General features: G+C 43.2%; 5 protein-coding genes and 3 non-coding genes across 9 annotated transcripts; 3 read left to right on the top strand and 5 right to left on the bottom strand.

Annotated features, from left to right (window-relative positions):
- Positions 1-40,885: 40,885 nt before the first annotated feature.
- On the bottom strand, positions 40,886-86,490 carry CNBD2 (cyclic nucleotide binding domain containing 2). Of its 2 annotated transcripts, none has more exons than XM_045981744.1 (12): positions 86,440-86,490; positions 83,553-83,690; positions 80,591-80,644; positions 76,575-76,738; positions 72,689-72,845; positions 72,032-72,183; positions 69,517-69,655; positions 60,463-60,577; positions 56,412-56,589; positions 53,706-53,826; positions 46,413-46,576; positions 40,886-41,204 (listed from the first exon to the last, which is right to left on the bottom strand). In XM_045981744.1, the coding sequence occupies exons 1-12, from the start codon at positions 86,488-86,490 to the stop codon at positions 40,886-40,888; spliced, it is 1,752 nt and encodes a 583-aa protein (XP_045837700.1). The 2 variants fall into 2 exon arrangements, with proteins under 2 accessions (XP_045837700.1, XP_045837701.1); XM_045981745.1 differs by having other exon boundaries at positions 46,413-46,564.
- Positions 86,491-96,232: 9,742 nt separating this feature from the next.
- Positions 96,233-97,291, bottom strand: LOC123927221 (alpha-2B adrenergic receptor-like). The gene has a single exon (XM_045981747.1). It carries the CDS (start codon positions 97,157-97,159, stop codon positions 96,782-96,784), a length of 378 nt encoding a protein of 125 aa, XP_045837703.1. The 5' UTR covers positions 97,160-97,291; the 3' UTR covers positions 96,233-96,781.
- A 17-nt stretch (positions 97,292-97,308) lies between these two features.
- On the top strand, positions 97,309-98,153 carry SCAND1 (SCAN domain containing 1). Its single transcript, XM_045981746.1, has one exon. It carries the CDS (start codon positions 97,365-97,367, stop codon positions 97,896-97,898), a length of 534 nt encoding a protein of 177 aa, XP_045837702.1. The 5' UTR covers positions 97,309-97,364; the 3' UTR covers positions 97,899-98,153.
- Positions 98,154-99,200: 1,047 nt separating this feature from the next.
- On the bottom strand, positions 99,201-245,128 carry PHF20 (PHD finger protein 20). Its single transcript, XM_045981224.1, has 18 exons — positions 245,026-245,128; positions 221,234-221,348; positions 186,279-186,450; positions 184,535-184,619; positions 176,322-176,401; positions 171,612-171,999; positions 166,681-166,794; positions 165,796-165,984; positions 165,092-165,271; positions 139,708-139,986; positions 129,789-129,887; positions 128,108-128,272; positions 126,949-127,127; positions 119,703-119,802; positions 115,469-115,664; positions 108,968-109,373; positions 107,072-107,255; positions 99,201-101,749 (listed from the first exon to the last, which is right to left on the bottom strand). Exons 2-18 carry the CDS (start codon positions 221,314-221,316, stop codon positions 101,607-101,609), a joined length of 3,042 nt encoding a protein of 1,013 aa, XP_045837180.1. The 5' UTR covers positions 221,317-221,348; positions 245,026-245,128; the 3' UTR covers positions 99,201-101,606.
- Positions 110,521-110,627, bottom strand: LOC123927328. Its single transcript, XR_006815414.1, has one exon. It is a non-coding gene; the product is annotated as a U6 spliceosomal RNA (small nuclear RNA).
- LOC123927369 lies at positions 115,116-115,308 on the bottom strand. The gene has a single exon (XR_006815448.1). It is a non-coding gene; the product is annotated as a U2 spliceosomal RNA (small nuclear RNA).
- On the top strand, positions 115,732-116,899 carry LOC123926900 (MICOS complex subunit MIC26-like). Its single transcript, XM_045981226.1, has one exon. It carries the CDS (start codon positions 116,006-116,008, stop codon positions 116,654-116,656), a length of 651 nt encoding a protein of 216 aa, XP_045837182.1. The 5' UTR covers positions 115,732-116,005; the 3' UTR covers positions 116,657-116,899.
- Positions 245,129-247,015: 1,887 nt separating the features above from the next.
- LOC123927330 lies at positions 247,016-247,119 on the top strand. Its single transcript, XR_006815416.1, has one exon. It is a non-coding gene; the product is annotated as a U6 spliceosomal RNA (small nuclear RNA).
- Positions 247,120-275,232: the final 28,113 nt, after the last annotated feature.

The following is a 275,232-nucleotide window of genomic DNA, read 5'->3' as shown; positions in this document are numbered from 1 at the left end:
GGCATGAAACGCTAATCAGATCTACTGCTGTCATGAAGCTGGAAGGGACAGCAAACACTCTGTAAACCGAAATTAGTTTCCAAAAGATCTCAGTGGCCTTGGGGCTGAGCTGGAACCAACAAGATCAGGTGCCACCCAGAATAAATGTAAATTCCTGCCCTTTGGTTCAAACCAGAGAAGCCCCATAGAGCTTTCTGTGATGACAGAAATGTCCTAAACCTGCGTTGTCCTTTTTCTTTTTTTAAGTGGGTTCCAGGCCCAGCGTGGAACCCAACACAGGGCTTGAACTCACCACCTTGAGATCAAGACCTGAGCTGAGAGCAAGAGTCAGATGCTTAACTGATTGAGCCACCCAGGCACCTGTGCATTGTCTGGTATGATAGCAACTTAGCCACCTGTGGCTGCAGGGCACAGGAAATATGGCCAGTACAACTGACATTTTAATTTCATTTTAAGTGCTTAAAATGTATTAGCCACATGCAGCTAGTGACAGCCATATTGGCAGTACAGTTCCAAATGATCAAGTACTCCGGATCCAAGATAGAATCTAGATTACAAAGAGTTCCAGTGAAAATGACTTAAAGGTTTGAGTTGACCTCACGTTCAACAGAGCAATGTGGCTGTAAAAAAAGAAAGGAAGGAAGGGAGGGAAGGAAGGAAGAAAGGAAGGAAGAGCGGGGAAAGTGAACATGATTACTGTATCAACAGAAAGCAGAGGTCAGACCAGCTTGGTGCTGCCCTGGGCAGATCACAGCTGGGCCACAGGGCTCAGCTCTGGGGCCCACATTCTGAGATCAACACTGTCACATGAGAGTTTGTCTAGAGGAGGAGACCAGAATAAGGGGGACCTAAACGCCATTGTGTGATGAATGATTTAAACAGCCCGGAGAAGGGAAAGGATGGGGTAGGTGTAGTGGCTATCTCCAAACCTCACCTCTGATAAACAAAACGAAAAAAATCCTTCAAACCCTTAGGCCACACTATCCATATCTAATTTATCTTCCTGTTCCCCTGGGCGCCCAGCTCACCCAGGACCTGGCCCATATGAAACAGTGACTACAAACTTGTTACTGAATGGATGTGGAGGGATTCCACTCAGCTCCAGCGGATGGGCATCAGGGAGGACAATTTCTGCTCATTATAAAGAACTCACTAACAGGGGCACTTGGGTGGCTCAGTCGGTTAAGTGGCTACCTTCGGCTCAGGTCATGATTCCAGGGTCCTGGGATGGAGCCCCGCATCCAACTCCTTGCTCAGTGGGGAGCCTGCTTATCCCCTCTATGTCACTCCCCCTGCTTGTGTTTGCTCTCTCTCTGTCAAATAAATAAATAAAAATCTTAAAAAAAAAAAAAAAAAACAACCCCACTAACAGTCACAGCTATCCAAGAATGGAATGGGCTACCTTGAGAGTGATGTGCTCCCTGGCAATAAACGTATTCAGAGATTGGGTCTTCACATCCAGATGGCCAACAGACACATGGGAAGACGCTCCACATTACTCATCATCAGGGAAATGCAAATCAAGACTACAATGAGTTACCACCTCACACCTGTCAGAATGGCTGAAATTAACAATACAGGAAACAACAGGTGTTGGCGAGGATGCGGAGAAAGGGGAGCCCTCCTACACTGTTAGTGGGAATGGAGACTGGTGCAGCCACTCTGGGAAACAGTATGGAGGGTCCTCAAAAAGTTAAAAAGAGAACTACCCTACAACCCAGCAATCACACTACCAGGTATTTACCCAAAGAATACAAAAATACGAATTCACAGGGATGCATGCACCACGATGTTCCTAACAGCACCATCAACACTAGCCAGATTATGGCAAGAGCCCAAATGTCCATCGACTGATGAATGCATAAAGAAGATATGGTGTGTATATAGACAGTGGAGTATTACTCAGCCATAAAAATGAATGAGATCTTGCCATTTGCAATGACGTGGCTGGAGCTAGAGGGTATTATGCTAAATAAGTTAGTCAGAGAAAGACAACATGATTTCAGTCATAGGTGGAATTTAGTAACAAAATAAACGAGCAAAGGAGAGAGATAAAAAGAGAGAGATGGCGGGAGGGAGAGAGGGAGAGAGAAAAGCAAAACAAGAAACAGACTCTTAGGGGCGCCTGGGTGGCTCAGTGGGTTAAAACCCTCTGCCTTCGGCTCGGGTCATGATCCCAGGGTCCTGGGATCGAGCCCTACATCGGGCTCTCTGCTCAGCGGGGAGCCTGCTTCCACCTCTCTCTGCCTGCCTCTCTGCCTACTTGTGATCTCTCTGTCAAATAAATAAATAAAATCTTAAAAATTTTCAAAAGAAAGAAAAGAAAAGAAACAGACTCTTAACTACAGAGAACTGATGGTTACCAGAGGGGTGGAGGGTGGGGGTGTGGGGGAAATGAGTAAAGGGGATGAAGGAGCACACCTGCTGATGAGCGCTGGGTGCTGTATGGAAGCGCTGACTTACTATACGGTACACCTGAAACTAATATTACATTGTAGGTTCACCAACCGAAATTTAAATAAAAACTGTTTTTAAAAAGAGAAGGGGGACGCCTGGGTGGCTCAGTTGGTTGAGCGGCTGCCTTCAGCTCAGGTCATGATCCCAGCGACCTGGGACTGAGTCCCATATCGGGCTCCTTGCTCAGCAGGGAGCCTGCTTCTCCCTCTGCCTTGCCTGCCACTCTGTCTGCCTGTGCTCACTCTCTCTGACAAATAAATAAATAAAATCTTTAAAGAAAGAGAGAAGGGAATGCCCAGCACATAAATATAAGTAAGAAAGCCAGTCCTCATTATCTATCTAATCAGGCACATTTGATTTACTTTTTGTCAGAAAAGAGACTGGGTCTTCATTTGGAGGCTGAACTAGGAACCAGTTGAGAATTGGACAAGTTCTATTAGGAGGGAAAAGACAAGATCAAGGTCGTGCTTCTAAATAACTTTCGTTCTGTATGTACAGAACAAACGGACAAGGAAGGACCAGTTAGGAGCCACAGTCATGGGTCAGGAGCTGAGAGAAGAGAAAAGAGGGCAGTGAGAATGGAAAACCGTGGACGGGGGCCACCTGGGTGGCTCAGTGGGTTGAAGCCTCTCTGCCTTTGGCTCAGGTCATGATCCCAGGGTCCTGGGATCAAGCCCCACATCAAGCTTTCTGCTCAGTGGGGAGCCTGCTTCCCCCTCTCTCCCTCTGCCTGTCTCTCTGCCTACTTGTGATCTCCATCTGTCAAATAAATAAATAAAATCTTAAAAAAAACCAAAAAACACCAAGGACAGGGGAGTCACCAAAGGAGCACAGCCCGTGTGCTGGGGGTCAGGCCCTGCACTTCTCATCCTGCCTCTGCCTTTAACTGATGGTGCGCTCCAGGGTGAATCCCTTCCCTTCTTCAGATATCAGCTTTCCCATGTCTGAAGCGCAGAATAATCCCCAAGTTCCTTCTAATTCTGGATTCTTTTTATGGGAGCGAGAGTATGAAGGACGGCTACGATAATGATTTCGACAGCCTTTGCAAGCTTCAAAGCAACAGTATCCTTGCTCTCATTACTATTATTACTATTATTATTATTATTATTATTATTATTATTATTATTATTACAGAGACAGCCTCCCCAGGACAGGGTGAAGGGACTAGCAGGAGAGGACAAGCTGTCCACAGACTGCATCTGTGGAGGGGCGGGAGTAGGGGGCAGAGGACAGGGACTCTCATCTCTGCAGCTGGCCACTGTACCCCTCCCCCAAGCTCTGTGAGGACAAACAGCGTTCTGTGTGTTGTCACCTCAGGAACCATTTCCTCATTCCTTCGAGCCACACCCCATGCCTGGCTCAGGGAAGCAACCAGTTCTAGGAAAAGTTAGACTGTCTGCCTCGTTTTAACGTTCGCCACTGAGACCTGATGTGGTCTTTTCCTCAAATAGCAAGTATCATCATCTCATATGAAAACAACCACTGTGACTGGGCACTGTATGCTAAGCACCTTACATAATTTTCTCACCCTGGGAGGAAGCTAGAATTATTAGGTCCATTTTATAGACGGGGATACCGCGGCTCATGGAGATGCACAATCTTCCCACAGTTGCACAGGCTATGAGGGGGTTTCTAATACACGTCTTTGTGCACAAGAGGCCGCCATCCTAAAGCCTTCTAGCATTTTACTATGTAATTTGGGGACAACTTAGGGAGGAGGGCAAGGTCAGTACGGTCTACCACTTACACCAGGGGCCACAGAGAGGTCAAGTTAAATCGCTCTACCAAGTTGGTAAAGTCTTTCCAAGCGCAGTTCAGCGTTCCTTCCGGTTCTCTGTTCCTCTCCTCTGACCCAGCATTTCTTTCCTCCTTCTTCGGTAACTTCCAGGGCCTCCCCTGTCCTCCTAGGTCTCCTGGGTAGGGATTTGCCCAGCTCACTTAAGAGAAGGACTTTTACTGTTCCTTTACCTGGGGCAGAGAAAGGGAAGTCTTTCTGAAAGAAAAAAGTGAATTTCCACCTCCCCCGTCCCCCCTCCACACCACCAGCACACACACCCCAGCCCAGGGCCTTGGGGTGACAGCGGAGGTGAAGGCTTGCAGGGTGAGTCACGCGGAGCTGAACCTCCAGTCACAGGAGTGCCAGGTGCTAAGCTTAGTTTAGAGGGCTGGAAAAGTAGGCCAAGTGCTCTCATCCCCAGGAGCACTACCAGGTTGCCGCAGGTACCCCCCAACTCATCTCATCCCCAAATGTCGCCAACACGTAGGAGCCACTGTGTAAGGCCTGGTGGGCAGAAGGGGGACACATAACAAATAGGACTGCATGCCCACCCTTCAGAGGGGAGGGGATAAAAACGTGAGTACAAAGTAATATATACTTAAAAGAGTGATGGAGGCACACGGTGATTAATTTGGAGGAGAGAAACTCATGGAGTTGAGATTAGAGTGGATTTTTTTTTAAGATTTTATTTATTTACCTGAAAGAGAATGAGAGAGAGAGCATGAGAAGGGGGAGGGTCAGAGGAAGAAGCAGACTCCCCACTGAGCAGGGAGCCCAATGCCTGCGGGACTCAATCCTGGAACTCCAGGATCATGACCTGAGCTGAAGGCAGTCACTTAACCAACTGAGCCCCCCAGGTGCCCCTGGAATGGAGCTTTAAAGAGTGAGTTGAACAGAGGTGTCTGGGGGGCTCAAAAGGTTAAGCGTCTGCCTACAGCTCAGGTCTTGATCCCAGGGTTCTGGGATCGGAGCCCTGCATTGGGCTCCCTGCTCAGCAGGAAGCCTGCTTCTCCCTCTCCATCTGCCTGCTGCTCCCCCTGCTTGTGTTCTTTCTCTCTCTGTCAAATAAATAAATAAAATATTTTTTTAATAAAAAGAGTGAATTGGACACGCAGAAGTGGCAGAGGGGTACTCCAGGCTGCAGGAATGCACACGCAGAAACACTAAAACTTAAATACATTTGGACTCCATCAAGCAGGCAGTAGGGAGCCATGGAGTGCACTATAGCTTAGGAGATAGGCAGTGTGAGTTAGAAACCTGCCTCTGCCCCTTCTCAGCTTTACCTTGGACCCTTCAGTAGAGATGTTATCATTCCCATTATTTGCTTTCTCCCTCCCAGGAAGATTACACACTCTAGCCAGTTGCCACGTGACTTGAGTACCCTCCAGAGGAAGGAGTACACTTCCACATGGGGCTTGACCACACAACCTGCTTTGGCCAATGAAATGTGGGCAGGTGAGATTATACACCAGTTCTAAGCAGAAACTTGAAAAGCCTCTGTGCGGCTCAGTCTAAAAGCATACTGTTTTATCTCTGCCATTGGAATGGCATGTCCTGGATAGGGTCTGTGCCCTCAGCCTGAATCCCGAGGTGAAAAAAACAGAGACCAGAGCTCCAACATCACAGCCGCACCACAGCTACTGATGTTTAGCGTGAGGGAGGAAACCCTGTGGTTGTCAGATAGTGAGATCCGGGGGCTATTTGCCATCACGGCATAATGCTGCCTAGTACGCTCCTTACGACGTGGGTGATTTTAGTAGTACGTACCTCGTGGACTGTCGTGAGGACTAGGTAAGACTGTCTCATGAAAAATGTATGACCGTTTCATCCACGATGTAAATGGCACTACAGAATGATTACTCTGCCTACGTGTATAGAGAAATTTGGTACAGGACAGAAATGACATTTACAAAAGAATAGCAAAGGATGTTGTGATGGGTTGAAAAGGTTCTCCCCCACCCCCGCCACTAACATACACACAAAATTCACACCCACCCAGAAGCTCAGAATATGAGCTTTTTTGGATATAGGGTTTTTGCAGATGTGGTTAGTTAGGGATCTCAAGATGAACTTATCCTGAATTTAAAATGGGCCCCATGGGGCACCTGGGTGGCTCAGTGGGTTAAAGCCTCTGCCCTTGGCTCAGGTCATGATCCCAGGGTTCTAGGATCGAGCCCTCCATCTGGCTCTCTGCTCAGCAGGGAGCCTGCTTCCTCCTCTCTCTCTGCCTGCTTCACTGCCTACTTGTGATCTCTGTCTGTCATATAAATAAATAAAAATCTTTAAAAAAAAATGGGCCCCAAATCCAATGACTGGTGTCCTAAAAAGAAGAGCAGATACACAGACACCCAGAGAAGGTGGCAATGTGCGGATAGAGACAAGGACTAGAGTGATATGTCTATGAGCCAAAAAACCTCCAAGGATGGCAGGCAACCACCAGAAGCTAGGAGAAAGTCATGGGGAGTTTTCTCCTTCAGAGCCTCCAACAGAAACCGACCCTGCTGACATCTTGATTTTGGACTCCAGCCTCCTGAACAGGGGGAGAATAAATTTCTGTTGTTTTAAGCCGCCAGGGTGTGGTAATTTGTTATGACAGCCCTAGGAAACTAATACTTTTGGATTACTTTTAAAATGGTACTGAACAATTGGTTTATTCATTTGGAAAAAAATAAAATTGGATTCCTACTTCATTGTACACACAAAAAGAACCTTCAGTTGGATTAAAGACCTAAATTTGAAAAGCAGAACTTTAAAATCTTTGGAAGAGGCGCGCCTGGGTGGCTCAGTGGATTAAAGCCTCTGCCTTCGGCTCAGGTCATGATCCCAGGGTCCTGGGATTGAGCCCTGCATCAGGCTCTCTGCTCAGCAGGGAGCCTGCTTCCTCCTCTCTCTCTGCCTGCCTCTGTGCCTACTTGTGGTCTCTGTCTGTCAAATAAATAAATAAAAATCTTAAAAAAAAAAATCTTTGGAAGAAACCGAGGATCAGTCTTTGGACCTCGGGGTAGGGAAGCAGTTCTTAAACAAGACACAAAAATCACAAATTGCATTAGTCTGTTTACTCCACAGAAACGGAACCAACAGGAGAGAGATAGAGGAGGCGGGAATTAACTTTTACCTTTCAGAAAGCCTTCCCTTTCTCTGCCCCAGGAGATAGATAGATAGATAGATAGATAGATAATAAGAAATTGGCTCACGTGGGTATAGAGGCGGACAAGTCCCAAGATCTGAAGCTGGAAACCCGGGAGAACCGAGGGTGTAAGTTCCAGTCTGAGTCTGAGTGTGAGTCCAAAGGCAGGAGAAGGACAATGTCCCAGCTGGAAGGCATCCAGGCAGAGAGAGAGCAAATTCTCCCTTACTCTGCCTTTCTGTTCCATTCAGGCCGTCAGTGAACTGGATGAGGCCTGCTTGCCCTGGGGAAAGCGATATGCTTCACTCAGACATGAATCGCATCCAGACACGCTCTCACAGACATACCTAGAATCATAGCTAACCAAATATCTGGGCACTGTGTGGCCCCGTCAAAGTGACACATAAAATTAACTTGAATAATTCCCAAAAATATAATGTTGGTACGAAAAAAGTATATTGCAGGTGATACAACCTCTATCATTTATACAGAACTTTATTTTTTTTAATATTTTATTTATTTGACAAGAGAGAAATCACAACTAGGCAGAGAGGCAGGCAGAGAGAGAGGAGGAAGCAGGCTCCCCGCGGAGCAGAGAGCCAGATGTGGGGCTCGATCCCAGGACCCTGAGATCATGATCTGAGCCGAAGGCAGAGGCTTTAACCCACTGAGCCACCCAGGCGCCCCTATACAGAACTTTAAATTAGACAAAGCAACAGTGACGATTGTTCAGGGATACGCATACACGTAGTCAAAGTTGCAAAGACATTTCCTGCCGTGATAAACACCAGGATAAACTTCAGGAGAGTGGATCCCTCTGGGTAGAGAGGGAGGGGAACGGGATCAAGCAGGGGTACACAGGAAGCTGCGGTTTTATCTGTAACAGTTTATTTCTCAAGCTGGGTAGTGTGTTGGTGACTGGGCACTACTGTGCACTATAATTTTTCTCAAGATATAATTAACATACCATAAAATTCATCATTTTTAAGTGTGTAATTTAGTGGGGTTTTTTTGTTTATTCACAAGCTTGCACAACCATCACTACGGTAATTCCAGAACATTTTCATCACTCCGAAAGAAACCTCATATCCATTAACAGTCGCTCCCCATTCCCCCATCCTACCAGCCTATCAACCACTAATCAATCCACTTTCTCTCTCCATGCAGTCATGTAAATGGATCATTCAGCATGTGGTATTTTGTGCCTGGCTTCTTTCACTTAGCAAAACGCTTTCAAGATTTATCCATGTTGCAGCATGATTCAGTCTGCTATTTTTTTTTTTTATGGCTGAATTATACTCCATTGTATGTATATACCACATTTCTGGTTATCTATTCATCAGTTGATAAATGTTTGGGTTGTTTTCACCTGGCTGTTATGAACAATGACATTCTGAACTTTTACGTGCAAGTTCTGCGCTGAATTTACGTTTTCATTTCTCTTGGGTGTACAGCTAGGAGTGGAATTGCTGGGTCATGTGGTAACTCTGTTTAATTTTGTTTTAATTATTTATTTATTTGACAGACAGAAATCACAAGTAGGTGGAGAAGCAGGCAGAGAGAGGGGGGGAAGCCTGCTGAGCAGAGAGCTGATGCGGGGCTCCATCCCAGGACCCTGGGATCATGACCTCAGCCGAAGGTGGAGGCTTTAGCCCACTGAGCCACCCCATTCACCCCTCCGTTTAATTTCTGAAGAACTTCCAAAGCAGCTTTACCATGTTACAACCTCACCAGCAATATTTGAGGGTCAATTTCTCCACATCTGAACCAACACTTGTTCTTGCCTCTCTTTTTGATTATAGCCCCCCTCATGGCTATGAAATGATATGCACTATGCTTTTTGGTGTATCTGAATTCTTTTGTAAGTATTTTTATGTTTTGTATTTAATCAAGAAAGACCACTGTGATGGCTGGTGGATGGATGGCAGAGGTCATGGAGAAGGACAGGCTGGGGCCCACTTAGAGGCCAACACAAATCTCAGAGTGGACTAAGTTTGGGGGCAGAAGTATTATTCAGCCTACTACAGTTCCATTCATTGTAGATTAGAAAAAAATACTGACAGTTACTTGTAGGCTAATGTTCTTAGCAGCATTACTCATATAGGCCAAAAGTGGAAACAACCCAAGTGTCCATAGATGAATGGACAAAGAATATATGGTATATCTGTTGAAGGGAACAGTATGCAACTATTAAAAGGAATGAAATTCTGAAACCTGCTACAACATGGATGTACCTTGAAGACATGACGCTAAGTCAAAGAAGCCAGATACAACAGAATCAATACTGTATGATTCCATTATATGAGGTATCTAGAACAGGCAAATTAACAGAGACAAAAAGTAGGATAAAGGCTACCCGGGACCTAGAGGGAAGTAGTTACTATGTAATGGGTAAAGCATTTCTGTTTGGGTTGATGAAAAAGTTCTGGAAATAGAGGTGATGTGTTATACAATGCTGAGACTGTACTTAAATGCTACCAAACTATACCCTTAAAATGGTTCAAAGAGTAAATTTCAGGTGACGTATATTTTGCCACAATAAAAATAAAAATCTGTATTCCTAAAAAAAAATAAGCGGAGTAAAAAAAATATGAATAACTATATTTATTTTTTTAGCTTATCCAAGCATAATTATGATCCGTTTCCTTCAGATATTCCAGGATTGCTGGATTTGCCTAAAATTCGCCTGCTGTGTTGCTAATACACCCCTCCTACATACTCCTAACACTTGGAGTATGGCACGCTAAGGGATCGTACCCTCAGCAGAGCAAAGAGCAAATGATGGGCAAATTTTCTTGGAAAATGGAGGAGTCAAAATGTCATTCTACGGACAGGTGTAGAACTCATAAAGGATTTATGTGGCTAAGGGCAGCAGCGGGATGTCAGTCCTCTGCTTCTGATGAAGACAGAATCAACAGATACTGCAAGAGGAGAGACCTTGCTCGGGCATCAGGAGTCCTCTCAGCACTGCAGAATAAGAGGACTGGGCCAGTAACCTCTGAGACCCCTCTAGCTCTAACAGTACCTAGCTCTGTTACTAAAAAATGAATGGGAATTCACACTGGCCCAGGGCCTGTGGTTCGTGTGGCACTGTGCCAAGTGCTTTCCAGTAGCTTATTCAACCCTCATGACTCTGTATGCTTGGTATTACTATCCCCATTTTGCAGATAAGGAAATAAGAGTCCAGATAACTTACATAATTTACTCAGAGTTCCGGAGCTAAGAGGTAGCACAGCTGAGAACCAAAGTCAAGGATGTCCAGCTCCAGAGTCCCATGCTCCACACTACGTCGTGCAATAGCATCCTCTGTGGTACAGATATTTGGGAACACAGAGAGGTGACCCTGGGCTACAAGCGGGGCCAGCCCCAGCCCAAAGGCAGGAGCCCGGAGCCACCTGTCAAGATCTGTTAGTGCTTCTCTCATATGCCAGGTCCAGAGACAGCGGCCACAGATCTGCCACAAACTGTCCACCAGTCTTCAAAGATGGAACACTTTACAAGTGTTCACCTGCCCCCGGAAATCTCTGGCGCATCCGTCTCCCAGGTGAACTGGTTGTGAACCTTGGAGGAGATAAGGGCAGTCCCTTTTGGCAGAAGTATGACCTCAGGCCTTTGCAGCTCTCTGACCTAGAACAGGCAGAAAAACAACAACAACAACAAAAAACAAGTTATAAGGGAAAGCACCCCAATATGGCTGAAGGATCTTCCACATGGGTTTTATCAGAGAATGTCCTGGAATAATTTCCCATTTGTAGTTGGCCTTCTGGCCTCCAGTCCATTCTATACCTCAGTGGCCTGGTTAAATGTCCCAAAGGACAGTGCCAATGAGGGCCCTCTAGCCCTCAAGAGAGAAATCCAAAGTCCTCAGGTCGGTATCTGAGGCCCTCAGTGATTTGCCTCTATTTCTGCTGCCAGCACCTCCATAAGCAGACCCCGACCCTCCTCACAGCTCCTCGTTCACGCCTCACCTTTTCCCATGACAGCGGGCTGTGGCAGCTGTGCCCAGTTCTAAATGCTCTTCACCGGGTAAAAATCCGCCCCCCTCCCTTCCTTTGGAGAACTCTGCTCTCTCCTCATACAAAGACCTCTGTATCCTCCAAGGGAAACCATCTTCCTGGCCCCACGGATTAATTCCAGGTTGGGTATGTGACCGAAGCTGGACCCCCTACAATCTTCTCTGGGCCCCTCCCGCTGTAGGTAGCAGGGAGGGCTGTCCTGCTCTCCCCGGTCATACTCTTATCCGGACTCTTGTACGCCGCCTAGCACTTTCTAACTTGTACTACGGGTATTCTCATGTTCTCTGTGAGACTGCCTCAGCCCCGCTTCCTTCAAGGGCTCCACTTCTTCTCAAGTGCTCAATTTTAACAGGCATTTCCTGACTACCTCTTCTGTGCAGACATTGTGCTATGCCCTGGGGATGCAGAGCCGGATGAGACAATGTCCCTTACTGAATGGATGGATGAATGAAAACGGCACTTGGGCCTCATCCAGTTTATCACAGGGGATTTGGGCAGCAGAAAATAGTAAATCTAAAGACCCAAGTCATTAGCCTGGCGTTCGAGACCCTCTCGATCCAGTTCTAATGTCGTGTCCCCGCTACACGCATTCTGAGCTCCAGCCAGACTGGCCTGGTGGTCATCCTGGAATAATCTGAGATGTCCCCACATGGGTGTGTTGGCCCAGGCCATGGTCGTCTCTCACGGTCTCTTTCTGTTTTTCTCTTCCATTCATAACTTCCCTTTTGCCATCACATGGGGGCCTCCTCTCTCTCACTTTTAGCTCCTCACCCTTCTACTCCCCCTCTGTCACCGTGTCTCCTTTGCCTTTTCCTTGCTCTCAGTTGTCGCTGAGCTCTCTTCTGACACTTCCCTGCATCCCACTCTTACCTCTTAATTCTCTCTCTTTTGTCTCCTAAACCCCTTCCTGCTCTGTGCACAGCCTCCTCCTCTGAGGGAGCAAAAGATGGGATAAGACAAATCTAAAGCCAACCGCTTCTAGATCCCATCCCAAGAAGCCCTCAAATTCGGGTGGAAAGGAGAGGGGGAGAAACGGAGGGCAGAGAGGATCCTGGAGGCAGAGAAGAGGCTGCCTAGCGACGACCGCCTGTGAATCAACAGGGAGCGAGGTGTCTGTTACCCACCTCCAACCCACTCCCAGCCCTTCCCTCTCCTCCCTGCGATCACAGAATCATGAAAAGTCAGAACTACATAAACTCTTGACATCCATCTAGCCTGCCTCCCTAATTTTGCAGCTAAGAAGGTGAGGTACAGCTAGGGAAACAGAGGCCCGGAAAAGGGAAGCATGAGCTCATGTCAGTGGCTCAGCAAGTCAGTGGCTCAGCAGAAACTGAAGTCCTAGGCCACCCAACCCTCCAGAACAGTGGGCTCCCTTTCACCCAGATCACACTACCTTGCTCCCTGCCGTCCCTCCCCCTGGTCCCAACCCCATCAGGTTTGGGATTACATCTAAGGATTTCTCATCCCCCCCCCCCCGTTCCGGAGTGAGGGTAGGATCCAGTGAAATAGCGGCAGAAGGGACACACCACATCAGAAGGTCCAGCCCTAAGCACCAGGAACATATTCAGTGGGGACGGGATTGGGAAAGTGTCAAGCTGGCCTGTAGGGGGACCAGTCTCCTCTTCCGAGAGCGCCATTATAAGCAGCCTCTAGTGAGTTCCGAGTTGCTGCGTTAGGATCCTTTCTCACCCTCCCAGCTTAGCTGGCCACCTAGAGGCCCTACCTCCCTCTGCCAGCCGCCAGTCATGGACTTCAGACAGAGGCCACCCAGGCGCAGGATGGTCCACGGCTGCCAGCAGAGGTGGCTGGGGCGGGGGGGTGGTGGTGGTGGTGTTCCAGAAGCTCCACTTTCAGTCCTACTCCTCTGCTCCACAAAGGGCCACTGTCTGAGCACAGAGGGATTCTGGAGGGAGGCCTCCCAAGGTGCTCAGAAACAGGGCTAGGTTTCATCATGCTGGGCCTTCAGGCCAAGTAAACATCGAGATGGAAACAGGCCCAGCGACTCATTCCTGCAGACGGGACCCTGGCTTCAGGAGGGCTTGGTGGCATCCTGACCCAGAACTTCCCTGAGAAAATGAGGACCAAGCTTATTTGCCCAATTTTCTCCAGACATGGAGAGTCACGACGGGGAAATGGCTCTCTCCAATCCTCTTCCCATGGCTCAAGGAGCACCCCATTTCCCCCTTAAGAAGCACACATTTTACAAGACATTTTCTAATTAGTTCAGGAGGAGAGAGCTTTGTGAGCTTGCATAATCAGGGAAGACTTCCTAGAGGAAGTGCCATTTAGCTGCGATTCTGCCTCCATGTGTAGGTAGAATCTCCCCAAACGGACAGGAAGGAGAAATGCATTTCAGGCAGAGAGCACAGCACTGACAAGTCGTGGTGTCTGGAAAGCAGGAGCATTTTGGGGTCCATGAAGAGACCTATCCAGGAAGGGCAGAGAAAGAATTCACGTGGGAGAAGGTGGGAAATAAAGTCAGAAAGTTTGATTGAAGGTTAAACCACGACCAGTGTGAACAGCCAGGCTGAGGAGTCATGACATCTCCTGAGCAGAGAAAATGTCCCTACATTGAGCCCCAATCTTCTGGAATCTTCTGGATAACCTTGGGCTGGTTCTGGCCTCTCTCTGGGGCTTGGTTTCCTCATCTTGAAGATAAAAGCGTTATGCCAGAGAATCTGGAAGCTGCTTTACATCTCAAAATGCAAGAATTCTCTGATGGGGCGACAGGGGCTGCAGAGAATGAAAGGAGGAGAGGAGAGGCTGTGGCCCCATGCCAGGTATCCCTGGGCTGCCTTTCCACAGTGAATCATCCACACAGAGCTGTGGAATGGCCCTCATCACTACCTCCGCCGCCAGGCACTATGCTGAGTACTCCCCACTCTTTAAAACTTCAGTTTTTTGTGAATAGGAAATGCATGTACATATTGCAAATCTTAAGTCATAAAAATATGCATGTATGATAAAAATAAGTTTCCCTCCTTCCCCTATTTTCAGCCATCCATTTCTTTTCCCACTGCTACCAGTTTCCTGCATATCCTTCTAGAGATAACCTATACATAGATAAAGATGCTATGAAGTCTCTTTTTCTTTACACAGATGGGAGCATACTGGACACGCTCCTACATCTTTTTTTTTTTTTTTAACTTGGAAATTCTGGAGATCTGTTCACATGAGTATATAGAGAGCTGCCTCTTTCTTTGTATGGCAGACCACGACTTACTCAAGTAGTCCCCCGTGGACAGATAACTAGGGCATTTCTTTTCTATTCTAAACAATGCATCAATAAATATCCTGAACATACATCGTTCAGCTTATCCTGGAATAGATCTACAGGACATATTCTTAGAATGGAAATTATATGCTAAGCTCTTCGTATGACTTAATATTCACGATAGTAATTTCAAGCAATTACAATTATACTGATCTTACAAATGGAAGAATCGAGGCACGGAAAGAATCACACAGATCTTACGTACTAGAGTTGAGATTCCAATATGGTCGGTCTGACCCCAGGGCCAGGCTCAATCATTCCACCCGCGCCTCACACCCACGTCCCCTGGAGGGCTTGTTAAAACATAGGTCATGGCGCCCTACAGCACAAGAGTTTCTAATCCAGTTCAGCTAGGCAAGGCCCAAGAATTTGCATTGCTAACAAGTTCCCGGGTGATCACTCTTTGAGAAGCACCACAGTATAATAGCTCTCACACCTTCAGCGGAGCAGGGTGTCCAAAAAGAAACTCAGCACTTGGCCTTGACAAGATTGGAGTGGAGGAGCATAAATCTGAGCTCCAGAGGGAAGGGTGAGTGCCCAGCACAGTGCCTGGTACTCAGTAGTCCTCGGTAAATGCTTGTTGAATGAATGAATGAATGAATACCTACATGAGGTACAAGCGCTCCATGTAGCACTTGTTGCTGCCTCTTTTCCCATCCCCTCCCCACCCCCAGAACCCCCCTGGCCTGGGGGAAGCCCCACTGCCCACATTGGCAGAGAGCCAACTTCATGTTGTGAGAGCCTGTTGTGAGTGGTATGCTGATGTCTTCCCAAAATTCTTATATTAAAATCCTCCCCTCCCTTCAAGGTGATGGTATTTGGGGGTGAAGGCTTTGGGATGTAATTAGGGTTAGAGGGGGTTAGGAAGGTAGGGCCTCCCCATGATGGCATCAGTGTCCCTATAAGAAGAGGAAGAGGCCAGAGCTCTTCCTTTTTCTGCTGTGTGAGGTCGGAGTGGCAGGCCGGGAAAAGGGACTCACCAGGAGCCAAGTCACTGTGCACCTTGACCTTGAACTTTCTAACCTCCGAAACTTTGAGAAATAAATGTCTGTTTTTTAACCCCCCAGTCTATGGTATTCACTATAGCACCCCAAGCTGAGTAAAATAGAGTACTTGGGAATGCCGCTGTTTGTTTCCTCCCATTCCTCACTTTGCTTAAACTCAAATCAATGAGGCAGCCAGGCCTTTGTTATTAATGGAAAGGCAGCATCCCAGAATGCTAGAGCTCAATCGAGATAAACTAACCCAATGCTCTCATTCATTATCATTAATAACAATAACTATAAATCATAGCCCACTCATGCAATTGACATACTTACTTTTCAAAGAATTATTATTATTCCCTCTAATTGAATTGCCTGTGTTTCTTTCACCCTTATTCTGGTACACAGCCTCTCTTTCCATTCCATGTGGTTGATATGGCCAGTCCACATACACACACACAAACTAGGAAAAAGACTTAAAGACAGGAGGAGGTCTCAGGTCGGTGGGGTGCTCCTTCTGCAGACTGAGGCACTAACAACCGAGACAAAGTGTTCAGGGTCATGCATTGTCACCCGGAGGCACCCAAATACCAGCCCAACTCCTCAAGGTGCTGATTCTGTTACAGAATTCCACCCCTGACCTCAGGGGCCTTGAGGACCCCTGCAGCTTCTTCCAGCGGCTCCCCACCTGGCCTTAAGTCCTGCTTCCGCTGCCTGGCTCCCCTATAGGCCTCTGTCCTGGGCTCCTTCCCCTGTCCGTGCCCTTGCTTTGAACCCCACACCCCAAAACCCAGACTTGTATCTGAACACGTCTACGCCCCAGACCCCTGGAAAAAGAACACGGGAGAAGCCATTGGTTGCGCAGCTGGAGCCAAGGTGGCCAGCAGTCAGGGCGAGAATTTCAGGGGCCAAGGCAGTCAGAGCCGGCTGGTCAGGTGCACCGCAGGCCCGCAGCGAGATTCAACCGCATCTGTTGAGTGCGAAGCAGGTCCGTCATCACCACAGGCGGGCAGGTGGAGTCGGACACCCCGCTCTCGGTCTGGCTGAGTCACACAGGGGCCAGGGAGGGACAGTCAGGCGGACTCAGTCATGCAGAACCCCAGTCCCTGGGCTGCAGCTAGACTCAGATGGTCGGCCAGAATCAGCCAGCCATGCAAAGCCAGCGGCGCAGTCTGGCAGATGCGGTCAGCCCACACATCAGGCGGGCTGATGCAGCCTTCCAGATGCCCAGTCAGGCCGGCTCCCGCAGACACAAGGCTGGGCCGAGGCCCGCTGGGTCAGGGCGGTCAGTAAGTCTGCCGAGGCCAGCCGGACACTAGCCAGCCAGGGCGTGGGACTCCCGTGGCGGCAGCGCTCAGGCCCAGGTGCAGTCACAACTGGCCGGCCGGTCTCGGGAGGCTTAGCCCACTGGGCAGAGATGTGGTCAAACCACAGCACAGAGGGACCAGTCACAAGGCTGGTCAGTCAGACACAGGGGGCCTCAGTCAGTCGGATACAGCTTGTCGAGCAGAGATGCGGTCTGGGCAGTCAGACGCAGGCAGATCGGCTCAGTCAGACACGCCCCGTCGGGCCCGGATGCCATCAGCCAGGTACCGGCAGTCAGCCAGCCAGCTGTGGTCAAGCAGATAGATCACACGCTGTTGGGCCCTCAGGCACCCATGAAATCTCGGTTCCGTCACACCCAGCCAGGCACACGGATTATCAGGCAGTGATGGCGTCTGTAGTCAGTCAGACACAGTCGGCCAGTCAGATACAGCTCCTCAGGCACTGATGGAACCAGCCAGAACTCCACGATTGCCCTGGGATCACAGGACTGAGGCCCCCGGGGGGGCGGGGCCTCGGCCGGGCTCGTTCCGGGGGCGGGGTCTCGTTCTGGGCCGAGCGGCCCCGCCCCTCCTCTGCCTCGCCGCAACCTCGCGCCGTTGCCACGGCAACCGCCGCCCAGCTGGATCCCTCTGCCCGGGTCCCCGGCGCCTCAGTGCCCGCGAAGTCGAGCTCCCAGCCGGGGCGTGGGGCGGCGAGTGCGAGAGTCCCCGCTGCGGGTTCGACCCTTCTGTCAACCCCTCATGCCGACTGGGGATGACTGGGAGACTGGGGAAGACTCAGGTCACAGTGATAGAGCCCCAGAACCTCCCTACCCCTGGCTCCTCGACTCCGCAATGACCTGCAGGCTCCTCGGGAGGAATCACGTTTTTCTAGCAGAGGAGGGAGGCAGGAAGAGGGAACCGGCCCGCGCAGTGATGTGCTTACGGTTCCCCGCGCTCAACAGGGACTAGGGCGAACACTCACCTGTCCCAAGCACTGATAACAGCTTCACGTATACTACTAATTCACGTGAGCCTCACGCTTTTTCTTTGATGTCCTATAATGATTTCCTTTTTCACAGGAGGAAGCTGAAGCACAGAAGGGTTCATGGTTCAGAGGGCTGTGGTGGAACCAGCTAGGGGAATGAGGATTGGAACCCAAGCAGCCCAGCTGCTAGCCTTCTCTTTGTGACCTCTGAGGACAAAGCATGAGTCCCTTCGGCAGGCCTCCCTGGTCTGCTTCAGGACGCCCATCCCTATCTATCCTGGGCCCTACCGCATGAAGGTCCTGCTTGAGTCTCTTCAAGGACTCACAATAAGGAGCTATCAAAACCAGGAACCTAGACAAACCAGGGGACAAACATTGGGTTTGTCTCATCCAGTCCAGAGAAGAGGAGGCCTGTGAGATCTGAGAAGACTGCACCAAGGGAATCCTATGAGCATGGCTTCAGAGCTTCAAGTCCAAAGATTTTTGATCAAATTCCAGCAATGTGAGCCAGGAGTTAGAAGCACATCATGGGTCATAAATTCAAATGCCTACAAGGGCTAGAAAGGTAATGAAAGTCATGAAAACAAGTCAAGTGATCAAGCCGACCCCATCTAAAGGGGGCACTGCCTCTTGGCTCTGGCCCATTGTGTTCTCAGACACCTGCTATATCTTCTGGTTGGGTGCCACTGGCTAACTCAGTTAACATCAAGTTTCAGTTTCTCCATCTGCATAACAGGAAGGAAAATCTGGCTTTATTTCACAGGGTGAAATTTTGTGGAGATCAAACACGTTTTTGTATGTAAAAAATATTTTGTGAGCTGTAACATTAGAAAGTGGAAGGAGAACAGGAGGTTGACTGAGCATGGATTGTACATCTGTTCCACGGTCTACGAGTTCTGACAGCATTCCTCTGAGGCAGGGCTTAGCATCCCTCTTGTACAGAAGACAAGACTGTGGGGTACCAGGGTGGCCCAGTCGGTTAAGTGTCTGCCTTCAGCTCAGGTCAAAACCTCCAGGTCCTGGGATCCGTCTTCCTGCTCAGTGGGGAGTCTCTTCTCCCTCTCCCTCTGCCTCTCCTCCTGCTCATACTCATTCTCTCTCTCTCAAATAAATAAATAATAATCTAAAAAATGGGGGGTACCTGGGTGGCTCAGTTGTTAAGCTTCTGCCTTTGGCTCAGGTCATGATTCCAGGGTCCTGGGATCAAGCCCCACATCCGGCTCCCTGCTCAGCGGGAAGCCTGCTTCTCCCTCTCCCACTCCCTCTGCTTGTGTTCCATTTCTCGCTGTGTCTCTCTGTCAAATAAATAAAATCTTTTTTGAAAGTGTTAAAAAAAATGAGAATGCCCTTCGAGGAGTGTGCTGACTTACCCGAGGCCACAAGTTTGTGCACAATGGAGCCAGATTTAGAATTCAGGTCTGCCTGACTTCTCAGACCAGCTCTTGCACTAGTCATTTTGCAAAGTGTGGCTTGTTTCTCCCTAGTCATACCAAGATGAATTCAGGTGGGCCTCAGATGAACACTTTTTAAATAGTTACATAGTTTCTGTTATTTTCCACTTCAGAGGAGGCTTTCTGATACAACAGAGCTCCTAAATGTCACACAGCCAGGCTGTAGGAGGCTGAATAATGCCCCTCCACCCCCAAGATATGGAAACCTAATCCCTGGAACCTAGAGAAGTTACCTTATTTGGAAAAGGATCTTTGCAGGTATGATTAAGGATGTTGAGAGAAGGAGGTCAGCCAGGATTATTCTGGCGGGCACTAAATGCCATCACAAATCACCTTATAAGAGAGAGGCAGAGGGAGATTAGGACAGCATGAGAACAGGACAAGCCAGTGCTACTGTGGAGGCCGACTGGAGAGATGGCAGCCACCAGAAGGTGGAAGAGCCTCTAGAGGGAGCACGCCCCCCCCCCCCCCCCGACACCTTGGTGTAGCCCAGTAAGGCTAATGTTGAGTTTCTGGCTTCTAGAACCATTATAGAAGCTACCAGCACAGTGATAATTTGTTATAGCAGCCATAGGAAACAAATACACAGTTCCATATGGCTTAAAATTCATGCTCCAGGGGCACCTGGGTGGCTCAACCAGTTAAGCATCCAACTCTTGATTTAGGCTCAGGTCATGATCTCAGGGTCCTGAGATCAAGCCCCACACCAGGCTCTCTGCTGGGCATGGAACCTGCTTAAGATTCTCTGTCGTCGGGGCACCTGGGTGGCTGAGTGGATTAAGCCTCCGCTTTTAGCTCCGGTCGTGATCTCAGGGTCCTGGGATCGAGTCCCACATCGGGCTCTCTCTTCAGCAGGGAGCCTGCTTTCTCCTCTCTCTCTCTTTCTGCTTGCCTCTCTGCCTACTTGTGATCTCAATCTGTCAAATAACTAAAAAAAAAAAAAAAGATTCTCTGTCGTCTTCTCCCTCTGCCCCACTGCTCCTCTCTTTTTCCCTCTCCAAAAAAAAAAAAAAATCATGCTCCAATCTAGAACACACAACCCCCATCTCTTGATAAATAAACTTATTTTAAAATAACTATACAGAAAATAAATGTAAATCTTTGATTTACAGAGTTCAGAGATTTCCTGGGGCACAGAGTTCCCATATACCCCTCCCTCGGTCTCCCATATTGCTGACATCTTCCATTACTATGGCACATTTGTCACAACTAAGAAACCAACCTTGTACCTTCCTATTAACTAAACTCCATACTTCACTTGGTTTTCACTAGCTTTCCCACTAATGTCCATTTTTTTTTGTTCCAAGGTCCCATCCAAAGCATTCCATTACACTTGGTCAACATGTCTTCTTAGTCTTCTCTGGCTTAGGACGGCTTCTCCGACTTCCCCTCTCTTTCAAGACCTTGTAGTGTTGAGGCATACTGATCAGATCGTTTATAGAGCGCCCCTCAATTTGGGCTCCTCTGGTTCAACTGAGGTTATGGCTTTTGGTGAAGGATGCCACAGAGGTAAGGTACTTCTCATGACATCATGTCAGGGGTCCCTGCTCTCGACATGACTTGGTCACCTTCAGTACCTGGCCGAACTAGTGTTTGCCAAGTTTCTCCCCTGAGAAGTTACTTGATTTTCCTCTCTTTCTGCTGTTTGGAAGAAAGTCATTAAGTGCAGCCCATACTCAAGGAGGGGAATCAAGCTCGGTAGCCTGGAAGGGATAAATCATTTGGAATTCTTCTATAAGGAAGATGTGTCTAATCTCCTCCATCCATTTATTTATTCCGTCATTTCCTCACATCGGTATGGACCCATGGATATTTCGTTTATAGTCGGGGCTATAATCCGGGACTGTTATTTCTTTTGTTGCTCAAACTGTTCCAGCTTTGGCCATCAGGGGCTCTTCCAGACTGTCTCTTAAGCCTCTTTGAAACTAATTGTTTTGTGTCTTGGTTGGACCAAGATGATTTCGAGTGGAACCCAGATGAATACTCTTTTAAGAGTTGTATATTTATATTATCAAGCTTTGGAAAACATATAAGCAGCATCTCGAGTTGATGATTTCACAAATACCTCTGAGGACAAGGCTAATGTAGTGATGATCACTTGACTTGGGCTAAGTGAGTCAATGCACAGAGAGGTATTAAGTCAAAACTGCTCTTGATGGTTACATGGGTACAGAGGCAGTTGTTAGGCTGATTAGGGAATGACTCAAGCTTGAGAAACTATGTACTAGGGCAGAAGCAAGCCCCAAATGCAGGCAGATGATAATGACTCCGAGGATTATGAGCCGCCTCTCTGGGACACACCCACACACCATCCACTTCCTGGGCCCCGCTGCGGATGGACCCTTCTCAGCACAGATGTGTGCTGCTGCTGATGATGGCGGAGCTGCGCGTCCCCAGGCCGGGAGGGAGAGATCCTGCACTGTGTTTGTTTCCCGAGCAAGCTGCGTGGGTGGCTTTGCAGCGCGGCACCGTTCCCGCTAATGAGCTTGGAGCCCTTGGCCTAACTAACACGTTCTGTGTCACAGGCCCGACATGTGATGTTTCCCAAGGAGAGTGCCCGGAAGCCTTGTTATTTTTACTTTTTTTGGCCTTGTCTTGTCCTTGATTTGAGACAGGCAGGAAGCCACAGTGGAGTCAGTAATCAGCCTGGGGTCTGGCTCAGAGTCTCGTCTGGGGTCTCCGGGCCAGTCCTCCAGCCCCACTGAGGACACTCGGAATGGAATTAGAGCATTTAGCTTGCCCCACTCCGAACAATCCTGAGTCCTGATCCAGGCCCTGAATCTGCCACCTGGCTGAGCAGCGAAAACCCAGAGACTTTGGCCTGCTCTGAAATAGGAAGCCCTTCGAAAAAGGAATCTTTTCATTTCCCAGGTTCCAATCTAACCCTGGGTGGCTGCGGGCTGGTGTGTGGCAGGCCTCTAGACCCTCTAGAGGGCCTTCCCAGGGAGCTCTAGAGTCAGATGAACTGGCTTGGAATCCTAGTTCTCCCTAGAACAGACAAGCTCCATAGCCTCTCATCTATAAAAGGAAGGTAATAATAGTACCTGCTTCACAGAACTGCTGTGCAAATTAAATGAGATAGCCTATGCAAATGCGTTAGCACAGTGCCTGGCCCAAGCCAGTGCTCAATTAACTCATTTGTTTAATAATCATGAATGTCTACTATATGCCAGGCACTGTACTGGGTGCCAGGGACATCAGGGAAAGCAAGAAAAAAAGAAACTAGAAAATCAATAAATAAGGTGAAGTATATAAAGTGAAGGTTTTTGTACAGCAGAAATACAGAAATATTATTATTATTATTATTTTATAATTTTATTTATTTGTCAGAGAGAGCACAAGCGGGGGGAGCAGGAGAGGCAGAGGAAGAAGCAGGCTTCCTGCCGAGCAGGAAGCCCGACAAGGGGCTCAATCCCAAGATCCTGGGATCATGACCTGAGCCAAAGGCAGATGCTTAACCGACTGCGCCCCCCAGGCACCCCAGAAATATTCATTATTATTAATAAAATGATGATATATTGTGAACAATGAATAAAGGAAATAAGTAGGGTATTGCAATGTTAACTGGAAGAAAGCCCTTGACACAGGGAGATCAGGAAAGGCCCTCTAAAGAAATAATATTGGAACAGAGATCTATGGGATGAGAAGATACTTAGCCTCTCCAAGAGCCAGGTGAAGACCGTTTCAGGTATCAGGTACAGCTTGTGTAAAGACCCTGAGCTTGAGAAGAGCTTGGAGTGTATGAGGAATAGCAAGGAGGCCAGTGTGGCTGCAGGGTAATGATAGGGCAGCAGATGATGGTAAGAAGTTTGGATTTTATTCAAAGTGTGATGAAAAGCCACTGAAACCTTAAACAAGAGAGTAACAAGATCTAATTTCTTTTTTTTTTTAAGATTTTATTTATTTATTTGACAGAGAGAGATCACAAGTGGGCAGACAGACAGGCAAAGAGAGAAGGAAGCAGGCTCCCTGCTGAGGAGAGAGCCCAATGCGGGACTTGATCCCAGGACCCTGAAATCATGACCTGAGCCGAAGGCAGAGGCTTAACCCACTGAGCCAACCAGGCACCCCAACATCTGATTTCTGATTAAGAGTTAACTCTGGCTTCTGTAGAGAGATGAAAAGGGAAGAGTAGGAGAAACAGCCAGAACAACATGAAGAGGCTGTTAAGTCATCCAGACCAGAGATGCTGCTCTAGTTTGAACTAGGTTACAGATCAGCAGTGTCCTGTGACTCTCTGGGATGGTGGAAATATTCTACATCTATACTTATATGGTAGCCACCAGCACCTATGGCTCTCAAGCACTTGGAACGTGGCAGGTGCAGCTAAGGAACTGAACTATTAATTTCGTGTTATTTTAATTAAAGTTTACATAGCCTCATGTAGCTGCTGGCTACTGTATTGGATAGCGCAGGGAATGGGCTGTATGTTAAATATATTTAGGAGGAAGATGGGACTTGCAATGGTTCGGGGATGGAGAATGAGAGAAAAAGTAGAATTAAGGAAGATGCCTATGTCATTTTTTGGGAACTGGGTAGAAGAGCAGGCTCTAGGGAGATACCAAGTTTTGTTTTGCACAAGAGGAGTTTAAGCTACTGCCGGAACATTCCAGTAGAGTTAGCAAGTAGAAAGCATGATATATACATGTTGGCCACCATCATCATCTTTAGGTTCCAGGGATACTAGCTTGTGGGCTGCTTAGAAAGTAGGAAGCTAGAGCAATCCTGAAAAAGAAAAGTGGGAGGCATCATGATTCTGGACTTGGAGCTATATTACAAAGCTGTAGTCAAGACAGCATGGTACTGGCACAAAAACAGACACATAGATCAATGGAACAGATTAGAAAACTCAGAAATGGACCTATAACTAAATGATCAACTAATCTTCAACAAAGCAGGAAAGAATATGCAATGGAAAAAAGACAGTCTCTTCAATATATGGTCTTGGGAAAACTGGACAGCAACATGCAGAAGAATCAAACTAGACCACGTGTTTTTTTTTTTAGATTTTATTCGTTTATTTGAGAGAGAGAGAGAGAGAGAGAGAGAGAGTGAGAAAGAGCATGAGAGAGGAGGTCAGAAGGAAAAGCAGGCTCCCCGCAGAGCTGGGAGCCTGATGTGGGACTCGATCCCGGGACTCCGGGATCATGACCTGAGCTGAAGGCAGTGGCTTAACCAACTGAGCCACTCAGGCGCCCCGACCACGTTTTTTAAAGATTTTATTTATTTGAGAGAGAGAGAGAGAGAGAACATGGGGAGGAGCAGAGGGAGAGGGAGAAGAGCAGATTCCCCACTGAGCAGGAGCCCAGTGTGGGGCTTGATCCTGGGACTCCAGGATCTTGACCTGAGCCGAAGGCAGATGCTTAACCAACTGAGCTACCCAGGCACCACAACTGGACCACTTTCTTTTCTTCAAGAAAAATAAACTCAAAAGGTATGAAAGACCTAAACATGAGACAAGAAACCATCAAAAACCTCAAAAACACAGGCAGCGACCTCTTTGACTGGCTGTAGCAACTTCTTACTAAACACGTTCTTACTAGACACAGAGGCAAGGGAAACAAAAGCAAAAATGAACTATTGGGACTTCATCAAGATAAAAAGCTTCTGCACAGCAAAGGAAACAATCAACAAAACTAAAAAACAGCCTATGGAATGGGAGAAGACATTTGTAAATGACATATCTGATAAAGGGTTAGTATCCAGCTTATCAAACTTAACACCCCAAAAACAAATAATTCAGTTTAAGAAATGGGCAGAAGGGGGCGCCTCGGTGGTTCAGTTGGTTGAGTGTCTGATTCTTGGTTTTGGCCCAGGTCATGCATGATCTCAGGGTCATGAAATTGAAGCCCGTGTCAGGCTCCATGCTTAGGGCAGAGTCTGCTTAAGATTATATCTCTCCCTCTTTGTCGGCCTTTCCCCTGCTCACTCTCTCTCTCCAATAAATAAACAAATCTTTAAAAGAAAGAAGAAGAAAAAGAAATGGGCAGAAGAGAAGAATAGACATTTTTCCAAAGAAGACATCCAGATGGCTATCAGACACATGAAAAGATGCTCAACACCATTCATCATCAGGGAAATACAAATCAAAATCATGATGAGACACCACCTCACACCTGTCAGAATTGCTAAAATTAACAAGTCAGGAAGCAACAGGTGTTGGCAAGGATGCAGAGAAAGAGGAACCCTCATACAGCGTTGGTGGGAATGCAAACTGGGAGTTTGTTGGTGTGAACGCAGCCATTCTGGACAACAGTATGGAGGTTCCTTGAAAAATTAAAAATAGAAACACCTTATGACCCAGCAATTGCACGACTAGGTATTTACCCAAAGGATACAAAATACAAATTTGAAGGGGTGCATGTACCCTGATGTTTATAGCATCATTATCAACAATAACCAAACTATGGAAAGAGCCCAAGTGTCCACCGAATGATGAATGGATAAAGAAGATGTGGTATGGGGTGCCTGGGTGACCCAGTGGGTTAAAGCCTCTGCCTTTGGCTCAGGTCATGATCCCAGCATCCTGGGATCGATCCCCGCATCGGGCTCTCTGCTCAGTGGGGAGCCTACTCCCCCCCCCCTTCTGCCTCTCTGCCTACTTGTGATCTCTGTCAAACAAATAAATAAAATCTTAAAAAAAAAAAGATGTGGTATATGTATACAATGGGATATTACACAGTCATCAAAAAGAATGAAATCTTGCCATTTGCAATGACGTGGATGGGGCTAGAGTGTATTATGCTAAGTGAAATAAATCAGTCAGAAAAAGACAAATACCATATGATTTCACTCATATGTGGAATTTAGGAAACATAAGATGAACACGTGGGAAGGGGGGAAAAAGAGAGAGGAAGAGGCAAACCATAAGAGACTCTCAAGGATAGAGAACAAACTGAGGGTTGATGGAGGGAGGTGGGTAGAGGATGGACGACATGGGTGGTGAGTATTAAGGAGAGCACTTGTGATGATGACCACTGGTGTTATAACTAAGTAATGAATCACTGAATTCTACTCCTGGAACCAATATTATATGTTAACTAACTAGAATGCAAATAAACATTTGGAAGGAAAAATAAAAAAGGAAGTAGGGAGCTCAGAAAGAGGACCAGGAATTCCATACTGAGACTTTCCTTTACCTTGGCTTGGTCAGTATGCCAGCCACCCACCTAGCCAGCCAGCCCTAGTATTTGGAACCCTCCTATGATCTGTGGTTCCTCCTTCTCCTCCTCCCTCTTCTCTCCAGGCATAGAGCCCAGTGGCTTTTTTCTTTGCAAAAGTAGAAGCCCAGACCTCACCAATTTTCTGCTCCCTCAGCCATTCCTGTGGCTCAGGCCTTGTGGACCAGAGCCCCAGAGCCCCTGGCCTCCTCACCACTCCTCTTTTCTGCCTTCCAGCAGAGGGGTCTGATCGTCAGATTTTCCTCCTAGGAATCTTGTCTGGGTCTGCATCAAGAGTCTTAAACCTGGACCAACACTTTGATCTTTCTTTCCATTTTTAAAATGGTACCCAAAGGAAATCAGAAGCCTCCACAAAATCTGAAAATTCATAAGAATGCTCATACAGCATTCACAGAAAGCTAGAAGTATAGTTCTCAACCATAGCTTATCTGATCTATCAGTAATGTTTGATAGTGTTATTCACTCTTCCTTGAAACACTTTTTCGTTTACTTCCAGGATGTTACACTCCTGTAGTTGCTCTCCTACCACTCTAGTCACTCCTCAGACTCCTTTGCTGGTTCCTTCTCATCATCCTGACCTCCACACATTACAGTGCCCCAGGGCTCAGGGCTCAGACATCTGTACACAGATAACTCCCAAATGCCTATGTCCAGCTCAGACTCTCCCCTAAATGCCAGACTCAGAAATCCACCTGCGTACTTGACATCTCCACTTGAATGTCAAACAGGCATCTCAAGTTCGCGGTGTCTAAAAGTGAATTCCTGGGGTGCCTGGGTGGCTGAGTGGGTTAAAGCCTCTGCCTTCAGCTCAGGTCATGATCTCAGGGTCCTGGGATGGAGCCCCACATCGCATCAGGCTCTCTGCTCAGCAGGGAGCCTGCTTCCCCTCTCTCTCCTCCTGCCTCTCTCTCTGTAATCTCTGTAATCTCTCTCACTCTGTCAAATAAATAATAATTATTATAATAATATATTACTATATATTATTATAATAATAAAAGTAAATTCCTGATATTCTCCCCAAAACTTGCTCCTCCCATGATCTCTCCCATCCTTCATTTGCTCAGTCCAAAAGTTTTGGAGTCTTCCTGGATTCCTCTCTTGTACATTTCATATCTGGTCTATCAGCAAACCCCGCAGGTTCAATTTTACATTTATTTTGAATTCAACTTTTTTTTTTTTTTTTTTTTTTTTTGCCACCTTTGCTGCCATCATCCTGGGGCGAGCCCCATCCTATTTCAGCCGGGTTGACTGCAGTAGCCTTCTAGCAGGTCTCCTTGCTTCTACCTCTGGCTCCACTTCAGCTCTTCCTCCATGCTGCAGTTCAAAGCTCTTCAACAGCTCCCATCTCATTTACAAAGGAAGCACCAAATAACTTTTTCCCTCCTTCACATTGCATTTCTTGGCGTAGCCTCTACATTCCTGACTACTCACACGGCTCCAGCCTCTTCGCTGTTCCTGGGACACGTCAGGCCTTATGCTTCAGCTTTAGGGCCTGTGCACTGGCTGAGCTCCCCCACCCCCACTGCCGGGAAAGATCTTCCACCCAACATCCGCGTGTATGGCTCATTCCTTCACCTCCTTCTGATTCCTGCTCAAAAGTCACCTGACCACCATCTCAAACATTCCACACTCACACTTCATATTCCCCTTCTCGACTTCTTATTTTTCCAGAGCACTTTCACTCTCTGCTTTTTAAGGCATTTTAAGGATTATCTGTTTTCCCTACTAGAATGTAAATTCCAAAAGGGCAGAAATTTTCGTGTGGAATTTTTCCTTCACTGCTGCATTCCCAGTGTTTAGGTGGCACATAGTAGGTGCTCAGTAAATAAATGGTAAATGAATGAAAAATGTAGAGCCTCCTTACCGCAAAATGGGGAAATGAGGGCACTGAGAAAAAACGCACACGCGCCTGTTCAGAGAACTCTGAGGCGAGTGACTTACTACCATTGCAAAATGTAAGCCCGGAGGGCGGCCTGATCCCACCCCTGGAAGAAGTGACGCCCTCCCTGCCGGAACGTTTCAGTCCCGGAACCTCCGCTCGCCGGTCCCAGCGCGAGGACACTTCCGGTGCCGCCCTTCTCTCGCCAGCAAAGAGAACTGCCAAGTCAGTTCCGGCAGAGAGCGAGGTGAGAAACGCAGGGCGGCCGTCGATCCCAGGGCCCTCCAGGCCCTCCGGCCTGAGGCTGGCGGGTGACCTGGGGGGCCCGGGGACAGGTCGCGGGCTCCGACCTGCAGAGACCCAGCGCCCTCGCCGCCGCTGCCCATCGGCCAGGCCCAGACTGAAGCAGCTGCGAGCTTCTCCGCACCCCCACCCCCACCTTGGCGCCGATGGCGGCGGCCTCTCGGAGCCCAGACCTCGCCTGCTGCCCACTCCCCGGGCGCAACTTTGCGGGGCCTCCGCCAAGCCCCTGCCCAAGGCAGCGGGCGCGCGGCGCGTCTGGACGTAGGGTGTGGCGGAGCGAGAAGAATGGCGGCCACGCGAATGCCGCGGATGGCCGTTGCGGCCGCCGAGGGCCTGAGAAGGCAGGTCTGCGTGGACGCAAGCTCGGCCGCCTTTGGGCCTTGGAGCCCCACAGGCCCGGCCTTGGGATGACCGCTCCGTCCCTACTGGACGAAACCTCACTTTCTATGGAGAACGGTGGACAGAGGCCCTAACGGGCCGGGAAGGTGAGCGAAGCCCCGGTCGACGACGGGTGGAACGGTTAAAGGGCCACAGGCGGTTGGTCTTCGTTCCACCAGGCGTTGCTGTTGGAAGATCGAAATGGGAGAATTACGTACCGCATTTGGCCAATAGGAAGCCCACCCTTCGGGAAGATTTACTGGCCCTTTTTAGAAGGCCTGTGTATATAATATGAAAAAGCTGCTCTCAACTTTCCCCCCAACCTTTCAAAAGAAAACTTTTTTGTCACATCTAGGCCTTCTAGATGTAAAGAGGTTGCCGACATATGATAAAGTAGAATTAGAAAAATCACACGTCTTGTAAATGCCTGTTCGTTTTTTTAAAAGTCCATAGAAATGTCTTTTGAAAATGACTTTGAAATGGAATTGCTAGACCACCTCTCTAGAAGGGACATCAGGAGCGACACGCGTCCACGTTTGTTCAGTGGGTAAGAGGACATGAAGTAGACGACCTTGAGGAAGAAGAAAAGAAGGTTCTGTGCCAGACTGGTCATATTTAGAAGACATTTCATATTACAACCATTGTTTTGTGTGTGCATTTTATCCCTCAGCTGCTGTATATATAGTTGACAATGCTAAGTACATTTTTGAAATATTTAGTCTTTCTAGATGTTCTGAAGTGCCTGATACGTGTTAAAAATAGAGGTAGTAAAAAGACATTCTTGTAAGTATCTTTTTGTTAACATTCATATGGAATGCTGTCGGATTTAGGGGGAATGGCCGAACCACCTCTTTGAATAGTGCACATTGCGTTTGTGCACTGGTTCAGAGGAGGAGGGAGGAGAAGAAGTGCAGAGAGCTCTGCCGGTGTGTTTATAGTGAGGGAAGATGAACCATTGTCCTTTATGTTCCTGCATTTTGGTTTACTTAGCTGTGTATATAGTGTATATACTGGACAAATGAGTCCTAATTTTCAACATCTAGTCTTTCTAGATGTTAAAGAGGTTGCCAGTGTATGACAAAAATAGAGTTAGTAAACTAAAACATTGTGTACATTTTGTGTTAAAATTCCTAGAAAGATTGTCTTCTGAAAATTTGAGCATTTTAGCCCACTGGGTTGGTGGAGAAAGGAGAGACAGAATGGTTAGTCTTGGGCTAGAATGTTCATATTTTGAAGACACTTTCAGATTGTAACTGTTACATGTGTGCAGTTTATTCAAGACTGCTATGTATATAGTGGACGGATTATGTCCTTATTTAAAACATCTAGTCTGTCTAGATGTTTAGAAGTGCCCAACGTATGTTAAATGTAGAAGTAGTAAAATACCGCTTTGTAAATATCTTTTTGCTTAAAATTCATAGGAAATAACCGTCTTGGTGATGGAATTGTATAACCACCTCTGAGCAGTATATTGTCATGTATCTTTGTTCTGTGGCTTGAAGGAGGTGGAAGGGAAAGAATTGCAAAAGGTAATACATGAGCGTGTTTGTGCTTGGACATTTTCAGACAAAACCTTTTTTTGTTTTGTGCATTTTGTTTTGCTGTGTATATAGTGTACATAATGGACAAATGAGTCCTAGTTTTGCAACATCTAGTCTATAGATGTTGAAGAGGTTGCCAATGTATGACAAATTAGTAAAATTAGCACATTCTGTACACATTTGTTTTGAAATTCAAAGGAAAGCTTTTCTTCTGTAAATGATTTTTGGATATGAATTTGTTTAACCACCTTTAAACATTACACTTGCCTGTACTTGTCTACTGGATCGGTGGTGGAGAGAAAGAAGTGAGGGAGGGAATAGTTTAGTCCAAAATGATGGTCATATTTAGAAGATACCTCAGATTATACCCATTGTTAGTTGTGTGCAATTTTATTTAACAGTGCTGTTGTGTACACAGTGGACAAGTACTTAAGTGAAATATCTAGTCTTTCTAGATATTTAGAAATGCTTGATGTATTTAAAAGTAGAGTAATGCTTCTTATAAATAGCTTTTTAAAACTGATGGGAAATACTATCTTTGGAAATGGAATTGCTAAACCACCTCTCTGAACAGTATACTTGTTCCTTGGTTTGAGGGAAGTGGGAGGGAAGAAATTGCAAAAGATGCTTTGCTAGTGTGTACTAGGAAATTTCAGCTTATTCATTGCCCTATATGTTATGTGCATTTAACTTGACTGTATATATTGTATATATACTGGACAAATAGGTCCTAATTTTATAATATCTAGTCTCTAGATATTAAAGAGGTTGCCAATGTATGACAAAAGTAGAGTTAGTAAACTAACACATTTTGTACACTTTGTGTTAAAATTCATCGAAAGACTGTCTTCTGAAAAGGACTCGAAGAGATGACATTGTAGTCACATCTAAGTGACACGTGCCTGTTTGCACTTACCCGCTGGGTTGGCGGTAGAGAGGAGTTGTGAGAAATAAAGGGTTCTAGACTGGAATGTTCCCATGCAGAAGACACTTTCAGATATAACCCATTGTTACATGTGTGTAGTTTATTCAACACTACTGTGTATATAGTGGACAAACTCAAGTCCTTATTTGAAACATCTAGCCTTTCTAGATGTTTAGAAGTGCACAAAGTATGTTAAAAGTAGAGGTAGTAAAATAACACATTTTGTAGATAATCCTTTTGTTAAAATTCGTATGAAATATTATTGTCTTTTGAAAATGGAATGGTCAAAGTGATGAAACCACCTCTCAGAGCAGTACACATTATATGATCATTGTACTGGTTCAGGGAGGAGGGAGAAGAAAGAGCAAAGGGCTTTATACCAGTGTGTTTATAGTTAGGGAGGATTAACCATTGTCCTGTATGTCTGCATTTTGTTTTACTTATCTGTGTATATAGTGTATATAAAGGACAAATGAGTCCTAATTTAACAACATCTAGTCTTTCTAGATGTTAAAGAGGTTGCCAGTGTATGACAAAAGTAGTTAGTAAACAAATACATTGTGTGCACTTTGTGTTTAAATTCATAGGAAAGACTATTCTGAAAACAACTAGAGGAAGTGAAATTGTTAAAATCCCCTCTAAGCATTATAGATGCTTATACTTTCCACTATGTTGATAAAGATGAGAAGAGGAAGGGTTCTAAGCCAGAATATTCTTTCAGTGCTACTATGTATGTAGTGGGCAAATTTTAAGTAAATCCTTACTTGAAACATCTAGTCTTCTGGATGTTTGAAAGTGAACAACATGTTAGGAGTAGAGTAGCAACACCCTTTATTGTTAATTTACGGGAATGTTTGTATTTTGGGAATGGAGTTGTTAAACTTGATGTCTTGGAGAGTATGCGGACTGTTCACTGGGTTCACTAGGGGATGGGGACGGGGGCAGGGAAGGAAGTGAGAAAAGGGTTCTGTGCCCATGAGTCTTTAAGGTTCTGTATGTGCATTTTAGTTAATGTTGCTGTGTGTCAAAGGATAAACAAGTCCTAATACCCAAAGTATATTAAAAGTAGAGGTAGTAAAATACTCCCTTTATGAATGCCCTTTTGTTAGTTTTTAGGAAGGACTGTTCTGGGAGTGTCTGTCAATCACCTCTTAGAGCTAGATGTAGTCCTATGCTTGGTCATTAAAATGGTGGAGGGAGCAGAGGAGGGGTGAAGGGAAGGGCTTTTTGCTAGTTATCTCTACATATAGAAGACCATTTTAGGTTGTCACCATAAGTCTGTATGTGCATTTTGATGAAGTACCTGTGTGTGTTGTGGACCAGTGTCTTTATTTTGTAACATCTAAGCTTTTTGGATGTCCTGAGGTGACAATGTATGATAAAATGTACAGCTAGTGAATCAACCAATTTGTAAGTTTCTTTTTGTTATCATTGATAGGAAAGAAGCATCTTGGACATGGAATTGTTAACGCTGTCTCAGAAATGTGAGGACTTACTAGGTAGGCAGCAGAGGGGCTGGAGGAAGTACAGAGGGAGAGCTGAACGCAGATACGTTCATACTTACATTGTAATAACTGTTAATGTGTGTGCGTCTCTTTGGCTGTACTATAGGAATACATTAAGTGATTCAATGGAAACATGCGCCGTTGCTAATATTTGAATAGTATAGATTGGATAATGAATTCTTTTAGAAGCATTATACATTGTGTACTCTTACTTATGTCTGTTTTAATTGAACATTAAGGGAATGCAGTATTTTAATGGTAACCCTGCCAGTATCTTTATCTAGAGGCCTGTTGCCATTTTTGTCTTTTCTGAAATCTTTGTTGCCAAGAAAGGCAGGATTACACTTTTTTCTTTCAGATGGAGTTGGTGTAGTGTATTCTTGGTTATCGAAATACTCATAGTTTGGGGACTTTGAAATGGTAAATATTTGTGGTGTGTAAAAAAGCATGATATGTAACTACGATCTTAATTACATTAAAATGCTTACTTTTGTAGATACACACATGGGACCTAGAAGTCAAACTGTAAACTGCTTGTGATTATGGATGACTTTGTTCTTTGCTTCTTGTGTTTTTCAATTTCCTTTTATGCACGTTAACTTTTAAAAAATAAATTTTTTAAAACCTACATGGAGCCTGCATTGTTTGCAAAGTCCACACATTCCCTGGAAGTACAGTGTTTGCACCCTTCAGGCCTAGGCTTTGAGGTCTTCGACACCTTCCTCTGTTGCTTAGACATTAGCCCACCTTGGTCCCCTGTTCTCTTTCCAGGTAACCTCATACTTTCATAATTCCAACTTTGCTGAAGTTATTCCTTCTGCCGACAGTGCCCTTTCCACATTTTTCACTTAGCAAAATCATTCTTTGCTGCCCAACTCCACTTTTAACTTCTATACAGTCTTGCTACGAGAACCTGACACCCAAGAATCAAGATGCCAGAACCAAATGTGAGAAGTTAGGCCTTTTCCCTTGCAGCCCCCTCTTGTGCCCCTCATGTGGAACCCACTTGCACCATCATTGTTACCTGGAAGTCCGCTGAATGGAACTTACACAATGCCGGACATATGGTGAGGGCTTAGCAAATGACTTGAATACAAAGGGAATAAAAGCTCGGTTTTTCAAACTGGCATGGTGTCACCGCTAACAGGCACTGGTTGAGTTGTGGGAGCTGCCCGGGCCATAGCCGACCAAGCCAGACAGTCAGATGTAGCACCTTCCAACCCCAAATCAGGCACAGAAAACATTCTCTAACGGAATATCTGAAGGCTTCTCACTCCCAACTTCAAGGTGAGGATCAAGAGACCAGCCTCCGGGGCGCCTGAGTGGCTCAGTGGGTTAAAGCCTCTGCCTTTGGTTCAGGTCATGATCCCGGGGTCCTGGGATCGAGCCCCACATCGGGCTCTCTGCCCTGCAGGGAGCCTGCTTCCTCCTCTCTCTCTGCCTGTCTCTGCCTAGTTGTGATTTCTGTCTGTTAAATAAATAAAATATTAAAAAAAAAAAAAAGAGACCAGCCTCCAAATGTGGGAAGGAGCATTTCTAGTGTTGCCCTGGGTGCTGTTGGTCTAACCCAAGTAGGCTTGGAACCAGGGAGGGCAGGTAGAGGAGAGCCTTCCATGGCCTTCCCAACTCGGGATGAGGCCTGGATTTCCATCTTCATTTGATGTCCTATGACATCGGTGTTAGCTGACTGAGGGGGGCTTCAGGAAGACAAGTACGCACTTGGACTACTCACCCAGGTCTGCAAAGCCCCAAATCCACCAGAGCTGGAGCTAAAAGCTGAAGCTCTCCTCAGCAATTTAACATGGGTTCACCCAGAAAGCCTTCCAGAAGGCCAAGGCTCATAAAAAGCTGAGAAGAGGTTAGCTCTCAAGCAGTCGTGGACCTCTAGGGCAAAGCTATCCCTCAGTGAGCAGAAGAGGAAAGTGAAGTCCAGAGGGGACAGGCCCCACTGGGAGCACACCTCATTGCTGGCAATGTGTATTACCAGGGAAAGAGAACTGCTCTGGAGTCAAAGGCCTCTGTCCTTGTCTAAGCTGTCACTAACAGGAACACTGGCCAGTAGATCCTCTTCGGGCCTCAGTCTCCTCATCTGTAAAGGAGGGGTCTGTTCTGGCTGGCTGATGAGGTATGCCACTCCACATCGGCCTGGGCCTTTCAAAGCTGCAGACTTAATCAGCACCAGAGTCAGGGCCATTCTCTACGAAAAGGAACCAGGGTCCTTGGAGAAATGGCTAATTCCAAGATGACATCAGGGGAAGTAGAAGATCATCCGGGAATATCCTGTTGTGGCAGAAAATAAAGTGCTCAGAGAATAAGAGCATGTCAAAAGTTTTGCTTCAAAATACAGAATGATAGTAACCGATTCTGACACACTGAATAAAATAGGAAACGATGAGTCCAATATTAATATGAATGAATGAAAAGGATGATAAGGAAGGGGATATTTACATAGTTCCATATCTCCTCATAAAATCCCTATCAAAACAGACTAGGACATCATCAACAGAGAGAAACGCCAATCCGTGGAATGGAGAACATATTTACAAATCATATATCTGAAAAGGGGGTAATATCTACAGTATACCAATATATCTGACAACAACAAAAAAATGGACGAAGGACTTGAATAGACATTTTTCTAAGATGATAGACAAGTGGCCAAAAAACACATGAAAAATGTTCAACCTCATTAATCACTAGGGAGATGCAAATCAAAACCACAGTGAGATGCCACCTCACACCCATGAGGATGGCTAGGAACCAAAACCAGAATAACAAAGGTTGACAAGGATGTGCAGAAATCAGAGCCCTCGTGCACTGCTGCTGGGATCGTGAAATGGTGCTACTGCCATGCAGCCCAGGCTGCCAGTTTCTCAGAAAATCCAAACTAGAACTACCACGTGATTGCAGCAATCCCACTTCTGGATATATGTCCAAGAAATTTGAAAGCAAGTTCTCAAAGAGCTGTTGCACACCCATGTTCACAGCAGCACTATTCACAAAAGCCAAAAGGTGAAGGCAACCCAATTTCCATCAACAGGTGAATGGATATGCAAAATGTGGTGTATATGCGCATGCAATGACTAGTATTCAGCCTTAAAAGGGAAGGAAATCTTACCAGAACACGGATGAACCTTGAGGTCATGGTGCTAAGGGAAATAAGGCAGTCACAAAAAGACAAATACTGTTGGATTCCACTTAGAGGAGATTATCTAAAGTAGTCAAATTCAGAGACAGAAAATAGAATGATGGTTACCAGGAGCTGGTGGGAAGGGGAACGGGGAGTCCTTTAGTGGGTATTGAGTTTCAAATTTGCAAGATGAAATTGTTCTGAAGATCTCTTTCACAACAATGTAAATATACTTAACACTACTGAACTACTCACTTAAAAATGGATAAGGTGGTAAATCTAATTTTTTTAACCACAACATATATACACACATACACAATTTTTAAAATAAGATGGGAATAAGTATCATCAAAAGTGCCTTTACAGTGGAGACACCATTTCAATCCAGTAATCAAAGTTGTCCCCAGCAATGGAACAAACAAGTCTTGCGACACCTGATAGCATCCAATGAGAACACAGCCACCCTTCCATGATTCCTGCCAAAGATGCATCCCTTAAATCTAATCATGAGAAAACATCAAACTGGCCCACATTGAGAGACATACTATGAAGGAACTAGTCTATATAATCTTCAAAAATGTCTCCATAATCCATTTTCTTCTCGATTCTGATTTTCTCTTGTGGGTGGGGAGGCTTTCGAAGTTGAAGAATGGGTGGGGGGCAAAACAAAAGACATGGAGGGTCAGGGGCCCTGCACAGCCCTGGGGTTGGGGGGAGGCTTGAAGCACACACATCAGACCCCTCAAATTTTACAAATGATAGCAGTGAAGCTCCGGAAAGGGAAGGAGCCTGGCTGAAAGTCACACAGTGCATGTCTCAATGGACCACTTTCCCACAGCTACGTCCACAGAGCTAAAGCCCACAGCCTCCAGCAGCCATGAAAAACCCTGGTCTAGCTTTGATGCTCCTTCTCCTTCACCTGGAAACTACTCATCCCCATTGTCAGCCCTGAACCAGTCGTTACAAATTGTGCAACTTAGCACCCTTGTGGTTAAGCCCCTTAAATCTCCACAGAGCAGAAATGCCTCATGGTGAACTGGCCTGTCGTGGCACCATGGGAGTTGTCAAGTGACCTGTGTCACCCCCGACACTGTCCATAACTGAAAGTAAGATTTTTTTCCATGAGCTACATAAAGGGAATAGAGGATTTAAAGAATGCTTTTGTTTCCAACCCCAAGATGTGATCTTGAACACTTCTATAACAAAACTCTGGCAATACCTCCTGTGTTTATTTTTCAAATGGGTTTTTCCATTTTCCCCAAACAGTAGAAGCTGTTAGTGCTGGGGCTATATTTTTGGCTCCAATGTCCTGGGTGTGCCTCTCCAAGTATGACTATGCTTTATTTACATATGGAAAATCATCCCAGAGGGTGGTTCTAGTCTCTCAAACACAGTTCCAGGGTTGTGGGTACCGAATTCTGAAAACAGGTGGCTCGTTTGGGGTCAATGAGTAACGCAGTGGAATCACGCATGCGCTGCCACGCTGCCCGCCTCGGACGCCACCGGCTGCGGAGAAAGCACGTGCATTTCCTGCCACCGCCGCCCAGTAGATGAGTGAGCGGGGTCGAGGACTCTGCCACTCTAGGCCTCAGGCTCCTTGTCTGGCAAATGAGGATAATGCCGGGAAACTTTTTCAGGACCCGTGGGCTTCCTGACCCTTGGATCTGTGCCCGGGCGGGCAGTAAGGAGGACTGAAAGCAGTTCGTTGCTAACACCGTGCTACTTCTCAACGAGCGCCCTCCCTGGTTCACTCAGGATGGCCTTCAGCACTGATCAGGAAGACTTAGCCCTCCAAAGCCTCGGTTTCCTACTCCACTGACGGGAGGGAGAATCTGTGGACAGCCAAACCGATCTCAGTCGAAAAGGTGCTAATAACATCTCACCAGTACCGAGCACTCCCTGTGGACCAACAACTTCACAGGGGCAACCCGGATGTACCTGAGGCCCATTCTCTGCTTGGTTACTGACTTCAAAGAAACAGCAGTACTGCCTAAAACCGTAATTAAGAGCTATTCAAATGTTTACTTGGTTTCTTCAAGAAAATACCAAAGGAAAACATATTCTCAAGGCAGAGAAGAGCTCTTTGAAAACCTCTTTACATTTCTCATTCTCAAGTTCTTCTCTCTGCTAAATGGTGGCTTCAGAAAAACCTCTGCTCTTCCTCTGCTCCCCGCAAGACTCCCAAAACCCAGCCCCCATGGTCTCTCTCCCCACATGTGCCCTCACTCCAGGGCTGCCTTCTAGTTCACTTCCTCACCCACCAACCCCTAGAAAACTTGTCCTACCTCCTGTTCTGGAAGTTTCTTCTCTCACTTCCCAGGATGCAGGACCCAGGGGTCAGGGTGAATAAAATCCGACATCTTGCTGTACATGTAGCACCTCTTTTTTTTTTTTAAACCTTTTTTCCAGTTCATGTACCATCTCTTTTAATCCTCAACAGCCATTATGAGGCAGAGCTGGGATCTTAACCCAAAGGTCATCAGCCTCTGTAGTCAGATGATTGGCAAGATGGCGGTCATAAAATAAGCACTCAATAAAAGTTTCTCACCCCTTCTCTGGTCATGTCACGTCTGCTCAAGAACTTTCAAGGGCTCCTCACCGCCTAGAGTAGGAGTCAGCAAAGAGGGCCCAAAGGCCAAATCTGGCCGACCACCTCCTTTTGTAAATAAGGCTTTACTGGAACAGTAAAGCTGCTTTCACCCAACAGAGCTGAATAGTTACAACAGAAACGGTATGGCCTGAAAAACCTGAACTATTTATTATTTGGCACTTTACATAGAGTTTGCCGACACCTGGCCTAGAGAATAAGAGGGAACGGAAACTGCCACTTATCCTCCTTCGGATCTGCTATGAAGCAAGCATAAACAAAAGTAAATAAATTTCAAATGAACAAGATTGTCCATACCATTGTCTTGGAGCCACAGCCCTAAATCCAGAAAGATCCCTGAATATAATCAGACACCCCAATTTACCTAGTCCCTAAACAGTGCTACATCATTCCTGTAAGTCACAGACAGCCCTTTCATATCTGCCGCAGACATCCCAGACTCCTTGGCCATCTGGAGCTATCAGAGAAGTCAGAGATGATTAAGACTTCTACTTCTCTACTCTTTCATGTTCACAACATCTTCTGATAGAAAAATCCCATACCTCTCCTTTTTTTGCTGTGCAACATAAAAAGTTTTCTTTTAAATTCAACAAACAGGGGAACTGGGGTGGTGAAGTCGGATAAGTGGCTGATTCTTGGCTTAGGATCAGGTCATGATCTCAGAGTCCTGGGATAGAGGCCTGAGTCCAGCTCCCTTCTCATCAGGGAGTCTGCTTCTCCCTCTCCCTCTGTCCCTCCCCCTGCTTAGGCTTGTGCTCTCTCTCACAAATAAGTAAATCTTTAAAAAAAAAATAAATTCAATGAACAGAACTATAACGTTGAATGTGCTTTTCAAACTATACTCACCTCTCATGAAGACCATTGATCTTGCCCAGTTTGCTCACTTTGCCACTGGGGAAACGGGAACAGGTACAGGATTCAAGGGGGTCCAGTGACCTAGAAACAGAGCCAGGCCCTCCAGAGCTCCGGAGGCCCAGCTCAGCACTCAGGTGTTCCTTGTAACTCGCTCCTTGCCAAGTAGGGTAGGCGAATGTGTGGGTTGGGGAGCTATGGGTGGAGGAAGGCTTTCCTGGCAGCTCATGAACCGGGCCAAGCTCATGTACTGCTGTGGCCTCTCCCAGGCCCCCCAGTGCTCTCAAAACTAAAATGTGGAACTTTCCGAGAGAGAGAGGTGATTTGGCCCAGTGCTACCGACAGAGTCAGGTCAGGTCACTGACGGGCAACCACATATTCAGGAACCCCAGAAGGGCGTGGAGCCCTCTTAAGTCCAACCTACCTCCTCCTCATCTCTGGCCTGCCTCTTCTCTCTCGGGCAGCTGGCTCCCCGTCTTGGTACCCAGGATGCCTGCTCCTGTCACTCTGCCCGTCTGTCTCTCTGGCTCCTTATACCACCCCTCCCCACCCCCCATCAGGCCTCCTCTAGTCTCTGGCAACGCCCAGTCAGACGGGCTTAATGAACACTGGCAAACCGGCAGCCTAGACGCCCAACACAGCCCACGTCTACATTCTGTTTGCCTAACACAGTATTTAAAAAACAATTTGAATTAGTTGCTCATATTTGAAAACCAGTAGGAATCATCTAAAATATTGGGTTTCTTTGTTCTCTTAAAAAATCTGAAGACTGGCAGTACCGGGCCTGCATTATTTCCTGGCATGGCATCAAATGAAGATGCGAGGCAACTGCTCCCAGTCCCAGTGTGCGTCCAGTCCCCACCACCGCCTGCTGCCTGCCCAATCCTTCTGATGCACCTTCAGATGATCTACGTGGCCTCCGGAAGGCAGTTGAGTTGTAACCCCAGTCTTGCTCACTTGGATCTGAGGCCCTCTGTACCTCCCATCTGTCTCACCAGCTAAGACCCTTCTACCCTGAGACCACCCCCAGCCTCCTGACGGTCCACTCACTCAAGCCCAGCAAGTTTCAAGGGAGAGGGTGCCCAGCTGCCACCCCCAAACATCTCTCTAGACCCACGGCCCCCAGGAGGCCCGACTCCAAGCCCCACAACTCCCATGGTGGTCACTCAGGAAACAGGATGACCAACCCAACATCTTTTATTAGGTCTAAACAAGGACTCCTGCATTCTTATACTGAGGCAGGAGTTCTTGGATTTTATATCGGGGTGTTGTGATGGCTTGGACGATCCTCAGTGGGGGCAGATATTTCCGGGATGCCATAAAAATGGAGTGACAAGGTTTAGTCTCCTTGTTGAGGCTACACAAATCCAGAATCAGAGACTTGGGGCTGCAGCTCCCTTTCTTCTTAGGCCGGATTGGGGTGAACGGCGGACGCTGGCGAGGCTTCACCAGCAGCCGCAGTAGGTCCTTCCGAAAGATATTCCAGCTGTTCTCCTGAAGGAACTTCCGGCACAAATCTTCGTCACTAAAGGTGAGGCACAGATGCTGAGTTTTCCCACACTGGCTCCTCCTGTCCCCCTGCCCCACCAGCCGTGTCTCCTGTCACTCTTCCAATTCCTAAACACAGTGTGTTCTGTCCCACCTAGGGTCCTCTTCCCAGACTCTTCTGCCTTCTCTCCCCTTCCCCACTTTCTTCCCCTAGAACTGCACTGTTCCGTGTAGTGGCCATGAGTCACACGTGGCCACTGAGTACCTGTGGTGGGGCCAGTCAGAATTAGAGATGTGCTGTGAGTTTAAAATACATACTAGATTTCAAAGAATTAGAGCAAAAACAAATGGAGAGATTGTCATTAATAATGTTTATGGTGGGGACACCTGGGTGGCTCAATGGATGACGCCTCTGCCTTCAGCTCGGGTCATGGTCTCAGGGTCCTGGGATCGAGTCCCACATCCGGCTCTCTGCTCAGCGGGGAGCCTGCTTCCCCCTCTCCCTCTGCCTGCCTCTCTGCCTACTTGTGATCTCTGTCTGTCAAATAAATAAATTTTAAAAAAATAATAATGTTTATGATGATTATGTGTTGAAATGATAATATTTGAGAAACACTGAATTCAATAAAATATATTTTAAAAATCAATTTCACTCATTTCTTTTTACTTCTTATAACGTGGATACCAAGAAGTTAAATTATATAGGTAACCATTTATCCATCAAGGAAATGTAAAGCAAAGCCACAATGAGATGCCCACTAGGATGGCTGTAATTAAAAACACAGATAAAAATGTGTTATGGGGGTGTCTGGGTAGCTCAGTCACTTAAGTGTCTGCCTTCAGCTCAGGTCATGACCCCAGGGTCCTGGGATCAAGTCCTGCATAGGGTTCCTTGCTCAATCGGGAGCCTGCTTCTCTTTCTGCCTGCCACTCCCTGCTTGTGCGCTCTCTCTCTCTGACAAATAAATAAAATCTTTTTAAAAATGTGTTATGAGGTGGAGATATTAAAATACAGGTTTTGGTACACTGCTGATGGGAAAGCAAACTGGTAAGAGTCCACCGGTTCCTCAAAAAGTTAAACAGGGTTAACTTACAACCTAGCAATTTTACTCCTAGGTATATGCCCGAGAGAAGTGGAAACCTATGTCCATGCAAAGCCTCACACGAGAATGTTCATAGCAGCGTTATTCATCGTAGCCAAAAAGTGGAAATAACCCAAACATCCATCCACTGACAAATGGATAAAGTGTGATATATACAGTATAGGAATGAAGTTGGGGTGCCTGGGTGGCTCAGTCGGCTAAGCGTTGATGCTTGGTTTCAGCTCAGGTCATGATCTCAGGGTTGTGAGATGGAGTTCCATGTTGGGCTCTGTACTCACTATGGAGTCTGCTTCATTTTCTCTCTCTTTCTCCCTTCCTCCCTCCTTCTCTCTCAAATAAATAAAATCTTAAAAAAAAAAAAAAAGGAATGAACTACATGGATAAAACTTAAAAACACTATGCTAAGAAGCCAGTTGCAAAAGACCACACATTGTATGATTCTATTTATATGAAACATCCTGAACAGGCAAATCTATGAAGGCAGAAAGTAGATTGGTGGCTGCCTTGGACTCTTGGTGCCCTGGCTTTACTCTCCCCCTCCCACCCCAACCAGCATGAGCACGGGAGTGTCGGGGAAAGTGAGGGAGGGGGAGTGGGCTCAGCACTCTGGCTTATTTCCTTCTGAGACCACAGCAAGGGAAGGCATGTTCCATTTCCCCTGACTTGCCTACGCTCTCACCTAAGGAAGCAAGCCTATTAAGTCACTAACAAATTAGAACATTCTTCTGGCAACATTATATTGACCAGGGCAGGGTCAACTTTGACCCAGAGAGATTGACTTAATAAAAAACCCAGAGGTCAGACAGACTCCTGGCTAGTCCCGTTGGTCCCAGTGGCACACCGAAGTCAGCTCCTCTGGGCTCAGCGGTGATTATGTGCACCCTCCTCGACCCCCTTGTTCAGCGACATCAAGTTGGTAGGTCAAAACTGGCCATGGTGGGAGTGTGTATACCACGGAAATCAGGACACCCTTCAAATCAGGCTTCCCTCCCACCCCCCTCTGAGAGAGCTGGTTATTAAACATTCACCAGCACACTACTAAATATCCTGCCTCCACTTTGAAAATTCCTCTAACTCCCTATTTCTTCCATTAAAAAGAGAAAGAGAGAGAGAGAGAGAATATCTAACTCTGACTTAGCACTAAAGTGCCCAGCACTTTATTTGTTAACCCATTTAATCCTTATAACTACCCATTTCACAAACATGGACACTGAGGTTTAAAGATACTACAGGACTCACCAAAACCTAGGAGGGGGCAAGCGTGTGATTACAGATTCTTAGGGGGCTTTTGGGGTGGGGGGACTCAGAGTCCAAGCTAAGACAGACAAGATTCTATGCCACCTCCTATGCTGATGGCCACACTGATTTCTAGTTAATTTTTTCACAAAACAGGGTCACTCTTCTAATGGCCTCAGCTCAGTGCAGGGGTTTCCGTTCCAATCTCTGCCTCACGTGAGCTCAAAGTTGCATCTGTCCCCACAGGCTGTAAGAACTTCAGCCCAGGATGGCCCCCCGGCCCGGCCCACCCCCACCCAGCAATCCCACACTAGATCACACTCTGTGCGTTGGCTTTTAGGCTCTCCTCCATTCTGGCCCTCGGAGATTTCCCTTCTCACCTGGGAACTCAGCCCCTGTGCTTTGCAGGGGGAGAGACGTCAGGTTCTCCAGCCCCTGGCATTCACAGGACAGGCATCACCGCCACCAACCTTGTGATCTTCAGGACGTCATGTCCTCTTTCCTGGGCTTGGCAGTCCTCAATTAAAACACGGAGGATTTGAGCTAGATAATGGATTTGTTTTATGTCTGCTTTAGCAGTCTAGGAACCATGAGTTCAACAGTGAATGAATAAGCCAGAATTCTATCCGTCAGCGCTGTGGATCAATGCAGTGAAGCGCTGACTGTGCAGCACAGATGCCAGGGGCTCAAGTGTCTGCCACCGTCAAGGCCACAGAAACCTCTTCTGAATTTCAGTTCAACAGCCATTAACTGACACCCATCATCTAAGGCTCCTGAAATCCCTTTAAAAAAAAAAAAAGATTTTATTTATTGATTTGAGAGAGAGAGAGAGCACAAGCAGCAGGGAGGGGCAGAGGGAAAGGGAGAAGCAGACTCCACCGAGCAAGGGACCCAGGGTGGGAGGTCCTTGGGGCTCAATCCCAGGACCATGAGATTATGATCTGAGCTGAAGGCAGACACTTAACCAACTGAGCAACCCAGGTTTCATGCAGGAGTTTAACATAGCCAGATCTAGGTTTTAGCAAGAGCACAGAAATGCTGAAAGGATCTAGTGGGGAGGAGGTGGAGGCAGGGGGCCCAGCGGTCTAGGCTGGAGGTCCCAAAGTGGGGATGGCAGCCTCATGTCATCTAGGGAGGTGAACAAGATCCACTGGGGTATGTGAAAAAAAATATAGGACTTCATTTATATTCCTCTTTATCTTAATCTTCTAAAGAATGTTGGTATGTCCATAACATATATTAGTACAGCAATATATGTACTTAATACTAATAATAACATGTTATTCCTATTTACATATATTCTAAGGGGTATATATGCAAACACTTTTTAGTAATAACAGTGTGAGATCAAAATAGTTTTGCAACCACTGGTCTGGTTAACTTTTACATAAAAAAAATGAAGTTTTTTTTTCACCTTATAGACATATTCACCTTGGAAGATTTGGAAACTAGGGAAAAGTAAAAATAAATCTTTATCAAATCTTTCAAGATAGATATTTTTTTAATTATAAAAGTAATATCATCATTACCAAACATTTGGAAAATAAAGGAAAAAAGCCCACTTGGAATGCCACTATCCTGACAATAACTTTTTCTTTAGGGGGATGGGGAGGGACAGAGGGAGGAGGAGAGAGAATCTTAAGCAGGCTCCATGCCCAGCATGGAAACCAGCACAGGGCTTGATCTCACAACCCCAAGATCATGACCTGAGCCGAAATCAAGAGTCAACACTCAACCAACTGAGCCATCCAGGTGCCCCCTGACAACAACTTTTAATAACTATTTCTTTTCGCCAAACTGTAGAGAGAACCCAAATGTCCATCAACTGATGAATGGATAAGGAAGATGTGACAGATACATAATGTAATATTACTCAGCCAGCAAAGAGAATGAAATCTTGCCTTTTGCAACAACGTGGATGGAGCTAGAGAGTATGACGTGACTGAGATAAGTCAGTGAGAGAAAGACAAGTACCACATGATCTCGCTCATATGTGGAATTTAAGAAAGAAAACAGATAAACATATGGGGGGGGAAGAAGAGAGAAAGAAACCATAAGAAACTCTTAAGATAGAGAACTGAGGATTGATAGAGGGAGGTGGGTGGGGGATGGGTTACACGGGTGATGGGTATTAAGGGCACTTGTGATGAATCACTGAATTCTACTCCAGAAACCGATATTGCTCTGTATGTTAACTAAGTAAAAAATTTAAATTAAAAAAAGTATCTTTTCTTCCTTCATTATAAAAGCAATGCATACACACTACAAGAACAATTAAATATGAGAGGTATATATAATGATAACCAGGAAATATCTTTTAGTTTTACCTTCCAGACAGAATAACTTACAAATTTGGCAACATCACAGTTTGTCAACACTTTAACTTATTTCCTTCTAGGTTTTTCTCTTGTGTTTTACAAAGGCATAGTCATAGTATATATACAGTTTTGCATCCTGTCCTTTTCATGAATCATTCTATTACCTATTTTACCCTCCTCCTACAGAACCATTAAACTTACAATTTTTTTAATGTAGCAATTATGTTCTAGCAAAGAAATGCACCACAATTCTAGGCTATCCCCTTAGTGTGACACGTTTGGGTAATGGTAGTAGTGGTTTTTCTATCAAGAATATGGCTGCTATGAACATCTCAGTACATGTAGCTTTTCCCATAACTAGATAAATTCACAGGTAGACCTTTACTTCAGAGGGCATAGCCGTTGCAACATAATACTAAATTTATTATCAAAAGGATTGAGATAATTTAAGGGGTACCAACAACTACTGGTTTCATTCCCCCTTTTCAGCACTAGGTATTAGCACTTTTTTTCTTTCTTTTACTAAAACAATAGGTGAAAATCTGTTTATTTGGTCTGGTGGGATGTATGCACATTTCCAGCACTGACCTGGGGTAGTTGACCTTGAGCCTGGACAACTTTTTTATTACCTCGCTGTCCATCAGTTCACAAAATTTTTCTTTCGTCACCCGTATCACCTCAGCTCCCAGGCTCACCAGGATCAAGGGCCGAATGTCAAGCTGGTTCTCCGGGAGGAGGATCTGGTGAAGACCCTGGGGAACAGAAAGTTCCAGAAGGTTTCAGCTCAGAGACTGTACACTTCTTCTTTTTTTTTTCTTAAGATTTTATTTATTTATTTGACAGAGAGAGAGAGATCACAAGTAGACAGAGAGGCGGGGAGAGAGGGGGAAGCAGGCTTCCTGCTGAGCAGAGAGCCTGATGTGGGGCTTGATCCCAGGACCCTGAGATCATGACCTGAGCCAAAGGCAGAGGCTTAACCCATTGAGCTACCCAGGTGCCCGAGACTATACGCTTCTACCAGCAGATTATCTAGATGGGAAGATGGGGAAAATGAGGGCCCAGGCAGAAGGTGAAGCCCTCTGGGGGTCACTCTGCAGGGGATGGGGAGAAGTCCAGGGCTTCTTCATGCTACACTTTTGACATCAAAGGCCTCCAGCTGCTGGAATTAGAAGAGCCTATAAGGAAAGCACACTGTCCGTGTCCTACCTCCACACAGGCTTTCCAAGAGTCACACTTGGGAAGACCCTCAGGGGGACAGTATTTCACAAGGTTTTCCCCAGGTCCAATCTTGATTCTTGTGCCAAGTAAACCCATTTTTCTCTTCCTCAAGACAGTGACAGAATTCCAATGGCGAGTCCTCCTTTCCTAATTCCTCCTTCTGCAGCCGCCACACCCTCCTTCATCCTTTCTGCAGGTTTTTGCTCGCGTGTCCCCACTGAACCTCAGTAACCTTCTTGGTCCCTCACAGACTTTGGGGGTCACTGGACCCTTCTCTGCACCTCAGTCACTCCTCTGGCTCCCTGGCCGTGATGACGACGACAATATGACAGCAATATTTGGGCATTTGCTCACCCCAGGCCCTCTTGGCCCTGCCGTAGGTACTGAGTTATTTGACATCATCCCAAACCCCCATGAGGTGGGTCCTACTATTATCCTCATTTTACAAAGGATGTTGCTAAGGCTGAGAACTCTGCCCAACATCACACAGTATGGAAGCAATAAAGCTAGGATTTGAGCCCAAGGGTTCTGTCTTCAGAGTCCATACTTTCAACCACTATACTCTGAGGAAACTGAGGCACAAAGAGGTTAAGGAACTTGCCCAAGGACAGAAAGAGGTGGAGGCAGGATTTGAAAGCAGCAATCTGTTCAGGGCCCCGCTGAGGGCAGCACTGACGCAGGTACCCTCATCCACCTGCAACCCATCCCACACACACCAGCCAGTCACAGCCCTTTGCTGACTGTGCCCTTGAAATACCTTCGAACAGCACGGAGGACAAACGAAAACTCATCATTGCGGCCCCAAGGTCTGAGCTAGCTCACCCTTGCCTGACTCTCCAGCCTGGCCTCACACTGCCGTACCGTGTTTACTCTGTTCCAGCCATGCTGCCCGCCCTCCCAGTCCCCCTTGACATGCCAAGCACCTTCTGGCTCACGCTTTGAGCCTACTCTTCCTCAGTCTGCAACATTCTTCCCCCAGGTCGCCCTGGCTTGTTCTTTTCACCACTCAGGTCTCAACTTAAAACATCACTTCCTCAGAGCCGGCTTCCTTGATTGCTCCATTTAAGAACCCTGCCCCACAACCCACCTTTCTCTTCCATTCCCAACAGCAATTTACACTGTTATGTGTTTGCTAATTCATCTTTCTATTGTCTGTCCCCAGACTAGGTCATCAACCCCATGAGGACAAGAAGGATGTCAGTTTCCTTGCCCACATTGGCATCTTAGGCCAGGGTTGGAGCACAGTAGATGCTCAAGAGCTATCCGCTGAATGAATGCAGATGGGGTCACAGAACATTCGAGTTAGCAGCTCACCCAGGTGAATTTCCACATTTTCTTTTGAGACCACACAGCTGTCTAATTAGAAGCAAAATGAAGATGAGGACCCCTTGACCTTGACCCCAATCTGTCATATCCCTTCTGCCCTGCCCATGGCTTCGGCATGCCCCATCTGAGACCTTGGTCTGCCTGTTCCCTGGAGAAGCTGGTTCCCCTACACCTCCTGGCTCAAAACAGAGGCTGTATTCCAGGCCCCAACCTCTGCTGTTTCAAAGACTGACCCAGCTTCACACTCCTGCTGCCCATATTAGGCAAATGGGATCTCCCAAGTGAATACAAGCACAGCTGTCACCATTCACTCTCCTACAAATGAAGCTAGGGCCTTGAAAGCAGGGAGAACAGAGACATTCAAGGCATTTTCATCAAGAGTCATACTAACACATACTTGGGGTTGGGGGGTCTTCTCTGGGCTGGGCCCTGCGTGATGAATGAGGCAGCTGGGTATTGGCTCAGAGGCCCCACCCAAAGCCTTCTAGGCCTTCCTAGAGAATCAAGGCCAAGGTCCCTATTCCAGCTCAGCAGGCCCTAAAGACAGGGACCCTGCTGTTCCCACTCCATACTGCACTGCCTCTGGGGCCGTCACCATCTGTCCAACCAGGCGATGCCTTTCCACCCTCTGGGGCCCTCATTCGGCTCCGGGTGCCCGGAACCCCCAGCTGCTCTGCCTGGAGGTGGGTGAGGCTGTGCTCAGGGTGTCAGGAGCCCCGTGCTCGGGGCTGAGCATCTTACCCGGAAGCACTAGCCACCCTGGAGGAAACGTGAGCGGTGAGTGGGCTGGAAGCCACACCACCTGGGGGCTGTCAAAAGGAACGTAGGAGATTTTGACTAAAGGAGAAAATAATTCACGGGGCTTTGGCACTGTGCCTGGCTCCAGAAATGCTGGATGAAAAGCAAAATGGGCATTCTTTAAATATCTAAGGGGCCATCATGTGGCTAGGAAGCTGATTTCTTCTGTTTTGTTCCGCGGAGGCCAGGGGAGTTTAGGGGAAGAGCTAGTTAAAAGTTGCAGGAGGCAGATTTTGCTGAAAAAGGAAGAGCTTTCTGAGAGTTTGGAAAAATTCCAGCAGCCTTGAGGGAGGGTTGTGCTGGGGGGCTGGGGCTCCCACCTAGTACTGCGCTGGGAAGGCTCCCAGTCCCATGGGGCAGGAGCATGAAGAGCCCGCCGCGACAGGGGGTGACAGTCATGTACCCTGGAGATACTGTCACTGAGGAACATCGGTAAGGGCATGGCGAGGGAGCCACTATCTGGACTATGACAACCATACACAATGATGACCACACGGGGGACTTCAAAAGACAGCCCCTCCCCGGGGCAGGCGGAGACCCACCTGCTGCCCAGCTCCCACAGTGATGAACTCATGGTCCAACTTGTTTCATCCATGCATTCCCCACCCAGCTAACTAACTACTAGATTTTTTTTTTTTTTTAAGTAGGCTCCACACCCAGCATGGAGCCCAATGTGGGACTTGAACTCACAACCCTGAGATCAAGACCTGAGCTTAGATCAAGAATTGAACATCTCGGGGCGCCTGGGTGGCTCAGCGGGTTAAAGCCTCTGCCTTCAGCTCAGGTCATGATCCCAGGGTCCTGGGATCGAGCCCTGCATAGGGCTCTCTGCTTGGCTGGGAGCCTGCTTCCTCCTCTCTCTCTCTCTGCCTACTTGTAATCTCTATCTGTCAAATAAATAAATCTTTTAAAAAAAAAAAAGAATTGGACATCTAACCAACTGAACCACCAGGTTTTTAATAGACTTTGTTTTTTAGAACAATTTTAGACTTAGAAAAATTGAGAAGCTAGTACAGAGTTCCCCTATACCATATAGTTTCTGCTGTTATTGGCATTTTGCATTAGTAAGATACCTTTGTTATGATTAATGAACCAATATCAATACATTGTTATTGTTAAGTCAAGGATGCTTAGACTTCTTCTTTTTTTAATTTTTTAAAAATATTTTGTTTATTTATTTGACAGAGAGAGAGATCACAAGTAGGCAGAGAGGCAGGCAGAGGGGGAGGGAGAAACAGGCTCCCCGCTGAGCAGAGAGCCCAATGCGGGGCTCGATCCCAGGACCCTGAGATCATGACCAGAGCCAAAGGCAGAGGCTTAACCCACTGAGCCACCCAGGTGCCCCGTAGATCTCTTTTTTTTACCTAATGTCCTTTTCCTGTTCCATGATCCTATCCAGAACACATATTCCTTTATTCTCTTATCTCTTAGGCTTCACTTGGCTAGGCAATTTCTCAGACTGACCTTGTTAACGATGACCCTGATAGCTACTGAGGAGTACTGGTCAGGAATTTTGAATCATGCCCAGTGATTCGGTCCCCTGATTAGACTGGGGTTGTGGATTATTGGGAAGAGGACCGCAGAGGTAAAGTGTCATTCTCATCACGTCATTCCCCATGTATTAGGGAACATACTATCAACACGATTTAACTGTGGCTATTGGCCTTGATCACCTGGCTACAGTGGTGTTTCTCAGGTTCATCCACTGTAAAGTTACTCTCCCCGCCCCCTTTCCTTACTCTGCTCTTGAGAAGGAAGTCACTTTGCGCAGCTCACACCTAAGGAGTGGGGTTTATACATCCTCTCCTTTAGGGCCAAGTATGTACATAAATTATTTGGAATTCTTCTGCATGGGAGATTCATCTCTTCTTCCTTATTTATTAATTTGTTCATTATTTATTCATTATACCCAGTATGTTCTCAGAGATGTTTACTATATATTCTGAGGTATAATCTAATACTACTTTATCTGTTGCTCAAATTGTTCAGATTGTTCTAGCTTTGGCCACTGGGATCTCTTTCAGTTGGCACCTGTGTCCCTTTGATATGCTTGCTTCCATCAATGTAGGGTTTTTGCCCTCCACACCTCCTTGCTGTTCGACGCTACAAAATGCTCCAGGCTCATCTTGTCTATTTCCTGCCCTAGTCCTAGAATCAATCATTTTCCAGGGAGCCCTTGTTCCTCTTATAAAAGAATGATATTAGAAACCAAATTCCAGGGGCACCAGGGTGGCTCAGTCAGTTAAACGTCTGCCTTCAGCTCAGGTCATGATCCCAGGGTCCTGGGATGGAGCCCTGCATCCTGCCCCCTGCTCAGTAGAGTCTGTTTCTCCTTCTCCCTCTCCCCTTGCTTGTGCATGCACTCTCTCTCTCTGTCAAATGAATAAATCAAATAAAAAGAAACTAAGATCCGGATGCTAGGTTTGCTCATTGCTACTACAGTGTCATTTCTTTTAGGCCCTGTCAGTTGACAGAGCAAAAAATATATGTTGAGACACATATCTCTAAATATTTCTATGCATAACCATCTGTATTTATATTAAGTTAAGGAGTTCATACTGAGGTCTTCAATGAATCCATTCCCACATGGTTCATTCTAGCCTCCTTCTTGCTTACCTGCAAATCTCTACTCCAGTGCTGAGAAACCTGGCTGCCATCCTTGGCCATTCATTTACTGATCTGATCCATTTCAGGACATGTGCACTACAGTATCAGAGCTGTTAGGCATATGTCCCTGGGTCATGAGGTCATCAGCTAGAGTACAGCGCTCATGCGCAGTGCCTTCAACTTTCAGGCTCAGGGACCCCAGCTGCCTCCAGCATTACATAGATCAGCACCATTTCCTCCCAACCCTCTTCATGGAGATCATTTCAGACATTTGTAGTATCATTATATGCTCTTGTCGTAGTCTGCATTCCCTCCTGCGATCTCCTGCCTCCTAAATGACTCCTATTTTTTTTTTTTAACAAATTGCATACATTAAGGCTCACTCTTCGTGCTAGAAAGTTTTAGGAGTCTTACCAAATGCTTAAGGGTTTATATCTTCCTTTATATTATCATACAGAATAATTTTACTCTCCTAAAAGTCCTCTGTGCTTCACCTATTGATTCCTCCTCCTGAACTCCAAACCTCTGTCGATCACTGATTATGATCTTTATAGTTAGGCCTTTTCCAGAATATCATAGAATTGGAATATATAATACTTAATCTTTTTACACTGGCTTCTTTCACTTAAAATACTCATTTAAGTTTCCTCCACGTCTTTTCTTAGCTTGAAAGTTCATTTATTCTTATTGATGAAGAATATTTCATTGTTTGGATTTACCAGTTGGTTTACATTCAGTTTTCCACGTAAATTTTAGAATCACTTTGTCAATATCCACAAAATAACATTCTGGGGTTTTGGCTGAGATTGTGTTGAATCTATACATTAAGTTGGGAAGAACTGACATGTTAACCATACTTCCAATCCATGACCATAGAATATTTCTCCATTTATCTAAATCTTCTTTGAGTTCTTTTATTACAATTTTTTAAAGATTTTATTTTATTTATTTGAGAGAGAAGGGGCACATAAGCACGGGGGAGTGGCAGAGGGAGAGAGAGAAGTGGGCTCTCTCCTGAGCAGGGACCCTGGTGTGGCGCTCAGTCCCAGGACCCTGAGACCATGACCTGAGCAGAAGGCAGGTGCTTAACTGACTGAGCCACGCAGGCACCGTGAATTCTTTCGTTATTAATAGTTTTCTGCATGTGGATCCTGAACATACTTTGTTGGACTTATACCTAAGTATTTCATTTTTGGTGCTATTGTAAATGCTTTTGCATTTTATTTCAAATGTCAATGTTTACTTCACTGTCTTATACCCTGTGATCTTGCTATAATAATTTATTCACTTCAAGAGGGTTTGTTTTTATTTTTTTATTCTTTGGAGTTGTCTACATAGACAATAAAATATCCACATACAAAGACAGCTTTATTTTTTTTCTTCCCAAATGTTTTATTTCCTTTTCTTGCCTTAATGCACTAGCCAGGGTCTTCTAGCACAATGTTGAAAAAGAGTGGTGAGAGGGCATATTCTTGCTTTGCTCCTGGGTTATTTTAAAGCAAGTCCCATGGGGTACCTGGGTGGCTCAGAGGGTTAAGCCTCTTCTGCCTTCGGCTCAAAGTCCTGACATCGAGCCCTGAATCAGGCTCTCTGCTCAGCAGGGAGCTTGCTCCCTCCCCCACCCCCGCCTGCCTCTCTGCCTACTTGCGATCTCTCTCTCTCTCTGTCAAATAAATAAAATCTTTAAAAAAAAAAAGCAAGTCCCAGATGTCATATCATTTTATCTGTTTTTTTTGATATGTATCTCTTAAATATAAGGACTCTTAAAAAACATAACCATGATACAGTTATCATATCTTAAAAAATCAACAATATTCCTTAATATCTCCAAATATCAAGTGAGATGTTTTCAAAACTTTCCTGTTATTCCTTAATACTCCTAACCTGCCACATTACACACTCTCTCTTGAGGGAGGCTCTCTGCACACTCACCACAGTGTCTCCCTCCTCCACAGTGTGGATCTTGATGTAGGCGCCCACTGCAGCCTCCTCGGGGAGATCACCATACTTGGTACTGATCAGGGAACACTGAAGTGAATGAGGATCCCTGGACCTGAAATATGACAACTTGTTAAAGAGAACTCATTTGTCACACAGCTAGTTCACGAAGCCCTAGACAGTCAGCCCCCACTCTGCCACAGACAGAGACCTCTCCTCCCTGGAGAACTCACACTGCCCCCAGAAAGTGAGAAAACTCAAACCAAGCTCTGGAAGAGACCATGTCAGGAACTGGAGAAGTATAATAGGGGGGAGGCTAGCAGAGAAAGCAATAGGACCCCCTTTAAACACCTGAAGGCTATTATGTTAGCAGAAGGGACTGATGAGCGCCGACAGCTGAGTCAGACCAGATGGACGAGAAGTACAGGCTGGCTGATAGATGTTCAACAGGAGGAAGAAATTTCTAAGTCAGAGCTTAGAACAGACTGCTTTGGCCTCAAGTAAGCTCTGGGCCCCTGGGAGACACACAGAGGTTGGGGCTATCCTTCTTGGCAGAAATGCAGAGAAGAAATGGCTTTATTTGTTTAAAAGACAGATTTCTGGGGCGCCTGGGTGGCTCAGTGGATTAAGCCTCTGCCTCTGGCTCAGATCATGATCTCAGGGTCCTGGGATCGAGCCCCACATCGGGCTCTCTGCTCGGTGGGGAGCCTGCTTCCCCCTCTCTCTCTGCCTGCTGCTCTGCCTACTTGTGATCTCTCTCCCTCTGTCAAATTTAAAAAAATAAAAATAAAAGACGGGTTTCCTTGGGCAGCCTGTAGATTCTGTACTTTGTTCATGTTGGAATTAATTTTACACAGGCAACCTTGTTGTGCTTCCTTTGGTCTTGGGTGAGGTAGAAGGAAGAGACAGGTTATACAATCTGGATTGGAGGCAGGGAAAAAATTATTTATCAGCTGAGAAGATAGGTGACATATTCACCCAACTCATAAAGTCACCCAACAATAAACAAGGCAGCCTACAATTCTCACCCCCCAGGACATACATGCCCAGCATGGTCTTTGCTTTTCACTTCTGGGTCCAACCTGTCTCTTCTCCCTTACTGATGTACAGCAGAGAAACTGGGTCTGTTCCATCCCTACTTTCAGAAGGACTGGGACTGGGACTTCGAGCCCTGGATCCCTTGGAAAGAATATCCATCAGAGGGAATGACAACTCAGAAGTTACGGGATGCTCCTTATGGAGACCAGCAGGCTAGAAATGCTAACAGGCAAAGGATTTGAGTACAGTGGTACTTGGGGCAACATGGAGACTGTGACACTCATGTTATTTTTACTATTATTGTAATATAGTTTTTAAAGCTTTTATTTATTTATTTGAGAGAGAGGGGGGGAACAAGAAAGAGAGCACAAGCAGGGTGAGGGGCAGAAGGAAAGCAGACTCCCGGTGAGCAGGGAGCCCGATGTGGCACTCGATCCCAGGACTCCAGGGTCAGGACCTGAGCCAAAGGCAGACACCTAATCAACTGAGCCACCCAGGCACCCCTCATTGTGATATTTTAATTTTACATTGTATGGTGGGGGTGGGGGGAGAAGTGTTAGGTTGCTGTGGGTCTGAGCTGCCTCTGGGCAGGGACCACTGAGTGTCCTTTCCTGCTCTTCAGCCTCTCTGGGTTGAGGCAAAAGCGCAGCCCTCATTGCGCATTCTCATTCCAGCCGTGACCGCCGTACCAGACAATAGGACTGAGCACTAATAAGCTGCTCAGGTTTGAATCTTGGCTCCACTGCTTCCTATCTTGTAAGACCTCAAGCGGGAAACTTAATCTTTCTCTGTAGCTTGGTTTCCTCACCTGAAAAATGGGACTGATAACAGCACTTACCTCATAGAACTACTGCAAGGATTAAATTAGATAATTCAGGACCAGGCATGGAGTATTCCACAAGTGTTAGCTGTAACTGCCATTATCACATTTAACTGCTGTCTTACAACAACACCAAGACTTGGGGCGCCTGGGTGGCTCAGTGGGTTAAAGCCTCTGCCTTTCGCTCAGGTCATGATCCCAGGGTTCTAGGATCGAGCCCCTCATCAAGCTCTCTGCTTGGCAGGGAGCCTGCTTCCTCCTCTCTCTCTCTCTGCCTGCCTCTCTCCCTACTTGTGATCTCTATCTGTCAAATAAATAAAATCTTTAAAAAAAAAAAACACCAAGACTTAAATCCTATTATCTATAGACAAGGGAACTATGGCTTAGAGAGGTCAAGTCCACTGTACAAGGACACAGAGCTAAAATAAGTGGCCAAGCCAGCATTGGAACCTGGGCTGAACTGACTCCAAAGCCCAGGCTCTTTCCTCCTGCCTCCTTTAGATGGGTACAATTTTTCTGAAGAGGCTCAGAGTCAAAAAGATCCAGTGACACACACAGTATCAGAGTCAGAAGATCTGCCTCTCCTTCAAATGAGTTCCCTGAGAAAAGAAGTAGCTGGCTGCCTCAAGTGGCTCTGTGGGTTACAGACAGAGAATGCAGTTCCTGGGTCTCAAGTCTAGGACTTCTCTAAGCCACCTTCTGTCTATACCCCAATCTTTGGGTCAAGCCGTACCTGCTACCTCTGCCCCTTTCCCAGCATCCCTGACATTCTATCCTTTCAAGTTATATCTCCCTTTTCGACCAGAATCTGGAAGCTTCTATCTGTGAGGAGCTAAGCTTACTTGATCTTTGGGCCCAACATCTTCGGAAAAGTATTTCCCGGGGTGTTAATCTGCCTACTGAAGCTGGTCCCCTCTTGCTCCCAGGAGTTCTGGAGGTGCTTAAGTTTCAGAAAGCTGAAGTCCTGCACAGGATATGATTTGATCTGAAATTCCTTAAATCTCTCCACAGGAGAAGATTCTGTTAGAGAAAGCACAGAAAAACCTGTTAATGGGTCTTTTCATATATGAGGTCTATGCTGATGATGGTGAAAGCTTTACCCTCCTCACCTGCCTGGCCAGTCTGGCGCATGGGGAAATGAAGGAAAACAGAAAACACTGTGGTTTCCATGTGTTGTCCGTCTGGGCCAGGCCCTGAGCACAGCTTCACATACGTTCATCCAGTGTTACTGGCTCCATTTAAGAAATCAAATGAGCAGCACTCAGAGTTTAAGTCACCCAGGAAAGGGCTGAAGCTTGGGTTTAATTCAAGTCTACCTGATTTAAAGCTCATGACTTTCCACTTACAGATCATATTTATCTGGGATTGGGGATGGAGGCAGCAGTAAGAGATAAAGGAATGATGAGCTATAAAACCTTGGATGGGGCAATTTCCTGGAGCCCTCATAGGATAATTATAAGAATTACCCATTAAGGGGCACCTGGGTGGCTCACTTTGTTAAGCCTCGGATTCTTGATTTCAGCTCAGGTCATTATCTCAAGGTCCTGGGATCAAGCCCCACGTGGGGCTCCACACTCAGCCCAGAGTCTGCTTAAGACTTTCTCTCCCTCTCCTTTTGCCCCTCCCCCTGCATGGGCATGCTCGCTCTATCTCTCATAAGTAAATAAATCTTTTTTAAAAAATAGATCTCTGGGGGCACCTGGGTGGCTCAGTGGGTTGAGCCTCTGCCTTCAGCTCAGGTCATGATCTCAGGGTCCTGGGATCGAGCCCCGCATCTGGCCCCCTGCAGGGAGCCCGCTTCCTCCTCTCTCTCTGCCTACTTGTGATCTCTCTCTCTCTGTGTCAAATAAATAAAATCTTAAAAAAAAAATAGATCTCCGGTGTTAGAATCAACTATTAAAATTAATATTAATAAAAATAAATCCAAAATCTCTAAGAGTGGGCCTAAATTAACACAGCACATTAAAAAAGCCCCAAGTAAGCCTTTTTAGAAGGCTTTTTGTCAATATCTGTCAATATTTTAAGTACGCATAGCCAATATGCACTGGATTGATTACTTGATTCAGTAATTCTAAGAATTTTTATCCAATGTTTCCTTGTACACGTAGACAAAGATAAACACACCATGAAATTCAGCACAGCAGGGTAATAATGAATAATTGGAAATAACCCAAAATATCTGTAAAAGGTCATTGCTTTAACTAATTATTGTACATACATATGATAGGATAAAACTCAGCTATTCAGAAACACAGATCTAAAAAAAGAGAAAAAAGAAAGAAAAAGTAACACAGATCTATACTTCTGCTTCCAGCCAAATGGACTGGGACTAAACTTACCCTCCCACCTAAAAAAAAAAAAACTAAAAAAACTGGGATAAATGTATGAGGCATTGGGCATCAGGCCATGAAGAACAATCATCCCTGCAAGATAGAAAACAAATGGGATAAGTCCTACTATTGCCCCAGCTTACTGCCTGGAGATTTTCTGAGCCATATTGCAGGTAGAAGGAACCCAGGGGGAGCCCAGAAATTTCCTTGAATTGTTGAGACAGAACTGAGTCTGAATAGGACAAGGCAGTGAAAGTTCACAGAGCAGAGAGCTGCATAAAGAAAGAACTCTGAAGATCAAGGCATAATACATGGAAACACATCCCATGTTCATGGACTGGAAGACTCATTCTGTTAAGATGTCAATACCACTCAAAGTGAGCTATGGTTTCAAGGCAATCCCTATCAAAATCCCAGTGACTTTTGCAGAAAAACCCATCATAAAATTCATATGAAATCTCAAGGGATGCCAGATAACCAAAACGATCTTGAAAAGGAACAAAGCAGAAGATCTCATACTTCCTGACTTCAAAACTTACTACAAAACTACAATAACAAAAGCAGTGTAGTATTGGTATAAAGACAAACATATAGATCAGAAAATAAAATAAAGAGCCCAGAGATAAACCCTCAGAAATATGGTCAAATGATTTCAGACAAGGTTGCTAAGACTTCAGTGGGGGAAGAACAGTGTTTTCAACAACTGGTGCTGGGGAAACTGAATATCCACACGCACAAGAATGAAGTTAGACTCTTACACCATACCACAAATAAAAATTAACCCAAAATGGTTTAAAGACCTAAATGTTAAGGCCTAAAATTATAAAGCTCTTAAAAGAAAACACAGGGCTTGTGGTGCCTGGGTGGCTCAGTCTATTAAGTGTCCAACTCTTGATCTCAGCTCAGGCCTTGATCTAAGGGTCCTGAGTTCAAGCCTCCACGCTGGGCTCCATGCTGGGTGTGGAGCTCACTTACGAAAAAAGAAGAAAACACAGGGCAAAAGCATCACAACATTGGATCTGGCAGTGATTTCTTGTATATATACCAAAGGCACAGGCAACAAAAGAAAAAATGGACAAACTGGACTTCATTAAAATGTTAACAATTTGTGCATCAAAAGACAGTATCAACGGAGTTAAAGGCAACCCACAGAATGAGATAAAATATTTGCAAATCACATCTAGTAAGGTATTACCATCCAAAATATATAGAAAATTCCTAAAACTTAACAAAAAAACAGACAACCAGATTTTAAAACAGGCAAAGAACTTGCATAGATGTTTCTCCAAAAAAGATATGTGAATGGCCAATAAACATAGAAAAAGATGCTCAACACCACTAATCATTAGGGAAATACAAATCAAAACTATAATAAAAAATGATAAAAAGTAAATTTAAAAAAACTATAATAAGATGCCACCTCGTATCCATTAAGATGAATATAATGTTTAAAAAACATACAAACAGGACACAGCAAGCACTGGTGAGGATGTGGAAAGACTGGAACCCTTGTGCACTGTTGGTGAGAATGTAATATGGGACAGCCGCTGTGGAAAACGGTATGGCAATTCCCTAAAAAAAATTAAAAATAGAATTAGCATATGACCCAGCAAGTCCACTTCTGGGTTTATATTCAAAAGAAAAGCAGGTCTCAGAGAGAGAACTCTACACCCATGCTCATAGCAGCATTAGTCACTCTAGCTAAAAAGCAGAAGTTCTCAAGAGTCCATTGACAGATGAATGGGTATGCAAAATGGGACATATATACACAATGGAATATTCTTCAGGCTTCAGAAAGAAGGAAATCCTGGCACATGCTATAATATGATGAACCCTGAGGACATTATGCAAAGTGAAATAAGTCAATCATGGGGCGCCTGGGTGGCTCAGTGGGTTAAGGCCTCTGCCTTCGGCTCAGGTCGTGATCCCGGGGTCCTGGGATTGAGCCCTGCATCGGGCTCTCTGCTCGGCGGGGAGCCTGCTTCCCTCTCACTCTCTCTGCCTGCCTCTCTGCCTCCTTGTGATCTCTCTCTGTCAAATAAATAAAATCTAAAAAAAAAAAAAAAAACCTTTAGACATAACAAGTCTGTGAAGCAGGGACCATCTGAGGGAACTGATGGCACAGGGACACAGTCACTTGCCTGGTATCACACAGCTATTAAGAGAGCTATTAAGAGAGGGACCCTGGATTCAAACACGAGCAGTTTGGCTCCTAGGCCGTGCTCTTAGCCACTGCACCACCAGGCTTGAAGTACTTACCGGAGTCATCCAGCTAACCAGTGAGATTCAAACCCAGCTCTGTCAAGCTCTAGGCTCCTTTCCACCCCTCTCCCCAGGGGCCCCTGACATAAAGGGAAAGCCTAAAAAGGAGGAGCCGGAGGGGGGTAGGCAGGAGCCTCCCCCTATGGGGCCATGTGGGCCACGTTTCCACAGCTTGGAAAAGGGGATCAAACCAGACATCCTGCCGGGCCTTTCTAGCTCAGGAGGTCTAATAGCGCACGGGGCCGGGAAGTGGAAGCTGAAGGGCCCAGGCGCCCCCTGCTGTGTGCAGCTGCCAAGTTACCACTGAGGTGGGTCTTCAGAGGTCTGCCGTTTATCAGCTCCAGATGCTGCCAGACCCACTTGTAGTAGAAAGGCGAGGTCCCGAGGTCTATCAGTCGCAGCACTTCACAGCTGCCCTGGAAACATCAAGGGACACAAACAAAGAGGCTAACCCCTGAAGCCGGAGGCAGGCCAGGCTTTGAGGATAAGCTCTACTGCATCTTACCCCAGTTTACTTGGCTTAATGCAAGTTTTCAGGTTCTTTTTTTTTTTTTTAAACACAAATGTTATCTATTCATCTTAAGCTCAAACAGCTAAGTAGGCATGAGAACTAAATAAATGTTGGCATCGGGAGAAAAACAATCACCCTAGACAATGGTACTGTGATGACTGGTGAAATTGACTATTGACTATGGACTGTAAATTATATGTTACATCAATATTAAATGCCCTGATTTGGATAATTATTCTGCAATCAGTTTCTGACTTTAGAAAAAAATCACTTAAGTATATAGGGGTAAGTGAGTACAATGAATGATATTTAACTTTCAAATGATTCGGGCAGGGAAATATATATATAGAAGCAAATGTGGTAAAATGTCAGTAATCGGTGAATCGGGATCAAGGTTATACAGTTCTTTTTTCTGTTCTTACAACTTTTCTATAAATTTAAAAACATTCCAAGATTAAAAGTTAAAAAAAACATTCAAGCCAAACAGAAGGACATAAAGAAAATTAAAACTATTTTATCCTAGGGGCACCTGGGTGGCTCAGTGGGTTAAGCCTCTGCCTTTGGCTCAGGTCATGATCTCAGGGACCTGGGATCGAGCCCCGCATCTGGCTCTCTGTTCAGCAGGGAGCCTGCTTCTCTCTCTCAGCCTATCTCTCTGCCTACTTGTGATCTCTCTCTGTGTCAAATAAAATTAGGAAAAAAAATTAAAAAAAAACAAAACTATTTTATCCTAACACCCAGAAATAATGAGTAGCGTTTTGGTGACTATTTTTTCAAACTTTTCTCTGTAAACATATAACATAGACATAGACAATTTTTCATAAGCGAGTTCTTTTATGTAAAACATTCTTGTGACCTTTTTTTAAAAAAAACTCAATAATACAGGGGCACCTGAGTGGCTTAGTCAGTTGAGTCTGTCTTCGGCTCAGGTCATGATCCCAGGGTCCTGGGATCGAGTCCCATATTGGGCTCCATGCTCAGTGGAGAGTCTGCTTCTCCCTCCACCTTTCTCCCTGCTCATGCTCTCTCTCATAAAAATAAGTAAATAAAATCTTCTAAAAATAAAAAAATAAAACTCAATAATACACTAAGAACATCATTTTACACCAGCTAACATGGTTCTACATTATTGTTTTTAATGATTGTATATTATTCTATGTATGCCATAACTTACATATGATTTAAAATGTTGATCAAAAGAAGTCAGACACAAAGAGCACATATTGTATGATTCCATTTATATGAAGTGCAAGAACAGGCAAAAGTAATCTTCTGACAAAGTCACAAGAGGGCTCTCTTTGTTGGTGGTGGGTATTTTGTTTGGGAAAGGGTACAAGGGAGGCTTCTGGGGTGCTAGAAATGATCTCTACCTTGATTTGGATGATGCTTACACAGGTGTATACCTATGTAACAATTCACTAAACTATAAACTTTAGATGATTCTTTATTGCATACATGTTATACCTCAAGAAAACATTTTTGAAGACTAATATTCAGTTGTTTCTAATTTGTCAGTAGTATATATAACTGTGATTTTGTTCAGGACAACAAAACTTATTTATAAAACTCATCACCTTCCCAAACTCTGCTACAGTGGGGATGGCAGTGACCCAGTTCCAGCTAATGACACATACGTGGAAGACTGATGGATAAAACTCCCAGGAAACTTACGGTTGCCCTCTCCTTTACCCCTGCCTGAAACTCAGTTCTGATGGCCGGAGGTGTACAGTCATGTTGTGACCATTAGGATGAAAGCCATAAGCTGTGGATAATGAGGGGAGAAGCAAGAAGGGGACTGGCGTCTTGAAGCCTTTCTTTAAAGCTTTCTAGCCCTGGATTGCTTAATTCTAGACTCTCCACTGCAAGACAAAATTACTATTCACTAAGCCACGGCAGTTGGGTTTCTATGACAGCAACTTTAAGCGATAATCTTGCACACATGACTTAATATCTAGACTGGTCATTGAGGCAGTTCACAAATACTCAAGTTCTCCCCACGAGCATAAGGCAGGACTGTATTTTTCCTTTGAATCAGACATGGCCTTCTCATTTGCTTTGTCACTTTCCTCAGCAAAGTGACTTCTGATAATCTGAGTGGGAACTTTAAAAGCCAGTGCCTGATTCTCAACATTCCTTTCCCCTGTCCTTTTGACCATGGAAGCATAGGTGAAGATAGTTTCCAGGGGCCTGGGTCCCCGAGGGACCGTGAAAAGCCAGGCCTCCTGCTGATCTGCTGTGATCAAGTAGTGGGATGGAGGAATGCATCTTTGTCAGTTAATCCACTGAGATTTGAGGATTGCTTATAATTGCAGTATAGTCTAGTTTATCCTCGTGTAATACCCATGTTTGTCCCCTTGGGATTGTTTCCTATAGCTGTGGTGTTTTCAATATCGATACACATTGCCAAATTGCCTTCCAGAAATGTTAGTTTACACTCTCTCCGGCAGTGCATAACAGAGCCTGTCATAGTTTTGTGTTACTTTGAAAACTGAGTTTTCACAATCCTTTTAATCTTTCCTAATCTGATAGGAAAGAAAGATGCGCCATTTTTTCTTATTTTGTATCTTTATAAAATCTTACCCTTTTTTAGTTGGAACTGTAAGACACACGTTATAGTTAAGATTCAAGACAGATTACTGTTAAAGAGGAAGGAGAAGGGATCAAACATTTAATTAGCCTTAGTCTAGCCAGGTGTTGGGCTTGGAGGGTTAGTCAACACTTATGCAACATTTATCAACAAGGAACCTGGTGCCAGAGGAACACAGGTGAACATCTTCCTCTCAGAAAGTCTCTCGTGGGTCTTTAATCCCATCTGTATCTGTGTAGAAAACAATTCCACCATGTGCTCCCAAATGATTAATTGTTCAAAATGAGTTGATTGTGGGTATTAAGTATGTTTTCTACGCTGCCGGGAAACTGCCTTCCCTAACTCTCCTGGGTCCCCAAGACACCCAGGCCACTCACTGCTAATATCGCCCTCTAGTGGCCACAGCTATGAACTACAGGATCCCGGACGCCCCAGTCTCCTTAGACAAATACTCCAACAGCAGGCCTGATGGGAAATAAAAATGGGAGGAAAAAAAGCAGTGCCTTTAAAAGGGGCAGGTGCTCTTCAACTCCAGCCAGAGGGGGCTGCTTCACAATACAGCCTGGTGTTGCCTGATCTTCTGAATATTCAAAAGAAGTCAGAAATCCACAATTTTATTTATAATCTTCACAGTAACGATTAAATGAGTTTTCCATAAAACACATTAAAGGACAAATCCAATTCAGCTACTAGCCAGGATGCCCCCCCAACACACACAAACGCACCTGCTGTCACTTTGTGACATCTGTATTATCCTTCTCAGAAAGAACTTCAAGAGCTTTAGATTCACCAGCTGGGCTTATTCCAATGCAGATTGCCGGAGTTAAAGCATAAGACTCTGGGCTGAGGCAGAAATTTGCATTTTTAAAAAGCCCCCTAAAGTGTCCTTTATGCTTACTCAAATCTGAAAAACTCTTCCCTTGAATCAGAGTTCTCCAATTTTAGTGCACTTCAGAATCACCTCGAAGGCTTGTTGAAACAGTTTTGGGGGTACCTGGGTTGCTCAGTCATTAAGGGGCTGCCTTCGGCTCAGGCCATGATCCCAGAGTCCCAGGATCAAGTCTCACATTGGGCTCGCTGCTCACCGGGGAGTTTGCTTCTCCCTCTGACCCTCACCCAACTTGTGATCTCTCTGTCTCTCTCAAATAAATAAATAAAATCTTAAAAACAAAAGAAAACAAAACAAAAAACCCAGAGTTTTGGATATTGACCAGCTCTTGGGTAGGCCTGAGAATCTTGGGTAGGCCTGCATTTTAGTGAGTTCCCAGGTGATACAGATTGATGCTGCTGATCAAGCAACATCACTCAGAACCACTGAATTCAAGGATGAACGTGAACTGAGTAAGTTTGTGCTAGACTCATCCTTATAGACTTTATGAGGTAAGTGGGTCCCACTTTACAGACAAAGAAATGGAGGCTGAAACAGACTAAGAACTTCCTGCTGGTCAAGATGTACCATCATACTGATTAAAGAAAGTCTTGAACTTTGATCCCTTACCACCCCTGCCCCCAATCTTCCCTGGCTACATAGTATCAAAAGACCTCAGAGTTAAATCTGGAGACACATGGCATTCTTGGCTTTGGAGGTGATCACCCCAACATTTTAGGAAAGAGGAAGCAGATGTCAGGGAGGAGAAAGGATTGCAAAGTAGGAAGGGTGGTCTTCAGGGCTCTCTGCTACCAGTCCCTCTGCTAGGCTCTCCCCCCTCTCCTCACAAGGCCACCAGGATTCTCCAGACCTAGCACACTATTCCCCATGGCTGGCAAGGGCCTCATCCTCATCCCCACCATCTTCTGGGTCAGACCCTGTGCTTCCAGTCCTTTAGAGGGTAGAGGTTAGAAGCCAAATCCTCCCAAACATCTCCCAAGCCCCCTGGTGGCTAAGGAGGTGATTCGTGTCCCCCCCCCCCCCCCCCCCACGCACTTGGGCAAGGTTTGGTTTGGGACGGCAAGCCCTCCACTGTGCTCCTGGAGACAGTGGCTACAGATGTGGCTTCCTGAACTTGGCAGGAGCAGCAGCACCTGTGACTGTCCAGTCTGGACTGGGACCAGGAGTCATTTGGGGGTCCCCTTCAGTGTAAGGTCTGTTCCCTCAGGCCTCCCTATCATCAGTAAGTCTGTTAGCCATTCAACATCCTCCAATAACTCCCTTTCTGCTTACATTTAGCTAGTCTTGACTCTTTCCTCTGGGACTGAACCCAAAATAATAGCACAAACATCCACCTGGTGTTAAGTTTAATAATTGGCTCTCTGGAAAAAGGTACACATGTCCATAAATCTTAGTCTTATTAAGGGTGTGCTGCACACAATTTATAAATAACAATAAAACATATTATACTCTTACTGAAAGTTCCAAATAGCCGAGGGATTCTCATAGAATGCTATTGCGAACTCTGGGTGAGTTTTTTTTTTTTTAATATATTTGTTTATTTATTTGACAGAGAGAGAGATCACAAGCAAGCAGAGAGAGAGGGGGAAGCAGGCTCCCCGCCGAGCAGAGCACTCGATGTGGGGCTCAATCCCAGGACCCTGAGATCATGACCTGAGCTGAAGCAGAGGCTTATTAACCCACTGAGCCACCGAGGTGCCCCTCTGGCTAAGTTCCTATAACCATGACCAATCTATAGTCACAATTCAACCATGATTGGAGAAACAAAGTTGCATCCAATCCACTCTTTTCCCAATAAACTTAATACTATTAAGTCTGGTTTGTAATCTACTGGTAAACGACTTCTCACCCTTTTCCAAATTATATTCACTAATAAACCTCCTTTAGCTTTGGCGCTATGTATATTGGAATTTCGCTTGTTCAACAGTGATGTAACTCCCATGATGAATCTATTATGAATAGTGTTTAAATACTGGAAGAACATTTCCATAATTTTCTTCTCTTCACAATGTGATGGCTACAGACCCAGCCCACTTTTAAATTTACTCTGCATCATAAACATTCTCTCTATAGCTTTCTTAAGACAATCAGCAAAACCATAAATCAAAACCTGACTCAGGGTATCTGCTGATTTCCCCTGTCCTGCTGGGGCCAATTTTCAGCTGCCAACCTGAAGTCACTGACAGCACAGGTGGGAAGAGATGTGAATAATTGTACAGTGTTTCCACCAGATAGATAAAATAGACATAAACTCCAGAGCACAGATAATAGTAAAATGCAGTAACATCATGAGGAAATCATGAATTTTCATTATTTGCTACCCTTATTTTCCATATAATATATTTAATTATAGGTTTATATAATTTAATTTTTAGTGATTATTTTGTTTGTTGTCTTGCAAAATTACTGAAATCTTAATCAGTTCTCATAGGCCAGTAAGAACCAACTCCAGCATATAGCCAATCTTGACCTTCCTTTTGTCCAATGGTCCAACACTTCAAGGCTCAACTAACTCCTCGCCTTCTCCAGGAAGCCTTCTTTAAAGCCCCCAGCCTTTAGAGAGGTCTCCCTACTAAATCATTGTAAACTCAAAGATTTTGCACTAATCACTTGGTAGTTGGCCTGGATAACTTTGTCTCTGCTCAGACTCTAGTGGAAGAGAGATATAAGGAGAGAGAAACAGTCTTTTCCATCCTCATATCCCTCCAGAGCATGAACCAAACTTGGCAAAAAAATCAATAAATGTTTGATGGCTTAATATGAGCAACAGCTATATGGGAGATACTAAAAGTTTGGGGGAAGAATCCTTGTTCTGCCCCTTACTAGATGGGTGACCTTTCCTAAGGAATCTTAACTTCAGCTTCCTCATTTGTAAATGTGGAATAAGAATGTCTTCCTGATAGAGCTGTGGCGAAGATTTATGGTGAAATGGTACTGTGTACCAGTTCACCAAAGCACTGCTTGAAATAGCAAAAGATGCGGGCAACCAATCCCTCAGTAGGGAACTGGTTAGATAAATTCAAGTACAATCATATAGTAAAACACTGCACAAGTGGTAAAAAATATATATGTGTATATACATATATATGTATATATGTAAATATATATATATATGTACATATATATGAGTGGGTTCTTTATGGACTGGTATGGAACAATCTACAGAAATACTCTTGAAACAGCAAAATACAGAACAGCCTGTGTAGCATGACGCCATTTAAGAAAACAAGGAGAAAAACATATACATGCATTTGCCTTTATATACAAAGAACAGCCGCAGGACAGACACAGAAGAAAGCAGTGACGGTGACTGTCCCTGGGGAGGTACACTGGGTGGCTGTGGGAAAAGACGAGAGGGAAACATTACCCTTTCAAAACTTTTGGATTTCGAACCAGGTGCAAATAAACCAAAATAAACAAAAACAATTAACAATGCTAGTAGAACCCCTGGCACAGGAGCAAATGGTCTCAAAAACATGGTGGTTCTCATGACAATCATGAAAACTACACAGGGATTGAGCAGAGTCCACAACTGACAGACAGGTCGACTCAAATTGCAAATCCCAGCCCCTGAGAAGAGCTTTGGAGTCAGACAGACCTGGGTTGAACCCAGTCGCTGCCCCTCATCAACTGTGTGACCTTGGACAAGCCACTTAACCTTCCTATGCCTCAGTCTCCACCTCTGTCAAATGGGAATAACGGCAGTACTGACCTACTGCCGTGGGCTGCTGTGGGGCTGAAATGACACAAAGCACATGGAACAGACAACCTGGGACAGGATAAGCACTCAATAAATGTCAGACTCTGTTTTCATTATCTACCAACAGAGAAATTGGCACAGCATGTAAAGCAATTCACAAAAGATGAAATTTGGATAGTAGACAAACATGAGGAGTCTCACTAGTAATGAGGAAAAATGTAAATTAAATCCTCAGTGAGGTAGCAGTTGCCATCTATGAAATTAGGAAAGTTTTGAAGGAATGACAGGAGAGTCCAGCAGAGGCGTGTGGTGCTGGCAAAGGTGCACACGGCTGGAAGCTCGGTACAGTGGATCCTTCAGGACAGCGACTTGTTCCAAAATCCGTAACACGTTGATACCAAGCAATTCCACTTTTTTTTAAGATTTTTTTTTATTTATTCATTTTTGAGAGAGTGAGTGCATGAATACAACAGAAGGAGTGGCAGAGGGAGAAGCAGACTCCCCACTCAGCAAGGAGCCTGATGCAGAACTCAATCCCAGGACCCTGCGATCATGACCTAAGCCAAAAGCAAATGCCCAGCCGACTGAGCCACCCACTGCCAAGCAATTCCACCACTGAAAATCTTTTCTGAGGTGATGAGCTCATGGGTGATTTCTTCCCTCTTTCCAGAACTATGTTTTATAATGGGGTCATATCACATCTATAATTTAAAGATCATATTTTTTTAAAGATTTTATTTATTTATTTGAAAGAGGGTCAGAGCACAAGCAGGGGGATGAGCAGAGAGAGAGAGGGAGAAACAGACTCCCCACTAAGCAGGGAGCCCGACTCAGGGCTCAATCCCAGGACCCTGAGATCATGATCTGAGCTGAAGGCAGAAGCTTAACCAACTGAGCCACCCAGGAGTCCCTAAAGATTATAATTGTATTAATTTTTTTTAAATGTTTATTTATTTATTTGATAGAAAGAGAGATCACAAGTAGGCAGAAAGGCAGGCAGAGAGAGAGGAGGAAGCAGGCTCCCTGCCAAGCAGAGAGCCCGATGCGGGGCTCAATCCCAGGACCCCGGGACCATGACCTGAGCTGAAGGCAGAGGCTTTAACCCACTGAGCCACCCAGGCACCCCAAATTTTATTAATTTTTAAAAATATTTTATTTATTTGACAGAGAGAAATCACAACTAGGCAGAGAGGCTGGCAGAGAGAGACGAGGAAGCAGGCTCCCTGCGGAGCAGAGAGCCTGATGCGGGGCTCGATCCCAGGACCCTGGGATCATGACCCGAGCCGAAGGCAGAAGTTTTAACCCACTGAGCCACCCAGGCGCCCCAAGATTATAATTTTAAAAACTGATCTGGCATCATTAAGATTCAAGGGCCAAATGTGTAATTTAAATATCTGTACGTAAATAAGCCTGTACATGATGAGCTCAAGGAGGGGGTACCTCGTGTCCCTCTTTCCAATTAACAGTGTATCTCAAAGTCACAGAACCCTCAGAGGGAGGGAGGCTTAGCCCTGCAGGGGGTGGTACGTCTTTTACAGCTCGTACATGGGCTCTCAGAAAAGGGGAGTGCTGCAGAACAGGGCTCAGCCCCGTCTGTGTGGCCACAGGACATTACACTAGGCATGCCTCCCTGGCTTCCACCCCCCACCCCCATCCCAGGCCTCTCACCTTGCTGACAAACACGATGGAGGACAATTCCATGAAGTCTTTTGAGATCAGCTGCCCATAGGAGAACTTCTCCACCTTCCCCAGGGCTACAAGCTTCCAGAGCTTCTCATCAGACAATGACTCAAACAGATCCATCTTCCTGAGGGGAAAATCCTATTAGAATTCATCACCCTCAGGGCACCTGTGTGGCTCAGTGGGTTAAGCCTCTGCCTTCAGCTCAGGTCATGATCTCAGGGTCCTAGGATCGAGCCCCGCATTGGGCTCTCTGCTCAGCGGGGAGCCTGCTTCCCCCTCTCTCTCTGCCTGCCTCTCTGCCTACTTGTGATCTCTGTCAAATAAATAAATAAAATCTTAAAAAAAAAAAAAAGAATTCATCACCCTCCATCCCAGAAAGTGCCCAGCTCTCAGCAATTTCCAGAAAGGGAATGTGTCATCTTGCTCTTGAAAATGCCTGATGTGGAGGATTTTACTTGCCCTCCAGTTGCCTCACATGGCCTATGGCACCCTCTCCAGCTTTCCCCTCTACTGCTCCCCAGTCCAGTGCTGTCCCCTCTCACTTCCTCTCTGCCCTCCAGGGGCTCCTTTCTGGCCCCATCCCCCAATCTAGTGCTCACTAGGCAACTCCCAGAGTGCCTCACTTCAGCTCACCTGCTATTCTGGCCCCCAGCCCAGCAGTCCTCCCCCTCCCCTTTGGTCTGGACAACGCACTCCAGCCTCCTCCAGCCTGTTAGTTTCAAAGACCTGGGCCTGTGCCTAATGAATGGGGGACGTCTGGACTCCCCTCTCCTTGCCTTTGTTCCCTATGACTGAAGGCCCACCCTGCCCCCACCCCGAGCTCATGCACCACCACTCAGTGGCTTGCGTCCCTCACCTGCAGCCCCACAGGGTTGCTAACAACCATCCCAAATTTTCTCAGGTCCCACAGATCACAAGACCGGAACTTGGGTGGCTCAGGGCACTGAGCTCATTCAAGGAACAAGGTCAGTGCCATGTCCAAAGGAGAAGGGTCTGGAGACACGGGAAGGGAAAGCAGGATCTCCACAGAGGCAACACCACTGGGCCCCCACTTCCCATGATCATCTCATTCAATCTTTACAAAGATTTGGGAGAGAGATGAGTCATTATCCCCATTTTACAGAGCAGGAGACTCAACTCAGAGAAGGGAGGTGACCCATCTAGGGTGACATGGTTGATAAACCCAAGAGCTGAGATTGCAGCTCAGCCCCATTTTTCCACGGTGTGAAAACAGGAAGTGCTCCTCCCCCTGCAGGGCTAAGTCCTCCCTTTGCAAGCCCCAGTCCCTCTTACAGCTCCTCCTCTCTCCAGTCTCCCCCTACCCTACAGGGTGGCCCTCTGTACCCGGCACTGCTCTGGAGCTGCACAGCCCCACAGCCTGTATTTTCAGGTCCCCAGCCCTGGGGCACACACTTCATCTGATGTCCATTCTTTTCCTAAAGGCAAGTAACTAGAAGGGATACAATGAGCACCTGTGTGTGCCTGGTGAGACGACAGCGTGGGGATTAACATGGTGAAAGGGCCGCCCTGACCTCACAACGGTATATGCTTCCTGCCTGATGTCTAATAAAATGTAAAGGAGGTATTATGTAATCAAGAATCACAGTTTGGGGGTGCCCGGGCTCAGTGGGTTAAACCTCTGCCTTCAGTTTAGGTCATGATCTCAGGGTCATGGGATCGAGCCCCTCATCGGGCTCTCTGCTCGGCAGGGGGCCTGCTTCCCTCACCCACCCTTCTCTGCCTCATCTCTTCTGTCTACTTGTGATCTCTGTCAAATAAATAAAACTTAAAAAAAAATGAGTCACAGTTTGGCTGGGACTTCAAAGAAACATGGGATATGGGGTGCCTGGGTGGCTCAGTCATTAAGCATCCGTCTTCGGCTCGGGTCATGATCCCAGGGTCCTGGGATTGAGCCGACATCGGGCTCCTTGCTCTGCAGGAAGTCTGCTTCTCCCTCTCCCACTCCCGCTACTTGTGTTCCCTCTCTCACTGTTTCTCTCTCTGTCAAATAAATAAATAAAGTCTTAAAAAAGAAAGGAACACGGAGTATAATAGAAGTATTGGGGGGGCACTCTTCTCTATTCTGGCATGATGGGGTTGGTTAGTGAGGGGGGGTGGTGAAGCCCAGAGATTTCTGAATTGAACATTCTGGGTATATTACCCCCTGCCCCAACACCAAAGCTTGGTTTCCTTACCTGTAAACTAGACAGAGCAAGAGAAACAATGCCACAGAATTGAATGAGAGAAGTTAAAAGGCCTGGGACAAAGGGCTGAGTACACGTGAGCTATTCTATTAGTACCATCCCACAAGGAAGGGATGTTTGAGCTGAGACTTAAGGGTCTAGCAAGAGTTTGCCAGATGGAGAAGTTGGGTGGGAGGTGTCTCCTGTCTCAAGAGCATTCTGGGAGAGAACAGCACCTCCTGTCTCCCACTGGACCTACGACTGTCAGGCTCCTAATAAACACACAGGCGGGAGACGCTGGCTGATGATGGATGTACCTAAAAAATTCAAATCGATCCTGAGCATCCTTTTGGAATTCCTGGTCCAGCTTATTCTCAAGGAAGTCTTCCCTGTCGACAACCAGGAATTCTGTTTCTTCCATACAGACCACAGTGGCTCTCCTTAGTGAAGGAGTCAGAATGCCCAGTTCCTGTTGGGTAGACACAGGCAAAAGCAAGTGAGATGCTACCTCTTGCTTTCTCCTCGAAGCCTTGCCCACCTCTTTCCTGCTTCCATCAGCCCCCCGAAGTCTTTACTCCCCAGACTGCAGACTCCCCAGCTGGCCCTGCGCTCCTGTTCATTCCCCACTCCTGGGGGCCCATCCCCTCCCTCTTAATATGCTGCTTGTGGAAGAAAAGAGGCAACAGGCTTGACCAGACCAGAGAGAGGAAGCCAGAGGGGCCTCGCGGAGGGGTCACTGCATCTTTGTGGGGGTTATACAGGGAACATGTTCCTCAAACATCACAGACGGAGGAGCCAGCCTTGGACACCAGCTGGTTCAGTCGATTGGCCTGTGACGGGTAAGGGTGCTGGGATCCACAATAGGGCAGGGACTTACACACAGGAGACGGCAGGACTGGGCCCGGCTGTTCTGGCTGGAGTCCTGTCGCGCCCTCACACCTGCCCCACCAAGGCCGACCTTCCCCCGTGCTTACCCCAAAACAGTCGCCCTTGTGCAACAATGTGGGGTGGGTGTCCAGGAAGGCGCTGCTGCCATCGTCATCCTCGGTCACCGCGACCGTGCCCAGGTAGATGAAATAAAAGCTGTTGCCCCTCTGTCCCTTCTTGACGATCACGCGCCTGCGCCCAAACCTGAGAAGAGACCAAGGCCAGTAGGTCTGGAAGCAGCAGGGAGCCTGGCCCATGCTGTGAGGAGTGCTGCACCGTGGGGCTCTTCTCTCTGGGGCAGGAAGACACAGACTGGGACCAGAAGGACCTCACCACAGCCCAGCCCCAGGCCCATCAAGCTTGACTGCTTCACTAACAGCCACCGAGTTGCCCGCCTCCATCATACTGAAGCTTCCTGAGAGCAGAGCCTTTGTCAGTCCGCTTCAGCACACGGGGCATGCTCAGTGAGCAGCAGCTGAATAAATGAGTGACCAAATCCTGAAAGTAATGGCTGAGCAGCTACATGATGGAGACCAGGATCCCCGTCCTGATTCTGCCCTGAGCTGCATGGCACTGGACACTCATATTCTCTCTCTGACCCTCAGGGTCTCTTGTCTGTAAAATACAGACAAACATGCCTAGAAAACAATAGGTAAATGGTCTTCTAATCCTCAAGAACTCACTACACAATCGGGAACCATGAGGGTAGAGGTGCCCAGGTCCAGAGCAAACTGGGAGTTAGTTCTTAAGCTCCCAGGGGGAAGATTTCTGCATTTCTTTTTTTTTTAAAGCTTTTTTTATTATTATTTATTTGACAGACAGAGATCACAAGTAAGCAGAGAGAGAGAGGAGGAAGCAGGCTCCTTGCGGAGCAGACAGCCTGATGTGGGGCTCGATCCCAGGACCGTGGGATCATGACCTGAGCCGAAGGCAGAGGCCTTAACCCACTGAGCCACCCAGGCACCCCAGATTTCTGCATTTCAAATGTAAGTTCAGATTCCACTTCTTTCAATATTCATTCATTTCCTTCCTTCATTCAGTAAGTTAAATAAATACCAACTGTGTCTATCAGTTGTGATATCAGTGTAAAGCAAGAAAGGACACAGATTTTGTCCTCAAAATTATGGTCAAGTTCAGGGGCTCAATAAGGTTTAAAAATGCTTTAAGAGGGGTGAGCACAGGCAAATTCAGAAGCACGGAGCAATGGCAATTAACCCAGCTTAGCAAAGCCAGAGCAGGCTGCAGGATAGTGTCTGGAGTCTTCCAGGTAGACAGAGAGACGGAAGAATGTTCCAGGCAGAGGGACCACCACATCCAAAGGCACAGAGGTGGCTGAAAGCACGGTGTCTTCAAAGGAATAACAGTGAGCGCCATTAGAAAGGAAAATGGAAAACAGGAAGGTCAGGGGAGCCAGTGGGAGAGAAATTTGGCTGGGTCCAATCATAAGACACTTCAGACACTGGGCTAACTTTAGATTTTACCCAGAAGGTAATGGGGAACACAAAAGTCTAGAAAGAGGAGATGGCCCAGAAGACAATGACTAGATGGGAGAATATTCAGCTGGAAAATGAGTCTTTGAGGAGCACAACTACTGTTCATCCAAGCCCAGACTCCTGGAGCTGCAGTTGGAAAGAACCTCAGAAACCACGTAGCTGATCCACATCGCTGAGATGAGGGAAGTGGGACCTAAGGAGCCCCAGGCTTGCTGAAGGCACACAATGAGTCACACTTGAATCAGCACTAGACCCCAAATCTCCTAGAGCAGACATCTGTGGCTTTGCTGCCAGGTATCGGGTCACCTTTTCCACCAGCCGCACCCTGACATTACTTTGGGGGAAACACTTTAATTCTTGACTCTCTGACAATCCATCATCTTGCTGCCAAGAGAGAGAAGGTTTGGCGGAGAAAGTGGTTTATGAGAATGGACTGAGCCAGAAGCTGCAGAACTATTCGAGGACTTTTCAGATAGATACACCACCCCTGGCCCAGGTAGGTTTTCTGTCCCTTGTGACTGAAAGAATCCTGTCTAATCTGCTCATTTCCAGTCCCAGAAATAATCAACTAGCAGAATAGGGCTTTAAAAAATCACCACCTCTTCATCTTCACACAAACCCATAAAATCTGTATCAGTAATGAGGATTCTGAGGCTCAGCAAGTTTAAGTAGCTTGCCGGAGGTCAAACCTCAGAGTGGCAGATGCCCCATTGCATTCCAGAGCTTCTACCTCAATGATTCTTTTTCTTTGCATGACACCATTCTGCCTACTGTGGAATCTTACTTTAAGACCACGGTGACGTGCTCTTCTTTCCTGGGCTGGACACAAAGCAGATGGTTCCCTCTGCCTGGAATATTCTTGCCTACGCCTCCACTTGTCAAATATACCTACTCCAATGCCACCGCTTTGGTAAGTCTCCTTTGGCCACACCAGATGGAGGGTTCCCTCGTCTCCTGGGCTTACTGCCTATAAACAGAGCCTACGCAGGTCGTAACAGGCATTAATCTAGTGCTAGTTGTGATTATGTGACCTGGGACTTTCGTGAAGGAAGATATCAGGACACAGACCTATAGTGTCCTTACAGCCTCCATTTTCAAGACAGGCCTTACCTCAAATATTTCTGCTAGGCTGCTTCTCTTAAGCCACTGAAATGTCCAAGAAAAGCACACCACTTACACTTCTCTAGTACAATGTATTTATATGGTGCCTTTTGTGTCATGGACCCTTGGGACAATCTGGTGAAGCCTTCACAGAATAATGTTTTAAATATATAAAACAGGGGCACCTGTGTGGCTCAATCAGTTAAGCGTCTGCCTTCCACTCAGGTCATGATCTCGGGGTCCTGGGTTCGAGCCCTGCATGGGGCTCCCTGCTCAGCAGGGAGCCTGCTTCTCCTTCTCCCTCTCCCTCTGCTGCTCCCCCTACTTGTACTCTCTCTCAAATAAATAAAAATCTTTAAAAAATGTTCTTAAATAAATAAGTATATATATAAAATAAAATACAGCCGAAACAGTTAATAATTGCCTTTTAAAACCCAAATTGTGGGGCACCTGGGTGGCTCAGTCAGTTAAAGAGTCTGACTCTTGATTTTGGCTCAGGTCATACTCTCAGGTCATGCTGAATGGGCTCTGTGCTCAGCAGGGGAGCCTGCTTCAGAGTCTCTCCCTCTGCCCCTTCCCCACTCATAACCCCTCATGCTTGTGTGCTATCTCTCAAATAAATAAGTCTTAAAAAAATAATAAAACCCAATTGTTGTCTAGCAATATATGTGCATCTTTATTAAGGCACTGAATAACAAAATCTAGCAGCAGATCTAATTACCACCATAATTTCAAAGATGTGATGAATATAAATTATTTCTTGAGAAATCTGCAACAACATGAGTGTGTATTCTTGGTGATTTCTTTTGGTGAAAAAGTCATAGGAATAGTTAACACTGTCGTGGTTTGTTACCTACATCTGCGATTCAAGGAAATGATAAATTTTAGTTAGAGGTTAAAGAAAACACTTTTTCTCATCCAAGTTCACAGACCCTTGCCCTAGTTCCTATCTGTACATGGTGCAATCACCTGTGACCCACTGTGGCTTTTAGGGTGTGGATGCGAGTCTCAGCTCTACCTCTCATGACTTGGGTGACAGAGTATGAGACATTCTACCCCTCTGAGCCTCTGCTTCTTCATCTGAAAAAGGAGGGACCTGGACCAGATCCTTTCTGAGGATCCTACCCAAGCCTCATCAGATCCAATGGCTCCTTAATCCTGGGCAGACTGTCAATAAATGAAGGAGACCAAGCATGCTACAAGCTCAACAAGGAGCACTCCAGTGAACTGACAGATAGCTTTTCACGGCTGGGGTGCCACGGAGACACCAGCAGACCGGCCATGGCCTCATCAGGCAGCTCTTGCCAGCCCAGGACCCAGGGGTGTGCCCCTCACTGACCGTTCAAAGCGCATGACCTTGGCCAGAAGCAGCTGCAGGGGCTCTGAGTAGTTACGGTAGCTGTCCAAGACCTGTAGGAGGTTACAGAGGGCCTGGATCTCGGGCTCCGTCCTCCAGGAAGGCAGCTTCTGCGTGATCTGCATGGCTTTTGGAGGGAAGTGACCCTGGGAAAAGAGGACCAGAATGATACACAAGACCCAGCAGTTTCCCCCAGGGGCCAGTGGGCAATTCCCCACACTCCTGCTCTTACATTCTCCCACTCCCTGTACAAGAGTGGCTGACACGTACTGAGGGCTTACTGTGTGCCTGGCATCAGGATACGCAACTTACACACACCATCTCACTGCGTCTTTGCCCAGCCCGAGAAGTGAAGCAGCATTACGATTCCCATTTGACAGAGGAAGACACTTAGGCAGGATGATAGCCTAGATCTGCTACATGCTAAGAGCCTTATCCCCCACTCCTGACCATACTGCCTTTGCTGTTCATCGACCACCCCACGAGACAATAGAGGGCTCCCTGGGCTCCAGGGGACCCTCAGAATATGTTCACTGCAGTCAGGGGAGACCTCCCTTGCCTCAGCCGATATCTTGGCATACTACAGGAGACTAAGGAAAAAAGAGAACCTACAGAAACCAGGTCCTGGTGAACCAAGACTTATGGACCAGTGGGCAGACAGATTCATCCATTCCCTCCCCACTCCCACCTGCTGGGAAAATGGCACCTGAGTTATTAACACTCTTACTGGCTGCCCATCTCACTTAGGATAAAATCTTAACTCTATACCCCAGCCTAGGGGCCCCATATGGTCTGACTCCTTTCCTCCCTACGTCCCAATGCCTCACTTCCTGCCTCTCTCCTTCATTCTCCAGTCTCAAGCCTTCTACCCATCTCTTGCAGGTGCCAAGCTCACTTCTGTCCTGCAGTCCTTGATTGGGCTGTTTCCTCTGCCTGGAATGTTCTTCCCCTGCATTGTCACAGGGATATAGATGCTTCCTCCTCTTTATTCAGTTCTCAGCTCCTATATCACCACATCCTCAGGGAGTCCCTACTGGATCATTTGACCTAAAATAGTGGGCCCCCTTCCCAGCAGTGTGTGGTTTCTGAATCACTTTTCCCCAAGTAATTCATACTTTCTGAAATGACCTTATTCTTTTTTAAAGATTAACTAATTTATTTGAGAGACAGAGAGAGAGAGAGAGTGCACACACACACACACACACACACACACACACACACACGTGACTAGGGGGGATGCAGATGGAGAGGGAGAAGGAGATTCCCCACTAAGCAGGGAGCCCCACATGGGACTCCATCCCAGGACCTTGAGAGCATGACCTGAGCCAAAGGCAGATGCTTAACTCACTGAGCCACCCAGGCACCCCTCTTTTTTGTTAATGTGTATATTATCTATAATTTTCCCATCCTACACACACACACACACACACACACTCACTCACTCTAGAACTGCACTAGCCAATATGGTAGACATTAGCCACACGTGGCTATTGAAATTTAAATTACATTAAATTTAAAAAAATAAGTTCTGCAGCACCTGGGTAGCTCATTTGGTTAAGTGTCTGCCTTCAGCTCAGGTTGTGATCCTAGGGTCCTGGGATCAAGCCCTACATTGGGCTCCCCATTCTGCGGGGAGCCTGCTTCTCCTTCTCCCTCTGCCTGCAGCTGCCCCTGCTTGTACTCTTTCTCTCTCTCTCTTTCTGTCAAATAAATAAATAAAATCTTTAAAAAAATTAAATTCCTCAGTCACACTAGCCACAAAGCACAACATGGGTCTGTTGGCTACTATATTGGACAACACAATTGAACATTTCCATGATCTCAGAAAGTTCTATTGGACCAAGGTGTCCTAGAATATAAGCTCCAATAAAAACACAATAGTGGCTTCTATCTTATTTACCCCACTCTAGAATAACATCTCACATGTAATGGGCACTCAATAAAAGTTTATGGAAAGAATGAATGAATACTGGCTAATTTCACATAACAGTAGTTCTTACAGAAGCAAAAAAGAAGTGGGACATGAGAAATTCTGGACAACAGTTCTGAAGCCTTGCATGTCCCCTCAGAGGGGCAGTGTTGCTCAGTGATTAATAACACACAAGTTCTGGATGCTGGGTGGCCCAGTCGGTTAAGCGTCTGCCTTCAGCTTAGGTCATGATCCTTGGGTCCTGGGACTGAGCCCCAAATCAGGCTTCCTGCCCAGCAGAGAGTCTGCTGCTCCCTCTGCCCTTCCCCCCCATTCGTGCTCTCTCTCTCTCTCTCTCTGATAGATAAATAAAATCTTTAAAATTTTTAAAAATTAAAAAAACAATAATGCGTAGGCTCTAGTGCCAGGTACCTGGGTTTGAAACTTGGCCTGCCCCTTTCTAGTTGTGTGTCCTGGGACAAGTCACGTTTCCCTGAGCCTCAGTTTCCCTATCTGAGAGCAGCAGAACATGAATGTATAAATAGCAGACCTCATACATGTAAGAGGCTTATAATGGGCCTGGCTCCCAGCCTGGAACTATGGAAGCATTGATCTTTTTTTTTTTTTTTAATTAAGTAGGCCTCTATCCCCATTGTGGAGCCCAGCATGGGGCTTGAACTCATGATCCTGAGATAAAGATCTGAACTAAGATCAAGTCAGATGTTCATCCAGTTGAGCCACAGGTGTGCTATGTTGGCCATTTTTAAGATCTGAATCCAATCTTCTTCCTAACCCTCTCTTGGGATTATCAATAACCCATTGAGATGACTGAGACGATTGAGATGACAGGGTCCATTTAGGACAAAACACAGATGACTCTGGTTTCTATAAATAAAACTGATTCTCCAGGCCCACTAGGGGCCCTAATTCTTTTTTTTTTTTTTTTTTTTTTTAGATTTTATTTATTTATTTGACAGAGAGAGAGATCACAAGTAGGCAGAGAGGCAGGTAGAGAGACAGAAGGAAGTAGGCTCCCTGCTCAGCAGAGAGAGGGGCCCTAATTCTTTTAGGAAATCTCTCTCACCACCCCACAACCCTTAGAAACTCCCTTCTCTGGAATCCTACAGAACTAACTCTGTTATTTAACTTCCCAGGTAACTTTCCTCACTTTAACTCCTACTTAGCTCCTTAAGAAAAGTTACACCACCTAGAATCCCCACAACCAGACACAGATCTAAGCCTAGAGCTGGTAAGAACTTCAAATCTTTCCTGTAATAGGTAGATCCCTTTAAATTTTAAATTAAATTTTGGGGCGCCTGGGTAGCTCCGTCAGTTAAGTGTCTGCCTTCAGCTCAGGTAATGATCCCAAGGGTCCTGGGATCGAGTCCCACGTTGGGCTCCCTGCTCAGTGGAGAGCCTGCTTCTCCCTCTACCCTCCCCCTGCTCCCACTTGTACTGGTGTGCATGCTCTCAATGTCTCTCTCTCTCACAAAAATAAATAAAATCTTAAAAATTTTTAAATTAAATATTAATTTAGTACCCAAGATTTAGTGAGAAGCTGGGAAAAGAACAATTCTTGAAATTCAGAAAACAAGTCACACAGTCCATAGCCTCACCCAGATATGAAGCATTCCCTTGCCAGAATGGCCATCTGACAGTCAGGGCAGGGGGAGGGAGGTTGGTGTGCCCAGTGTCTCTCAGAAGGCATGAGGCCGAGACAGAATTCACACAGAGGCCAGGGCTCTCCCCACCACCCTGATTATTTCTCTTGATCTTACAGCCTCTACTTTGCTTTTTGTTCCTTGTCCACAGGTCTAAGTACAGGAGCTCTCCCTGCTGGTTTTGCTCAGCTCTAAGGTGACAAATGGGTTCAAGGGTGCTCACAGCCTCAGAATATCAGGCCTGGAATCTTGGGTCACTGAGATCATCTATTTCACAGATGGGGAAACTAAATGGTTAGTTCAGAATGATACAATGGGTTTGTTTGGGAACCCAGACTGGACCCACCTGTCCTGATACCCAGCCAGTGCCTTTTCCAGGCCTGATGCGGAAAGAAAATTCCCAGCATCAAGGTCAGAGTTATGCATACCTCCTCTGCGACAAAGTCCATAGTATCAAACGTGATTCGGCCTTGTCTCCTTTTCTGCGGGGGGAGAAGGGAAGAAGGGGGAGAGAGAAATAGAATCAGCAAGACTACTCCTAGAATTTTGCACTGAAACCCTCCTCTCCCCATCCATGTGGTAGGCAGGAAGCCATGGGAACCCTCCTACCAGCTGGCCCTCTCATGTTGGCCTCTGCTCAAAAGCCCCAACTCAGCCCCAGACTCGGGCCCAGTACTTACATGTCATTGTTGAGACAGAGAGAGAGGAGGAGGGGTGAGGATAAAGATAGGAAGGATGGAGAGAGAAAAGGAAGAAGGGAAAGAAGCAAACTAATGGGAAAGTAGAGAGGGACACAAAGGGACAAAATGGAGGCATCGACAAAACCAGCCTTCCCTAAGCGCCTGTCAGGAACCAGGCATGCTCATCTTCCTTCCTTACTCCATTTCATCCTCAGGACAGAGCAGGTATTACTGTGTCCCCTTTTGGACTTGAGGTGGGTGAAGGAACCTGCCCAAGGACCACACATTGAGTTATCAGTCCTCTCCTAGAGTATGGCCAGAAGAAGGAAGTGTAAAAGGTCTTAAGGATGAACTAATCCAACTCTATTGCCTAACAGTTGGAGGGGGGATGTGGGAAGAGTAGGGGAAGAGGCAGAAAAGGAGGGGGAGATATGCGGGAGAAGGCAGGGGAAAGGAAAGGGACATAAGTAAGGCTGTGACCACCACCTGAGGGAAACCAAGATTCCCCCAACCACCTCTCTAGACATATCTCAGGTCCTCCCCATCCCAGAGCCCCATTTATAGCTTGTGTGCCTGTGTGATGCATCTCACGGAGGCCACGAAAGAAAGCAATGGTGTTCGAAAAGATCCGGATTCACAAGCTCTAATGACAACTGGTCTGCAGCTCTCTTTACCCAGTCCCACACTCTGGCCCCCTAGCTCTCTGCCCAGTGGCCATAGGACCCCCTGAAGCTGCCCTGAAGAGCCTTCTGCTCTGCCCAAGTCTATTCTGCCCAAGCAATGTCATTAAGTTTTAGCCTCACGCTCCCCTGATGACAAGGCTGATCTGGGTCTTCAGCTTCCAAGTGCTCAGACACTAGCCCACGTCTTCTGGTAACAAAAAACTCCTGGCTCCCATGGCTCATTGCTTTACGACTCCATGATGAGGCCCTGAGTCAGAATGTCCTTCCTGACAGCGAACCTCGGTCTCCCAGTTCCAATTCCTCCACTCCATCCCTTCCCAGCTTATGGTCCAACCACAGGGCTGAATCTGGCTGTAGATTCATTTGGTTTGGCCAGCATGATGTCTTTAAAATATATGAATTTGAATGTCTTCAGATGGGACATGCTCTTCTTTTCTGCAGACCCTCAGGCCCCTACACCCTGCTACACCTTAAACTCAGCCCCACACACACAGTTACACCTGCTGACCCAAGATGGCCTCTCTTTCACCCATCACCACTACCATTTGGGACAATTTCTTGGAGTGAATCCCTGGGTGCATTTGGGAGGCAGGTCTAGTCACTCTGGGCACAACAGGAAAAGGGGCAGGGGTCGTCCAGAGATTGGGAGAAACTTTGGGGCCCTGAATAGTAATGAAGACGCCTTTGGGGATCTAGAACAGTTTAGCAGAATGGTGATCAACTTTTCTGAGCTGAAAAGTGTGTATGATCTGTAGGGGCCTGGTTAGCCAGAGGGAGCCATTTAGTTGTAAACTTAGAGAGACCCCGCCCCTCCCAGAGGAACTTACTTGCAAACCCTGGATACAGGGGCAGGCCAGGCTGGATGGAGACATCCAATCAGTGGGGCGCACATATATTTACTATGATAAATTGAAATTCAATTGGTCACCCATATTGCCGACCTAGCATGACTGTGCAGTTTTCTCTGTGTATTGCAATCTCATTGGCCACCTATGTGTGGACCGGGCTCAACCCCACCTCTATAAAAGTTAGTCTGTGGGGCTGGGAAGCGTGGTTGTCAGCATCATCGGGAAGGGTTATAGTAGGAAGGGTCGTCATGGGGTAGCAGGGTCGTCATGGGGTAGCGGAGTCGTGGGGTAGGGGAGTTGGCTGTGTCAGCGGCAGCAGCGGGGTCGGTGTCCTGGTCGTTGTCACCTCTTTGTAAGAGACGGCCCCAACCGGTCAGTTTGATTTTCGATGCTTCGCGCGAAATAAAGCTTTGCTTGACCTTCACTTTGCATCAGTCTCGTTCTTTTGATCACGGACCCTAACAGATCTACCACTGGGATAAATTTTTTTATTTGAAATGGGGACCTTCTAGAAAATCTAGAAGCTTGGCCTCCAGAGTGAGCAGGGCCCTGCATGTGCTCCTTTGCTTAAGTGGAGGGGACAGGAAAGAAGGTAGAGAAGATGAACAGTGGTGGGCATTCAGAAAACCCTGACTCTAATGAAGCTTCTGGATTTCTCTGGCTCTTTTGTTCCCAGTTGGAATGAAGATGGCTTCTTCCCTTCTCCTGGTGTTTGTTTCCACATGGAGGGAGTTGTGCTGTTAGAACACTACTAGCCCCTCTCCTTCCACATTGAGAAGGAGTAACTTAAACTCCTTGGTCAATCTGGAAGGAAAAACTGGGTGAGATCGTTCCATCTCCATCCCTCTGAGCCCACATTCTGCTCTGCCCTCCTCTGCTGTGAGTTTAGGGCAGGAGGCCCTGCTCCTGTGGTAGAAGTCTGCCATGGTCCACCACTGCCCATGACTGGGCACGTAAGGCTATCCAATTCTGGAGTTTAGTCTCAGGTCATTCTCTCGCTTGATGATACAAACACCTTCTCCAATAAAGTCTCATCATTGACAAAAGTGACCGTTGGATCTCCCACCTGCTTTACCCCTTGTCTTCTCTCTGTTTGGTTCAGTATATGGTCTGGGAAGTGAGGCGCTATTTATTGGACCCCCTTAAACCTTCCCAATCCTGCAAAGGCCAGCTGCTTACATCCCAGAAGGAAAAGATAGGGTGCTTTCTGTGAGCAGTCTCCATGATCTGATATTCCCGGAATCCCCTGAGGCCCTGGCGGAACATTTTACACACTCGGATCATCAGAATGATATCCATGGTGAGCTGGTACAGCCCCTGTGGAAACAAAACAAATTACATCAGTAGAAACCACCTGTTTTCAACAGCCACCCGCAGGCTGGATGGCGCTGACAAGATGAAACGGGATAGGATTAAATGTAGGGGTATGCTCGAGCAATGGTTACATTTTCAGGAAGTCTTCAAGCCTGTTGAAATCATGTTGGTAGCCTGAAAATGTCCACAGCTGGGAGTATTTATGCTGCAGAAACTGGCAACTCTAATACAAACCTCCCTCTCCAGGAGCTGGTTGGAAAAACATCCTCCAGCCCGGCTCTAGTTAAATAGCAAGTCCTTCACTTTAGTCCAGGAAACAGCACAAGAGACAGCAGGCAGCAAGAGGTGATGGAAAGAGCCTAGATTTTGGAATCAGATGGCTCTGAGGGAAGAAAAGTCAAGCAGATGCAAGCCTTTGCTCTGCAAGCAAGCATTTCTGCCTTTGAAGAAAGAGGAAGGGGGCCATGAGCCAAGGGATGTGAGTGGTCTCCAGAAGCTAGAGAAGTTCAGGAAATGGGATTCTTCCCTAGACCATCAAGAAAGGAATGCGGTGATGCTGACACCTGGACTTTAGCCCAGGGAGACCCATGCCAGACTTCTAGCCTACATAAGATAATATCATTCGTCTTAAGCCAAGGGATTGTGTGATATGTTATAGCAGCAACAGGAAACTAATAAAACCACTCGTCCAAGCTGGGCCATACGATCCCAGGCAACCTTTGAGCCTGGGAATTTGGACTTGGAACTGAGAACAAATCAGACTCTGTATCCCAGCATGAATTTGGCAGTAAGGGCAGTCACCCTCTGTCTGCCAAGTAAATACAGGGGACAGGGAAACAAGTTCAACACCAAAGAGACAAATCCAGAATGTGAAACAATCTACAAGTCAGCTAACCCAGTTTCTTAAGAGACATACAAATAAATGCAAAGTATGAACCTTTGGATCCTAATTCATAATAATAAGCTGTAAAAGCCATTATTTAGGGACAAATAAGGAAATTGGATGTGCCTGGAGATTAGATGATATTAGGGATATTAGTGTTAGTTTTCTTAATATTATAGTGATGTTGTAATTATGTCCTTATTTTTAAGAAGTGTCATAAAAAATGCAACTTAGTGGTGCCTCGGTGGCTCAGTCAGTTTAAGCTTCTGCGGCTCCGGTAATGATCTCAGGGTCCTGGGATTGAGCCCTATGTCAGGCTCTCTGCTCGGCAGTGAGCCTGCTTCTCCCTCTCCCCCACTTGTGCTCGCATGCTCTCTCTTCCTCAAATAAATAAAATCTTTGGGAAAAAAAGGAACTTACTCTCAAATGATTCCATAAGCACCCACAAAAATGTAAAGCCAATATGGCAAAATGCTGACTGTTAGATCTAAGGAGTGATCATTATATTTCAACTTCTGTGTTTGAAAATCTCCATAAGGAAACAAATGCAAAAGCTAAAAACTTTCATTAACTTTTGATAATCAGGAGGTCAAAAAGAAAATGAAAAGACAAACTGAAGATTGGAAGAATACATTTGCCATGTACAGAATCGACAAAGGATTCCTATCCAAAATGACAAAGAATAAGTATTACCAAAAAACTACCATCCAAAACTCCTTTTTTTAATTTTAAAAATTCTACAAATCAAAGGAAAAATATAAGTAACCCTAAAGGAAAAATGAGCAAAGGATAAGAACAGGTGATTCAAAGGGAAAATCCAAATCGCCTATAAATAATGAAAAGATTCTGAACATCACTAGAGATCATGGAAATATAAATTAAAGCAACAACAAGATACCATTTTACACTTACTGGATTTGGGGAATGGGAGACATTTCCCATAGACGCTGAAAACAAGTGAAGTGTCCATCAGTGGGGGAAGGTATCAACACATTACCGTACAGTCCCAGGACTGAACATAGCCCTAGAGTGCCACATGTCAGTGTGGGTAAAGCCCACACAATTTTGAATGGAAAAAAGGTTGAAAAAGGATGCCATTTAGGACACCATTTTTTAAAATGTGCTATATACTACATTGCTTATAAATGCATACATATGTAATAAATTTTTAAAATCTAGATAGGAAGGGTACGCATCAACCTCAGGAAAGTGGTCCCCAGTGAGGAATAAGGGAATGGGACGATGAGGAGCTTCACCAGTACCTGTAACATTTTCTTTAAAAACATTTGTATCTGAAGGAACTATGGGGAAAGGTTTTATTAATAAAATTGATACTTATTAAATACCAGTTTTCCACCAGGCACTATTCTAAGCCCTTTTGATGTATCGACTCATTTCATCCTCAACAATAAATCAATGCAATAGATACTAATACTGTCATCTGTCACCCTTTACAGAAGGGAAAATAGGCACAGCAAATGAAGTAACTTGCCTCATACTAATATTAGTCATATGACTAACAGGTGATAGGGATTTGAACCCAGGCTGACTGGCTCCAGGATCCACAGGCTCAACCTATCACTCTATCCTGCTGCCAGGCCTTATTCCCTCTGGATCTCATAACAGCAGGAAGGATGGGTACAGAGGAGTTCTTAGGGGCTCAGAGTATAGCCTGTGACATGACAGTGTCAAGGGGACAGCCATCTACAGAGGACAGGTCAGAATTCAGTCTTTCTGAAGCCTAACTTGGATTCTATTCTTTGTGCCATGCCATGACTCCAAAAGATTCAGAGTAGGCCTTCTCTTACACCTGTCCCTCCATTCCCCAAAATACCAGTCTTCCCTCCCAGAACCCTGGACACTCCTCACCAGTTCCTTCTTCAAGAGCTGCCACGTATAAGACACCATATATCTCCTCATGGTTCCTGACTGGCAAATGGCACAACTAGCCCCTTTGCCTTTCAAGGGTAGGACCACAGATCCTTCCCAAACAATCCACTTATATTAGAAACAAATAGCTTCCCTTGGTGGCAAGGTAGGAGTTTCTCTCCACTCCTCATCAACAGCTTCTGGAAGCTTTGTTCTGAGAAACTGTCATTTTCAGAATCTCCTTATATCACAATGGAGGATTCTGGGATAGAAGGCAGTGGGAAGGAATTGCAATCTGGGAGTCTAACATTTATTGAGCACCCAAAGGCATGATCTTAGTTAATCCTCACAACTACCACGAGGTTAAGTGTCCTCACACCCACTCCATACATAAGAATGAGGCTCCAAGTAGCTAACTGATTGCCAGTCGTGGGGCCATCTTAAAGTAGGAGCTTCTGGGCTCAGAGCAGGAGCACCCAACACCTCAGCCTAGGGGCCTCTCCAACGCTTAGACTTGGCAAATCAGCAAATCAGGAACACTTGGAAAATCAGAAGTCCTCTGCTAAATGGGGTGCCAAATGTTGAAAGGAACTCAGTGACTAGAACTCAGTGACCCTGGGGTCCTTCCAAAAGTAGAGAATATAGGATTCAAAGTACTGCTGTCTACTAGATTAAAGATGGCAGCTAAAGATCGAAATTTACTCTTATATGAGAATCTTTTTTTTTCTTACGATTTTATTTATTTATTTGACAGAGATTACAAGTAAGCAGAGAGGCAGACAGAGACAGAGAGAGGAGGAAGCAGGCTCCCTGCTGAGCAGAGAGCCCGATGAAGGACTTGATCCCAGGACCCTGGGATCATGACCTGAGCTTCTGAAGGCAGAGGCTTTAACCCACTGAGCCACCCAGGTGTCCCTTATATGAGAATCTTAAAAAAAAAAACAAACAAACCATGACCTCAAGTATTGCCTGATTGGCCATTCCTGTCCAGCTAGGCCTATCTGCCAATTTTCTCCCAACTGACAGCCAAACGGAAGGACACTGAGCACAGTGAAGACAGCCTGACAGATGGGAAGACCCAAGCTCTGAATTACTAAATTCAAAGGCCACCACTCCTAGAGTGAGACACTGACCACTCACAGAGATGAGAAGAGACAGAATTGGGTTTTCTTCCTCCCTTGCTTAGAGAAAAGATGCAAAGAACTCAGGGAGAAGCAGAGTAAGAAAAAGTTTCAGAGAAAAAGAGAGAAGCAGTGTGGATTTTTTGCCTCCTCTACCACAGACCAGGTTTTAAGGAAGGAAATACAAAAGTTTAGGGGCTTTCTGAAACAAACTACTGGGGATGGGGAAGGCAAGAAAGATAGCAGGTGGTGGCTATAGACAGGGAGGTATCCATCAGTCCTCTGAGCTGCCGGAGATGCAAGTGACATGGAGAAGACCCAGCCCAACAAGGGGCATTGGAGGATGCCAGTAAGTAGGGCCAAGACCCTGATGAGACACTGAAATTAGACACTTCCCACCTCCCCTCTTGCCAGTGGTGATTATATAATTTCTGTAGGAACTGGATCAGTGTTAGGGAGAAAGAGGCAGAAAGTTTGGAGAACTCTGAACTGGCCTAAGATGAATCAATCAGCCTGAAATTACATCCCCTCAAAATTACTGAATTGGATCTCGATTTACCTGAAGACATCTAAATTGTCTAGTAGGAGGCAGGGTGGGGACTCAGAGTCAAACACTAAAGTCAGTTCTAGAAATTAAGGAAATGTTGGGCACCTGGGTGACTTGGTTAAGTGTCTGCCTTCAGCCCAAGTCATGATTCCAGGGTCCTAGGATTGAGTTTTTTGTTGGGTTCCCTGCTCAATGGGGAGTCTTTTCCCTCTCCCTCTGTGCCTTCCCCCGTTCATGCTCGTTCTCCCTCAAATAATTAAATAAACTTTAAAAAAAATTAAGGAAATGTCATTTCTGTCCCAGTTTCTTTTCTTCTCTTTTTAAAAGATTTTATTTATTTGACAGAGAACACATACAGGGGGAGTGGGAGAGGGGAAAGCAGGCTTTCTGCTGAGCAGGGAGCGCAAGGCAGGGCTCAATCCCAGGACCCTGGGATCATGACCTGAGCCAAAGGCAGACACTTAATGACTGAGCCATCCAGATGCCCCTCTGCCCTAGTTTCTAAGCTTATGATTGAACTGTTGTAGAACAGAATGTCAGAAAGAGCATTGGCCTTATTTTTTTTTTAATTTATTTATTTGACAGACAGAGATTACGAGATTACAAGTAGCCGGAGAGGTAGGCAGAGAGAGAGAGAGAGGAGGATGCAGGCTTCCCTGCTGAGCAGAGAGCCCGACGTGGGGCTCGATCCCAGGACCCTGGGACCATGACCTGAGCTGAAGGCAGAGGCTTTAACCCACTGAGCCACCGAGGTGCCCCTGGCCTATTCTTATGTGATCTTGGGTAATTTACTTAACCACACTGGGCCTCGCTTTCCTCTTTTTAAACTGAGTTAGAGTCAATTCCACAAATAATTTCTTTTCTTTTCCTTTCTTTTTTAAAGGATTTATTTCTTTATTTGAGAGAAAGCATGAGCTGGGGAGGGGCAGAGGGAGAGAGAAAGAATCTCAAGCAGACTCCCTGCTGAGCACAAAGTCCAACATGAGGCTCGATCCCAGGACCCTGAGATCATGACCTGAGCTGAAATCAAGAGTCAGACACTTAACCAACTGAGGCACCCTGGCACCCCAAATAATTTCAAGATAAGATCCTTATCGTTTTGCTAATTATAAGAGTTATGCAACAAACATTTGTAGAGCTCCAACTAGATGCAAAGCATGAAAGGTGAAGATACAGTCTCTGCTCACAAGTTCACAGTATTGAGGGGATGGAAACCACAGCCATAAGAGAAAGTCGCACTAAAATAAAGCTATAAAGATAAACGAAGAAAGGGCAGGGCCTGATCAGACAGCATGAGATGTAGCTGGAATTCGAGATACCCAGGGGGTACAGCAGAAAGTGAAGTTGTACAGGCAGAGGTCACAAACCAGCCACGCATGGGCCAAACTGAGTTTGCTGACTGCTTTATTTGACCCACATGGTGTTCTGGTTAAAATTTTGTTAAAACTTAACTTGATTATCTTTAGTTGGGGAATGGGGAATTCATCATGTGAATCATGGAATTCACCAAAGTCCTCACCACAGAGAAGGATGTTAGCTGCCAGGCATGTTATTTACTTACAACTCCCAGTATAGGATCTATATGGCCTGTCAAATAAATAAATAAAATCTTTTAAAAAAAAATAAAAATAAATAAAAGGTATGGAAATATAGAGGAAAAGTGGGTTAAGTACATGGGGTTCTTCAACTTTTAGAGATGTAAATCTTTTTTTTTTTTTAAGATTTTAGTTTTAAGTGGGTGCCTGGATGGCTCAGTAGGTTAAGCATCTGCATTTGGTTTGGATCATGATACCAGGGTTTGGGGATTAAGCCCTGCTCAGGGGGAGAGTCTGCTTCTCCCCTTCCCTCTGCCCCTCCCTCCACTGATGTGCTCTCTCTCTCTCTCTCTCTCGCACTCACTCTCAAATAAATAAATAAAATCTTTAAAATATTTATTTTTAAGTAATCTCTATACCCAACATAGGGCTCAAACTTACAACCCCAAGATCTAGAGTTGCATGCTCTACCAACTGAGCCAGCCAGGCTCCTGTATAGCTGTAAATTTTAAGACACATTTTAAACCTGATAAACCAAGAAAAAGATGTATAAGCCTATTTAAAAGTAAAAAGGGAACTACCAGTAATAATTAAAACTGGAGAGAAAGGATGAGAAAAGGAGTATAATGATTACATTTTTTTGACTTTTGAATTTTGTACTAGGCATATATATACATATATATATAGTATATATATGAATAGGTGATATATATATATCACCTGTTAAAATGAATGCATCAATTTTTAATTTTTGTTAATTTAAGTAAACTCTATCCTTAATGTAGGACTTGAACTCATGACCCCAAGGTACGTGTCACATGCTCTACTGACTGAGCCAGCCAGGCGCCCCTACATGCATCAATTAATTCTTAAGTAAATTGACAAAATCAGTGCAGTGCAATAAGCAACGCAGCTACTTGTAGAGCACACAATAAAAAACAGGTTCATTGAATTCTAGAAACTAGCAGGGTTGCAACTGAATAGAAGTAAGTGAAAGGAGAAAATGACAAAAGGATTATAAAGTACCCAGTTCTACTTCTGGGTATATATTTGGAGGAATTAACAGCACAGACTCAAAAAGATATATGTATACCAATGTTCATAGCAATATTATTTACCATAGTCAAAAGGTAGAAAAACCCAAATGTTCACTGACAAATAAATAAGCAAAATGTGCTACATATACAATGGAATATTAGCCTTATAAAGGAAGGACATTCTGATACATGCTATAATGTTGATGAAACTTGGAAACATTGGAACTTGGAAACAAGTCAGACGAAAAAGGATAAATATTGTAGGATTCCATTTATATGAGGTTTCTACAAGAGTCATATTCATAGAGACAGAAAATAGAATGGTGGTTACTGTGGGCTGGGAAGAGGAGTGAATGGTAGTGATGGTTACAGGACAATGTGAATATACTTAATGCCATTGAACTATATACTTAAAGATGGTTAAAACTAAATTTTTTGTATATTTTAGCAAAATGTTTATGTTTAAAAAACAAAAAACACAATGTTCCCCTTCCCCCTCCATTCTTAAATGATTGTCTAGAAGCCATTAGGTGCGACCAGCCATGGTGGGCATCTGCTTGGGGATGAAGGAGGCTGTGGTTGGCAAGCAGGTAGCAATGGAGCACTGGGCAGGGTAAGGAGGATGGGATATGGAAACAACAGAAGAAGATCATGACAGCCAGTTTCTCTCTGTTGAGAAAGAGAATTAAATGTATGGAAAGGGAGAAAACTAGAATAAACCCTGTGGTGTTGAACTTGAGTTGAAGATGTTGTGTGAACACGTGGATTTCAATATATATATACACTGATATAGAAATAAATATATAGTTAAAATGACAACTGAGTAAATTTGAACATCTAATTGGCTTTATCAAACAATGCATAAATCATGGAACACTTACTCTAGCCAGCAGAGATACTCTGAAGAGTTATGCAAAATAGCTTTCATAGAGAGGAGTGTGGGACAAGCAAGTTGCTAGCAAAGGAAACATGAAGGTCATTAGAGGAAAGTAAGAGTTCAAGATGATGGCTTCTCATTGGATGAACCACAGCACTTCCCATTGGCTGGGCTTGTTGCTGGGCCAGAAGAATATCTTCCTTCTGCTAGAGTAGTGAAGTAGTAATGCCTTCCTGTTGGAGATGCAAGGTACCTCTCCTCCTGTTTGGGGTAACTGGCCACAGGTCCTTGTGTGAGAGCTCTCCCTACAAGCCTTCCCAAGTAGTTGAGGTTTCCTTTACTAACTTTCCTGGTACCTTTCCTCACTCTGTTCATGAGGGAGCCTAGGAGCAGCGATTATCCCAAGAGCAATGAACAAACCCAGTGTCCAAATCTTGGTTTTTCTTCCTTTCTCTTTCTCTCTTTCTTCTTCTCCCCCCCCCTCCCCCAAATCTTGGTTTCTAAACACCATTCTCCACTAAAAGAACAAGGGTTTCTTGGGAAATGGCTGATTACAGAGCTGGGTTAAGGAAGGTATAAGATGTGCTGTAAAGTATGGAAAATTTCAAAAAATGATGGGGATGTGTCAAAACGACATAGAAGGGGCACCTGGGTGGCTTAGTGGGTTAATCCTCTGCCTTCGGCTCAGGTCATGATCTCAGGGTCCTGGTATTGAGCCCTGCATCAGGGAGCCTGCTTCCCTCCCTCTGTCTCTCTGCCTGCCTCTCTGCCTACTTGTGATCTCTGTCAAAAAAATGAATAAAACCTTAAAAAAAAAATGACATAGAAGTCAGCCTGAAGGGATTCTTACTGGTCAAATACAGGGTAATTTGGGCATCAGAAAAAATAATGAATTCCAGTGGCAACCAAGAGTGCAGTAACCCACTATAGGCATTCTCCTCTGTCCATTGTAACCAAAACTTTGGATAAAACACAACTTGGGACTCTTACAAGTAAATAATGGCAAGTGTAATGGGGTGGGGGGTGGATAGTAAAAACGAAAACAAAAGCCCCAATGGGGGTGAGTTTCTTGGTTAAATGAAGCCATAGGACACAAGTCATTAGACAAAAATCAATTGTATTTTTATATGCTATTGAACAATTAGAAACTGAAAATTTTAAAACAGCATTTTAGTAGCACTAAAAACATCAAATACTTAGGTATAAATGTAATACATGAAGATTCAGTATGCTGAAAACAATAAAACATTGATGTACAAAATTAAAGAACATCTAAATAATACCAGATCTGGTACCAGTTCCTTTACACATATTTTCTCTTTGACTCCTCAGAGCCATTCTTTGTGGTAGTTACTACCCCAGGCTCATAAAAGGTTTGACTTACCTAAGGCTATATGATAAAAGAATTCATAGCAGCTTCATTGTGAAATAGCCCCGAAGTGGAAATAACTCAAAAGTCTCAACCAGTGACTGGCTAAGCAAACCATGGTACATCCACACCATGGCTTATTATTCAGTAATAAAAATAAATAAACTATGAAACATATAAAACAAGCTAGATGAATCTCCAGGGAATTATTCTAAGTGCAGAAAGCCAGTCCCAAATGGTTACACGCTATATGACACCATTTATATAACATTTTTGAAATGACAAAATTATGGAGATGGAGAACAGATTAGTGTTGCCTGCAGCTAGAGATGGGGGCAGGGGAGAGGGAAGGGTGTAATTATAAAGTGGTAGCATGAGGGACTGTCAGAACTAGACCTCAAGACCTGACCTTTGCTGCCTACCTGCTTGAACTCACCAACCTATGTTCCACATTTTTCTTTAAGCTCTTCTTTCCAGCTTATCTCTTTAACTCAGGCAAAAGACCCAACAGGCAGAGCATCCTGTGATGGAAACTGAAAACCCTCAAGCAGTAAGGACTGCCTGGACAAAATGCTACAACTGGCCCAGACCACCTAGATTAGTATAAACTTAACCCCTGACCAACACGTGTGCAAATGGGCCCTGGAGTGATCAACTGTTACCTTTACCTCATTATAATACAAAAATCTCCACTCAAGGAGGAGCAAACCTCATTTACATAATACACAATGCATGTATAGGCATGTTTCCCTTAAAGTGCACACACGACTTTGTGCCCATCTTGATGACAAGGCTCTCCTATCTAGTCATCCTAACCCTAAAAAAAGGAATCCATTCACGCTTGCTCAGAGAGTCACAACTTTGGAAGTTATTACCCGTGATGTCCTTACTTGCTGCAAACATAGTTTACATTGTGAGAGCACTCTATGTGGTATAGTTTCTATCTGTGATTCCCCAAGGTTCAAACTCACTTTAGTTCAGTTTCAGGAACTTAGCAGTAACCAAACATTTCTAGATACTGATTGTGGCACAGGTGCATGAATCTACATGTGATAAAATTGCATAGTCCTATACATATACACAATTAAGCATTTCTGAATAAACTCTGCAGATTGTATCATCAATTTCCTGGTATTGATAGGGTACTATGATTGTGCAAGATGTCACCACTGGGGAAGAATGGGTGAAGTGTTCATGAGACCTCTCTGTACTATTTTTGCAACTTCCTATGAAGCCATTTTTTCCAAATAAAAAGCCTTAAAAAAAAAAAAAAAGTATCCAGGCTTCTTTCTATACTGCAACCCCCAACAATATGCCATTAAAAGACACCCGTCTCTGAAAAGAGTATGGGAATCATGTTAGTGATCCCTTTCATAGATGAAACCCACTACTTGTCCTCTTTTCCTTGATTCAGTATTTACTCAAGAGTCCAACTGGGAATCAGGCCTTGTGTTGGAAGCTAAGTGATAGGAGATACATGATCTATGATCCCTTCCCAAGTGAGCTCCCAACCTACCGCTAATGAGAAGGCCTAATATGATAAGAACATTGGACTACAAGTGAAAAGAATTCTGTCCTCATGGAACCACTTACTAGGTATTTTAGTTTGGACCAATCCATTTCCTCTTGTTGTGCTGACTTCTCAACCTGCAAAATTCGGGAGAATGGAATACATATGAATATATTTTAAACTTAACCTGGGTCCTGTGGGTGGGTTCAAGGACACCTGGAAATCACCTGAAATCATATGCATAAGTATGTAGGATAATTTCAGAAGATGTATTTTAACCTTTTTTTTTTTTAGATTCTGGGGATTTGCTCACCCATAAAGTTTAGAATAACTGCATCTAATTTTTGGATTTAAAGTTAATGTGCTCTTCCATTTAACATTCCACAATTCTAATAGATCTCCAAGATCTCTCCATTTCTAATACTCCATGATTCTAATTGGGATGCAAGAAATGAACTAGAGAGCTAACATTCTGTGATTCCATGGACCACAAGAGTTCATTCCCTTCCCTGACAGAATGATTAAATTTTTCAACATGAAATTCTAGACAGTCTATGATTTAACCTCCAAATGACCTTCCAACCTCGGCTTTCATCCCTTTCCCAGACCCTGGCCACTCCCTCAATGTAGTCTGCAGTTTCCACAAAGTTTTGTTCCCATTCACTCTGTGCCTTGGCACAGGCAATGCCTTCTACCTGGATTGCCCCTAGATCTACCCTTTTTCCTGAATTATCATCTTGAAGTTCTCCTCTCCAGTGAACCCTTCCATGACTCTTCGTCCTTGCAGCAAGGTTTGATGTGCTCCCTTAAACCTGGGTTTCTGACTGCCTGCTACCACCCAGGGAATAGGACTATTGGTTCACTCAGGGCAGTGAATCAAAAATGCCAAGAGGCAAGGCAGAGTAAATAAAGGTTTGAAACTAGCTGGTATAGCAAACTCTAGACCCATTTTTCCACCTCTGGAAATAAAGAAAAATATCAGCTCTAAGGAAAACAACATCCTGAGAGCAATAGTAAATTAAAAGAAAAAATAATAAATATAAACGGCATTCTATTTACAAACAGACAAAGGGGAGTGGTGAGGATTGAGGCCATCTGGGACAGAGGATTTTCACCTCCAGCTACTTGTTGATTTGCAGGAATATAAGTGGGACCATTGTAGTCAGCACACCTACTTTTTCAAGAAAAGCTGGAAATCCAGATTTGCATGTGAAATTTCCCAGTTTTGAGTGGCAATAACTAAGAAATAATCAAGATCCATTGCAATGACTTTCAAGGTTTTCAAACTGTGAAAAATGTTTTGTGAGGATCCACTTCTACCCATCCAAGAGAGCACATCCTATGGGGGAGGCAAGTTTTATATCAGGGCTGCTAGTGTATTGCTAGTTGTTATACACACCAACTCCTTCTGCACAGAGCTCAGACAAAACCTTTCATATGAGGCCTCCGTCCCTCTCTGGGTCTTCGTTTCCCCATCCATAAAATGGCGATACAAAATACAATTGTCAAACAATATATCACTTAAGGGTTATCAGAGCTACATGCTTTTATCTGCATCATCTCACTGAATTCTCACAACTTCTATGAGGTAAGTTGTATTACCTTCACATTTTACAGATTAAAAAAAATGCAGCTCAGAGACAGCAACTTACCTAATGAAGGCAACAGCAAACATATAAAAAGACCTTTTCTTTAAAGGGCTTTACTGATTTAGTCCTCTCAACAAGTCTGACCTAAGGCAAATAATCCCTGAAATGGGGATTCCATCAAGGCTGCCTGACTCCAAAACGGTAGCACAGGGCTGCTTAACAGAAATACAATGCAAACCACACATATAATTTCAATTTGTCTAGCAGCCACATTTAAAAAGTAAAATGACACAGGTTAATTTTAATAATACACTTTATTTGACCCAACATATGCAAAATACTATCAATCTAACATTGACATAAAAAATAGAGCTATTTTACTCTTTTTTGTCCTAAATCTTGGGTGTATTTTAGATCACAGCACATCGTAATTCCGACTAGCCACATTTCAAGGGCCCATGCCTATGGGGCAAGGCATTTACTGTCTAATCTTAAATGTTAAAAGCAGAACCCAGAGAGGCACCTGTCTCTTGGTTTCAAAGGACACGCAAAATATAATGGTACACAGTTCTTGAGCATATAGCTTGTGCCACGGGAGGGGGAGTCTTACTATGTGTGTTGGGGATCTTCACACGTTATATTTTGTCATCCGCGAAACAAGGCGAATGCCACTGCCCTCCTCTTTTAACGGAAAGAGGACTTCCACGTGTCAGGACCTTCCCCAGTGCCGACCTCCGTCCCGCCGTCCCCTCTCCGACTACCGGCCGGGCGCCAGCCCGAGAAATATTCGCTCGCCCTCATCCCAGTCAGGGGAGGCGCACACCCAGCAGGACGTGCAGATCACCTGCCGGCCGGAGAGCTCACAGTGAGTAAAGACCCCTCTGGGCTCCTCCTCCTCCAGCTCTTCATCCTCCTCTTCCTCCCCCTCCTCCTCGGACGCCGATTTTGACTCTGACTCCGAGTCCTCAAACTGGTGCTGGGAGGCGACATCGCGAACAGTAGACCAACACGCACTTAAAGAGGTCCACCCCGGCCCCTCAGGCGCAGCCGCCTCCCGACGGGACTCGCTAACGCGAGCGGACGCTGCTTCCGGGAGCCGGGACTTGGCTTCCGGGCGCTCTGGCGCCGAGCTCATCGCAGAAGCTAGGGCGGACTTCCGCTTCCGGCCCCCTCAGGCCCTTTGCGAGTGAGGTTGAGTTTGGCCGGCTGTCGGCCCGCCCCCATCCGCCTACTGGGAGGCAGCGCGAGCTCGGTCCTTAACGCGTCAAACCCCTCCCCGCGCAGACGCAGTGCTGAGCCCACGGTTGCAGGACAAAGAGTGACGTCCAGAGGCTGGAGTCATGGCTGCGTCTGAGCCGAGCTTGGTGGTTGCTGGGGACCTCGCGCTGTCGCCAGAGAAGGAAGAAGGAGCCGGCCTAAGCTCAGGCCCGGAGTGTAACTCTGCGGGCTCCTCGTCGACCCCTGAGGCCCCACCGCCTGCCCCTGAACCCTCCACCCCCAACGCCGCGGTCCCCGAAGCGATTCCTACGCCTCCTGCGGCGGCCTCCATGGCCTTGGAGCTGCCGCCCACAGGCCTGGGCTCCCCGCCGCTCGCCGAAGCTGCTCCTCGCTCCCCTCCACACCCTGGCGGCTCCCGACCCGGCCCGGAGACGTTCCGCCAGCGTTTCCGGCAGTTCCGTTACCAGGACGCCGCAGGCCCGCGGGAGGCGTTCCGGCAGCTGCGGGAGCTCTCCCGCCAGTGGCTTCGACCCGACATCCGTACGAAGGAGCAGATCGTGGAGATGCTGGTGCAGGAGCAGCTGCTCGCCATCCTGCCTGAGGCGGCGCGGGCCCGGCGTATTCGCCGCCGCATGGATGTGCGCATCACGGGTTGAGCGGTGGAGCTGCGGGCGGCCAGGCGTGGGCGTTCTCTGGACTGGGGCCACGATCGAGTCTGGCGGCCTGAGCCTGGCTCTCCATTCCGCGCTGATGAAAAACGAGTTTTGGGCAGCGCCAGTCGTCTGATGTGTCCCTTTCGTTCGTCCTTTAGTAGGTTTATTTTCCCGAGCTTACCTCCTTCCAACCTCCTTTTGGCTGATGGCGAAACCAGGTTGGGAGCCCAAGAGAATAAAGCCTTTGTTCCCTGTTCACTTGGCATTTTCTGTTGGTTTTTTTTTTTTTTTTTATGGGATCATTAACGCGTTGGCTAGGCCTAGGCCTCCACAGCTGGGATATTTTTATCCTGCTTGCTCCACAGGGCCCCACTGGGTATTCCTTTGTTTAGTTGCAGTTTCCATAAAGAGAGTTTTAGCAGCTTGGATTCCGTATTTGCTCCTACCTCTCAGTAGCATATGAATTTGCTTTCCTACTTAAAGAGGTAGTGGGTAGTGGTTGTGGCAGGCAAATAGCGGACTTTATATTAAGTGCTTACTTAACTTGCTATCTCTGTACCAACTGGGCCACTAACTTGTTACACCAATCTGCCCTTTGGGCACGGCTTCCCAAAAGACCCACACCAGCGGGCTATTTTGTGAAGTGTTTTAGTGCAGGTCCTTAGGGAGAGCTCCTTGTGAGCTCTGGTTTAAGCCTCCAAACTCACTTTTCTTGTCATATTTTAGGCCCCTAGAATTTAAGAACTGGAGTGAACTAATGGATTACATGGCTGGAGCCACTCACTTTAATTCTGTTTTTTAAGTAAGTGTAATTGTTTAGAAAAAGAAGGAATTTGGCAAATAATAGGGAGGCTCGGTTATGAAATCATAAAGCCTACTTTTCCGTAAGTCTTCTGCCCACCCAGGAACTAATTGGGGTCCCTGGGCAATTTGGATTGGTCTCAGAAGGGTCCTAACTGCAATGGGTGCCATCTCAATATGAGGAAGGCCAGACCTATCTTCACTTCACTGCTCTCAACAACTGAAGTCTAACAAGTCTGCAGCTCACACCACAAAGCAGGAGCCAGACTGGATTAGAGGGGGGGGGGGGTACATTTTGCCTTCTCATATTAAAGAAATTTAGATGAATTCAAAATTATTTTGCATACATTCTTGGAATTTAGGATCTTGAGCTTGCATCTCCTTTCCTACAGAAAATACATCTGTTTACAATGTAAAAACTCTTCCTCTAAAAGATGTTTATAGAAAATCATGTAGTGTATATTAAAAATAGGGTACAGAACTTCATAAAAACATGATTGAAACATAGCAACAAAAACCTGTTTTATTTTTTCCAAATACAGATACAGAAGTTTGCATGTTTTGCAAATATTGCTTCAAAGCAACATTTCTATATACAGCGCCTTCTGTTCTAATAGGGCGTAAACATAGATTATGTATCCACAGTGCAATGTTGGCTCATCAAGGGTCCACCTTGCATAACACTCATTTAAAGAAACAAAATGATTAGTCAAACCAGAACTGTTTTTGTCAAGGCAATTTTTTATAGGTGGATAATTTTCCTCAAAAGAAAACTTAGGTAGTGTACACATATCTATAAGGTAACAGTAATCTTTACAAATAAGTTTCCAGTGCTCCAACTTGCGGTTAATTCGATCTGACCCAGGAATTAGGGATGGAGCCCCTCAACATGGCTTTAAATTAGAGAAGCACACTGAGGTTATCAGAAAATGGGAGCCATCCCTGCTTCCCTAAGGACAAAAGTCACAATGAGTAAAATGGGATTAATTCCTTTATAAACAACAAACCCAATAATGGCCACTTGGCAGGATTAGGGTAATTCAGTTTCTGCTTCCATCTTTGAGAAAGACATGACATGGACTCCCTTAAAGTTGTAGCTTCCCCAGATGTGATGCTCAAATGTATCTGAGAAAAGAAAAATCAGTAATCTAGTAATACAACAGTCATCATTCCTCACAGCTGTGGCTACAAAAAATCATCCCGTTTCATCCCTTTTCAGACAATCTTATTAAAGTGACCGTCTGATAAATTGCGCAAAACGTAGATGCCATGCATATTCCTTGGACGTTTCTTCCCACACCAGAAATGCCAACGTTAGCAATGGGAAAGAGCCTTGTGGAGGGGAATCGTGTCAGCTTTACTACAGATGTCAAAGCTACATGGCCTCCCTCTGATGGATAAGGTACAGCAGGTCAGCTGGTCCTAAACTCATTTTATATCAAATGGTGAAGAAATCACTGGACAGAGCATTCCCTGAAACAGATTTTGGTACAGAGGCTTTCAAGACCACAATGACCTGTGTGCCTTCAAGGCCTAATCATTCCAAAGGTCGCTGGAGATACTGTCATTGCTATAGAGATATTGGCTACTTCACGTTTACATAGTAAATATTTGCAGCATATAACATTACAGATCCATAAACCCATAATTAACTTGTGAGTGTTAATGGACAACTGTGCTTTGATTTTTGCCTTTAGTGATAAGAAAACTAAATGGTGAAACGGGTCACTCCTCAAAGCATGGAACATTTTCTTTAACTTTGTCTAGCAAAGTAAAACAAAACAATATAGCAATTACACATGGAACCGTAACCTGCAAGAGTAACAAATGTTATCTTAAAAGGTACAAATGGTACCTGGACCTTAAGCAGCATAATCACCTTGACCTCACAAAATAATACAAACAGGAAATCTAAAGTGTTAAAGTATTTTAAAACAATTCTGAAAATGCCAACTACTGAACATACACGTTCTGGAAGGAGAAAAGCGGCACATGTAGAATCTGAAGTTCGTTTACAACAATATAAAATAAGGTAATTCTCCAAACCACATTCTTTGTAACAAATCTTTACAGTGAAAGAGTTCAAAATTTGGGGAAACGTTTTTTTGGACGTTAAATAGAACCAGGAAGCTGTCAATATTAAGAAGTGGGTAGAAAACGCTGTCCTTTGGGTTCCAGACCCTGCCTGCTTCAGTTTGGAATTCCTCCTAGATTCTTATTACAGTGAGATTCTAATTCCTCCACAGGCTGTATGGGCTCTGCTACAAAAACACAACCCAGCCAACTCTGGGGTAAAAGCATACAAAACTTGTCCCCGGTACCATGAAGTCATGCAAGACGGGTGGTGAGAAAAGTGAAGAGTCCTAAGGAGAAGGCAGGGTAGCCAAGGCCTCCACTCCTTCCCAACCTCCACCGAATGTGAAGTCACGACATTCTCAAGAAGCTGGAAAAATGAAAATGATGCCTGCTACCTAAATCCATGCCAGGCAGAAACAAGAAGGCTTGGCATGTGCCCCACCCTGACAAAAAAAGTCAATTAAATAAGCTGCAAGTTGAATTTACAACTGTTTCCGACTAAACTTTTTTGGCTCTCATTCCATTTATCGGTGGCACAATTTTCAAGTGAAGTTTGTGCAGAAAGACTCACTCTCCATTCAACGATGTGCACAGAAGAAAGGAATCCTAAGAGTCTATTTGTTACCTTCTTGGTAGGCTTCAAGATCAGAGTGCCCTGCCCTCCAGCAGCCAAAATGGCCCCTTTGTCCAATGTCCATCACACCCCCTGCCCAGATCCCTGAAGTCAGTCGGTGTCACGTGCATTCGGCATGCTAGGTTTATTTATTTAAATATGCAAAGCTCCTCCTGCAGGTGCCCCAGGATTGTGCCCCCACTCGTTCTGGGTGCCCAGTTTCATGTTGAACAGCAGAGTGCAATCTGCTGCACCTTGCCCAGGTCCATCAGCAGCTGCTTGATGCAATGCTTGAGCTGCGGAAGCCTTGCCAGTGGCTCCGGGGGCTCCAATTCCCCAGTGTAGTCCAGCCAGCTCTCCAACACTGCAGACAGAAGAGAGACGACCCAGTGAGCTCCTAACACTTCATCTATGAGAACAGCAGCAAGAATTTCAGCATCTTCTCCCCATCTATCCCCACAAGGGGCAAAGCGGGAAGGCCACTCAGCTGGTACTGACTCATCACCCTCTCTACAAAGTATTACCCGTAGGACAAAGCTCAGATACTTTCGAGGAGCACAGTCCAACAGAACTTTCTGCAGTGGAAATGGTCTATGTCTGTGTTGTCTACACAGTAGCCACTAGCCACATGTAGCTAACTGAGCACTTAAAACGTAGCTGGTATGACTAAGGCACTGAATTAAAACTTTATTCAATTTTAATTCTTTAAAGAGCCACACATTGGGGCACTTGGGTGGCTCAGTGGGTTAAGCATCTGCCTTCGGCTCAGGTCATGATCCTGGGGTCCTGGGGTCAGGTCACACGTTGAGCTCCCTGCTCAGCAGGCAGCCTGTGCTTGCAGCTCCCCCTGCTTATGTGTACTCTCTCTCTCAAATAAATAAGTAAAATCTTTTTTTTTTTTTTAAAGATTTATTTATTTGACAGATAGAGATTACAAGTAGGCAGAGACGCAGGCAGAGAGAGAGAGGAGGAGGAAGCAGGCTCCCAGCTAAGCAGAGAGCCCGATGCGGGGCTCGATCCCAGGATCCTGGGATCATGACCTGAGCCGAAGGCAGAGGCCCCAACCCACTGAGCCACCCAGGCGCCCCAAATAAGTAAAATCTTAAGGGGAAAAAAAAAAGCCACATACAGCTACTAACTACTGCATTAGTGCAGCTCTATGGTCTAGAAGGCTTTGAAGAGAGGCGCCTGGGTGGCTCAGTGGGTTAAAGCCTCTGCCTTTGGCTCAGGTCATGATCCCAGGATCCTGGGATTGAGCCCCGCTTTAAAAAAAAAAGAAAAGAACATAGAAGGCTTTGAAGAATCCACCTTCCTCAGTGTTACTCCCCAGCCTTTTTTTTTTAAATTCTTCCTTCCTTCCTTTCTCCCTCCCTCCCTTCCTTTTTCCCCTCCCTCCCTTTCCTCCCTCTCTTCCTTCCTCTTTCTCTCTCTCTCCTCCTTCCTTTCTTTCAATATTTTTATTTATTTGTGAGAGAGAGCACAAGCAGGGAAGGGAGGAGGAGCACCGGGAGAGAGAGAAGCTGACTCCCTTTCAGGCTTGAAGCCCAACAAAGGACTCAATCCCAGGATTCTGGGATCATGACCCAAGCTGAAAGCAGATGCTCAACCAATTGAGTCACCCAGGTGCCCACTCCCCAGTCTTTATAAGGTTTTCCCTTGCTGGAAATCAAAGGTCCTGGTGTTTTAGACTCCTATTAAGAAAAATGAGAATCTAGGGATGCCTAGGTGGCTCAGTCGGTTAAGTCGCTGCCTTCGGCTCAGGTCATGATCCCAGGGTCCTGGGATTGAGTCCCAAATCGGGCTCCTTCCTCAGTAGGGAGCCTGCTTCTCCCTCCAACTCTGCCTGCTTGTGTGCTCTGACTATCTCTCTCTGACAAAAAATTAAAAAAAAATCTTAAAAAAAAAAAAAAGAAAAATGAGAATCTAAAGGACTTTAAAAGGTCTGTTTTTGTCACTGTATACTCTGATTTGTTTCATATTCCTATCATCAGTAGCACTAAATTCTCTGACTTTATTTTCTAAGTATTTAATGTTAAGATGTCCAGGTATTAATATCCTTGATTATATTGGTTCAATATCTATAAAACTGCCTTATCGCTGAGAGCAGGGATTTCTCTATAGACGATGTTTTTCTTCCTCAAGCCACTCCCTGAAGCTCTGGCATTTGGGGAGAGGCCATTTTGGAACACTGCATCTTTTGACAAGAGCCAGCCCCTCCAGGAAGGCCTGTGCTCACCCCAGCCTGCCTATAGCCTTTCCAGTTGATAAACCAACCTGTACTAGGTACCTTCTGGACCCTTGAGCTGAAGGTGCAAAAAGACGAAGACCCACCCAGTGCCTGTTTCTCAAAAAGCTTAAAGCCTGACACATAATCCTTTCCCGTCCTCAGATCCAGCCCTCAGCCTTCCTTCCCACCTTTTAAAATCCTTTGTTCCTGTAAGTTACTTCCCAGGAAAGCCTTCCCTACTCTACACCCTGAATCTAGTTGCTATGTTATATTAAGGATGCTATGTGATAATATGCTTTCCTCCTTTGGAGCACCTACCATGGCTTGTAACTATATATAATGGGATAATTCAATTAATACCTGTTTCTACCTCAAGATCAAATTCCATAATGGCAGAAGCCAGCTCTGCCTTGGTTATTACCATTATATCCCTAACACTCAATTGTGCCTGAAACATAGCAGGCACTGAACAGAGGCAGTGACAAAATGTGGAACTAGGGCACTTGGGTGGCTCAGTGGGTTAGGCCTCTGCCTTTGGCTAAGGTAGTGATCTCAGGGTCCTGGGATCAAGCCCCACATTGGGCTCTCTGCTCAGTAGGGAGCCTCTCTCTCTCTGCCTATTTGTGATCTCTGTCTGTCAAATAAATAAATAAAATCTTAAAAAAAAAATAAGTAAAAGATTCAGTATTTTCATGGTCATTAAAAATCTTTTGTCTCGGGGTGCCTGGGTGGCTCAGTGGGTTAAAGCCTCTGCCTTTGGCTCGGGTCGTGAACCCAGGGTCCTGGAATCTAGCCCCGCATCGGGCTCTTTGGTTGGCCAGGCTCTCTGCTCGGTGGAGAGCCTGCTTCCCTTCCTTTCTCTCTGCCTGCCTCTGCCTACTTATGATCTCTGTCTGTCAAATAAAATAAATAAAATCTTAAAAAAAAAATCTTTTGTCTTGGATGCCTAGGTGGCTCAGTTTGTTGAGTGTCTACCTTTGGCTCAGGTCATGATCCTGGGGTCCTGGGATTGAGTCCCTCGTTGGGCTCCCTGCTCAATGAGGAGCCTGCTTCTCCCACTGCCTACTGCTCCCCATTTCTGAGCTTTCTCTCTGACAAAATCTTTAAAAAATTTCTTTAAAAAAACTTTCTCTTTTATTTTGACAACTGTTTATACAACTATATAATTAAATTATGGTTAATATTAAAATAACTTAAAATATAAATCAGTCAATAGAATAGTTTACTAGGCTATTTCTTTTCTTTCTTTTTTTTTTTTAACTAGGCTATTTCTTAAAAGGAATACTATATATCCAAATTCTTATAAAAGTTCAGTTTAGGGGCGTCTAGGTGGCTCAGTGGGTTAAGCTTCTGCCTTCAGCTCAGGTCATGATCTCAGGGTCCTGGGATCGAGCCCTGCATCAGGCACTCTGCTTAGCAGGGAGCCTGCTTCCCCTCTCTCTTTGCCTGCCTCTCTGCCTATATGTGACCTCTCTCTCTCTCTGTCAAATAAATAAATAAATAAAATCTTTAAAAAAAAAAAAAGTTCAGGGCGCCTGGGTGGCTCAGTGGGTTAAGTCGCTGCCTTCGGCTCAGGTCATGATCTCAGGGTCCTGGGATCGAGTTCCGCATCAGGCTCTCTGCTCAGCAGGGAGCCTGCTTCCCTCTCTCTCTCTCTGCCTACCTCTCTGCCAACTTGTGATCTCTCTCTGCCAAATAAATAAATAAAATCTTTAAAAAAAAAAAAGTTCAGTTTATCTTAATGGTATCTGGATGAAATCAAGAGTTCACTCCCTACAATAGTTGACATGAAATGGGATTCCAATAAATCTTAACTAAATACAGTGGAAAAGTCTTTATCTGAATAAAATCTTTGAGATTTGTAATTCATTTTCACACTTTAGGGCCTGGAATATTAGAACACGAACAGAGTATGTGACCCCAGGTCAGCAGGACACATAAGAGGCCCAAGGAAGTCCAGGCAGAGAAGGGAGCCTGGACTTATCCTCCTCACCACACTGGCCATGAGACTGAATGAGAGTGGCAAGTCAGTAAGAAGTGGGGAAACACTGATCTCTCCGCTAAGGGCAGGATCCTTTGGCAACACAGAATATTCTCCCTGTTTCCACAGTGCTAAGCTCTCAGAGACCCAAAGCCACTCACTCCTACTGCCATTCTCTCAAAATCCATCATTTCTGGTCTGTCATTCCGTTCTCTTTTCAGCTAAGGAATAGCAGGGTTTTCAAACAATGGAATCAGTTACCATTCTAAGGAGCCCAAGGAAACCTTTTATTCCTAAAAGAGAGAAAAACACTCCCCCTTCCAGAAGTGTCTTCAGAATGAACCCCGAATTAGTCTCCCATTCCCAGTTCCTCAGGTGTGCCTGAAGGGCAGGACAGGAGCATGAGAGCATGGAGGTCTTTCTCTCACTTTTCTCCAACAGGACAACCCTTTCCTTCAGTCAAGCCAGTCCTTTTATCACCTACTGAGTAACAACCTCTTCCTAAGAGAACCTCACTTTTCTCAGGGTTCGGCTTCAGACCCAGGGCTTCAGGAAGCCTTTCTGTTATCACTTCCCTTGCCATACATCGCCTTTGGCAGGGCCTCGGCCATACATGTGCCCTGGCCACACCTCATGACTCTAGCTTGTGTAACGTATGGCATCTTTCTGAGTTATTTCATGCAAGTAGCTTTACATCTCCAATTACAGTAATGGTAGCCGGACTATACTCAGACTCCTCAAATGGAATATTTACTTTTCAATTTGGCTCCACTTTAAGAATGGAAACAAAAAATTAAGAAATAAGTGAAAAATCAAGAAGGAATTCTGTCTTCAAAAATTAAACTGGCGGGGCGCCTGGGTGGCTCAGTGGTTTAAGCCTCTGCCTTCGGGCTCTCTGCTCAGTAGGGAGCCTGTTTCTCCCTCTCTCTGCCTGCCTCTCTGCCTACTTGTGACCTCTCTCTGTGTCAAATAAATAAATAAAATATTAAAAAAAAAATCAAACTGGCAACTTCCCAGGGATCAAAGAGGAGACTGAACTTGACCATGTTTATCAGGCCCACCTGTTACCACTAACACCTGGGAGAAACACCCAGGGTTACCCAAATGATTCAGTCAAGTTCTTAAATCTCTATTGATAAAGAAGAGAAGCCTTCAGCGGTTTGGATTTTACAAAAGGCTTTCTTCAGATTCATCCTCAAAGACATCCAAAAAACCCTATTAAGTCAAAGTTGAAATTCCCCACAGCTCAGGTCACACACTGCCTATAGGCAGAGTCTAGTTACACTTCTGCACTCTGCTTTGCACAAGGCACTAGGTAAGTGAGGGAGGACTCCTGACTTCACACAGACCTTAGAAGTGCCTGACAAATGCAAAAAGTAAGGCTTGCCCATCTAAACGGAGGATGGGGGGTGGATGAGACTGAAAAGAAAGGAGGCAAGAATACAGCAATCTGTGGAGAGCCAGAGAAGGAGCCCTACCATCCAGTTCCTTCTCAATGGAGTCCATCCTGTGTGTGACTTCGTCCTGAAGAGATTCCACATGAGTCAGCAGGTTGAACTGCCACTGGTGCTGGGAGCTCAGCAGCCCCTCTCCGCCTCTGTCCAGCAGCTTCCGAGTGGGGGCTTCTTCGGGTAGGACCTTTTTGGAGACATATTCCCTCACCTAGGAATGCAATGGCAGTAAAGTTACTGAGTGGAGACAGTCCCAGCCTCTTCTCCAACCAGCCAGTGTTCGCAACCATCTGAAAATTCAGGTGCAGTTTGACTATTCCAAACCTCGATCTCCCTCTCTTCCTGTCTTGGACACAGGCAGAAGTATGCCTGGTGTAGCAACCACAAACACCTCAGGGCAGCACAGGAGTCACTGCTGCTTTCCAGTGACTGGCCCAATGTCTCAGGCCTGAAATGGGCCTCATGGAATGGCTTCTAGAGCCCTGAGATCAGAAGAGAGCAGGGTGGGGGCAGACAGGGGTTAGTACATTACTTAGCAGGAGTCAGCAAACTAGTTTTAAGTCCAAGCTCCTTGTTTTGCTGAATGTATGAGTCTGGATTAGTTATTTTTCCTCTGAGCCTCTGATGGAAGTAGTAAAACCTACCTTATAGGTTTATGAGGATGAAAAAGGATAAGGTTTATAAAACACAGTGCTGGCCTATGGTCAACATGCCATGAATGAAAGATATTTTTAACCCTAGCTGACTTGTTTAGGGCCAGTATTTTCTGATTTTTTAATACGTGGCAAATGCCTCTACGAAATCTGCCTCATTTGTAGGATCACAACCCTTTTCTACAGTTGGTGATCTCAACCCTTCCTTCCTTCCTTCATTCATCTGAAATGAAACAGAGTCAAGCTAATATTTATGAGAGCTGACTGTACAAAGCTCTGTGCTGATAGCTTTTCACAGACACGCTGCACAAAAACTAGAGGGCATGGGCACTGGCCCCTCCCACAGGGAGGCAAAGGGACATATCTAAGCAGGTGAAGTCACCTGATCAGCATCGCACGGTAAGTGGCTAAGCCCAGACTTGAAACCAGGTCTGTCTCCAAGACCAACCTCACCAACCTTGACCACACTGTTTAGACACTGGCAAGGGCACAATGCCTACCCATGAGGGGCTTATAATCTAGGATGTCCCACTTGGCAATATGCAGTAACATATCTAATGCTGGTGATGCCAACCACAGGGTAAAGTTTGAGAAGGAGGAGGACAAGGGTGGAGAAACTCTCCAGTTTCTCAGACCCACTGAGGACAGCACAGAATGACCCCAGTGAACAGCTGAAGATGACAACACTGGCAGGGAAATGACACAAAGAGGCTCTAGAAGAGCATGATTTGAATAACAAAAAAATGAGAGTTGTTCTTGGGAAAGTTGATGAAACCAGCAAATATTCTGACAAAATGGATTGTTCTTATGTCAGGGCTACGAAGTTAAAAGTCAAAGGGAAGCTATCATAGAATTGTATTGGAAACTTTATGGCTAACAAAACACCTGACTCATTCTTTGCTCATGCTAAGAATTAGCAGCTAGGTGCAATTCCAACATAAACCTGTTAAAGAAAAAAAACTCATTTTCCTACCTAACTTCCATTTATCAAGTACCAATCAACACTTCTCCTCGCTTCTTCCCACCTCTCCACCCCAACCACCAGTGACTGCCATTTTGTTGGCATTTCCTATAACCATGATCTCTGGTTTAATTGGGCTTTCCTGACTTTACACCCATTTTAACCCACCAAAAAACACCTATGATGAGCACATTTAAATACAATTTTACAGTAAGTACAACTCTATAGTAAGTGTCTTCCACAGAACCCAACAGGGGAGCTCAAGCACTCAACCACTAAATGAAGAACAAGTACAAGTGAGCCACATACCTTTAGGGAGCTAGTTTTGGAGTCACTATCCCCCCTCCTCCTGTCTTGGTCTAGAGGCCAGCCCAGACGTGGAGAGAGAGAATCATCACCGTTCTCACGGAGGGGGTTGACCGCATCGTCAAGGGCAGAGCCCCGGGTCTCCACCACTAGCTTCTGCTCCACAGCAGGGTAATAGGCGCGGGGCTTCTGATAGCAGTGCTCGCTGGTGATATAGGACTCCTCCACAGACCGGGGCAGGGGCAGGGGCAAGGGCTTCTCCACCGCCCCGTTCAAAGTTCTATAGCTCAGGACTTCCTCTTTGCTCTTGGCTTCAGTGACGTGGATGTGTTTTGAATGTGATCTCCCCTCCCCTGAGTGCTGTTTCCAAGGCTGACACCACAGCTGCAGATCAGGATGCTCCCTGCTTCTGTTGGGAGGGCAAACACGTAAGGGCTTTGGAGGCACTGGGACCAGTGCAGGGCTGTCTCAATTCCCGCTCTCCTAACAGGAAGAGGAGCTCCCCGTCTGGCCACAAGCCACCATTTACCAAGCGAAAGGGAACATAAATCCACGGTCCCTGAGGAGACCATCTGTAGACAAGCTCCCACTGTGAACACTCATGGTGAGTGAGATTGGACTTGGAGTCAAAGACCTGACTCCATTTCAGTTCAGCCACTGATTAGCAGTACAGCTATAACGAGTCACTGAGCCAGACTCATTCCCATTTCCTCCTCTGCAAAACCGGGCTAACCATCTGTCTGCCATTAGCCAATGAGTTTGATAAAGATTAAGTGAATTAATTCAAATAAAGTACTTTGTTGGCAGCAAAGTGAGTTGCTAAAAATAACCTAATAAGCAGGCATGATAATCCTGGCATGCAATAGCTTTCAGTTATAAAAATGCAATGATGGGGCACCTGGATGGCTCAGTTAAGTCGGTTAAGTGTCTGATTTCAGCTCGGGTCATGATCCTCGGGGTGTCCTGGGATCAAGTCCAGTTTCGAATGTGCTTGTCCCTGCAACCCCCTCCCCGCTGGCTCTCTCTCTCTCTAATGAATAAAATCTTTTTAAAAATGCAACAACAATGGGTTGAGGGGGCAGGAATCAAAGTCATCTACGTATAAGCCATTAATAAGTTTTTTAAAATTCTTCTAAAATCTTTTACTCTCACCATTCCAAGGAGAAAACTTCGTTATTAAAGAACAGGGATTCTAATCCTTTTCTGAGCTACAAACTCCTTTCCTTTAGAACCTGTTAAAAGCTCTGCCTTTATGTGCACATAAAACTCCATGTTAGCACTTTAGTCTCCCACAATCATTCACTGTTTGAGTTTTGTGGGGTTTTTTTTTAAAGATTTTATTTATTTATTTGACAGACAGAGATCACAAGTGGGCAGAGAGAGAGGGGGAAGCAGGCTCCCTGCTGAGCAGAGAGCCTGATGCAGGGCTCGATCCCAGGACCCTGAGATCATGACCTGAGCCAAAGTCAGAGGCTTTAACCCACTGAGCCACCCAGGCACCCCACTGTTTGAGTTTTGACCCAATAGAGGATTATTAAATTAATCTACTGGATCATAACCAATTGTAATGCTCCATGAATCTGCGTGTCATCCTTGCACAAGAACCATGCTAACCTTCTCTATATCGTTCCAATGTTAGTCTATGTGCTGCCAAAGTGAGCAGCATAATCACTCGTAGAAAAAGGGAAACGGAACAGAAAAATATCATAATGTACCATTCTAAGTAACAGTAGGTATTCTGTGAAATTTTAATTTGTTTTATATATGTAACATAAAACTTTTTATTTCTTACTGTGGAATATACACTTTATTAAGTTTAAAAACCACTACTCTAGATAAACTTCACCTTTTAACTCTTTTTTACTACCCAAAACTTCCACTATTATCTTTGATCATTAAATGAAAAGAAAGAAAAAGGGAGCAAGGGAAGAAAAAAAAAAAAAAAAAAACAGTGGGTTTCTCGAGTAAGGCTCATCAGTAGTTACCAGAGTTCCTAGCTGGGAGGGCACTGCCCTCTAGAGAGCATTTGGAAATAAACAGACAGGTGCTACCCACATTTGGTTCAGAGATGGGCAAAAATGTGTAGTGACCTTTCTAACTTCCACAACGACTGACAGGTACTATTGGCATTTAGCTCACCGAATCCAAGGATGCCTAACATCCTATAATGCTTGGAATAATCACACATGATTGGGCTAAAGAAGAATCGCCCCACCATATAGTCAATCGTACCTTCTCAGCCCCCAGCTGAAAAGCACTGAAAGCAGATCAGCAGGAAAGCACAGCTTAACTCACCAGCAACTCCCATCTACGGATACCTCTCCACACACACTTGACTGAAGCCTTCCTGCACAAATGGAATAGGCCATACATATGAAAGCATGGAGTGATCCTACCGAATCTAAAATTCTGCTCCCAAGGGCTACAAGCATCCTCAGCTCTCCCTCTCCAACCACCAACACCCCTCATCCACTGGAGAAAGACAGGAAACCGTGAGTATCAAGGCAGTCTAGGTCCCTAGACCACTGCCAGCAGGGTATCACAGCCTGTACTAGGAAACCAAGATTCCAGACACACCTCTGAAATCGCAACTGCATCAGAAGAAATGAGAGTCATTATTAATTTTCAGGTTTATTGTGTAGTCTGAAATTTGTTAACTGGAGCACATAACCCACAGTATGGACATTCTCTTGCATGAAAATCACAAGTCTTTGCTTTCCCCTTCCTAGAATTTTTGCCCTTCCAGGTAAGACCTGAAGCCCCAGCTACTACTCCATACAAATATAACATCATGGACTTTCTTTGTATACCCTGCCAATCATAAAGAAGGAATGTACAGATATGCATGTTACTTTTTAAATGACAATAGACACTCTGAAGTTATTCCCAGTTTTATTGTTGTTTGCCTAAACCCACCAGGCCACTCAGGAACAGTATTTCTGAGAATGACGACCCAGAATTTGTGATAGCAGAGACTACCCATGTGAACACAGACATACTGGCACCACCACCATCCTCCACCCGTCCCCGCCACTGCCCAGAATCTTTTCTCCACATATAATGATGAACAAGATCTCTCTATGCCCTCTGCTGAACTGACGGAAGTCAGATTTAATTCCAGTACAAAGTCACTGTCATAAAGACAAAGGATCTAAATGGGGATTCAGAAGGGACAAGGTTCCAGAATATGGGATAGGGCCAGGAGCACTGGCATTTCAGTAAGAAGAAACACCAACTGGTTGAATCCTCAAATGAAAAGAAATATAGCGCAGTTTACAATCTTAAGCCTCACTGACGTTTTTCCAGGCCCTCACACGGACCACCCTCTACCCGCCTCAATTTCTGACATCTCATTAAGAAATTAATTTGGTATGTATGGGGTAAAGTTTTCTGATTTTATAAAATGTGAGGGAAAAGCCTGTCTCTGCCTTTTTTTTTTAAGATTTTACTTATTTATTTATTTATTTTAAAGATTTTATTTATTTATTTGACAGAGAGAGATCACAAGTAGGCAGAGAAGCAGGCAGAGAGAGAGAGGAAGAAGCAGGCTCCCCGCTAAACAGAGAGCTCAATGCGGGGCCTGATCCCAGTACCCTGGGATCATGACCTGAGCTGAAGGCAGAGGCTTTAACCTACTGAGCCACCCAGGCGCCCCAAGATTTTACTTATTTATTTGACAGAGAGAGGCACAGTGAGAGAGAGAATACAAGCAGAGTAGTGGGAGAGGGAGAAGCAGGCCTCCCGAGGAGCAGGGAGCCCGATGCAGGGCTCGATCCCAGGACCCTGGGATCATAACCTGAGCTGAAGGCATACGCCTAAAAATTGAGCCACCCAGGTGCCCTGCCATTATTTTTTTTTAAAGATTTATTTTAGAGAGAGAAAGAGAGCACATATGAGTGTGGGGGGAGAAGGCAGAGAGAGAGAGAATCTCAAGCAGACTCATCACTGAGCACAGAGCCCAACGAGGGGCTCAATCTCACAATCCTGAGATCATGACCTGAGCCAAAATCAGGAGTCAGACACTTAACTGAATGAGCCACCCAGGTGCCCCCAGCTTATGTCTAATATCTTACCCAGGGCCGTCACTTGATTCGGTTCATCTCAACAGATAGTGTCACAGTGACAGCTAACTTTCCCCAGCAACTATTTTCCCCTTCTCTTATACCCACCTCGATCCTCCCTCCTGGGTTCAAACAGATCATATGGCTAGCCTTCCCTGCTGTTAGGTGCGTCTGTGAAAAAAGCTGCCTGCTCTCCCCTCTTTCCCCTGACCCAGGGGCTAGAACAGCTGAGGTGTTGGTGAGGCCGTTTTGATCATGCGGATGAGAATGCCCCAATGGAATGCCAGCGCAATAAGAGAGAAGGAACCCAAGTCCCCAGGTCCACAGACAGCATCCTAGAAAAAGGCCACTTACCTGGCCTGGAGCCCTGACTACCCATGGACCATTCATTATGTGACAAAGAAGATTCCACTTTGTTTCAGCCTTTGTTTTTTGGTCTTTGTTATAGCACCTTAGCTTTTACCCAAACCAATATATACCATGTCTGAATGTGCCCTTGCTCAACCACTCCTTGTTGTGCCAGTTCTTGAAGCCAGCACGCTTCTGCACCAGAATACGGGGGCAGGCAGATCCCTGTTCTTCCATCCCAGGGCTCTGACACTGTCTGAGGCTGAGGGTCCTCCAGGACTAACTTGCACAAAGGAAATCTTGTTGAGGAGCCTGTCATGACTAACTCATTTATGGCATGAGTCTGTCATTGTTGATGCCTTAACTAAGATGGCCCCCTATGAGCAAATCCATGGGAGAACCTGAGAAATGTTTACATAAAAGAAGCTGTCTCTGACACAGGCTGTGCTGATATCAGAAGAAAATGCATGGAACCACTGAGAGGAAGTTAGAAAGGTTAGGCCAAGTACTTGACAGGACCCAGGCCTGGAATTCTAGACCTGACTCTACCAATGGAAATCATGGGAGAGCAGCTGCCTCATGCAAGGTCCCAGATCACTATTTGGTAAAGTGGGGGTACGTTATGAAAGACAAGGGACCCCAATAAGAGCTACATGTCTTTCTCAGAGCTTACAGGAATTTGGGTCATCTTGACACATAGAATGTAACCACAGAAGCCAGAATTCACACTCAATTTCACTCCTCAAACTTCAAGTCCCTAAAAGCCAAAAGTCCAGTTCCAGAACACTTAAAACTTTGCATGAGCAAACCATGAAGAGAAAGACTTACTGAGCAACCACTATGCTGGACAGCAGGCCTGCCAATATTATCTCTCCCAGCAGCTTTCAATTGTTTACCTGTCAAGGGTGTTAAGGATGAATGGATAAACAAAATCCAACATTACCTACAATGGAATATTATTCAGCCCTAAAAAGGAAGAAAATTCTGATACAGACTATAATATAGATGAATTTTTGAAGACACCATGCTAAGTGAAATGAGCTAGTCACAAAAAAGACAAATACTGTGGGATCCCATTTATATGAGGTATCTAGAGTAGTCAGATTCAGAGAAACACGAAGTAGAATGGTGGTCGCCAGGGGTGGGGGAGGAGGCAAAGTGGAGAGAAGTTGTTTAACACATACAGAGTTATAATTTTGTAAGAGGAAGAGTTATGGAGATTGGTTTCAACAAGGTGAATTTATTTAATACTACTGTACTATATATTAAAAACAGTTAAGACTCTAAATTTATAAAACATGAATTTTATATTATGCATATTTTACAATAAAAAACTCAGAACTATACCCTAAAACAGTAAAAAAATTAATTATAAATACATACACCATATTTTGATTATGGTGGCGGTTGCAAGCCGTCAAAACTCAATGAACCTGTAAAATGAGCAAACTTAATTATATATAAATTCTACCTCAATAGGGTTGAATTTTTTTTTAAAGATTTTATTTATTTATTTGACAGAGAGAGATCATAAGTAGGCAGAGAGGCAGGCAGAGAGAGAGGAGGAAGCAGGCTCACTGCTGAGCAGAGAGCCTGATGCGGGGCTCGATCCCAGGACCCTGGGATCACGACCTGAGCCGAAGGCAGAGGTTTTAACCCACTGAGCCACCCAGGCACCCTAAGTTGAATTTTTTTAAAAAAAGAATATTTATTGTGAGACTGACATATTTTCCCCCCTGAGGGGGCACACCCTTACCCTTCCTGGAAGAACGGCAATACCAGGTCAATGGATGGAGAGGATGGAGCAAGCTCCTATTCCGTCTCCTAGTTCCAAAATCCATTTACTGTATTGTCCTTGGATAGAGGACATATTAGATATTAAACTGCTAAGAACAGACACTACACCTGACCTTAGCCAAAAGGCTGAGATGTAACTGAAAATTTTTAGTAAAGGTCTCAAACTCATTGGTCTTATCACTGTTCTGTGGCTTTCCAATCTCAAATTTATCCTCCCGCCCACCAACCCCCCCCTACTGCCCCCCACCAAACCATGTCGAATCAGCCTCATTCTCAAAGCTGCAGGTGCCACACTTACTGCAAGATGCTCATCTTGAGTTGAAGGCCATGGAGAACCTCGATCACTCTCTGCACATCTCCAAGAAGCTGGTGGGTAGCCACAATCTTCTTAGCATTCTGGTGGGAGTAGTTCTCTTCTAAAAAGGCCAGGCCATGCATATGTCCCCTGCTCAACCACTCCTTGTCATACCAGTACTTGAAGCCAGGCCTCTGACCTAAAGCAGTGACAATGAGAGAGTTAATACTTGGCCTGAAGAAAACCCAGACCCCTGTATCATTGTACAATATCACACAATTGCTGGAAGGATGGATTTCTGTGTTCATTTTATTTATTCATCCAATAAACACTTACTTGGCACCTACTATATCCTGGGCTCCCTATTAGGGATTAGAAATAAGGCAGTAAGACATGTAAATTTCCTATCTCCTAAGAACAGGCCAGAGGTGGAATGGGAAGTTGGGTATCTCTTTAAATTTAAATCACATCATTGCATCTCCTATTTAAAACCCTCAATGACTTCCTGGTCACCCCGCCGGAGCCACCTCTGCCAGCAACATGTTCAAGATTGCTTCTGTGTTTCAGGTAATTCAGAGGGCTGTGGGGCCGGCCAGCCTCAGTCTGCTCACCTTCAAAGTCTATGCATCACCTAAAAAGGACTCACCTCACAAAGCTTCTGTGAAGGTTAATGAGCTTTCACTCTACTCCGTTCCCGAGGGTCAGTCTAAATATGTGGAAGAGCCAAGGACCCCACTTGAGGAAAGCATTTCACATCTCCGACATTATTGCGAGCCATATACAAGTTGGTGTCAGGAAATGTACTCACAAACTAAGCCCAAGATGCAGAGCTTGGTTCAGTGGGGGTTAGGCAGCTATGAATATCTCCAAAATGCACCTCCTGGATTTTTTCCAAGACTTGGTGTTATCGGTTTTGCTGGCATTGTTGGACTTCTTTTGGCTAGAGGCTCAAAAATAAAGAAGCTGGTGTCTCCGCCTGGATTCATGGGACTTGCTGCCTCTCTTTATTACCCACAACAAGCCACCGTATTTGTCCAGGTCAGTGGGGAGAAATTATATGACTGGGGTTTACGAGGATACATAGTCATAGAAGATTTGTGGAAGGAGAACTTTCAAAAGCCAGGAAATGTGAAGAATTCACCTGGAAATAAGCAGAATGCTCCATGCTCTGCCCATTTTAATCAGTTATAGGTAAACATTGGAAACTCCGTATGGTAAACCAATATTTCTACAGAAAAATGGCAGAGAAGTCAGTACTGAACATAGTAAATTGGCTTTCTTCTTCAGGATAAACTATGCTAGGCTTCTTTGTTATCTTGCGTGATACCATACTACAAGTGGACTAATCGGAAATCCTTTCACCTAGAGAGAATGTCTAGCCTTAGAACTTGTTCTCATGTTGCTATTTATGTACACAATTAAAATTCCAAATTAGGGGCACCTGGGTGGCTCAGTGGGTTAAAGCCTCTGCCTTTGGCTCAGGTCATGATCCCAGGGTCCTGGGATCCAGCCCCATATCCGGCTCCCTGCTGGGCAGGGAGCCTGCTTCCTCCTCTCTCTGCTGCCTCTCTGTCTACTTGTGATCTCTGTCAAATAAATAAATAAAATCTTTAAAAAAAAAAAATTCCAAATTAAAACAAAACAAAACAACAACAAAAAAAACCCTCAATGACTTCCTACTGCATACAGGGAAAAAAGGAAAAAAAAAAAAAGAAAGCCCTAACACTGGCCTAATGAGCCAAGTACACCCAGATCCTTCCTGCCCTCCTTGCCCCACCCTCACAGCTCTTACAGTGGTCTCCTTTCAGTTCCTGGAACACATCCATCTTTTCGGTCTTAGGATCTAAGCTCTAGCATCCTCCGTCTGGAGCCCCTGAAGGACTGGCATCTTTCCACTTCCTCGGGCCTTTTGTTACCTTCAAAGTAAGAATTCAACACCTCCTAACTCATTCCCTACCTGGATGCTAAACTCTCCAAAGCTCTCATCCCTATCTAACATCTTCTTGCTTATTTGACTTATTTTGACACCTGTTTCTGGCCCAACCCCACTAAGAGCAAGAATCTTGTCTGTGGTTGTATCCCCAGCATCTGGCAAAGGACATCTTAAATGGATTTATCAAATGGAAAGAAGCTCCAAGTCCCCCTTTCAACTGCCACCTACCGCCTTACTAAATATAAACAGTCAGGCACCCTCCCTTCTCTGAACCTCCATTTCCCATCTATTACAATGACAGATGAATTGGATGGTTTTAGTTGTCTTGCTCAACACAAGAATCCTTAGGAAGAACTGAAAACACAACTACATGTGACTCGGCAGTAGCTCCCGCTCCAAATGCCCAAGGAACAGCTTTCAACCAGATAACCATTTACCTCCCAATTTATCTATAAAAATCCTGAAATAACCCACATGATCCCTGTCAAGGTCCTTGGGCTCTTTCTAGTTTTACTAAAACACATGGTAGGGATATACCTCCATTCTGTAAAAAACATCTTTAAGTAACCTTTAAAGAATAAATCTGTTAGGTTAAACTTCTGGTCCAAGACACTGCAGAGTTAAACACAGGATATCAATATGAATGTAAAGGACACAGAGCATTCGACTCCAGGAGGAGTCTATTTACAGCACTGGCAGTTAGAGTTGTAAAAGTTCAGCAAGTATAGAGAGGAGTGGATGAAGATGGGGTGGGTGCGTGATTTGTAAAAAGGGAAAAGTGGAGAGAGGGGAGAAGTGGGAGAAAATAAAGTAGACAAAAGAGATTTTTAAGCAGTGCTAAGGAACCCAAGGGATTACGTGTGGCATCTCAGAGGCGGCTGCTGCACAAGTGGCCTGAGCAGCAGGATTCAGAGTAGTACCACCTGCTCTACAAAACGAAGGTCAAAGAACCTGGTTCTCATCTCCTATCTGGCACTAACTTGATCTTAGCCCCGTCATGTCCCTTCTGGGCCTATATTTGCTCACCTATCAAATGTCAGGGCTGAACTAAGTGGTCTCTCAGATCCTGCCCATTAATAATATTCTGTGGTTCACAGACTAATCTTCTGACCATATTCTCTCCTTGGGATAAAGAGAGAAACAGATCCCTCTCCATCTATGGACTAATCTAGCACAAGAAGATATAGTGTCACAACAGAGGTCATCAGATCTCAAGAAGACACCTGCTAGAACACAAATTATAGTGACTAGCCCCTCCCTACACAACCAGCAAAATCAAAATCTGACCCCATGAGTCAGTTCTAATTCCAATTTGCTTTATGAGATTGGGAAAGTCATTCATGTCCCTGGGCATCAATTTCTTTGTCATAAGCAAAAACAGGAATAGGAGCTCCCCCTAGAACCACCCCACAGAACAAAAAGGATCCACAGAAGTAGAGGCACTGAAGCATTGTCTAGCCTTGCCTAGCCTTGGGATCATGGAACTGGAGACAAGGGGAGAAACCTTACAGGTGGTGAAGGGAAAAGATACCACCACCCCAATGACAGCAGATATATAAGACTTCTGGAAAAGGGAATCCAAGAGCCACAGGCCAGTCATGTGGCCATGGAACAATGAAACTAAATGATCCTGTTAAAGAATTATTCGCTGGTTTGGAGAGCAGTCAAGCCCTATCAATACACCCTCCCCTCAAGCGCTTCTCTCTCTTCCCTGTGGCAATGATGCAATGGAGGGCAGGTGCCACCAGGGGGAGCAGAGGCAGGTTCCTAAAAAAGCTGAAGACAGACCACATCTTCATGAGCCCTCAACAACAGGAAAAGGGTGCTTGCTCCAGCAGCACACATTCTAAAACTAGCTCAATAGAGAGAAGAGTGGCACGGCACCTAAGCAAGGCAAGGATGACAGGCAAATCTGGAAAGCATTCCACAGCTTTTTACAGTTTTAGTCATGCAAGATGAAAAAGTTCTAGAGATCTGCTGTACAACACTGTGTTTATAGTTTAGAAACAATACTGTACACTTAAAAATTTGTTAAGAGGCTAGATCTCGTATTATATAACTTTTACTATAATAAAAAAGTAATTCTGGCTCAAGGCCAGGCTCTCCACAGGCTTCCCACGTGCTCTCTCACTGCTAAGTTCAGGACAGCAGTCTACCAGATGAGGTAGCAACAGGGGCAAGGAGGAGTCAGTCTAGCCAATGTCGAAGGAATAAGTCTCAATATCACAGACAGTGAGGCTGTTCCATGGCCAGCTGTGGAAAAGGTAACATATTGTTAACATCCCTGACTCCAGAAATCTCTACCTGGAGGGTCTTGGCAAACATAACAGGTGTATTTCTCAGGTACATTTTCTTCCAGTAATCCCATGCAGACCCCATGCTGCCAGCACTGGCACTCTTCACACTGTTAGAATTAAAGAAGCAATAAAAATTAAACTCAGAAGGTATCCTCCATCCAAAAGCAAGATGCACTGTGGGGGGGAGGGGCAGTGAGAGGGAGAAGGAAAGGGAAGGGAGAGGACTCCCAAATGACCTACTCAGGAGCCGAGCTACAACCCCTCATCGACAACTGTGCCAGCCATGGTGGCAGCCACTAGCCACTTGTGGCTCTTTATATTTAAATTAACAAATTAAGTTAAAATTCAGGTCCTTAGTCCTATTAGCCACAACTTAAGTGCTCAAAAGCCACGTGAAGCTAGTGGCTGGTTACCAGACAGCACAGATGAAGACCATTTAGATCTATAAAATAGTGATCTCAAAGAATGACTATTTTCACTCCCATTTCTAGAGGCTTTCACTTTTCTGATCACATTATGACAACAGAGGGGAAATGTTCAAGTTCCTAGAGGAAGATTAAACTGGAAAGACAAAAACCTGAGTTTGAATTCTAGCTTAGACATTCATTAGCTGTATGACTTTACACAGGTCACTTCTCCCTGGGCTTCAGTCTTCCCCTCTTGCAAAATGGAGTACTCACCTACTGACCATGGAGGCTGTTTGTGAGAAATCATGGGGTCATATATAAAAACTCCCATCAAGGAGTCCAGTACACAGCCTTCATGCACCTATTACTACTACAACTGGGCAACCTAATTTACTTTGATACATCCTGGAATAATCCCATGCTAGCACTTCGAGTTTACTCTCTCTCAATCTTACCAAAGGTCACACAGCTGAAGAGAGGCAACAGTGGATCAGAACACAGACCTGGCTAACAGCAAAGCTAGTTCCACTGCCTTACTTGGATAAGGGGCCAGAGGGAGAGTGGGGAGGAGGGGCAGAAGGCCAGAGGGAAAGAAAGGAGCAGATAAGGAAGGCATCCCCGTGGATGGCCTGAGGATAGTAAGCCAGAGGGCTAAGGGTCTGGAGGGAATGGAAAGTAAAAACGATGCCAAATGAGATACTAGGACACTTCATGGAATCTCAAACCAGGACCCTAAGACTTTAACTATGCAAACAGACAGAAAGCTCTGGAAGGTAGGCAATGAGCTTCCTTCCCAGCATGGCCTTGAGGGTGGGCCACTAGCCTGGCCACAAGGGACTAAATTCCAAACTCCAAAGCTCAGACAGTCCTTGACTATTTGAAGCCAGATAGGCCCTAGCATCAAGAAGGCTTTCCTGGGCAGATAATCCCCTAGAAAGCTAACTGATAATCAACAGAGGCAAAGCTGGAAGACAGACTTTAGCTAAGATCCGATGCAAATTATTTAATTTACAGATGAAGGAACTAAGGCTCAGGGGGAAAGTAAAGACCTCACAATAACGAAGAGTTAGTTGTAGAAAACAGAATTAAAAATGAAGTCTGTCTCACCAGTAAGTTTGGAAATCTCTTGAGAACTGGGATTCACTAAAATTCAATCAAAGACAGCTAAGTTGAAAACTTCGAAATAACTTTTTTCATATGGGCTTGGCTAAAAAACATTATTCATTTTTAAAAGTTTAAATTTAGAAATGAACAAGAATAATAACAGAAAAGATAACGTATCTAAGACTAAACCTGAGACTAAGAATAGGATATCTAAGATATCTAAGAATATTTAAGAATAAAACATACAAGATCTCTAAAGAAAATTTTAAAATACTATTTAAAGGACACAAAGACTTAAGTCAATGGTAAGGAATATCGTATTCTTGGATAGCAAGAGTCATCAAAAGGAAGTCCTTTCTCCTTAGGTAAATTTATAAAAATAATGTAGTACCAAATAAATCGTAAGTGAATAGCTGTAGAACTGGATAGAAGGTGATCCTAAAATTAATAGTCAGGAAATCTATAAAACAGAACAAAAGGGGGGTACAAGCCCTATCAGATATTTTAAGAATACGACAAAGGTAAAATAATTAAAATAGAATTGTATAAGTAAATACACAGATGGATCAATGGAAAAGGAGAATTTAAAAAGCAATCCAAACACATATGGAAATAAAATAAACGAAGGTGACATTTCAGTAACGGGGCATGGTGTTGGGACAACTGAGTAGTTATGGCCCTTACACCTTATGCCAGGATAAATTCCAGGTGGATCAAATATTTACATTGCTTTAAGAAGATTAAGTGGAACTTCAAAAGCATCAGAATCAACCACGAGCAAATTCTGTTACAAATTTTTCTATAAACTTTTATGAACTTCCAATGAGGAAGCAACTGTTATTTAAATTTCGGAAGCCATTAAAGGAAAGTTTGATATAGTCGACTCATAAAAACAAACAAAAAATCTGACAGATGACAGAGTGGGTACAAGCAGTTTTAACTGTTTTTGCAGCCAATACAAAACAAGGTCTAAAAAGCCTATACAAATGAGTAGGAAAATGACAAACCATCCAACAGAAAAATGGATAAAGGACATGAAGAGACAGGTCAAAGGAAAATATCAAATTCTTAAAGAAAAAAGATGTTCAAATCAACCACTAAAAGAATTAATGAATAGTTATTTGAGTTAATATAATTAATGTGAAATCAACCAGACCAATAATATGCATATACTTTAGTATTTCTAGGTTTGGGGATTACATATATATATCAAGTAATTCTTTATACATTTATTGACTGGCTGAAGTTTTTATAATAAACATTTGCTTTTATCCTAAAAGTGTTATTCTCATGAAGAAATATTTATAGAGCATAATTTTCATTTATATATATATATGTATATGTGTATTCCAAAATAATAACACTGCTCATTTCTAGGTAAAAATAATCTGGGTAATTGTTTTCTTCTCTGTGATTTTCTGTGTTTTCCAAATGCTACAAGTATGAAATTTTTTTTTTAAAGATTTTATTTATTTGACAGAGATCATAAGTAGGCAGAGAGGCAGGCAGAGAGTGAGGAGGAAGCAGGCTCCCTGCTGAGCAGAGAGCCTGATGCGGGGCTCGATCCCAGGACCCTGGGATCATGAACTGAGCCGAAGGCAGAGGCTTTAACCCACTGAGCCACCCAGGCGCCCCTACAAGTATGAAATTTTTAAAAATTTATTAAAAAAAAAATTACGGGGTGCCTGGGTGGCTCAGGCAGTTATGTGTCTGCCTTCAGCTCAGCTCGTGATCCCAGGGTCCTGGGATCAAGCCCCATGTCGGGCTCCCCTCTCAGCTGGGAGTCTGCTACTCCTTCTCAGTGTGTCCCTCCCCCCCCCGCTCATGCTCATGCCCACTCCCTCTCAAATAAATATTTTTAAAAAAATTACAAAGTGGCTATACCAACAGACTATTTTTTCACTTTTTTTTTTTTTAAGATTTTTTTTATTTGAGAGAGAGAGAGCATGCATGGTGTGCCAGCAGGAGGAGAGGCAGAAAGAGAGGGAGAGAATCTCAAGCAGACTCCCTGCTGAGCGTGGAGCCTGACCAGGGACTCAATCTCACCACCCTGAGATCATGATCTGAGCTGAAATCAAGAGCTGGGCACTCTGTGGAATGAGCTACTCAGGTGCTGTTGTTCTTACTTATCTGAAGAGCAAAGATAAAGTCTGATGATATCCTATACTGAAAAGGGTGCTCCTAAGACTTCACTGGCACAGCCTCCACAAAGAGTTTATATAATATTGATAACAACAAACAAAAATATTTATCAAAATTATACATGCACATTACCTGTGGCCCAGGAATTCTAATTCCAAAACTTGGTCCAACAGGCGTACTTACACAAAATTATTCATTACATTACTGTTAAGGTTAGAAACCATCTAAATGTCATCAACATGGGAAGGGTTAAATAAATGATCCATCTATGATACAGCCATAAAAAAGAATAAAGAAGCTTTTTTTCTGTTTGAAATGAAATAGGTTTCAACTCATATATTGTTAAATGAGAAAAGATATTGAAAATACTACATAATTATGTTTTAAAAAAAGATGGTTGCACAGCAATGCAAATGTACTCAATTCATCGAATGCCACATACACTTAAAAATGTTCAATTTTATGTTATTTTACCACGTAACTGAAAAGGTGGTGTGGAGGAAGAGAATATATTTGTTATTGCTTGCTTAGCCATGGAGTGTTTCCAGAATGCTACACCAAGAAGCTGACAAGGGGTGCTTCCCATGAAGGGGAGCTGGGGGTCAGATTTTTTTCTCCATACCTATGTATGCTTTTTGGACTTTGAACTATATGAATGCTCTAGCTAGCAACAAACAAATAATACAAATCTTAAAACAAAGCTTTTAAAGTAGACTTCTGGTTAAAACTGCTACATAACTTTTACTGGGTTTGGCACCTAATATATATTTGTTAGTCTAGGGCAAACTACACCCAGAGGCTAAATTCAGTTCATGCCCTGTTTTTGTAAGTAAAGTATCATATGAACACGTTCATGTTCATTTATTACTTAATGTCTATGGCTAACTAGGGCAAAGCTGAGTGGCTGCAACAAAGAACACAGGGCCCTCAAAGACTACAATACTTACCACCTAGCCCTTTAAGAAAACATTTGCCCAAACCTATCCTGTAACAATTAAAATAATTTAAATATCAAATGGAATTCCTGAGGTTCATTTTTACGTGGTACCCAGATTTCTCAAACATTCATGATTATTAAGTAGGACTTTAACCTCCCAATGATTTAAATTATTGCCACTGGTAAATAAAATCAAATAATAATTTACTTGAATAATATTAATACCAATCAAATAATGAAAATGATCAGAGAACATTACTCCTCTAAGGCAATGTATCCATCCTCTAGGAAATAAACTCTAAATATATGCTAGGGTAGGCGCACCACGGTGGCTCAGGTGTTAAGCATCTATCTTCGGCTCGGGTCCTGATCCTAGGGTCCTGGGATCGAGCCCCGCATCAGGCTCCCTGTTTAGCAGGAAGCCTGCTTCTCCCTCTCCCACTCCCCCTGCTTGTGTTGCCTCTCTCAGTGTGTCTCTCTGCCAAATAAATAAAAATCTCTTAAAAAATAAAATAAAATAAAATAAATGTATTCTAGGGTAGTGCAAATTACCAATGTAAGTAAAAAATTTATTTAAAAAATAATCACTGAACCTTCCTAGATGGCAAATACATTTCAAACTAGATGATGAATGTATTTACAAAATTTAAATTACATTTGTTCCAGAGCTCCCTCCAAATGTACGCCTTTTACTAAAGTTACTGAGTGGAAAACGTACATTGCTCGTAATGACAGGGAAAGTAAAAAACTGTCTATACTACAAAGCCAGCTCTACACAGGAAGGGGACAGCAGAGAAAAGTCTTCTACAGCAAAACATAAGGTGTTTTGAAGTGAGCTCATCATCACAATACCATAGGAAGCCACAAGCGTTCAACTGAGCTGAGCTAGGGGAAAGTCATGCAGAGCCTGAGAAGCTGGAGATGAAAGCAGTTCCTGACTCTGTCCTATAACAACTGGTATGGCCTCAGCAGCTCCAAACTTAAGTTTCTTCATATACCATGTAATACCACACCAAGCTCTACCTCCCTGAACACCCCATCATCTTTGCTACTTACAGAAAAGTCAGTGGGACAAGTACAGTGGATCAGAACTAGGTCTCTTCTACTGATGAGCTGGAAGAGCCCTGCCAGGAAGGGCCTTCATTACTCACCCACTAAAGATTTCTATGGACAAATGAAGATGAAATCAGGCTTCCAAGACCCAGAACTGACTACACACCCAGAGAGACATGATAGAAATTAACCATCTTCAACATCCTTTCAAAAACCAAATTAAAAAAAAAAAAACTTCTACTTAGTTTCCATGTTATATAAGAGCTTTCAAATTGTAGTCCACTGAGCATCAGAGATTCTGCAAATGAGTATCTTTTTAAAAACAAGACTATTTTTAAAAATTAAAACAAAAAATGCATATTCAAATGTTTCCCAAACTTAAACTTAAGACAACACAACCCACCAGTATACATAACTCTGTACTGCTAGGCTAGCTCAGTATTGTGCTACACTTGGAACAAAGCTTTCCCTCCCATCTCATTAATCAGTGACTACACAGCATGCTGTTTAGGAAAAGTCACCCATACAAACGGCCATGTCTCACAAAAAGAAAAACTATTGAATCACTGAAGCGCTTCAAGTTGGCAAATGTCACACACAAACCTGATTGCATAGCAGACTTCATGGGAAAAAGAGTACCATTCACATTTCTGAACTCGAAAGTGAAGATGATCTATTATGAACTTTCAAAACTAATGCCCTGTTATACATTTTGTGGCTGTATAAAAGAATCCATTAGGAAAATGGGTTCTGATATTTAAAAGGATTGAAAACCACTGACCTAAGGCTTACTAAAGGTCATAAATATCGGGTACTATTTGAGACCATTTATGTACTCTGAAGTCCCAGAGGCTACCATGAAGGCTACTGAAAAACAAAGAAATTTCCAAAGAATCCTAACCAATATAACCATGACTTACTTGAACTCAGGTTCCCTGGATAGTCCAGGCAGCTGCCAAGACATGCGGGATATTAATGACAGCCTTTGGAGTCAGCCAGCCAGCAGGCACCTCACTGAAACTGCCACTAAAAGCAAGAAAAGGGCCAGAGCAAGCAGGTGCTGGCCAGTGATGCTCTCCCCAAGTAGGAAGGGAGGCCTACCCCACAGGTACATCCCAGAGATGGAAACGACAGATACAAATGTCAGGAAAATAAAGAACAAGAAACAAATAAGTTATGAAACTGGACTCCATTTCTTAAGGCCATATAGAAATTTTACATCAGAGAGAAAGTAAGGGACCATAGGAAGATTCAACTGCCACTCCAGAGATTCGGATCCCTGCTGTTCAACTCCTCACTGTGTGACCACAGGCAAGGCCCTTCCCATTTGTGGGTCTCAGCTGCCCCAAGCAGAGCGTAAGACTTTTAGACTCAGTGATGTTTCAAGTCCTCTCTCATTCTATTAATAGGCTATTTACACCAGCCTGAGATTCAGAGAAATCTCTGAAAGCAAAAGTAATAAGCTCAGCGTGCTGCTGGTAATAGTGCCTACCTGGCTGGGGCTTCTAACATGACTCTATGTCTGCTGTCCTCAAACTGCAGTCCCTGCAAATTCTTTCCAAGGACCAGTTTAGGTTTCCCTATGCCTGTCTCCTGGAAGCTCTACTTACTTGAATCATGAAGTCATTTTCCTCCTGAACCTCACAGATGCAGCGGACCACTTCAAAATCATAGCGGTCGTCCCCATCAAGCTCTTCATCTGGGTTGGTGGTCACGTCAACATCTTGACCATATTCCTCATCGCTCCAAAGAAAGCTCTCGGAAGAGGACTCACTCAAATTATCTTCCTCTGAGAAGAAAGGAAAAACAACAGGCACTATTTTAAATGATAATTACAAAATTTGGAAAAACCTAGAATGTCAAGAGTGGAAGTGACCTTACAGCCCCACTCCTCTATGAACTTTCACAGAGCTGGGAAACAGGAACTCCAGTCTGTTCCCTGGGCCTGTCATTTAGCAACAGCCCAAATGATGCATGCTGCCTGGTGATGAACTGAATTCCATTCCTCATTTTACTGAGAGTGAAGCCCAAAGTAAGTGGCAGCTCAAGGTCACAGAGCTCATTGGCAGAGAGGCTGCAACGCCCCATGAACTACACATATCATCATCCTAATGACTCAAAGATGTTCCTCAACCTCATCCCTTCCGGCCAGGACCTGGCTTACTGTCAAATCTACATCCAGAGCCACTTTTAAAACTCTGTCAACAGTAGGAAAGGAAGAAGGGGCAGATTCCAGGGATAATCAGAAGTAGAATCACTAGATGTTGGTGCCTGATTAGTTATAATTACAGCTAACATTTACTGATATTTCCTTTGTACCAGACACTGCTGTAAGTACTTTCCATAAAATTACTAACTCCTTCCAAATTCACAATCACCCTCTAAATTGCTGTAAAAGAAGCAGCTTCAATGTTGACTCAGATATCCCCAAGCAAACAGGTTAGATGCACAGTCCATCAATAAGAAATGGAGCAATGAGGAGGGCAGGCATGCGAGAGGATGGGGTACAATGGATTTTGGGGGTTTCAGACATACTGGCCTGGAAGTACCTAAGAGGCATTCAACTAAAACCGAAGTTGGAGAGAAGAAAAGTTCAGGAAAGGCACAACTAATTGCCTTTGGTTTATCTGACGTACTTCTTTATTTTGAAAATATAACAGACTTATACTTGCAGAGGGCTTGGGGAGTAAGTTACAGTGTCAACATAAATCCAGCCTTCTCCAACTATACTGCTATACAAATGATCAAGTCAGCAGACAGTCTCCTTACCAGATACTTTCACTTTCCCTTTATGGTTTCCAGATTCTGAGCCCTGCAGCTGTGGGCTCATATGGACCCCAGGCTTATTCGAGGACCCGCACCTGGTGACAGCAAATGCCTTAGGTGGAGAAGGTTCCTGAGAGGTATCACTGATCTCCTCACTGCAAGGGCATTCTGGAAGATAGGATCAAAAAAGGAATTAGCATGCCCAAATATCATCAGGGCATTCCAGAATCAATCCCACCCAATCAACAGCTCCACTGTTGAAACAATTCCCTCCAGAGGATCAATTCAACTACAAAGGGTTGTGGAGGACAGATTTAGGGATTAATACTTCTAGCTACTTCCAACAACCTCAAAACCAAAAGCTTCCTCCTCATCATCACCCTTTTCCCTTTTCTCTGATAAGATTGTTTTTCTAAGCCAAAAGACATATTAAGAACCAAAGATGGCAGGGCACCCGAGTGGCTTAGTCATTAAGCATCTGCCTTTGGCTCAAGTCATGATCCCAGGGTTCTGGGATCGAGCCCCACATTGGGCTCCCTGCTCAGTGGAGACGTACTTCTCCCTCTCCCACTCTCACTCCCCCTGCTTGTGTTCCCTCTCTCACTGTGTTTCTGTCAAATAAATAAATTAAGTTTTAAAAAAATCTTAAAAAAAAAAAGAAAAAAAGAATAAAACATGGCAACCCTCTGGCTCCTAAGGTTGGAACACTGATTTTCTTAACATCTTTGTAGGAGTTAGATACACACTCTTCGAGAAGTAAATCCTTTATTGAAAGGGTTCAGAGATATGTGTTTAAGGGTTGTGTGTAGGGCGTGTGGGTGAAGCAGTCAGTTAAGCATTCGACTCTTGGTTTCGGCTCAGGTTATGATCTTAGGATCACGAGATTGAGCCTCACGTTGGGCTCTGTACTTAACGCAGAGTCTGCTTAAGAATCTCTGTCCCTGGGGCGCCTGGGTGGCTCAGTGGGTTAAAACCTCTGCCTTCAGCTCAGGTCATGATCCCAGGGTCCTGGGATCAAGCCCTGCATCAGGCTCTCTGCTCAGCGGGAAGCCTGCTTCCTCCTCTCTCTCTCTCTTTCTCTCTCTCTCTGCCTGCCTCTCTACCTACTTGTGATCTCTGTCAAATAAATAAATAAAATCTTTTTAAAAAATAAAGAATCTCTGTCCCTTTCCCTCTTCCCCTCAAAGATCTCTCTCAAAGAAACAAATCTTTAAAAAAAAAAAAAAAAAAAGTTGAGTGTACAAGGGATGCCCGACTGGCTCAGTTGGTGAAGCATGCGACTCAATCTTGGGGTCGTAAGAGCCCTACACTGGGTGTAGAGATTACCTAAAAGTGAAATCTAAAAAAAAAAACAAACAAAAAAAGGCTGCGTGTGCAAATACAGTCATTCATCTGTATATCTTATCTTACTATAATGCTTTCACATTACCCTATGACAAGGGTACCATCATAACTGGCCAATACAGCAAGAAAGAAGGCCTTCCTAGATGGCAGTGTGGCCCAGAAACACTCAGGAAGAATACTCCTCCCCTGCCAAGGTCCATGCTAGGTTGATCCCACAAACTCCCTTAAAGGCTTGCTGGCCCCTCCTCTCCTCGGTGTAAGCTCAGGACCAGGAGAGAAAGCAACCCCTCCCCAACCCATGGTAAGAAACCCAAGTGAAACACCCAAGGGGAAAAATTACCAGGTTTGGTTTTCTTTTTCTTTTTCTTTTTTTTCTTTGGCTTCACTCTCACAAACTCTTTGAATTTCTTCTTTTTATTCTTTTCCTTGTCTTTTGCAGCTGGAATTAAAAATAAGTGTAAGTCCTGGCTTTCTAACATCTTGTTTGCAAGTTGTTTATTCTCAAATAAGAATGTCCAATGTGAAGAACTAAAGTGGGCAAAAGGACAGAATTCTAGATCTGGCTCTGCCTACGAGGTTACCTTCTATCCCCCTCAAGGCTCTGGAACCACTTCTCCGTCATCTAGCCTTTAGACCAATGGCGAGCAAACTCTGGCCCACTGCCTGTTATTTTAAGTTTTATTGAAACACACGATACTCATTTGTTATATATTGATGATGGCTGCTTTCATGCTTCAACAGCAGAGTTGAAGAGTGAAGATGGAGACTATGTGACCTTCAATGCTGAAAACATTTGTCTGACCCTCTACAGATTAAGTTTGCCAACCCTACTTAGATCACCACCACTCCTCACTGGCTACATACTACAATAACTGGGTGAGATTTTTAAAAAGTGAATGCCCAGGTCCCACTCACAAAGATGCTTGTTTATGTGGCTTACAGTGTGACCTGCACATCAAAAAAATTTTTTAATAACTGAAGTACAATTCACATAACATAAAACTACCCATTTAAAAATGAATACTAGGGGCGCCTGGGTGGCTCAGTGGGTTAAAGCCTCTGCCTTCGGCTCAGGTCATGATCCCAGAGTCCTGGGATCAAGCCCCACGTCAGGCTATCTACTCAGAAGGGAGCCTGCTTCCCTTCCTCTCTCTCTCTGCCTGCGTCTCTGCCTACTTGTGATCTCTCTCTGTCAAATAAATAAAATCTTAAAATAAATAAATAAATAAAATAAATAAATAAAAGTGAATACTACATACCACAATTTCATTCTCTGCTACTCTTCACTGCAAACTCATGTCATCGACACTCCCTATCCAAACTTCTCACTCCAGTTTCTTAATTCCATTCTAAAAAGCTTCCCACCTACCACTCTAAGATTGTTTTCAGTTTTCAAAGTTAACGTCACCTCCCCATTGCAAAAATCCCGTTGTTTTGCTTATCAAATGTGTCCATAGCATTTCAAATACTTGATCAAGCCTAACTTGCAGAGGTCAAGAAGGGTTTAAGCACACATATATCCTAGGACCTAACCACTCTACTCCTAGATATTTACTCAAGAGAAGGGATACCATGTCCACACAGAGACATGCACATGAACACCCACTGAAGCTGTAGTTTTAATCACACAAAGTAAAAAATGCCCAAATGTCCATCAGCAAGTGAATGAATCATCTGTGGTGCATTCACACAAGGGAATACTTTTCAGCGATAAAAGCATTAAGTATTAATATGTGCAGCAACCTAAGTGAATCTCAAGTATGCTAAGTGAAAGGAGCCAGATAAAACCTAGTACATACTGAATGATCCCATTTGTATAAAATTCTAGAAGACAAAAAGTAATCTATAAAAAAAAAAAAAAAAAACAAAAAAAAAAAAACCACAGTGCCTAATGAGAGGAAGGAATGAAAAGGAGGATTTAAAAAGGGGAATGGGGAAGGTCTGGGAGGCAACAGATGTGTTTACTATCTTGACTGTGTTGCTCTTCAAATTATACAATTTAAATACAGGCAGTTGACTGCACAATTAAACTTCAGTAAAGCTGTAAAAAAAAAAAAAAAAAAGAAATAAAGAAAAGAAAAAGTCCAGTGGTATGTAGGGCATTCACCATGTTCCACAACCTACTCTACCCAGCTCCAAAACATTCCCATCACTCCTAAGGAAAATTCTTTATCACTAAACAGCTTCTCCCAGGTCCTCAGTCCTTAGTGACCACCATTCTGCATCATGGCTACAGATGTATCTATTCCAGACATTTCATATAAATGCAATCACACAAAACATGACCTTCTGTGTCTGGCTTCTTTCACTTAGCATGCTTCCAAGGGCATCAAAAACACTCTCCAAGTGATCCTGATGTGGATTCAAGATGATCACAAAGCAGTTATGAGGTAAGGTAACAATCAGATTCAACTGATTTTAACTAAGCACTTGTGTGCAAAGAAACCACAAACATCTCACTTAATCCTAACAACAACCTGTGTATATCATTTTCATTTTACAGATGGACAAACTAAAGCTCAGTGAGGTGAAGGCACGTGCCTGACATCACGCAGATATTTGAAAACAGGTGCTCTTCAGCACCATGTCAGAGCCACAGCCCAGGCCTCTCTCCCTAATGCGCATCCAGGAACCAACAGAGAGGATAATGGGCTGCCCTCCGTAACTGTCAAGCTTGGGCTCTACAGATAGAAGTTAATCAACTGGCTAAAGAACACAGAATTTAAGGGTCTCTAAGTTCCCTCCCAGTTAAAGTACTCCAAAACTGAGAAAGTTCAACAAACAAGAACTCCAGAAAATACCTTGGTCTAATTTACAAAAATACTCAATTTAAGATTAAGAAACCAAGGTCCAAAGGAGTAAGTTGACCTGGCCAAGGTCATACAGCTAATTAGCAAAACACAGTCAAATGCCTCCTGAATTTCATAAAACCTAACAACAATATTTTCCTTTGACTTTGGGAATAGTCTTCCTCAGATACAAAAACAGAACTCATGAGGCACCTGGGTGGCTCAGCAGGTTAAGTGGCCAACTCTTGATTTTGTGGTCATGGAATCAAGCCCCGCATTGGGCTCCACTCTCAGCTCCTAGCCAGCTTGAGGATTTTCTCTCCCTCCCACTCTGCCCCTCCCTCCACTCTCTCGCTCCTTACACACATAGAAAGGAAGAAATAAAACTATCTTTGTTTGCAGAGACAGGACTGTCTATGTAGAAAATCCCAAAGAACTACCAAAAACAAAAAATAAAACCAAAAAACCTCCTGCTGGAACTAAGAGTGATTATAGCAAGGCTGCAAAGGAAAAAGGTTAATATACAAAAGTCCACTGTTTTCCTACATATTAGCAATGAACAACTGGAATTTGAGAACAGTAAATAGCAACAAGGCCTGCATGTCTCCACTCGAACTCAAATGAGAATTCGGGTGAGGAAAGGAAGATGATGTGGCTAAAAGCAGATCATGGGATCATGTGAGGGCCTTGTAAGGAAGTTGGTCTTTATTACGAGCGATTAAGGAGGCCACTGGAAGCATCTGAGTAAAGTACTAAAAGAAGGTGATATATTGCCTCATATACCACTTGCTCCTTGCTCAGCCGGCAGCCTGCTTCTCCCTCTGCCTGCCATTCCCTCTGCTTGTGCTCTCACTCACTCTCTCTGACAAATAAATAAATAAAATATTTTTTTTAAAAACTCTCTAAAAAGAAAAGTTGATACATTGTCACACACAAACATACAGAAACTGTTGCCCAACCCAATTTTTTGATTTGTAAATTCAGGTTTTAATGACCTCCAAATTAAAGTAACTATATCCATTAGTTCACTAAAAGGCCAAGAGCATTAACCCAATCAGCAGAAGTGGCTCAGAAGAGATCACCTTGGTCCTGGATCCTTGAGAGGTCAAGATGTAGGGTATAAACTGCCAAGTACCTGGGCATACCCAGTTATCATCTAAGTATGGGAGGGTTTTTTGGGTCTTTTTTCATTTTACATTTTATAAAACTATCACATCCTTTAAGAAAGCCAAAAGGCAGTAAGAGAAGAATGGGGCAGTTCATTCCATACAACGGATTCCTGAAGTCCCCACATTATTCAAAGTCACATAATTCATGACTAACATTTCCATAAAATGAAGACATAATGAACACTTTCATTGGCCTTTGAAATCACATGGTTAATTAATTTTCTGTTTCTTAGGATTTGCATTAATTCAAATTTTGCACGTAAGACTTTTCAAATCATACAACTTCTAACTGGTAATTTTGCATAAAATGCAGCTATAGCTTAACATTGTTACCACGTAACAGAGGAGGAAGTGAAATTCAGAGAAGCTGCAAAAGCACGCAGACTGCCGAACAGGAAAAGAGAACTCAGACCTCTGAGAGGACGTGGGCCCTAAGCACAGTCCCTGAAATAGGAACCAGGGCATGGATCTGCTCTGCAGTACACCACCACCACCACCTGGCTTCCTGGCTCTGCAGGTTTCTTTTCTCACCTTGCACCTGCTGGGTGTAGGAGACATCTATCTCCAAGAATCTCTTACTCCTTCACTGAGCAGCGTGTAATTGAGCAGGACTGACTCCACACTCAGTTGAATCAGTAAGAGTAATCCCATGGCCCCAGTTGCAATCTTAGGTTTAGATAATCTGAGCCTGGCCAACTGGTTCCTAGGACAGGGACTGGAATGGCCTGATATGACCCACAAGTGGGATTCTGGTCCTACATGTATAAAAAGGATGTTTTTGCTCTCTTATTAGATTTGAATGAAGCAGTATGGAGTCTTAAATGATACTGGCTACCACCCTATGACCACAAGGTATCCAGCCTGAAAATAGCACTGAGAAGCGAGATGGTTAGACAGTCCTGGAGCCATCCCTCCCCTGGACTGCCCCATTATGTGAACCAACACACCCCTTGACTGTAGAGTTAATTCAAATAGGACTTCCTGTTACTTGTAACTAAAAGCATCCCAAGTCTTGCTGCTGGTCTGAAATAGGGTCACCTTAAGCTTTAAAGAATTCCCTCCAAAGGCTTCATTAGAGGAGTAAACAATGAAGATAAAAAGAAGAGCTATTCTAGGAAGTTGTTAGAGGTCTATGGTCTCTGAATGCAGAGGGAAGAGAGAAAATCTTCAGAGCCTCACAATGCCTTCCATCTGAAAACTGTGAAGTCACATGTGGCCTGAGGTGGCAGAGTTCACAGGGACAAATGTCCAGCAGTGACTAAGCTAATGGAAGTGATTCCCTGAGGTACAGGGCTAGACAAGCAGACAACAGGCAGAACTCATTCAGATTACCCATGGACACAGGAACTCTCCTGCAGGGAAGCACTCCTACTCTCCACTCCAGGACCCAGGGGTGGGCATCCTTCCTTGGAATCCTAAAAGACCAGACTCACAGACTAGAGTGAGGGTATAGACTCTGCGACTAGATTCAGATCGTGGCTCCACCACCTGCTAGACGTACAGATACTGGGTCAAGTTAACCCAACTCATCTGCGTCTGAGTTTCTAGTTTATCAATTGGGCACAACAGTACCCACCTCATAGGCTCTGTTTTGAGAATTAAACAAGACAATACAAGGAAAGACTTGGAACAGTGCCTAGTACATGGCGAGTTCTCAAATGTTAGCTGTTGCTATCTTGCTTGCGATACCCTCTCCATGGAGGGTGAGACTGGTCTGCTGTCAGTTTTCTCCTTGGACAACCTGACCCACACAAGATGAGCCTGACTGCAGAGCTTCTTCTAGATTGCCCAAGCCCAGCTGCACAAAGAGCAATGTCCTGCCAAGGCTCTGGATCAGAAAGCAGCCTGTCACCTGAGGAGGGTGAGGCTTTTCTAGGATGGCCATTGTCATCTCCTCAGGCTGTAGGTGCCCATCAGAAGTCCTACAGCCCTTCTCCTTCTGTACAGCCAGCTCCCTATTTCTCCACCAGACAACTGCCACCTTATGAGAGCAGAAGGACATTAGACTACTGCTTCCAGGAGGAAAAGGCATCACCATCATCCATGGGAGAACTGCCACGTGGCTGGGACAAGGAGCAACCAGAGTATGCTCTGACCTGCAAGAAGGGACAGCAAGCAGCTCAAGGGCATGGAAGTGGGCATGCTCTTGGAGAGATTCTCACTGCCTACCAGAGGAGGTGATACTCATGGCTTAACACTACCATTTCACCATGCCTACCTTCCCAGCCTCATCTCCCAGCAGTCCCCCCCCACCGCTGGCCCCCACCGTGGATCCCACCCAAACACCACCCCACAGGGCCCTCCAACCACCCCCTCTTAAGCCCTGCATTTTTCTGCCTTAGTTCACATGGCAGAGACTGCTATGCATTCTCCAATACCCATTTCTCCACCTCTTTCATAAGAAAAGAGAACATTTTCCAGTTTCTCCTGAGCAAGGTGAGGCCAGGAACAATATGTTCTGGCCTATGGGCTATGAACAGAAGTGATCTGTGGCACTTCTGGGTTATACCCTTAAAAGAAAGAGATATGCCCTACCCTTCCCTTCCCAGCAGCAGAAAGACAAGGCAAGGTGGTAAGCGATCCTGAACCACACAGAGGAAAAGCAACAACTAAGCACAATGCAACCATGAGCTGGCCTTGGACACTTCACAGATCCACAACAGAGCTACCCCCACAGAGCTAGTCAACATTTGTCGCTTCCTGACTTGTTAATTTTAGCCATTCTGACTGGTGTGAGGCGGTATCTCATTGTGGTTTTGATTTGTATTTCCCTGATGCTGAGTGATGTGGAGCACTTTTTCATGTGTCTGTTGTCCATCTGGATGTCTTCTTTGCAGAAATGTCTGTTCATGTCTTCTGCCCATTTCTTGACTAGATTATTTGTTCTTTGGGTGTTGAGTTTGATAAGTTCTTTATAGATTTTGGATACTAGCCCTTTATCTGATATGTCATTTGTGAATAACTTCTTCCACTCTGTCAATTGTCTTTTGGTTTTTTTGACTGTTTCCTTTGCTGTGCAATTAAATTTAATTGTGTAAAATATATTTTCTATTATACATGTATGTGCTTGAACATGAACAGAAAATATCTGAAAAAAGTTTGCTAAACAAAAATAGTCACATCCGCAATGGAGGTGGAAATGCCAAGGGGAGGGAGACCTTTTCCCTTAGCATTCTGTGGTGCTGATTTCACAGTAATCATATGTCACTTTTATACTTGGGGGTGGGGAGTACAAAAATTACAGATTCTAAACTTAGAGCCACTGAAATGGAATGTCTGGAAAGCAGGGCCCAAAAAAATCTGTATTTTAACAAGTTATCTAAGGGCGCTTGGGTGGCTCAGCTGGGTAAGCATCTGCCTTCAGCTCAGGTCCTAATCCCAGACTTCATGCTCACCGGGGAGTCTGCTTCTCCTTCTCCCTCTGCACCCCCCAACCCCGCCGTTCATGTTCACTCTCTCTTTCAAATAAATAAATAAAATCTTTAAAAAAAAAAAAAAAAGGCATCTAGTGTGACTCCCAGGCAGAGGGATTAGCCACTGCTCCAGCTGAGACCTGTGCCAGGTGGTATATGGCGTAAGGGGAAAATCTCAGCAACGAGTCCCTCAAGTTCTAGGACATAAGCTTGCCCCCAGAATTATATATGTATTCAATGGCAAAGAGATATAAACTCATCTAAAAGATACAAAATGGCCACGAAAGCCAGTAAGACTGGCCGGTAATGGACACTAACATCCTTAAGGATGTTTATTGATCCCTAAAAAAATCAGTGTTTGGCCCTAAATGAAACAAGCATCACCCAGGCAAGAGAATGCTCCAGTCTGAGAACTGAGCCCATCTTTTTTCCTTTGTGCCAGGAATGTCCACAACCAAGATATCAAGCAGAACAGGACCCAGGTCTCTTTTGTAATGCCCAGAAAAGAGCCTAACAAATACTAGGTATTCAGTAAATGGGGCTCAATGAACAAGTCAATCTGTTTCAGTCTGAGGCATTTCTAACTCCAGTGTTCTAACCTAATGGTCAATAAGCAACTTTCTCTTCCCACACAGGTCTGAACTAGATATAGGAAAGGAGTTTTGATAGCTGTGGGCTTCGTTTCAAATAAGTAACTGGCACTTGGCCCTGACCATCATCTACTGCACTTTGGTTCACACTAGCCGAGATAGCCATCCTGAGCAGGACTCTGATGAAGTCACTAAGATGGTGAGTGCTTCCATGGCCTGAAGCCCTCATGACGAGTCTCCTCCTGGGTGACTACTGGCCAGCTGTCCTTCCTCAGGCAGCTCCTGTTAAGCTCAATGCTTAGGCTTGCCAAGTGCATGCTAGACTGCCTACAGCTGAGGGTGTTAGAGCTAAATGGTCCAATACAAAGCCTACTGGCCATATGTAGCTACCGAGCACCTGAAATGTGGCTAGTCTGAATTGAAATGTTCAGTGAGCATAAAATACAAAATAAAATCACTAGATTTTAAAGACTTAGTATACGAATATAAAATAGCTCACTGTAAATTTTTATACTGATTACATGCTGAAATAACAATATTTGGATATACTGAATTAATAAAATACATAATTTCATCTGTTTCTTTTCACTTTTTTAATTTTATTTATTTGAGAGAGAATTGAGTGAGAGACAGCATGAGAGAGGAGAAGGTCAGAGAGAGAAGCAGACACCCCAAGGAGCTGGGAGCCCGATGCAGGACTCGATCCTGGAAGTCTAGGATCATGACCTGAGCCCAAGGCAGTCGCTCAACCAACTGAGCCACCCAGGTGCCCCTCTTTTTACATTTTAAAAACTGGCTATTAGGGTGCCTGGGTGGCTCAGGCTCAGGTAAGCATCTGCCTTCAGCTCAGGTCATGATATCAGGGGTCCTGGGATCAAGTCCCACATTAGGCTTTCTGCTCAGCGGGGAGTCTGCTTCTCCCTCTCACTCTCCCTCTGTGCTCCCCCAGCCTCAAATGACTAAATAAAATCTTTATAAAAACTAAATAAAAATTAGAAAAATAAAAATAAAAATGTAGTTAGAAAAAGTTACATGTGGCTTGCATTGTATTTCTAATAAATAATACATCATACATGGCTAAGAAACTCCCACTGTATCTTTGCAACATGGCTGAGGACTGATCTCTCACAGGGTCAGAGATCACCTTAGTTAACATGGCCTGCCCCACTGTCCTGAAACCTGATTTCATACCTTCTTAGAAACACTGTCACATGTCTTAGGAGTTGCATATGTCATTTAATACCTGCGTATTTTGGGGTGCCTCGGTGGCTCAGTTGGTTAAGCATCCAGCTATTGGTTTTGGCTCAGGTCAAGGTCTCACAGGTTTTGGAACTGAGTCCTACGTCGGGCTCCTCACTAAGCACGAAGTTTGTGTGAAAAGTTCTCTCCCTCTGCCCCTCCCCTCCACAAAATAAATAAATCGTTTAAAAAAAATACCTATGTATTTTAATGGAGAAGTTATAAGCCAAAAATATATAATGATGTTACAATTTCAGGTAAAAAGAACCTGAAGAGCTTGTAGAACTTACTGAAAAGTCATTAAAAACGCCTCTGCAGCTGCCTGGCTGGCTCAGTCAGTAGGCTATGCAACTCTTAATCTTGGCACCGTGAGTTCGAGCCCCATACTGGGTACAGAGATAACTTAAAAAAAAAAAAAGCCTTCTAAAATTCCCCCAGAAATATGTAATTTTTCGATTTTAAGTTTAAAAAAAAAAAATTCAGAACGGTTTTTTGTGATAACACACAAGAGATTTTGTCCTCATAACCGTTACTACCACCATTGTTATTTCTATGTAAAATAAACAGTGCTATTAGAAAATATCTTCAGTTACGATTAGATGAAATTGAACTCAAATCTGGAAACAGCAAGAGAGTCCCACAATGTTTCAGTTCTTTTGCCCTGCTGGCAGGGATGGGGTAGGCTTGGGGGATAGAATGATTGTACTCCTGCTATTCTAAACTCAAGTTCACTGCTGGCTTCTGAATGCGCTCCATTTCCTTGACTGTTCCCACTCATACTAGGATTATAGGGCCCTCAAAAGCTTAGTGACTTCTTAAGGTAACTTAAGCAGCAGGAGGCCAAGGTAAGACTATCAGTTAGGTATTTCTATTTCCTCCAGGACTGCCACAGCCCCAAGATACAACTCCTAAGGATCACTTGTCATTTTCAGTCTTTGAGATTCAATTGGACACCAACCTAATCTAATGCCTTCTTTTGTGTCAGAAATGCAAGCAATGTGACCTGAGCAACAGAGAGTCCTCTATAATACAGATACAACACAGAACCAAAGTACTTACTTGGGGAACTGGCAGAGACCCGCTTCCTGGTCAGGCTCTCCTGGTTGGCCTTGTCTGAAGCTGAAGAGCCCCTCGTTTGGACATGCCTCTTTCCTGGGCTCTCCTCTGGCTCTGGTGACTTCTCCATCCCGTGGAAATACTTCATGTGATAGTGCAACAGTTTGGCCTTGCGGAAAAATTTTAGACAATCCACAACCTTACACCTGAATTTGTGGTCTAGGTCGACAGCTGGTGCTTTACATGTCACAAAATCATCTGTTTTCTTAAAAGTATTTGTTACTGAAAAACAAAACAAACAAAAACAAAGATCCCTTGTGTTTAACCTAGTTATTATAACATATGCATTAACACATAGCAATAGAAAGTGAAAGAGCAGAATGCATATGTAGCTGGAGACATCAGACAGCCATTACCTCCCCAGATTACTGTTTGGAGAGAATGGATACAACTTCAGGATAAATAATACAGACTCAACCATGATTCATCTTCTGAAAGAAAAGATCAACATGTTTTTTGTTTGTTTGTTTGCTTGTTAAACAGCCATACAAGTTCTCAAGCTTATAGACTATGGGGAAAGAATGGGGGGAAATCCTTAAAAACAAACAAAAAAATCAAGGATCCAACCCAGCACTTACTACTGATCAGTTGGATCAGATTCAGACTTATTACCATCCTGATACCGGCATGTGTGGACAGAACTAAGGAATATTCTCGTAGGACCTCTTTATGAAACCAAAGGGATCTCACAATGGTTTCTGCACAAAGACAGTGTAAGTGTTACAAAGGTTTTTGAGATTTTGCTATTGCGTACTTTGTTTGAACAAAGGGACTCAGAGACAGTTAAGAGAAAAAATGACAACCAAATAAATGGATCTGAAGGCATGAGGAGTCAGAAGTCAATAATCAAATTTAAAGAGCCAGAAAAAGTTTGAAACCACCCGCCCAAAAAAACCAGAAGACAATGGTCTCGCAATGGTCTATCATGTATCAATGACCAAAAAATAGAGCTGTCACAAGGAATGCATGTGTCTTGGAAAGAGTTTATTGAAGACTGCCTTAACAATCCCCTCACCCCAATGAGAGCAATCACGTTAAACTCAAATTCTTCTACTCTACTTGATTAGGTCACCCAAGAATATCCTGAGTGGACCTTTCTTGAGTGAACCAAATTTTTCCTTAATGCAGTGATACAATTTCCATTAGAAGCAGAAAGCATACTGAACCACTGGTAAATATTAGGACTACATTTTCAAATACCATTCCATCATCAGAAGAAAAAAAATTTAACTCAATCTAAATCATATTCTGTACTTCAAAATCAGCACTAGGGTATGATTACAAAGTTGTTATGCTGATGACCTGACAGATGCCATTATATGGGCAATTTTATACAAGTGAAAAATTATACAGATACACACACATCCCAAAGCAGAATGCCTTAAAATCACTTTCTATCTCTAACAAGAGATAAAAGAAAGAGGTACCAATCAATAAGATGCAGTTAACCGAAGAAAAGTAACATGAAATAAAATGGAATATACAGACAAATGGTTGTACTGGAAAAGCATGGCAGTGGAGAAATTCAAAACTCAAACCTCCAACGATCGCTTCGGCAGCACATATACAAAACTCAAACCTCCAATACATCCTAAAATTATTTCTTAAAAGAAATTACAAGTGATTTCTCTGGAATTTCCTCCTCTTGGGCCTAGTAAGTTGAACCATGTGAATTTGCCATTTTTGTACATTAAGAAGGTTAAATATTAGTTACTTCACACAGTTCAACCTAATAATTCCTTTTTCCATTATGACAGTTTCAAAAATCACTGCAGACAAGGGATACCTGGGCAGCTCTGTCGGTTAAGCATCTGACTCTTGGTTTCCGCTCAGGTCATGATCTCAGGGTCATGAGATTGAGCCCTATGTTGGTTCTGCGCTCAGTGCAATCTGTTTGAGATTCTCTCTCTCCCTCTCCCTCTGCCACTAACCTTCTTCTAGCTCAGGCTTCCTCTCCCACTCTCTAAAATAAATAAATCAGGGGCGCCTGGGTGGCTCAGTGGGTTAAAGCCTCTGCCTTCGGCTCAGGTCATGATCCCAGGGTTCTGGGATCGAGCCCCGCATCGGGCTCTCTGCTCTGCGGACAGCCTGCTTCCTCCTCTCTCTCTCTCTCTGCCTGCCTCTCTGCCTACTTGTGGTCTCTGTCTGTCAAATAAATAAATAAAATCTTTAAAAAAAAAAAAGACTATAAAATAAATAAATCAATCTTAAAAAGCAGTATGGTATAATGGAATCAGCTCAACTTTAAATCCCAGCTCTACCTTTCATTAGCCATATAAATAAGTTGTGCATATTTTCTAAACTATTCTCAATCGGTATCTATAAAAGAGAATAAATACAACCTATTTTAAAGAGATAAGAGAAGGCTGTAATGTATGCGCTTGGCACAAAGCTCTTCATTTCAAATATTAAATACATCTTGATAAACAGGCTTATGTCCTTTATGGAATGTGGCTGGAGACAGCTATTATAATTATCAACCACACTGAAACACTCATCCAACCAGCCCTCATAAGCTCTGGCTCCAGACATATAACTCTATAAGCACTGTCTTTTCTGCATTTTTCTAAAAAATGTGAAATCCAAACCAACCACAAGATTCCTAAATATGGCCACTCAATAGGATTATTACCCCCACCTTTCAAAACGTCATACTTTTACTAATGCAGCCAAAGGGTTTTATAAATTCACTACATTTTTTAAATAAACACATTACATGGTGCTGGAAAGTACCAGCTTAGTCCAACAAAATCCTGAACTTTCTGTTGTTTGCCTTTTTAAAACGTGAATTAAAGTACATTTCCATTTTCCCCAAACAGTTTTGTCAAACTACATACTAGAAGTTACATATTTATCCATAACAAACTCCATGAGATTACTTTAGTGCAAGAAGTTTTAAACTCTTGATTCTGTAATTCTATATATTCAGATCTTTATTTAAGTTGTTGATAAAGATCCAGTGGGACAGAGCTGAGGACAGCCTCAAGGCTGACACCAAGCAATGAATCTACACTCTCTCAGGTAGAACTGCCTGAGCCAATTCAATTTCATCTATGCAGATTCCCAATACACTTATGCGTCTATCTCCTACTGATTCAGACAGAGATTTCAAGAAAGATGTGCTCAAACTATCTGCTAAAATAAAGATGCACTTGGAAGACCAAGTTATAGACAGGCAGACAATGCTATAGATCCCCAAAATTAATATGTAAAAACCTAATCCCCAATATGATGGTTTTGGGAGGTGGGGCCTTTGGGAGCTGATTAGGCCATGACAACATGAATGGGACTAGTAACCTTATAAAAGAGACCCCAGAGAGTTCCCTTGCCCCTTCTGCCACATGATGACATAGTGAGAAGACTGCTGCTTACTAACTAGGAAGCAGGCTCTTACTAGACAATGAATCTGCTGGTGCCTTGATCTTGGACTTCCCAGGTTCCACAACTGTGAGATATAAACATTATTGTTTACATGCCACCTGTATTCTGTTACAGCAGCTTGAATGGATGAAGACAGATACTCTATCAATCCAGTTCTCAAAAGGAAATAAGTTTAGCGTGGCAGTGTAAAAACTCTTCCTCCCCAGAAATAAAACCCTTGGTTCCTCACAGCTAAGCAGAAGGTAAGAACAGCTGGACCTCCAAAGGTAAACAAGCACAGAACTTAGGTGGGCCACCTGCCTCTAAGACACGGGAACAGTATCACAGCAGTTCAAGTAAACAGAGAAACTCCCCAGCAGAGAAGACACTGCCAGGTGTCACTGTCACAAAGCCCCTGACCAAATCAAGAGCTCTTTTCAAAATGGCAACATCAATGAAACAAAATGAGTCACTGGTTTTGCCCAAAGGAATAACTATTTAAAGAAGAAAGATTTGAGAATTGTGAATATTTGACCACAGAAGTTTGATAAGTCAGATTCCCACATAAACTGAACTCAGTGAGTATAAACTGTTGATATACAAACCATTCCAATTAAGCCTGTCAATAATCTGCCTTGCGCTGTCAGGAAAAACAACATAAGCACCAGGCTGAGAAAAGCAGCCAATAGGGTATAAATCAGTTATGGAAAATAACCTTTGACAAAATCGGCTGTATTACACAATTAACTATAATTTTGGATCCACCAATCAAAATGTAGATAAAAATGTTATATAGTAATAAAATAATATTTAGGCTAACTTTTTAACGATGATAAACTATTTGGGACATATTAAATTAGAATGAAACAACAGCAAAAACTATAAACATCCCAAGACTTAAGTAATTGCTTCCTTTTTCAAGAAGACCTTGCAAAAACCTTGTACTAGTTTTTGTTTTTTTTTTTAAAGATTTCATTCATTTATTTGACAGACAGAGATCACAAGTAGGCAGAGAGGCAGACAGAGAGAGAAAGGGAAGCAGGCTCCCCACTGAGCAGAGAGGCCGATGCGGGGCTCGATCCCAGGACCCTAGGATCATGACCTGAGCCGAAGGCAGCGGCTTTAACCCACTGAGCCACCCAGGTGCCCCAACCTTGTACTAGTTTTAACCCAACTAATTTTAGGAGAAGTAAAAAGTGGTATTTTCCAGACTTCATGATTTTATCTTAGATTTTGTATAAAGACTGCCAAGACAAGCCTTCTGTACGCACAATGAAAGCTGCCAGTTCAGCCAATGTAGGTCACATGATTGCTTTGGTTTGGCATAACTCCCTCACTTGCAAACCAAGCCCTGCTCATCCTTCAAATGCCATCTACTTGCATAATGCTTTTGCCTTAGCCTCTCAGCAGAAAAGACTCTACCCTGCCAGGGCCCCTCGGTGGCTTAGTCGGTTTAAGCATCTGCCTTTGGCTCAGGTCATGATCCCAGGGTCCTAGGATCGAGCCCCACATCAGGCTCCTAGCTCAGTGGGGATCTGCTTCTCCCTCTGCCTTCCACTCCCCCCACTCATGGACACTCTCTAATAAATAAAATCTAAAAAAAAAAAAAAAAAAAAGAATCTACCTGTCTTCTTCGAATTCCCATTAAGGACTTCATGTAAAATAAATCTTATAGTATCTATCTTTCTATGTCTTACAGTTCATTCTGTTCATTATTCTGAAATGCTGAAATGGGGGACATGTTCCATTCTTTACTTCTATGATACTTACCTTGGTGTACTGCAACATTAAACAAGAAAGCTGGCCTCTCCAAGACCATATCCTCACCAAATGGGAGGAAAAGTACTTATTTCACAAGACTCTAACATGTTTCCTTGAGGTAACAGAAGAGAAAACCCATTATTAACTACAGCAAGTTACGTGAATATTAGTTGTCATCATGGTTATCACTGACCGCATAGTTGTTTGTTTAAAAAATCAAAGTTGTGCAAAATCCCAGCCATGGGTCCCTCTATCAGTGGCACAACCTGAAAATTTTTAACATCTAATTGTCCACTTTAATAATCAAGCACTCAAGTTTGGTAATAAAAGCACAATAGGGACAATAAAAAATGATGTAACCAGCAAAATATTTTATATTTTCAAAGAATTTAAAAATAGAATATGGGGGCACCTGGGTGGCTCAGTCAGTTGAGCATCTGCCTTCAGCTTAAGTAATGATCTGAGGGTTCCGGGACCCAGCCTGGCCTCGAGCTCCCTGCTCAGGGGAAAGCCTGATTTGCCCTCTTCCTTTACCACTCCCCTTGCTTGTGTTCTCTCACTTGCTCCCTCTCAAATAAAAAGAAAAATCTTTGAAAAAAATAAAAATAGAATATGCACAGCATAATTATGCCAAAGAAAACCCACAAGAGAAATATTATGATTTAAAAAATTACGTAGTATGGCGCCTGGGTGTCTCGGTGGATTGAGCCTCTGCCTTCGGCTCAGGTCATGGTCTTGGGGTCCTGGGATCAAGCCCCGCGTCGGGCTCTCTGCTGGGCAGGGAGCGTGCTTCCGCCTCTCTCTCTGCCTGCCTCTCTGCCTATTTGTGATCTCTCTCTCTGTCAAATAAATAAGTAAAATCTTTTTTAAAAAAATTACGTAGCATCTATACAATACGGTAGTAAAAATAATGGCAATCCTGGGGCACCTGGGTGGCTCAGTGGGTTAAAGCCTCTGCCTTCAGCTCAGGTCATGATCCCAGGGTCCTGGGATCGAGCCCCGCATCGGGCTCTCTGCTCAGCAGGGAGCCTGCTTCTTCCTCTCTCTCTCTCTGCCTGCCTCTCTGCCTACTTGTAATCTCTGTCTGTCAAATAAATAAATAAAAATCTTAAAAAAAAAAAAATAATGGCAATCCTTTGATTATGAGACTTCAAGTAAAAAGAAAAACAACTGTTTTCTACTCTTCCATGCTGTCTAAAAAGGTATAACAGCCATATTATCTTTACAACAGAAAGAACACACTGCTTTTATATTTCTGTATTATACTATTCGCTAGAACAGTGTTCCTGTGGCGAAAAAAACATGGTGCTGGGGTGCCCATGTGGCTTAGTCATTAAGCATCTGCTTTCGGCTCAGGCCATGATCCTGGGGTCCTGGGTTCAAACCCTGCATTAGACTCCCTGCTTGGTGGGAGCCTGCTTCTCCCTCTCTCACTCACCTTGTTTGTGCTCCCCTTCTCTCTGTCAAAAAAAAAAAAAAAAAAAAAAAGACATGGTGCTAAAAGCATGGTCAAGAACTAGGAGAGCTGCTGGCTGCCCAAAGGGCCCACTGGGCCACACAGTCTGCATAGTGGCCAGGTCTCACACAGGTGAATACTTCCCAGTGGGAGTTTATCTGGATCATGTGTCACTGACAGCACCAGCCACCTAAGTGACATCATCCACTCTAGGATACTCTAGTCTGTTGTCAATGAGGAAGCAGTTACTAGAACACAAAAGGCAGAAAATATGAAAACTAAATCCTCAAGGGAGCCTGGTTCAAAAGCTAAGGTTAATCAAATTACCCTTTGGGTAGAAAGTAAATTACTGGAACCAAGTTTCTCCTGCAAGTTGTTACTGGTGTTATCACATAAATGCTCTGTGCTTAGGGCACCTGGGTGGCTCAGTGGGTTAAGCCTCTGCCTTTGGCTCAAGTCATGATCCCAGGGTCCTGGGATCGAGGCCCACATCAGGCTCTCTGCTCAGCAGGGAGCCTGCATCCTCCTCTCTCTCTGCCTGGCTCTCTGCCTACTTATGATCTCTCTCTCTGTGTCAAATAAATAAATAAATAAATACATTGTTCTGTGCTTTTCCTCAGGTTTAACAGATTTTTGTTTGGAGAAATCAAAGCAAAGCATAGAAATCTCCCCTGGGCTCTGAGGCTCAAAATCTCAAGAGTCACTCTTTGCTTTTGCCTCTCCCAAAGTTACTACTATACGTTGATATATACGGAGAAAAATGGTCCACAGAATTTGAATTTGCTTTTAAGAATAATAACTCTAGGGACACCTGGGTGGCTCAGTTGGTTAAGCGGCTGCCTTCAGCTCAGGTCATAATCCCAGGATCCTGTGATCGAGTCCCACATCAGGCTCCCTGCTTGCAGGGAGCCTGCTTCTCCCTGGCTGCCTCTCCCCCTACTTATGTGCTTACTTCCTCTCTCTCTCTCTCTGACAAATAAATAAAAGTCCTTAAATTTAAAAAAATAAAATAATAACCCTAAGAATGTCTTCTTTACTTTTGGGAGGAGAATGGGGGAAAATAAATTATAAAATATCTCCTAATAATCCCTACCTCCTAGTATTCACCTTTATGTGTAAACCCGTCCCCCCTGAGAATAGGCAGGACTTATAACTTGCCTCTATTGGAATGAACAAAGGTGACAATATGTCACCTGTCTTGAAAAAAACTTTTGTGATTATATTACTTAATATTTAATATCTATCTTACCAGCACATCTTCTCCTCTAAAGGCTTGATGAAACATGCTGCTACACTGGGGGCTGCTCTATGAAAAAGCCCACGGGGGGCGCCTGGGTGGCTCAGTGGGTTAAGCCTCTGCCTTCGGCTCAGGTCACGATCTCAGGGTCCTGGGAGGATCGAGCCCCACATTGGGCTCTCTGCTCAGCAGGGAGTCTGCTTCCTCCTCTCTCTCTACTTGCCTCTCTATCTACTTGTGATCTCTCTCTATATATCAAATAAATAAAATCTTTAAAAAAAAAAAAAAAAAAGAAAGAAAGAAAGAAAGAAAAAGCCCACAGGACAAGAATCTGAGAGTGCCAACAAGAACCATGGCCCTGAACCTGACAGCATGAAAGGAAGGAACTGAATGCTGCCAACAACCATGTGGGCCTGAAAGCAAATCTTTCCCCAGCAGAGTTTTCAGATGAGATCACAGCCCTCCTTGACTGCAGTCTTGCCAGACCCAGGTAAGTTCAGCCTGGATTCCTTGTGCACAGAAACTATGAGAAAACAAATGTGCTGTTCTAAGCCACCATGTTTGTGTAATATTGTTACATAGCAGTAGGTAATAGCAAGATCAGAACCTTCTCGTTTTCTATATACTTGGGTATTGTTGTTATACTTTCCCTTTTATGACAAACATACATTAACTTTACACTAAAAAAAGTTTTTAAACTATGTTTTCTGAAACATGGCTTAGAAATAATACCGTATTTAACCCTTTTTTAAATACCCATGACCAGAACCTCAAACCTCACAGAGGATTATGAATGTGATATTTAGTCTCGTTGACCATACCCCGGCATTCCAAGCCCATCTCAGTCTAAGTACCCCCTTGCTTTCCAAACTCATCTCGCATTACTCCACAATGAGGCCTCAGTAGCTACCTGACTACGGGCCCACCAAACTGCTTCATGCTCTCATAGTTCATAGCTCTGCTCAGGCTTTGCCCTCTCCTGCCATTCTTCCATGGCTTAGCCAGATGTTCACTTCTATCCAAACTCAGCCCACTTCATATGCAGGAAGTTGCCCAGATGGCCTTGGCTCTCAGGGACCACACGCCGTCAACTCCTGGCACAAATGGTCTCCTGATGCACCTCATCGTTGGGACTTCAGATGCGCTCCTGGATCCTATTATTTGCCACTTGTCCAGCCAGAGGATGAGGGCTACTTCCCATTGTCTGAGGTATGGGCCCTCAGCACCACCCCCTAATACAGCTGGTATTCTTGTCAGCAATGACGCCATGTGATCCCAGTAGTTTAACACTTTTTTGACAGGCACTTCCAATACTATAATGGGTACATTTTTTAGGTCTGTGAACAAATAACTTTATTAGCTCTGAAGCAACAAAAGGCAATCAAAGACAAACATGAATGGATTTAAATGTTCACAGCAAGTCTGGTCAAATACATAGAATTTTAAAAAATGTCCTTAGCTAGAGGAACAGTTAAATAAATTATGGCAAGTCTACATTATGTAATTCTAATCAGCTATTTAAAAGAATAAAGTAACTCTATACCTACTGATATGGATAACCTCAAGACAGACTAAGTGAAAACAGGAAGTTGCCTAGTCCATACCATAGTATATTATACATGGGGGAAAAAGATATTATAAAAATACACAGAAAGGGGGATGCCTCACTGGCTCAGTCAGAGGAGCATGCAACTCCTGATCTTAGGATCATGAGTTCAAGCCCACATTGGATGCAGAGATTACTTAAAAAAAAGTATTTTTTTTTCTTAGATGCATAGAAAAGAAACCAGAAAGACAAAAATCAAGATGTTGATAGTGGAGAGGGGGTGGGTTAGAAATGCAGGCAGTAAGAGGAACTTCCATATTTTTTATATATACCCAAGGAGCAACAAGCATACCTAGCACCCAGATCTTGGTTTCTAATTACAGTTCTTTACTTATAAGAAATCAGGACTGCCTGAGGAAAACCAAGGTTCTGGATCCCTTGCTGAAAGGATGAGTAAGTACAAGATGAGCTTGAAACATCTTGTTTATGTTTTTGTTTTTTAAGATTTTATTTATTTATTTATTTGACAGAGAGAGACATAGTGAGAGAGGGAACACAAGCCGGGGGAGCTGCAGATGGAGAGGGAAAAGCAAGCCTCCCACTGAGCAGGGAGCCCCATGTGGGGATTGAACCCAGGACCCTGGGATCATGACCTGAACAGAAAGCAGACACTTAATGACTGAGCCACCCAGGCACCCCTTGAAACATCTTGTTAAACCAGAAAATAAAGACGTGCTCACATTTAAAAAAAAAGAAGAAGAAGAAGAAGAGGCAGGGTAGGGTGGAGCTGGCTGGTTCAGTTGGTCAAACAAGTAATTTTTGATCTCAGGGTTGTGAGTTTGAATCCCAACATCGGGTACAGGGATTACTTAAAAATAAAATCTTTAGGGGTGCCTGGGTGGCTCAGTTGGTTAAGCATCTGCCTTTGGCTCGGGTCATGATCCCGGAGTCCTTGGATCAAGTCCTGTGTCAGGCTGCCTGCTCAGCAGGGAGTTTGCTTCTACCTCTCCCTCTGCCCACCCTCAGCTCTCTCTCTTAAACAAATAGTATCTTTTTAAAAAATTAAATAAATAAATCTCTTTAAGTAAATAAAATCTTAAAAAAATATATATATATATATATATATAAAGAAGTGCTCATAGAATGAAGAAGATATAGGAACCAGTCTGAAAGGTTCTCACTGGCTAAATCTGGAACAACATGGGTATTTAAATAAATAACCACAGGTGTCCCTGTGGCTCATTTGGTTAAGCATCCAACTCTTGACTTTGGCTCAGGTCATGATCTCAGGGTCATGAGATAAGAGACCCACATTGGGCTCCAAGCTCAACAGGGTGTTTACTTGATATTCTCTCTCCCTCTGCTTGCTCATGCTCTCTCTCTCTCCCTCTCTCAAATAATCTTTTAAAAAGAAGAAAATGACAAACAGATTATAACCCATAGAACAAAGCAAGAATCCATGAATCCATGCAGATACACATAAAGAAAGAAGGGAAATCTCTTCCTTATAATAGAATATAAACTAATAAAATATAAAAGAAATTATTAAAGTTAGAAATCACTATTTGGAGGCGCCTGGATGGTTCAGGGGGTTGGGCCTCTGCCTTCAGCTCAGGTCATGATCTCAGGGTCCTGGGATCGAGCCCCGCATCAGGCTCTCTGCTCAGTGAGGAGCCTGCTTCCCCCTCACTCTCTGCCTGCCTCTCTGCCTACTTGTGATCTCTGTCTGTCAAATAAATAAAGAACAATCTTTCAAAAAAAAAAAGAAAAAGAAAAAGAAATCACTATTTGGCAGTCATCAGAGTAAAAACTGTTTCAGACAAGAAATACCAAAAGATGCTAAAATAATAGGTGAATGTTTCATGGAGAAACAAAATATTTACATTGCCTCAAAGTATCCTCTCACAAGAAATTTATTAGTTATAAAGGGAAAAATAATAGCTTTACAGAACAGATAACTACCTTAGCTAAGTGATCGTTAACATCACTAATAAATGGGAAAAAAAGACATCATGTGCCTTTTGACAGAATGCACTTAAAAAGAACATGTTGCCTATACGGTACATCTACTAAAAGTTAATAACATAAATCTTCTAATGAGGATATATCAGAAAACACCAAACTGAGAGACATCACATCCTTCAGAAATGTCAACGTCATGAAAGACCAAGAAAGACTGAAGAATTATTTCAGATGAAAGGAAACTAAAGAAACAAACAATGAAATCCAATGTGTCACCCTGGATTGGATCCTGACCAGGAAAAAATATTTTCCCTACTTTTGCTATAAAGGACATTATTAGAACAACTGAGGAAGTCAGAATAAGGTCCTGATTTTGTAATCATATTGTAGTAATATAAGAGAATGTCCTTGTTTTTAGGAAATATGCACTGAAATGTTTATGGGTAAAGTTCTGCAACTTATGCCAAATAATTCAGAAATAATACTTTTTTAAAGAGGGAATAGGGATGCCTGGGTGGCTCAGTCAGTTAAGCATCTGCCTTCAGCTCAGGTAATGTTCCCAGGGTCGTGGGATAGAGTCCCACAGCAGGCTCCCTGCTCAGAGGTGAGCCTGCTTCTCCCTCTGCCTCTGGCACCCCTGCTTGTGCGTTCTCTCCCTTTCTGTCAAATAAATAAAGTATTAAAAATAGAGAAGGAAAGAAAAGATCTTTAAAAAAAAAAGTGATGGGGTGGCACTTGGGTGGCTCAGTCAGTTAAGCATCCATCTCAATCTTAGCTCAGGTCTTGATCTCAGGGTTTTGAGTTCGAAGCTTTGCCCACCATGGAGCCAGCTTTTAAAAAAAAATCATTAAAAAATAATAATAATAAAGCAAACATGGCAAACTGCAAATTAGTGGGGGAATCTGGCTGAAGATATATAGGAATTCTTTGTACTACTTTTCTAACTTTTTGTAAGACTGAAATTATTTTAGTCTTAAAACTTGCTAAAAAATATATGCAGAGGGGTCCCTGGCTTGCTTAGAAAGCAGACCATGTGATTCTTGATCTTGGGAGTTGTGAGTTTAAGTCCTGCATTGGGGGTAGAGTTTATTTAATTTAAAAAAATTTTTTTAATATGTGCAGAAAAAAAATATATGCAAGAAAACTTCTTTGAGGCCACAGAACAGCTAAGTGGGAGGAAAACAACCCCGCCAAGGCTTTCCTTGCAAACCTCTGCACTCAGTCCTCACAAAAATCACTAAGCATTTATTCCACAAGATGGCAGAGCTGCTCCAAATGCCAGAGCTATGGCTAACACCTCTCTTTTGCTCTGGACTAGATGGCACTGACTTCCCAGGCTCCTCCTCCTCCTGCCCGTCAAGAGTTTTCTTCACACAAATTTCCAAGATTGGGACTCCATCCCAGGTTAGAAATTCCAAGACTGGTACCAGCTCAGGACAGCAGTCACTAAATAGTGGCTAATGTGACAGCATCCTGGCCTCCAGGGACCCTGCTGGATGTTTCTGATGATGATACCGCCCTCCTTCCTGCTTGCTTACATAATACATTCCTGCTGAATGAATCCTCAACAAAACAATCTCTCTCCCAGCCATCTTTCTAGATCACCCTGTACTCACCACTAACCCCATGTTCCAAAAGAAATACCAGAAACATCATTCCTTTTCCAGATCAACACATCTTCTTCCCGCAAATTAAAGAATTCCAAAGGCACCACCCTGTCTGGAGTACTGACATCACTTATACCACACACTCCTCTTCAAACCTGGCCACCCTACTTAGCCTCTTACGCAGAGTATACATACTGCTTTAATAAGTGCCCTCAAGAGCTGTGGGGATTCTGTGTCACATATTGTGCAACTTCCCTAGAACAAAATAGACACATTGTGTTCATGTCTCAATTTATATAGCACCCAAAATCTCATCAGATGGCTTTAGGCACTCAGTTGAAAAATAGAAGTCAGAGATCCTGTATCACCAGCCAGTAAGAAGTGTGAGACTATGTTAACTCCTTTTTGCCAAATATTAGGCTCTTTGCCCATAAAACAGAAGAGTGAAAAATTAGAAATAACAATTATTTTTCAGAAAGGATATAGGAACCAACACAGAAAAATACCATAAATGAAAATTATAACCCACTGAATAATGTAAGAATATGATTCTATTACTGTGTTTTTGTGTTTTGTTGTTGTTGTTGTTGTTTTTAAAGATTTTTTATTTATTTATTTGACGGAGAGGGAGAGAGAGAACAGAAGCAGGGGGAGTAGGAGAGGGAGAAGCAGGCTTCCCGCTGAGCAAGAAAGCACGATGCAGGGCTCAAACCCAGGACCCTGGGATCAAGACCTGACCAAAGGCAGACGCTTAATGATTGAGCCACCCAGGCACCCCATTACTGCGTTTTTTGAAGTTATATCTATATATGTATGTTTGTGTATGTACTAGAACCATGTCTGGAAGGAGGAAGGCCATACACCAAATTGGACCACGGCTCCTTCAAGAGTGAGAATGCTATCTATATATGGGAGGATATTTCACTTTTTATTTTCTTTTACGTGGTTTTAATTTTTCCAGGCATGTATTGGTTTTGAAATTTAGGAGAGGAAAATATTCAGCAAAATGACTCAATAAAGTAATTTTTTTTAAGATTTTATTTTTAGGGGCGCCTGGTTGGCTCAGTGGGTTAAGCTGCTGCCTGTGGCTTGGGTCATGATCTCAGAGTCCTGGGATTGAGCCCTGCATCAGGCTCTCTGCTCAGCGGGGAGCCTGCTTCCCTCTCTCTCTTTCTCTCTCTCTCTCTCTCTGCCTACTTGTGATCTCTCTCTGTCAAATAAATAAATAAAATCTTTAAAAGAAAAAAAAAAGACTTTATTTTTAAGGAATCTCTACACCCAATAGGGGGCTCAAACTTACAACCCTGAGACCAAGAATCACATGCTCTACCAACTGAGCCAACCAGGGGCCCCTATAAAGTAATTTTTTAAATAGAGGTCCCAGCTAACTTAATTCAGAGTTATAAAAATTCATCAAGAACTAATACTCATTGGGGTGCCCGGCTGGCTCAGTTGGTTGGGTGGCTGTTGATTATGGCTCAGGTCATGATCTTAGGGTCCTGGGATAAAGCCCTGGTGGGCTCCACACTCAGCAGAAAGTCTGCTTCAGGATTCTCTCTCCCCATCCGCTCCTTCCCACAACCACGTGGTCTCTAAAATAAATAAATAAATCTTAAAAAAAAAAAAAAAAGAATACTTACAAAGAATTGGTATACTTTTGTGTTCAGATTGTAAGAAATTGTATTTTACTTTATAACTCAAACTTTAAGAAAAACCTTTCATTGTTGTTTCCTTATTGCCCAAAAATAATGATACTAAGTCCACACAGTCTGGGACAACCTTAAATTCCTGCTATGTTATGTTTTTCCATGAAAAAAATTAATGAGTAACTTAAGTAATATAACTTTAAACATCTTAAAAAACATACTAAAATACTTTTTCACATTAACTTTCAAAACAGATTCTTTATTTGATCATACATGTTTTTTTTTAATCCCCATATCCAACAGTAATCTTAAAAAAAGAATCACTGCATCAAAAAACAAGGAGTTACTTCAAATTTTGTTCTGAAAAGAGGTGTTGACATTATGGCAAATCTAGAAATAGTTAAGCTGGGCTATCAGTCAATAATGCAATTCCCCCATTTATCAACTGGAAGTGTCCAAGACAATCCCTTCATATAACTAATCCATTCCCTGAGGTCAAAGGGATCAGTTATGCAACTTTCTGTGTTTTCCTAACCTTTTCCAGCTTTCCTTTCATCCCCTCAAAGTTTTGGTACATAAGAAATGTTCAACTAATTGACTTGAGTTACTTGAAGTAATTGAAAGAATGATCTAATTAATTAAATATTACCCACTACTTAAGAAACAAGTCTTCCAGGGCACCTGGGTGGCTCAGTGGGTTAAGCCTCTGCCTTCAGCTCAGATCATGATCCCGGGGTCCTGGGATCGAGCCCCACATGGGGCTCTCTGCTTGGCGGGGAGCCTACTTCCCCCTCTCTCTGTCTGCCTCTCTGCCTACTTGTGATCTCTGTCTGTCAAATAAATAAATAAAATCTTTAAAAAAAAAAAGGAAGAAAGAAAGAAAGAAACAAGTCTTCCAATGGATCTATTTGCTCTGGTCAGGTATAAAAGGTATTCAGTAAAAGTGTGCCAAATGCAAGCCGACAGGTAAGAGCATACCTGCTCTGTCTGCAGGGTAGCAAGGAGGCCATGTGGCTGGAGTAGAGTCGACAGCAAGGAGAGAGTGAGGCCACTTCAGGCCAGTGTAAGGACCTGTGGCATGCATGAACAAATACCAACAGTTCTGGGCAGTGGGAGACATGAATGTTGGTTTTATTTTTCTTGTATCTTTCTGGGTTTCTTTTCAAATTTATCAACATAAAAAAGCAAGTTACCGAAAAGAGTATACTGAATGAAGACAAGATCACTTCCATAAATAAGGTAATAGGTACCAACAAAATCCCTGAAGTCTGAATAAGATCCTGATTTTGATAATTATATTATGGTAATAAAATGTAAGAAATACATACCAAAGTATTTAGGAGTAGAAGTCTGCAATTTATTTTCAAACAACTCAGAAAAAATACTTTAAAATACCTTAAGGCCAAAGAATAACAGCTAAGTAGGAGGAAAGCAACCTTACCAACAGAGAGATCCAGGAGAAAACTTCAGGACTATCCCTGCTATCTGAGAACGAAGAAGCACTGTCAGTAGTCCCATCAACTCTTCAAAGCAACTGACCTCAGTCTGGCAGCAACTTATCTGCTCAGCCTTAACCGAGTTCAGAAAGCCTGCAATTAAGTCAGAAAGCACACCTAACAGTCTCAGAAAAGACTCTGCGACTATGACACTAGTGACGTTGCTCTGCTTCCATCTCCAAATGCCTAATCGCTACTCATCCTTCAAGGCCCTGTGAAAGTACCACCTTCTTCCACCTCTGCCCCCAAACCACCAACCTAAATATCACCTCTCTTCCAGAGTCAGATCGAAACACCACTTAATGAACACTAAAAGCAAGAGTGCCCCATGTATCATGATATACTCAACAGTTAACAGAGTTTCTGGGCGTATAGCAAGGGCTCAACAAGTTGAATCCTGAGTTCAACTTTCATGTGGCAAGCACATATTATTACTGTCAGTATTCTCTCCCATAGTTTAAAGTATTTATTACTTTTGTATTAGAGACAACTGCAGTCTTATCAATGCCCCTAGACAGAAAGATGTAGAGCACTGACCAGATGTCTCATTCATTTCTCTAACCCTAGAACAAAGAATTCTCAAGCAATTCTCCACCAGTACACGTCTGATGGCAAACCATAGACACAACTTTCCAAACTATAATGGCTATAACCCTATGACTCCTCTACTCAAGAAAACAGAGAACACAAGTACATGAAGGCTAAACTACTGTAGGCATTACACTAAAATGGACCTGATTCATTCTTAAAATAAATCATTTGCAAAAACTATCATAGGCATTACTCTAAAACATACCTGATTAACTTACAAGTAAATCATTTGTAAACATTCAGTATTTTAGTAAGAGATAACTGCCTATTCATTTTATAATTGACAACACATCAAGACTCTATGGGTTAGAATTACTGACCTAAACCACACAGCAAAGTGTCCCATTTCTAACAGGTACATAGTTTAAAAAAAAAAAAAAAAAAAAAAAAAAGCTGCATAAGGCTGTACCTCTATTAGATCTTCTCTCTTATTTTTTCTGTGGTTCATGTAGAACATTCACAAATGAGAGAGAACAGTCTGACACTTAGATGGCACTCTGTCATCTAAGGGGTAGATGATTTGTTGACGAAAACAAATGAATGGACTACAGCCCACTTTCAAAAAGCTCTGCTAACCTCTGAATGACCAAATAGGCTGGGCCCAGATTTAGAGAATAATCTGAGATCTCTGAACTTCTAAGGGCATCTGCAGAAATAATTTTATTTTACAACAAAAACAAATGGCCTACGCAAGTAGCAAAATTTCAACAGTATTCTCCTCTGGCTTCTAAGTCATCAAAGCAAATAGCCCAGAGCGTTTATTCTTCCTAGCTCAAACTCAAAGTAATCTGACCTCTACCACTGCTATAACCTCTCAGAAAAATGGGCAAGTGTTTCACTTAATTACGGTGGTTTCAAAATTATTCCCCAGAAAATCCTCTGCATAACCTGAAGAAGCAAAAGAAGACATGAAATCTTATCATCATCCTTTCCCAAAGCTCATGTGTCATACCCTCATTTTACCTTTTTTCCATCCTCTCCACAAACCAAAGACACAGCTCAACTAACTGACAAGACACAAATTGTATGTGTGTGTGTTTTGGAAAGAACTTAAAACCCCACAAAATATATAAACTTTAAAACAAGCAGTGGAGGGGGCACCTGGGTAGCCCTTGGTTAAGGGTCTGCCTTCCATTCAGGTGATGATACCAGGGTCCTGGGATCGAGCCCCCATCAGGCTCCCTGCACTGCGGGGAGCCTGCTTTCCCTCTCTCTGCTGCTCCCCCGCTTGTGCACGCTCTCTTGCGCGCTCTCTCTGTCAAATATATGAATAAATCTTTAATAAATAAATAAATAACAGGCACTGGATATAGCCTGTGGCCTAGTCTCTTCACTTCTCTTACCTGCACAGCGTATTTCCTGGTGATGTAGGAACAATTCATTACCAATTTCAAGTGATGTCTAACTTAACATCACCCTCAAGACAATATAATTTAAGAACCTGGTCTTCTGAATTATAAGGAACATGGCTGTCTTCTAGAGCTCTCCACACCAAAACAGACAACTAAGTTCCACGATTAAATTTCCACCTCATCTGAACATCAACTCCATTTCTCCCACATGACAGAGAAGTAAATTGGGAGGGAACGAGTGCTGCCCCTGACAGAACGCTCAGCAAGAAAAGGGAAAATATTTACACACAAGAAGAGGGGCGCCTGGGTGGCTCAGTCGTTAAGCATCTGCCTTCGCCTCAGGTCATGATCCCAGGGTCTTGGCATGGAGCCCTGCATCGGGCTCTCTGCTCAGCGGGGAGCCTGCCTCCCCCTCTCTCTCTGCCTACCTCTCTGCCTACTTGTGATCTCCATCAAATAAATAAATAAAATCTTAAAAAAAAAAAAAAAGCTGCTTTGCTATACTGTTTATGTTAACCACATGTTATGTGGTCAAGACCCCTCCTCCCACCAAACAGGCATCTAGGTGGCTCAGTCGTTAAGCATCCAACTCTTGATCTCAGTGTCATGAGTTCACACCCAGCACTGGGCTCCACACTACTTAAGAAAAAGGAATAAGGGAGGAACCCGACTAGTCAGTCAGTTAAGCGTCTGACTCTTGATCTCAGGGTCATGAGTCAAAGCCCCACATTGGGCTCCATACTGGGCATGAAGCCTACATAAAAAATAAAATAAGGGGCACCAGGGTGGCTCAGTTGGGTAAGCATCTGCCTTCGGCTCAGGTCATGATCCCAGGGTCCTAGAACTGAGCCCCGCATTGTGCTCCCTGCTCACTGGGAAGCCTGTATCTCCCTCTCCCACTTTCCCTGCTTGTGGGCTCCTTCTCTTGCTATATAACTCTGTTAAATAAATAAATAAATTCTTCAAAAAAAAAAAAAATTTAAAGTCATTCACCTCTTAACAAAGTAGAATTTTCTATTTATAATTTAAACCACTCCTAATATTTGGAATCTGACGTTCTAGAAGAAAAGTAAAGACTTTCAAATCTTATATTTATTGTTAAATATATAAATTAGACTTAGATTTAGTACAACACAAATGGGGATACAAATGTACAAATTCTGTGATGCTAAAATTAAATAAAGTCACAAGTATTAGTGTCAAAATACGGAATCATCAAATATTCAATTGACTACCTTCTCTCCAATGAAATAACATAATAGGAAATGTGCCACACCTTCGCTTATGTTGTTCCCTCTGCTGGAATACTCAGACCCCATCTATAACTCATGGTACAGTCCTATTCATCAAGATTCTCCTTAAAAATTGCTGGACACTACATCTGAAACTAATGATGTACTATGTGTTGACTAATTACATTTAAATTTAAAAAAAAAGATTCAGCTTAAATGTCATGTCTCATAAGTTAGGATAGTCTTCAGGCAGCCACTTTCTAATCTTGTATCAGTGATACTACTTATTTTAGCACAGTGCCTGGGTACTTAGCAGGTTGATAAGGTGTTTCAACTGAGCAAAAAAGGAATGCAATCAAAGCTTGTTAGCAAAATCTCTTCTCACCTTTCCTGCCCTAACTGCAGGAAGACAATTTCACTTAACCTTTACTATTTTCCCAAGTCTCTCACTAAAAGAACTTCTCAGCATATTTTTCTCCAGGGAAGAACTGGCAACCTATAAATCTCCTCAAGCTTCATTCTTCCTCTGGGCTCTTATGTACATAAGTTTTATTTTAAGAATAACAGAGACCATACTCTCTCACAAGAGAGAAGATTACAGATCACCCATATTTACCAAAGGAACACTTCCCAGATCTAAACCCATGTCATCAATAGAATCTCCTAAGATTTGATTCCACAACTCATTTCTGGCTAAATTTTCCAAAATGCTATGTCTTCCCCTCATTAGGTCTGTTGGAGTCCAGAAGAAAGCTACCCTGTAAGCCCTTAGGCCATCACAGACATCTAGGAAATGCCAGAGTTTACCTACACATAATTTCCTTTTCTCGTACTCTACCCCTTTCAATTCATGGTAAGTCAAACTTGGCAAAATAAAGAAATTTTTAAAGATGAATGTTGATCAAGAACTTTGGGGTATAAGCTATCAGTGGGAAATACTTTGGATTTAATTAAAAGTTTTAAAGGGTGGTGTAAGCAATAATTAATGTGATTTTTTAAATATGGTAAATACATATGTAATAATATTGATTATATGCTTATATGATCATAGCTATATTTCCTAAAAGATTCAAAATTCTTAATTTCAGAATTATAAATTATAATAAATAAAAGACAAGCAAAATACCAAAAGAAAATAAAGTACAATTTATACGAAAGACCAAGGATCAGTATCCATAATGTACAAAGTAAACCTGGCAAATCAATAATAAAAACAACCCAAAAGGAAGTGACCAAAGAAAATTCACAAAAAAATAGATTAAAATATTCAATAACCATAATGTTAACAAATATTTGAGAAAATTAAATGATGACTAACACCCACAGATGGTAAGGATGTAAGGGAAAATGTACTCTACCATAACTCTTGGTCAAAATATTAAGTGGAATGGTCTTTCTGGAGGATAATCTGTTAATACAATTTAAAATGTGCATTCCCTTAAATCCAGCAATTACACTCAAAAAGTTATCCCAAAGGGCTATTCACCAAGTGGTGGAAAATATGTTCAAGGAATACCACTGCATCATTGTTTGAAAACACTGATTGCGCAGAAACCCTCTAATGTCCATCAAAAGGGAAATGGTTAAATATATGATGGAACATTCTTATAAGACATTACTATTCAGTCATTAAAAAGAATGAAACAAGTGTACTGACAAAGATCTCAAGAAGACTACAAAAGTAAGAGAACAATAATTCTAGAATTAAACCAATTACATTTAAAGATAATAAAATCTTAATTGCTTCCCTACCTATGTAAAAATATAAAAAAGGGTTTAGAAAAATAACCAATGAATAAAAGAGGTTTACCCAAGGGAAAAGGAGCAAGATAGAAGACACTTCTCCCTTTAACTCCTAATACCTCTTTATGACACTTTTATGATCAGTGTTTCTGTATTATTTTTATAGTGCTTTTTAAAAATGAAAATAAAAAATAAATACCCATACACACAAAAAAGTGGGTTAGATGTTCTTCACTGTAAAAGGCAAGGATCAAGATTTATTCATGGCCAGCACCATCCTGGACATTGAACATTTACCACAAATATAACATCGAAATGTAACATCCAAGTAGCTATTAATGCAACAAGCAATCGCTACTTAAAAGAAAAAAATTCCTCTGTGTATCACTAAATGTGTACAACTTCCTAGGCTGCCTATTATCATGTCATGTTAGAAACGCTCATAGTGGAACATCCCTTCTGCAAACAACCATTATAAAGTAGAAAAAAAATATTAAAAAAACAAATATGAAAAGACACTAAAGAGTAAGAAAAAGCCCACAGAAACAAGAGCTAGATATCTGAAGTAAGAGAAGGGCACTAGGTAAGTTTCCCATATTTTAAGGATTTTTACCAAAAAGCAGGCTCCAGTCAGTAACACTAGGTAGCTACAACTCAAGTAAGAAATTTAGTCTTACCGGTTGAAGAAATAAAAGATAAAGTTCAGTGCAACTACAACAGCTGGAAAATGAGGGAGAAAGTCCTAAAGAAGAGAGCCACAAAAGGGTGGCCTCAATTTCTTCATATTAACTCTGCCTAAATTTCTGGCTGATCTTTGAATGTTTCAAGCAGCCCAACGAAAGCTAAAAGAACTAAACAGAGGTTTCAGTTGCTGCCCACTGCAGAGGAAAAAAAGGGGGAATTTGAGTTAAGCCAAATTAATAGCCCTTTTGAACAAAGCAATCAGCATTCTTTGGAGGAACATAATGTAATCCAAGCTCTACAACACAGCAGACACCACGTGCAGGATGCAGTACAAAATATTAGACATATGAAGAAAAGGAAAATGTGATCTGCAGGCAGGAGTAAAAAAAAAAAATCAATGGAGATTAACTTCAAGATAATCTAACTGCTGAACTTGGTAGATAGGGACTTTTAAAGCAACTATTAAAACTATGTTCATAATCAATTTACAGACTCCAAGATCTCAGCAGAGAAGCTAGAGGGGAAAGGGGAAATTCGAGAACTAAAAAACATCAGAAATGGGGTGCCTAGGTGGTTCAGTTGGTTAGGCGTCTACCTTCAGCTTTGGTCAAGATCCCAGCGTCCTGGGATCAAGCCCAGCATTGGGCTCCCTGCTCAGCGGGGAGCCTGCTTCTCCCTTCCCGCTCCCACTCCCTCTGCTTGTGCTTGCTTCCTCTCTCTCTCTCTCTCTCTCTCTCTCTTTCTCTGTGTCAAATAAAATCTTTAAGAAAATTTTTTTAAATAAAAATCTTTAAAAAATTAAATCAAAAATAAAAATAAAAAACATCAGAAATAAAAAATTCACTGGATGGGCTTAACAGCAGACTAGAATTGAGAGTAGAAAGAATTTGGAAATAGAAATTATTCAATCTGAAAAAAGGGGGGGAAAGGGTGAAAAGAAAAGAAAGTAAGTCCCAGTGACCTGTGGCCCAGTATCAAAAGCTCTAACCTAATTCTAACGTGAATCATCAATAAAGGAAGATAGAAACATAGAGAATGGGAAAAAAATATAGAAATGAGTTGAAAATTGATTAAAAAAATTACTTTAAAAAAATTACTTTTCAAATTCAAGCTCAGTGATGCTCAAATAGGTTAAAAGAAATACATTATAGAAACAAGATGGGATCGGGAGGGAGACAAACCATAAGAGACTCTTAATCTCACAAAACAAACTGAGGTTTGCCGGGGGGAGGGAGGTAGGGAGAGGGTGGTGGGGTTATGGACATTGGGGAGGGTATGTGCTATGGTGAGTGCTGTGAAGTGTGTGAACCTGCCGATTCACAGACCTGTACTCCTGGGGCTAATAATACATTATGTTTATTTAAAAATTATAATAATTAATTAAAAAAAGAATTCAGATGGCGGAAAAAAATACATTATAGTCAAACTGCTAAAGAGCAATGATAAAGAGAAAAATCTCAAAAGCAACCAAAAGGAAAACACATTATATATAAGGAAACAATAATATGAATGATCACTAACTTCCCTTCAGAATCAGAGGCCAGAAGACCGTGAAACACATTTACAGTACCTAAAAAGAAAAGCAAAACAAAACAAAAAAACTGTAAACTTGACATTCTATAGCCAGTGGAAATATTCTTAAAGTTTGAAAGTTAAATAAAGTCGTTCAGATAAATAAAAACCAAGAGAATTTGTCACAAGAAACCTACACTACAAGAAAAACTACAGGAAAATTTTTAGGCTAAAAAGAAACAGGAAGATATGAAGAAGTGGAAATGGTAAATATGTACATAAATATGTCCCATTTATCCTCCTCATCTTTATAATACCTAGTTATTAAAGCAAAAATTGTAATACTGTATTGTGAATTTTATAGCATATATAGATATATCATGAGACAGGTAGAGCATAAAAGGGGGAAGGATTAATAGACTACACATTTTATATAAAGTGGTTCAATATTAAACGTAAACTGTGAGGGGCACCTGGGTGGCTCAGTGGGTTAAGCCTCTGCCTTCGGCTCAGGTCATGATCCCAGGGTCCTGGAATCGAGCCCCGCATCGGGCTCTCTGCCCGGCAGGGAGCCTGCTTCCCTCTCTCTCTCTGCCTACCTCTCTGCCTACTTGTAATTTCTGTCTGTCAAATAAATTTAAAAAAAAAAAAATCTTTAAAAAAATAAAATAAAAAATAAAAGTAAACTGTGAGAAGTTAAGGATATATATATCACAATCCCTAAGTAACCTCTAAAATAAATGCTAAGAAGTATAGCTAATAGCTAAATTAAAATGAAATTTGAAAAAAAAATTCAATTAACCTAAAAAAAAAGGAAAGGTAGAAAAGAACAAAACACAGGATAAAGGGGAAACAAAAAGCAAAGTGGTAGATCTAAAAGCAACTGTATCAAAAAATACATTTAATGTAAACAAACTACACATAGCAGTTAAAACCAAAACCCAACTAGGTACATACTATCTATAAAAGACACACTTTGAATTTGAAGACATAGTTATGTTGAAAGAAAAGTGACAGCAATAGATACTCCCTGCATACAGAAAGCAAAAGTGTCTGTACTAATATCAGATAAAACAGATTTCAAGTCAGTCTATTACCAAAAATAGCATGATATTTCACATTACAAAGGGGGATAATTCACCAAGAGGACATAACAATTACAAATGTGTATGCCCCTAATAACAAAACTTCAAAATACATGAAGCAAAACTGACAGAATTCATTGGAGAAACAGACAAATCCACAGTCATGGTTAGAGATTATCAACATCCCTCTTTTGGAAATTGATAGAATTAGATGATTATGATGATGATGATGATGATGATGATGGTAGTAGTAATAACAATAATAAATGTCTAGAGAACACCATCATTCACTTTGACCTAACTGACACACAGAACAGATATATGATGGCAGAACACACTTTTTTCCCCAAGTGTATATGGAGCATTTACCAAAAAAGATCACATGCTGGGCCATAAAATCAGTCCCAACAAAATTTAAAAGACTAAAATCCTATAGAGTATAGAATTACATTACCAATCAGTAACAATAAAGTATCTCTAAAAAACCCAATACTTGGAAATGAAACAACACACTCCAAAGTTAACCCATCATCAACAAATAATCACAATATATCTTGAATTGAATGAAACTGAAAATACAACATATCAGAATTTGTAAACGCAGGGCTTACTGGTAAATTTGTAACTTTAAATGCTAATACTAGAAAAGAAGATCTAAAACTAATGACCTAAGTTTTTGGTTTTTTGTGTGTTTTTAAATGACCTACGTTTCTAGAAAAATGTAAAGGAAGAAAATAAGGTAAGAACAGAAATTTTTTTAAAAAGATTAAAAAAACCAGAAATCAATGGCATTTTAAAAAGACAAACAGGGAAAATTAAGGTAAAACATTGGTTCTTTGAAACCATCAACAAAATTAATAAATCCCTAAACTATACTAATCAAGAGAGAGGGAACACAAATTAGCAATATCAGAAATGAAAAGGATATAGCATTAAAATGATAAGGAAATATTAATAAGGTGAAAAAACATCATAGAAAAGTAAATTTTTTAAATTCACCATCAAAGCAGAAGCAAAAGTATATATAGAAGACAATTAAGTTAACACTAATAGGAACCTGCCACAGTAGAAATCTCTTGTAACTCAGCAAGAGGAGAAGCCGGTTCCGTCTTCATACTGTTTTCTCCCATTGACTTGCAGTTCAATTCCAAGCCTGCAGCCCCCAATCCATCACCAAAGGAGTGGCAAGTCAGTGCAGATGAGACCTGGTCAGCTTCCAAAGGAGATTTTAACTGACCTAGAAGAAAAAAAAGAGAGCCCAGGGAACAATTACAGATATATAATCAACCAAAAGTCCCACAGCAGACTAAGATACCCAGGGACTTTTTAGAGGAAACCCACCACACAGCATACAAGAATACATTCAAAGGTTCCAGCACATACAGTCAGGGCTGTGAGCATCTCAAAGAAAAAGGTCAAAAAAAGACCAAAGTAAATAGAGGATTTTCTGCAAGTGTTGACAAAAAGGCAGACACACTGGAGCAAGATGGCACCAGATACATAGAGAGAGGGACAGGACTCTTCAAGCACTGTACCTCCAACCCAACATTCAGACATATTCAAGTAAAAACAATCACAAAAGCGTTCAGAAAGTTTGTCTACTGAATCGCCAGTGAAAAAGAGTATAAGAAACACTGCAACCCATTCAAAAGTTTAATTTCAACACCATCTAAACTTGTAGAGGTTGTATACAATGATTTAGATTGGTTCTCACTAGAGAGGCAAGCTGGCAAGACCATTCTAGAACAGACTGTGACTCACCTTCCTCAGATTCCTTGGTACTGGATGATGTATTTTGCAAAGGTTCAATGTTAACCGTATCAACCAAATCTGACACAACCAAGTCAGGATCTAGGATCTCGTGTGTCCCATTAGTGGACAGCCTGGAGGACCGTCTCCTTGATAAGTCCTTATCAGTGTTTTCCGAATAAGTTTTTGACTTTTCCTGGGCTATAAACCATTAAGAGAGTTATGGTCAAGAACCCAATAAGAAGAAATAACTCTGCTATTACAGATTTCTGGGCTGGTTACCTCTATAAGGGCTTTATAGAAACTTCTAGAATACTGGACCAGTGAGAAAAGGAAATATCCTTTCTTAATTGTTGTTTTAGTAAAGGGAATCTCTCTGCCCGGAGAGAATCATCCTTATTCATGGTCTGAAAAATCTGTTTTAGGTCATGCCCCAATCTTGACAACTAAGTTCTATTTTGGGGCTTCCCAACTTACAAATTTATGTACTAATCTTCAAAGTCAGTCAGGTTTACAAACCCTTAGAAAAATCACAAATCATTTTTGGAGTCAAAGTATTTTTTTTTTAATCAATGAATAGCATTTTTCAAGTTTTACTCAACATATGAAAACCATCCCTTCCTAAACCACTAAATTTCCAATGAAAATGTAGTTTATGGGCATGAAGAAGAAATCTTCTTCTGAATCTGAATCCAATGTTAATATAGTTTCTGCTTTGGGATTTATTTTTCTTCAAGCAAAACTCTTTCTTATCCAACCCAAACCATCCACATTAGCTCCTATGACCAAAAACCGCATTAGAGCCTATTTTTGGGAATAGGAAACAACATGAATACAGAGGAGGCTAACCCAAATAACATCAAGTTCTAGTCACACGTACACAAACTGGAGACTCACATGAATTTTTGTGAAGCCGGGGACGTTTTAATGGGACTTCACTTCCTTTCGATATTTTCCGCCTTCTCAACTCCAATGTTATTGGTTGCAAAGTTTGAGAGTTTGAATCCACAGCTATAGTGTATATAAAACCACACAAAAGAAGTTATGTAATTTCTTTGTGCCCAATCCTCCTGATTATATAGAAATAAAACATACACATACACTTGCATGATAAACAGACCCCCAAAGAGCTAATAAGAAAATATAAGTGTAACAGGTGAAACTACTTCCTTAATGACATGCTGACAGCCTATAGACAGAACTCCTTCATCTCTTTTTCCCTCTTTTTTAAAAAGATGTATTTAAGTAATCTCTACATCCATTGTGGGAGTCAACCCCAACATCAAGAGTTACATGCTCTACCAACTGAGCCAAACAGGGACCCCGTCCTTCATCTTTTTTTTGGGGGGGGGGTTCTCTTATGACCCAGCTCTGTATACACTTCTCTCTTAAAATCCTCTCTTTTAAACACTAAGCCCCAGGGACACCTAGGTGGCTCTGTCTGATAAGTGTCTGCCTTCGGCTCCAGTCATGATCTCAGGGTCCTGGGATCCAACCCTGCATCGGGTTCCTTGCTCAGCAGGGAGTCTGCTTCTCCCTCTGCCTCTCTCCTGGGGCTTGTGCATGTGTGCGCTCGCTCTCTTCACAAAAAAAAAAAAAAACAAACAAACAAAAAAAAACCTTCAAAAAACAATAAAACAAAAAATATATAAAAAATAAAAATAAAACACTAAGCCCCAACATGACTTCATTTTTTCAAGATTTTCTTTATTTAGGGGCACATGGGTAGCTCAAGGCGCCCCACCAGTTAAGCGTCTGTTTTCGGCTCAGGTCAGGCTCAAGTCATGGTCTAGGGTGCAGTCCTGGGATCCAGCCCTGCTTCAGGCTCCCTGCTTGGTGAGGAGTCTGTTTCTCCCTTCTCTTTATCGTCCCCTCCCCCTTTTTAAAAAAATATTTTATTTATTTATTTATTTGAGGGAGAAAGTGAGCACGAGCAGGGGTGGGTGGGTTTGAGGGGCAGATGGAGAGGGAGAAGTAGACCTCCTGCTGAGCAGGGCACCCAATGCAGGATTCAATCCAGCACCAGGATCATGACCTGAGCCGAAGGCAGACACTTAACTGACTGAGCCACCTAGGCACCCCCAACATGACTACTTTAAAACATGAAGGGGCAAGGGCAATTTTTAAAAAATCATTTTATCACCATCAAATCTCCTCATCAAAACTTGACTTAACCAATACTCAGGAAATCCACCATTCAGGCTAATTCCTAAAATATGTACCTGGGACTACAACTTGAGTGTTGTTTTCAATCCCTACTTGCTAAATTAGTTAGGTTGGCATTGGTCTTAGTTATGAGGGACCAAAAAGAATGTCAACATTTACAACCTCTTAAAAACAATTCCAGAAAAATCTCAGGAGACCATGCTATTTGATAGTCAGTGTTCCAGGCAAGGCTGTTGATTCCAACAAATCCAGCTCTGACATAATTTAGCAATGCAGACACTAAACCATTGGATAGTATTCACTCTTTATTTTTAAACCCAACATTTAAGAAGCTCTTCCCAATCATGAAAGATGAGAATCCAAAAAACGGGCGGAAGAAAAAAAACAAAACAAATGAAACTAGGAAAGCTTGGGGGGAAGGTAGGGCTAAGGGGTCTGATGAAGGCTGAAAGGAGAGAAGGGGAGAAAGGGGGAAAGAGATTAGGGGGTGGCCCACAAAGGGCAGGGGATTTGGGGACTGGGGAAGAAGACTCACTGAGGACCAGTAGCTTCAGATCGGCCATGTTGAAAAGCCCAACAAGAGACGGGCTGAGCTCTGAGGAGGCAAACCTAATGAGTATGCTGAACTCCTTGGCTGTGTTCAATCTTCCCAATGTGCCAACATTATTTTGTTCCAAGTGGTGAGAACTTGGAAATCATACACATTCCAAATTAAACACAAATACAAACAACCCTCCCTAAATAACTCAGATTCTGTTCCAATCTAGTCTGTAAACTTTAGAGAGCTCAGTGCTCCACTGGGTCAATGAGCTTTTTCCAAGCAATTTTTAAAGGACATTTGAACTACAAATTAGAAATCTGGTAAGCATTCTTCAGTTTGATACCACATACAAACCAGGGCTGACTACATAGAACTTTAGTGTTTCCCAAACTCTTACAGTTAAGAATCATCTGGGAAGGTTGTTAACAATTCCAGAGATTCTGACTGGGGAGAAATGCCTCAGGCAAACTTGGAAAACACTATTTCTCTATTAAATCGATCTGGCATGAAACTTATACTTATAAAATGAAAGCAATCAACTGAAGGCCTCCCCACCTTTTTTAATGAGTGAAGTCATGTGGCTTCATAGGGGCAGTAGGCAAAGTTGAATACAACTACCCCAGTACATACTTTCCAGAGGGTACAAGCCAGATCCTGAACAGCTAAAGGGCAATCTGTTTCAGAGCACTCAATTCCCATATACATGCTTTTCTAACCTGAGGTGAGGACACATCAGACTTCTACCAGGATGATTCAAAGTAATTTTCCACCCCTCCCTGCATAAGTACACTCCTTCCATTTAAAAAAAAAAAAAAAAAAAAAAAAGGCCTAACAGTCATCCTACATCTTTTTTTTGATTAACTTTTAATAGTATTTTTAATTAACATATAATGTATTATTTGCCCCAGGGATCATCCTACATCTTAACATGGCATACTGCCCAGAGGTTTAAAAATCTCCAGATCGTCTCATTTGGAGTTCCTCCTTTGAACACAGAACACAGAGGTAAGTTTCTCAATTCTCCCAATTATGGTTTACAACTACTACCATTCTCAACCCACAGAAGACAAGTCAATTCACTACGGATACGTTGGGCAGTTGGGGTTTAATTCTCCCCCAGAATCCTATAGAATATACAAGAGTCACAAATGCAAGCCACATGTGTAATTTTCAATTTTTTACTTTAAAAAAAAAGTAGGGGTGCCAGGGGGGCACAGTGGGTTAAAGCCTCTGCCTTCGACTCAGGTCATGATCCCAGGGTCCTGGGATGGAGCCTGGCATCGGGCTCTCTGCTCAGTGGGGAGACTTCTTCCTCCTCTCTCTCTTTGCCTGCCTTTCTTGCCTACTTGTGATCTGTCTGTCAAATAAATAAATAAATAAATCTTTAAAAAAAAAAAAAACTGCTTTAAAAAAAGTAAATTTAATTTTAAGAATATATTTTAACCCAATACACCCAAAAACATCATTTTGACATGTAATCAGCATAAAAAGTTGATATTTTACAGGTTTTTTTTTTACTTAGTATTTGAATACCAGAGTAGACTTTATACTCACAGCACATCTCAATTTAGACCACCCACATTTCATGTACTCAATAGCCGCATGTGGCTAATGGCTACCATACCCGACAGTGCAGGTCTAGGCCATAATTAGGCCTAGGGGCAATTCCAGCATGCTCAGCTTTTGCGCACAGTGACAAGCACTAAAGGAGGAGATGGCTTAATCCATCTGGGAAGAAATCAAACTATATCTAATTTCCTATCTTTTTTTTTCTAATTTCCTATCTTAAAGTTAGAACTCAGATGTTAGAAGGGTGTCTACTGGGAATGAATACAAATATTTATTTGAAGTAAATTAAGGCAGACTTTATTTCCACAGAAATTAAGTCTGATGTAGCTGCCTGGATTGATAGGATTCACTCTGCATTCCACATCATGCAGGACCAGTAAGTGAGCTAACTCTGTGGTTCTGCAGTTCTAATGAAAATCTATTAAATGATTTTCAAATTTTTAAAAGAAAGATATTTTAAATATATCATTTGCAGTTATATAAACTTGTGAGAAAAAGTAGATACCATTCTAAAATGTACTAAAGGTGAGGCGCCTGGGTGACTAAGTCGTTAAGAGTCTGCCTTGGGCTCAGGTCATGGTCCCAGGGTCCTGGGATGGAGCCCTGCATCTGGTACCCTGCTCAGCGGGAAGCCTACTGCTCCCTCTCCCACTCCCCCTGTTTGTGTTCTCTCTCTCACTCTGTCTCTCTCTGTCTTAATAAATAAAATCTTAAAAACTAAAACTAAAAAATAAATAAAATGTACTAAAGGATTCAGTTTTTTCAATATTCATGCAGGAAATATACAAGCAAGAATGTGTAAAGACCACTGCCAGATTATCCTAGCCAGCATTCAAACTGGATCTCTTTAGAGATCCTAAGGGTTCATCATGTCACTGAACTGACCGAGAGAAGGAGTGTTTGATCTAGAAAGAAATTCAGGATGTGTTTTATTCTTGGATATTCCTGAAGAATTCCATATTTCAACTTTCTAAAATAACCATACATTCTTCCTTAAATCTGTACCCTTTAACCTTAACTCTTACCAATTAGCCATCTCAGTTTTTTACTTGGACTGTGAAAATGTCAAACCCATAATCACTCTCCAGATAGCTCAACTTCAAAATGCACCATGCCTTCTTAGATCCAGTGTTCTCTGATCCAGGCTCTGTCACACACCCACATCTAATTACTTCTTCCCTATTTCATGTCTCTCAGGAAAACTGTTATTTCCTAATCCCAGGTTCTATTAAGCTTACTTAACCTGAGACCATCTGAATAGGCACAGGCGTAAGACCTTAGCTTATTAGGTTTTACCAAATAAACTGAAGCATCTCGTGGACAGTTATGTACATCCCAGAAGCTTAGTCAAGGACATGTTTTGCAACTTACATTCATCTGGATACATTTCCTTTAAAATTCAGCTCCACAAATGTAACTTATTTTCAGATCACAAGACGATTCAAGGTCCGTCATAAAAATGGAAGATCTTTAGTATGGAAGTCATAAAGAACCACCAAAGCCACAGAACACTCTGGCATTGCACAATGCAGACCCCACTTAGGAAACTCACCAGTAGGAGCTATGGAAGGGGGCCTGCCTCGTTTTCTTTTTGGCTCCCTCAAGTTTTCTTGTGGACTCTTCACAATGTCATTTTCAGGTTTTTTATCCACTTGAGCATCTCCAGAATACTCTCTGTCATTTTCTGAAATGTTCTCCTTATCTTCCTTCTCGTTCTTGGGAAGGCTCTTCTCTGACACCTTACCCTTTTCAGAACAGATTAACTTTCCTTCTTTATCAGGCTGCTTGGGACGCTTTTCTGTCTTTAAGGCTTTGTCCTCTTTGTCTTTCTTCACGTTGACAGTGGCTTTTCTTTGCTCTTTAAACTTCTCTCGTTTATCAGGAGACGATGGAAGACTTTTGTGATCTGTTTCTTTAGGCCTAGCATTACCCACAATATTCTAAAATGAGCAAAATAGCAATGAAACACACTTTGTGATTACTTGCAAATATAAAATCAGATGGTATTTTGCAAACTTATGAAGACAAACAAATTAAAACAGGACATATGCTGTGTCGCATAATGGAAAGAACCACTGAAAATATTGATCCATACTCTGAGACTTGAGAACCAATCCTAAATTTAAAAGAAACAACCGTCTTGTTCAATTCCTTCTGAGACAGAGTGATCTCCCATATTTTGATTATTAATAACTCACTAGATAATTAAAGGGACAGAAAATACCCCAGGAACAACTTCTGCAAAGCAATCTTTCTGACAGAGATGTTCTAAGAAAATGCCCCCAAGTTATATCCTCCTCATCCCAAGCATGACTACCCAGACCCAGGGCCTTTCAGAGGCCTGGCTCAGTTTGCCAGTGGATGTTGATGCCCTGTGTGGAGAAGAACACAAACTAGTAACTGGAGCCTGAACAGGAAAGCTATAAAGATTATCCAACCCATGGGGCACCTGGGTGGCTCAGTCCGTTAAACGTCTGCCTTTGGCTCAGATCATGACCCCAGGGTCCAGGGATTGAGCCCCATGTCTGGCTCCCTGCTCAGTGGAAGCCTGCTTCTCCCTCTACTCCCAGCTTGTGCTCTCTCTTGCTATCTCTGTCACTATCTCTCTCTCTCTCAAATAAACAAATAAAATCTTAAAAACAAACAAACAAAAAAAAGACTATCCAACCCAGGAGCAGGTTTTTGCTTCCTCAGCTGGGTAAAGGTTGTGCCCAGTCCAGCAAAGGCACCAACTATACTCTGAAGCTAAGTTTTTGTCCAGTAGACAGAAGTCCAACTTCTTGGTTACTTTCCTCCTAAATAACTTTTAAAGAATTAATTCTAAAACTCCTGTATCCTAGTGGGACACAGCTCTGAAAGCCAGCTCTGAATGCTCTGGAGTTTCCAAAATTGCAATTAAGTCTGTGGATGTATTTCTCTTCCAAGACCTCTACAGAACAGCGGGAAGCACATATCATGTTCATATGAGGGATCCCCAGTAACTAGCACGTACTAGGCACACAGATCTCTCCCAAAAGCTGGAAGGAGTGCCTAAATACTCAGTGAGTGAAGGTTTACTTTGTCCCACAGGGAAAAATAATAAAACAAGGAGAATCCCTATGATTGGAGCCTAGAAGGAATTATTTTTTCAAGCCCCCCAAATTTTCTGAAAGCAGGTTTGAGAACAAGCACTCCTCAGGAACTGCTGGCAGAACTATGAATTATAACCACCTTGGCAGGAAGGAGAAGCATTCTCAATTCATGCCAAAAAAATTAAAAGTTAATACTTTTGAACTAGAATGAATTCCTAGAAATGGAACTAACAGAATAATCGAATTTGGACACCCAGATTTACAAATATCCTTATAAATAACCTTTAGGGAATTGGTTACACACAGAACAGTTATATATATATTACAGAATACTAAAGAGCCAGCAAAGCCATATTCTCATACACTATTAAGAACTGAAGAAAATGTTATTGTCAGAAGAGCAAAATATAACCCCCATCTTTTTTTAGAAAAAAAAAGGGGAGCAAAATATGGAACAGTAATATACTATATGACCCCAATTTTAAAAAATATACAAATATTTAACAAAAAAACACAGGCTATAGCCAATACATTAAGAGCAACTATATTTAGACAACAGAATTATGTCATTTTTACTTTCTTTGTGCTTTTCTATAGTGTCCAAATTTTCTATACCTTATATATTATTTTATAACTTCAAAAAAAATTAATGTTCCTAATATATAAATTATCAAAACATTTAGAGCAGCACAATTACACAGAAAAAAAAAAGCCTCAAATCTATTCTAATAATATACTAAAAAAAGCCTTAAAAATTATCTATGACTGATATTTTTAAGAAGTTAAGCTTTGGAGGCACGTGACATCCACCCACAGTCATGGTCAGGCCAAGGGCTCCATTCCATTGCTTGGGCACCTTGTCTAGAGCTGGGGCCTTAGGCTTGGCCTCCTACAGGACACAGGGCACCCAGTTTTCAGATGCCTACAGGAGGGAGCTCTTAGACAAGGCCAAAAAACACCACTTCTTACACAGCCTGGTCCTATTATGGGTGTCCTGTTGTAGAAAGCCCCTTGGGGCCGGATTACAACTAGCCTCTGGAACCAGCTTTACTACCAGGTTGAGTGAAGACCCAGTGTCCAGACTTTGGCTCCTGTGGGAGGGAGCCTACTAATCTCAGGCTGGCTTACCTTGGCTCTTTGAGTTTCCTTGTATTTAATTTCTGGGTACCTTTTTTTTCCTGTAAGATTTTATTTATTTATTTAACAGAGAGAGAGACAGCGGGAGAAGGAACACAAGCAGAGGGAGTGGGAGAGGGAGAAGCAGACTTCCCACCGAGCAGGGAGCCAGATGTGGGACTCGATCCCAGGACCCCAAGATCATGACCGGAGCCTAAGGCAGCCACTTAATGACTGAGCCACACAGGTGCCTCTTAATTTCTGGGTGCTTTTTTAAGAGTTGAAACAGGGAGGAATTAAAAGAGAAAGGCAAATTTTAAAAAATAATTTTTAAAGAAAGTTAAGCTTTATGTAGCCATTATGGAACCCTACCTAGATCTTTAGGGCTGAGGAGACCTGAGAAGTCATTTATACAAATATAACACTGTCTTGGAAAAAAAACAAACACAAGCAGGAACTGCAGGCCTATACCTGATCACCCACCAGATCCGAGATAAGGTGAGACACTTGGGATAACTGGGAATTGGGAACTGAATCACCCACCAGTCCACCCTGGATAAGGTGCTCATCTCCAACCCAAACACCACAAGTGCTGTTAATCAATTTATTCAGTACAGCAGAGTAAACAGCTGAATGTTTGTTATCTGGAGCCCTGGACTTCCATTTGGGGACGTTCTAGATACAATCTGACAATTCTGAACAAGTTCTTATCTACACAGTCCTCTATCTGTATTAACTCATTCCACAAACTCAATACAAAAATTGCCAAATTTAAGGCCAAAATAACATTTTTTTAAAGAGATATTTATTTATTTATTTATTTATTTATTTATTTATTTATTTGACAGAGAGAAGCACAGCGAGAAAGGGAACACAAGCAGGGGGAGTGAGAGAGGGAGAAGCAGGTTTCCTGCTGAACAGGGAACCTCTCATGCAGGGCTCAATCCCAGGACCCAGGGACCATGCCCAGAGCCAAAGGCAGATGCTTAACGACTAAGCCACCCAGGTGCTCCAATAACATTTTTTTTTTAAATTTTAAGTAAACTCTACACTACATGTGAGGCTCAAACTCACAACCCTGTGATCCAGAGACACATGCTCTACTGACTGAACCAGCCAGGAACCCCACAAAATAACATTTTAAAGTTGAGGGGCAAATGATCACAGAGAAAACAACTTCAGGGCTAAGGCTTTATATCCGTTTCAGTTTTCTTTAAAGGAAAACCAGCAAAAGGCAAAAACGCTCTTAAGGCTATCTTTAAAGATATCATGAAACATAACCCTCTGAAATTGCTAAATATAAATACAGAAGAATTTACTCTAATTTGTGATAAGTAGAGGCATTTGATCATAAGACAAGACACAACAGGTTCCAACATCACCAAATACTATCACATCAACAACTACCCAAAAAGGTAACAAGTAGTAACAATCAGAAGTTTTAAAACATCAGTATCCAAATTTTGATCTTGCCTTCCCAACTATTAAGGGGTGAACAAGAAAAAGACCAAAGGGGAAAAAATTATGAAAACAGTAGGCAATATTTTCTAGATGGCCCATATTTCCAGTATCAAAACTCCTGTCTCATGCTCAAGCAAACACATGCGTGGTGACTGGAACAATAGGAAACAAAATTTTCAAACCAGGCATAACTAGCACAAGTGATTGCCAAATTCATACCAAACTATAGTTCTGAAACCACCAAGTCATGGTCCTGAGCTGAAGGACAAAGTTAGATGAGAAGAAAATACAGTCTACGTTTCCTCAAGCATTAGCAAGTTCCCTATGATGAATAATACCTCTGGGTACAGGGCACAGGGAGAGAGAGAGAAAAAAAAAAGAACATTAACCATACAGTTTTGAGAAAAGATGAGGAAAACAGATTAACAGGAAATGGCAGAGAGAGATAAATATTAATAATTTCTGAAAACTTGTGTATTGTTTTCTAGTGAAATTGTGTCAGGTGAAGGAAATAAAGATTTTGCCCCCATAAACAAATGTAACATCTTTATTTGAGAAACAGAACTACAACGTTAGCATTATTCATAGACAAAGCACAAAACCACATTTCTCACCTGATCTTTGGAAAAAGCTTTGACATGAATATGTTTGACAGTCTGAACTACTCCATCATAAAATTTCACAGTGTAAGTACCTAAAATTCAAGAAGATATTATGATTTAACTTATAGCTTCATGAAAGCAACAAAACTTTTCAAAGCATAAACACAAGGGAGTTCCAACCGCAATAATAAATGTATGAGAACTAAAATATTAAGAAACACACACAGTCTTATTTATGTTCAAGATAATAGCCTTCATTTCTTAGTCAAGGTTACATAGTAAGTTTTCTCTTTATCTATACAGATCAAAATCCATCTGCTTTTTGATGGAAAAAAAGAATTACATTGAATTTAGGCCAAGAAAAAAGAGCAGTAAAACAATTAAGAACACGAGGAAAATGCAGTTTTATTTATTGCTTGGTGAATTATTAATTTTTATCAATCTTTATTTTCTGGCTTAAAAGTGATAATATCTTTTAAACTTTAAAAGAAACATGACTACTTACTAAAGGTATCATGTTTTCAGAGGTCACATTAATCTCATAACCCATATGAATAAACTTCGTGTTACAACATCTGAACAGACTTCGCCAAAATGCTAAATGGTACCTGCTACATTATCAGTTTTATTCCAATAGGAAAAGAAATCTAACAAAAATCATTCTGTAATAAGACTGAAGCTGAAAATCCAAATAATCTTCTTCCCAGATAAGGCAACCAACTACCCCGTACATAAGTTATCATTAGTTGCACTTAAACCAACTCTCTCAAAATTATGCATCTTAGAACCCACCTCTCCCCCATCCCACTTTTTTTTCTTTTTTTAATTTTTTTTGTCCCAGGGATTAAAAAAAAAATCACAGTTAATCTTGTCAAGATTACCAGTGAACTACTGGTAACCACATAATGATTTACTACTGGTAAACATGGTCAGTTTTCAGGATCAATTTCCCATCAAACAGAGAAGAAGAAAAAAATCCCTGGAAGTAAAAGAATGCAACAAGGAAGCCTAAGCCCTTCCAGCTAGTTACCTCCTTCTTATCCATCCTCTCCCCTCCCCATCCCACCTCTCCACCAGTCCTAAATAGGGCCCTGTCAATGGCTAGAAACCTCTAATGAAAACATCACTGCAGTGTTCAAGGTACAATCAATCTTAGCCCAATTATTTTCCAAACCCTGTTTCTCATTACCAACATAAAATACCCACCAACTCAGAGTGATGAGCAACTTGCCACCCAATGAAACTGCCTTGTGCCATTTCCACCTCCACATCTTTATCAAAGTATTTTCCTGCCTAGAATGTGCTACTCATTGACCCTTAAGCACTCAGCTCAGATGACCACAATAGTTCTGTAAAAGCTTCCCAACTTCTTAGCTAGAAAAGATTTTTTCCTGCTCTGAACTTCTCAAAGACTTACTTTGGCACCTTGCCTGCAGGGCCTCACATTAGGTCTACCTTCATATAGAAGGTAGACCCCAAATCAAAGGCAGGCTCTCCAAGGCCAGGGACCACAGCTCACATCAATTTCTCTCTCACAGAGCATCTGGTTCACTGTAAACCAGGGCTTCTCGAAGTATCGTGCTCAGACCAGCAGCATCAACAACTCCTGGGAACTTTTAGAAATGTAAGTTACCAGCACCACCCCCAAAATAATAAATCAAAAACTCAAAAAGTGCAACACAAAAATAAATGCGTGTTTTAACAAGTGTTTCAGGTGATCCTGGTGTATTGCCACAGATAATTAGTAATTACCTACTGAACTTTACTCCTAGTAATTACAAAATAAAGTTGATTATCTGTCACAAGTGTCACCAACACAGAATAAAGTGACTAGCAAACTAGATACAAGGATATATAGTTATGCTTGGTTGGTTAAAACAAGCAATAAGACGTCAGGCTATGATAAAGGATTCTACGTAAAGCAGCTCAGCAATGACTAATGAGTTCTTACAACAAAGGCCTGGGATCCTGTCTTTCTGCCTCTATTTGGCAAGCAAAGAAGCAATGATAAGCAATGCTATGGAACTCTAAACATACCCTTCACAAGCAACAATGACATGGTTCTGGCCAGCCTGGGGATGGGGGCATTAAGAACCCAACTCTCATGAAATATTAAATATCAAGTGTACCAACAAGACACCCAACCCTATACCTCTTCAACTATCTGACCAAGAAAGAAAGTTAGCATCAATTACATCAAAATGAAAACTATCTATTTTTATAGACATTTCAGACATCCAGAAGTACATTTTTAGTTATCTAAGGCCAATTTTGAAGCTTACTCTTGATGGCAGGTTCAAAATGGAGGCCTTAAATGAAGGGGTGTGCCTTGAGTTCCAAAAAGAGCTAAAACAGAGCTAAGCAGAGCTGGGAGTAGAACCTAAGCCTCTCTGGTGACCTCTAATCAATTCTTCTTCCACCACCCCAAACTGCCTATTCCTCAAGCCCCTCAGCCTAAAGTCCAAACCACAAAACCAGAGCATCAATGGCCATTCTGAAATGACCCACACTATAGCCAAGGGTACTCAGAAATCACTGTCCTTAGACAGTAATACCCTACCCCTGACCCTTTTTACTTCCAAAGAACCATATGGGATCATCTCAAAACATTCTCCCTTAATCATGTACACAGTCTAACTTGGGCTTCAATAAATCAGAAGGAAAAAAACACCACATCCCACAGACAATGGTAGCCTAGGCCCACTTCTGGAAAGAGGCCCCAAATCTACTTTAATGGCTCCTATACAACTAAAAGAACATCTTCCTGGGGTGTCTGGGTGGCTCAGCTGCTTAAGAGTTTGCCTTAGGCTCAGGTCATGATCCTAGAATCTGCTGCTGCTTCTCCTTCTGCCCCTCCACCAGCTCATACATGTGTGTGTGTGTGTGTGTGTGTGTGTCTGTCTGTCTGTGTGTGTCTGTGTGTGTCTGTGTGCCTCAAATAAATACATAGAATCTTTTAAATAAAAATAAAACATAAAAAAAAAATGTCTTCTTGTGGATTCCTCCTGTGGGTAGCTAACAACAAGAGCTCTCCCACAGCCACAGACAACACCTGAAAATTAACATGTAAATGACAGAAAAATAAGTGCATCCTTAACACAAAGGCATCCTTAACTCAGGCTCCCTTAAGAAGCCCCTGTCCTTACAAATGCCAGCTTCCTGGTCTTGCCCCCTTGGGAACAGTTATGAACTCAGCATATCAGACAACCTTATAGCGTCAGTAGGTACAGAAGGGATATAAGGAAAAAAAAACAACTAGAGATGCATGGTAAGCTGATCTGTAGGACCAAGGAAATAGGGAAGCACAGGTGACTCTGGACAGTTATCTGTCGTTCTTGAAATCTACCATAACTGTGACTCAAGGAATCTTTCTCTATCCCACTCACTTCCAAGAGTCAAAGAACTCCAGAATGCCATGAATTGGAGACTCAGTTTTCAAACATGGATTCTCAAAGTCTTGAGGTTCCTGTACATGTGCCTCAGGGGCGATCAGAGGAATATGCACGTGTTTGCAGCTATACCTTCCCCTCCCCCATCTTTTCTTCTTAGCAATTTTACTAATGCGCTTAAGTTCTGCAGCCAACAACTTCTAAAAATGCTCATCTATTCTTTTTTTTTTAAGACTATTTATTTATTTGACAGAGAGAGATCACAAGTAGGCAGAGAGGCAGGCAGAGAGAGAGGGGAAGTAGACTCCCCACTAAGCAGAGAGCCTGATGCGGGGCTCGATCCCAGGACCCCGGGATCATGACCTGAACCAAAGGCAGAGGCTTTAACCCACTGAGCCACCCAGGCACCCCAATGCTCATCTATTCTAATTCCTTCTTCGAGTTCTAACTGCTCAAATGAGTTCAGAGAACAGGTGGTGAGTTGCCAGTAATCACTGAGCAGGGACTGGGGACCAGATCCTGACCCCCAATCAGGGCTCTCAAGACACCACCAGGCTCCAGAAAGTACTGACTATCTACACCCACTCTACCATCATGTTAGGCATGTGTGCACACACCCAGTGCACACCTGCTGCTGACAACTCCTGCCGTTTTAGGAAAACTCTGCCCTGGAGTGGCAGCCTGGAACTGGAGGAAATGCAGTTCAGGAATTTTGGAGCCCCAAAGGCCTGCATTCAGTTCACGGCTCTACCATCCCTGAACGGGCTCTGTAACCTCAAGCAACTTCTCCTGTGAGCTTAATTCCTCATCTGTAAAATGACGGGGTTGATGGCAACAACCTTTCCATGTCTGTGTGAATACTAAATGAGATCAGATATGGAAATTGCTTAGCAAAGGAACTGTTACAGAGCAAGGGATCAATAAGTGGTTCCAATTATTACCATCCACCAATCACTTTAAAAGGGAAGCACCAACCCCTTCCCCACAAAGAAGGGAAGAGCCACACTAGCACCTGCGTGTGTAGGCCTAAATCTTCCTTTTATCTCTGTGCAAAGCTGTTCACAGTCCTAACGTCCCCACATTTCAATTGCAGGATCAGCTACAGCATGAAGACAAAAAATAGTAACTGCTTCAACAAGAGACTCTAGAAACAAGACCATTTCCATAGAATCTCCTGTTACAAATACAGACTTCAGGCACTGGACTGAAAATTGAACTGAGGGAACGGGACACGTGACCTAAGAATATGAATAATTTAAAGGAAGAGGGACCTGATTTGCCTGTTTGCTCAAGTTAAAGAACCACAGATCAACAGGAAGGAACAATTCCTCATTTTGTTGAAAATGCAAACCTACTTTCAGTTTCCCCCAGAGAATGCCTTGCAGAGCAGCAGGGTCCAGGACTGGGGACACAAAGACCTGACACACAAGTGGCTTCTGCCATCCCCAGTGTAACAAAGGGGAGCTGAGCAGCCCCAGCAAAGAGCTGAGGTCAACTCACCAGAGATGGCTTCCGAACAAAGATTCCCTGGAAGCAAAATCCCATCCTTTACTCCAGCAGATAGAGGGGCTAACAAGGCTAACCACGTGTGGCTACCTTCACATGAAATGATGCTTTAATTGCCACTGCCAAAGAATTATTCCAGGTGAAAAGAGCTATATAACATTGCACCACCCTCCCCAATTTCCATGTGCTTAACTACTCCCTTAAGAAACTCTAAAGTTGCCATTTAGTTGTGTTTCAATCATGCCAGACTCCCAACACCAGCAGCCTTAAAGCTCAGCCTCAGGAAAACCACCAAGGAGGTTAAGAGCGGAAAGAAAATGAGGCCAAGCCTTCCAAAGATTAATCTGTAGGGTGTGACTTCACTATGTGCCCGGCTACTCCTAGCAGCACCAAGAATGACTTTTATAGGAAATAAAGGGGCATCTTGCCAGCAGAACTTCTCAGAGTGCTGTGAGATGAAACTGAGGCAGAGCAGAAAACACCAGGGAAAAAGCGGGAAGGATAGTCCAGCACTGTCTCTCCCCATCCTACAACTACTAGAATCATACTGAACTAGAAACTATCCACCAGGTCCCATGGATAACATCTAACAGAAGAGCAGCACCAAAGAGTCATTATCTCGTCTCAAAACCAGGCACAAAGCTGAGCTCTCACAAATGCTAGCGTTCCTTCACATTGCTTCAATGTGGCAATAATACCACCCAGCAAATTCCACTAACTTTCAGGATTTCCTCCCCCATGCCTTCCTCTCCTTTCCCTTCCAATTAGTCTCAAGACCAGTGAGGACCTCAGACTCAAGAACTCTGGGGAAAACTGGTTTTCTCGCAGAAATCTCCATATTCAAAGTCCTTCAATAAACTAAAATTCATTGGACTGAATTCAGAGTTTACAGAACCAGTATTATTAGGGTGACGAATGGCCATTTTAGGGACAATCATTACCTGAAGACTCCCCCATAATTTTAGCTCATGGAGGAAATAAACTGAAAATATTTTTTACAACTTCCAAAGCTCTGGTTGCCCCAGTTTAAAAGACATTTTAAAATCTTAACTATGCGGGGCACCTGGGTGGCTCAGTGGGTTAAGCCTCTGCCTTCAGCTCGGGTCATGGTCTCGGGGTCCTGGGATCGAGCCCCACATCGGGCTCTCTGCTCAGCGGGGAGCCTGCTTCCCCTCTCTCTCTGCCTGCCTCTCTGCCTACTTGTGATCTCTGTCTGTCAAATAAGTAAATAAAATCTTTAAAAAAAAAAAAAAAAAAAAAACCTTAACTGTGGCCAGTAATTTGCCCAATGACTTTAGTCCTTAAATGATTATTTCAAAAAATTCCAGACCCATCCATATAACAAACAAACAAAAACAAAAACCAGTAACTGCAGACAGGGGTCCCTGCTCCCTAAGATTTATCTGCACCATTCTCTTCCTGTACTGCCTCCTCCTGGTGGCTATACAGCAACTACTTCACACTGCTTTGAACTAGTTTTTGTTTGTTTGTTTCCCTTTAAATCCATGAAGCCCAGCTCTGGCCTCTGCAGATATTAGATGTGAATAGTAGGTTCCTAAGCCTCTACTGCCTCCACCAAGACACCACCCTACCCCTCTCCAAGACTGCTCCCAGGGTTCCCCAAACCCTTCTTCCACAATTTGCCTTTTCTCCTTTGCCATTTCCTCATCCAACCCCCTTGGCCTTTCTATCATCCATATAACTCTGGGACATCACTGGATCAAAAGAGAAATGTTGCTTCCTTTCTACAACCTCCTTTATCTACAAAATTACCATGTTACTACTCACAACTTTTATGTAAGGGACAGCCACGTCCCCAAGGGAGCACACCTCCAATGGATATTATTCAGGAGGAGAATATGATTGATCAGCATAAATCAATAGACTTGTTGATTTAACAGACAAGTCCTAACAGACTTGTAGGAACACATCTATGTCCATATGAACATCGATTTCATACATGATTTAAATCCAGTGAGAGGAGAAAACATTGTTAATCTTGAAAAGAAGGCTCTAAAAAAGTAAACCAAGTCATTTCCTAAAAGGCAGCTTAATAACAGGTAAACTTTCCTCTAGAATACATCTTTAGGCTAAAGTGATACATATGAAAAGTAGTAACAGGGGATTTATTTTGAACACAAGATTATAAAAGAAATTCAGGGAAACAAGGACTATCCAAGAAGACTTCATCAACCATGAGCTGGAGTATCATTAACTGTAGACGTCTTTAAAAATACAACCTTGCTTTCTTGCTTTCAGGATAACCTACAGCTTAGCAGAGTTAACTCACACTGGCATAACAGTGGAGGTGGGGTGAATGTAGCCAAAGAGAAACAGAAAGTTCTGCCATATGCAAATCTATGTTCATTTTTGACCATTTCAACCCATTCTCAGACAAAGCTTGGTCAGGTCCAGCATCTAGCAGAGCGCGCAATGAATACTTAATAACTTCACTGAATGAAGAGCAATCTGGTCTTAGAGTCACCACCAGCAGTGGTACTAAAAGGCCTGACTGCCCTAAACATTCACTGAAGAGATCATGGACATACCACAACCAACCTGACAGAAAATGCACCCCTTACCCCCACTCCCCCCCACCAAAAAAAGGCATCGCTTGGACCCAGAGTCTACTCTGAGTGTCAGGACGCTGACCACGCATATTATCTTTTTAACACTCTTTTTTGCTTTGTACTAGCAAAATGAGCCTCTTTGGGTCATACTACCAGTCTTGATTCCTCACAGATTCTAAACTGGCAAAGGCATCCCAATTCAGTGCTCTAAGTGCCAGGACCCCAATTTCAACTTAGCAGCTTTGATATTACAGACCACCCTCAATCATGCTGCATCCACAAAGCATGTTTTAAGTAGGCTCCACACCCAGTGTGATGGCGAGATCAACAATCACAGGCTCTACTAACTGAGCCAGCCAGACACCCCTCACAAAGCGTATTTTTGAGAAATGTTCATTAATGTCCATTTCATTTCTAGGCTATTCACAAATAGTTTAAAGGAATATTAAGGCTTATTTCATCAATTATATTAGGAACTCCCAGACAAAAACCAGCACGCTTAATAGCAGAGTGACAGATGAACCATAACTATTTTATGAAAAACTATTACTAAAATTTAGGAGGCAAAGAATCAAATTCCTCTTTTTAACCCAGCTTTGTCTCCATTTATAATTTCCTCCTAATTCCTGACATAGTGACTAACTTGAAGAGAGAGGATTCCTAGGCAATAAATATATTCTGAAAATACACTATCAGACTCTAATATTACAAACTCCCCTCTAATTTACAAATTAAAAAAATTATAACTCAAGTGCCTTACCATCCTTGTTAACAGCAGTGACTTTGGCTGGGTAAAAACGACAATCAGACCAGCAAGCAAGGACCTGCTCGTTTATTTGAAATTCCTGAAAAGCAGTAAAAAACAAAACAAAACAAAACAAAAAAGACCTGTTACCAATCCAATTTCATAGGACATAACAGAGTACCAGATTTTGTTGAGAGAAGCTGATTGACAAGAGTGGGAAGGGGCGATGGCTGCTGGGATGGAGGAAGATGTTTCTGCTGTTCAACACTGGAGTCAGACCAAAAGGGCTGAACACAAGACTCTTCCTATCCTAGGATATCTGGGCAGGCACAGCAAAACACTGATGATAGTCCCTACCCTGCGCCTGAGCCCAGGAGCACGAGGTGCACCCTACCCAGTATACAAGTTGGAAGGAGGGAACATACCATAGCTCGAGGGAATCAGCGTTCATGCCACCTAACACCACCCGCATTTTTAAAGGGACTTTTGCCAAAGGAAGCACCCATTCACTTTTCATACTGTTTTTCCAGCACACAGTTTGCACTGATACAGTTTGTAGAATGAATATTGAATAATCAACTTGGACAACAGTAAACAAGTCCTTTTTTTTTTTTTTTAAGATTTTTATTTATTTATTTGACAGAGAGAGAAAGCACACAAGCAGGAAGAGAGGCAGAGGGAGAAGGAGATGCAGACTCCCCACTGAGCAGGGAGACCAACATAGGACTCAATCCTAGGACCCTAGAATCATGACCTGAGCTCAAGGCAGACGCTTAACCAACTGAACCACCCAGGAGACCCAAAAGTAAACAATTCTAAATGGGGGTGGGGACGGGGGAGGAAGGACACACATAGACAGCAAGAGTTTAATAAGCTTCATGGCCAGGGTTAAAATGAAAAACAGAATCCGGGGGTGAGTCAGATCCAAAGCCAGCAGGATTTCTACAGATTTCTCAATGCTGGTTTAAAAAACTAATTTTCTAGTACAAAACTAATACTTCGTTTTTCATTCTGAAATTAGTAAAAGCTCCAGGCATAGCAATGAAATTTAGAAAAAGGAATACAGTCCAATTCCACGATTTGCAAGAGCTTTTTTTTTTTAAGGTAGACTCCACACCAAATGAGGGGCTCAAACTCACAACCCCAAGATCAAGAGTCACATGCTCCACCAACTAAACCTGCCAGGCACCCCTCAAGAATTTATAAAAAGGTTGGCTCAGTCAGTTAAATGTCTGCCTTCGACTAGAGTCATGGCCTCAGGGTCCTGGGATCCAACCCCACATCAGACTCCCTGCTAAGCAGGGAGTCTGTTCCTTGTTCTCCCTCTTACCACCCCCCACTCGTGTGCCTGCTATCTCGCTCTTGCTCAAAAATAAATAAATTTTTTTTTAAAGTTTATAAAAGACCCTGATATGAGGCTCCACATGGAACGATTACTTAATAAATGGTCAGACAACAAATAAGTATACGTGATCTAAAAGGATACAGTGGTGTAAAAGAAAAGAGATAAGGTATCCATTCATCCTCAGTGCTTTATAACCAAATCAATTTATGAGCTGTCAGATCAATCATATCATATAGACAGAAGATAAATAAGATTCTTCAAGAGCCCCAGGCACCAGAGAGACCTCAGGGTTGCAGCTACAGGCCTAAACAAGAATTGGTTCCCCAGCTGCTACTGACTTTCACGCTGAACATCAAAGGCTGGAACATAAAGTACCCAACGGCTGGCCCAGCTCCTTACAGATGTGATACTCACAGAAGATCCTTCGTCTTCATGTAAGCCCTCTTTCCTCAGCTGTATTTTCTCTAAAGGGCGTAAATAAGGACTGTCCCAGCAGAACCACTCATCATAACGATGGTTCCAACGCTTGAAATGGATGAGTACTTTTCCTTCTTCGTAGTCAATGTCTTCTATGTGAGCTGGATACCTGAGTCAGAAAAAAAGTTAAATGCCTTTCCCACCCAAAATATCCAGAATAGTACCCTTCCAGACCTCTTCCCAAAGGACTAGCTTACCAAAGTACTAAATAAAGCCCACCATTTGGAGAATGTGTAATTGTGTCAAATCAAATTATGAAGGCTAGCATACTTCAGGTTCAAATCCCAACCTGGACATTCTTTAGTTTATGAATTATTAAACTGACTTTTCAGAGCCTGAGTTCTGTCATGTAGAGTAGAGGAAGGATACCCAGCATACTGGGTTACAATGCAAGTTAAACAAGATGACATACATACACACAAGACAGGGCACAAAGGAAGGCAGGAAGCAAACATTTAACAACTAGATTATATTTTACATAAGCCAATAAATTAGAATGACCATGCAACCCAGACTGTATGAGATAGCCTCAATTTAAGAATTGCATAATCCATATGGAATACCATGCAGCTGTTAAAAAAATACAAAACAAAAAACCACAAACGGTTCTATGTCATGATGTGGAAAACTCTCTCAAGATGAACTATTAAATGAAAACAGCAAGATATAGACATTGTGTATGGTAAGCTATTATTTATTTTTTTTTAAAGATGAAACAGGAGGGGAGCCTGGGTGGCTCAGACAATTAGTGCCTGACTTCGGCTCAGGTAATGATCCCAGGGTCCTGGGATGGAGCCCCATGGCAGGCTCCCTACAACGTGGGGAAGCTGCTTCTCCTCTCCCTTTGCCTGCCGCTCCCCTGCCCATGTGCTTTCTCTCTGTCAAATAAATAAATAAAATCTTTAAAAAAAAACAAAAAAGGATGAAATGGTATATTTATATATGTGTAAATATGCATAAAAATATCTTACACAAGAATCTAACAATGGTTACTTATAGAAGTATGGCCAGGTCAACAGTTCAACAGTTCACCCTCTTTCTAGACTGAGAATTGGAAAAACCAACAACTGTTATTTCCCTGACTCCCTAACAACTGGCAATCAAGGTCTTGAAGACCTATGGGTTTAGAGGCAACAGTAGTGGCCAAACCCAGTGCTCCATCCAGTGCAGGGCCTCTCAAACTTTCATGTAATAATGCCAATCATCAGAGGATCTTGTTAAAATGCAGATTCCGATTCAGCACATGAAGCTAGGGCCTTCGAGCCTTTAACAAGCCGCTGGAGATACTGATCTACTGGTCTGCAGAAGCAAGGATCTAATGTCTAGTTACTGGCTTCCTAAGTATCAGGGTGGCAGGGGCACCGGCAGTAGTGAACTCCTGACCTCCGGGACACAGCTCCAGCAGCGGATCCCTCACATTGATACTTAAGGGCAGCAACTGTGAGTCCCACTCCTCCAACCCTTCCAACAATTTTGTAAATACCCAATGTTCTTGTGTTAAATTCTTTTGTGGTTAAAGTACCCAGGGTGGTTTCTGTTTCCAGCATTAAAACCTAACTGACACAAGAGGGAACTAACTGAGTATGGAGGAGGGGAGGAGCAAAAGCGGGAGGGAGACTTTTTGTAGTATACCTTTTAATGCTCTTTATTTTTCAACCCTATTACTGTGTTGCTCATTCCAAAAATAAACAAATGGTTAACAATAAAGAAAAATAAATAGTTTGCAATTTTTCTCTTAAATACACTTGTATTAATCAGATTGCTATTCTAGATTGAGAAAGTTCAGATTCTACCTATATTTTTTCCCCACAACCTGGATTTATACCATTTCTGGCCCTTCTTATATCAATCACCTAGTACCCCACCAACCTAATAAACATGTGCTACCTTGTGTCTGTACACTACATCCTCTTCAATCCTACACTAGTAACCTCTAAGGCAGTGTGCTTACCACTTAACCTATCACAGTAGCTTGCAGATACTGGGCATTCAAAAACTGTTGAGCAAATGAATTCTGCTTTCCCTATTCTTCCCAAAGGTCAGCTGTCCTGTCAATTCTTCAATCCCAAAGCTCTTAGACTCCAGCTACCCATTCCAATTTGAGTCACTCTCCAAGTTCAGGCCCCCATCACTTTGTGTGGGTACTTCGCACACAGGACTAACAGGTTATGCTTTTCAAAATTCCGAATGGTACTATACATACATTAAGTGCCCCGAAAATGTTAACGGAAGGAATAAACAGCCTTGAAACTAGTGTGCCTACTTTAATACAACTGACATACAGCTGCTACAAACATAAGCTATCCTGACAGCAGGCCTGCTAATTGTATGATCGACTGAACAGTGAAGTACAACTGTAGGAGACAAAAGGATTCCCTAAACCTATTCTTCTCTATAAAACAGAGAGAAGGGGGGACACCTGGCTGGCTCAGTGGGTGGCTCATGGGAGTCTTAATCCTGGGGTTGTGAGTTCGAGACCCATATTGAGTGCAGAGAGCACTTAAAAACAAAATCTTAAAAAAAAGGAGGGGGGGGGAGAAGAACATGGATATATCAATTATATTCCTCTTGCACAGGGTCTGGGCTCAATCAGTTAGACATCTGCCTTCAAGTCAGATCATGATCCCAGGGTCCTGGAATTGAGTCTTGCATTAGACTCCCAGCGTCTGCTTCTCCCTCTCTCTCTGCTCCTCCCTCCAAATGCCTCCCTGTGTGCTCTCTCTCAGATAAATAAAATCATTAAATATATGCATATATATATATATATATATATACACACATATATATTACTCTTGCCCTCTCATTTGTTCAGTCTACCAGAGACTAGCGAGCCTCCCTAAAATAACAAACTCTGACCTAAGACGCTCCTATTCAAAAGCCCTTTCTTTAATGATTTACAAATATCTAGCAACAGTTTTCAAACATAAATCTTTTTTTTTTAATTTTATTTATTTATTTGACAGAGAGAGATCACAAGTAGGCAGAGAGGCAGGCAGAGAGAGTGAGAGGGAAGCAGGCTCCCTGCCAAGCAGAGAGCCCGATGCGGGACTCGATCCCAGGACCCTGAGATCATGACCTGAGCCGAAGGCAGCGGCTTAACCCACTGAGCCACCCAGGCGCCCCATTCAAACATAAATCTTTGAACCAACACATGGAATTAATTTTTCACAGAAATAAATTTAATTTGCAGAACTTGTCTTTATACTAAACCACATTCTTTCTAAATTTTGGGGGCATACATACTTCCTAAATTAAAACAGTGGTAACTTTGTTTTTAATACTCTTACTAATATTATGGAGCCATTAAAAAAATTAAGTCAGCTCTCTATGTATCAATTTTAAAAGATCTCTAAGAAAAGTGGGAAAAAAACCAACAACTAAAGATGCAAAATGGTACTGAATACACTACCATTTATTTGGGGGAGAGGAGAGAGCCAATACATCCGTACCTGTTTTTAAATGCGTGGGCTATCTCTGGAAGGATGATCAAGCAACCCGGTTTGCCTCTTGGGAGGGGAACTGGATAGTTAAGGAACTGGAGAGGAAGTATGAGACTTATTTTATTCAATGTATATCTTTTTGTATGTTTTGAATGTCGTACCATGAGCATGTATTAACTATAAAAAACATATAATTCGATATTTAAATATTCTTATTTGGCAAAATTAAAAGTCAGCAACCTCAGGACAAACACCAAATTATTTTGAATTTGCACTGGTCAGTGCCTTCTAAAAATCTGGTAAGTCCAGATCCACAGAATCAAATCCAAATTCCTAGGCTAGGAACTCCAATGCACATACTCAGGAGTCTGAAAAAGGATCTCGAGGTCCTCGGCTAGCCTAAAGCCCTTCCTTGCTCAAGTAACTTCACAGGACACAGGCATCCTACCTACTGACTGCACACTACACAAATCTCTCCAGAAGGGTCAAGAGTAACCACAGGGCCAGCAAGATTTCCTAAGGAGAAGGCAGTTTTCCCTACTTTCCTGAAGCAAGGCACGCATGGAGGATGGGGAAACCCAACGGCATTTCAGTGAAGAGGTAAGACTTGGTGGATCGAAATTGCTAGCTGTCTGAGAAAACAGCTCAGCTTTATCAGTCAACAGAATATTAAGTGACTTTGATCTGCCCAGTCAATTCTAGGTCTTGAAAGAGATTATAAAACGTATGTGTTCTGGGGCGCCTGGGTGACTCAGTGGGATGAGCCTCTGCCTTCGGCTCGGGTCATGATCCCGGGGTCCTGGATGGAGAATCACATCGGGCTCTCTGCTCAGCAAGGAGCCTGCTTTCCCCCTCCCCCTCTGCCTGGCTTTGCCTACTTGTGATCTCTCTCTCTGTCAAATAAATAAAATCTTAAAAAAAAAAAAATAGTATGTGTTCTGACTTGCCCTTGAGGAGAATCAGACACCTGAAGCAATTAAGTTTTTAAACTATTAGTTGAAATCACATAAAACAGCTGATAACTACTTTTTACCTACAAAAACAATAATTTCATCTGGTGCAACCTAAATATTTGGACAACCATTAGGGGTGCTGGAAAAGATGCCACAAGTTAACAAAAAAGGCGTTGTAAATGGAATCTGTATAGACACAAAAAGGGAGAAAGAATTTCCAACTTCAAACGTAACTAACAGCCACTGATGAGATTCTAGTTTCCAAACTAGCATCGCAGCTGGGAGTCACATTTCTAATGGAAACATTAGCCAGAAAGGAATAGATACCAAATACCAAACTGATAACTAAAGTAAGCTCCAGGGAGGGAAAAGGTACTAGACATGGCCAAGAGACTTAGTCTGAATTTTTTTAAGATTTTATTTATTTTTTGAGACAAGAGAGAGAGCGTGCAAGCAGGGAGAGGAGCAGAGGGAGAAGGACAAGCAGACTCCACTCTGAGCATGGAGCCAGACTCGGAGCTAGATGCCACAACCCGGAGATGAGGACCCACGCCAAAATCAAGACTCTGAAACGTAACTGACTGAACCACCAGGCGCCCCTGTAGTTTCCATTTTCACAAGGATTTAGTCACATAATACTTGTGTAAGGAAAAATAAATACTTTTTTTTTTTTTTAAAGTGGGCTCCAGGGCGCCTGGGTGGCTCAGTGGGTTAAAGCCTCTGCCTTCGGCTCAGGTCATGATCCCAGCGTCCTGGGATCGAGCCCCGCATCGGGCTGTCTGCTCCATGGAGAGCCTGCTTCCTCCTCTCTCTCTGCCTGCCTCTCTGCCTACTTGTAATCTCTGTCTGTCAAATAAGTAAATAAAATCTTTTTAAAAAAAAAAAAAAGTGGGCTCCATGTCCAGTACTGCAAGGCCTGAACTCATGACCCAGAGACTGAGAACTGAGCTGAGATTAAGAGTGAGCCATCCAAGACGCCTGAGTGGCTCAGTTGGTTGGACGACTACCTTCGGCTCGGGTCATGATCCCGGAGTTCCCGGATTGAGTCCTGCATCGGGATCCCAGCTCCATGGGGAGTCTGCTTCTCCCTCTGACCTTCTCCTCACTCATGTTCTCATGCTCTCTCTCACAGTCTCTTTCAAATAAATAAATAAAATCTTTAAAAAAAAAAAAAAAAAGAGTGAGACATCCAACCAACTGAGCCACCCAGGTCCCCCCAAAAATAAATACTTAATAAATTAAAAGTTCTGAGAAGTATGTAATGAGCAGACTTTCAACCAACAGCTCCATGGCTTGGGGATTTTTATGCTGCTTGGCACATTCACAAAATAGAAGACTATGCAGCTATAAAAGAGAGAGAGAGCGAGAGAGAGAAAAGAGTGCAGGGGAGGTTCAGTTGGCTGAGCGACTAACTCTTGGTTTCGGCTCTGGTCATCACCTCAGGGTTGTGAGATGGAGCACCAGCACATTGAGCTCCACGTTCAGCACAGAGTCTGCTCAAGACTCTCTCTGCCCCTTTGTCCCTCTCTCTAAAATAAAGAAATCTTAAGAAAAGAGAGAACACACTCTGTGAATATATAGAAAGATTTCCAAGACATTTTTTTTTTAAAGATTTTATTTATTTGAAAGAGAGAGAAAGCATGGGCGGGGAGGGGTCAGAGGGAGAAGCACACTCCCTGCCGAGCAGGGAGCCTGATGTGGGACCTGATGCCAGGACTCCAGAATCGTGACCTGAGCCAAAGGCAGTTGCTTAACCAACTGAGCCACCCAGGTGCCCAGATTTCCAAGACCTGTTAAGTTTAAAAAAAGACAAGCTACAGAACAGTTCATATCTTATGATACCTTCCTTGTTACAAAAGAGGAAAATAAGAATATACATTTGTTTTTGTTTATATTTAGATAAACACTAGTAGGATGGACAGAAACTAATAAAACTGGTCACCTATAGAGGACAGAGCAGGTATAGAATAAATATGTGAAGCAATTATTCTCACTATATACCTTGTTACACTGTTTTGATTTTTGAACCTATTCAAACTCTATCCAATGGATTACCAATTAATTCCTTGCATTTCCCAGGTGGACTATCTTATCATATTCAAATTATGACTATACTATCTCACTTTCAATACTGATATCTACAATTTATTTTTCTTATTTTACCACACTGATTAGTGCTTCTAAGATGATGCTGAAAATTAGCAGATAGTTGGCATCCTTCTCTTTAATGAAAACGTCTCCAATGTTTCATCATTAAGTCTGAAGTATGTCAAATTTTCTAATTAATGCCTTTAATGTGAAGTTATCAAGGATTCATCAAGAATAAATTATGAGACTTTTCAGACTTTGTCAAGATGATTATACAGCTTTTCTCTTTTACCCTATGAATATAATGAACTAACAGATTTGGGGCGCCTGGGTGGCTCAGTAGCTAAGCATCTGCCTTCGGCTCAGGTCATGATCCCAGGGTCCTGGGATCAAGCTCCACATGGGGCTCCCGGATCAGCGGGAAGCCTCCTTCTCCCTCTACCTCTCTCCCTGCTTGTGTTCCTTCTCCCACTGTGTCTCTCTCCATCAAATAAATACATAAAAATCTTTAAAAAAAAAAAAAAAGAACAGATTTCCTAAGTTTAAGTTACCATTACCCTGTAAAAATATATCATATTCGGTTGTGTGTGTCTTTCATTTAATAAGTATCTGGTGTCCTAGTATTTTACTGACAAGTTTTGTGTCTCTTTCCTAAGTAGTATTTGTCCAAGTTTGCTCATATTATGTCTTTCCTGCCCATTTTTAGTTTAAGGCTATGCTGACCTCATAGAAAGTACTAAAAAGCTTAACTTCATTTTCTATTAAACTGCCTACTCTGAGACCTTTTCGAGATAATTCTTTATCTACCTTTTCCATCACTTCTATGGTTACTAATCAGATCACGTTTTCTACCTCTTCTTGAATTAATTTTGCCTAAAAGAGTTTGAAATGATCATCAGATACAATTTAAATGTTCAATAGTTTTCCTTAAAAGAAAAGAGCTTAAGACTCAATAAAAACATTCAAACTCAACTCACACAGAGGATTTTTTTTAACAGTTTTATTTATTTGTCCAATAAAGAAAGAGGGGGAGAGCACAGGATGGGGAACAGCCGGCAGGCGGAAAAAAGCAGGCTCCCCAATGAGCAAGGAGCCCAATGCGGGACTCGATCCCGCAACCCTGGGATCATGTCCTGAGTTGAAAGCAGTCATTTAACTGACTGAACCACCCAGGCATCCCACAAACAGGATTTTTAAATGGTAAATACAAACACTACATGCTAAGCAATTTATAGGGCAGAAACTACTCCCTACTGATTCCATTATTCAACAAACATTCCTAAATTTATACATATATGTATGTAATTTTTTTTTTTTAAGATTTGTTTACTTGGGCGCCTGGGTGGCTCAGTGGGTTAAGCTGCTGCCTTCGGCTCACGTCATGATCTCAGGGTCCTGGGATCGAGTCCCACGTCGGGCTCTCTGCTCAGCAGGGAGCCAGCTTCCCTCTCTCTCTGCCTGCCTCTCTGTCTACTTGTGATCTCTCTCTGCGTCAAATAAATAAATAAAATCTTTAAAAAGAAAAAAAAAAAGATTTGTTTACTTATTTTAGAGAGAGATTGCTTTGAGGAGAGGCAAGGGAAGAGGGAGAAAGAAACTCAAGCAGACCCAATGCTGGGTGTGGAGTCAATGCAAGGCTTGATCACATGATCCTGAGATCACAACCTGACCCAAAAGCAAGAGTCAGATGCTCCACTAACTGAGTCACCCATAAATTTATATTGTGAGACAAATGGTTAGGTCCTGGAGTTAGACCAAACATCAGGGCTTCAAGAGTGGCAAGGGCCCAAAGAGAAGTATGGTGGGTTCCTCAGAATTTGCCATCCATCTCTACAAAAAGACCAAGAACATTCTTGATCTCTGGGAAAAAAAAAAAAAAAAAGAGAGAGAGAGAGAGTAAAAAAGAGTATTGGGCCTAGAATTAACTGTCCTGCCTATATTCTGTAACCAGAACTAGACAGAAAAGAGACAGTATTTCCTATGGCATGCCTGGGCTAGAGACTAAGTTTCTACATGCTCTTCCCTACCCCCTTTCTAAAGCACGTGAGTGGATGCTTTTTTTTTTTAATCTTTTGTAAGGATTTTTTATTTTTATGTAATCTTTACCCCCAAGGTGGGCCTTAAACTCATGACCCTGAAATCAAGAGTCACATACACCAACAGTCAGTCAGGTGCCCTGGACCCTTCTCTCTCTCTCTCTCTTTTTAAAGATTTTATTTATTTACTTGAGAGCGAACGAGCATAGGCAAGTGGGGGGAATGAGGGTTGGGGGAGCAGAGGGGGAAAGAGAAGGGAAAGCAGACTCTGCACTAAATGTGACCCTTACAAGGAGCTCAATCCCAGGACCCAAAGATCATGACCTGAGCCAAAACTGAGAGTCAGTCGTTTAATTGACTGAGCTACCCATGGGCCCCTGCACCCTTCTCTTTTAAAGTACGTTTCTTACCACTCAACTCCTAGTCTCTTCCTTAATTTACACAAAAGTACTTCGCTCACCTTCTTCAGAGGCAGCAAATGAGTGGAAGTCCACATCAAATTTTTCATCAGGTACTGGTGGATTAGGAAAGCAGCTTTAAAGAAGAAGACTTAGCACCTAGGCTGAACCTTGAAAGATGAAGAGAGGTGTTTGCCAAATGTCTGAATTTCTTTCAGAGTGATCTGCATATTGAATGCATAGGCATTCAATAAATGTTCACCAAATGTACTTTTTTTAAAGATTTTATTTTTAAGTAACCTCTACACCCAACACAAGGCTCAAACTCACAACCCTGAGATCAGGGCCACATGCTCCACCAACTGAGCCAGCCAGGTGCCTACTTTTTTTGTTTTTTTTAAGATTTTATTTAATTAGTTAGTTAAAAGAGTGAGACAGAGTGCAAGCACACACACAATTGGGGGGAGGGAGAGAGAGAGAAGCCCAAACAGACTTCACACTGAGCACAGAGCCTGACACAGGGCTCAATCCCACAACCCTGAGACCATGACCCAAGCTAAAATCAGGAGTCGGATGCTCGACCTACTGAGCCACCAAGGTGCCCCCAAATGTACTTTTTAAAAAGATCTGATGAGATGCCTGGTTGGCTCAGTCAGTTAAGCCTCTGCTCTCAGCTCCGGTCATGATCCCAGGGTCCTGGGATCGAGTCCTGCATCAGGCTCCTTGTTCATCTGGTAGCCTGCTTCTCCCTCTCTCTCTGCCTGCCACTCCCCCTGCTTGTATGCTCTCTCACTCTGACAAATGAATAAAATCGTTAAAAAATATATTTTTTTAAAGATTTAATTATAAATACCTAGAGTCACAAAACAGCAATAGGAATATATGCACAAATCAAGGTGAATCATCAAAATAAACCAATGATATCTGTGTTACAGATGTCAAAAAGATTAAAAAATCCCTATACAAGAATTATCAAATTGGGCGCGCCTAAGTGGCTCAGTCAGTAGAGTGTCCCACACTTGGTTTTGGCTCAGTCATGATCTCAGGGTCATGAGATCAACCCCCATGTCGGACTCTGCATGCAGCAGGAAGTCTGCTTGAAATTCTCTCCCTCTCCCTCTGCCCTTTCCCCAGCTCATGTGTGCACATTCTCTCTCTCTCTCTCAAATAAATAAATCTTTAAATAAAAAAAGAACTGTCAAGTTGAAACGAATTGACCACACCACCAAGACAAAATTAGTTAGAAAACAACTTTCTTCTAAAGGCCAAAAAATACTGAAAACTCCTATTTTTCCAAAATTTAATCTGGCAAGGATAGATAACCTAAACTTCATAGTAAATTAGGTTACTGTGGTGACCTTATTTTAAGCAAGGGGTAAAACTGTCCACTAAGCCAACTAAGAAGCCACAGAAGGCCAATGTAGCCAATCAAATGTAAAGGGACAAGGAGAATGGACCAAAAAAAAAAAAAAAAAAGAAAGAAAAGAAAGAAGTTCATCAATTCAACATTTTCTGAGTCCTACTCTGGGACAGGAAGTGCGCCAGGGTTTGGAAATACACAACCAAATCTATGAAGATGTGTGATCACAGCAGCTGGCAGAGGAAGACAGACTCTATGTTGTAAGACACACTGGGCCTTTCATTTCCTCAGACATACCACATACCTTCCCATACCCAGTCTGCTCCTTTTACTTGAAACATTTCTCCCCACTCACTCTTCCCAGGCAACAGCCTTATCCTTCTGCAGCCTCAGAATCCCTGACTACAATATCTCAAGTACCCCTTGGCTCCTTCCCGTCTGTCAGCTTCCCACTTGCTTTCTTCATAGCACTTACCCCAGCTATAATTATTTCCTTTGTTTCTCCATTTACTTGTTTATGATTATGGTCTGCTTCCCTAAGAGACTACAGAAACCTCTAACAGTGTCTGTGTTGTAGTCACTGCAGAATCCTTGGGAACAAACGTGTCTATACGTCCAAGTAATGATAATGAAGTGTCACAGGTGCAACAACAGAAGACTACCTAAGGTGAAGGAGGGTAGAGAGCGAAAGACCAGTTCTAGCACCAAGGGGGAATGAAGAGGCCAAGAAAAGTAGGGAGAGAAGGGGCTCAAGAGAATGCTAGTGAAGAGGAGACATCTGATTTTAATCCTAAAAGATGAAGAGGCGTCTTCCCGGTGATCAAGCAGACAGTGAGGCTAGAGAGTGTTTCTGAGAGAGGGTCCAATACGAGTAAATCAGCATCGGTACAGAGGAAGGGAAGCACAAAAGAGGACAAAGTAGTTCAAAAAACTGAAGGTGAGAAAGGAAACAGTAATTCCATGCAGAAAGCTACACAGGAACCTTATGCATTCCACACCTGGTGTACGGATGAGCAGCTGGGCCCTAAATGACTATGTCACTTAGGTGTCCATGGACCACCAGGCGTTGGTGAACACAGAGCCAGCAGTCCACAAGGTCTCTATGAGAAATGTTTTATGTACTTTTCTATCATCTGGACCATCTTTATCAGAGCTAACATAGTATCATTTTGCTCCAGTGCTACCAAAAGTGGGATCCAGAGATAGTATACAGGTTGGAGGTGCCAGTTCTCACATTTTTGAGTTTGTGAAACACTGCTCTAAGCTACCAGATAAGCCAACCTACCCGTGGGCTCCACCAAGGAAAGGAAGACTGTGGGAGAGTGAAGCTCACACCAAATGAGAGAGAATAATGCCATGTACATGTCCAGGAAGGCAGAGAACAGTCTAGATCTGACACAGGGAGACAATATTGGCTTGTCCACAGTAAATGACTTCAAATCCCGGAAGGCTTGCTGCTCAGTCTTGGCTGCTTATGAGTAAAATTAAGCTGCCCAACCCCACACACTGTGCACATGCTTAAATTAGAGCAGCTAGACAGTGCTTGGCAGGATCTGTTTAGTCCCCCCACACATACCAGAAATACGAACTGAAGAAACATTACAGAGGGGGAAAAAAAGGAGGACCAGAAAGGATAAAAATGTCCCTTTGATCTCCCACTCCAACTGGTCAGTGCTCATTCACAGAGCTATTAATAACCAATGTGTGCCACTGACTATGGGGGTTAGAACTCCCATTACATAAGGATCTCACTAGATCTTTACCACTATCTCCTGAGCACTTAAGCCGTTGTCATCATCACCGCACCCATTTTACATCTGTGGAAATGAAGGTGCAAAAGAGTGATTAGGAAAAGGTGTAAGCAAGATCAGTATCCAGATCTCTAGACTAAACCCAGTGAGGAGTCTTCTGCTCTTAACTGGACTTCACATATCAATATCCTTGTAATGACACAGGTCCATAAAGGTATCTTTCGTCTTGGCCACCTAATAGTCTACCTGATGGCTAGCCCAAAATCTACCTAAACTTTCCCCCAGGGGTTGGGCATTCAGGCTGCTTCCACATTCTTACTATATATAAAAATAGCCTTTCTGCAAATATACACACATTTACTTCAAGAATCAGAGTGCGCCTTTATTCCTGGCTCACCAGAAGCAAGAGTTCTATGCACAAAAGCAACATTCTAAGCCATCCCCAGCCTTTGCTGGAGAAAGGATGGGAATGGAAGTTGTATTTAGTGAAAAACAAAAGGCTGACTATTAAGCTGCAGAAAAACTGTGCTGTTTTAGATGCCTTAACTCCTTCCCTATCTCTTCACCACCTCCATTAGTCAACATCTGACACTTCTAACTCCGGAAATGTCTTCAACTCCTCTCTCCTCTCCATCCAAATCATTTCTCATATGACACAATTGTCAGTACATCCAGGCAACCTATGCCCCTCTATCAGTACTGGCAAAGGGCCTGATACAGAGACACTCAGTAAACATCTGATGACTGAATAAACAACACCACTTTTCTGTTCCTAAGAGGGATCCACCTCTTTCTCTCTCCCTCCTGATTAACATCTCCCTTTTTAGCCCAACCTCCCAGTACTCCTGATGGGTTCCCTCTCTGGATTCTGAGAATACATGATACTCCTTGATCCCTGAATACTTTTGCTCACACTGTTCCTTCTGCCTGCTCTCACCCTCACTCCCATCCTGGAAATCTTGTCCTTTGAACTCACTTTCTTCCAACTCCCTGGTCCCTCTTCTCTCCCTCCATCTTACCTCCCTGGATAAACCCCAACCCTAGGTAAATCAGATTCCCCACATTCTCCAGCCAGGCAGCTGATTACGGCTAGATAATCCACACAACATGCTGATGGGTCTCATCTGAAATCCATAACCACAAATAATGCTTTCCTTAGGGATGGAACGAGCTTTGTGACTGAGCATGGGAATATATCTATATCTTGATCTGAGTGGTGGTTATACACATGTATCCTGCCTTAGAAGTTCATCAAGCTACACACTTAAGATCTGGCACTCTAATATAAATTATACCTCAATAAAAAGTTTTTTAAAAACTGAATAAAAGGGGACACCTGGGTGGCTCAGTGGGTTAAAGCCTCTGCTTTCGGCACAGGTCACGATCCCAGGGTCCTGGGATAGAGCTGCGCATCGGGCTCTCTGCTCAGCAGGGAGCCTGCTTCCCTTCCTCTCTCTCTGCCTGCCTCTCTGCCTATCAAATAAATAAATGAAATTTTAAAAAATATATTTTAAAAAATTGAATAAAAGAGAGGGGCACCTGGGTGGCTCAGTCAGTTAAGCACATACCTTCGGCTCAGGTCATGATCCCAGGATCCTGGCTCCCTGCTCACCTGGGAAACTGCTTCTCCCCCTGCTCCTCCCCACTGCTCCTATTCTCACTCTCAAATAAATAAATAAAATCTTTTTAAAAAGCTTTTTTAAAAAGAATAACATCTCTGCTCTCTCTAATCAATCAAAGTCTTACAACTGTAAATAAACTACCATGAATTATTATCAAAAAATTTTTTTAAAAATTTTTTAAAAATTCAGGGTTGTGGGGGGCTGGGTGGCTCAGTCAGTTGAACATCTCTTAGCTCAGCTCAGGTCTCAATCTCAGGGTTGCAAGTTCAAGCCCCGTGTTGGGCTCCACGCTGGGCATGGAGTCTACTCAAAATAATAATAATAATCCAGGGTCAAGGGGAAGAAAAAAAAAATTTTAATAAAAAATAATAAATAAATAAAAATAAAAGGAGGGAGAAAAGAAGAAAAAGATTTAAAAATTAAAATAAAAATCCAGGGCCTACCACTGGCTATGGAGTGGAAAAGATGAGGAAAGGAAGCTCAGTCCAGAAAGATATAGGAGACTGGTTATGTGGCTAGTGCTAGGGTCCAGAAGATCCATGATAGAGGCTTTAGGCCAGAAGGGGAGGGTGGAGGTGGCAGCCAGTGTGAGATTCAAGCTAGATTCTGGACGTGGATCTGACAAGATTAGCTGATAAAGTAGATGATGGGGTGGAAAAGAGGAGCTAAGGAGACTCCAAAGGGGCTCTAGAGGCTCTAGCCTGTTGAGTTCTGTGACACTTTACTATTCCAAAAAAAAAAAGTACATTCTACCATTATAATAAATAAATATATATTATACACACACACACACGTATGTATATCTTTTACTCTAAGAATGATAATAATCCAGAGGCCAGAAGCAACAACTCCTCAGTAGCAATGAGCACACCTAGCACCTGGATCTTTGAGTTTAATACCATTTTCCAATAAAAGGAGCCAGGGCTCCTTGGAGAAATGGCTACTTTCAGGACTGCAGCACAAAATATACAAGATGAGCCTAAAATATTTTGTAGTGCCAGAAGTAAGGAAATGTCTCTCACACACGTGCACACACACACACACACACACACACACGCACGCATGCGGTGATGACCGGATATGTGTCCAAAAGACACAAGAGACAACTGAAAGAGCTCCCAATGCAACGAGAGCAACAAAATAAAGCAGTATTGGATTATAACCCAAAGTCTAAAAGAAATATGAATTCATGCTGATATAAATAAAAGATCATTAAAAATAAGGAAAATCTAGAAACTGACAGAGCCAAAAGCAGCCTAAGGAGACATGACTACTAAACATAATGTTAGGGGCGCCTGGGTGGCTCAGTGGGTTAAAGCCTCCGCCTTCGGCTCAGGTCATGATCCCAGGGTCCTGGAATTGAGCCCCACATCAGGCTCTCTGCTCCGCAGAAAGCCTGCTTCCTCCTCTCTCTCTGCCTGCCTTTCTGCCTACTTGTGATCTCTGTCTGTCAAATAAATAAATAAAATCTTTAAAAATAAATAAATAAAATAAAATAAACATAATGTTGTATCCTGGATGGGTTCTTGAAGCAGAAAAAGGACATTAGGGAGTAACTAAGGAAATATGAATAAAGTATGGACTTTCGGCAATAATAATATACCAATATTGGTTCATTAATTGTAACAAATATATATTTCTGTATTATTAATGTATAATGTTAATAGTAGGGGATACTGAGTGTGTTTTATACAAGAACACTGTATTATCTTTAGAATTTTTCTATAAATATAGAACTATTCTAGAATTAAAAACTGGAGCTACTGGCTAGTTCAGTCAGAGGACCATACAACTCCTACACTTGGGGTTGTGAGTTTCGAGCTACATGTTAGGTGTGGAGATCGCTTGATAATAAAACCTTAAAAAATAAAACAGGGGCACATGGCTGGCTTAGTCTGTAGAGCATGTGACTCTTGATCTCAAGGTTGTGAGTGAGAGCCCCACATTGGGCAAGAAACCTACTTATAATTTAAAAAAATTAAAAATACGGCAGCTGGGTGGCTCAGCTGGTTAAGCAACTTAGGTTCAGATCATGATCCTGGAGTCCCAGGATCAAGTCCTGCTTTGGGCTCCATGCTCAGCGGAGAGTCTGTCTTTCCCTCTGACCAACCCCCTCTCGTGCTTTCTCATTCTCTCTCTCAAATAAATAAAATCTTAAAAGAAAAAAATTAAAAACAAAAAAATTAAAAATAAAGCAAAATTCTTACTGAAAAAACTCCATGACCACCAACCTCCAATGGGACTTTAGTGGAATCATATGGCATCAGCAATCTACCACATTTCTCACATCCAGTCCCTCTTCAATCTTCTAAATGACTGCCTCATCTTTTTCCCTCAAACCCAAGCCTTCCTTCTTTAGATTCTTAGTCTCAGCTGAGATCTTCTTATCCCACTTAAAAAATAAAATCAATCAGGGGCACCTGTGTCGCTCAGTCATTAAGCATCTGCCTTAAGCTCAGGTCATGATCCCAGGGTCCTGGAACTGAGTCCCACACTGGGCTCTCTGCTCAACGGGGAGCCTGCTTCTCCCTCTCCCACTTCCCCTGTTTGTGTTCCCTCTCTTGTAGTCTCTGTCAAATAAATAAATAAAATCTTTAAAAATAAAATCAATCAAAAAAGAATTCCCAATGCTAGTAGGAACATAAAATGGTGCAATTGCTGTGGAAAAAAGTCTGGCAATTCTTCAAAAGATTAAACAAGTTAGTTAGCATTTGACCCAGTAATTCTATTCTTATATACCTAAGAAATATGAAAACATATGTCCACACACAAACTCATACACAAATATTCATAGCAGCATTATTCAAATAGCCAAAAAATAAAAACAATACAAATACTCATCTACTGATGAATGGATAAACAAAACATAGTACATCCCTATTGTGGAATACTATTCACCCATCAAAAAGAATGATGATATATGCTACAATACAAATGAATCTTGAAAATACCATATTAAGGGGCGCCTGGTGGCTCAGTTGGTTAAGCCGCTGCCTTCAGCTTAGGTCATGATCCCAGAGTTCTGGGATCAAGAGCCCCACATCAGGCTCCTCACTGAGCGGAGAGCCTGCTTCTCCCCTGCCTGCTATTCTCCCTGCCTGTGCTTGCTCTCTACCTCTCTCTCCACCTTTCCCCTCTCCCTCTCTCCCTCCCTCTCTCTCTCTCTCTCTGCCTACTGTGATCTCCATCTGTTGAATAAATAAATAAAATCTTAAAACACACACACACACACACACACACATTAAATGGGGCACCTGGCTGGCTCAGTTGGTAGAGCATGCAATTCTTAGGCCCAAGGTCATAACTTCAAGCCCCACATCACTGGGCTTAGGGCATACATTAAAAAAAGAGAGAGAGAGAGAGAAGGTAATGCAAAGTAGTTAATTTTGGAACACCTGGCTGGTTCAGTTGGTAGAGCATGTGACTCCTGATCTCAGAACCATGAGTTCAAGCCCCACACTGGGCATGGAGTCAGTCTATTTTTCAAAAAAGAAAACATGCTGGGCACCTGGGTGGCTCAGTCTGTTTTAAGCATCTGCCTTCAGCTCAGGTCATGATCCCAAGGTCCTAGAATCGAATCCCACATCCAGCTCCCTGCCTTGCAGGGAGCCTGCTTCTCCCTCTGCTTCTACCTCTCTCTCTCTGTCTCTCATGAATAAATAAATAAAACCTTTAAAAAAAAATAAAAAGAAAATATGTTAAGTGAAAGTTAGTCACAAACAAACATATTGTATGATTTGGTTTCTAAGAAATGTCTAGATTTGGCAAATTCACAGAGACAGAAAGTATATTAGTAGTTGCCCAGGGATGGAGAGGGCTGAGAGAGGAAAGGAAATGACTGCTAATGCATACAGGGTTTCTTTTTGGGGTGATGAAAATATTCTGAAATTAGGTAGTCGTGAGAGTTGTACAACTTTGTGAATATGCTACAAATCGTTCATTTGCATCCTTTAGGAGAGTGAATTTACAGTATATAAACTACAAATCAACTTAGTAAAATAATAAAAAAAGGAGGGAAACAAAGGAACCCCACCAACTGCTGGCAAAGACACAGAGCAACTGGGACTCTGATGTATTGCTGGTGGAAATGCAAACTGGAATAGCCACATTAGAAAATAGTTTGGCAGTTTTTCAACAAGTTAAACACACTTAACCTGTGACCCAGCAATCCCACTCCTTGATATTTACCCAAGACAAATGAGAACTTACGTTCTCTCATATTTAGTAAAAACTGGAAACAATTCATATTTTTCAACAGCTACACAGATGAACTGTGGTACATCCATACAATGGAATTCTACTCAGCAATAAAAGGAACAAATGACTGATTCATGCTAAAGTGTGAATGAATCTCAAAAGTATTATAAGTGAATATGATAAGAAACCAAATTTAGGGGCGCCTGGGTGGCTCAGTGGGTTAAAGCCTCTGTCTTCAGCTCAGGTCATGATCCCAGGGTCCTGGGATCGAGCCCCGCGTCAGGCTCTCTGCTCAGCAAGCAGCCTGCTTTCCTCTCTCTCTGCCTGCCTCTCTGCCTACTTGTGATCTCTGTCGAATAAACATTTAAAAAAAAAAAAATTTAAAAGATTACACGCCATACAATTCCATTTTTATGACAGTCTGGAAAAAGTAAAACTATATATACAAAGACAGGATCATGGGTCTTAAGAGCCAAAAGTGGTAGGAGGAGTTGACTACAAAAGGATACAAGGAAATTTTGCAGGGTGATAAAAGCGGTCTACATATTGATTGTGGTGGTACATGCTTAACTATGAATTTGGAAAGCCTCATAGAACTGTACAGTATGTAAATTATAACTCAACTTTATTTTTTTTTAAGGATTTTATTTATTTAACAGAGAGAGAGAAAGCACAGCAAGGGGAGCAGCAGGCAGAGAGGGAGAAGCAGGCTTGCCGAGCAGGGAGCCCAATGCGGATCTCAATCCCAGGATGTGGGATCATGACCTGAGCCTAAGGCAGATGCTTAACTGAGCCACCCGGGTGCTCCTATAACTCAAGTGTAAAACAGAAAACATACACATACATACACAAAGAAAAAAACACATGCTCCAATCACCAATTCTGCCTGTCAACCTTCATTTCTATCTGTATAAACAGTCTCCCTTTTCCCCTTATAATAAATGAACTATCTGCTCCTGTAAATGGCTAATTCCTCCATTTGTACAACATACCAATCTCTCTCCCATTTTTCCTGAACTCAGACCAATCAGGATTTTGTCCCCACTGCTCCACTAAAACAACAACTCTCATCAAGATCATCTATAACCTCAATGTCACCGAATCAGTAGTCACTGAATATTCATCTTACTTGATCCAGGAGCGTGAGACTGAAGTTATTACTCCCTGCTTCTTGAAACGCTTTTTTGCACCAAGCCTCTAGACATCCTCCTCTTGGGATTCCTCCTGCCTCAACGGTCACCCCTTCCCAGTCTCTTTTGCTGGTTCCTCTACATCTGCTAACATCTACAGGAAGGTTCCTGGGCTCAGTCCTCCTTTTTATCTATACTGACTCCCTAGATTACCACTATCTAACAAAACCTTCTCACTGAAAACTTTCTACATTTCTGCTCTCCAATTGGTAGCCACTAGCCACATGTGGCTACTGAATACTAGAATTGTGCCTAGTGTGACTTAGGAGATGAATTTTCAATTTTACTTAAACAGCTACATGTGGCTAGCAGCCAGAGCACAGCCCTGGATGAGCTCATCCAGTCCCATGAAAACACATCTGATAAAGAACTGTTATCCAAAATACACAAGAACTCTTAAAACTCAACAACAAGAAGACAAAGAAACAAACAAAAGATGGGCAAAAGACCTTAACAGACAACTCACCAAGGAATATATAAAGATGGTAAATAAGCGTATGAAAAGATATTCAACATATTTCATTAGAGAAATTGCAAATTTAAATAACAATGAGATACCACTACTTACCTATTATAATGAACAAAATCCAAAACACTGATGACACCAAATATTGGTGAGCATGTGGAGTAACAGTAACTCTCATTCACAGGTGGTACAAATGCAAAATGGTACAGCCACTCGCAGAGTTTGGCAGTTTCTTGCAGAATTAAATATACCATATGATTTGGCAATCACACGCTTTTTTTTTTTTTTTTTTTTTTTTTAAGTAAGCTCTACACCCACCATGGGGCCTGAACTAAGGATCCTAAGATCAAGAGTCGCATGCTCAGGGTGCTTGGGTGGCTCAGTTGGTTAAGCGTCTGACTCCTGATCTCACCTCAGGTTCTTAACCTCAGGGCTGTGAGTTCAAGCCCCACACTGGGCACCATAGGGCATGTGGAGCCTACTTTAAAAAAAAAGAAAAGAAAAGAAAAGTTGCATGCTCTAACAACTGAGCCAGCCAGGCACCCCACAAGCACCTTCTTTAGTATTTACCCAAATGAGTTGAAAACTTATGGATAAATAAACTGTGGTACATTCTGACAACACAATATTATTTAATGCTAAAAAGAAATGAGCTATCGAGCCATGAAAGGACATAAAGAATCCTTAATTGCTTCTTACTAAATGGAAAAAAACCCAATCTGAGAAGGCTACCTACTGTATCTATGTTCAACGATGACATTATGGAAAAGATAAAACTATGGAGATAGTAAAAAGGTCAGTGACTGCCAGGGGTTAGGGGATAAAAACAACTGAAGAGGCAAATTACAGAGGATTTTTAGGGCAGTGAAACTATTCTGTACAATACCACAGCAGTGGATATGTGTCATCATAAACTTGTCCAGACCCAAAGAAACAACATCAAAAGTCAGCCCTAACGTAAACTATGGAATTTGGGTGATAATGATGGTTCAACGTAGGTCCATAAACTGTAACAAACGTACCATTCTCCTGCAGGGTGTTGATGGGAAAGCTATTAAAGTATGGGGCCAAGTGATGGGTCTTCTCTATACTTTCTGCTTGATTTTGCTGCAAACCTAAAACTGCTCTAAAAAATAAAATCTATTTTTTTTAAAATCCCATGTACTACTCACTGCCAATTCCCAAATTTCTATCTCTAACCCAGAGCTCACACCTCAGTGCTTGACTCAGTTATTCAACCATCTGTTCAACAATCTCCACTTGGTTATCTAAAAGGAATGCAATATTTAACATGTCCAAAACCAAATTACTGATTTCCCCATTTTAGCAAGTAGTAATTCTACTAGCACTTAGACCAAACACCCTTGGAGTCACCCTTGACTCTTCTGTGTCTCTTACAATACCATCTGCAAATCTGTCAGCTATACCTTCGAAAAATACTCACACTCTGACCACTTCCCATCATCTCCACTGCTGCTTTTTTTGTTCCAAGCAACTATCACCTTTAATCCAAACTAGTACCAAAGACTACTATTCTCCCTCTTTCTTTCCATGCCTGCCTACGGCATATTCTACACAAAATAACCACAGCTACTTTGAATAACTGAAACCAGATAATGTCATTTCCCTGTTTAAAATCTTTCAATGACTTCCTATTATATTCAGAATAAAGCCCAAATCCCCAAGTATGACCAGATCTGGCTCCTGCTGACATATGTGGACTCATCTCCTTCCTCTGGCACCATTAATCTTTACCCTCTTTTTCCATCTTGAACATGAGCATGCTGTGCCTTGGCTGCCTCTGCCTAAAATCCTCTTCCCCTGGATATCCACCTGGCTCACTCCCTCCCTCACTTCAGATCACTATTCAAATGTCTCCTTAATAGATAGATCTTCCCTGAATACCCTCTATATGAAAAAACATCCCACATACACACACACCATGTCACACTCTTGTCCATTTGTTAGTACTTATTCCTCCTCCTAGCATTTATCACCACCTAACCTTACAGGTATGGGTCTACTTGTTTATGGTCCATCTACCTCCACCAAATGTCAGCTCCTAAAGATCAGGGACTACATCAGTCTTAATTACCACTCCATCTCCAGCATCTAGCACTGAATGAATGCCTTAGCATTAAGACACCTGTGGGAAGACATCTAAAATTCCCACACACGAAATTAACCGTTCTCCCTCCGGGGGTTATACATGAACTCTGTACAGAGTTAAGTATCACTTTATGATATAATTAATTTCAAAAACTTCACTTTCTACCCTAGGTACAAGACACAGCATGGGGATCAAAGTTATGCCCTGTCATACTCACAAGCCAGACTACCTTGATTCAAGTTCCAAATTCATCTAGTTGTGCAAGGTTGGACAACTTAGTTAACCACTCTGCATCTGTTTACTCATGTATAAAATGGGAGTAATAAAAATACCCACAACTCCTAGTGTTATGAGAATTACATAGGGTATAACATGTAAAGCTTTTAGACTTGTGCCTGGCAAAGAAAAAATCCCCCAATAAGTGTGAGCTATTGGGACACCTGGGTGGCTCAGCCGGTTAAGCGTCTGCCTTCATCTCAGGTTGTGATCCCAGGGTCCTGGGATCGAGTCCCACATCAGGCTCCTTGCTCAGCAGGAAGCCTCTTTCTCCCTCTGCCTGCTGCTCCCCCTGCTGTACTTTTCTCTTTCTCTCTCTCTCTCTCTCTCTGACAAATAAATAAAAGCTTTTAAATGTGAGCTATTAGCAAAGACATAACCATGAGCATATACGATTAACATCATTGGCCAGCAATGCTAAAAGCCAGAGACAAATACCTGAGTGGCCTCTAAACTTGAGGGGCCTATGTGATTCTTCCTTCATTCCAGTCTGTAGCTTAGTGTCTGACTCCCAGCAGACACTCAAAACATGTATGTGAAAAGCTCAGAAATGAAAAATCATTTTCATTTTTTTCATAAGTTTTTAAAAAATATTTATTTATTTGACGGAGAGAGACATAGTGAGAGAGGGAACACTAACAGGAGGAGTAGGAGAGGGAGAAGCAGGTTTCCTGCCAAGCAGAGAGCCCGATGCAGAGCTCAATCCCAGACCCTGGGACCATGACCTGAGCCAAAGGCAGAAGCTTAACGAATGAGCCACCCAGGTACCCCGTAAGATATTTATTTTTAATTAAGCTGTACATGCAACGTGGGGCTCTAACTCACAACCCCAAGATCAAAAGTCACATATTCCACTGACAGAGCCAGTCAGATGCCCCAGTGAAAAATTACTTTAATAATAGTAAAATAAAAAAAGCGGGGGGTGGGGGAGGAGGATGGTACAAGAAGTGAAGAGGTAAGCTCAGCCACAGCACCTTCTTCCTAGAAACATCGCCGCCAAAGGCAAGGGAAGCAAGGACAAAAATGAACTATTTGAACGTCATCAAGATCAAAAGCTTTTGCAGGGCAAAGGAAACAGTCAAAAAAAACAAAAGACAACTGACAGAATGGGAGAAGATATTCGCAAACGACATATCAGATAAAGGGCTAGCATCCAAAATCTAGAAAGAACTCATCAAACTCAACACCCAAAGAACAAATAATCCAATCAAGAAACAGGCAGAAGACATGAACAGACATTTCTGCAAAGAAGACATCCAGATGGACAACAGACACATGAAAAAGTGCTCAACATCCACTCAGCATCAGGGAAATACAAATCAAAACCACAATGAGATACCGCCTCACACCAGTCAGAATGGCTAAAATTAACAAGTCAGGAAACGACAAATGTTGACGAGGATGCAGAGAAAGGAGAACCCTCCTACACTGTTGGTGGGAATGCAAGCTGGTGTAGCCACTCTGGAAAAGAGTATGAAGGTTCCTCAACAAGTTGAAAATAGACCTACCCTAGGGCCCAGCAATCACACTACTTGGTATTTACCCTAAAGATACAAATGTAGTGATCCAAAAGGGCACGTGCATCCAAATGTTTATAGCAGCAATATTCACAACAGCCTAACTATGGAAAGAATCTACATGTTCATCAACAGATGAATGGATAAAGATGTGGTATATATATATATATATGTATATATATATATATATATATATATACACAATGAAATACTATACAGCCATCAAAAGAAATGAAATCTTGCCATTTGCAACAATGTGAATGGAACTAGAGGGTATTATGCTGAATGAAATAAGTCAATCAGATGATCTGATTGATCAATTATCATACGATCTCTCTGGTATGATGAATTTCAGAGGCAGGGCAGGGGGTTGTAGGGAGGTAGGGAAGGAGAAAATGAAACAAGATGGGATCTGGTAAAGGAGACAAACCACAGGAGACTCTTAATCTCACAAAACTGAGGGTTGCTGGGGGGTCGGGGGGTAAGGATAGGGTGACTGGCTTATGGACACTGGGGAGGGTATGGGCTATGGTGAATGCTGTGAAATGTATGGTGACCTGTACCCCTGGGGCAAATAATATATTATATGTTAATAAAAAAAGAAGAAGAAGAAGACGTGCAAGAGGTAACAACCAGGAACTGAGACTTGATCAATGCAAATAATACTTAAAAAAAAAAAAAAAAGAAAGAAAGAAAATTTAAGAGGAGAGCTAACTAAGGACATTAAACAACTCAGATTTTAAAATCTTTTGTACAAAAAGTAGGGCACCTGGGTGACTCAGTGGGTTAAGCCTCTGCCTTCAGCTCAGGTCATGGTCTCGGGGTCCTGGGATCAAATCCCGCATTGGGCTCTCTGCTAGGCAGGGAGCCTGCTTCCTCCTCTCTCTCTCTCTGCCTGCCTCTCTACCTACTTGTGATCTCTGCCTGTCAAATAAATAAATAAAATCTTTAAAAAAAAATCTTTTGTACAAAAAGTAGAAGGAGACTATGATGAACTTATATGGAAACAAAGCGGTGGAAATGTGCCAAGGAGTCAGGAAAGCAACAGACAGGAGTTTTGCACCGTGTTCTGGGCAAGATGAGAGAAGGCCAGGCCTACTGTTTGAGGCAGATGGTGTGCTCCTGACAAATGAAGGGAACAAGGCGGAGGGAGGCAGAACTAGCAGTTTCTGTTCTAGCCACCAAACATCATTGCTAGGAGACTGCAGCCTCTCACATGCTACTCAGTTCATCTGCATAACCCTAGAGGTAAAGTGGGCAGGCAAGATTACACCATCTACAGAGTAGGAAATGGGTATCTGGAAATTGGCGCCCAAAGTGGTAGGTGCAACATTAGAACATGCATTCTTATCAATAATCCATACCCTGTTTGGTGAGATAAACGGTTTTTAGAACTAACAACTTCCATGGAAAATCTAAATCTATATTTTACAAACTCCTCTCTCTAAATAATAAAAATCCTAATCCTGTGATTTCTTAGGGACCCTAGAATTCAGGAAGGAAAAGCTGGTTTGGATAATTTACAAATGCATTCTGGTCAGGTATACATAAAACAGTTTTCTAACAAACCAAGTTAATCTCAGATTCTTCAGTTCCAAATGGGCTTGCTTTGGGGGCTTAAATGAGATACCTCATGTAAAGCAATTAAGGCAATTAGCATTGTACCTGACACATAGCAAGTCTCTGATAAATGTTAGTTACCATTGCTATTGTGGTTTAACGTAAGTATATATGTAGTAGACAAGGTAAGAGAGAAACCAGGCTTCTGTGTAAGCATCACAGACAAAATAAACCAAAGATACAGACCTATTAAAAATGTCAAAGCATTAATCCAGCAAGACCCACTCATCCACTCTGGGTCATATATGTATCTTCATACACATCTAATGTCACATGGGTTTTGAAAAATAATTTAACGCTTTTCATGACTTTTTTTTTTTTGCAGCCTAGCAGTAAATCCCAAAAAATATGGAAGACACTCAGAAAAATATCACTAGGGAAAGGAATCACCTGGGAGACACAGTCAGTCTTTGGAGTCAGATCAACAGGGGTTCAATCCCAGCTCCACCACACACTAGCTGTGAAATTTGGAACAAGGGATTTTTACCTCTGTGAGCCTTTGTTTCTTCCCTCATTTATAAAATCGAAATAATAAACAACATAGCTTGCTGAGAAGATTTAATGGAACAGCTGTATATAGGGAACCTGGCGCAGTCAGTCCTGCACATAATTGCTATCTAATTCTGCAATATTAAAAAAAAAATTCTCTCAGGCTTAAGATGTAAGCAATCAGAACACCTAGAAAAATGTTTCCTACAATCATTTATTGATTACCTATTATATGCCAGGTGCAATTTTCAGGCACTAGAGATATATCAGCAAACAAAATTGATAGCACATCCATGGCTGCCTTGGAAATGCACCCACCACATCCTTTCCAAGTAGATAGTAACTGACCCCAGCCTCAAAGGCTCTAAACCCATCCTGATCTCTGTGCCATCTCCACACTTCCCTAGCATTGTTCCCAGCCAAGGATTGAGTGAGCAGGTATACTAAGATAAGACTCTTCCTGGGAGACAAGAATCTTTTGATAGCAACATTGGCTTGAGAAATCCCTATCTCTTTTGCCAAAACTTACTGGTAGATGGAAGACATCCTACCTTCCTTTTCTCTCCCTGCCAGGGGATAAGACTCTTCGCAGCCTCTTCCCCTCATTCCCCATTTCCCTCTACAGGGGGTTTCCAAATCAATCAATTTCATTGCTTCTCAGAGAATCCAATCTACCGTACTAGCCCTCAACTGAGCTAGCATTCTAGAAGGAAAGACAGATAAATAAAAAATCATCAGGAGCACCTGGGTGGCTCCGTTAGTGGAGCATGCGACTCTTGATCTCGGGGTTGTGAGTTTTAGCCCCACAATGAATGTAGAGATAACATAAAAATAAAATCTTGGGAGGCGCCTGGGTGGCTCAGTGGGTTAGAGCCTCTGCCTTCAGCTCAGGTTATGATCTCAGGGTCCTGGGATCGAGCCCCGCATCGGGCTCTCTGCTCAGCGGGGAGCCTGCTTCCTCCTCTCCCTCTGCTTGTCTCTCTACCTACTTGTGATCTGTCTCTCTCTCTCTGTCAAATAAATAAATAAATAAATATCTTTAAAAAAAATCTTGGGAGGGCCTGGGTAGCTCAGTCAGCTGGGCATACAACTCGACTTCAACTTGGTCCTGAGACTGAGCACTCACATCAAGCTCTGCAATGAGCCTGAGCCTGCTCAGGATTCTCTCTCACCCCTCTCCCTCTGTCCCCCACTTATGGCATGCACTCATATGCTCTCTCTCTCTCAAAAAATAAATAAAATAAATTAACAAATAAAATCTTTAAAAAAATTTTTTAAATCAAATCAATAATTATAGACCAGCAAGGTATAGCATTAGCAAATTCTTTAGGTGTTCTCCTTATCTTGTAAGTTGTGACACTTATAAGACCTATACATGTGTTGGGGCGCCTGGGTGGCTCAGTTGTTGAGCGTCTGCCTTCAGTCATGCGTGATCCCAAGGTCCTGGGCTCAAGCCCGACATTGAGCTCCACGCACGGTGGGAAACCTCACCCTCTCCCTCACCCATTCCCCTTGCTTGTGTTCCCTCTCTCATTATGTCTCTCTCTGTCATACACATGTATGCCAGAAAAGGGGAAATTTTATTGTATATATATTTAAAAATAACTTCAAATGTAGAAAATTATACTGCAAGAGTATTAAAAAGGAATTCACAGTGGTGCCTGGGTGGCTCAGGCAGTTAAGCGCCCAATTCTTGGTTTCAGCTCAGGTAATGATCTCAGGGTCATGGAGCCTGCTTAAGATTCTCTTTCTCGGGGCGCCTGGGTGACTCAGTGGGTTAAAGCCTCTGCCTTTCGCTCAGGTCATGATCCCAGGGTCCTGGGATCGAGCCCCGCATCGGGCTCTCTGCTTGGCAGGGAGCCTGCTTCCTCCTCTCTCTGTCTCTGCCTGCCTCTCTCCCTACTTGTGATTTCTATCTGTCAAATAAATAAATAAAATCTTTAAACAAAAAAAAAAAAAGATTCTCTTTCTCTCCCCCCTCTAAAATCAATTAATTGATTAATTGATTAAAAATTAAATTTTAGGGGCACCTGGGTGACTCAGTGGGTTGGGCCTCTGCCTTTGGCTCAGGTCATGGTCTCAGGGTCCTGGGATTGAGCCACGCATCGGGCTCTCTGCTTGGCAGGGAGCCTGCTTTCCCCCTCCTCTCTGCCTGCCTCTCTGCCTACTTGTGATCTCTCTCTATCAGGTAAATAAATAAAATTGAACAACAACAAAAAAAAATTAAATTTTAGAAAAAAACATTTTCAAAATAAAAGACAAACATAAAAATATAAATTACAAAATACTAAATTTAAATTGGAAATACCAAAATGAACTCACAACTTTTCAAAAATTTTATTTCTTAGCTCTATCCACTGAAAAGGCCTAAAAGCAGTAACATTTTAGCAGCAATAAACACAGTCAGTGCCCGGAGTTATTTCTAAACACTACTTCCACCTAAAAGGAATTAGGCCTCCTTGGAGAAATGACTGACTCCAGGGTCTAGAGCATGACAGGGGCAAAATAAATGTGGGCTTTCTAAGTAGTGCCAGAAAAAAAAAATACTCAAGGACTATTAGAAATGTACTGAAAGAACAAAGAACCCAGTTTAAAAGGCCTCTGACCAGCTAAATTTGGGATAATTTTAGCACCAAAGAAAATAATGAATGTAATGGACTACACCACCACACTAAATGATCTGAGTTTTGGTGGTTCTTAAAAATGAAAAAAGAAAAGGATGCCTAGATGGCTCAGTCAATTAAAACATCTACCTTCAGCTCAGGTCATGATCCCAGGATCCTGGGATAGAGTCCCACATAAGGTTCCTTGCTGGCGGGGCGAGGGTTGGCAAGACTTAGCAAAGCTTCAAGAAACTGTTCCATGTGGGGCACCTGGGTGGTTCAGTCAGTTAAGCATATGACTCTTGGTTTCATCTCAGGTCATGATCTCAGGGTCCTGGGATCAAGCCCCACCCAGAGCTCCGCACTCAGTGAAGAGTCTCCTTTCCCCTCTCACTCCCCCTCTGCTCCTCTACCCACCCCCACACTCATTCTCTCTCTCTCAAATAAATCATTTTTAAATAAATAAATAAAACCTGTTCCAGAGGGGGAAAAAAAGAAAAAATTACCTCATTTCCTAGGACTTCTATAACAACAGACTGAAACCAGACAAGGATGGTGCAAGAAAAGATCAAAACCAAAGTACTAGTGAACATGGATATCAAAATCCCAAATAAAATATTAGCAAACTGAATCCCATAATTTACTATATAAATGACCTAATAGGGTCTATCCAGGCATGCAGGCAAGAATTGTTCATCAGAAAATCTACTAATGTCATATACTATACTAATATACTGAAGAAACAAAACGTATATGGTCAATTAATGAGATGTCCAGAAAGCATTAGATGAGGGGCACCTGGGTGGCTCAGTGGGTTAAAGCTTCTGCCTTCGGCTCAGGTCATGATCCCAGATTCCTGGGATCGAGCCCCACATCAGGATCTCTGCTTGGCAGGGAGTCTGCTTCCCCTTCTCTCTCTCTCTGCCTCCCTCTCTGCCTACTTGTGATCTCTGTCTGTCAAATAAATAAATAAAATCTTAAAAAAAAAAAAAAGAAAGAAAAATAAAGCATTAGATGAAACTCAACAGTCCCACAGGCTAGGGGAAAACAAAACAAAAACAAAAACTTCCAGCAGACAAGGAATAAACAGGAAGAAATTACTTTAATCTGATTAAATAGTCTACCATGATCTTAACATTAAACATCATATTTAATGATGAACCTTCACATGAGCTCCTGTTAATCAAAAAGTAAGACACAGAAGGCCACTGTTACCATTCCCATTTGACACCATGCCAGTGTGGTCCTGGTCAATGAAAATGGGAAAAAGAGAGAAGGAAAGAAAAGGGACCAAAGATGGAAGGAAGGAAAAGAAAGAAGAGGCATAAGGACTGGAAAGCAAGAGGCAATATACCCGTTTGCATATATATGACCATCTACGTAGAAAATCCAAAAGAACTAGTAGGACAAGTATGAAAATGCAGCAAGCTTTCTGGCAACAAGTTTAACACACAAAATATATGAGCAATAAACCCTCACATATCCACCCCATGACCACTTTCACTTCCTCGATCCTCCCATCCTTTCCTCCCTTCATATTATCTTTGAAGAAAGTCCCAGACAACAAATCATTTTATTCATAAATGTCTGTATGTAATCTCTAAAAAATGAGGACTTTTTTAAAACATAGCTATACCATTTCCATACCTAAAAGAGTTAACAATGATGCTTTAATATCATTAATCAATGTTCAAATTTCCAACAATCTCATAAATGTCATAAATCTTTTTTTAAACTTTTTTTAACTTTTAAACTATGATCTCAGTAGGACACCTGGGTGGGTCAGTCAGTTTAACTATGATCTCGGTAAAGTTCACACACTGAATTTGGTCAACAACAAGACTCAACAGCATTACTAAACACCACCAAAAACCAAAGAGAAAATGTAATATAAAAAGATCCAGGGATACCTGGTGCTCAGTAGGTTGAGCATCCCACTCTTGGTTTCAGCTCACATCATGATCTCACGGTCGTGGAATCAAGCCCCGTATGGGGCCCCACACCCAGCACAGAGTCTCCTTGAGATTCTCTGTCTCTGTCCTCCTCCCACTCACATATACTCTCTCCTCTTTCTCTCTCTCGCTCGCTTGCTCAAATAAATAAATAAATAAATAAATAAATACAACCTTAAAAAAAAAATTCCATTCTCAAAGTGCTCCTGGGTAACTTAATCAGTTAGGCATCTGACTATTAATTTCAACTCAGGTCATGATCTCAGAGTTGTGATCACAAGGTCTGAGACTCAGCCCAGGGTGGGGCTCTAAGCTGGACATGCAGCCTGCTTAAGATTCTCTCTCTTCCTCTCCCTCTGCCCCTCTCCCCTACTCACGCATGCATGTGCGTGCTCTGCAGTAAAAGAAAAAAGATCCATTCACAGAAGCAACAAACACTAGAAGGTACTTAGGAATAAGTCTAATAGATAACATGCAAAAGCTTTATGAAGGTTATAAAACATTACTTATGTTTATAAAGGAAAATGTGAATAAATACAAAAACGTAATATTTTCAGGGCACCTGGGTGCCTCGGTCAGTTAAGTATCCAACTCTTGATCTCCACTCAGGTCATGATTTCAGAGCCCTGGGATCAAGTCCCATGTCAGGCTCATTGCTCAGCAGGAAATCTGTTTAAGGATTCTCTCAGGGTCCCTCTCCCGTTGCCCCTCCCCCCCCCCCCCCCCCCGTTCACACCCTCTCACATGCACAGTCTCTCTTTTTCTCTAGAATAAATCATTTAAATAAATAATAAATCATTTTTAAAATAAAATTAAAATTAAAATTCACATTAAAAGTAAAGATCTATACCTGAAACAAATATAACACTGAATGTCAATTATACTTCAATTTTTTTAAAAAGTAAGAGAGGGGCGCCTGGGTGGCTCAGTGGGTTAAAGCCTCTGCCTTCAGCTCAGGTCATGATCCCAGGGTTCTGGGATCGAGTCCCACATCGGGCTCACTGCTCGGCAGGGAGCCTGCTTCCTCTTCTCTCTCTGCCTGTCTCTCTGCCTACTTGTGATCTCTGTCAAATAAATAAATAAAAATCTTTAAAATAAAAAAAATTTTAAAAAAATAAATAAAATTTTAAAAAAATAAAAAGTAAGAGAAAAGGTTTAAGAATACAGCAAATTAAGCACATGGAGCAAAATCTGTCTTTTTTTTTTTTTAATTTTTTTTTTTTTTAATTTTTATTTATTTATTTGACAGAGAGAAATCACAAGAGAGGCAGGCAGAGAGAGAGGATGGGAAGCAGGCTCCCCGCTGAGCAGAGAGCCCGATGTGGGACTTGATCCCAGGACCCTGAGATCATGACCTGAACTGAAGGCAGCAGCTTAACCCACTGAGCCACCCAGGCGCCCGCAAAATCTGTCTTAACGGCTATCAAGACTTACTTTAAAGCAATATAAATTAGATGTGTTGCTATTAGCACCAGAGTAAATATAAATTAATAGAACAGAGTAAGGAGCTAAGAAAAGAGAGTGCCATGTTATGGCACTTGGTATATAGAAGTGGTACTGCCGATCAGTGTGGAAAGAATGGACTGTCCTACAAATGATGATGGGGCACCTGATTATATAAACTGTGAATAAAAAAAATTAAACCAAGTTCATCCCATACATTAGATCAATTCTAGGTAAATAAAGATCAAAATGTGAAAAGCAAAACTTTAAAACTTTTAGAAGAATTTAGGAGAGTATTATATGCCACGAAAGATACCAGAAACAAGCTGAAAAGGGGCACCTGGGTGGCTCAGTCAGTTAAGTGTCTGCCTTCAGCTCAGGTCATGATGCAATCGAGCCCCACACCAGGGTCCTTGCTCAGCAAAAAGCCCGCTTCTCCCTCCCTCTGCCTGCTGCTCCCCCTGCTTGTCCTCTTTCTCTCAAATAAATAAATAATAAAACCTTTTTTAAAATTAAAAAAAAAAGAAAAGAAAATAAACAAACAAGCTGAAAAGACAAGTTACAGACTGGAAGAGTTCTGCAACACAAACTGACAAAGAATTGGAATCCATAACATATTAGAAGAACACTAATAAATCACTGAAAACAGACAATCAAATAGGAAAATAGCCAAGAACAAGTCACAGAACACACCTATTAGAAAATGCTCAACCTCACCAGAAGTACGAGCAACATAGAATAAAACAAAGTTTCATAACCAACGGATTAGCAAAACCAGAAAGTCTATAAAAAGCAAGGATTGATAAGGACGTGGAAAAACAGGAAGTTTAATGCACTACTGTGGGGATGTAATTTAATAGAAGCATTTTGGAGACAAACTTGGCAATTTCCAGCAAAACTGAAAATGTGTATATCATATTACTCCACAAATTCACTGGAGTAGGGCTTCTCAAACAGCAGTTCATGACCCATTAGATTATAAAATGAAACTAATGAATCTAGACCAGCATATGTTCAGGAAACATACATACAACATAGAGGGAAAACATCAGAATATAATGCATGTCTAAGGTTAAGAACTGTCTCTAAGTTTTTGCTCCAGTTAAATTATTATGTGTATATGGATGCGTATTACACTGGATTTAAAATGTATTTCTTACTATAAATTGCCATAAAAAAGGTTTGAAAAAAAAAAAAAAAAAAAAAGGTTTGAAAGTCACTGCCCAAGAAGTATTCTTGCAAAAGGATACACAAAAAAGTCATTTACAGAGATGTTCACAATAATGGTGTGTTGTTTATTTTTTAAATTTATTATTCTTTTTAGAAATCTTTACACTAACATGGGTTGAACTCATGACCCTAAGATCAAGAGTGGCACACTCTTCTGACTGAGCTAACCAAGCGCCCCAGCAACATTACATTTAAAGTAGGAAAAACTGGAGGGGAGCCTGGCTGGCTCAGTAGAGAGCATGGGACTCTTAACCTCTAGGTTATTAGTTCAAGCCCTACACTGGGCCAAGAGCTTACTTTAAAAATAAACAAAGTGAAAAACTGGAATCTAAATGTCTATCAGTAGGAGACTAGATAAACGAAATATGATAGATTCCTTCTTTTTAATATGGTAAATTCATACAACAGAACTCTATACAGAAGTTAGGAGGAGTATCTTATATATCAGTATGCATGAATCACACAAACATAAGCTAAAGGAACAAACAATATAATAAAACATATTCATTTTTAAATGAAGTGATTTTAAATAAAGTGATTCTAACTATTACTTATGAATACATATATATAGTTAAAATGTAAAAACATGGACAGAAAGGATACAACCAACTTCGGGATGCTGGTTGCCTCTATGGAACACAGAAGGGGAATTGAATCGGTAAGGTATAAAAGACACTTGCATTAAATCAGAAATGTTTTATAGCCTTAATTTTTTAACATAAATATAATAAAACAAAAATTCATTTATTCTGAGTGACATTTATTAATTTATTAATAAATCTTATTATTAAATTTTTACATACTAATTTGTTTTATTAATATTCACTAATATTTATTCTGAGAGATAACTATACAGATTATTTTATGGCTAGCTGTACTTCTTTACTTTTTCTAAATTTTAATTTTTTTCCACATTTGAAAAGAATTCTTCCCTTGATTAAGCTGCCTTAAAAAGAGCTGAGAGAAAACAAAAAAGGGAAATAATCACAGGTAATACAAACAGCCTAAAACAACAAGGTATTCAAAACGTCCACAATTCATTTATCAAATCTTCTATCCCCAAAAGGCAGCAGAGACATTTTCTGCCCCAGCCAACATTTCCCTGCTTCTCTTTTCCCCTCTCGTCTCTTCCTACACCCCAGGAACTGGTCAGTCTATTTTGAGAAAACTCCCCAAAAGGACTACACTCAGAAATGCTTGAATTCTGGGGGCGCCTGGGTGGCTCAGTGGTTTAAGCCGCTGCCTTCGGCTCAGGTCATGATCTCAGGGTCCTGGGATCGAGTCCCGCATCGGGCTCTCTGCTTGGCAGGGAGCCTGCTTCCCTCTCACTCTCTCTGCCTGCCTCTCTGCCTACTTGTGATCTCTCTCTGTCAAATAAATAAGTAAAATCTTTAAAAAAAAAAAAAAAAAGAAAAGAAATGCTTGAATTCTGAAACCCCCACCTTTACCTTAAACATTAACAAATGACCAAATTGTAGGACGTTCTCAACAACCATCATTTTACAGTTGGTAAGAAAGGCCTTTCTCCCCATATTCTATTACCTGATTCTCAGAAAAACTCTGAGGTTGATATTACTACTATCCACACATTTACAGATGAAGCTGATCCTCAAAGTGGGAATTACCACCCAGAGGTCACAAGTCAATGACAAGTCAGGACTACAAGGCCTCGGCCTCTACATTTAATCACCATACACAGTGATGACTAAATTTCAACCACAATACACACCCAGAAAACAGGAGGAGTTGTTCACAATACACAAACTATTCCAATCTAACCCCTTTCCTTCATTTTTCCAGCCCTATCTTTTCTGTTTTCTTCCAGACAGGGAGCCAAGAGCAAGAGAGCTGCCACTTTTAACTCTTCCCTGCCTTGTAGCCATCCATGCTTCTTCTTCCCATCACTCCTTCTCCGAACCGGCAGAAAGGGGAAACAAGTATTAACAAGTAGACACGGAATGTTATCCATGACAGACAGATCCCAGCACCAAAAAGAAAGGACATTTCCACATCTCTAGGCTTAAGTCTCCTACCTTCCAAGAGTCAGGAAGCAGGAAAACACTACAGAAAAGCACAGGCTACCCCTCTTTATCAATGCTAGCAAAAATCCTTTACTGAAGGAATTTAATTAACAGAAAAATATAAAAGTACCAGTTTTTTAATCGGTCCCGGGCTTCCAACTGGGCTCCCACTTCAAAGCTGATTCCTCGTCTGTTAGGTGGATGCTTTGTCATTTTCAGTCATCAGCGGGGCTGCCTTTATTCTCCTGAAAAAGCCAATTAAATATTTATGAAACTTAGGCAAAGTCTGCCCAGAGTGTAGCATCAGTCACTACACATAAAAGACAAACAGGAATTATTCAAAACAAAAAGCTCCAGGAAACCCTGCCAGTGGCTACTTCCAAGCCTGCTCTCATCCTAACACACGTGTGCCCTCCACTGTCTCCTCCTTCTCTATTATGTGGTGTCCTGTAGTTCCAGAAATCCTGAGGAGACCTGCGCTCAACAATGCTGACCAAGGACTCACTTATAAGGGGAACACCTCAGAACGCCAAAAAAAACCAACTGCTTTCCAGGTTAAATACAATCATTTGCTAATGCATTCAACAAGTATCTGCTGAGAGACTAGAAAAAAAACGGTCAAGACCAAAAGAGACACAGCTCCTGTCCTCATGAAGACTCTACTCCACTGGGGGAAGACAAAATTGTAGACAGTAAACAGAAGAATAACTACAAGGGGCACCTGGGTGGCTCAGTGGGTTAAAGCCTCTGCCTTTCGCTCAGGTCATGATCCAAGGGTCCTGGGATCCAGCCCCGCATCGGGCTCTCTGCTTGGCAGGAAGCCTGCTACCTCCTCTCTCTCTCTCTGCCTGCCTCTCTCCCTACTTGTGATCTCTGTCAAATAAATAAATAAAATTTAAAAAAAAAAAGAAGAAGAACTACAAATTGCAACTCCTATGAATTTTAATACAAAGGAAATAAACAAAAGCTGAGATACTGATTTCTGTCCCTATTTGGAAGGCTAGACAAGGAGGAACTATACTTTGTTCTATTTATATTTTCTGCCTATTCTTGAGTTCATTCTGACAATTTATATTTTCCTAAGTAATTCTTTATCAATTCTTTGGATCCTGGGACAGGTGGTCATTTTCTATATGAATAAAATTTATCTTTAGGCACCAGAGGTGGTTCTAATGGAAATGTAGCACTCTGAGCTCTTGGGGCACTTAAGCAGGCCACATTCACAGAGCAGGCAACCTCAAACTGCATTTTCCATCGCTAAACTTTGGTCTCAAAAGTTTATACTGTCCAAGCAACATCAGAGCACTACCAAGGCAGCATCTGCCTCACACCAGAAACAATCTTTGCAATGGACTGACTGAATGTGGGAAAAATCACGCAAGTGGATCCTCATATCTGATGTGTAATGCCATCACATTTTTTTTAAAGATTTTATTTATTTATTTGACAGAGATCACAAGTAAGCAGAGAGGCAGGCAGAGAGAGAGGAGGAAACAGGCTCCCCACTGAGCAGAGAGCCCGATGCGATGTGGGGCTCGATCCCAGGACCCTGGGATCATGACCTGAGCTGAAGGCAGAGGTTTTAACCCACTGAGCCACCCAGGCACCCCGACATTTTAGAAAGAATTTGTTTGCAGTACATTACAAGAAAAAGCAGGATCCCAAATTACATCACTTTGAGCTCACACTAAAACTCATGTATGGAGGTGCCTGGGTGGCTCAGTTGGTTACGTGTCTGCCTTGGGCTCAGGCCATGATCCCAGGGTCCTGGGATTGAGCCCCATGTCAGGTTCCCTGCTCAGCAGGTCTGCTTCTCCCTCTGCCTGCTGCTCCCCTTGCTTGTGTGCTCTCTCCGTCAAATGAATAAATAAAATCTTTAATAAATAAATACATACATACATATATACATCTCATGTATGTTTGGGACACCTGAATAGCTCAGTCAATTAAGCATTCAGCTCTTGGTTTCAGTTCAGGTCATGATCACAGGGTGCTGGGATCAAGCCCCATGTTGGGCTCCCCCTCTCTGCGCCCCTCCCCCTGCTTGTGCACATACTCTCTGTCTAAAACAAATTAATCTTTAAAACTCATGTGTGTTTAGGTGCACCTGGATGACTCAGTCAGTTTAAGCACCAGACTCTTGGTCTGGGCTGAGGTCATGACTTCAGGGTCATGAGATCCAGCCCCACATCAGGCTCAGCACTATGGAGCCCACTTAAGATTCTCTGCCCCTCTGCCACTCCCCCCACTAAGCACTCTTTCTCTCTCTCCCTCTCTCTCTCTAATAAATAAAATCTTTTTTAAAAAGGCTGGTAGGGGGGCGCCTGGGTGGCTCAGCGGGTTAAAGCCTCTGCCTTTAGCTCAGGTCATGATCCCAGGGTCCTGGGATCGAGCCCCGCATTGGGCTCTCTGCTTGGCTGGGAGCCTGCTTCCTCCTCTCTCTCTGCCTGCCTCTCTGCCTACTTGTAATCTCTATCTGTCAAATAAATAAATCTTTAAAAAAAAAAAAAAAAAGGCTGGTAGGAAAAAACAGGTTGTAGGTGATTGTTCTTTTCCTTTATTAATTTTTTTAAGTGATCTCTACATTCAACATGGGACTTGAAATCACCACCCTGAGATCAAGAGTCACATGCTCTACCAACTGAGTCAGCCAGGTGGCCCTGTTCTTTTCCTTTTAAACAGTTTCACAGGGACACCTGGGTAGCTCAGTTAAGTGTCTGCTTTCAGCTCAGGTCATGATCCCAGGGTCCTGGGACCAAGTCCCATGTCAGGCTCTTTGCTCAGCAGGCAGCCTGCTTCTTCCTTTGCCTACTGCTCCCCCTGCTTGTGCTCTCTCTCCTTCTCAAATAAATAAAATCTTTTAAATAAATAAATAAAGTTTCATAAATTTAAAGATTTTCATAATGGAAATTTTCTGTAAGAAGAAAAAAAGAACCATATAATTTGAAAGTCGAGCTACCAATTAAACAACCAATTCGGAAGGGCTGATACCAGGAACACACACTTCAAATGAAGGCAGGAATGGCTGACAATTGAATACTAAGGAACTGAAACATTCTAAGAAACTGAAAAGCTATTATGTTAAGAGTGTTTCCAGTATAAGGACCCTAGGAAAGGGAGAGTCAGAGGTCTGGCTGACTTTACCTAACACTCTCCAAGAAAACAAGGTATCAAATCTGATAAGTAAATCCAATCAGTGTAAGTTTTCATTTTGGGCGTATGTGGGTAGCTCAGTCATTAAGTGTCTGCTTTCAGTGTAGGTCATGATCCCAGCGACATGGGATCAAGCCCCCTGCCCAGCACAGAGCCTGCTTCTCCCTCTCCAGGTCCCCTCACTTGTGTTCCCTCTCTCATTCAGTCAAATAAATAAATAATCTTTTTAAAACAGTTTTAATTTTGGCTTGACTGACAAATACCACCTCAAATTATCTTTTTATCTCTGACTTCATGCATAAGTAATATACAGATTTATAGTTTGGCCCCTCAGATTATATGAAAAAGTAATGCCAGAGCTGCCTAGCTGGCACAGTCAGTAGAGCATGCAACTCTTGATCTTGGGATTGTAAATTCCCAGCCCCAAACTGGGTGTAGAGATTACTTAGAATTAAAAAATTAAAAATAAAAAAAAAAAAAAGTGATGCCAAACAAGAAGAAAGGCAGAGTGGCAATGAACACTCACTGAGCTCCCACTATTTGTCAGACTTTATGCAGGGCGACAGCTCACTTTTATAGAGACTATGTATATAATGTAATAGGACTAAATGCTTGGCCTTGAATCCCCAGATCCACCCCATACTAGCTGAATGAATTTGAGTAAATTACTTAACACCTCTGAATTTGTCTCCTCTACTTAAAAGGGGTTAGAGTGGTGATAACAATATCTATCTCCCCCGCAATGGGTGTGAGGATTAAATGAGATAATCCATTTAAGGGGCAAAGGACTGGTGCAAAGTAAGGAGTACAAAGGAGTTATTAGCTGCTAATAATTCTATTATCACATATGAGGAAATTATGCTTAAAGTAATTTGGTTAGGGTTCAGGTGCTAAGTGACAAGCCCCAGAACAAAAGCTCAGGTCTGCTTGATTTCTGAATTAATTCTTTCACCACACAAATTCTCCCCATGTACTCTCTAGGAGACCTTCCATTAAAATATGGGAGTGTGGAACGCAGTAATTGAATGAAGATGAGCAGATCATTCCCAAGAGCTCAAAGAAAAGAAAGAAAGAAAGAAAGAAAGAAAGAAAGAAAGAAAGAAAGAAGGAAAGAAAGAAAGAAAGAAAAACAATTCCTCTTAAGACTGAACTGTCAGGGGCGCCTGGGTGGCTCAGTGGGTTAAGCCGCTGCCTTCGGCTCGGGTTGTGATCTCAGGGTCCTGGGATCGAGTCCCACATCGGGCTCTCTGCTCAGCGGCGAGCCTGCTTCCTCCTCTCTCTCTGCCTCCCTCTCTGCCTACTTGTGATCTCTATCTGTCAAATAAATAAATAAAATCTTAAAAAAAAAAAAAAAGACTGAACTGTCAGAAGGTCTTCCTTACCATGAACTAAAGACTGTTTCATTCTAACTCTGACGCACTTGTTTCAAGTTTCACTCTGGTACTGATGAGGGAGCAGAAGGCGAGCTGAAGACAAAGCATAAGCTAACACCCTGCAACCTCTCCCCTCACCCCCACTCCTGGGTGGAGTTAAGCCTGACATTCTTCCAGGAAGCTCCCAGCTATCTTAATGTTAACCCTTTACTAGAAGGAAAAACCACCATAGCTTGAAATTAGCAAGGCCTCCAGGAGCATAGGAAAGTCGTCTTGGACATCTTCCTTTTTCCTTGCCTCCCCCAACCCCCAAGTATATAATCAGCCACCCCTTACAACCCTAGTGCAGCAGCTCTTCCTGTCCATGGATCCTGTCCCCATTCTTTAAAAAAAACCCACCATTTTGCACCAAGGACATCTCAAGAATCTTGGCCATGACTCCAGACCTCAACCCAGCAAACCTCTCACCTACATTCCTACACTACATCCATACCACAGCGAATAAGAAGAAGGATTAATCTGACTTTTGTGTCTGTCCCATTCCCAAACCTTCCCTCTTCTCCTCTGGGGTGGCAGCATTTGTTTTTTTATTTTACGTTAAATCATTCAACAATTCATTAGTGAGTATTATCGGTATCGCACTGTGCTGAAATTTAGGAATAACAAATCCAATTTAGTCCCTGCTCCAGTCCACCCAGAAAGACAAACATAAACACTGGAAAGAGATGAACAAACTCTAACAAGGGGCAAAGGGGATGACACCCAAGAAATTATCTAAAAGTCTCAATTTAATTTTGTTGTTAAATTTTTAAGTAAGCGCTACACCCAACACAGGGCTTGAACTCACAACCCTGAGATCGTAAGTTACATGCTCTATGGAGTCAGGCAGCCAGACACCACAAAGTCTCAATTTAATGTGATAACAACACTAACAAATAAAAAAAGAGTTCAAGACAGATACAGGAATTTAAAAAAAAAAAAAAAAAAGTTACCTAAGAAGTACCTTTTTTTTTTTAACTTCTCACACTTAGGTTTTGTTTTGTTTTGTTTTTAAGATTTTATTTATTTATTTGACAAAGATCACAAGTAGGCAAAGAGGCAGGCAGAGAGAGAGGAAGGAAGCAGGCTCCCTACTGAGCAGAGAGTGCCAATGTGGGGCTTGATCCCAGGACCCTGGGGTCATGTACTGAGCCTGAGCCACCCAGGCACCCCACTGAGCCACCCAGATGCCCTACATTTAGTTTTAAACACAGATTGTTCTCAAGATGCAAAAGGACCAAGATTCTATAGCTTTCAACTTATCCATTCTTCAGGGCCTTAGCTTATTCTTCAAAAAAGCTCCAGCTTCCAGAATTAGGAGTTAAAGGGAATATGTTCAATAAGGACATGGAGGAAAACTAACAGAAAAACATCTTATGCAATCTGTATTTATATAGGATTCCATTTTAAAGACCTTGACAGACCTTTAAATTGCTCCTTTATACTTAAATTTCCCTCTAATGGGAATCCAATGCCACAAAGGAGACATAAAGCCTTATTTCCTTAAATACAGTATTCATAGTCAACGCTCCTGTTATCAATAATAATGAAAGCTTTAAGTGTATGCTCTGTAATACTGTTTAAAAGGCACTTTCAGAAACGGGAAATAGCTACAACGCATATGACAAGGAGCTAACTTCCTATATTAACGAAGAGTACATACACACCAAGAACAAAAAAAGTCAACTTACTTAAAAGTGGGAAAAGTATAAGAAACAAGAAATTATTGGGGAGCAGTAGATAAAAAATGAAGGTGTAATAGCATATTATATTCCATCTATATAAAGTCACCCTAAATTAAAGAAAATACAAATCAAAATAACAATTTTTCGGTTCTAAGGCAAAAAAATTTGAAGGTGGGATAACCAGTGTTTACAGGGATGAGGAGAAAAAAGCATCCTTATGCACAGGTGGTAGAAACATTAATTGGAGAAGCTTTTCTAGAGGCAACTTGGCACTATCTACAAAAATACACACAGAGTCCTGGTTGGCTCAGTTGGAAGAGCATGTGACTCTTGATCCCAGGGTCATGAGTTCAATCCCCATGTTTGGAGTAGAGACTGCTTAAACAAAAAATACACCTATCTGCAACCCAGCAGTCCCACTGCCAGCAACCTACCCTACAGATACATCCCCCAAAGTCTGTCAAATTACCTGTAACATGATCAATATAGTTCTGCAATTTCTGCAGCTAATATGTCCATCATAAGAGGCCTCGTTAAATGAATTATGGTTCATCTATACAACAGAATGTGGTACAGCCATTAAAAGGAATAATGGCGGGACACCTGTGTGGCTCAGTGGGTTAAAGCCTCTGCCTTCTGCAGATCATGATCCCAGGGTCCTGGGATGGAGACCTGCATCGCATCGCATCGGGCTCTCTACTCAGCAGGGAGCCTTCTTCTCACTCTCTCTCTCTGCCTGCCTCTCTGCCTGCTTGTGATCTCTCTCTGTCAAATAAATAGAATCTTAAAAAAAAAAAAAGGAATAATGGCAATCAGCAGATGCTGATGATATGGAGCCATCCATAAGATATACTGTCAAGTAAAAAGGGCATGGTATAAAGGCATGTGTATGGTATTATCCTTTCAATGTAAACAAATATAAATACAGACACATCTATTATAGCATATGCATAAAATTATTTCTTTTCTTTTTTTCTAATATTTTATTTAGTTGAAATAGAGCACAAGCATGGGGAGCGGCAGACAGAGGGAAACTCCCCGCCAAGCAGGGAGCCCCACATGGGACTTGATCCCAGGACCCTGGGCCCATGACACGAGTTGAAGGCACACACTCAACCAACTGAGTCACCCAGGTCCCTGAATAAAACTATTTATTAAAAGGAACTAAGAAATTTTTCGGTTTTTAAAAAAGATTTCTTTAGGGGCACCTGGGTGGCTCAGTGGGTTAAAGCCTCTGCCTTTGGCTCAGGTCTTGATCCCAGGGTCCTGGGATGGAGTCCCACCGCCTAGGGCTCCTTGCTCAGCAGGAAGCTTGCTTCTCCTTCTGCTTGCCCGTCCCCCCTGCTTGGGCTCGCACTCGCGCTCGCTCTCTCTCTCTCTCTCTGACAAATAAATAAATAAATAATCTTTAAAAAAGAAAAAATCGGGAAACATCCCTCTCATAACATGTAACAGGATTCTCCCAGAGATACACAAAACCCCTTCCCAAAGGCCCTTCTCTCCCCTACCAAAGCTGTTACTATGCTTATTATATTCATGCCTTTAGATATAAACACAATTTGAATACAAGCAAGAAGATTAAGTAATTGGATGCTTTTCAAATGTTGTGTCAGAATTCTCACACCATTATATAACAAGCAGAAATATTTAATTTTTTTAGAAAGGACAAAACCTAAGACGGGCCCAGCTGTAAGGAAACTGAACATTTCAGCCACTGCCTAGGGCCCTGACCATGGCCCTCTTTTCTTATTACTTCAATCTGCAAGCAAGGAACAAGCTATAAAACTGCTTATACACTTGGACTCAGTAACTTCAACATGAAGAATACAACCCAGGATAAAAATAAGTCATTTGTTTAAAAAAAAAAAATAGCTCTTTAGATAAAACTCTGGAGAAACTAGACATAGTTCCTAGTTCATGTTTAAAAACAAGAGAATAAGGATGCCTGGATGGCTCAGTTGGTTAGATGACTGCCTTCAGCTCAGGTCATGATCTCAGAGTCCTGGGATCGAGTCTCGAGTCGGGCTCCCTGCTTAGCAGGGAGCCTGCTTCTTCCTCTTCCACTCTCCCTTCTTGTCCTCTCTCTCTCTGTCAAATAAATAAATAAAATCTTTAAAAAAGAGAGAGAGAGAGAGAATATTGGGGCACCTAGGGGCTCGATTGGTTAAGCCTCTGACTTGGTTTTGGCTCAGGTCATGATCTCAGGGTTATGAGATAAGTCTCCTTGGCTTTCTCTCCCTCTCCCTCCCTACCCCCTCCCACTTCTGCTCTCTCTCAAACAAAAAACAAAAAAACAAAAAAAAAACAAAAACCAAGAGAATATTTTTTTTCCATTTTATTTATTTTTTTCAGCGTAACAGTATTCCAAGAGAATATTTAAATAAAACCTAATGTAGTGGATCCCCTAAGCTCCATTAGGGAAAGGAATGACTAATGCTCAACAGATGCATAATAAATGAAGGAAAAAATAAAATGACAAGGATGTGAACTAACTTTACAAAAGAACAGATAGAAAATATCCTTAAGCACACTAATAAGACCTACATAAAAAACATTTATAATGATAATTATAATAGCTAACTCTACCCATATTAAGTCATGTAATCCTTATAGCAACTACAGAAGTAGCTATCATTATTAATCTCACTGTAAAAATGAGGAACAGAGTAACAAAGGAATGCTAGGGACATCCTAGAACACCCATATATTAAGAGGCTGTGTCATGATTTGAGCCATAAGCCTTATGATTCCAGATTCTCAACCACTACCACATATTTGTTTATGAGCTACATCTTCGGTTTCTGTTTCTTAACTCATCAAGTGAGGATTAATAATGGCGCCTATGCTGGATGCTTTAAGGATTAGGTGAGAAAAGATGTGCAAAGTCCCTATTTGTAGAACACAAAGTAGGTGTGTTCTAAATGGCAGCAGAATTCTCCGAATTCTTAATACACTTCCAGTTTATGTTGTCCTGACAAGGACTCTGGGTTTTATTTTGGGAGAGGTAAAAGAGTACTGTAGCCATGGTAACTGGAGGTCCTGCCCTCAGCAACCCCACTGTGCTCAAGGAGAAGGAACTGAGGGCTCAAAGTAATAAAGAATTAAAGTGATAGATGGGTATGGAACAAGACCTTTCAACGAGTCAGCTGAGACAGAATCAGAGGAAAATAAACCCAGGGACACTCAAGCGAAGAATGTCAATCACCAGAAACCATGGCACAAGCTTTGTGACAACCTAACAGTGCTTACCACCAGGCTTGCATTCAACCTCCAGTTAATGGTGATAGTGCCTCTGAAACTTAACGCAACCGCTTTTCAATGGAGGGACACTTAAGCAAAACACCAGCTTTGATCTTTATGTCTCCTTCATTCGATAAATTTTTTTTTTTAAGATTTCATTTATTTGAGCAGGGCTAGGGGGGAGGAACAAAAGGAGAGGGGACAAGCAGATTCCATGCTGAGCACAGAGCCGGACACAGGGCTCCATCCTATCACCCTGAGATCACAACCTGAGGCAACCCACCGATCCACCCAGGTGCTCCTCAGTAAGTATTTCTTGAAAGCGATGTGCCAGGTGCTGCAGAGAGATACTGAGAGGATAAGACTACCACAACCCTGTTCTCCAGCAAGGCAGGCAGGCAATAAACAAGATACAAAGAAGATAATCTCTGGCAGGATAAGCACCCTGGGGGAAAACCCAACAAAATAATGTGAACCAGTGACATAGAAGGACCACTTTAGATAAGGCTGTTACAAAAGGACTCTGCAGAGCTGAGATCTGACAGAGATCTAAATGACCAGAAGACAAACTTGTAATATCTAGCAGAAGAATCCTAGGCAAAGGGAAAGTCAGGCAAGATGCCTCAGGCGGGAATGAAGTTCCCTCTCCCTCACAGCCCGGTGCAGAGGAGGTGGAGACTAGCCTGCCGCCCACAGTGTGGTCCCATAAAAGCATAAACAATATCAGCAGGCCCAGTAACACCTTACTCTCACAGGAGGAAGTTTCCAAGGGGACTCTTTGCCAAAGTTCTGTCTTGGAGGATGGTCAGAAATGCTTAGGGATGGGAGCATAGTCGGGTTTTAGACTCAGATTCTCACCAATCCTGGCTCCACTAATTGTTTGGCAGAGTTAAGATGAGAAAAATCACTGATCCTCTCTCTGTCCATCAACCCCTACCTCCTGGGGTTGTTATGAGGAATAAGTAAGCTAAAAGATGCCCAATACTCGGCACAATAACGACTAAATATTCAGTACTGAAGATAAAATGGTTGTGTAACAGTAGTAGTAGCAGCAGAAAGGACATCAGACACAAAGGACTACATTCTAGTCAATATTATCATGAAATATTAACAGATAGTATCCAGTATATTAAAAAACATAAGAAACATGTCTTTAGTCCTAGGGAGATGAAAAATTGGTTCAAGTGGGAGCAAGGGCCCCTCCACCAATACCCTGGTTTCCTCAAGGACACAGAAGGAAGACTGGATCTAATGCAAAAACCAGTTCCATTTCTCAGGCTCCTCGCAGGTCACCCTGTGAGAGCTGAATTAACTTCTTTTATTTGAAGGGGTTAGGAAGTAAGCAAAGGAGAGGGAGTGAGATTAGGAAAGGAGAATGGTGGAGCACCAGGGTGGCTCAGTTCTTAAGCGTCTGCCTTTGGCTTGGGTCATGATCCCAGGATCCTGGGACAGAGCCCCACATTGGGCTCCCTGCTCAGCAGAAAGCCTGCTTGGGAGCTCACTTCTCCCTCTCCCCCTGCTTGTGTTCCCTCTCTCACTGTGTCTCTCTCTGTCAAATAAATAAAAATCTTTAACTTAAAAAAAAAGAAAAGAAAGGAAAGAAAAAAATTGACCAAAAATTCCTTACCCTCTTTACGGATACTTGAAATGCTTTCCCCAAGAGCCAAGCTTTTCCTTCCACAATTAAAATTCAGACAGAGAGCAAACACAAGTAGAGTTTACTTATTCCAAATTACTGAGAATGAGTTGGTCAAATCGGTGCTCTTCCCAGAAGCAGTGGAAAGGGCCTATTGTACAGGCTGGGCTCCAGAATGTATTTGCTCTATGACCTTTGGCACGTTACTCAACTTCACTGAGCTAATCATCCCACCCTCACAAGTTCTTTTCTCCTCATCAGAGTCTAAGGCCCAAGACTGACCAATGTGCCAAGCTAGAAACAGGGACATCACCTTTGCCTCCCACTCACATTCACCACTTTGTAACACCTTCTCCCACTTCAGGCCCCCATCAGATCCAATCCAATTACTACAACAGCTTTCAGTGGAGCTCAAAAGCCCCCTAGCCACACCCTCCCAGATCCAAATCAATACTATCTCATAAACTCAAATCTTCTGACTGCCTGTTTTACTACAGATACTATTCTAAATGCTTTATATAACCATCATCTCATTTAGTGTCTACCTTATAGATCTGTAGTGATGATGATGATGATTCTCAGTTTAGAGAGAGAAAGAGAGAGAGAGCACAAGCAAGAGGAGGGACAGGCAGAGGGAGAAGTAGGCTCCCCACTCTAAAATAAATTTCTGGGGGCTCCTGGGTGACTCAGTCATTAAGTGGCTGCCTCAGCTCAAGTCATGATCCTAAGGTCCTGGGATGGAGCCCCACATTGAGCCCCACATAGAGCTCCCTGCTCTGTGGGGGCCTGCTTCTCAACCTCTCCCTTTGCCTACTGCTTTCCCTGCTTATGCTCTCTCTCTGTCAAATAAATAAATAAAATCTTTAAATAAAGCAAAATCAAATCAAATCAATCAATCAGTTTAGGTCATATGTCAATTATTTCTCAATTAAAAAAAACAGCTCAGGAGTTCCCCCATGGAACTGAGTTCCCCCATGGAACAAGTTCAAGCTACTCAGTGTACCATTAAGGCTGAGTGAGTTAGCCATTGCGACCAAAGCAACCTAGGAATCTCTAAAGATGGACGCTTACTAGGAGAGCAGAAAAGCTTAGCAGATGGGGCAGTGACACACAGCGTTAGGGGCCAGAACTCTGGAGTGAGACAGGCTGGGTTTGGATCCCAGCTCCAGTATATTCTAGATAACCTTGTGCAAGTCATTTTCTCCATGAGCCTCAGGCTCCTCACCTGTAAAACAGGAATAGTACCAGTACCAACTTCATACCTTCATACAGGTATCATGAAGAGAGAAATTACTTGGGCTCTCAGAGTATTATTGCTCTTACAGCCACACACTGAGCCAGATTCCTTACAGTTCCAACCTCCCAGACCTTTGCTCGAACAAGCTGTTTTCTCTCCAGTCTACCTCCCTGAAGGGCTGGCTGGGCCAGCAGCCCACTACAATATGCCCCCATGGCAGTCTGGCCTGTTCTCCGAGCCACAGCACTCAGCACTCGACACTGAAACTGCCTGTCTCCGAGTGATCTCTCCTAAGTCCTCAACTCCCTCATAGGCAGCCCCAGCGTTTAACAAGCAGTGTGCCCTTACTTGGTGGTCAGGTGCTTCTTAAATGTCAACCTCCTCACTGGCAGAATAAAAACAAGAAAAAAGACAAGTATCACTCCTCTAGAAGGAAGTAGCGACTCAAGAGGACATCATGTGGAGGCTCTTTGAAAGTGCTACCCACGGGTAAATGAAGGAACCCTTATTACTCCTCCGGGGTACGGGAGGAAGGCAAGGCACAGGGAATGAGGCACCTGAAGACAGACCACAGTTTTGCTTCTGGGGCCTAAGAAAAGCTGTATTCGTTTTTCAGTCAGGGGGAGGCTCCGGTCTATAAATGTTGGTAGCTGTGGAGTGGGTTTGTGCGATTTCCTTCCAGAGGAGAGAGCCTTTCATATTTTTTTTTTAAGATTCAGTTACGTATTTGAGAGAGAGAGAGGAGAGAGTGCCCGCATGCAGGCACTCCCAAGTAGGGGGAGGGACAGAGGCAGAGGACTCTCAGGCAGGCTCCCCGAAGAGTACGGGCACCCCTCCCTTGGGGCTCTATCTCACAACCCGTGAGATCATGACCTGCGCCAAGACTGATGCTTAACGGACTGAGGCACCCAGGAGAGCAAGGGAGTCTTTTTTTTTTTTTTTTTTAAGATTTTATTTATTGGGATGCCTGGGTGGCTCAGTAGGTTGACCGTCTGCCTTCAGCTCAGATCATGACCCCAGTGATCCTGGGATCGAGTCCTTGCTCAGCAGGGAGCCTGCTTCTCCCTCTGCCTCTGTCTGCCTGTGCTCACTCTTTCTGACAAATAAATAAATAAAATCTTAAAAAAAAATTTTTATTTATTTATTTGACAGAGATCACAAGTAGGCAGAGAGGCAGGCAGAGAGAGAGGGGGAAGCAGGCTCCCGCTGAGCAGAGAGCCCAATGCGGGGCTCAATCCCAGGACCCTGGGATCATGACCTGAGCTGAAGGCAGAGGCTTTAATCCACTGAGCCACCCAGGTGCCCCAAGGGAGTCTTTTTTTTTTTTAAAGATTCATTTATTTATTTATTTGACAGACAGAGATCACAAGTAGGCAGAGAGGCAGGCAGAGAGAGAGGGAGAAGGGGGAGAAGCAGGCTCCCCGCTGAGCAGAGACCCCGATGCGGACTCGATCCCAGGACTCTGGGATCATGACCTGAGCTGAAGGCAGCGGCTTAACCCACTGAGCCACCCAGGCGCCCAAGGGTCTTTTTTTTTTTTTTTTAAAGATTTTATTTATTTATTTGACAGAGAGAGAGAGATCACAAGTAGGCAGAGAGGCAGGCAGAGAGAGAGGAGGAAGCAGGCTCCCCGCGGAGCAGAGAGCCTGATGCGGGACTCGATCCCAGGACCCTGGGATCATGACCTGAGCCGAAGGCAGCGGCTTAATCCACTGAGCCACCCAGGCGCCCCGCAAGGGTCTTTTTTTAAAGATACTGAAACTGTTCTTATAGGACTCCTTACTTGAGGTATCATTGTTTTACAAAAGAAAACAATTTGAATACGGAGTCATTACTCCACGGGGTCTCCAAAGACATTTTCCTGAATTACAACGGTTTCATTGCTTATGGGGTTTTAAAGATAAATAAAGTATTTAATAGTTAACTAATTCATTACCTTATTCTTTAAATATTAACTTTTATTCCTGGCCTTTATTATTAATACCAGGAAACAGCTTACATTTACTTCACCGCAGGTTAAATCCCTGACAAATTCCTTATTCCCAACATCGCAGAGAAGTTGGTAGTATTATCCCATTTGCTGAGAGAAGGAAGGCTTAGAGAAACTAAATTGCCCATGGTCACCTGATTAGGTGGAAAAGCTGGGGTCTAGGAAGCAGAACCTCCTCTAAGACCCACTATACTCACACTACTTTTAAAAATAGGGCTTTTGGGGCGCCTGAGTGGCTCAGCTGGTTAAGCAACTGTCTTCGGGCTCAGGTCATGAACCCGGAGTCCCTGGATCAAGTCCCGCATCAGGCTCCCAACTCCAGGGGGAGTCTGCTTCTCCCTCTGACCTTCTCTTCTCTCATGCAATCTCTCACTATCTCACTCTCAAATAAATAAATAAAAATCTTTTAAAAAATCAAAACAAAAATAGGGCCTTTGGAAATATAAATAAATAAATAAATGAAGCCTTTGGGATATCTGCACACTGATATTAAGGGATTACTGTTTAAGTTCTGTGTAAAAATGAAAAAAAATGTGTCTTTTCCTTCTCTACTGATAGAGTTACAGATAAAACACAAACTCACAAATAACATGAAGGGATTTTAAAAACAATCTGTGAGGAATAAAACAGAACAGTAATATACACTCAATTCTTCACAGTTTACCAAGTTTTGATAACCTTGTACATTAGGTTTTCTGACTCCCATTTTAAAGATTAAGACATGGGGCGCCTGGGTGGCTCAATAGGTTAAGCGTCTGCCTTCACCTCAAGTCATGATCCCAGAGTCCTGGGATCAAGCCTTACACTGGGCTCCTTGTTCACTGGGAAGCCTGTTTCTTCCTCTGCCTCTTCCTGCTGCTCCCCCTGCTTCTGCTCTCTCTCTTTCTGTCAAATGAATAAATAAAATCTTAAAGAAAAAAAAATTAAAAATAAAGATTAAGAAATAGGGGGGCGCCTGGGTGGCTCAGTGGGTTAAGCCTCTGCCTTCGGCTTGGGTCATGGTCTCAGGGTCCTGGGATGGAGCCCCGCATCAGGCTCTCTGCTCCACGGGGAGCCTGCTTCCTCCTCTCTCTCTGCCTGCCTCTCTGCCTATTTGTGATCTTTGTCAAATAAATAAATAAAATCTTAAAAAAAAAAAAAAAGAAAGAAAGAAATAGGGTACCTGGGTGCCTCAGTTGGTTAAGTGTCTGCCTTCCGCTCAGATCATGATCCTGTGGTCCTGGGATAGAGCCCTGTGTTGGGCTCCCTGCTCAGTGGGGAGTCTGCCTCTCCCTTTCCCTCTGCCCATAACCCCCCACTTGCACACATGCACTCTCTCTCTCAAATAAATACAATCTTTTTAAAAAATTAAAATAAAGAATTAAAAAATAAAATCCTAAGATTATGTTTCTGACATGGGATAAGCTCTCATCAGATCAAACCATCATTTTTTTTTTTTTTTTTAATGTAAGCTCTACACCCAATGTAGGGATTGAACTCACAACCCTGAGATCAAGAGTCACATGTTCTACGGACTGAACCAGCCAGGCGCACCCAAACCATTTTAAATCCTTCCCCACACTTCTCTCCCTCCTTCAACAAAGTCAATGGATCCAGACACCACCTCCCTTTCATACAAAGTGCCCTACTTATGCTTGGTGACTCACACCAGGCTCCTAAAATTTTATGGGATTTCTGCAAGCTCATTGCTTCCATTATTTGGTCAAAGAAAGCAAAGAACAGCTGGGTACCTAGTCCAAGATCTAGCAAAGCTGTCCCAGCATTACAAATCAGGGTTTCAATGTTCAATAGGTTACCTTAAGTAAAGGTTAGCCAGTCAACAACCCATAAGGGGCAATTGCTGAGAGAGATGAATAAGACAGGAACATCCTGCCTTTCTCTGAGCTTACAATCTAACCAAGGAGGCTCTAAGTAAGCACACATTTTGGATTAAAGAATGTTTATCATGAAAAATGTAAACCTCCCCCCAGTAGCTCCTAGAGAGACGGGTGAGGAAGGGAGGTTAGAGAGTTATATACCACCCTGAGCCCTGATTTCCGGCAGTGTCAGCAACTGCCTTTAAGATTAATCAGGTGTTCTCAAAGAACAGTTTCACTCACTGATGAAGGTATTTGAAATCTAGATTTCTTATCACTGTCCTTGGCAATTTCTTGTCTGGGGCTTTAAGAGTATATTGTTGGGGGGCGCCTGGGTGGCTCAGTGGGTTAAGCCGCTGCCTTCGGCTCAGGTCATGATCTCAGGGTCCTGGGATCGAGCCCCGCATCGGGCTCTCTGCTTAGCAGAGAGCCTGCTTCCCTTCCTCTCTCTGCCTGCCTCTCTGCCTGCTTGTGATTTCTGTCTGTCAAATAAATAAATAAAATCTTAAAAAAAAAAAAAAGAGTATATTGTTGGGGAAAAAAGCACTTGGAAGTCATTTTTAAATAGTGCTTGCACTCAGGATACACTTTCAAATTTCAGATAGGGAGTTTGAGCACCTTTAAAATCCTGGGAGAAGTACCAAGTGGCTGATCCCCCACAGATATGGAAGACCTTTGGAAGAGGACTAAAAGCATTACATCTCACTTTCCCCAGACTCCAGCCAAAAGCAAACTACCTGCTTCACTTTTAAATTTCATTCTGCCCACGCTGCTAATTCAAAGCCAAAAAGAAAGCTGAGGTGGGAGGTGCCTGGGTGGCTCAGTAGGTTAAGCGTCTGCCTTTGGTTCAGGTCATGGTCCCGGGGTAATGAGAGGCAGGGAGCCTGCTTCTCCCTCTCCTTCTGCACCTCCCCCTAGTTGTGCTCTCTCTAGAGTTCTTTCTCTCTCTCATAAATAAAAATCTGTAAGAAAGCAAGCAAGCAAGCTGGGGTGGGGAGGAGAAAACACTTTTTAAGTATGTATCAGAGGGGTGCCTGGGTGGCTCAGTCATTAGGCCTCTGCCTTCAGCTCAGGTTATGATCCCAGGGTCCCAGGATAGAGCCCAGCATTGGGCTCCTTGCTCCGCAGGAAGCCTGCTTCTCCTTCTCCCACCCCCCCTGCTTGTGTTCCCTCTCTTACTATGTCTCTCTCCGCTGGATAAATAAATATAAGATGAGAGAACTTACCAACATAGTTGTATATAAACTACAAGAGTCCCTGTTAGTGATTCAGGAAGTACCAACCACTGAAGGAACACTTAGTAACAATGAGAAGCTGAGGCAATTTTGAATGAAATTAAGCATGAAACTGGCAGAGGACATGGAGGCAGAAGTATGCCCAAGCTGGGTGCCCAAGCTAGAAAAGAGGCAGTGACAGGAGTGACTCGGACAAGGGAATGATTGGCAGCCTGCCCAACAGAGCACGTGAAGGAAATCAGATCTGCTAACAACAAGCTCCCAACAGACACTGGGTTTCTAAGCAAGATACTGACAAAGACTCAGAGCAGGGTAGACCTTGGATATAATCAGTGCCTCACTTTACAATTGGGGAGAATGAGGCCCAGTAGCATTAAGTGACTTGCCTGAGGTCTCACAGTGAGTGGAAGAGCTGGGACTAGGGCCAAATCCAGATCAAATCCGTTACTGAAGAGGATCTGACAATCATGTGAGGGATGAGGGGGGAGAGGGAGGCACGAGACACAAAACAGTCTAGTCATTCAGGTTTGTCCTGATTAGGACCCGGAACAGGATCATGCTGGAAAAAAGGCCATAATGATGACAGCCAGGGAAATAGGTGCAGATGACTTAAGACATTTAGGGAGAAAAAACCCACTAAGACTTATTTGGTACAAAAAGAGAGAGCATTGTAAGCACTGACTGCCATCAAAGAATACCATCCTCCCACCACCATTCGCCTTTGTGAAGCTCTGCAGCTTCTATTCAAGGTCCAGACATCTGCCTTTCCCAGACCCATTTCCAAGGACTCCTTAGAAATTCCAACACATAAGACCCTGCTAACTTGGGGTATCTCATACTCCCTACCCATGGTAGGATGACAAGTGAGGACCTAGAGAGACATGGCTAACTAGAGAGACATGGCTAACTACTGTATCAGCCCTGCAGTATTCACTAGAAGACTCGGTGGCTCAGTCGGTTGAGCATCCAACCCTGGATTTCGGCTCAGGTCACGATGTTGGGGCCCTGGGATGGAGCCTCACATCTGACTCCCCATTCAGCAGGGAGTCTGTCTCTCTTTCTGTCCCCCCACCTCGTGTGCCCTCGTTCCCAAGCCCCTCTAGAAGTAAGTAAATAAATCTTAAAAAAAAGAAGAAGAAGAGTGGCTCAGTCAGTGAAGCACCTCCCTTTGGCTCAGATCATGATCCCAGCATCCTGGGATCCAACCCGGGTCGGGTCCCCTGTTCAGTAGGGAGTCTGTTTCTCTCTCCCCCTGCTCTTATGCATGCACAAACTCTCTCTCACTCTCAAAAAGATAAATACTCTTTAAAAATTTTTTAATTAGGGGCGCCTGGGTGGCTCAGTGGGTTGGGCCGCTGCCTTCGGCTCGGGTCATGATCTCAGGGTCCTGGGATCGAGTCCTGCGTCGGGCTCTCTGCTCAGCAGCGAGCCTGCTTCCCTCTCTCTCTCTCTGCCTGCCTCTCTGTCTACTTGTGATCTCTCTCTGTCAAATAAATAAAATAAAATAAAAAATTTAAAAAAAATTTTTTTAATTAAAAAAAAATTTTTTTTTAGAGAAACGGCTGTTCTTTTTTTTTTTTTTTTTTTAATTTATTTGACAGGCAGAGATCACAAGTAGGCAGAGAGGCAGGCAGAGAGAGAGGAGGAAGCAGGCTCCCCGCGGAGCAGAGAGCCCAATGCGGGACTCGATCCCAGGACCCTGGGATCATGACCTGAGTCGAAGGCAGCGGCTTAACCCACTGAGCCACCCAGGTGCCCCTAAAAAAAAATTTTTTAATTAAAAAGAAAGAAGAACAAGACACTCTGTCCAGAATTACACAGAGAGGTGCCTGGGTGGCTCAGTGGGTTAAGCCTCTGCCGTTGGCTCAGGTCATGATCTCAAGGTCCTGGGATCAGGCCACGCATCTGGCTCTCTGCTCAGCAGGGAGCCTGCTTCCCCCTCTCTCTCTGCCTGCCTCTTTGCCTACTTGTGATCTCTCTCTGTCAAATAAATAAAAAAAAATCTTTAAAAAAGTTTTCTTTTTTAAAGAATTACGTTCAGAGACACATGGGTGGCTCAGTGGGTTAAGAATCTGCCTTCTGCTTAGGTCATGATCACAGGATCCTGGGAATTAGCCCATGCATAGGGAATCCCTGCTCAGCAGGGAGTCTGCCTCTCCCTCCCTCTCTCTCATAAAAAGAAATAAAATTGGGGACCTGGGTGGCTCAGCTGGTTAAGCAACTGCCTCTGGCTCAGGTCATGATCCTGGAATCAAGTCCCACATCAGCCTCCCTGCTTGGCAGGGAGTGTGCTTCTCCCACTGACCTCTCCCCTCTCATGCGCTCTCTCTCTCTCTCAAATAAATAAATAAAATCTTTAAAAATTAATTAATTAATTAAATATTTTTAAAAATTATGTTCATGGGTGCCTAGGTGGCTCAGCCTTTAAGCAGCTGCCTTCCGCTCAGGTCATGATCCGGGGGTGCTGGGATCAAGCCCTGCCTCGGGCTCCCTGCTCAGCGGGAGGCCCGCTTCTCCCCTCCCACTCCCCCTGCTTGTATTCTCTCTCTCACTGTGTCTCTCTTTGTCAAATAAATAAATAAAATCTTTTAAAAAAAAATTATGTTCACAACTGCAAAAACTGGCTGGCTCAGTCAGTAGAGCATGTGACTCTTGATTCTGGGGTCATTGAGTTTGAGCCCCATGTTGGGTATAAATAAGAATTAAGTTCACAATTAAGCAAAAAATATTTAAGCATTTGAATTTAACAAAATACATAGAAATTCAAACTCCTTAAGAAATTTTAACTATTCAGGGCATGTGGGTGGCTCAGTCAGTTAAGAGTCTGCCTTCGGCTCAGGTCATGATCTCGGGGTCCTGGGATGAAGCCCCGTGTCAGGCTCCCTGCTTAGCAGGAAGTCGGCTTCTACCTCTCCCTCTGCTGCTCCCCCCAATTGTGCTCTTTCTCCCTCTCTCAAAATATTATAAATCATCTTGAAAATAAATAAAATCTTTAAAAAAAAGAAAAGAAGGAAACAAATTTTAGCCATGGTTTTAAAAGGTAAATGCCGGGGCGCCTGGGTGACTCCGTGGCTTAAAGCCTCTACCTTCGGCTCAGGTCATGATCTCGGGTCCTGGGATCAAGCCCCACGTCGGGCTCTCTGATCAGCAGAGAGCCTGCTTCCCTTCCTCTCTCTCTGCCTGCCTCTCTGCCTGCTTGTGATCTCTGTGTCATATAAATAAATAAAAATCTTTAAAAAAATAAAAGTTTCTTAAAAATAAATAAATAAATAAGCTAAATACCAGGGGCGCCTGGGTGGCTCATTTGGTTAAGCGGCTGCCTTCAACTCTGGTCATGATCCAGGGATCTGGAATCAAGCCCCACATTGGGCCTCCTTCTCCCTTTCCCTCTGCTCCTCCCCCTGCTTATGTTCTCTCTCTCTGTCAAATAAGTAAAATCTTAAAAAAAAAAAAAAAAAAGCTAAATGCTAGACTATATCCACAGAGATATCCTTGGCTTTGTGTATAGAATTTTGCTATTCAAAATGTAGTTCAATAATATTGGTATCACCTGGGAATCAGAAATGCAGATACTGAGGCGCACCCTAAAACTATCAGATCATAATTAGCATGTTAGCAAGACCCTCCCCCCAGAGGCAATTTATATGCACATTCAAGTTTGAGAAGCACCAACAGAGAATACTTTAAGGGTGCACTGTATGTAGCAGTACCAAACAGATAAAGTATCAAACAGGCATATAAAGAGATGAAGTACCTGCTCATTTTCTGTAGATCATATTTATTAGGTACTGATCAGACAGACCTCCAGCATTTTTTAATCAATTTGGTATTTACTAACAACCACATGACCTAAATGTGGGATCCATTTCACTTCCTGAAATAACACACCTTAGCTCGAGGGCTTTCAAACACATAAAATATAAAACAGCTTAGTTGTTCTGAAAATATAATAATGGTTAATTTCATGCAACTTCCAACACTGAGTTCAGAGCACTTCTCCACAAGCCCCATTAATTCCTACAGGTTCCTGGGAGTATCATTAAACCCCCCAGCATCCCTAAGAAGCAGGTGCTTGGCAAACATCCAACCTCCAAATGAGATGCAGAAGGATGTAGTCCTGAAAATGCAGTACTTTCCTGCCTCATCCTGCCAGTGTAGCTTCTCCGGCCCAAACTCTCTCCCCCACTGAGGCCTCATACAGCTGCACACTCAAGTACTTCCCAAAAGGGAGAAAGGTCAGAGGTATCATTATCCCATAAGCACTTGGGATTCCAGCTGTGGAGAAATTAATCCTGTTAGGGGTTCAGGCAGAGAAGCCCTGAGTAATATCTGGAAAAGGCAGAGAGAAATACAAAAGAAAGAACCTACTGAGAGGCTTTTAAAGGACAAGAAGTCCCAGATATTTGGAGACTTTCAGGTGGGGATTGGGAGCAAGGTTTGGCAGGCATGTGAGAAAATGATGGGGAGAGATAAGTATCCATCCCCCACCTGTACCTCACAGACAAGAACAAAAAAGAGTGACAAAGAGATTCCTCCAAATGACCTCTTTTCTTGATAAAAGGAAGGAAGAAAGCCAATATAGGGAGGAAGCTTATGAGTTAGAAGCAAGACTGGAAGAATTCCTTCAGAATTTTTTCCCAATATGGGGGGAAAGCAAAGGAGAAAACAGTACACATCTAATCAGAATCTTATAGGAAGCAAACCACCTGGAAGATTAAGAGTCCTGCAAATAACCAAAAAAATGCAAGGGGATTCCTTTCCAGTTTAAATTCAGTGCTAGAGGGTCAGGCAGTCCTGGACTTGAGGCCACCTCCAGCTCAAGGAATAAGTAGAAAAGGGAAAATCTCTACAGACACCAGTAAGCAGAGCAGTGTCCAAAGGGAGTTAGAAACCAGAAAAATGGATAGGGCAAGCTAAGATATAACAGTTTCTGTTAGTACAAAGCAGAAAGATAAAAGATAAAGTAGACATATGAAAGACAACAAGCAGGCACCCTTTTGGAGGGGGAATCTTTTCCTTGGGGGAGGGGAATTCAGGAGGTGTGACTATAGGAAGTGTGCTCAGAAGAAAGGCCGCAGAAGCAGAGAAAGTGCTGTGCTGAAGAAAGATATGCGTTCACCAGAGGAAGGAAGAGGAAATGGGTGCCCTGACCAAGCAGGGAGAGCACCTAAAAGGGAAATGGGGTTCCAAAGAGGAAAGGAAACTGCAGAATGAAAATGTCTTGGATAGAAAAGCTAAAAAGGATAGGAGGCATGCTCGAGAACCAAGGATCATGGCACCAGAATGAGAGGAGAAGGCTTAGAAAAAAATGTGTGTCCTCCCGATTTAAGAAGTATCAGGAAGGTGGCTGCACCCTAAGAACTGTGCATCCAAAGGCATGGATTTGGTATATTTTGGGGACACCGGAAATAAATACACTTTCAGATATGAAAATGAGTCTCCCCAGGAAATAAAATAGTTCAATTTGAGGAACTCATGAAAATGGGTGCACCCCCAAGAATACCGTGACTAAAAAAACGCAGTGAATTCCTTTATTTGTGTAACCGCAAATATCCATCTTTAAACCTCAGGATTTGGACCGCATTTTCAGTAGACTCTGGAAATGAGGCGCACCCCTAGATTTCAAGAGCTGGGGAAACGAAGTAGCCCATAAATTTAAGAAATTTTGTAAACCATGTTGCAAGATCTGGGGCCTGGAGAACAGGATTCTTTCTGGGATTTGTGGGAATAGAAGCACCCACAAAACTTTGGTTACTGGACCCCAGATTTGAGAGTCAATAATGAGGCCAACCCCAAAATTTGAAAGGAGTGCGTGTTCAGACTGGCGGCTAGGAAAAGGGAGTGTCCTCCCAGTTTTGGGGGTGCCTGAGAAATGGGGTACATCCTCAGTTTGAGGGGCTTTGGAAATTAAGATAAAACCCCAGGGCTGGAGTTTAAGAAAGGGATGCACTACATTCTCTAAACTATGGAGAGAAAGGGGACACTCCCATAGTCAGGGGCTTGAGAAAGGGGTGTGCGCCCCAGAATAGGCTAAAAGAGTCAATAAAAGAAAACGCGTTCCCAAAGCACAAGGCAACAGCAGCCGCTGGTGGTGGAGCTCCCGGGGACCACACAGCTCAGCCTCTAGCCCTAGCGCTTACCCCCCACCCCCAACACGGCCCGCTCCGCGCCCCGAACCCGCACCCCGCGGCCCAGCCCCCTCGGAAGGCGATGATTGGCCGCGGCCGCCGTCATTCCCTCGGGCAGCCCTGAGGATTGGGCGCCGCTCGCACGCCCGCCACGCTCTCAGCAGCGGTCCCCGGGCCTCCCTCCGGGCTGGGCGAGCGGGGCCGGGCGGGGAGCGAGGCCGGGCAGGGGACCGAAGCAGCGGTGGCGGCCGTCACCGCTCCCGCCAGCACAGCGCGCGCACGGCGCGGACCCGGCCCAACCCGACTCCGGCCAGCCGGCTTCTCCACGCCGCGCCTCGCCGCGAGCTCACCTCACAGCCCCGCTCCGGCTGCGCCGCTCCAGGACCAACCGACAGAAGGACTCTGCGTGCTGCGCACCACGTGACCCGCGGGACGCGCCCAGCGTATCCCCCGCCCCCCACACACACGCACCATCGCCACCACCGAGTGACGCAGCGCCCCAGCTGCCCCGCCCTCGGCCCCGCCCCGCCTGATCCCCGTGGAGAAGGCTCCCGCGGGCCACGCCCACTGCCCTGACGCGCGGGAACCAGGCCGGCGCCCTGATCCAGAGCACGAAGTCCGCACTCACCCATAACCACTGAGGTAACACGAAGCCTGGGACTGGGCATTAACCATCACCTGTTAGTTTTGACTCCTAAGTACATCTCGAAGCCTCCCACTTTTCTCCATCCCACTGCCAACACTCCAGTCTAGGCCACCTCTCTCTTAGATGATGGTGATGCCCCCCATCCCTAAATTACCCCTTTCCCCTTCTGATCCATTCTTCACACACCGACAATGGAACCTTTTCAAAACTCAAGTATAATCACAACCAAACCCTGCTCAAAACCCATTGCCCATTGTTCTTCGGGTTGAACATCTCCACTGTAGCCTATCAACCAGGCTCTTCAAAGTCTGAACCTAACCTGATTTTCTCACATTCTCACATATCCTGCTTTCCCACGTTCTCGAACTCTTTCAAGTGCTCAAACTAGGTTCCTTGGCGCCTCAGGGTCTTTGCACTAATACCTCCTCCACTTTGCCTCATTAACTCCCAGGAAAGGATGCCAACTGCTAAGTGTGGAGAGGAGCTCTATTTTGCCTCTGGGGACCAAGGTGGGAGTTGGAGCCACACCAGAAGGGTTTGAAATGTTTTCCCAATGAGACTTGGGAAGTCCCAAGGAGAAAGGCTGAAAGTGGGTTATTTATGAGGGCCATAAAGACTTTATTTACATTGAAAAGACAAAGCAGCCAGATTGCACTTCTTAAAATGTAAATCCAATCATGTCACTGCCCTGCTTAAAACAGCCTAACTGTTCACCTGCATCTTTCAGCCTTGTTCATCCTCTGGCCATGCTGACTTTCTGTCCGTTTCTATGGTTCTTTCTAAATTCTTTCCAGCTGCTGGATCATCGAATACGCTGTTGCTTTTTCCAAAGCTGACTCTTCATCATACAGGTCTGTTTGTGAGACTCTCTTTAGCTACATTATCTAAAAGTGCTTCACTCAATCAGATGCCTGCCCCATGACAATTTCTCTCTACCTAATTACTGTTCATTTTCAACAGAGCACTAACACAGTTTTAATTATTTCATTTGTTTATTCTCTTAATTGTATTTGTCTATTTCCTAAATTAGAATTAGGAACTATCTTCAATCAACTGAATTGTCAAACTTGACAAATAATAGATGTTCAATGTATATCTGTCGAAGGAATGAAAGGAAAGAAAATGATATTGAGGGGCGCCTGGGTGGCTCAGTGGGTTAAGCCTCTGCCTTCAGCTCAGGTCATGGTCTCCGAGTTCTGGGGATCGAGCCCCACATCGGGCTCTCTGCTCGGCAGGGAGCCCGCTTCCCCTTCTCTCTCTGCCTGACTCTCAGCCTACTTATGATCTCTCTCTGTGTGTCAAATGAAGAAATAAAATCTTAAAAAAAAAAAAGAAAAGAAAATGATATTGAAAAAAATTAGTAGATTCTTTTTTTTAAATTTTTTTAGCAGATTTTTTTTTAATCTTTTTATTTATTTGAGAGAGAGTGAGAGAGCACAAGCCAGAGGGAGAGTGAGAAGCAGGCTCCCCGCTGATTAGGGAGCCCAACTCAGGACTCAATCCCAGGACCCTGGGATCATCGCCTGAACTGAAGGCAGATGCTTAACCAACTGAACCACCCAGGCACCCCTAGTAGATTCTTCTCTATGGCCACATCCATAGGAGAAGTGTTCTTCAAATGAGGCTGAAGAGGCCATTAACTCAGGGCAGAGGAAGAGGTTCTGGGAAATTAGGAACAAAGGCTTCATTCAGCTGTGTTCACTTCAGCAGCACATATACAGAAATTATAACAATACAGAGATTAGCATGGTCCCTGTCCAAGGAAAACATGCAAATTAGTGAAATATTCCACATGTGTAACAACAAAAAAAAACCTTCAGGAATTTGAGGACCAGAACCGCCTGCATAAACTCAGCGAAGTGCTCCAATGCAATAACAAAAGACCTTCCCACGATCCTCTTGGGTTATGTTTCTTAACATGAAATTGTTCAAATGTTAGTAGCTGGGGTGCCTGGACAACTCAGTTGGTTAAGCGTCTGCCTTGGTTCAAGTCATGATCTCAGGGTCCTGGGATCCCCACATCAGGCTCTCTGCTCAGTGGGAAAGCTGCTTCTCCTTCCCCCTCTCCTCTATGCTCTCTCTCAAATAAATAAATGGAATCTTCAAAAAAAAAAATGTTGGGGCACCTGGATGGCTCAGTGGGTTGAACCTCTGCCTTCAGCTCAGGTCATGATCTCAGGGTCCTGGGATAGAGCGGGCTCTCTGCCCATCAGGGAGCCTGCTTCCCCCCTCTCTCTGCCTGCTTCTCTGCCTACTTGTGATCTCTCTGTCAAATAAATAAATAAAATCTTTTTTAAAAAAAAATGTTAATGGCTATTGTAGCATATAGAGGACTTGTTCTCCCACAACATAATAATGCCAAGAATCCCACACTCAATATAGCCCCACATAAATACAACATGTTTCTTCACTTATTCAGTCTGCATGTATTGAAACCCAGGCTTGAGCTGGGCACCAAAGATACAGGCAGAATGAGATGTGGGCCCTACTCCCAAGGATCTCACAGCCTGGTAAAGAAATCGTTGCAATTTGTAAATTTAAGTTCTTTTTGTCTGTTTCAAGTACAGGCATGGACACTGTTGCCAATACAAAGAGAAGTATATTACAAGTATATTAGGGGCCTAGAGCATGGACCTGAGGGCAAGCTTGCAAAAAAACACAGACAGAAAAGCAGCTTCTCCAAGAAGCAACTGCTGCTGCCAATAGCACCACACACCACAGCTGGAGTTCAATCCTAACATCCTTTTGTCTTTGAGTCACTCACTTAAGAGGCAAAAATCTTGGCCCGGAGCCACTGTTGATTGGTCAGCCTCAGGTCACATGGATCAATCCCGGCTTCCAGGGAAAGAAGAGAGGAACAATTTGCCCCTAAGGATATTCCCCTGAATTGAGAAAGAGGGGAGAGCTGATGCTGGCCAGGCAAAAATAACTTGATACAGATAGGGAAAAAGTATCTTGGGAATTAAGCTCTTTCTGATTCCTGCAGAAATCTGACTTGCCAGCTTCTTCTAAACTGGCCCTTCACTGGCTGCAAGTCACAGAACTCCAGTTTGCAAAATTCTGATCTAAAACCCCAGTCTTACCCCTGCCTCCTTAGCAGCGTCCATCTTTGGACCATAAGATCCTCCCCAGCATCTCACTAGTAGTTGGTCTCACCTTCCCAATTATGTCTTAGGTAGAGCCTTTCTTTGTACGAGATAGGTATTCAACTAATAGTTGCAATTAATGAATGAGTGAAATAATAAATGTAAAGCAGCCTCAATTCCAGAGCAGAATATCTCCTGATTATCCAACCAATTCAGAACTCTGGTCCCAGCCTATAAACTGACAGTTCCACAGGGAAACCCTGCATGCATACAAGGTTTATAGTAGAAAGCAGTACCTGCAATGGAAAGTCCTTTCACTCCCTACACATCACTTTTCTCTTTAAATTGTCACATTTTAAGTTAAATAGCATATGAGAAAATTTATTATAAACTGCAAAGTTCTGTATAAATGATTTTCCAATTGCTTTATTACTAGATTTGTCATCATCTAGAGTATTTAAAATGTCCCTGGCTAGGGGCGCCTGGGTGGCTCAGTGGGTTAAAGCCCCTGCCTTCCGCTCAGGTCATGATCCCAGGGTCCTGGGATCAAGCCCCGCATCGGGCTCTCTGCTCGGCAGGGAGCCTGCTTCCCTTCCTCTCTCTCTGCCTGCCTCTCTGCCTGCTCGTGATCTCTGTCTGTCAAATAAATAAATAAAATCTTAAAAAAAAAAAAAAATGTCCCTGGCTAAAGAGCAGAACTCAAGGCCTAACATGAGATAGGATATTCAATTAGAAAACTGATCTTCCTCAGCTTCTAGCCTGCGAACCTTTACTCTGTCCTTATGCAACCCCAGGGTATTTACAATGAGTCTGTCTAGGCAAAAGGGGAAAACTAAAATAGAAAAGCAAGCCCTTCAGCTGTGACTCACACTCACAGACCCTATATACTCGGAGTATCACCCATTTGAGGCTGTCAATCTTCAAAGAAGGAACTGGGGTATGATATCTGCAGCACTCTGCTGAGTGTGAGAACTCAGGAAGCCGGAAACCACAGTCACAACAGCATCTGAGAGGTCCAAGAACCTTCACAAGGCGCCGGGGGCCAAAGGGAAGCAAGTCGAGTCTTGGGCTTGGCCTGCTGTCTTCCAGTCTGGACTTGATGGAAGTTTCTTGAGCTCCCCAAGCCTTAGTGCTCTCCAAGTGAGGGGGAGGAGAATTAAGTAGGAATTCTAATGTATTTCCAGCATTTTGCAAGATTATAAGAAGAGGGAGAGAAAAGGAAAAGGAGAGGAGAACATTTTTTATTCTTGTCCTAGATACTAAAAAGAATAATAAAGTGCACCTGGGTGGCTCAGTTTGTTAAGCATCTAACTCTTAATTTCAGCAAAGGTCTTGATCTCAGGGCTGTGGGTTCAAGCCCTGTGCTGGGCTCCATACTGGGCACGGAGCCTACTTAAAAAAAAAAGAAAAAAGGAAAAAGAAAAAAAAGAAAGAAAGAGACATGAAAATATCTTTAAAAAGAGTAATAAAATCCACCTGGACCACTTCAAGGAACCAAGTCCTTTTTTACTTTGTCCTTTGAGAGGCCCAGTCCCTAGCACCATTCTCTATAATTTAAACACACTTAATACATATTTCTTGTAGGCTGAAATGCATGCCAATCCAGAGATAAAGAGAAAGGGGGAAGGAGTTTAGCCCTAGAGACTAAAGGAATGGAGGTTAAAGAAGTTAATTAAATGAACAAACAGTCTCTAAACCTGCTGGTATTCCACACCTCAAATGTCTTTTTTTTTTTTTTTTTTTTAGATTTTATTTACTTATTTGACAGACAGAGATCACAAGTAGGAAGAGAAGCAGGCAGAGAGAGAGAGGAGGAAGCAGGCTCCCTGTGAGCAGAGAGCCTGATGCGGGGCTCGACCCCAGGATCCTGGGATCTTGACCTGAGCCGAAGGTAGAGGCTTAACCCACTGAGCCACCCCGGCGCCCCACCTCAAATGTCTTATAATTTAATTTTATATAGTTAATGCTGGGGCGCCGGGGTGGTTCAGTGGGTTAAAGCCTCTGCCTTCGGCTCAGGTCATAATCCCAGGGTCCTGGGATTGAGCCCTGCATCAGGCTCTCTGCTCAGCAGGGAGCCTGCTTTCTCATCTCTCTCTGCCTGCCTCTCTGCCTACTTGTGATCTCTGTCTGTCAAATAAATAAACAGAATCTTAAAATATATATATATAGTTAATGCTATGCCATACGGTTCAAATCCCAGAAACTATATAAAAGGCATACAATGCAAAGTCTCCCTCAAATTCTTGTCCCTCATTGGTCCTATTTCCACTGGTTAACTACTACTCTTCCTTTCTTAAGAATCTTCTCGGGGTGCCTGGGTGGCTCAGTGGGTTAAAGCCTCTTCTGCTCAGGTCATGATCTCAGGGTCCTGGGATCGAGCCCTGCATCGGGCTCTCTGCTCAGCGGGGAGCCTGCCTCCCCCTCTCTCTCTGTCTGCCTCTCTGCCTGCCTCTCTGCCTACTTGTGATCTCTGTCAAATAAATAAATTTTTTAAAAAAAGAAAGAAAAAAAGGAAAAAAAGAATCTTCTCAGTATTTCTCCATTTGTATATAAGCAAATTCAAATATAAGTTCAAAAAAATATATATAAGCTCAAATATATTCTGACTCTTTTAGACAAAAGGAAACACTTAAATTTTTGTAAGTTTTTTTTTTTTTTTTTTAAGTAACTTCTACACCCAATGCGGCAGAGCTCGAACTCACAAACCTGAGACCAAGTATCAGATGCTCTGAGTGAGCCAGCCAGGTGCCCCCAAAAGGAAGCATTTATATAGTTGTCCTCCACCTTACTTTTTTCACCAAACAACATATTTGGACACCCTAGAATACATTTTGTACAATGGCAGAAAAATAACTTCCTCATTATCTTGTTTTATATTATTGTTCCACAGTGTTTCTTGTGTGGATATACTATAATTTGCTTAATCAGTTCCTTATCGAAGGACATTTAGGTTGTTTCCAATCTTTTGCAAGTTAGAAACAATGTTCCATTTACAAATAGTAAAGCACATGTGTGCAGACAGAACTATAGTCTAAATTCTCAGAAATGGGGTCATCTGGGTGACTCAGTTGTTAAGCATCCACCTTCAGCTCAGGTCATGATCCCAGGGTCCTGGGATCAAGCCCCGGATCAGGCTCCCTGCTCTTCGGGAAGCCTGCTTCTCCCTCTCCCACTCCCCCTGCTTATGTTCCTCTCTCTCTGTCTGTCAAATAAATAATTAAAATCTTTAAAAAAAATCGGGGCCCCTGGGTGGTTCAATGGATTAAAGCCTCTGCCTTCAGCTCAGGTCATGATCACAGGGTCCTGGGATCGAGCCCTGCATCTGGCTCTCTGCTCAGCAGGAGAATAAATAAAATATAATAAAATAAAAATAAAAAATAAATAAAAATAAAATAAAATCTTCAAAAAAATAAATGCAGACTCTCAAAAAATAATAATAATAAATTCTCAGAAATGGAAGCTCTGAGCCACAGGAGTACATGCAATGTTAGAGACTGCAATTTGCCTTCAATGGATTCCCCAGGGATATAACTCTACAGGTGCAAAATATGTCACAAGTAATCTGTTACTTGTAATAATTAAAATCCAGCAATTTATTTATAGTTTAAGAAATAGAAGCAGTTTCAAGATTATTCCCATTATGTTATTCTTTTGTTTTTTAAAGATTTTATTTATTTATTTGACAGAGAGAGAGAGATCACAGGTAGGCAGAGAGGCAGGCAGAGAGAGAGGAAGCAGTCTCCCTGCTGAGCAGAGAGCCCGATGCGGGGCTCAATCCCAGGATCCTGAGATCATGACCTGAGTCGAAGGCAGAGGCTTTAACCCACTGAGCCACCCAGATGCCCCCCCCATTATGTTATTCTTATTTACTTTCATTCCTGATAAGGAAAGAAATGAGTAATGTTGCAGTTTCTAGCAAGAAATGTGTATAACCCACTGTACAACTGTGTATATCACACATGTCAATGTCACCCTGTGTGTCTTTAAAAGAGATATTGGAAATTATATTGATGATCTTAATGTAGAGGAAATCTCCTTAAGCATGAAAGGGCAAATTATTAAGGAAAATATTACAAATTCAACAACATTAAAAAATTCTTTTCTATCAGGGTGGGGCTAAAAAATTCTATCCATAAATGTACATATATATAAACAGTTGTTTTGCAGTATGTGAGGAAATGAGAGTGGGAGTGGAGGCTAAGGAAGTGTAACTCAAACAAAGAGGAGCCATTCACTTTGTTTCCAATGTTCATAAACAATTTTGCAATAAGGAAAAAGAAGGGGGGAAAAAAGAAAACTTAAGATAGAACATGGTTTTGGGGCGCCTGGGTGGCTCAGTGGGTTGGGCTGCTGCCTTCGGCTCAGGTCATGATCTCAGGGTCCTGGGATCGAGTTCCACATCGGGCTCTCTGCTCAGCAGGGAGCCTGCTTCCCTCTCTCTCTCTCTCTCTCTCTCTCTCTCTGCCTGCCTCTCCGTCTACTTGTGATCTCTCTCTGTCAAATAAATAAATAAAATCTTTAAAAAAAAAAAAAAAGATAGAACATGGTTTTGGCCAAAATAAAGCCCAGTCTGGGGAGGATTAAAAAGGTGATGATGATTTGGGAAAAGATTTTATTTTAAAAAAGAGAAAAAAACAATGTTGCAATAAATAATTCTCTTATTGATGATCATTCACAACATTTCCAATTGTTATAAACAGTGCTTCAATAAACAGCCTCGTATGTTCAAAACAGGAAAAAAATAGAGAAAAAATGGGGTTGTAAAGATTTAATGGAAATTGCATCAAGAAACAAATGTTTGAATATATCTGTAATTATGAGCATTTGATGTTAAAAAAAAAAAAGTGGTGATGGTGGTGAAGAATATTAGTAATTCACATTCTGTTGCTCAAAGCCCACTGGATTCCCTCCTGCCTGCTTATTGACTAAGACCCCAAAGCTCTCTCCCCCTTCTTTGTTGCCCCACACTTGTACATTTGAAATCTCACCTTCTTGACTTCACCCTACCCAGCACAACCCATAGTTTCCTTAGGCCTAAAACCATATCTGATATCCAATCTGGATTCCAAATTCCAGGCTCTAAATAGCAACTAAAGAAAGTCATTGGATTGTAATTATGGAGAAACAGGTAGTCACAGGTACTCTCACACCATATTCAACTTTCTCTGCTCTCCTTGTCTTTATCATTGTTTTGTTTTGTTATTTTTCTTTCCTTGCTACTTCATAAACCTTTTCAGTTCTTTACACTTTTCCTTTTTCTTTTTAAATTTATTTATTTAAGTAATCTCTACACCCAGTGTGGGGCTTGAATTTACAAACCTGAGATCAAGAATCACATGCTCCTCCCGCTGAGCCAGCCAGGCGTCCTTGGGTCTTTAAGTTTTTTATTTAGCCTAAATGCTAAATCATCATCCTGCCTCATCCTCTTATTTTCAGGGGACCCTTTTTACTGCAGGAAGTAAAATAGAGGCAAAAACCTCTGCATACTTGGCTAAAGTAGAAATGAAAGGTGCCATATAAACCCAAATGACAAAACCTGACAACTACAAGAGAACTGGGTCTTGCCCACATTTAACTCTCCCTGCCCCAGAGAGCTTCTACCTCCCACCACTTGCCTTTGGTGGTGACTTTTCAAAGGCCAGATGACAAAAGAAAAGTTATATTTATATTCCCTATAAATTCTCTAAATTTTCCATTCACCCCTACACCATCCCCTTCCCGTTCCACATTGAATCTTTATCCCTTCTGGAAAAAATACTAATAATGATAATTTAGTGAAAATTTACTGTTTGCCAGGCATTGTGCTAAGTACTTTACATGAATTATTTCATTTTCAACAGTAACCCTTGGAGAGAGGTCCTATTTATTATCATCATTTTGCAGCTGAAGGAATGGAAGCCCAGAAAAGTGAAGTTGCTTGTCTAAGGTCACATTGCTAAGAATAATATAAGTGCAGGGGTGCCAGTCTGGCTCAGTCAGAAGAACATGTGACTCTTAATCTTCGGGTCATGAGTTCGAGCCCCATGTTAGAGATTACTTAAATAATAGAGATTTCTTAAATAAAGGGTATAGAGATTGCTTAAATAAAACTTTTTTTTTTTTTTTAAAGATTTTATTTATTTATTTGTGAGAGAGAGAGATCACAAGTAGGCAGAGAGGCAGGCAGAGGCAGAGGGAGAAGCAGGCTCCCCGCCGAGCAAGGAGCCTGATATGGGACTCGATCCCAGGACGCTGGGATCATGACCTGAGCCGAAGGCAGCCGCTTAACCAACTGAGCCACCCAGGCGTCCCTTAAATAAAACTTTTTAAAAATCTGTTTCACATCCTTAGAATTTAGAATTCGTAAGGCAGGGAGTGGGGATGGTATGCCTGGGTGACTCAGTTGTTAAGCATCTGTCTTTGGCTCAGGTCATGATCCCAGAGTCCTGGCGTCGAGGCCCACATCAGGCTCCCTGCTCCACTGGAGGCCTGCTACTCCCTCTCCCACTCCCCCCTGTTTGGGTTCCCTCTCTGTCTCTCTCTCTGTCAAATAAATTAAAATCTTTTAAAAAAAATTCATAAGGGTAGGGACGTTGTTTTGTTTACTGCTATATCCCCAGTGCATGGAATAATGTCTAACATGAAACAGGTACTCAAAGTTTCTCATTATAATATCAAACAATATCTTTGGAATACTTCCATTATGCCAGGTTCTCTAAGTTTCTTTACATATGTATTTTCTCATCCAACCTGTATAGCAACCTTATAAGATTTGACAACCTTTTAAATGTGATGTCCAAAACTTTCCAGTGGCCGGGGTCCCTGAGTGGCTTAGTCCATTAAGCATCTGCCTTCAGCTCAGGTCATGATCCCGGAGTCCTGGGATTGAGCCCCATGTTGGGCTCTCTGCTCAGCGAGGAGACTGCTTCTCCCTCTCCTCCCGCTCCTTCTCTCTCTCACTCTTGCTCACGCTCTTTCTCAAATTAATAAATAAAATCTTAAAAAAAAAAAACAACTGGGGCACCTGGGTGGCTCAGTGAGTTAAAGCCTCTGCCTTCGGCTCAGGTCATGATCCCAGAGTCCTGGGATCGAGCCCCGCATCGGGCTCTCTGCTCAGCGGGGAGCCTGCTTCCCCTCCTCTCTCTCTGCCTGCTTCTCTGCCTACTTGTGATCTCTGTCTCTCTAGTAAATAAATAAAATCTTGAAAAAAAAAAAAAACTTTCCAGTGGCCTATCAACAACTGCATCTCTGAGAAAAAAAAGGAAAGTTTGATATTCAGTATTTGCAGATCTATCTGTGGTGTAAATACCCATACTGCTGATTTCAAACTATCAGTGTGAGGTCAACTGGCTGACAAAATTCCTGGACATTTAAATCATTGATTCATAAGCTAATCCAAGTCCACTCCAGGACACACTGGCTACTGTTCTTAGCAGAACATGGAAGACCTTTCACAAATTAGCCCTTATGTACCTTTCCAAAGAAATCTTCTCTGACTTTTCGACTCACCCACGCAGCCGACTTTGAAATCATACAAAATTCCTGTCTGTGTGGGAACATGCCCTGCTTGTCTATATTTAATTGTCACTGGGCAACATGCTCCATTTCTGAGTTCTTTCATCCTTCTTTACATCCCGGCTTTCTACTGATGCATCTCCAAAATAACCCCAGCCAATTCAACAAATAGTTGTTAAACAACCAGCACATTCCAGGCAGGATACTAGCAACTGGGGGAGGGGAAGAGAGATAAAGAAGAAGCAGTCAATGTTTTCAGAGTAGCTCACAATCTGGTAGTGAAGTCAAATGTGTATGTTGAATTTCAATTCAATAAGAGCAATAATGAGAGATTGATTGAGTCTAGCAAGGGTAGGCAGGATAAAGGCCAACTTCCTAGAGGAAGTAAAACAAACATCTTTAAGGACAGATATTTTCTAGGCAGGGAGATACAGGCCATCTGAGACTGTGAACAGATGAAGAAAGTGGGGTAAGACAGATGATAAGGCTTCCTGCATTCCTCTGTGCTCCCCAAAACCTTCAGTGGGAATCTATTGCACTCACTTATAGTGGAATCTCCAATGAGAAAATGATCAAAGTCAATGAATAGATCATGAACACAGGACTTAAACATAAAATTTTTTTTAATATACTTTCTCTCTCTTTTATTTTTTTTAAGATTTTATTTATTTATTTATTTGTCAGAGAGAGAGAGGGCACACAAGCAGACAGAGTGACAGGCAGAGGCTGAGAGAGAAGCAGGCTTCCTGCCAAGCAAGGAGCCAGATGGGGGACTCCATACAGGACCCTGGGATCATGACCTGAGCTGAAGGCAGCCGCTTAACTGACTGAGCCACCCAGGCATCCCTAAACATAAAATCTTAAAAAAAATAAATAAATAAATGGGGTGCTATCTTGGGTGTAAAGATGTCTTAAAAATTTATTTTTTTAAGATTATTTATGTATTTAATTGACACAGAGAGAGATCACAAGTAGGCAGAGAGGCAGGCAGAGAGAGAGGGGGAAGCAAGCTACCCGCTGAGCAGAGAGCCAGATGCGGGGCTCCATCCCAGGACCCTGAGACCATGACCTGAGCTGAAAGCAGAGGCTTAACCCACTGAGCCCCCCAGGCACCCCAAGATAACTTAAAAATTTTAAAATGTGATTTCAGGGGCACCTGGGGGGCTCAGTGGGTTAAAGCCTCTGCCTTCGGCTCAGGTCATGGTCCCAGGGTCCTGGGATCGAGCCCCGCATCAGGCTCTCTGCTCAGCGGGGAGCCTGCTTCCTCCTCTCTCTCTGCCTGCCTCTCTGCCTACTTGTGATTTCTATCTGTGAAATAATGAATAAAATCTTTAAAAAAATAAATAAAATTAAATTAAAATTAAAATGTGATTTCAAATCACATGGAGTAAAGTTTGCAACCCATCTGAAGTCTGTTTTCTTATTTGTGAAATACCTGTGGGTTAGTAATAGAACCTAGTTTATAAAACTGAGACAAAAGTTGGGGCACCGGGGTTGTTCAGTCGGTAAAATGTCTGCCTTTGGCTCAGGTTCCTGGGATCAAGCACCACATTGGGCTCCCTGCTCAGCGGAGAGTCTACTTCTCCCTCTCCCTCTGCCCCTGCCCCTGCTCCTACTTGTGCTTTCTGTCTCCCTCTCTCTCTCAAATAAATAAATAAAATCTTTAAGGAAATACAATAATAAATCAACACCTCAAGAGATGTTTGCCAAGATTTTATACCTGTTGGAAATCATCAAATCCATGGCCAGCAAACTAGGTATTCTGTTGCCAGATCCAAGAATGCCACAGAACTTGATAGACCTGTTTGAATCAATACAAACATTGGAAAATGTAGCAGAAAACACCAGAAATGACAAGCCAACATTGGTGGCATATGGAGAAAAGTACATGTGATAAATATATAAATAATAAAAATAATAAAGTTATTGACAAATAATAAAGTTATGACACTATGTGTCAGCTACTGATTTATCTGCCTTACTTACATTAACTCATTTAACTTTTGCCTCAAGTTTTTTTTTTTTTCTTAAGATTTTGTTTATTTATGTGAGAGAGAGAGCATGGGCGGGGAAGGGGCAGAGGAAGAGGGAGAAGCAGACTCCCTCCTGAGCAGGGAGCCTGATGTGGGACTGGATTCCCAGGACTCAGGAATCATGACCTGAGCTGAAGGCAGTAGCTTAACCGGCAGAGTCACCCAGGTGCCCCAACTTTTGCCTCAGTTTTATACACTAAGTTCTGTTATTATCCCACAGATATTTCACAATAAGAAAACTGAGACGTTAAAACAGGTTACATAGTTCACTCCATGTTACAGACATACAATGGAGTGCCCGAACCAGCTTCTAATGGTTTACAAGAGCTGATAAATACTCATTTTGGTAGCTTAAAATAGGCCAGAGTGGGAATATTTGCACTACGGCAAACAATATGCAACAACATTTTTTTTGTTGTTTGGTTTGGGGGTTTTTTGGTAAGAGAAAGTTTATCAGCATACCATGTAGTCTTGAGTATTATTCCGGGCCCTGGAAATATAATAATGAACAAAATAAAGAAAAATCCCTGCCTTCATGGAATTTATAGTCTAATAAAGGTAGGAGATGGGCAATGAAATAAGTAAAATATATGGTATGTCAGATGATGACAAATACTATGGAGAAAAATAAAGCGGGAAAGGGGAGTAAGTAGTTAGGAAGAGCTACCTTTCTTTTTTTTTTTTTTTTTAATTATTTTAGGGCGCCTGGGTGGCTCAGTGGTTTAAGCCTCTGCCTTCAGCTGAGGTCATGATCTCAGGGTCCTGGGATGGAGCCCCGCATCTGGCTCTCTGCTCAGCGGGGAGCCTGCTTCCTTCTCTCTCTCTCTCTGCCTGCTTCTCTGCCTACTTGTGATCTCTCTCTGTCAAATAAATAAATAAAATCTTTTAAAATTTATTTTATTTTATTTATTTGACAGAGAGAGAATGAAGGCATATATATATTTTTAAAGATTTTATTTATTTATTTGACAGAGATCACAAGTAGGCAGAGAGGTAGGCAGAGAGGGGAGGAAGCAGGCTCTCTGCCAAGCAGAGAGCCCAACGCGGGGCTCGATCCCAGGACCCTGAGATCATGACCTGAGGGGAAGGCAGAGGCTTTAACCCACTGAGCCACCCAGGCACCCCTGAAGGCATATTTTCCAAAGCATTGTATTAAAAACATTTTTTTAAGATTTTATTTATTTACTTTGAAAGAGAGAGAGAGAGAAAGCAGAAAGGGGGGAGGAGCAGAGGGAGAAGCAGGCCCCCTGCCGAGCAGGTAGGCTGACACAGGACCCAATCCCAGGACACTGGGACCATAACTTGCTGGGACCGTGACCTGAGCTGGGGAAGCTGGCACTTAATCATCTGAGCCACCCAGGCGCCCTGAGAGCCACCATTTTGAATAGGATGGTCGGGGAAGGCCTCAGAGAAACTGTAACATCTGATTAGTGACCTTGAGATAGGAAGAAGGCAGAGCTGCATCTATGTTGAGAAGAACGTTCTAGGCAAAACTTACAGCAAATACAGGGCTCTTAGTGGTACAAATATAGATTGGATATTTAAGGAACAACAAGGAAGCCAGTTGAGTAGAACAGAGAGAGTAAGGGGGAATCAGCAAGGAAAAGTGTGAAAACTATACTTAATCATCTTTTTTAAATGATTTTATTTTTGAGAGAGAGAGAAAGAGCTCAAGTGGGGAGGAAGGGACAAGCAGACTCCCAGCTGAGCAGAGAGCCCAATGTGGAGCTCCATCCCAGGGCCATGAGATCATGACCTGAGCCGAAGGCAGACACTTAACCAACTGAGACCGTTAACCGACAGATGCTTAACCTGTCAGGTGCCCCTTGGCATTTTTTTTTATATTTTTTATTAATTTGACAGAGAGAAATCACAACTAGGCAGAGAGGCAGGCAGAGAGAGGGGAGGAAGCAGGCTCCCCGCAGAGCAGAGAGCCCGATGCGGGGCTCGATTCCAGGACCCCGGGATCATGACCTGAGCAGAAGGCAGAGGCTTTAACCCACTGAGCCACCCAGGTGCCCCGGCATTTTTTTTTTTAATCTAAACAAAAACTAGGTCTTGGTATTCATAGCCGGATAAATTGTAAGCTAATAAGAAAAGTAATAGCTCATGTTTTTGAATGGTGCTCAGGTCTTCACATATATTATCTTAATCTTTTTATATTATTTTACTTACACCTCAGAGCTGTCTTCGAGGCTAGGAAAAGTGAAACTTAGCTAAGAGATTAAGTAAATTGTACAGAATTACAATATGTACGAGAATGGATGAGAACCCATATCTGTTCCTGCCTGCTCTATACCTACCCTGCTCTTTTAGAATTGGTAGGTGAATTTGTTAGATCCAGAGTTAATTTGAGTGATGGGGTTTCAGTGTAATTGTAGGGCAACAGAAGGATGTTATTAGGCATGTGGGAGTGATTTGGCTTATGATTAGAAAAACAAAAGCCTATAGGCCTTAAGAAAGATACTAAGAATTAACTGAAGGAGGGGGGGCACCTGGGTGACTAGTGAGTTAAGTATCCAGCTCTTGACTTCAGCTCAAGTCATGATTTCAGGGTCCTGGGATCAAGCCCCACGTCAGTCTCCATGCTTAGCAAGGAGTTGGCTCAAGGATTCTCTCTCCCCCTCTGCCCCTCCTCCCACTTGAGAGCATGCTTTCTCTCTCTCTCTCTCTCTCTCAAATAAATAAATAAATCTTTAAAAAAAATTAACTGAAGGAATTTTTTTTTAATATTTTATTTATTTGACAGAGAGAAATCACAACTAGGCAGAGAGAGAGAGGAGGAAGAAGGCTCGCTGAGGAGCAGAGAGCCCGATGTGGGGCTCGATCCCAGGACCCTGGGACCATGACCTGAGCCAAAGGCAGAGGCTTTAACCCACTAAGCCACCCAGGCGGCCCCTGAAGGAGTAATTTTGACTGAGGGAAATAGGGAAAGATGTGTAGAAGGTAGCATTTGAAATGGATCTTGAAGAGTAAATGTCAGATCCATATATATCAGTCAAGGTCATGTAAGGAGGTAGAAACCACATGTTACAAAAGAGAAACCATTTATTTATTTTTTTTCTTTTTGATGAATTTATTTATTTATTTGACACAGAGGGAGAGAGAACAATCAGGGGGTGTGGTAAGCAGAGGGAAAGGGAGAAGCAGGCTCCTGCTAAACAAGGAGCCTGGATGCAGGGCTTGATCCCAGGACCCTGGGATCATGACCTGGGCCAAGGCAGCTGCTTAACCAACTGACCCACTCAGGCACCCCAAAAGAGAGAGAATTCAATATAATGGATTGTTGACTACATAACTGAAGAAAGAAAAGGAGAAATCTAAGGTATTGTGATGGTAATAATTGTAGGAACAGCTACCACTGCCTAGGGCTGAGGAAACAAAGGGTAGAAGTTGAAATTACTAAAAGGCAAAACTTAAAAAAAGAAAAAATTTTTTAAAAGGGCCAAAAAGAGCTGAAATTCAGATATCTAAAGAGGAGATGCTTGGGGCACACGGGTGGCTCATTGGGTTAAAGCCTCTGCCTTCGGCTCAGGTCATGATCCTAGGGTCCTGGGATCAAGCCCTGCATCGGGCTCTCTGCTCAGTGGGGAACCTGCTTCCCGACCCCTCTCTCTGCCTGCCTCTCTGCCTCCTTGTGATCTCTCTCTGTCAAATGAAAAATAAAATAAAATAAAAAGAAGCTTGAAGGCTTCTCTTTAAAAAAAAAAAAAAAAAGAGGAGATGCTGCTTGACAGATGTTTGTGTCTCTGAATTCAGAGGAAGGGCCCCATGGGGTTAAGACCCAGACCTGTGAGTAGGAGAGGACCTGGGTAGTCAGTGCTGGTATCTCCAAAGAAGGAATGAGACTGGTTCTGTAAGTGTTGGAAAAACTGCATTCTGATTCAGCTGCTTGCAATGGGAAGGGACCGCTTCTCCTGGAACTGAGAAGCTTTGGTGGATGCCATAGAGAGGAACAGGAGGCCAATAGGAAGGAGGCTTCCATCCTTCCTCCTGAGTCTTGCAGGGGGCCCTATAGTGTAATGGTCAGCACTCTGGACTCTGAGCCTTGCAGGGTTCTTCTAGTAGTCTCTGTCGGGAGTCCTTAAGAGAGAGCCACTATGCAATGGGAAAATATTTGCAGAGTTCCAAACCCCAAAATCCTAAAGGAAAGGATGGATTTGGAGGTGAGAAAATAACTAGTAACTGAATCACCTTACTTGGTTCAGAAGGCTCTGCATGGTCTGGCTTTTCATAAGCTGCATCGCTACAAACACATGACATTCTAGCAGATGCTTAAAGACAACACACTTCCTCCTGCTACAAGGTCTTTTGCATATTCTAGCCTTTGACTGGAATGTTCTTCACCTATTCAATGCTCTTTCTCATACTAAATTTTCCTTTAAGATGTTTTCATAACACCTAAACCTGTCTTGTAGCATTTGTCACAGTTGTGCATCGATTTTCAGATACAGTCTTTTGATCAATGCCTGTCTCCTCCAACTGGTTTGTAAATTCCAGGACAGCAGAGGCCATGACTGTGTTTTTACTCTATTGTTTGTTTTCCTAGTGCCTAGTTTAGTGACTAACACATTGTAAAACGTCAGTATATATTTGCCTAAGGAATTATTTCAATATTCTGAAAATACAGAATGAAGCCGTAACAGGATGAGAGATGTGTACTAGAAAGCGAAGATGTGGGGTCTTTTTATTTCCATTATCTCCCTCCAGCATCTTGCTCTATTCTAGAGGCCCATAGAAGATCCTTCTTATTTATTGAGGTAAAATTCACATAACATGAAATTAATCATTAACCATGCAAATGTGTCTAATTTTTGGCCTTTACTACATTGCAGTGTTGAACAACCATCATCGCTAGCTAGTTCCAGAACATTATCATCATACCAAAAGGAAATCTCATACCCATTAAATAGTCACTCCCCAGGACGCCTGGGTGGCTCAGCTGGTTAAGTCTCTGCCTTCAGCTCAGGACATGATCCCAGGGTTCTGGGATTGAGTCCTGAATTGCCAGACTCCTTGCTCAGCGGGGAGCCTACTTCTCCCTCTGCCCGCCACTCCCACTGCTTGTGCTCACTCTCTGTCTTTTAATCTCCCTCTCTGACAAACAAATAAAATCTTAAAAAAAAGTAGTCAGGGGCGCCTGTGTGGCTCAGTGGGTTAAAGCCTCTGCCTTCAGCTCAGGTCATGATCTCAGGGTTTTGGGATTGAGCCCCGCATTGGGCTCTCTGCTCAGTGAGGAGCCTGCATCCCCCTTTTCTCTGCCTGCCTCTCTGCCTACTTGTGATCTCTCTCTCTATCAAATAAATAAATAAAATCTTTTAAAAAAGAAAAGAAAACATATACATATGTTGAAGGCATACCTATATATATATTTTTTTTGAGATTTTTTTTTTAAAGATTTTATTTATTTATTTGACAGAGAGAGAGATCACAAGTAGGCAGAGAGGCAGGCAGAGAGAGAGGAGGAAGCAGGCTCCCCGCGGAGCAGAGAGCCCGATGCGGGGCTCGATCCCAGGACCCTGAGATCATGACCTGAGCCGAAGGCAGCGGCTTAATCCACTGAGCCACCCAGGCGCCTCTTTAAAAAATCTCAAAAAAAAGGGGCGCCTGGGTGGCTCAGTGGATTAAGCCTCTGCCTTCGTTCAGGTCATGATCCCAGGGTCCTGGGAGAGAGCCCTGCATCAGGATCTCTGCTCCGCGGGAAGCCTGCTTCCACCTCTCTCTCTCTCTGCCTGCCTCTCTGCCTACTTGTGAACTCTGTCTGTCAAATAAATTTTTTAAAAAATCTAAAAAAAAAAAAGATTAAGAGAAATTATTTTAAGATTTTTTTTTTTTAATTTATTTGACAGACAGAGATCACAAGTAGGTAGAGAGGCAGGCAGAGAGGGCGGGAAGCAGGATCCCTACTGAGCAGAGAGCCTGATGCAGGGCTCAATCCCACGACCCTGGGAGCATGATCTGAGCAGAAGGCAGAGGCTTAACCCACTGAGCCACCCAGGCACCCCTTAAAAGATTTAAAATATATGTATTTTATTTATTTATTTGTCAGAGAGAGAGAAGGCACAAGCAGGGCGTGGGAGCAGCAGAAGCAGAGGGCGAAGCGGGCTCGCTGCTCAGCCCAATGTGGGACTTGATCCCAAGACCCTAGGACCATGATCTGGGCCAAAGGCAGACACTTAACCAGCTAAGCCACCCAGGCACCCCCTATATATACCTTTAAAGAAGAGCAACAGTCACATGCTCTACCAATTGAGCCAGCCACGTGCCCCTGAAAATATATTTTCAATTCTTGTTTCTGCACCTAGGAGTGGAATTACTGGATCATATGTTAATTCCATGTTTAACTTTTTGAGAAACTGCCAAACTGTTTTCCACAGGAGTTGCGCCATTTCACATTCACACAAGCAATGTCTGAGGGTTCAACTTTTTCCATGATCTTGCTGACATCACTTGTTGCTTCTACAACCACTACATGCAAGTCCATGAATGTTCCAACTCAGATGCCTCATTTATGTATGGAGGTAGGACCTGGTTATCTAGACATATTTAGACAAATAATGTCTTTTTGGGCCCCCTCCAGAAAATAACTGCTAAAGACCTATTTTTTCCAGCTCCAGAAAAGAATGAGCTTACAAAATACATCTTTTCTTCTGGGCTATTCATTGTACAGGGCCATTCGTTCATATCATGTAATCACATGCTTTCTTTAAAAATTGTCGTGTGTTGGGGCACCTGGGTGGCTCAGTGGGTTAAAGCCTCTGCCTTCGGCTCGGGTCATGATCCCAGGGTCCTGGGATCGAGCCCCACGTCGGGCTCTCTGCTCAGCAGGGAGCCTGCTTCCTCTTCTCTCTCTGCCTGCCTCTCTGCCTACTTGTGATCTCTGTCTGTCAAATAAATAAAAATAAATAAATAAAAAATAAAATAAAAATCGTTGTGTGTTGATGCTTCTTTTGTTTTTCATCTAACATTTTCAAGGTATATCTCTTGTCTAGTGATGTCCTGTCAGCAGGATCTTCCTGCTGCTAGATTTGCTTAAATCCTAAATCTCTTGCAATGTTATGTGTGATTGCATTTCTTTTTGCTGCTGTTAACATTTTTTTCCACTCGACCACCATTTATTTGGCATCTATCATGAGCCAGTTTCAACCCTACAGCGTCCTCCCACTGGGCCCTGCAAAAGAGGGATGAGAGGGGGGCACCTGTGTGGCTCAGGTCATGATCTCAGGATCCTGGGATCAAGCCCCACATTGGGCTCTCTGTTCAGCAGGGAGCCTGCTTCCTCCTCTCTCTCTCTCTCTCTCTGCCTGCCCCTCTGCCTACTTGTGATCTCTGTCAAGTAAATAAATAAAATCTTAAAAAAATAAAATAAAATAAAGCCTCTGCCTTCAGCTCAGGTCATGATCCCAGAGTCCTGGGATGGAGCCCCACATCGGGCTCTCTGCTCAGCGGGGAGCCTGCCTCCCCCTCTCTCTCTGCCTGCCTCTCTGCCTACTTGTAATCTCTGTCTGTCAAATAAATAAATAAAATCTTAAAAAAAAAAAAGGATGGGAGGAGGGGGTAGGTGGTCACACAGTGTGAGGCTCTGTTCTGGCCTGGGACCAATGTTCAGTGTCCACAAATTTCTGCCATTCAGATGAAAAGGTCATCCTAGCATCAGACCCATTTCCCAGAAAATAGTGAGGCTCTTGAGGGAAGTGATCTGGACCCAGGGGCTGCTATGGGAAAGGTCGGATGTAAGACCTTTCCTTTCCTCCCCTCAGGATGACCTGTTAGCTGATATTTTTAAAGATTTTTTGTTATTTTAAAGTAATCTTTACAGAAAAGGGGGGCTTGACTTTATAACCCTGAGATCAAGAGTCAAATTTTCCACTGACTAAGCCAGCCAGGTACCCACTGTTAGGACTATTTTTTTTTTTTAAGATTTTGTTTATTTATTTGACAGAGAGAGATCATAAGTAGGCAGAGAGGCAGGCAGAGAGAGAGAGAGGAGGAAGCAGGCACCCCGCAGAGCAGAGAGCCCGATGTGGGGCTCGATCTCAGGACCCTGGGATCACGACCTGAGCCGAAGGCAGAGGCTTTAACCTACTGAGCCACCCAAGTGCCCCTCTTTTTTTTTTTTTTAAGATTTTATTTATTTATTTGACAGAGAGAGACACAGCAAGAGAGGAAACACAAGCAGGGCAAGTGGGAGAGGTAGAAGCAGGCCTCCCGCCAAGTGGGGAGTCAGACATGGGGCTCGATCCCAGGACCCCAGGATCATGACCCGATTCGAAGGCAGACGCTTAATGACAGAGCCACCCAGGCACCCTAGCAGATATCATTTTTTTAAGGTTTTATTCATTTGAGAGAGAGAGAGAGAGAGATCATGAGCAGGGGGAGGAGCTGAGGGAGAGCGAGGAGATAATCTCCTGCAGACTTTATGCTGAGCGTAGAATTTGACACAATCTCAGAATCCTGAGATCATGACCTGAACCAAAACCAAGAGTCAGAAACTTAATCCCTTGAGCCACCCAGCACCCCTGTTAGCAGGTATTTTTTTTTTTAAGATTTTATTTATTTATTTGACAGAGAGAAATCACAAGAGAGGCAGGCAGAGAGAGAGAGGAAGGGAAGCAGGCTCTCCGCTGAGCAGAGAGCCCGATGTGGGACTCGATCCCAGGATCCTGAGATCATGACCTGAGCTGAAGGCAGCGGCTCAACCCACTGAGCCACCCAGGCGTCCCAGCAGGTATTTTTTAAAATTTTATTTAAGTGCAATTAATGAACATGTTGCATATTATTCATTTCAGAGGTAGAATTTGGTGATTAATCAGTTGCATATAACACCCAGTGCTCATTAAACCAAGTGCCCTCCTTGTCCATCACCCAGTTACCCCATCCCCCTACCCATCTCCCCTGTAGCAACACTCTGTTTCCTATAGTTAAGAGTCTGGCAGATATTTTAATTTAATTAATTAAAGATTTTATCCATTTATTTGAGAGAGAGCACACATAAGCAAGGGGAGCAGCAGGCAGAGGGAGTGGCAGGCAGAGAGAGACACAGGCTCCCCACTGAGCAGGGAGCCTGACCTGGGGCTAGATAACCATGACCCTGGGATCATGACATGAGCTGAAGGCAGATGCTTAAGGACTGAGCCACCCAGGCAACCCCGACATTGTAGTTTTTTGACCAAATATTAAACTCTGGCCAAAACATTAATTGTTGTTTCCTCATCTCGTTCACATAGGATCTTAAGAAACTGCATATTGAAAAAATTATTATTTTTAAGATTTTATTTATTTATTTGACAGATAGCACAAGTAGGCAGAGAGGCAGGCAGAGAGAGAGAAGGAAGCAGGCACACTGCTAAGCAGAGAGCCCGATGTGGGGCCCTATCCCACGACCCTGGGATCATGACCTGAGCTGAAGGCAGAGGCTTTAACCCACTGAGCCACCCAGGTGCCCTGAAAAAATTATTTTAAAAAATTAATTAAAGGGGCACCTGAGTGGCTCAATGGGTTAAAGCCTCTGCCTTTGGCTCAGGTCATGATCCCGGGGTCCTGCGATCGAGTCCTGCATTGGGTTCTCTACCCGGCAGGGAGTCTGCTTCCCCGCCGACCGCCTGCCTCTCTGCCTACTTATGATCTCTGTCTGTCAAATAAATAAATAAATAATCTTTAAAAAATTAATTTTAAAAATGCATCTTGAGTTTGAGGAACAGGATTCTCTGTTGGTAATATCAAGTGAAATTATGAGAGTTGCAGTTCATGGTATCAGCCTTAAATAAGTGGCTAGTGATGTACCCCTGAGACATCTCCTCTTCTTTTAAGGACTAATCATTCTCAAATTCATGCAGATTCCTCTGGGATATGTCACTACAATGCCCCTGACATTATGGCCAATAGACAGATAAGCTTTTTTTTTTTTTTTTTTAAAGATTTTATTTATTTATTTGACAGAGAGAGATCACAAGTAGATAGAGAGGCAGGTAGAGAGAGAGGGGGGGGGGAAGCAGGCTCCCTGCTGAGCAGAGAGCCCGATGCGGGACTCGATCCCAGGACCCCGAGATCACGACCTGAGCCGAAGGCAGCAGCCTAACCCACTGAGCCACCCAGGTGCCCCGACAGATAAGCTTTTGAAACAAATGCCAAATTCAATCAGTAAATTGATTAAACAATCAAGTACCAAGGGGGAAATGATAATTTCATACACCTGAATATGGGTGGCAAAATTAATTCCATGTGTATGAAGAGGCTTGAGTTTCTTGCTGTCATAATGACTTAGGGGAAAACACATGCTCATTGTGCCTTTCAGTGGCTCAATAATATTGTTGGAAACTATCAGGCAGACTAGAATCACAGTCTTTGGTCCAAGTCAAAAACTCTGGTCAAAAAGGAACCTTGGGGGGCGCCTGGGTGGCTCAGTGGCTTAAAGCCTCTGCCTTCAGCTCAGGTCATGATCTCAGGGTCCTGGGATGGAGACTCGAATCCGGCTCTCTGCTCAGCAGGTAGCCTGCTTCCTCCTCTTTCTCTCTTTCTCTGCCTGCCTCTCTGCCTACTTGTAATCTCTGTCAAACAAATAAATAAAATCTTAAAAAAAAAAGGAATCTTGGTCTTCTGAGTTAGTATCTGCATATCTGCATTCTTTTGTAATGCCAATCACAAGTTTTTTGAGATAATAAAATCCTTTTCTTATGGGTGTCTTTTTATACAGAGAGGTTTAAATATAAATATAGATATGAGGTCTTGAAACTTCTTTTTTTATTTTGAGGTCTTGAAACTTCTATATTAAATGTTTTTTTCTAAGATTTATTATATTTATTTTGAGGGAGAGAGAGAGAGAGAGAGAGACTCCCTACTGACCGTGGAGCTGGATGCAGAGTGGGATCTCATGAACCCCAGGATCACGACCCAAGCTGAAATCAGACACACTATTGACTGAGCCACCCAGGTGCGCCTTAAAACTTTTATATTAAGTTTAGGGATACTAGGGGCGCCTGGGTGGCTCAGTCGGTTAAGCGGCTGCTTTTGGCTCAGATCATGATCCCAGGGTCCTGGGATTGAGCCCTGCATTGGGCTCCCTGCTCAGCAGGGAGTCTGCTTCTTCCTCTCCCTCGCCTGCTGCTCTGCCGACTTGTGCTCTCTCTCTCTCTCTCTGTCCAATAAATAACATCTTAAAAAAAAAAAAGTTTAGGAGCTGCTGGGTGACTCAGTGGCTTAAGCCTCTGCCTTCAGCTCAGGTCATGATCTCAGGGTCCTGGGATCAAACCCCACGTCGGGCTTTCTGCTCAGCAGGGAGCCTGCTTCCCCCTCTCTCTGCCTGCTTCTCTGCCTACTTGTGATCTCTGTCTTTTTTTTTTTTTTAAAGGTATATCTGCAAAAAAAAAGGTATATCTGGGGCGTCTGGGTGGCTCAGTGGATTGAGCTGCTGCCTTCGGCTCAGGTCATGATCTCAGGGTCCTGGGATCAAGCCTCGCATCAGGCTCTCTGCTCCGCAGGGAGCCTGCTTCCTCCTTTCTCTCTGCCTGCCTCTCTGCCTACTTGTGATCTCTCTCTCCGTCAAATAAATAAATAAAATCTTAAAAAAAAAAGTCTGTTTCTATGAAAAAAAAGGTATATCTGCAATTTTTTAAAAGATTTTATTTGTTTATTTATTTGACAGACAGAGATCACAAGTAGGCAGAGGCAGGCAGAGAGAGAGAGAGGAGGAAGCAGGCTTCCCGCTGAGCAGAGAGCCCGACGTGGGGCTTGATCCCAGGACCTTGGGACCATGACCTGAGTCAAAGGCAGAGGCTTTAACCAACTGAGCCCCCCAGGCACCCCTGAGAGAAGCAGCCTCCCTCCCGAGCAAGGAGCCCTATGTGGGACTCGATCCCAGGAGGCCAGGATCATGACCTGAGCCAAAGGCAGCTGCTAAACCAACTGAGCCACCCAAGCGTCCCGATCTCTGTCTGTCAAATAAAATCTTTTTAAAAAATTTAGGGATACTTTGTATATATTTATAATTAAATTATATGTTTAAGAGAATTTTGCATACTAAAGATTCTAGTTAAATATGTATGATTAAGTGCGAGTTGAGATTTTATGTAGAAAGGTATAGAAGACTACATCAGAAATTTTTTAGAAATTTTAAGAGTAACTATACGTGTAATTTTCTTTTTTTTAAGATTTTATTTTTAGGGTGCCTAAGTGGCTCAGTCAGTTGGGCATCTGACTCTTGATTTTGGCTCAGGTCATGACCTTAGGGTTGTGAGATTGAGTCTCACATTGGGTTCCACACTGGGCATGGAGCCTGCTTGAGATACTCTCTCTACCTCTCCCTCTGCCCCTCCACCCCGCCAAAATAAATTATTTTTAAGTAATCTCTACACCCAACACAGGGCTGAACCTAAAACTCCAAGAACAAGAATCACATCCTCTATTAACTGAGCCAGCCAAGCACCCCTCTGTAAGTTTATTATCTTGGATTAAAAAAAGAATTATTTACATACTTGGGAAAGTTTTAAAGTGCTCAAAAATAATACATGTTAAAATGATAAAAGCCTGGCTGGCTCAGTCGATAGGAGTGTGAGGCTCTTAATCTTGGGGTCATGAGTTCAAGCCCCATGTTGGGTGTAGAACTTACACCCCAAAAAATGATAAAAGCATACTAAATTTGAGGAGATTTGCCTAATGTAAACGGGGCTTATTTTTTTAAAAAAGAGTTTAGTCTGTTCAACTTGAATTTATTTATATTTTATTTTTAAAGATTTTACTTCTTTGTCAGAGAGAGAGGGAAAGAGAAAGTGAGAGCACAAGCAGGGGCAGCAGCAGGCAGAGGGAGAAGTAGACTTCCCGCCAGGCAAGGAGCCCAATATAGGACTTGATCCCAGGTGCCGGAGAACACGACCGGCAGCCGAAGGCAGATGCTTAACCAACTTAGCCATATAGGTATCCATGTTCAACTTGAATTTAACTCAATGGATAAAATAAAGGTGATTTTAGAATTTTTGCTTCATAAATTTTAAAATTGCAAGTCTTAAAGTTGTTTTTTTTAATAAGATTTTATTTATTTGACAGACAGAGATTACAAGTAGGCAGAGAGGCAGGCAGAGAGAGAGAGGAGGAAGCAGGCTCCCCACTGAGCAGAAAGACCAAAGCGGGCTCCATCCCAGGACCCTGGGATCATGACCTGAGCAGAAGGCAGAGGCTTTAACCCACTGAGCCACCCAAGCGCCCCTTAAAGTTTTTGTGTTTTTTTAAGATTTTTATTTATCTATTTGACGGAGAGAGACACAGCTACAGAAGGAACACAGCAGAGGGAGTAGCGGGCCCCCTGCAGAACAACAAGCCCAATGCGGGGCTTGATCCCAGGGCCCTGGAATCATGACCTGAGCTGAAGGCAGACACTTTATGACTGAGCCACCCAGGTGCCCCCCGAGTCTTAAAGTTGTTTTGTTTTGTTTTTTTAAAGATTTTTAGTTATTTATTTTGACAGACAGAGATCATTCGTAGGCAGAGAGGCAGGCAGAGAGATAGAGAGGGGGAAGCCGACTCCCTGCAGAGCAGAGAGCCCGATGTGCAATGTGCGCTCCATCCCAGAACCCTGGGATCATGGCCTGAGCTGAAGGCAGAGGCTTTAACCCACTGAGCCACCCAGGTGCCCCGAGTCTTAAAGTTTTTTTTTGTTTTTTTTTTTTAAAGATTTTATTTATTTATTTGACAGAGAGAAATCACAAGTAGGCACAGAGAGAGAAGGAAGCAGCCTCCCTGCTGAGCAGAGGGAGCCCGATGTGGGGCTTGATCCCAGGACCCTGGGATCATGACCTGAGCCGAAGGCAGAGGCTTTAACCCACTGAGCCACCCAGGCGCCCCCCGCGTCTTAAAGTTTTAAGGATAACTATTAAAATGCACTTACTTTATTTTTTTTTTTTTTTAAAGATTTTTTTTTTTTAAGATTTTATTTATTTATGACAGAGAGAGATCACAAATAGGGACATCTGGTTGGCTCCGTCTGTAGAGCGTGCAATTCCTTTTTTTTTTTTTAAGATATATTTATTTGACACAGAGAGAGAGATCACAGGTAGGCAGAGGCAGGCAAAGAGAGAGGGAGAAGCAGGCTCCCCGCTGAGCGGAGAGCCAGATTTGGAGCTTGATCCCAGGACTCTGGGATCATGACCTGAGCCGAAAGCAGAGGCTTTAACACACTGAGCCACCTAGGTGCCCCCTCTTTTTTAAAAAATTTAATTAATTAATTAGGCAGAGAGAGACAGTGAGAGAGAGAACACAAGTAGGGCAAGTGGGAGAGGGAGAAGCAGGCTTCCTGCTGAGCAGGGAGCTTGACGCCGGTTTCAATCCAGGACCCTGGTATCATGACCGGAGCTGAAGGCAGACGCCTAACGACTGAGCCACCCAGATGCCTGAGCATGCAATTCTTTTTTTTTTTTTTAAAGATTTTTTTTTTATTTATTTATTTGACAGAGAGAGAGATCACAAGTAGGCAGAGAGGCAGGCAGAGAGAGAGGAGGAAGCAGGCTCCCCGCGGAGCAGAGAACCCGATGCGGGGCTCGATCCCAGGACCCCGAGATCATGACCTGAGCCGAAGGCAGCGGCTTAATCCACTGAGCCACCCAGGCGCCCCTGAGCATGCAATTCTTGATCTTGGGGTCATGAGTTCAAGCCTTATACTGGGTGTTGAACCTACTTAAAAAAATGCAGTCGCCTGGGTGGCTCAGTCAGTTAAATGTCTGCCTTTGGCTCGAATCATGATTCCAGGGTCCTGGGATGAAGCCCAGAGTCGAGTCGGGCTCCCTGCTCAGCAGGAAGCCTGCTTTTCCCTTTCCCACTTGCCCTGCTTGTGTTCCCTCTCTCACCGTCTTCTCTGTCAAATAAATAAATAAATAATTTTTTTAAAAAGGGGTGCCTGGGTGGCTCAGTGGGTTAAAGCCTCTGCCTTCAGCTCAGATCTCTGCTCAGCGGGGAACCCACTTCTCCCTCTCCCTCTTCCTGCTCCTCTGCCTACTTATGTTCTTTCTGTCAAAGAGATAAAATTAAAAAAATAAAATAAAATAGACATTTGTTTAAAAAAAATGCAGAGGCGGGTGGGTGGCTCAGTAGGTTAAGCGTCTGACTTGATCTCAGCTCAGGTCTCGATCCGAGAGTTGTTGAGTTCAACTCCTGCATTTGGGTCCATATGGGTGTGGAACCTACTTAATTAAAAAAAAAATGCAAGCATCAAAAATAGTACTGTGTGGCTCAGTGGGTTAAGCCTCTGCCTTTGGCTCAGGTTGTGATCTCAGGGTCCTGGGATCGAGTCCCACATCTGGCTCTCTGCTTATTAGGGGCCTGCTTCCCTGCTTCTCTCTCTGCCTGCCACTCTGTCTACTTGTGATCTCTGTCAAATAAATAAAAAAATAACTTAAAAATTAAAAAAAAGTATTCTGTCCATAAAAGTCATATATTGATATCAAAAAATATTGGCAGAATGTATTTTTAAGATTTTATGTAATCTCTATACTCAACATGGGACTTGAACCCACAACCCTGAAATGAAAAGTTGCATGCTCCACAGACTAAGCCAGCCAGGTGTCCTGACATTGGCAAAATATTTTATTATTGTTATTATTTTTAAAAGATTATTTATTTATTTTTTGTTATTATTTTTAAAAGATTATTTATTTATTTTTTTGATAGAGAGAGACAGAGAGGGAACACAGCAGGGAGCACAGAGTGGGGAGGGGAGTGGGAGAGGGAGAAGCAGGCTTCCTGCTGAGCAGGGAGCCCGATTCGGGCCCTGATCCCAGTACCCTGGGATTATGACCTGAGCTGAGGGCAGATGTTTAAGGACTGAGCAACCCAGGTACCCCCAGAATAATATATATTTTATATATATATGTGTGTTTTAAAGATTATTTATTTATTTATTTGACAGACAGAGACCAGGAGTAGGCAGAGAGGCAGGCAGAGAGAGGAAGGGAAGCAGCCTCCCTGCTGAGCAGAGAGAGGCCGATGTGGGGCTCCATTCCAGGACCCTGGGATCATGACCTGAGTGGAAGACAGAGGCTTTAACCCAATGAGCCACCCGGCACCCCCAGAATAATTTTTTGATGGTGGAGATGATTTAAACCAATGACTACCTGGTTCAAATAAGAACAAAATCATGAAAAGGAATTTTTGCAGAATGTCCATAAGCCAGTCAGAGACAGATTTTGCAAAATGAATGAAAAGCATATTACGTTAATATTTTCTTTTAAACATAAAAAATACTTTTGTTTTAGAGAAGAGTTTTCCAGCTGATGTTTCTTGATTGTGCCTTATATTTCCAGGTTCACTCTTATCACTCTTGAACAGAAAATAATTTAAGAAACATTCAATAGGGAGCCTGGGTGGCTCAGTGGTTTAAGCCGCTGCCTTCGGCTCAGGTCATGATCTCAGGGTCCTGGGATCGAGTCCCACATCAGGCTCTCTGCTCAGCACGGGGCCTGCTTCCCTCTCTCTCTCTCTGCCTGCCTCTCTGCCTACTTGTGATCTTTTTCTGTCGAGTAAATAAATAAAATCTTTAAAAAAAAAAAAAGAAACATTCAATAATCAAGTGACTGAAAGTTTAAAACCTTCTCATTCCCAACTAAGTCTAGAGGTTTAAGTCAAATTCTGTGTTGTCACGTTCCCAAATAAAAACATATTAAGGGACACCTTTATGGTTTGATATCTGCACAATTAACAAGTCACAATAATAGAATTAAAGGGGCAAAAAGAAGGCAAAAGTTAACTTTGGTTTTTTGTTAGCTTGAACATATTATGCTTTAATATTCTGTGATTATTTTCAACATGTAAAAAGTTTAAAAGAGGATCTGAATTTAGGCGAAAAGGAGTAAGGGAATACTACTATGTGTCATCTATTAATCCTCTAAGAGAAACACCTGTGTGGAAAATTAACCAGGAATGTAAAGTCCCTTTACACTTACATTTCCTCCAAATAAGTGTTTAGCAATAACAGAAGTTAACTTTCCTTTGGATTAAATATTTGCCAGGTACTTTGCAGACGCTGTTTCATTTAATACTCACTATACTCCTATTGGTCTTCATTCATTTATTGGGTGTCCGACTGGCTGGGCACCAGGCTAAGCACTGAGAATTCAGGAGTGAGCATTATCAACCTAGGTCAGTCTCATTAGAAGCTTAGCGTAGTAATTATGATCATAAGAGGAAGTGGAGGGTAGGCTCTGAGAGATTGATTTACTTGTCCAAGGTCACACAGTGTTGGAAGCTTATAAGAACCAAATTATCTCATGTCAAATCTTTACCCCCTATCACTAAGCTGTTAATAGACTTATGTGTAAG

This window comes from Meles meles, chromosome 16 (genome assembly GCF_922984935.1).
Source record: "Meles meles chromosome 16, mMelMel3.1 paternal haplotype, whole genome shotgun sequence".
In the NCBI taxonomy this organism is placed as follows: Eukaryota; Metazoa; Chordata; class Mammalia; order Carnivora; family Mustelidae; genus Meles; species Meles meles.
This window is presented reverse-complemented; position numbering and strand designations above follow the sequence as displayed.

What these genes read in the sequence shown, in the direction of transcription:
- SCAND1 (XM_045981746.1), top strand. Translation starts at nt 97,365, where the DNA reads ATGGCTGCGTCTGAGCCGAGCTTGGTGGTTGCTGGGGACCTCGCGCTG.
- LOC123927221 (XM_045981747.1), bottom strand. Translation starts at nt 97,159, where the DNA reads ATGAGCTCGGCGCCAGAGCGCCCGGAAGCCAAGTCCCGGCTCCCGGAA.
- LOC123926900 (XM_045981226.1), top strand. Translation starts at nt 116,006, where the DNA reads ATGTTCAAGATTGCTTCTGTGTTTCAGGTAATTCAGAGGGCTGTGGGG.
- CNBD2 (XM_045981744.1), bottom strand. Translation starts at nt 86,490, where the DNA reads ATGAGGAGATATATGGTGTCTTATACGTGGCAGCTCTTGAAGAAGGAA. An exon ending in AGCTCTTGAAGAAGGAACTG is followed by an intron (nt 83,691 to 86,439) that starts GTGAGGAGTGTC and finishes TTGTTTCCACAG; the next exon opens with GGGCTGTACCAGCTCACCAT. An exon ending in GATCGATTTGAATTTTTTAG is followed by an intron (nt 69,656 to 72,031) that starts GTACATCCATCA and finishes TTTTCCCCTCAG; the next exon opens with GAAGATGGATCTGTTTGAGT.
- PHF20 (XM_045981224.1), bottom strand. Translation starts at nt 221,316, where the DNA reads ATGACAAAGCATCCACCTAACAGACGAGGAATCAGCTTTGAAGTGGGA. An exon ending in ATGAAGACGAAGGATCTTCT is followed by an intron (nt 184,620 to 186,278) that starts GTGAGTATCACA and finishes ACTGCTTTTCAG; the next exon opens with GAATTTCAAATAAACGAGCA. An exon ending in CTCAAGATGAGCATCTTGCA is followed by an intron (nt 109,374 to 115,468) that starts GTAAGTGTGGCA and finishes CCCTCCCAACAG; the next exon opens with AAGCAGGGAGCATCCTGATC.